Here is a 272,016-nt window from a genome sequence, read left to right on the forward strand (position 1 = left end):
AGATATTGTTACCTATATTCCTTGAGGAACCAGGACCCTGCCCCAAGGCTGCACTATTGTCTCTTGACATCTCCTCCCTTGTTTCCCCATTCCCTCCCTTCTCTGATTAGCAACTGTTTGAACCTGCCCTTTGGAACTCAGGGAAGTTCAGGGAGGCTGAATGAAGCCTATTTCCTACAAACAAGAAACAGGAGACACAGAAAGGATTTGTACCTGGGAGCCCCACAGGGTCCTGCTGGGTTTCATTAGCGGACCAGCCAATATATAAAATGAATTTTAAAATACAGAATACGCGTAGACGTGAAGAATTTATTTAGACACAGAATCAGTGAGTAGCAGTGGTTGCCTCTGGGGAGAACTGGGAGCTTAAAGTGGCAGGAGACTTCGTCATCCTTTTGTAATGTGTGCAATTTACTATTTTGACATGTGAATAATTTGCCGATTATTTTGAAAGATTCCTTCAGCACCTCTGTGTGGCCCTCAGGGTGAAGTCCAAAAGCCCTCCTGGGTTCCTCAGACTGCCGCAGGCTTCCACCCCACCTCTCTTCAGCTCTCCAGCCACCAACCCCCAGTGCTCGGTGTTCCAGCACATCAATCGCTTCCATTTGGCAACTGCTCAGGGCGCTCTCTGGCCTCCCGGCTCCCTCAGCTGAGAATCAATCCTCTCCTCTGCATTAACCCTTCCCGCCCCAATTACTACTACCAGATTTCTACTTAAGACACCCAAAGCACTACAGCACATTCTAACCCTATCCCCCAACAAGCACCTCCCTAACTGCATCATCTCCTTTCTGGCTATACTGTGGCCTCCTTTCCACTGAATCCCCTGGGCCTAGAGCAGTTGAGGCTCAATACACATCTTTTCTCAGCTTGTGGGATTTTAGTTCCCTGAGCAGGGATCAAACCTGTGCCCCCTGCAGTAGAAGCGTGGAGCCCTAACCAATGGACTGCCAGGGAAGTCCCTCAATACACATCTGATAAATTTCAGCCCTCTCAGACATGAGGCCCTCTTGGCTAAATGATTACAAGGACAAAATAAGTAATATCTGCAAAGAAGCCCCAGCACAGGGTCTGGCATATATGGTAGGCTCAATGCAGTCTTAAAAAGAAAGCTGGTGCCAGACAGCTTTCTGCTCAGATAGCAGGGATAGCTGCCAGGGACAGATGCCTGGGACAATGTCTCCTATGATAAGTACCCAAAAAACTGTTTAAGAGGGAACAGTGATTCTCAGTGTAACTGGGAAGAATAATCAATCAGCTGGAGTTTATTAAAACTTCAGACTTCTAGGCCCATCCCTAGAATTTCCAACTCTGAAGGTCTGGCACAGGGTCCAAGAAGCTGAATTTTCAAGAAATATCCCACAGGTGGTCTAAGGACCACACTCTGAGAAACCAACCGATCTATTTGTGAGTATTTAAGCCGCTACGATATGTCAGGTCAAGGTTAAGCTTCTTTGTAGGGATAGAGAAAGAACAAGAGTCTGTGCCCTCGTGGAGTTTACATTTTAGTGAGGGTAGAAAATATCAGGTACACAAGTAAAGGTAGATAGCCAGTGACGGTGTTGTAAAGAAAATAAAGCAGGTGGGCAGAGGACATGGAATACGCTTGGGTGGCAGGGAGGGGATCTCTCTGAGGTCACTGAGGAATGACAGGAAGGAGCCAGCCAGTAAAATACTGCGGGCAAAGTATCCAGATGGATCATCATTTTCCCCCAAGCTCCCCTCGACCCAGGCCCTGGTCCAAGACTATCTCAAAGGAAACCAAGTCCAGAACAGTGATGTTCCCGCCTTTATAATCAAGGCTTTCAGAGCCAGGACAGAGATTGCAATGGGGATCTCGACAGCACCTTCTCTCTGGGCCATGGTACCCACAGGCTTCCTCTATCTAGCCAGGGGCAGAGGTCTGAACCCCTGCCTTTTGGGAAACCTGGCCCCTACCCCACCTCCCTTACTCAAGTGTCCCTAAGGTCTCAGCCAAGCCAGATCCCAGGGCTGAGCCAGCGGGTGTGACTATGCCCGATCCTCAGACAGCTCTCTTGGGGCCCCGGGAGCACTGCCCGTGTGGGTGGGGCCTCCTGAGCATCCTTCCTGATTTGAAGTCCAGGTCCCTGGAGATCACAGGGGTGGGACTCGTCCCCAGGATTACAGAGAACATGACATCACCAAAGAGGCTGGTCCCCCTTCCCAGCAGGTTGGACGACACATTGGGAAGACGTGAGCCTGGGACCTCCTAGGAGGGACAGGGGTGCCGCGTGGCACAGTGAGACTCCCAGGGCAGGTGGGCAGCCAGGGGCTGGAGGTTCCAGGATCACTTCTTCTTGGCACGATCTGCTGCGTCCAGGGCAGCCATATTGCGGGCGGCTGTGATCAGGTGGATGACACTGATGAGGGACTTGAGCAAGGCGATAGGGGCTGTGATCCAGAGGCCCATTCGGAAAAGACCTACAGAGCCAACTGTGGGAAGGGAGCAAGGGCGATACAGAGAAAACAGGATGTGGGTGAGGGAGGGGCCTTCGACTCCCCGGGCAGGCCCAACCCCCTCCCATCCTCCTGCCCAGCCCCTCATCTCCTACCTAAAGGTCCCTCGGAGAAACTGAACAGGTAGAGGAGGCAGTAGAAGAGCTCATTTCCAGCACACAGGGTAAACAGAGCGGGCTGCACAGACAGCAAAAAGGCTGCTTAAGCAAGAGGGTAGGGTAGTGCCCCCGATCCCCCAACTAGGGGCCGGGGGGCCAGGAACTGTACTGCAGAAAGAGGGGTGCAGGGCGGTACGGGTAGGGTGTGGGTGGGCATAGGGGGAACAGGGCAGATCAGGGAACCTACCCAAGGCCCTTCACCCTCCCCTTCTGCACGGAGCTGTGGGCAGCACTCACCGCACCACAAGGTTACAAACCAACAGGAAGATATTTTTACAGGGCTGCCCCCTTGAAGCCCTGGGCCTTACCTGGAGGTGTTACACCCTCGAGCCCACCCGGGGTAAAGACTACACTCCTTCTCACGGCCTAAGGCCTTTTGAGAGCTGGTTCTGCACACCTCTCTGGCTTCTTCCTCCCTCCCTCTCCCCTCAAGCCACTCAGTTCCTTCTCCCTGGGTGCACCTGGGCCTCAGGCCCACTTGCTTTCTCCAGCAATTCACAGGGCTCAGCCCAGGAGCCCTTCCCACCAATCCCACCCTGGGCCCAGGGCTCAGCCCAGGACTTGCCCGTAAGCTAAGTGAATAGGGAGGGGCAGCAAATGCTCACTCTGGAGGTGTAGTAGATGCGAAGCACTGGATTTCCAGACAGGTCAATCATCTTGTGACTTTCACTGCCTCGGACCACAGAACTTGGGGAGAAAGTAGGCGGAATCCATGAGCTTTCACTACTACGAATGCCCACCTAATCCACATTTCAACCCACACAAAGTAGGTACTGGGATTGCCTCTGTTGAACAGAGGAGGGACTGGGGCACAGCTGAGGACCACTGTCTTGCCCGAAGTCACACTACCTAGCTGGGTAGCTGGGGGAAGAATCAGGATTCAAAAGCCCCATGCCCCTTCCCAAGGGATGTTAACTCTTTGGAATCCTCAGAAGGGTTTTAGGGATTACTTAATCCAACTGTAAAACAGGACTGTCGCTAATTCAGAGATTTGCCCAGGGTCCTTCAACAAAGCAAAGCTAAAAAGGAGACCTCCCAAGAAGCCTGAAGACACCTCCCATATGGTCTCACCCCTCCCCACCGTAGTGTCTTCTTCAACCAGTCAACACCCCCAGAATCACTGACCTGTGGAGGTGCAGCCAGTGGCTGGCAACATCCAAGCTCATGCTGAGCTGGAAAAGAAGGGTGGCGCGAGGGTAGAGCAGGGCCAGGTTGACCAACAGACACATTGTGGAGCACCGGTCTGTCAGCATGTCCAGCATGGCCCCAAATCGGGTTCCTAAAAAATGGCAACTATTAGGTGGACGGGGGCTGTAAGGGGGCAACGGATCTGTGACAGAGGCCATATTTAGTGTATCACTCTGATGCAGAGTCTAAGAGAGAAAAGGCCCACAATCCACTGCCTGGGGAGGAAAGCAGACTGCTATCGTTGGAATACGAAGGTCAAAGGTCAAGGGTCACCATACCATAAAACAAAGAAGCATGGCAGTGTAGAGAAAACAGTGTAGAAGGGAGTGAGGAAGCACTACAACTCATCAATCCCAGAACCAAGGACCCAGGTCTCAAGACAAGGAGACCTGAAGTCTTAGGGAAGTCTTAGAGGTGGGTCTGAAGAACAGATTAAAAAATTAATCATCTCTCCAGAAACCATCTCCCTTCCCTCTCCATCCTCCCTCTAAACATGCTTTCTGGAATCCTTATGGCTTGTGCCTGGCATACAGTAGATGCCCCCAAAACACCTGTTGAATGGATTTTTATTCAGAGAGGCCTCCAGCACTTGCACTGCCATGCCGGGTCTTGGTATCTCACACCCCTCGCTATCCATGAGTTCTTCTCCACAGCGAGCTTAAATCCCTTCTGCTACAAAATCAGCCATTCTGTTCTGCTTTCTACAGAGATGGGAATGACAGAGCCTTCTGATTCCCGAGTACCCGCCCACCCTGAGGTCCTGAGGAAGCAGGAAAAGGGGGCTGAGGGTTGTTGGGTCTCAAGGCTGGCTGAGAAAAGGTGTCTGTCACCTTGATTAAGGACTCGAGCAGCGTGTCCATCGAAAGCGTCCAGAAGTCCGCTGAGCAGGTAGAAGGAGGAGGCCGTGAGAGGGCAGCAGGGCATGAAGTAAAAAGAAATGATGGCGAAGACAATCCGGGCATAACCTTGGGATTGAGACGGCGGGGGGAGACAGGGCAGGATCAGGGAGCCTGCCCAAGGCCCCTAGCCCTCCCGTTCGGCCCGGAGCCGCGGGTAGCACTCACCGATGAGGTTAGGCACAAACAGGAAGATATTTTCGCCTGGCATCGCGGAGGTCCCTTGGCCGCCCTGGGCCTTATCTGGAGGTGCCAGCTCTCTCCCAGCCCCGGCGGAAGGCTCACCCTCCAGCCCGGCTCATCGGCCGCGCCCACTGCGCGCAGGTCCCCGCTGCCCCAGCCGGGTCCCAGATGTTAAAGCTCTTTGCCTGCCGTAACATGGGCCGACACAGCTGTGCGCGGGGCACAGAGGGCGCGCACACCACGCCCTTCCTCTGGGCAGACGCTGGCCTCCGCCTGCCCCGCCGGCGCTCGTGCCTCCAGCTGCGGCCTCTGTTCCTCCAGCTACTCTTCAGCGTTCGTCCTTGAAAAATTGGAGAAAGGAAGAAGAGGCTTAAGAAATGGCTGCGTCCCCTTTAAGACCTGCCCTCTTCCTTTTCCTTTTCTTCCTTCCGCCTCTTTCCATCGGTTCGTACCAAAGTACAGAGGGAGGAGAGGGGGCAAAGAACCACCAACGCTGAGCAAAGGAAGGAACTTAAAAGGAGAGGTCAGAAGAGAAGGAGGCCTAGGTAAAATGTCTCTACTTTCCTTTCTGCGGAGGATATGACTCCTGAAGACAAAGATAAGGAAAAAAGATCCCGCCCTCCCGATTCTTTGCACCCCCGAGAGGCCAGGTTATTTGGCACAGCCCACACTTTTTCTTCCCCACCCCCTTTCTCCGCCCCCATTTTCTCTCGCAGGCTCCACGCCAAGAGATGACAGCCAGGGAGGTTGCAGGGCGGCCTCGGGTGGGGTTGCTTCTCGCGTGCCCCTAGTGGTGGGAGGGTTAGGTGCCAGGCTCCACCCTACGTGATCTTCCCAAGTTTCTCAAGGCCACTGGCGCGGGGGTCACTGCCCCCAAGGAGGGACCTAAAGGGGGTGGAGGAGAGGCCGGAGGAGCGAATGCGACAAGCTGGGAAAATGCCCTCCCAGCTTTGGTTCTAGAATCCCTAGTCTCCTGGCAATGGTGCTGCTGAACCTCCGCAGACGCCAAGGTTTTTATAGCAACGGGTAGCGGCGCCAATCCGGGTTCCCCTCTTTCCAACCTTCCTCCCCAGCTCCCAAATCCCCCGGCCCCCGGCCCATAAAAGGGCTCCTTAGACCTCCCCGCCTCCCCTCCTGCCGAGTAGCCCAAGATTTCGACCCATTTGCCAGGTCGGGGGCGGCAAGTGGGCTGCCTTGTCTTGGGAAGGGTCTTGGGTGGGGAGAAGGGAAGAGAGGCCCCTGCTGGGCGAAGTGAGGGGGGCGGGAGGCGGGTGTTGTGGGAGTCCCACCTCCTCCCTTCCCCAGAAAGATTTAAGGCAACGATTTCTTTTCTTTTCTTTTTTTTTCTTTTTTTCAGAGAGAGAACTGACACAGTTCTCCAAGGCCGCGGGGAATGGTGGTGTGTTGGGTTTGGGAGAAGTGGGCTGGTTTCGCAGCCTAACCTGAGCTTCCACTGTCCCCAGGGGGATGGCATCCACTGCTACCAGGAATGTGGAGAAAAGGGGCAGCGGGCAATCCCAAGCTACAGCCTCTGCAGCCTCCTTGGGTGAAGGTCCGGTGAGCATTGGAGAGGAGTTCTTGGGGTGGGGGTGAGGTGAAGTGGAGAGCTCCTAGGCTTAGGGCACTGAGACCGCCAGCCTGGAAACTCTAGCCTCAGCCCTGAGCCCAGAGCCCCCAGCACTAGGCCCCTGAGGTCCCCAAAGGCTGCCCTCCACTTCCAGGACCTTCCAGGCCAAATTGCAAGACCCAGCCGTCCAATACCAGACTCCTTAGACCCAGAGCCTGCAGCCTGGGAGCCTCCAGACCCAGGACTCCCATATAGGAACTCCCAGGCTGAGCCCCTCTGACTTTCCCTTTTCCAGAAGGTTTCCCATTCTGAGGAATTCCTGACACAGATCAGCACAGAACTCACTGACAAGGCCTTGTTTGTCGCTGCCTACCACATGAATCCTGTGCCCATCAAGGAAAAACAGACACAAGACCAAGGGACTCATATCCCAACACGGTGAACCCCACGCCAGGACCCTTGTGTCCAGAGACCCTCCGATACCCCTAGTTCCAGTCCCTGCTGCCAGTCATGCCAGCCTTCTCATTCTTCCTGGGGCATGGCAGGAACACTCCTGCCTTTGGACAGATGATGTGTGAGGGGCCCCTGGGAATTCCAGGTGGAAATGCTCTGTAGACAGTTGGAAATATGGCTTCAGAACTCAGTGACAAGGTCTGGGCTGGTGATAGAGATCTGATCTAGGAGGAAGCTGGCAGTTGAAGGGTGTGCAGTTGCCCTGGTGGGGGGTGGGGTGGGGGGATGGAGCGTTGTGCAGAGTGAGAAAGATAAGGGGCGCTGAGGATGGAGCCTTGGAGAACCTCTCCAAGTAAGGGGTTGGCAGAGGAGGAGAGAGGGGTTCATGAAGAAGGTAGAGAAGGAACTGACAGCAATGTTTATTTTATTTTTTTTAAATGACTTTTAAAATTTTATTTATTTATTTATTTATTTTTGGCTGTGTTGGGTGTTCGTTGCTGCACGCGGGCTTTCTCCAGTTGCGGCGAGAAGGGGCTACTCTTCATTGTGGTGTGTGGACTTCTCATTACGGTGGCTTCTCTTGTTGCGGAGCACGGGCTCTAGGCGCGCGGGCTTCAGTAGTTGTAGCACGCGGGCTCAGTAGTTGCAGCTCGCAGGCTCTAGAGTGCAGGCTCAGTAGTTGTGGCGCACAGGCTTAGTTGCTCCGCGGCATGTGGGATCTTCCCGGACCAGGCCTCAAACCTGTGTCCCCTGCATTGGCAGGCGGTTTCTCAACCAGTGCACCACCAGGGAAGTCTCAGCAAATGTTTATTAGGTGTCTGTTATGAATAGGGAATGATGGGTAGATTTGTGGATGGATGGATGGATGGAAAGAGAATGGTGGGTGGATGGATGGATGGATAGGTGGGGAATGGTGGATGGATAAATAGATGGATGGGGGATAGGGGTTGGATGGATAGGTGAAGGATGGAAAGATAAAAAGACATGAACCTTGAATCTAAAGTCAAAAGACTCTTATTCTTTTCTAGGGAGCTCTGCCTAGCAACTTGACATCTGGAGGATGATCCCAACTCTGGTGCCGCTCTTGGCCTCTCGTGCCCTCCCCCTGCTCTGTTCCTCTAGAACATGCATCAAAGCTCCTCTTTCACAACTCATTCAACAGTTCGGTTTTGGGGTGATTCCTGGTCATGAGCAACATCACCCCTGAAGCCTCCAAAGGGTTCTGGAACCATCACACACCTCTCCACCCTCAGCTAGCAAGGACACCACCAGAAATCAAAAACTTTAATAAAGTGACAGAGATCCTTCCCTCCTCTCAGGCTGGGCAGTGCTCTCTGTGGGGTGATGTGGGAGGAGTGCCCCTCCCCCCTTTTGCCAGATATGTGGGCATATTATTTTATTTATTTATTTATTTCCTATTCCTTTTTTAAAAAAAATCATCTTTATTGGAGTACAATTGTTTTACAATGTTCCTATTCCTTTTTTTTTTTAACATCTATTGGAGTATAATTGCTTTACAATGGTGTGTTAGTTTCTTGGGCATATTATTGGAATGGCTTTTTTTTCTTTTTGAGTGATTTTTCTTTTTTAATTTTTTTTTTTTTCGCAGCACCACATGGCATGTGGGATCTTACTTCCCAGACCAGGGATCAAACCGGCACCCCCTGCAATGGAAACGTGGAGTCTTAAACACTGGACCATCAGGGAATTCCCCTGGAATGGCTTTTTTTTTTTTAATTAATTAATTTATTTATTTATTTATTTATCTACTTATGGCTGCGTTGGGTCTTCATTGCTGCGCGCTGGCTTTCTCTAGTTGTGGAGAGCGGGGGCTACTCTTCGTTGTGGTGTGCAGGCTTCGCATTGCGGTGGCTTCTCTTGTTGTGGAGCACGGGCTCTAGGCGCACGGGCTTCAGTAGTTGTGGCACGCAGGCTCTAGGGCACAGGCTCAGTAGTTGTAGCGCACGGGCTTATTGTTCAACGGCATATGGGATCTTCCTGGACCAGGGCTCGAACCCATGTCCCCTGCATTGGCAGGTGGATTCTTAACCACTGTGCCACCAGGGAAGCCTGTGGAATGGCTTTAATTCAGGCAGATATCAACCTATTATCCATCAACCTGTTGGCAGAGATGAGTTCATGGGTCCAGACCCAGCCTCCCAGCCAAACTCCAGCACCTTAAGGTGCCTGTGGCATCTGAGAAGGTCCACCTTTGCCTCTGAGGAGCCCCTCCGGCCACCAGTGTCAGTGTTGAGGTCTCCCCTCCACGTTTTGGAGCCACACGGCTATGGAACACATCATGCCTGTTACTAACCAGAAGGCAGTGCAGTAGGCTTTGTGACGTTTGCATTTAAATCCCAGTCTGGCCACTTATTGGAGCCTCCTAAGGAAGTCAGTTCACATCTCCCAGCCTCTCTTTCCTTATCTGAAAAATGGGAATAATTGTCCCTGTCTCACAAGGGCCTTGTGAGAGTTAAAAACATAATGCATACAAAGTGCTCATCACAATGCCTGGCACAGAATAAATGCCAAAAAAACTTAGGCTATTCTCAAGGTCAGTTTGCCTCGTGTTCTAAAATCTAATCCTCTTTTGAGTGTCCTAAAAATGTTTCATTATATTTAATTATAAAATTTTAATTAAGGAAAATTCAGTTGATTTGGAGAAAGACTTTAAGACAAACAGGCTGAGGCTTCCCTGGTGGCACAGTGGTTAAGAATCCGCCTGCCAATGCAGGGGACACGGGTTCGAGCCCTGGTCCGGGAAGATCCCACATGCTGCAGAGCACCTAAGCCCGTGCGCTACAACTACTGAGCCTGCACTCTAGAGCCCTCGAGCCACAACTACTGAGTCCGCGTGCCACGATTACTGAAGCCTGCGCTCGTAGAGCCCATGCTCTGCAACAAGAGAAGCCACTGCAATGAGAGGCCCAAGCACCTCAACGAAGAGTAGCCCCCGCTTGCCACAACTAGAGAGAGCCTGCACGCAGCAAGGAGGACCCAATGCAGAAAAAAGAAAAGAAAAAAAAAAAGACAAACAGGCTGTAAATTCCCTATAACGTTCAAAAGTAAAGTAGAAAAAAAGGACACCCGTGGGAAACCAAACAAGCTCATTGTTTATGAAAAGCTGCAAATCTAATACTTGGTAGACACATAACAGCAGATATGCTTAAAATGCCAAAAAGGACTTCCCTGATGGCGCAGTGGTTAAGAATCTGCCTGCCAATGCAGAGGACATGGGTTCGAGCCCTGGTCCAGGAAGATTCCACGTGCCGCAGAGCAGCTAAGCCCGTGCGCCACAACTACGGAAGCCCGCGCTCTAGAGCCCGTGCTCCACAACAAGAGAAGCCACCGCAATGAGAAGCCCGCGCACCAAACAAAGAGTAGCCGCTGCTCGCCACAACTAGAGAAAAGCCCACGCGTAGCAACGAAGACCCAATGCAGCCAAAAATAAATAAATGCCAAAAAGATTGGGGGAAAAAAATGGTACACTTGGATGGGTACAAGATTTCTCAAAAGGGGGTTGACTTTTAGGTCAACTGGTCATGAAACAAATTGAGCGCTGTTTGTCACCTGCCAAACAGTGAAGGAGGAGAGGCAGCTACTGTCATTTATCACCCAGGTAGAAGAGCCTGGAAACGCCAAGCCCTGTGGAGAGACTGCTGAGGCCAGGAGTGGGCCCAGCTGCTCCTCCAGAGGCTGAGCCCAAAGTCAGGCTTTTTGACCCCAGGCCAGCCCCTTCAACACTGCCCTGTCTGCAATCTTAAATTTCCATCTTTTTCCCCAAGTGTTCCCCTCTCCCCAGCCCTCTTTCCAGAGAGGCCACCATCACCGTCTCCAGTGCTCTGTGACCTACCTTCCCACACCCCACCAGCCCAGTTACAAACGGAGATTTTCTGTTTATTGCTCAAAAACAAAAATCCAGAAGCAAAGGTGGGGAGACTGTGGGTAGGGGACATGGCAGGAAGGGGGTAGGGGCCTTGTCCCAGCTCTCCCCTTCGTCCCTCTTCTTCTGACCCTCCAAGGGTCAGAGGTTAGGCCCGGGGACAGAGCATCTGGGAAGGGCAGAGCCTTCATGACCAAGGGAACAGCAGAGCTCTTGGGTAGTCCTTGTGGGATGCCCTGGGCTGGAGGGGCCCCAGGAGTTGCATCAGGGGCTGAGTTCCCCTCCTAGGGTCCAAAAGCGGGTAGAGTGAGTGGGGGGCAGACCCCTTGTTTGGCAACTGAGAAGAGGAGGCTTTGGGCACAGGATGCTGGTTTATTTACTGTAGGGTCCCCAGGGCCATCAAAGCCCCCTCGTGGGACCAGGAGATTATTTACACAGCAGGGAGGAAGGGAGCCAGAGGCCAGGTCCTGTACTCCTTCCTGCCCAGAATGAGGAGAGGAGGGGCGTCCTGGGTCCTGCAGCCTTAGTCTTGGTGTTCAGATGGAAACTTCATACTCTCGTGTATCCTGGAAACAGAGAGATGGCATCAGTCACTAGAATGGGATGGAGGTGGAGGAGGCATCCACAAGGAAGGGGAAAGACTCTGTGTTTTTAAAATAACATTGATCACTGGGAGTTTGGGGACCATGGGACGGGAATGGGGCTGAATCTGGCCAATGGATGTATTTGGTTCATCCTACAGTATCTTAAAGTCACATAAAAATCTAAATTTCTGGATTGTCTTGAACAGTTGGAAGATCTGGCAGTTGGGCCTAGGTTTCCTCCATGGACTGGATGGGGCACAAGCTTTCCAGTTGGTCACAGTCCTCACCACTCCCGATTGGCCCACATGACTTGGCTTTGTTCATTGACGTGGCCTTTGTAGGCAGCTGAGTTTGCAATTCCCAAGACAGATATTACAAAGACATTGAGAGAAGGTTATGGAGTCCCAGGGAAGCTGAGGGATGTGGCACTCCAGGGGTAGGGGAATGGCTCACCCCAGCTTCATACAGTGGATTGCTGAAGTCTGACTCCACCGTGATGGGGCTGTAGGAATGGGAGCCCGAGAAGCCGAAGAGGGATTTTCCCTGTAGCCTGGGAAAGGAAGGAGATAGAGGGGCTTATCGAGAAGTGAGCCCCCAACCCCCCCTCACCCGGGCTTCTGTGCCAGGCAGGCAGGACGTCTGCCCTGGCCAGCAGCTCCCTGAGTTAGGTACTTACTTGGTATAGTATATGTAAACGCCACTGCCGAGGACAATGACCAAGCCTAGGGGCAGCAGAATGGCCAAGGCGAGGTTCCCACCCTCTAGCTGCCGTGACGGGTCAGTGGTCTGGCTCACTGGAAGGAGGAGGAGAGGCCAGTGATCTGGGGCTGGGCCCAGCCCTGGGCTCTCCCAGCCTCCTGCCCTGGGCCCTGAACCCTGGGCCTCACCCCACCGGGGGCCTGGCCTCCTGCCCCCGGCCTCTGCCTTGCCCTCCCAACTTGGCCAGGCCTGGGTCTCCACCTGTGCCCTCACTGACCTTCCAGTTTTCGGTTGTCCAGGAGCTCCTCATAGGCCACTGCAGGGAGAGGAGGAGGAGGGGACGGGGTCTGAGCCAGGGAGGGAAGGAGGCTGGGTAGAGGGCCGGGAGCCCAGTGGGGCTGGGCTGGACAGCCTGGATTCTCTGCCCTCTGCTCAACCTACACTCGATCCTTCCCTTGGGGACAGGGGAGGAACAGTCAGAGCAGGGCCTCGGTCCTCCTCCTCCAGACTCCTGGGCAGTCTAAACCAACCAGGTCTGTAGGATTTGTCAAAAATACGGAAACTGAGACTTATCCAGAGGGCAAGGGACTGCCAAGCCAAAGCCCCCTCTACTACTTCCCTTAGGATAATTCCATGACCTTGAACTTCTCCAGGGCTTTTGGCTATACCTCTGATGATGAGAGCCCATAGGAGGTGAATGGGGAGCTCGGCAGGGTCTCGAATTTGCTACCTAACTTTCCCAGCCCTGTCACGTCCTGGACACTGCTGTGCCCCCTCCTGCCCTGCCTGCCCAGGCACCTTTGCAGAGTGGGGGCTGGCTGGTCCACTGTGAGGGGTGGCCGGGCACACAGGTGATGGTGACCTCGCCAATGAGCTCAAAGCCCTCATAGCAGAAGAAGCGCAGAGACTCGCCCGCTTGGTAGTGATGCTTGTACAATGTCTGATAGCCGTTCTCTGGCACCCCGGGGTTCAGGCACGGCTCGTACTTCACTGCAGGGAAGAGGTCAGTCATGGGCCAGCTGCACTGTTGAGCAGGCCACCCAGCCACCCATCCTAGGGTGTCCCCAGACTCACAGGCGCACTTGGGGACCCGGTCGCTCCACTTGGGCGTGCCCGTGTCCCGGCTGTAGCAGGTGAGCACGGCCGCCCCCTCCAGACTGTACCCCGGCAGACAGCGGTACTGGACATGGGAGCCAACAGGAAAGCCGGCATCTGAGGTGGTGCGGTGCCCGTTGGTGATCTCACCAGGATCGGCACAAGTCATGACTGTTGGCAGGAGGGCAAAGTCAGGGGGAGCCAGGGCCTTAAAAGATCTGCCAGAAGCTTAGAGCTGGGAGACGCCTGAGTCGTGGGCCATCTCCTCTGGGCAACACTCTGCACACACCTCCCACTCCTTCCTCAGAATTAAGGAGCAGGAGTTGGAAAACTTAAAATTCAATGCATTTTACATATCAGGTTTCTTCCAGAAAACAGAATGTTTGGGGCAACCTGGGCCCCTATCCTAGGGTGAAACTTGAAATATTGAACCACTCAACCAGAGCAAACCAGCTAAATCCCAACCGTGTCAGCCCTGCATGGCAAATCATCAGCAGAAGAGCAGCTGCCCTCTTTAGAGGGGCCCAGCCCTCCTGCTCCCCTCATTCCCATCATCCCCAGCCCATTCTGCTCACTTGTATTGCCTGCCTGGCCTCTGCGGGCATTTGTTTACAACCTTGCTGTGGAAGAATCCCAGTCAAAGCCATTTCTTATATATAGACCTGCACAAGGCACCTCGCTAAAATGTTTTACAAACATGATATCATATACCCTGATGATCTTGAGAGGTCAGCGTCACTATCACCTCCCTTGGGGCTCAGGGCTCAGGGCAGTCAAATGACTGGTCTATGGTCACTCAGCCAGGGAGTGGCAAAGCTGGAACTGTTCAGGGTCACAGCCAGGGAGCACTGGGCTGAGATTCAGAGACTTAGGTCTCAGCTCAGCTGAAGGCTCCATGTGCTGCCTTGGGCAGGTTCCCTACTGAGTCTTGGGCAGCTGGGCAACGCCCTATCCCCTCTGGGCCCCGCTTCCATCCCTTCCTGTCCCTGCCCCATGCTGTCTGGGTTCCAGATTGGACATCCTGTGACTCCCTCCAGGGATGGGGAGCTGTGTCAACTAGAAAGTTTTCCTTGTGTCCAGTCCAAATCTGGCTTCCTGAAACTTATCCTCATTGGTCCCACCGTTGCTCCTAGGGGCCAGGTGAAAGACCTACAATCCCATATCCTGGTGACAGGCTTCCAAAAATTTGGAGGAAATGACAAGATGCCACCCCTTTCTGCTCTTCTAAAAGATAAATTCTCCCAGCTCCTTTGAATGTCACCTCCTCTGTGAAATCTCCTGCCCTATCCCTGGGACAACTAACCCACGCCTCTTCCTACAGCCCTTCTTCATACTTATAGCAACTACTACTTACTCATTGTTTACCTGCACCAGGCACTAACTGTGAAAAGCTTTTCATTTGCTTTTCACAATCCTCTATTCCTACTTCACTGAGGAAGAAGCCAAAGCCTCAGAGATGTTAAGTACCTTGCCTGAAGTCACCCAGCGGTTACCACTCTAATATCCTGAGTTAAGTATCTGTCCCTGTCCCAGACTGTGAGCTCTGTCAGGGTAGGGAGAATCCCCAACACCTCTGCATAACTCCAGCCCCAACACATCATGGGACTTTAATAACTGAATTAAAATAAACCGACGGGCTTCCCTGGTGGTGCAGGGGTTAAGAATCTGCCCGCCAATGCAGGGGACATGGGTTCGAGCCCTGGTCCGGGAAGATCCCACATGCCGCAGAGCAACTAAGCCCGTGCGCCACAACTACTGAGCCTGCGCTCTAGAGCCCATGAGCCACAACTACGGAAGCCCACACGCCTAGAGCCCATGCTCCGCATCAAGAGAAGCCACCGCAATGAGAAGACTGCGCACCTCAGGATAACAAAGAGCATCCCCCGCTCACCACAACTAGAGAAAGCCCTCGTGCAGCAACAAAGACCCAACTCAGCAAAAAATAAATAAATAAATGAATAAATAAATTTATTTTAAAAATAAAAGTAAATAAAATAAAATAAACCGAGTTCTCTAACAAGCCTAGGCCCCTGCAAAGTGACTCCCCATAATGTCAAGGGTTGGGGACTGAGAGACTGGAGCAAGCCCTGGAACAAGAAAAGAGAGGACGGGGCAGGCGGGGGGCAGGAGGGCAGGGGGGCGGGACTCAGACTGGGCCGAGGCAGGGCCAGGAGACGATGGGGGAGGAACCCAGAAGAACCAGGTTCAGGACCCAGAACAGTGCAAGAGAGAGGGATGCAGCCCTGGGAAGATGAGAGTGGGGACCAGAGGGCAAAGTTTCGGGACACCGAGGAACAGGAGTGGAACCCACTGGACATATGGTTGGGGCCTGAGGAAGATCTAGGCAGGACCTTGAGCGAAGGGATGGGTCCAGACAGAACAGGGGCGGGAACAAGAAGATACGGAGGCGCGGCGCATAGCAGAGCCCACACCCATTGCACCCTCACGGCCCAAGCAGAGCCGAGAAACCCACGTGGGCAGGGGCGGAGCCACGAGAGGATTAGGGCGGGGCCCGGGCTCACTCTTTCGGCAGGCGGGCGGCGCTGCGCTCCAGGACAGGTCCCACTGGCAGGTGAGAATGTCCGACCCAAGCAGCTCATAGCCAGGCTCGCACTGATAAGTAAGCACAGTGCCCCGGATCAGGTCCCCGTGGGAAGCCGTCCTCCAGCCCCATTCCGGGGGCGGCAGCTCGGGGCACGTGTCGTTCCTCGGGACCTCTGCAGGGGAGAGACGGCGAGTTTGGAGGCTGTCCTGCGACCCAGGGCGCCCTTCCAGCCTCGGGGGCCTCTCTGACCTGCGGGACCCCTTCCCATCTCGGGACCCTAGGCCTCTGTACCTTTGAAGTGCAACACGAAACCCTGGCCCAGGCCCGGGTTTGGAGGCCCGGGCGGTGCCTGGAACTGCAGCGTGAGGTCGGGCCCAGAGGAGAGGAGGCGGCGGCGCGGTTGAGGCCCTCGCAGCTGGGCCAGGACTCGGGCGCTGGGACCGTCCCCATCGAACAGTGTCAGCATATCCCCTTCGCGCACATTCAAGCTGGAAGGAGTGGGACCAGATATGGGGGCTGGGTTACGATCGGCCCCTCCCATCTGGTTCTGCCCAATCACTAACTCAGCTCATTAGCAACCTTACCTACTCTCCAGTCCCGCCCTACATTCTCCTGTCCCAGCCCTCAGTTTGGATCAGTTATGGGCTTCTCCTCCACGCTAGTCGCTCCAGGTTCCATTTGGTCTGTGGCTCCTCCCGGTTACTGCTTCCCAATCCCCAACCCTGATCATTGTTGACGCCTCCCACTTCCCAGTCCCTCCTCCATCACCAGGTGACGCACAGCCAGGCTCAACTCCAGCTCTGACCAATCACAGACCATGCTCATTACCACTCAGCCCAACTCTAGGCCCCAACCGAGGACAAGCTTTTTGAGCCACGCCCACTTCTGGTTCTGTCCAGGCACATGACCACCTCACACCAAAGTAGCTCACTGGATTTCCCCCACACCCACGCCCACCTTGTGTGATGCTGCTGATGCAACAGCTTGGGCCTGGGTCCCTGGAAATCACTCCAGGGGGGCCTCAGAAACAGCCAGAGTGACTTCAGGCCAGAGCCCCTTTTTCACAATAGTCCCCGAGGAAGGCTGCATTACCCCACTTACTTGTCCAAGGTTGCCTGACCAATAAGTGATTTGTACCTGGGTCTACTTGATGTCCCACACCCCCATCCTGAATCCTTAGCCACTTCTTTCATCTGAACATATATTCACTGAATCTCGTGTAGACGCTCGAGCCAGCCAGGCTCATAATGCAGGCCAGTGCATTGTTACACCACACTTGGCTGAGCCCACACCCATTGCACCCTCTGCGGTACTCAAACATACATCTCAACTTGGAGCAAGATGCGCTTCTCTTCCTGGACATGCAGACCCCACACGCAATCTTGGCCGGGGCTATAGCTCTGGGGCCAATCCGGAGAGAGGACCACACCAGCTGGCTCTGACAGCTCCCCTCCACACATGGCTAGGATAGAAAGGGTGTCAGATTCAGGACCCAGGTGGGCATGCAGTCTCTATTTCGCTACGATCCTCACCACTCCCAACTGTGTGCACCAGACTGCCTCCCCGGTTTCCTATTATCTATTACCCACCTGATTCTTGCCACGTCTAGTCCTGTTGCGTCCAATCCCCAGCCCCACTCTTAACTAACCCTGCCCCGTCTCCAGCCTATGCATCACCACCCAATCCATGACTTAGCCCAACTCCAGTTCTAGCTCTTGAAGATATTTGGGTTATGACCCCTGAATTCTGTAACAAGCCCATCAACTACTCAGCTAAGAAAACTAAGCCTCTGAAAGGGACAGGGATTGATCCTGAGTTTACTAGGGTCTCCTTCCTGAACGGCCTTCCTAGGATCCCCAGCTCAGGGGGTAGTCTGTGAACTGAAGGATGTCCTGGGGAGGCGGGGAGGCGGCGGGCTCACCCTTGCAGGCTGGCTCTGTGTCGTTCCAGTGGGGTTCTGTGGGATCCACACATTCGATGGCATTGGGGGGGCCAGGGGGCTCCAGGGCATATCCTGGGAGGCACGAGAAGGTGGCCAGTGCCCCTGGGCGGTACTCAGGGTCCGTGGTGGTGACATTGCCATGTGCCAGGAAGGGGGCAAAGCAGCGATCTTCCTCAAAGGCTAGAGAGGAGTCAGTCACAGGAATTAAGCATTAGGACAGGCCTCCAGGGATCTCAGACTGGGGAACCAGGCTGAATTCCAGTGTGGTTTGGTCCCGCAGTGGGCTATTTAAAATGGAATGTCCTTGGGCTTAGCTTTCACTCTCCAGTTTCCCCCAAACCCTAACATTCCTCATTCACATATTTATGTTAGCTCCCTGGCCTCTGGACAGAAACCCCAAGGTCAGTCAAGTCCCAGCCACTATTCTACAGATGAGGACACTAGGTCCACAGACAAAAAGCCATGTGCTCCATGTCACACAGTAGAGCAGTGGCAGAACCAGACCTCAAGCCCAGATTACTTGATTCCCAGCCAGAGACACTTGGCTCTGGAAGCTGCAATGGGGTGGGGGGAAACGGTGCCTTTGGAGACCTGGCTCATGTAGGTGTGTTCGCTCCTCAAATATAACCGTTGGTTTCTGATCAACCCTGATTAACCATACTGTGGCTAGAATCCAAAAGTGAGGCAAACACAAAAGCTACTCAGTTTTAACTTTGGTCTAAGTCAGCAAAAAAATTAACATTTGTAGAGTGTTTTAGTTTTTGCCCATCTGATCATATCTTAGACTCAGGTAAGGCTCAGGTGCCTATGATACAGAAAGAGTCTGAAGCCCATGGAGCAGCAGTGGCCCACAACTATGGAGGCAGGCCTCAAACCTAGAAATTCTCTTTGCACTCTCAGAATCTAAAATGCAATTTATTTTTCAGATCCACTGTTCTGTTTCACCATTACTTAACCTGGTAAGGTGTCATGTCCAAATCCTATGCATCCATCAGGGCCAAGTGCCAATTCCCTTTCTCCCTTGATTCATACCAGAAACTAGCCCCTCCCATCTCTGAGCATTTTACTTTCTTTGTCTCTTTCCTGCTACTGTTTACACAAATCCACTGCTCCAGCCACAGTGAAACTCTGTTTCCCAAACATAACAGGCTTTTCTCTGCCTCTTTACTGTTGCTCACACTGTTTCTTTCACCTGAGATGCTCATTCCCAATCTTCCTCTTTTAAAATTCTCTCTATCCTGTTAAGTCCCAGTTCAAATGCCTCCTCCCGTGATCACTGACTTCCTTCCTTCCTACCTGTCCAGCATCCAGTCCCCTTTGTCTGTTAACAGCACTCCCATTTTCATTTTGGGTCACATGTCCTCCCCACTTCCAGTCCATGAGATTCAGTTGGAGCCAACCAGGGATGGCCATGTGATGTGGATCTGCCAATCATAACACCACCTGCCCCTAGCTACAGTGATTGGCTCAAGCATAGATAGATGACCTAAGCCAGGGCAATGAAAGCCTTTCCTGGCATTTTTTTTAAGCTCTTAGGAAAGTGGTATGCTTTCTCTCTGATGGAGTTACTAAAGTTGTTGGTATGTAAATCTGTAACTGCTAGGTACACAACAGACTGAGAGTCTGCCTGAGAATGAAGCCAACCAAGAGGAAAGAATGGAGAGATTTAAGTAAATGGTCTCTTGGCTGTGTACCTGGATCCAGCCACACCTGAAGCTTAAGCAGAAAAGACCACCTCAGGGAATTAGAATGTGTCCTTGTCGATTTGGGATGGGGAGACAAGTCAGTTTTCAGGAATCCAAACGTGGAGATAAGCAGAGATGGATTATGTGCTTGTGACCATGCCTGGGCGTAGGAAGAGGGGAAGGTGCGGCAGTTGGGGCCCCAGGGGAAGGGCAGTTACCTTCAAATCGGAGGCTTAGCAGCAGGGGATTGGCAGGTGTCTCTGAAAGCAGCTCCACATAGAGGGACTGGGCATCACTGATGAGACCCCGCTCTGGGACATCATCCATGTCCGAGTCATAGATCACCGGGGATAGGGGACTGCCCCCTGAGCGCACCATCAGCCTGGGATGGACAGAGGTGGCCAGGAGCTCAGCTTCCCCTCAGAAGCTGCCTCACCTCTTGCCTGCTCTCCTAACTTAATTTCATAGCTATTATTTTCAAACATTAACTATATGCCATGTACTCTTCTAAGCTTTTACACATTTTATCTCACTTAATTCTCACAAGTACCCTTGAGTTAGATACTATTATTATCCCTCATTTTATAGATGAGAAAATTGAGGCACAGAAAGAGTAAGTAACCTGTCCAGCTACACATAGCAACTAATGTCAGAGCTGGGATACCAGTTTGTTAGATAAAGAGTGGGAATAATGATGATGACGATGGCAAACACATTTATAGTTCTTACTGTGTGCTAGGCACCATTCCAAGCACTTTACATATCTTAATGCATTTGTCCTCACAGAAACCTTAAGAGGGAGGTACTATTATCTCCATTCTACAGATGAGAAAACTGAAGCACAGAGAGGTTAAGTGATTTGTCTCAGTTTGCACAGCTACACTGCCTAAGAAAGGGGAAGGACTAACTTGCATTTGACATAGGTCCCAACTGGGATTCCCCGCCCCCGTCTGTCTGACTGTCTATTGCAGGTTCCCTATTTCCTTGAAGTGAAGACCTCTGACGCGAGGCCCGACCCTCACCGGTCATTGTCCTCATCCAGGGAGACTCTCTCAAAGTGTAGGTGCAGCCGGCGTCCCTCAGCTGCTTCGATGACCCAACGGCAGGTGAGGTTGGGCCCTGCAGCTCCCCCAGGCTCAGGGGACACGATGCGGCCAAGTGTAGCATTGTGGATGGTGCCACCACAGGATGCTGTGGACAGTGCGGGGGGGCAGGTTAAGGTGACTTGTCCTTTTCCCATCTGCAGAGCTATTGCACCCACACCTTTGCCTGGGACCTGGCCTTGGGATGACCTCTGCCCTACAGGCTCACCCCAGGGCTTTTTTCAGGCCACTACCAGGTGAGGAACCAGCCCTGGAATAGAAAAACCCTAGGATGGAACCACCCCCCAGGATGGAGATTCCATCAAAATGAAGACTCCCCAGACGTGAACACCCTGGGGTGGGGAGTTATGGGGAAGTCCCCCAAACTGAAGCTCTCAGATGGAAAATACTCAGGATAGGATCCCAGGATGAAGACTCTCCAGGATAGACACCCCCAGATATAGACGCCAAGAATGGTTTCCTCTAGGATGAGGAGTCTCCAAAAGCAGGGACCTCCAGAATGGTGACTCCCCAAATGGGAACCCTCCAGGAATTCCCTGGTGGTCTATTGGTTAGGACTCTGCGCTTCCACTGCAGGGGGCACAGGTTTGATCCCTGGTCGGGGAACTAAAATCCCACAAGCCATGCAGCACGGCCAAAAAAAAAAAAAGGACCCCCCCCCCACCGAGGTGGCACTTCCCCAGATGGAGAGCGCCCCCACCCAAGGATGGAGACTCCAAGGATTGAGACCCTCAGGGTGAAGAGCTCCAAATGGAGACCCCAGGATAGGGACTCTTCAGGGTAAAAACCCCTTCAAGATGGGTGTTCCCAAAGATAGAGACCCCCAAGGTAGGACCCTCCAGTGGGGCTCCCAGGACAGAAAACCACACCTATTGTGGTAGAGACTCACCCATGCAGCTGGGGGGTTCACTGCTCCAGGCTGGCCGGGTACCATTGAGGCAGATAAGGGTCTCCTCACCCTGCAGCTGGTAGCCCGAATCACAGTGGAAGGTGGCAGTGCCTCCAGGGTGAAGGTCTGTCACACTCACATCCCCATGGGCTGGCCGGGGAGGGAAGCCGCAGCTCAAGAGGTAGGCTGGATCAGGCAGGGCAGGAGAAGGAGGTTTCACTCTCCCAGGCCATCCTCTCTCACTGGTTCCCCAGCATTTCCTCCCCTCTTTCCAGGTCCCCCTCACCCTCCAGGGCACAAACTGGCTCCATACTGGAGTCCTTACATGGACACACTGTCTCATGAAGAGGTAATGTCAACATCCCTTATCTCCCCTAATCTTTGTAATCTACCCACTTTGGCCCCCATTTTATAGATGAGAAACCTGAGACTCAAAGAAGTTTTGGACCCTAGCACCCATTTACTGTGTGAACTCAGGCAAATCAATTCACCACTCTGAACCCCATTCAGCTCTAATAATAGCAAATAGTATTTGCAGAGCTTGTTCAGCTTCCAAAACGAGTTCACGCAGTGCTTTTGAGGTAGTCAGAGAAAGGCTGTGACCCACTTTCCAGGTGTGGAAATTGAGGCTCCAAGTTATTAAGTGCCTCAGATCATTTTCTCCCCTCCACACACACAGACTTTCTTCCACTGAGGTGTCACTGTGGTATTATAACCTCAGCTTTCATCCAGAGGAGTCACAAGAAACTCCTTTAGAAACAGACTATTCTGTCATTAAAGACCTTAATACCCAGTGTCCCCTAAATGAATCCCCCAGTGAAAGTGAAGTGCTAGGGAAAGCTTTGCTTTCCTTAAGGAACTGGTTTGTCTTTTTTCCTGCAATGAGAACTGTGTAATCCGTCTTTTCATACTGGCTGCTAGGAAGCCCAGAACCAGGTTGAGGCTTGTCCCTAGTAACAATGGCTTGTCTATCCACATTCTATTTTTTTCAAATTTAATAAGCATTATCTGGTGCCAATTTTTCTCTTATTATTTTTTTTGGCTGCGCCACACGGTTTGTGGGATTTTAATTCCCCAACCAGGGATCGAACCCCAGCCCTTGGCAGTGAGAGCATTGAGTCCTAACCACTGGACTGCCAGGGAACTCCCTCTTACTTATTCTATTTAATCTTATTGTTGCATGCTTTTTTGAAAGCCTCCTGAAATTCTTGTGGAAACATATGAGATAAAACAAACAAATAGAAAGTGACTTGGTAATCAGTGATAGACTCTGAACTTGATCCTGACAGAGCTCTGTGTGTCTGTTTTTGTGTGTGTGTGTGTGTGTGTGTGTGTGTCTGTTTAAGACTAGGCAGAGTTCATTAAGAAGGGCTTCCTGGAGGAAGTACATCAAAGCTGGGTCTTGTACGAGGGGCAGGCTCTGGTTAGCAGAGGGTCCAGCTTGCCTGGGCCTTTGCTTTTTCTGACTCTCCAGTCCTGAGTGATTCTGTAAGAGACCTGGTCTCTCCCTGTTTCAAAATTCAACAAGCATTTCCTTGGCTGGGTCCTAGGGTCAGAGGTGAAAAAGACTGAGGCCTTGCCTTCAGGAGTTCATGGTCTACTAAGATAGACATAAAAACGGCCTTTTAGAACACAGGGATTTGGGAATTCCCTGGCGGTCCAGTGGTTAGGACTTGGCGATTTCACTGCTGGGCAGGGGTTCAATCCTTGGTCAGGGAATTAAGATCCTGCAAGCCGAGCAGTGGACAAAACAAACAAATAAACAAAAAACAAACCAAAAAACCCCACAGCGATTTGAATAAACTTTAGCCTCTGTGATGGTTCTCCACGACCAACAGAATCAAGTCTGAATGCTTTAGATTGACATTCAAGCCCCTTCCACAACTGGTTCCAGCCCATCCCATCCAGCTTCAGTTCTCAGCACCCACGGCCCATATATCTTACACGATATAGTTCTGTGACTCCTTACAGTCCCACTTCCATATTTTTCCACACAATTTCCCCTACCTGAAAGGCTCTCTTCTCACTTTTTCTCATCTTTCAAGGAGTAACTTAAGTACCACCTCCTCCAGGAAATCTTCCTGACCCCTCCCCTTTCCCACAGAGTTAATTTTTTTTTCTTTTTGCCTATACACAATCCACATGCATAATTTTATCATCACATTAACACCCGCCTATTGCCACTGTGAGACTGAATCAAATGTTTTTTCTTTTGTCTCCTAAAAACCTAGACTAGCTGATCAATTGATGCCGCCAAGAGGCAATGTGGAACAGTGCAAAGAGCACTGGATTTGGAGATGGGCAGACCTAAGTTCCAGTTCTAGTTTCACAACTTATTAGCTGTATGGCCTTGAGCAGGTGACTTCACCTTTCATCTGTAAATGGCAATAACAATTCCTATCATTGAGGATTGGCCTTAAAGAAAAGAAACCTGGAATCAAGCACCTGGAACATAGAAAGTACTCAGAAAATGTTAATCGCCCACCCCTCAGCTTCAATTAATAAATGACCAGGGGTCAGGGACTTGGGGATCTGACTTCTGACTCTGCAATGAATTTGCTGGTGGCTGAGCAATCCATATAAGCTTTGAGACTTTGTCTTCCTCTCAGAGATGGAGTTGACAATGGCCACCCCCAGGGCTGCTGTGAGAAGCAACCAAAACAAGAGTTGATGAAAGAGTTTTGTAAATGGGAAAGTTTGCTGGACTTGGGGTGAGGGGTGATGGAGCCTTTGACCTTCCAGAGAAGCTAATGAGGCCGCTGTGGACTGGAGGGCCCAGCTAGTGCAAATTGGGAAGGGCTTAAACAGGGCCTCCGTCCCAAAGGTGCCTGCAGAAGCCGCAGAGCAGGGAAGACCAAGGCAGGTAATGAAGGCCCATTTATGCAATAGCCCTGCTTCCTCAAATGTTCCAGTTCGTCTAAAGAGTCCTATTTTCAATGCCCTAGGGAAGTGGCTGCTTAAAGGAGCCAGCAGGAAGCCATCCTATAATACCTGAAGCCCAGCCCTCAGCCCTGGGCCTTCAAGGCATGCCCTTGCTCCCCAACAACCGGGCCCTGACTACTAACTACATGTCCCCCAGCTCACTGGTCTCTCCAGGAGTAGGTCTGCTGCTGGGCACCTCCACCGTGCATGCCTTACCTCCTGGGGCAAGTCTAGAGCAGAGGCCTCAGGAGAGGCTGGAGAGTGTGTGAGGAAGGGATACGGGTTGTCTGTGTCCTGGATAAAGTCACAAGGGATATGGTGTCAGCAGAGCTCACAAGCGGGCAGCAAGGCCATGAGGTGAAGTGAAGGGGACACTGGCCCAACACACAGTTCCCTCTCTGTTTCTGAGCAAAGGAAGGGATTTGGAGATGGCAGCAGTGTCTGGAATGGGACCTTGGGCTGGGCCCCTTGCCTCATGTACACGTGTATGCTAGAATGTACATTGCATCGTGGGAAGGTTTCCATACACACAGGCAAGTACACGTGTGTGTAGGCTGTCTGTGGGTGGGTGCTTGCAAATGCAAGCATGCGCAGATACATCCCCTCTTTCCTAACCCCAGAAGTCAGCAGGATCTTTTTAGGTCACAAATCTGAGGCTGTCACTATCTTGCTTAAAACATTTCAAAGTGTCTCCTCCTCCCCTGCAGGATAAAGTAGTCCGAGGACTCCTCACTGAAGCTGGTAAGGCCCTTTGTCATCCAAATCCAACCTACCTCCCAGTCTAGCCTCTTAGCCTACTTCCCCAGCACTTTCTGTGCTTTATTGTAATAGCAATGACTGACATTTTCGAGCCCTCACTGTGTACCAGACACTATTTTAAGCGCTTGACGTGTATTGATTCATTTGATCTTCCTAATAATACCACAAAGTAAGTATTATGATCCCCATTTTTCAGATAAGACAATGCAGCACAGAAAGGTTAAGTAACTCACCCCAGGTCACACAGCTAAGACAATTCTATCTTCCATGCTGAATTATCTCAACTCCTCAAGGGGGTCACATTTTTTTCTCCTCTCTGGGTCTTGGAATGTGTTTTTCCATCCATCTAGACATCTGCCTTCCTCTTTCTCTCCCTCCCACCCTTCCCCTAGCTAACTCATCTTAGGTGTCAGCTTAGTCATCACCTCCTCCAAGGAGGTGTCCCCATATTCCTTATAGGGGAAATTTAGGTCCCTTTGACATTTGTTCTCTCTGACAGTGGTTCCTCCATCATAGGGACGGGGGTCCTTATCTCACTGAATTATAATCATCCTGATTATTTGTCCATCTCCCTACCTAGATTCTGAGCTCCCTTTACATCTGGCTTGTTTATTCCTCTCCCCAAGGATAACACAGGGCCAGTATGAAGTGGGCACTCAATAAACATTTGCTGAGTGAATGGATGAATTGTCACTTGGATGTGTGCACACCCAGGCACAGGTCTGTGAGTGTGTGAGATAAGTGTGTATAGGTTTCCTCTGAGGATTCTACCCACCATGGTCCTAGTCAGGAGGAAAAGGCCCCAACATTACCCTGTGCTTAGAAGGTTCCTAAAGATGTTCCCTGTGCCCAGTGTGGCCCCTGCCCTCCCACCAGCACTCCAAACTCCTCACCCTGATAGTGGATCCTGAAGCCACCACCCCTTGGGACCCGTGGGCTCTGGAAGTGCAGGAGCAGCCTGTTGGTTGGACTCCGAAGGACCTGTCCTTCTCCCAGCATGGAGGAATTAGCCAGGAGTCGGGGGGCCAGTCCTGGGGACCCCCCACCAGCCAGCACCAGGAGTTCCTCCTCCCGAGACAGGTTCAGCGTCTGCACCTAAAGAAGGCAGACCCAGACCCGCCAGGGAAGTCAGCCAGGGTGTGTGACCCCCTAAGCTCCCCCGCCCCTTGCCTTCCTTTTCCCTGTATGTAGCAGACCAAGAGAACCACGGTAACGCTGGCCAAGTTGTAGAACTTTAGGAGAGTCTGTGAGATCCTCAGAAAATAGGTCCATCTGAGTCAGAAAACAAGTTCTCTGGCTCCTAGGCCAAACCCGTGCACACCCCTGGGCCTGGAGGGAAGGGCTGGGAGGTTTCACAATCATATGCTTAAGTCCAGTTACCTGGATCTCAATGCCGTAGCCAGGGTAGACATGGATGCTGTACGTGCAGTCCAGGAGCCCCAAGGTGCGGCTGGCCGCGCTCCCTAAATCTGGAGACTCCACATGCCCTTCTCCTTCGGAGATGTTGTTATTACACAGAACTAAAGAGATATAAGTGCTGGGGTTGAGAGAATCTCTGTGTTCTTGCCCTCCCAGCCAAGTAACCCTGGGGGTCCTCATCTGTCTTCTCCCCAGCACCCCTCACCATCTTTATCCAATGTTCACTCTCCCATCTGTGCCCAGAACTCCCTTCCTCAACTGTTATAAGAGATAAAACACATAGAACAGTGCTGGCACATAGTAAGGGTGTATCAACGCTAGCCTTTATTATAATTAAGCAGAAGCCCCTCTCCCATCTAGACCCCTTCTTCTTCCACATGTTCCCGGAAGCCTCTCCCCCATCCACACCTTCCTCTTCTCCCACATCCCCTTTCAATCACCTCACCTGGGCTGGTCACTGTCGTGGTGACAGTTGTCGTGGTGATGATGGTGGTCGTGGTTTCCTCCTCTCCTCCCTCAGGCCCGAGGGGCGGGCCTGGGGAGGCGGGACCGGGAAGGGGCGGGGCCGTAGTTCCTGGGGGCGGGGTCAGCAGCTCCGGCGCGGTGGGGCCTGCCCCCCTGCCCTCCTTAGGGGTTACGGCTGTCGTCAGAGGCCCTGTGCCCGGCTCAGTGGCCCGTGGCAGGGAGGGTGCTGCAAGAGTCTGGCCGGCTGGAGGGGTGGCTAGTGTGGGGTCTGGATCAGATCCTGGGACAGTGCGAGGGAAGTCAGGGAACAGGAGGAGCACATTGATGGGCCTTGGTTGGGGAGCAGGGCTGAGAGACACTGCGAATTCCCCACTGAACCCAAAAGACCTCCCCCACGAGGCGCATGCCCCCCACCTCTCCCTTCCCCACCCAAACTGCCCCCCTCTTCCCAAGGCTTCCACAGCCTGCCCCCCACCCCCTTCTTTTCTTCTCTCTGTCCAGGCCCTTCCCCTCTGACAGCCTCCTTGAGCTTCTCTCTCTGTCTCCCCATTCAGATCTGGCTCCTTGTCCTGTTTACCCCTTTCTCTTTCCTCTTTTTCTTTTGCACTCTCTAGAACTCTTGGTCTATGTTTAGTATTCTTATCCCTCTCTGATTTTATGATTCTAGATCTACTAATCTCTGCATTTCTCTCTCTTTCTGTGTCTCTTTTCCACTCTATCTCTGATTGTGGCTCTCTGAGTTTCCATCTGTCTTTCTCTCTGTCTGTTTGTCTGTGCTGTTTCTTGATCATTCTACCTTAATTTCTCTGGCTCTCTGACTGTCTATGTCCAGTTTTGACTCTCTCGAACCATCTCTCTCTGTCTCTCTGAATTTCACTGGCCTGGCTCCCCATCTCCCTGAATTAATGTCCCTCCCTCTGCCTCTATGTTGCTCCTGCCACTCTGGGGGCCTCACCCGGCAGGTAGCCCATTTCCGGGCCTCTCCTCAGCAGGGCCCCATGGAGCAGCTCCGCCAAGGCCTCAGAGGCTACAGTGGGGGTCTCATTTCCAGGCTCCGGCAGTGCCTCCTCCTCCTTCAGGGGCAGACCTGGGAGATGAAGTTGTGAGAGCTCTTCCACTGCCCCACACTCCTTCCTTCTCCAGAAAGATGTTTTCCAGAGCTCTTATTCTCTCCTCAGTCAGCTGGGCCAGCAGGAGCTCAGAGGGTCCCAGACTGGGCTGAGAGCCAAGATTGGAGGAGGGGCTCCCAGCTGCCCATCACACTCCTACCCCTTCCTCTCTCCCTTTTCCCTCAGGCTGTGTGGGCCTTCGGTGAGCACCTCGGACAGAGCCAGCAGGGCAGAGAAGAGGAAGGGCGCTACCTTCATTTTCCCCTCAGTGATGCTCTCCCCCCAACCCCGGGGCTCTGCGGAGGGTCTGGCAGCACCTCCCAGCCCTTGCTTCTGCAGTGTCCATCTTTCTCTCTAGGTTTCTGTCTCTGCAGTGTGGCCCTCCCTCCCTCCCTCCCTCTCTTTCTCTGCAGTCTCTGCCCCCTTCCCTGGAGTCTCGCTGGGGGGTCAGAGTTGGGGATTGAATATCTGGCCTCTGAGCACTGCCTCTGTTCATCTGTCTTTGTCCATACGTCCAAGAATATTTGTGTGTGCTGCGCCTGGCATCTCTCCCGGCACCTCCATCTCCCACCCTGGTACCCGGCCTGCTTCTGCCGCCTCCGCAGACATCCCCCCCCACGCCGCCCCGCCACAACGTCCCCAGCCCTTCTTCCTGGATTTAATCCCTGAGACGCAGCTAAAAGCTCCCTTTATTAATTTCCCCAACTCCTCAATATATGGGGTTAGGGGCTCCAGGTGCAAGCTGGAAAGCCCTGGCTTGCCCCTTCTCCGTCAGCTGTGCCCCTCCCCTCCCCCAGGAGCTCAGAAGGCGCAGGATGTTCAGAGAAAGGAAGGTATGGGACCCCGCTGGGGGCCTTCCCGGGTGCCCAACCCCACGCACCCAAGTCCTTACCCTGAATCCAGGGACAGCTCAGCAGAATTAGGAACAGCAGCTGGGGAGGCGGCGGATGCTGGGCCCTGGGAGTCCCCATGGCGACTCACACCAATTTCTCTCCTCTGCGCCTCTCCTAAATAATCTAGCTGTCACCTTTCCTCCGTCTTCTTTTATCTTTCCTATAATTTTTTTTCCTACTGGCAGTTAGCAAGGGAGACAATGTCTCTGCCTTTGGGACGGAGGGGCAGAACTGGGCTGGGGGTCGCCTGGAGCCCACCCCTCTTTGGCCAGTCTCCTCTGTCCTCTGCTCTCCTGTCTGCGGGAGAGGGGGCGCGGCTCCGGCTGCAGCGGGTGGGGCCAAGAAGGGCGAAGGAGCTGGGTCGCCTGGGTTACCCTCTGGTTCAGGCACCTGGGTCCGCCAGGCTGGCTGGATTCTAAGCTGGGGGAGTGGGTAGAGGCAAAACAGCTTCCGGGGACCTAGGGTGGGGTCGAGGATAGGGAGGGTCCCTACTGTGCTCTAGTGGGGCTTGGCGGGGAGAGGAGGGGATTGCAGAACCTGGAGAGCCGAGGCTCGGGCACTGGAGCTGCGGGAGGGAGAGCTGAGAAAGGTGTCGAGCCCACGTCAGATCCTGGGGACGGGCGAAGGGAGGGGCTTGGGATTTATTTGGGGGCTGTGGGGGGAGGGAGGAGGAGGAAGTGCAGATGGAGGAAGGAGGGACCACATGAGCCAGGGTCGTAATCCTCACTCCCACGGCCCCTAGGGGAAACGAAGGCAACTCTGGTCCTAGCAGTAATTATGCCCCCTCCCGCAACCATTCCAGAACATTTGGAAACTGAATGTTCTCTTCCCAGGGTGTTGAGGGGCAGCATAGCTGGGTTTGCGCTTGCTCAGCGCCCCCAATATGCCCCCGGCCCTCTTCCAGACCCTTTCAGAGAAGCTCATGTGGAATGCACTACCTCCTCCTCCAGAAGAATGACAAGTTCCTACGTTTGTGAGAAGTCTAAGGGGTGACAGGCCAGGATCTGGGGAGGGGAGATCCCTCCTCTTACGTACAACATGACCCCAGCCAGCTGCCTGGCGGCTTCAACTTTGATTTTTTTTCTCCTGGCCTCATCTCGCAAGACCGCTGGAGAACCCTTTTCAGCACCACCAGAAAGGACAGCTCTTCTCGGCCCCGCCTGAGATGGCCCGGCCCGCGGCGCTGCAGGCGATTGGCTGAAGCCGCCTTCATTATCAATCGGGCTCCCGCCGGGGGTTGGCTCTTGTGAAGGCGAAGGGGGAGGTGGAGTCACAGGTCGACTGGTCGAAGGATCGGCTGACCCACGGACAGGCCGCAGCGTCCCTGTCCGCAGTCTGCGAGCGCCGGTCTTGGCCGTCAGTTCGCGCGCTCGCCCCGCCCCTTACTTGCCACGCCCCTCTCAGGCCCCGCCCTCTCTTTTCGCATTGCGGGGCGCTGGAAGTTGGCGCTGTGCCCCCTGAGCCCCACGTGGCGCCCCGTCGGGGCCGGGGGAGGCAAATCCGGAGACGACACCCCCAACCCGGCTGAGTTGCGGTGGCCACTGGGCGAGGGCGGGGGTAGCTAAGCTGAGAGGACTGTGGGGAGGGTGACGTCAGGGTGAGTGGGGGACAAGGAAGGAGCGAGTGGGGGAAGGGGGAGAGAGAGAGAACCCGTGGGTCGGGTCGAGAGAGAAGCGAGGGCAGGAAGGAGAGAGGGGGAGAAAGAAGAGAGAAGTCGCTGCAGAGGACTGCTGGTTGCGGTTCCCAGGGCTGCGGGTCCAGGTGGGGTAGGAACTGCTGTCCGGGGAAGCTAGAAGGAAAGGCAGAGCGGGGAGGGAAAGAGGGGGCGAAAAGAGGGGCGGGGGGGTGCGGTGGTGGAGGGAGGAGAGAAGAAAGGAGACGGGGAGACAGAGGGTGGGGAAAGGAGAGACTGACGGGAGAGGCAGGAAACTGGAGAGAGAGGAAATTGCTCTAAGGAGAAAGAAGAGGAGGAAAGAGGCGAAAGAGGAGGAGGAGAGAGTTGGAAGGAGAAAGAAGAAGTAGAGGAGAGAGGAGAGAGAGGCAGAAGGAGAGGAAGGAAAGGAGAGTTAGAGGTGCATGAAGGAAGCGAGAAAGCAGGAGGTACAAGGTGGAGAGAGGACCTCAGAAGGAAAGAGAACCAAGAGTAGGAATGTGGAAGGGAAACAGCCCAGGGTGTAACCAGGGAGCAGCCATGGAAGGAACCAGTGGAGAACTGGGGGGACAAAGGAACTGGGGTCTGGAAGATGCCCCAGGCCTCTTGGCCAGGGCCTCCCTGCCCATCATGCCTGCATGGCCATTGCCTCTGGCCTCATCTGCCCTTACCCTGCTCCTTGGAGCTCTCACTTCCCTCTTCCTCTGGTACTGCTACCGCCTGGGTTCCCAAGATATGCAGGTCCTAGGGGCTGGGAGTCGGGCTGGGGCTGTCAGTGGTAGGCCTGGAGGGTGCTCTGAGGCTGGCAGACCAAGCCCACGGAGCTCTGGGGAGTCTGTGGAAGGACCTAGGACAGAAGGCGTAGTGAGCCGTCGCCTTCGGGCCTACGCCAGGCGCTACTCTTGGGCAGGGATGGGTAGGGTGAGGCGGGCGGCTCAGGGTAGCCCAGGCCCTGGGGGAGGGCCAGGGGTCCTGGGCATTCAGCGCCCAGGCCTGCTTTTCCTGCCAGACCTGCCCTCAGCCCCCTTCGTGCCACGGGATGCCCAGCGGCATGATGTGGAGCTCCTGGAGAGCAGCTTCCCTGCCATTTTGAGGGACTTTGGGGCTGTGAGCTGGGACTTCTCAGGGACTACCCCTCTGCCTCGGGGCTGGTCCCCACCACTGGCCCCTGGGTGCTACCAGCTCCTGCTATACCAAGCAGGCCGGTGCCAACCCAGCAACTGCCGCCGGTGCCCGGGGGCCTATCGGGCACTGAGGGGGCTGCGAAGCTTTATGAGTGCCAACACCTTCGGCAATGCTGGCTTTTCCGTCCTCCTGCCTGGGGCCCGGCTCGAAGGCCGCTGTGGGCCCACCAATGCCCGAGTCAGATGCCACCTGGGTAAGTGGATGCTGCTTACAGACAGCTTCCTCGCCTCCACAATTCCCCCTCCAGACTCTCTTCTCTGCCATCATAGCTTTCTACGCTGTGACTCTGATCATGCCTTTCTTCTTGGAAATCTTCCTTGACTCCCTGTCGCCCACAGCAGCATTTCCTGAGCTTCAGTGATCTGCAAACCATCTTCATAAGCTTTTCCATAGTCATTTACCACCTGTACTGTTTCTTCATATTGACTCCCCCCAATGTTTTGTTTTACTTATTTAAAAGGAATCTTTATAGAAAAATGACAATCAGTATTACTTGACCTAAATAGGAATTATTCATAAAAATAAGTTTAAACTTAAAAAAAGAAAGCTTTAAAAATTCTAGCAAAGTATCCTAGTCTGAGGCTGAAGCCTCCACTCTCCTCCTTTAAAAAGGAGCAATGTTGGGAATTGCCTGGTGGACCAGTGGTTAGGACTCTGTGCTTTCACTGCTGAGGGCCTGCGTTCGATCCCTGGTGGGGGAACTAAGATCCCACAAGCCGCAGGGCGTGGCCCCAAAGAAAAAATAAACATAAAAAGGGCAATGTTAGGGGGGATGTTAAAGTTATGGTAGCAACAAACTGAGATTTTCTTTTCAATGTTTTAGAGATTGAAAGAAAATGGGGAGAGAAAAAGACTTGTTTTCTGATTGTTGTTTAATGCCATGACTTTGTTTTGCCTACAGTCATCTCTTGTGCTACCAGTTGAATGTGTTCTACACTTCAAAGCACCCTGGCTTTGAAGAGATCTGGAGCAAGGCCAGATCTTTTCTCCTTATCTCCTACCTGTTCCCTTCTTCCCCTTCCCTCCCACCATGCCCTAAATCATGAATGCCTTCTGGCTGATCCTGGCAGATGCCACACACACGCTGTTAACCTAGAATGTCTTTCCCCCTTATCACCTCATGGAAAACTCCTACGTAGCCTTCAGGACTCGCACTTTCAAATGCCACACCTCCTCTGGAATGTCTTCCTCTTCCCCATCATTTAACTTGGCTCCTCAGTTTTCTGTACCCCACTGTGTGGTCCTTGGCAGGATGGAGCCATGTTTTATACCTTTTGGGGAGAGAGGGCCTAACACAGTAGGTTCTTGAGTTAAACTGTCGGAAGCCCAAGAGGAGATGCTGCTTCCTTTAGGAAGCTTTCCCTCTTCTCTGAAACAGAACAGATTGTGCTTTGCACTGCATTTTCTGTCTCCTAGCATTTCTTTCATCCAGTACTGTATTGTAATTTTACGTGGGTCACCTTCCAGAGAACGAGGAGGGACCACCATAGAACCTGGCATTTAAGACTCTCAGATCTGCTTTTTGACTGAATGGGGTGGGCCCCTTCGATGGAGGCAGGAATGTTGGAGGCCCGGATCTCTTACAGGCCTGAAGATCCCCCCTGGCTGTGAGCTGGTGGTCGGCGGTGAGCCCCAGTGCTGGGCCGAGGGACACTGTCTACTGGTGGATGACTCCTTCCTGCATACCATGGCTCATAATGGTAATGGGGCTCCCATTCTGCTAGGAGGGATGAGTGACTAAAGAGTGAAGGGGAGGGCTTCCCTAGTGGCGCGGTGGTTGAGAGTCTGCCTGCTGATGCAGGGGACACGGGTTCGTGCCCCGGTCCGGGAAGATCCCACATGCCACCGAGCGGCTGGGCCCGTGAGCCGTGGTCGCTGAGCCTGCGCGTCCGGAGCCTGTGCTCCGCAACGGGAGAGGCTACAACAGTGAGAGGCCCGTGTACCGCAAAAAAAAAAAAAAGAGTGAAGGGGAATAGACTAGAGGCTGTAGAATTGGGCCCAACTGGCTTCCTGTCCTACACCACCATTTTCTAATTGCATGACCTTGAACAAGTCACATGATTTCTCCAATCACCCATGAAATAGGGCAACTGCCTTCTTTTACCAAGTGACTGCAAGGATTAAATAAGTTAATGTAAGTGCACAGCACAGTGGTTCATAGCACAAGACCCTGGGCCTGGACCACCTGGGTTCCTGTCCTACCTCTGGCATTAGCAGGGTGACCTTGGGCAAGTTATTTAACCTCTTTGTGCCTCAGTTACTTTGCATAAAATGAGAATACTTATGGTATTACCTCACAGTTTGTTTTGCTGATTAAGAGTTAATACACGTAAAGGATTAGAACACTGTCTGGCACTTATTTACAAAGCGTTTGCATTTATGAGTATTTGGTGAGTGCCCTGGCATGTACGTACTTAACGTCAGCTGCTCTGCTGTCTCCATCCGCATGTGCCCTAGGCTCTCCCGAAGATGGGCCTCGAGTGGTCTTCATCGTGGACCTTTGGCATCCCAACGTGGCTGGGGCCGAACGCCAGGCCCTCGACTTTGTCTTCGCACCAGACCCTTGAAGGAAGGTGTTCCCTTCAGACATCTGGGCTGGAGAGATGCTGCACTTGGGGATGGCCTGAGTGGTAGCCAGGACCACCTCTCCATTGCAGGGGGTGGGGTGGGGCTGAGGGTGGGAACCGGCCAGTGAACACCGAAATACAGATTTTTAAATCCTCTCCTAACTCCTGACTACTTTCTTCACAGCTACAAGCCCAGGGAAAGGCTGGGGCAGGGGTCTGTGTCTTCTCCCATCCAACTAGCCAGGTACCTCCCTAACAAGCCATATACCTGGCCCTCTCCCTGGGAGCCAGCACCAGACCCTCAACTCAACTTTATTTCAATAATTTAATAGAAAATTATAATAATAAATAATATGAAAAAAATTGAAAAGATGCTGACCTGGTGCAGGCCCAGGCCCACCTAGTACAAAGTTAAGGAGGTAGGGAGGATGGTGGGGAAGCAGGAGGGAGGCAAACTGCCCTGCACAATGGTGAGGAGGTGGCTCAGAATGTGGTGGGTGTTCTTAAGGGCTGGCTTGACACTTTGGTGTGTACAATGTACTAAAAAAAGACAAAGGGAATTCTAAATCCTTCTAAACCAGCTGGTGAGGGAAGAGGGCAGGACAAGGATGGGGAGGAGGGAACCAATGTAGGCGTTCTGAAGGCCTCTGAGGGGAGGGGCTGGAATGTACTCTGTGGTTAGCAATGAGGTGGGAATGGATGGAAAAGGGCCAAAGTGAACTGTACCATGCAATGAAGGGATGGAAGAAGGACCCACGACTTGGCCAGCAAAGCCGGGGCAAAGGTCTGGGAAGGGGAGGAAGAGAGAGAAGGACTGGGTCCCAGCGGCCCCAGGAAGACTCGGGGCAAAGCTCAGTCCTTGAAGACAATCTGTTGGCCGTGAGGACGCTCGTCGTGGGTGATGTGGCGCCGGACATGGATTCTGCGGACACGGTGCTCTCGGTTCTCCTCGTCCTCCCCTCGGCCTGCCCCGCCACCTCCAGCTGCACCCCCTGTGGCCTCCAGGAGGGCTGGATCTGGGCCTCGGGGAGTCTCGTAGATCAGGATGTTCAGGGTCTCCTCAAAGATCCGGGCCTCTGGGAATTCCACCTGCAAAAGGCCAGCAACCCCCAGCTCCCTCCCTCTGGCTTGACTACTACGCAGCCATCCCCTCCCCCAGGCTGCTCCTGCACTGTCTCTCCACTCTTATAGCCTCTGCAGCCTCCTAGCCTCTGCAGTCACAGTCTCCTTTAGCCTGGACTGTCCTCTTTGCAACTTCTTTGCTCAGCTAAGTCACACTTATACTTCAAGGTCCAGCTCTGAAGTCAGGCAGAGAGTTATTTGTTTTCTGTCCTTTGTTGCCAAGTCTCTTGGTATATCTTTTCATTTGACAAATATTTACTGAGTGACTGCACTGTACCAGGTGTTGTTCTGGGCATTGGGAATATAGCAGTGAACAAAACAGGCAAAGTTCCTGTCCGCAGGAAGTTTACATTCTAGAGCGAGGACCCAGACATACATGTAATAAGATACAAAGTGTCAGATGACGATAAATGTTACAGAAAAATTATAGCAGGAAAAGGGTGTGGGGATAGCCACCGCCAGGAATGTTACAACTTTAAAGAGGGAGCTCAGAGAAGGCCTCACTGAGAAGGTGACATCCGACCAATAGCCAAAGGAAAGGAGGGAAGGAACCAGATGGAGAACTCGAGAAAGATCAGTCTGGGAAGGGAACAGCTCTGGGGTCAGGAATTCGCTTAGTGTATTTGAAGATCAGCGCAAGGCCAAAGCAACAAGGCAGAGTGAAGGACAGTAGTAAGGGATGAAGAGGTAGTTAGGGGTTCCCCTTGTGTGGCTTGGAGGAATATAAACAAAAAAACTTTAACAAGCTGCATTCCCATTACTGGTTTATCTTCCTGTCTTCCCAATTACAGAGGAAGCTACTTGGAAACTGGATTATTCACTCATTCATGCATTCAATAAATGTTTCCTAGCTTCTGCGGCGTGATAAAGGCCTGGCTAGTGCTACAGAGATAGGGGAAAAAAAAAAAAAAGATTCCGCTCTACTCTCAAGAAGCTAACTCCTTGCTGCTGAAGTAAACACTCCTACTCCCCCATCCCCAGCAGACTACAATCAACATTGTGTTTAGCTGACAGGGGGGTATGACCAACTTTGTCTGGGGTTGTTGGGTTGAAAGTTCATGAGTGGTGTCCCAAAGAAAGTGATGCTTGGCTTAGGTCTTAAAGATTAAGCACAAGTCCATTAGGCAGACAGGAATGAGGAAAAATAATTCTAAGAAGAGGGAATAGTGTGTGCAAAGGTAGGGGGGTGTGAAATAGCACTGGGTGCTTAGAGACTTTCAAGATCTCCACTGTATCTGAGGCATATCCTTCATGTCAAGGTCAGAAGGGACCAGGCTGATAAGATCTTCAGGGGCCAGACGTCATGACAGAGGGCTTGTACTTTACTCAGCATCTTATTCACCTTGATTTCAAGCCTCTTGCAGTGCTCAGGAAGTATCTGCTGATGATTGCCATGTTAATGACTCAGGGCCTACAATCTCAGTGTGTTCTAAGCACCTGAACTTTTAAGAACCTACTCTGGGTCATGGAGCCTTCTGAAATCCTAATGACAACTATGGTTCTTCTATATAGAAAAATGCATACCCACTCCCCAAACTGCACACTCTTTCAAGATAGCCTTGAAACCCAACTGGCCTAGATTAAGAACCCCACTCTAATCCAACACCCTCCTTTCACAGGTAGAGAAGCAGAGACCCACAGAAGCCAGATGACTTGCCCAAGGTTACAGAACTAAGACCCCAGAACTTAGAACTCCGGTGATGGATTTCCCCTGCCTGATCTGCTGAGCTGCCTTTGTCCAGGGTGCTCGTCCTGCCCACCACCACAGCCCTCCCTGACCAGGCCCTGAACCCCTTCTGACCTTGGTCTGCTTCTTCTCCGTGGCATAGACAATGGAGGTGCAGCACACCTCGGCGATTTTGCGGCCCTGCCCGTAGAAAGACCAGCAGCAGATCTCATCCCCCAGAACATCCTTGAGGAAAAGCAGCCGCCCGTGGAAGCGCAGGGCCAGTTTGTCAAACAGCTCGATGTTCTTAAGTAGGTTGTCGTCTGAAGTGCTGAGGACCAGGGGGCCAAGAGGCTCAGCACAACTGGATTCCTCCCTCTGTTCCCCCAAGCTTAGGGGCCCAGATATCTAGCACTCTAGTCCTACCTAGGAGTTTGGTGCCCAGAATGGAGCTTCCTCCACCCCTGGGGCCAGGCTAAGGAGGCCTCAGAATGGAAGCAGCATTTGCTCAGCAAATCCCAGCACAGCAGAGTGGCTACCCCATGCAGGTTCTGGAGCCAAGCTACCTCACCTGGCATCCTAGCTCCACCACTTTTTAACTGAGTGACACTAAGCAAGTTACTTCACCTCTTGGTGCCTCAGTTGCCTCATCTGTAAAATGGAGATCACAACAATACCTACTTCAAACAATTGTGAAGATTATGTGAGTAAATATATGTAAAGCACTTAGAGCCATGCCTCTTATAAGAAATGCTAGTAATTATCATCTAATCCTCACCTGGACCCCAGTTTACTGATGATAAAACTGAAGCTCAGAAGTGAAAATGACCTGTCCAAAGTACCCAGTGGGTAAGTGGCAGAGCTAGAATTTGCATCCAGGCAGGATTCTTTTTGCCCCCCCACCCCACCCACCCCCATGCGGCCATAATCCTCCCCTTGGGCCAGGAGCAGAGCTGTGCTTGAGCCCAGGATTCCACCCACTGCACCTCCCCGCCCCTGAGGGGGTCACCTGGTGTAGGAGTACTTGTTGTTACTGCGGTTGTGCAGGAGCTTCACCACGGGCTGTTGGGGGAGAAAGGATGGAGAAGGGTGGGGGTCAGGCTGCCGGGATAGGCCCCCAGCCTCCACCCTACAGGGCTCAGGGGCCTCACCTTGGAGGTGCTGGCCAGGAGCTGCTGCTCCTCCCGGGGAGATGTCACCGTGGGGATGAGGCACAGCGGGGACAGGTTCTCCCTTTTTTGCTGGAGAAGAAGCGGAAGGTGATTAACAGCACAACCAGAGGTCACTCACTCCCCAACCTAAAAGCTTTCAAAAACTGCTGTTGCCTCTGGGGAAAAAATCCAGACTCCTTAGTAGTCCACACAAGACTCTGCAGGATGCAAACTCTCTGATCTCGTCTCTACCACTCTCCCCTGCCTGCTGGACTTCAGCCCCACCTGTTCCTTCGCGCATCCAGCTTGTGCCCACCAGGCCCTTTGCAGCTGCTACTGCCGGCAACAGCCTGCACTCGGTTGCATGGCTGGCCCCTTCATGCCATTCAGATCTCAACCCAAACAGTGCCCCTAGGAGGGTGCTGGTCCTCCACCCTAAGCTCCCTGGCTAAGCAGCCTCCTCTACTTCTTCCTTTTCACACTATCAGTTCACTTTCTTCATGGCACTCAGTTCCTCACATTTTCTCATTTTTTGGTATATTTGCTCATGGTCTCTTCCTAGACAATAAGTACCAATTTACAGTAGATGCTCAATAAATATCTGGTGAACGAATGAACTGGGCTAGGTGGAAGGTTGGAGGGAGAATCAGAACCAGACACATAGGTTTCTTTCCTCTTCTCTGCTTTCTAGAATCTTCATGCCAAAACCCCTCACCTCTCCCAACCTAAAAACTAGATGTGCAATTCTAATACAAATTCCAGAAGATTTTTTTTTTGAGAAACTCCTAAGACTTTTTCTAAAGTTAATTTGGAAGAATAAGTCTACTATTACTTAGGTCAATTTTTAAAAAGAGTCAAGCAAGAGAAGAGATTGACCCTCCCAGATATTAAAATATCTTACAAAGCCATAATAATGAAAACAATGTAGTTCTGCTGCAGAAACAAACAAAAACAATGAAACACAATAGAGAACTTGGAAACAGACTGGTGTATATAGGAGAACTGATATTTATAGAGAGAACATCACAAATCAGTGGGGCAAGTGTGTATTCGTTATCGCTATATAACAAACTGTCCCCAAACTGAACAGCTTAAACCAACAACAAATACTTATTACCCATTTCTGTGGGTCAGAATGGATATTCAGGAATTCAGGAGTGGCTCAGCTGAATGTTTTTGGCATGGGGTCTCTCACAAGGTTATAGTCAAGTCAGCTGGGGCTGCAGTAATCTGAAGGCATGTCTGGGTTTGGAAGATTTGTTTCTGAGAAAGCTTATTCAAATGGCTGGCAAGTTCAGGCTGGCTATTGGCAGGAAATATCTGATCCCTGTCATTTAGACCTCTCCGTTGGGTTGCTTGAGTGTCCTCACAATATGGCAGCTGGCTTCTCCAGAGCAAATAATCCAAGAGAGAGCAAGGTGGAGGCCTCACTGTCTTTTATGACCTAGTTTTGTTAGCCCTATTCAGTGTGGGAGGGAACAACGCAAGGCAATGAGTACTAGGGAACAAGAATCATTGGGGACTGCCTTGGAGGCTGGCTCCACAGTCCGCCATCTGGCTCCCATTGATTCAAATCCCTCCCATACACAAAACACACTCACCCCCTCCCAAGATCCCCCAAAGTCCCATCCTATTACAGCACTGAAGTACAGAATCTGGTCATCTAAATCAGGTTCAGGTGGGGACAATGCTCCTTGGGAGGTGTTCCTTAACTATAGCTCCTTAGGTACATTTTCTCTGGATCTGATGACCTGTGAACTAGAGACTAGTTATCTCTTCCACACACTCCACATGCAACATGTGCAACAGGCATTAGGATAAACACTCTTGTTCAAAAGGTGAGGAGGGGTGCAGGAGGCACGGAGAAGTCACTGCTTCACAGAAATTCTGTAATCCAGTTGGACAAATATTGGGAGCTCTCTGATGTCTACTCCTGTCCAGGAATGATTCTCTATGGCTCTTGGCTCTGACCTGAGTCATCCTTCCATTTCCATGAAAGACAGTCTGTGTTTGCAGCTCCACAGTTTCCTTAGCCTGCTTTCTGCCTGTAGAACTTCGAGAGTCCAAAGGCTTCTTCTCCTCTTGTACTGTCTCTGTCCCTTCCAGTCTAAGCTGGCAGTTTCTGCCAATATAATTCTCTTAAAAACTTAATGGGTGTCTTGTGAGTCCTGGGGTTCATTTCATTTAGACAAAAGCCTCACCCACACATCTTTGTGAGATAAGCTCTTCTCTACTTTAGGCTTATGCTGAGACTGCTGCCTGACAGTAGCCTTAAGCTTCTTAGAAGTGCTATTATTTGATTGAATGGTTCTCTGAGGCATCTTCTTGGATATTTCTGAGGTCTTAAAGGATTTTACAATCACATCCTCAGCTTCATCTTTAGACCATGTTTTACTGAGAATGCCCTGTGTTTGATCTTTGCCTGGAAGCCATTTGCTAATTTTAACATCAGTTGTTATCTGAAAGACTGGGAATTTTCAAGCCCCCAAAATTCCTGGCTCCTTTTTGTTCAATTATTTTTCCTTTAGCTTACCCTCTCCTCTTCTGTTTCACTATAAGCAACAAGAAACCTGTGGCACTTCAACATTCTATCTGGAAATTTCTTTAGCTAGATCACCCAGATCATTAGTATGTTTTCTACTTTCTACATTACTGTAGGAGACAGTGTTGCTACTTCTGCCACTATATAACAAGGATCCCCTTTCCACCCCCTTCCAGTAAACATGTTCCACACTGCAGCCTCCTCAAAGGTCATCAGACTTCTATGAATACTCTTTAAAGCTCTATAGGCTTTTATTAACACTGTTCTCAAGTGCTTCCAGCTTCTGCCCTCTTCCCAGTTCTAAAGCCGCTCCCACATTTTAGGTTTTTGTTATGGCAGAACCCCACTCCAGATACCAAAATCTGTTATCCGTTACTGGGTAACAAATTAGTACAAACTTAGCAGCTTAAAACAACAATAAACATTTATTATCTCACACAGTTTCTGTGGGTTGGGAGCTTGAGACTGGCTTAGTTAGGTGGTCCTGGCCGAGGGTCTCTCATGAAGTTGGAGTCCAAATGTTGACCAGGGCTGTAGTTATCTGAAGACTTGATTGGGCCTAGAGGATCCAATTCTGGGATAGTTCACCAGTTTGGCTGGAAGTCTGTGCTGGCTGTTGGCAGGAGGCTTCAGTTCCTCACCAAGTGGACCTCTCCCTTAGGGCTGCTTTGAATATGCTCACATGGCAGCTGGCTTCCCCAGAGTGAGTGATCCAAGAGAGGCAGAAACTGCTATTGGTCTTTTATGACCTAGCCTTAGAAGTCACACACTATCATCTCTGCAATCTCCTACTGGTTACATAGGTCAGCCCTATTCAGTGTGGGAGGGGACTAAGCAAGAGCCTGAATAAGCAAGAGGCAAGAATTGCCGGTGGCCATCTTGGATGCTGGCTACCACAGATTGTGTAGTAGATGGCATTGAGAAAACTAGCTCACTCCACAGAGGACAAAAAAACAGTTGAATCCCTTCATAATTCGCATTTACAAGAGCGAATTCCATATACAAAAGGTAAAACTATAAAGCTAATAAAAAATGTAGAATAAACTTCTTAAACAAGATCCTAAGAGGATACACCATTAGAAAAAAAAAAGAGGAATGTGACTCTATTAAAATCAAGAATCTCTCCAGTTGACAATGAAAAGCATGACTTTGTAAATAATTTCATGTAATAATGTTGAAGGAATTATAATTATTCTACAACCCTAATGAAATTATTGATTCAGGTGAGAATTATAAATGGATGTGTGGTTGATAGGTAACTGCCATTCATAAAATGCCTAAATTACTTTATAGTTAGCAACAAGGAAATGTAACCACAATGGAGGGATCAAACCACCATCATCTGAATCTAGGGGCCAATACTGAGCATCACTAATGATGGGTCATATTAACAACACTGTAGGTCTCGATATAACACAGTATGATATATGTAACATTACTTAACATGTTTTCCAACCAAAATGTTTAGTATCAAGCTTTAAAATCTACCATCTGATTTAGAGAAAACTCAGGATAGGGTAGGGTAACAAACCACATCAGGCGAATTTGGAAAGTAGGTCACTGTGAAGGACAACTGATGGTCAGTATTATGAGAAAGTCAGTATCTTGAGAAAAAAGGGACTGCTTGGGTTGGAAAAAGAACATAAAACCAGATGCAATGCAAGGATCTAGATCGGGTCCTGGTTTAGATGAACCATCTATAAAAGACATTTCTGGAACAAATGGAGAAATTGGTATATGCCCCTGATGTTACATAAAATTTCACTGACATGGAAAAATGGCAATTATTAACAAACAAAAAAAAAGCATACTACAAAACAGCACATACAGCATAATCATATTTTGGCAAACACACACACAGGAGAAGACCTGGAAGGATATTTGGTGCTTTTATTTTTTTGACGATCTGTGGTTTCTAAATTTCTACAATACTTATAGACTGCTTTAAAAATAATAAACATTTATTTATAATTTAAAAAAATAATTTCTATTCAACAACAGATGCCACAGACAGGTGACATTCTAAGAGAAATTATTGGCAACATCTAAAACTGACTAGAAATTATTATCTAAAACAGACTTTCTCAACTGGGCTTCCTCACTGAATATCAAAACCCAGCAAATAATTTGAGTAACTATTTTCTCAACTCTTCTGAGAATGTCAGATAAATAGTACCATTCTAGATGCACAGGAGAAGTTAATTTATTATGTAAAATACATGCCTTAGAGTAGTAGGGCTTAATTCTCCCTAGGAACTAAGCTAAAATATGTAAGAATCTCCTGCAAAACAACAAGAAAAAGATAGGAAACTCAGTAGAAAATTTGGTAAAGAATATGAATTGGCAATTCACTGAAGGGGAAACCAAAAATGCTAGTGAGTATGTGAAAAAATGCTCAATCTAATTAGTAATCAGAAGCATGCAAATTAAAATGAAGTCACTCTATACCATCAGATTGGCAAAATTAGAATGCTGGGTGATGCCATGAGTTGCTGAGGATATGCAGAAACAGGATTCCTTATGCACTGCTCATCAAGAGTACAAGGTGCTACAGCCATTTGGGAGAGTAATCTGATGATCCTTGCTGAAATTCGTTTGCATGTGTCCTGCGGCCCAGCAATTCCACTCCCAGCTACAATCATGAGAAACACTGACCCAGGACCCACAAGGGCACACGTACAAAGATGCTCATGGTGGCATCGTTTGTGGGGGCAGGAAGCGGGAGGCAATCTAGGTTTCCAACCTCAGGGGAATGTATAAATAAAATATGGTTGAATGCACACCATAGATTCCTGTGCAGCGGTCAGAAGCGAAGAACTAAATGTACATACAGCAGCATGAATAGAACTTGGAAAAAGTGTTGAATTAAGAAACAGAACACACAATCCATAGCTCAATGACATTTATGGAAATTTAAAATACATATGTATACAAAACAATGTTTTAGTTTTTTAACGGTACAAACATAATCCAAGGAAATGTATTAAAACATTAGAACTGGAAGGGTACCTATGGGGAAAAGGGAAGTGGGCAGGGGACTGGGAATGAAGGAAAAAATAAAAAGAGAAAAGATCTGCATAGACTAATGATGTTTAAGTGCCACACACTGAGAAGTATGGTGAACTCAATTCTCTGTACCAGAATCTTAAAAACAACGGGATTTCCCTGGTGGTCCACTGGTTAAGACTCCCAGCTTCCACTGCAGGGGGCACGGGTTCAATCCCTGGTCGGGGAACTAAGATCCCGCATGGTACGCGGGGCGGCCAAAAAGAAAGAAAGAAACAAGCAAACAAAAACCTCCAAACCCAAAACCTCCAAACAAACAAGCATATTCTAGCTGAGTGGAGTGGGGAATGAGAATGGTCTCGGGGAGGCTTGGAAAGGAGGCAGCTGAGCACAGAAGAAAAAGCACTGCACTTGGGAGTCAGGCACCTGGGGTTGACTCTGAGCTTTGCTGCTTACCGGCTCTTTCACCTTGAATATATCCCCAGCTTCCCTCGTGTTTCTTTTTATGTCAAACAGGGGTACAAGAAGGTAACAGAACCAATCCTAACACACAGTGGATGTGAGATAACATTAGATAAATGTAAAGTTACAGAACAGGAATGCACCTCCAAAATCATCTAGTTTGATGTTTTTTAAACTGCAAGTGGTAACCCACTAATGGGTCATGAAATAAATTTAATGGGTCCCAAACGGCATTAGAAAGAAAGAAAACAGAATATCTCAGAGTGTATTTCACTAAAAGTATCATTTTATAAAACTTATTTCAGTCATATATATGCAAGTATAAAATGCATTTTTCTCTATGAGATGCAGTCAAAAAGCTTGAAAAACATGGATATTGCCCAAAGGAATTCTATACTTTTGGATTTCAAGGTCCAGTAAGTATTCCCCAAGATAACAGAAAATTGTTCATAGTTGCCACTTTTTAATATATTGAATATAAAGGGCATCAAAAAAGAAATTCTTACAATCTCCTATTAATATTGTATCATAAAAGGACACTTTTAACATTGTAAAAATAGAACAGAATAAAAGGCTTTATGTGAAACTCACTACACTGCACATATTTTTCTCATTTCCCTATCTTTTGGAACATGAGAACAGAATGTCAGAGGTAGGAACTGACTCACTCAAGGTCACTCAGTCAGCTGTGGTGGAGGTGACACTTAACCCATATCTCCTGGCTGTGCTTTCCAAACTCTTCTCCTCAGAATCCTAAGAGAGCCCCAGAAAAGAAGCCCAGCAGGTGGGGCCCTGGAACCCCCAACCCTGTTTTATTGGGTGTGACTGCTTCTATTGTATTTCACTGCTAGAAAAAAAAGAATTATTTAAAGCCCTGGGAGGGATGGAATGCTGCCTCCCAGGATAGGACCCGATCATGGAGGTCATTATATTCCAATTTAAATGCAGATTTTTTTTTTTTCCCCTTAGTGGGACAAGGGCATTATTTGGGATTTCTGAGCAAGGGAGAGAATAAATTGGGATTGTGTTTAAGGATCATTATTCAGGTGCTAGTGTAACAGCTGGATTGGCTGGGTAGAAACAGCAAGAAACAGAGACAGTAGTCATTTAACCACTGCAGTAGTCTTGGCATGAGGTGGTAAGGGGGGCCCTGCCTGACACAGCAGAAATGCAGAGGACAGTACCCCCAAATTCTCCGGTGTCATGGCCAGTCAGAGCCAGGCCAGAGGCAACTCCTCCAGGCAGTGCCCCAGACTTCCTTTTGTTTTTCTTTAATATCTTAATAGCTAACTGCTTGGGCAGCTCTCCCAGGGACATGAGCATAGGGGTGGGACTCCGGAGTGGGGGAAGGGACCCTCACCTGCAGTGCCAGCTGGCAGTCCTCAATCAATCCCTGTACCAGGTAGTAGCGTGCTTCGCCCAGAAGCTCCCCCAGTTCTCTGGTACTCTCAGGAAGTGGCACGGACCCGTCCCGCAGGTAGTTGAGGATTGTACCAAAGTGGCGGCCGCTCCGGTCAATCAGCACCCAACCTGGTGCGGTGGGGAGAGGCAGGAGGAAGGATGGCTTTGCTAAAGGCTGTGGAGCTACTGAATTTTTATGAAAGAAGGATTCAAAAGCCACAAGTCTTTTTTTTTTTTTTGCGGTACGCGGGCCTCTCACTGTTGTGGCCTCTCCCATTGCGGAGCACAGGCTCCGGACGCGCAGGCCCAGCGGCCACGGCTCACAGGCCCAGCCGCTCCGCGGCACGTGGGATCCTCCCAGACCGGGGCACGAACCCGTGTCCCCTGCATCGGCAGGCGGACTCTCAAGCACTGCGCCACCAGGGAAGCCCGCCACAAGTCTTAATACTGATCTGTCTCAAGCCTGTGCCATAGCTAAGAAAATCCCTTTAAAACATCTCCAGTGAGTTCTCCCATAAGCCCCTTTTTAACACAGCCAGCCACAGAGAATTAATTCCCTCCCAAGTCTGTGCTACACTGAGAAGGTTCTCACCATCAGAGAGTTCGTACAGATTACCTTATCAATAAACCTCTAACCTCTTGTGCTAATTCTGACCATCCTATTTAATTAGAATGTCCACCCCACCGTCCAGTTTACTACCATTTTAACCTTTATATTCTTCATAGAATATAAAGATATATATTCTTCCTTCTATTCTTCATAATATACTTAGTGCTATCTGAAATTACATATTTCGCTTTTGTTTTAGCATGTTTACTTGCTTATTCTCCCCCTGCCCCCACAAAAAAAGAAAACTCCATAAGGCTTAGCTTATCAGATTTGTGTACCAAACTATCTCCCGCACTGGCATTTTACAAATACTTATTGAATAAATAAATTCTTCACCTTCAGGTATTTGAAGGCTGAGCTCTACCTCCCCAAATTTTACTTTCCTGCTCTCACAACCCTCGTTAACCCCTTCTGAATCCACTCCACCTCCACCACCCTCAACCCTGCCACCAAACTTTAAGGTTCCACTTGGGCATATGGGGCCCAGACCTGAATGCAACACTTCGGGAAGGTAAGGGGCTCGCCTGCCAAACAACTGTCCACTCTCCGCTCTGGCGTCCCTGGCAAACCCAAAGCTGCCCTCTCCTTCTACAGTCTGTATTTACAGATGGAGTCCTAGAGTGTACAGGAACCTGCGTTAGGGGAACGGAGACCGACAAGATCCTCCAACTCTCGGGGATGGCTGTTGGCAGCGCTGAGGTAGAGAGGGGAACAAAAGGCTGGGCAGGTGGAAGAAACTGATGAAGGGTGCCTGGAAGGATGTTGGCAGCTGGGCTGGTTCCCAAGTCTTTTGAGCTGAGGCGTGAAGGGTGGGAGAGTCAGTGGGAAGCAGTCATGAAAACTGGGAGCTGACATGTTGAATCACTTACCATAGCGCCCGGCAGAGTAGCTGGAGGGGCGGGGGGATGGTGCGGGGGGGAGGGATGTCCATGAATGTTGGTTACTACTGCTGGGGGTAAAGACCGGGGGAGGAGGGCGATCATGACCGAGCCAGGCGAGATGAGACGGGATGTGAGGGCTGGAGGGGGTGAGAATGAATTGACTGGACGGTGGCAGAGAACGGGCATGAGGAGACTGGGCTAGGAAAGACCACGGGAAAGGGAGACGTGGATCTGGAGGACGCAGGACAGTAAGCAAGGGCAGTTCGCGTACCTCCGGCGTCAGTGAGCACCTCCGCGCGGCCGCTGAACATGGCCTTGAGCATGGTGTCCTGTCCCGTGAGGGTGCGCAGCGTCGTGTAGTGCAGCGAGCCGCCCACGTTCAGCTTCACGTACTTGCTGTTCGTGGTCAGTGGCTTGAGACCGTAGGCGGCGGAGCCAGGCTCGAGACCTGAGGGCTTAGGGACTTCCAGGGACGGGGCCTCGGCCGCCTCCGGGCCCGAGGCCTCGGCCGACATGCCTGGTGGTGGCGGTGGGCGGCGATCCTAGGTTCTCTCTGCGACCCCCGGCCTCTCCCAAAGACCCCGGTCCTGAGCCCTCGGGCCGGACCTCTGGGCCCGCACGCCTCTACACCGCCGCTACGCGAAGACACTAGCCCTCAGACCCATAGCGCCTCCACCGCCCGGAAGCCGGGTGAGCAGCTGCGCAGGCGCGTCAAGCTCCCGCCCCCGACCTCGCGGGGCCGGAAGTGCGGAGCATGCGTAGTGGCCTTGGGCTGGTGGAGGGGCTGAGCGCCGGCTGCCGCGGGGCAGGGCGCCGCGGGAAGTGCGGTCCAGGCGCCAGTCCTGGAGAGCCGATGTAGTAGGCGCTTGGCCACCAGCCTGTTGTGGAAACCGGTGTCTCCGCCGCGTGTCTCTGCCCTCAGAGCGCTTCGTGGGCGTAAAGGGAAAACTGGCCCAGAGAAGCAGGGGATTGGGCACAGTTTCCCGCCTCCCATCCCCGCGCATTTGACAGACCGAGGGGAGCTGCGAACGAAGCACCAAGGGACGCACTTAAAGGAGGCTAGAGGGATGTGGCCTCGCAGAGGAGATGGCGGTAGTGCTAGGGCATGCAGGGTGTGAGCAGGTAAGGTCGTCATGGAAGGCTTCCCTGAGGAGGTGATACTGAGCTGAAGCTCAGAAGAAGCGGCCCCGTGGAGGTGTGAGGGCGGAGAGTTACTGGCAGAGCCAAGGGCAAATACAAAGACCCTCAGGCCGGAACACACTTGGCATATTTGAGAAGCAGAAAGAAGGTCAGGGGTGGCTGGAAGCAGAAAGAAGGTCAGGGGTGGCTGGAGCAGCTGAGCAAAGGCCTTAGAATCCCAGCCGATGTCGTGAGACACCCAACCCCTAAAGAAAGGAGAAGTAAGCTGGGAACACGTTGTTGATAAAGTGTGGTGAGAAGTGTTTTTATCCGATCCCATCCACATTCAGTTGAGAGGCTGATACCTCAGAGATTTAACAATCGACCTGAATGTCTAGCAGATGGATCCTCTGGAGGGAAAACTAAACACAAAGTTGTAGTTTCCGCCTTGCCATCAGTTCACTGGATGATCAGGCAAGTCACTTCTCTCTGGGCTTGCTTGGTTCCTTTTCTGCTAGTGAGGGGTGCAAATTTAAATGCCAGGAGACAAGGCAGGAGTGTAAATGAGTGGGGCAGACCAGTTACAAGGTACTGGGGAGTCATGAGTCCTGTGGTGACTGGAAGAGCCCATGTTTTACCAAAAGGATTGCCAATTCTGATTTTTCAAATGTAGCTGGTGAAAAAGAGAAAAGCAGCTCATGACAACTGGGAGCTAGTTTGCACTCTTCCTTCAGAAGCCTCAGTGTTGCCAGTAGGGGGCCTGGCACTATTAGCTAGGCTGTGGTGTTGCCTTGTTGAGCATAAACAATTTTACAGAACACCAACATCAGACAAAACCAGTCGCTGATGGATGGAGAGAAAGACCATTCCATAATCATGCCTGAACACGAAAACGAGAACATTGTCCAGACCACAAAAATGACCAAACACAACCCTCTCCACAGTTTGAGTGACTGCTGCTTCTTTACCAACTACAGCTTTAGCACTGATCCGTTCCTCCTAACTTCTAGATAAGAATTATTAAGAAAACCAGAAAGGGGCTTCCCTGGTGGCGCAGTGGTTGAGAGTCCACCTGCCGATGCAGGGGACACGGGTTCGTGCCCCGGTCCGGGAAGATCCCACGTGCTGCAGAACGGCTGGGCCCCTGAGCCATGGCCGCTGAGCCTGCATGTCCGGAGAGGCCACAGCAGCGAGAGGCCCGCGTACTGCAAAAAAAAAGAAAGAAAACAAAGAATTATCCCCACTTCCTGACAGCATCCAACCTAGAGCAAATCTCCCCTTTCTCAAACCCTCCTAGAAAATCATCTAACACAATCCCCAATACTGTAATAAGTCCTTTTTAATATGCACTTGCTGAGATGCCCAGAATGGGTTCCCCATGGTGTGCGGTCTCCCTCATTCTACTACAGGTGTGTTCCTGGTAGTCTTTGGCTGGAGGGCATTATCAGAAATGGAGGATCCACAGAGATTCAGCTGAAGCCCTCACTACCTTGGACTGGAACCCTTGACTCTGGTAATAATGTGCACATCTGAGACCCCTCGTGTCTCTAACTATTTGAGGTGCCATCCTGCCCATGGCTGGGAGGTAAGTTCTTGCTGAATTGAGCTCTGATGTTTCATTGAGACCCTTGAGTGTTGGGATTATTTTGTTTATTTTCCTTGGAGTAAGGTCCTCTTCCATTTTTTTGGTTATCCAATTAGATTTTTATTTTTCCTTGGGGAATTTGTTTTCTGGCTTTCTACATCTATCTGCTCCCATGGTTCCCCCCATCTAGTGTTTTGAATGTTGTTTGTCTATAAGAGGAAAAGTCTATAGGGAAAGGATGTGTATGTAGCCCTGGATGTCTGAGGGCAACATGAACCTGTTATTTATTGCTCAGTCTCTGGTGGCTGAACACCACTTATCCCTCTAAGAAGTTGGGGATGCCAGCCGCTCAGGGGTCATGTAACTAGTTAGCATGCTGGAGTGTCATTTGTTATCAGAATTAACCAGACAAATCACTCCATCAACCAAGTCCCAATAAGTCTGCCCTACAGCCAGCCCTGGAGACTATGGAATTCAGAAGGTATCCTCAAACCAGTGTCCTTTGAATAAACTTTGTCTCAGGTTGCCATTCCAAACCTTTATAAGGACTTCTTCCTCAGTTTTGTCTGTGTCCCTGAGAACTCCTTTTTTTCATTTCTTCTGCCGAGAATCAGGTCATTTTCTCTGGCTTCTGATCAGTGATGACTGGTCTTTGGCCAAGTTCTAGAGATACAAGGTTGCACAGCACTGGCCTTATGAACGCTTATCTCAACTAAAACTGGGCCAAATAACCTGATTCCTTCATGTTTTCTCACAATTACACTAACGCGTACCCTTATCTTTCTAACTGACCCAATTTCACTAGGGACAATTTAGAATTGCAGTGGCCATTTTGGGGAACTTGGGACAAGAACAAGATTCTTTATTTGAGAGTTACCTTAGAACAAAAAGATAAGAAACCCTCATGAGGAGATTGTCTTTGTTGTCAAAAAGAGATTATTTTGTTTAACATAGGTGATATTTCATTTCCCTACTTTGGAGATTCATAAATACTGATTTTTAAATTATATAGTTGTTTGAAATTGCCAAGTGCCTAAGATATTTTTAAAATTAGGTGGAATGTCACTCTTTGTGTGTTTGTATGTATATGTCAAAATCTGGAGGGTTTTTGCATTTAAACTGTTTTATCTTTACTTGCAGAGGGAACATGGATTAGCTTTTTAGAGTGAGAGTTTCATATTTGTCTGTAGTAGCTCCCTCTCACTTTTTTTGCTGTCCATTTTCTTCCCTTGGAAAAGTTTAAAGATTAACTTATCAAAAAAATATTTCATTGAATGTGCGCAATCCAGTTAAATACATTTGGCCCTCGAACAATATGGGTTTGAACTCCACAGGTCCGCTTATATGTGAATTTTTTTCAGTAAATATATTGGAAAAAATTGTGGGGGGGGATTTGTAACAATTTGAGAAAACATGTAGCCTAAAAATATCAAAAAAAATTAAGAGAAAGGTATATCATGAATGCATAAATTATAAACAGATACCAGTGTATTTTATCATTTACTATCATAAAATATACCAAATCTATCATAAAAAGGGAAAATTTGGGACTTCCATGGTGGCGCAGTGGTTAAGAATCCGCCTGCCAATGCAGGGGACACAGGTTCGATCCTTGGTCTGGGAAGATCCCACATGCCGCAGACAACTAAGCACCTGTGCCACAACTACTGAGCTTGCGCTCTAGAGCCTGCAAGCCACAACTACTGAGCTTGTGAGCCACAACTACTGAATCCCGTGTGCCCTAGAACCTGCACGCTGCAACTACTGAAGCCCACGTGCTGCAACTACTGAGCCTGCGTGCTGCAACTACTGAAGCCCGCACATAACAAGAGAAGAGCCTGTGCTCCGCAACAAGAGAAGCCACCACAGTGAGAAGCCCGCGCACCGCAACAAAGAGTAGCTCCCGCTCGCCACAACTAGAGAAAGCCTGTGCACAGCAACGAAGACCCAACGTAGCCAAATATATATATATATATATAAAGAAGAAGTAAAAATTTATCGAAACTCCCACACACAAACATTTACAGACTATACATGGCACTATCGATTACACTAGGTTACCAGAAGGCAGTCATATTGCTGCTTCATTATCAATGCATGAATCGTTTTATCTGTAAATAAATATAAATTTCTTTTTCACACTATCTTTTGTTTTGTTTTGTTTTTTTGGCTGCATTGTGCGGCATACAGGATCTTAGTTTCCTGACCAGGGATCGAACCCATGCCCCTGGCGGTGGAAGCATGGAGCCCTAACCACTGGACCACCAGGGAATTCTGTCTTCATTTTTGATGTCTAGTGTTACTAATACATTTACTATCTACAATGTTTTGTGTAACATAAGACAGTATTGACGTAGGTACTGACAGATGATTCATCTTGTAAACAGACCATGTAAACATGGTATCAGTATCAATAAATACAATCAGTACTTTAAGTGTATTTTCTCTTCTGTATGACTTTCTTTTCTTTTTTTTTTTTTTTTGCGGTACGCGGGCCTCTCACTGTTGTGGCCTCTCCCATTGCGGAGCACAGGCTCCGGACGTGCAGGCTCAGCGGCCATGGCTCACGGGCCTAGCCTCTCTGCAGCATGTGGGATCCTCCCGGACCGGGGCACGAACCCGCGTCCCCTGCATCGGCAGGCGGACTCTCAACCACTGCGCCACCAGGGAAGCCCCTGTATGACTTTCTTAATAACATTTTCTCTAGCTTACTTTACTGTAAGAATACATTATATAATACATATAACATAAAAAATATGTGTTAAATGTTTATATTATCAGTAAGGCTATTAGTAGCTAAGTTTGAGGAGGGGGTCATTTGTGCCTTGGGGGGTGGGGGACTGTGGGGTGTTGTTTCTTAAGTTCCTTAACCCCCACGTTGTTCAAGGGTCAACTGTAATCAAAAATGTCTGAAAGAATTGCTAAACTATATATGTTTCCTTTGTGGGCTCTGAAAAGTATATTTATGTAATAGGCTTTGTAATTATAGATAAAATAAGGCCTTAGTTCCAAGATAAAAGAAGAGTTTTTGGTGTGATCCAGTGTATTTGCATTTTAATTTGCCATGTAAAAATAATGCCAGCACAATATTTTGGTTTGTACAAGATCAGGGTTAGTTTTCCTATGATTTAAACCTTTTTACTTTTTATATTGATTTTATAAGTTAAGTAAATTATCTTAGTTTTAATATATGATTTACCTTTGGAAATTTTAAAAAATACTCACCATGCTGTACATTACATCCCCAGAACTTGTTTATCTTTTTTTAAAATTTTATTTATTTTTCACTTTTTTATTTTTGGCTGCATTGGGTCTTTGTTGCGGTGCGCAGGTTTCTCATTGCAGTGGCTTCTCTTGTTGCAGAGCATGGGCTTTAGGCGTGTGGGCTTCAGTAGTGTGGCACGCGGGCTAAGTAGTTGTGGCATGTGAGCCCTAGAGCGCAGGCTCAGTAGTTGTGGTGCACGGGCTTAGTTGCTCTGTGGCATGTGGAATCTTCCCGGACCAGGACTTGAACCCATGTCCCCTGCATTGGCAGACAGATTCCTAAGCACTGCGCCATCAGCGAAGTCCCTAATTATGTTTTAAGGCTTTCAATTTATTACCTATTTGTGTATTTATGTATCTGTGAATGCCTAAATACACATATATGTAAAGGTATATTAATAAATCATTTACTGAAGATTGTTACATGAATAATATATAAAAGGAGGAAAATGAGAATTGGGGCTTTTTTTTTTAAATGTCCAGACTAGTAGAAGTTCGTTCGTTCATTCCTTCCTTCCTTCCTTCCTTCCTTCCTTCCTTTCTTTCTTTCTTCTGTGGGTCTTCGTTGCCATGCATGGGCTTTCTCTAGTTGTGGCGAGCAGGGAAAGTCTACTCTTTCCTTTTTGTCACTAAAAATATCCTATTAACTCTTGGTGCTTTTTGACATACTCTTAAATCATTTTTTAAAAATTAATTAATTAATTTTGGCTGTGTTGGGTCTTCGTTGCTGCGCTCAGGCTTTCTCTAGTTGCGGTGAGCCGGGGCTACTCTTTGTTGCGGTGCGCGGGCTTCTTATTGTGGTGGCTCCTCTTGTTGCGGAGCACAGGCTCTAGGCACACGGGCTTCAGTAGTTGTGGCACGTGGGCTCAGTAGTTGTGGCTCACGGGCTCTAGAGCGCAGGCTCAGTAGTTGTGGCGCATGGGCTTAGTTGCTCCACAGCACGTGGGATCTTCCAGGACCAGGGCTTGAACCTGTATCCCCTGCATTAGCAGGCGGATTCTTAACCACTGTGCCAGCAGGGAAGTCTTTAAATCATTTTTGAAAAGAGTTTTTTTTTTTTTTAAGTTAAGCTCCTAATAACCATTGTTGTTCATTGCTGTGTGTTTTTACAATATTGCCTATAAATATATCTTTTCTTTAGATATTTATTTATTACTTATATGTTGTTTCCTCTACAACTATTCTTGATTTTGCCTTTCCTAAATTCAGGCCCCAAATTTAGACTAATAAAACTATTAGGATATTTTTTTTTGTGCCTAAACTATGTTTGGGTTTCCTAAAATAGCCATCAAATAGCACAAAGATCTGCTCCTTTTTTCTATAAAAGGAACGATAGGAATCATTAGGTTTATCTGGAATTTACCAAATTTAATTAATTCAAAACTATTGTGAGAGCTCTTTGGTCTACTAAACTCACAATTTAAAAAGATAATAATAAATTGAAAAGAGAGGTTATCTTTCTAAGTTATTTACACATAAGTAAAGTATATTAATATGAATATATGTCAAGAATGGTATACTTTTCAAGTTAAAAAATAAAGCCTACATATTTAAGCACAAAGACTGGTATGATAACTGTCTACAAAAGGATCTGTTTCCAGAATTCTAGATTCACAGGCCCCTTCCCTTTTTGTTCATGAAAAGTGTGGACAAGCATTTGGGGTACTGGTCAATTACATGGGGATCATCAGAGGCTTACTGCTTATTTCAGCTTTTTATTAGACCCAGTAGCCAAGACATAGATGCCTCATCTAAGAACCACAGCAACAATAGCAGAGTATGGGCAGTTTCCCCTTGATTTAGTTCTAAGGTCTCTACTAACTAAAATGGTTACCCATTCTGAAGACTCTTCTGCCGACAGAAAATGTTCAGTACTTCTCAGCTGGTGGCCTGTCTGCCTGTGAAATACTATTGTTTCCTTTTACATATCACTGTCCATCACTGCAACTCTGTAAACCCAGCCACCCTCCTAACGTGAAGAAGGAGAAGCCCATGGCTGTTTTTCTTTGTTAGGGAACTGTCAAAACCTGATGTGCTCAGTTTTGTGGCAGGTGACCGCTGCAGGCTACCTGTCTCAGGCAGCCACGTCAGCTGGCTTCCAGTTGGTTCAGCAAATGCAAGTCCGTGGAAAGAGAATGAAAAGCAGGGGGAAGGGAGAAGCCAGGACATTTCTCTACCAGCACCCTCCTCCACCCCAACTCCCATCTCCACATTAAGTATCATCCCCCATTATGGCAATAGCTCTCACGTGGGTCCAGCTCCCACAAGAAAGGTTGGCCACAATTCTGGCTTCTACAGGTGACCCTGGCTCTGGGATCTGGTAACACTGCCCTTTGTTCCTCTAGTTCCAGGAGTGGTAACAGCTTTCTTCTATTGTTAATTTTGGGGTTGCCTCACAGTCTCCTGTTAGGCTTCTCAGCTATTGGTTACTATACTACTCAGCAATAAAAAGGAACAAACTATCAATACATGCAAAAAATTAGTTGGACCTCAAGGGAGTTATACTGAGTGAAAAAAAGTCAATCTTAAAATGTTCCATACTGTGTGATTCTGTTTATACAACATTCTAGAAATTACACAGTTATTGACATGGTGAATGGATTGGTGGTTGCCAAAGGTTAAGACAAGCCTGGGGCGAGGTGGGGTGGGGAGAGGGGATGTGTGACTATAAAGGGATAACACGAGGTTTCTCTGTGGTGATGGAACAGTTCTGTATCTTGATTGTGGTAGTGGTTACACAAATCTACATGTGATAAAATTCCATGTGTGCATATAACTGTATATATACACACAAATGCAATGAATGTATATGAAACTGATGAAATATGAATAAGGTCTGTGGATTGTATCAATGTCGATTTCCTGGTTTTGATACTGTACTACAGTTATGTAAGGTGTTACCACTGGGAGAAACTGGGTACATGGTACCCTTTTCATACTATTTTTGCAACTTCTTGTGAATCTAATATTATTTCAAAAAAATTTTTTTAATCCAAAAAGAAAGAAAGAAAGAAAGAGAGATTCCCTGACATCTATAGTAGTCTGTAGAAAATGGACAGCAAATTAAAAACTTGTAGATGTTTTTCTGTTATCTAAGGAAGTAGCCATAGTAAAAATGGAGTTTAGCAAGAATGCTTCTTGATATTGCCTGAATAGTAGAGATAAATTGACAACATTGAACCAACATTGGTGGGGGGTAACTTTAAGGGTATTGCTGAGGATTTTCCCATGCACATCTTACCAGCCAGTGACATATTCATGGTAAGACTGCAAAGGTAGGACATGGACAAGAACCAAAGCCTTGAGGTTCTGTGAACACCTCCAAATAAACTATAAGTATGTTCTAGTTATTGTTTATTCTCAGGGTGGATTAAGACTTTTTCTTGCTGGAGAGCTATGGACATATTAGCAGAGAAAAAATTGCTTGATTTTTAAATTCCCACCGTTGGGGAAAGGGGTCTCAATTTATCTCTCTAGTAACAAAGAGACATATTTCACTGGTACTATTATTTTAAAAAAATTCTTTATACCTTTTCCTTGGAAAATACACTGTCCATATCATCCACTATCTTCACCAAAAAGAAAGAGAACTAAAGGAATGAAAAAACTCATAATTATCAAAACTCTCAGAAACCCAAAGTTTTGCCATTGCCCTTGATAAAATAAGATCAATTGTGGGTCCCTCCAGGACCCACAGGTTATCTCCTTCTGAGTTAACTGCTCCATGCATTTAGGAATCACTTCCAATCCTAGACTGACCCCATTATACTTACATGACTAACTTCTTCAGGGATTCATATAATACCTCCAGATTTAGCACCAATAGATATAAGCTGCACTTCCAAAACACCCACCTAAGCAGCTCTGCATGATCTGAAACCTGGAGATTTGGTCTTCTGGAAAAGAATCAGAAAAAAACTGCCCTTGAGCCTCTACAAAAAGAACCTTTAACAGATAACTGACATAACAATAAAACTCCAAGTTGTTGATCTTTCGGTTCATATTTCCGAAGTGAAAAGATGTACATCACTTACTCCAGAGTACTGGGCATCCAGTCCATTGGGGGACCTCAAACTGAGGATTGTTAGACATTTTCTGGAAGCTGCTGACTGTGGGCAGCTTCTGTCCAAGATGAAGGAAAAAGGTGCTAACCGCACATGTGAATAGTTTCTGCAGAACAAGATTTTTTGCTTCTTCAGTGCCCTCTTCCATACCCTTTGTTCTCCTAGTAATATTGCCTATTATTGTCTTTAACATCCTCTTTAACTGATTAAAAGTTATCTTAATATGGTCTTCCCTATCTTCATCCTGTTACTTTTGACCCCCTGTGGTCTCCTTTCGCTGCTTAAGGAAAAAAAATATGCCGGTGTGTGTTTCTCAGATGTTAGGTATTGCTCTGAATTCAACTCATTCCTGGAACCCTTGCCTCCCCATCTAATCCTGCTGACAAAAAAATGTAATAACTTCAAACACTTCAGAAGGTAGATATCCTTCTACAAGTCCTTTCTTGTCTTAAGTTTTTCTCACATAATTAATTCCAAAGTTCAGTCTTACAAACTTGTACTTGAACGAAATGCTTCTGCTGAGGTCATTATAACCCTACCCATAAAACCTAGGTCATCAAGAATGGGATATAAGGTTGGGGCTATCTTTGCTATAATAGTCTATTCTCCTCTGAGACACTCCAACCTATTTACAAGCACTATGTAACTCCACTCAAGGAATCTGTCCACCTCAATAGTTCAAAAATTAGGTACTCCCAGTACAACCTATGCCTCAGTAGGGTCCGACTTCCTATGCAGACATCAGGCTTTTACCTGTCTGCTGCACCCTAACTTATCCTGTGTATTCAGAGTAATGGTTAAGAGCCTTTCAGATATTTTAAATTACCACTTCTCCAGAAATCTCCAAAATGAGGCAGGCTGTTCAAGAACAGGCTATTCAGGAGAACTCCCAGGAGGGATAACCTACTTCATTATCATGTATGCTGTATGAGCTATACTTCCCAGAGAGGGGTAATAGTACTGGAAAAGGTGATCCAAATCTTGCCTCTAACCTCAGCAGACATCATAAATGCCAACTTCTACTCAGAAGCCCAACAACTAGTTTAAATTTAAATTCATTAACCAAGGGGAAATTTATGCTTTGGTAAACACTGCTTGCTGCACCTATATAAATACAGGTCAAGTTGAGCAGCCTGTGACTATGCTAAAAAGAAAAAAAAAAGTCACTTGAATCGCTAAAAAAGGCAAGCTGGACTTTGGGACATGTTTTCATTGCCTGAATTTGATACTCTAGGCCCCTGTCTTCAGGATCTGTTACAAGGATTAATAACTGTTTAGTTTCTGGTAATTTCCTGTGGTGCAGTTGGCTGATGTATTCTGGTCAGAGTTTTAAATGCTACTGTGCAACCATCATCATGTCAGAGGATTTGAGAACTCATTCTGCAACAATAGGAGAAGGAAAGACTAACCATAGGCTCACTATAGATGTTCTCTTGACAGTCTCCTGATGAACAAAATCTTGGCAATGGTGAAGAGCTGGCTAGTAGGCTAAAGTTCTGAGGCTTGACTCCATCTGCCTTTGGCTAAGAGGGAGACAGAGAAAGAGAAAGCATCCTCTGACAGCCTGGAGCTGGCCTGGCACTGTCATCTAGGCCTTGGTGTTGATAGGAGCTAGTATGACACTCACAGCTAGACTGTTGTTTTCTCTTGATAAACATAAACAGTTTTACAGAACACCAATATCACAAAGACAAGGCCACTCTGTCACTGTGATGGATCAAGATAAAAACAAGACCACCCTGTCGTTATGTCTGAACACAGTCAAAAACAAGAACATTATCCAAACAACAGAAATGCCAAGTATCCCTATCCCGCCTAATATAAATTACTTCACTTTCTTTATCAATGATAGCTTTAATCTTGCTCCTTTCTTCCCACCATTTAGATAAAAAGTTTTAAGATACCAATCATAGAACTATTCCCCACTTCCTCACAGCATCCAAATCAGAACAAAGCCCCTTTCCTTGAATCCTTCCCAGAAACCTAACACAAGCTCAAATCCTGTAATAAGTCATTTACAACATTTTTTACTGAGATGCCTCACAGTTTCTCGTATTGTGTGGTCTCCCTCATTGCAATGAGTCAGTAAACCCAACTTTGTTCAATTATAGGTTTGTTTTTGATAGCTTTTGACAGGAGGGCATTGACACTGCAAATTGGACTTTTTTTTACTGAAAAGATACTGATTTTTTAAATTTTTATTTTCTTTCTTTCTTTCTTTTTTTTTTTTTTTTTTTTGGCTGCATCCAGCCTTAGTTGCAGCACGCGGATCTTTATTGAGGCATGTGGGATCTTTCTTTGTGGCACATGGGTTTCTCTCTAGTTGTAGTGCTCGGGCTTCTCTCTAGTTGTGGCATGTGGGTTTTCTCTCTCTAGTTGTGGCACGTGGGCTCCAGAGTGTGTGGGTTCTGTAGTTTGCGGCACACGGGCTCTCTCATTGAGGCGCGCAAGCTCAGCAGCTGTGGCCGGCGGGCTTAGCTGCCCCGTGGCATGAGGGATCTTAGTTCCCTGGCCAGGGGTCAAACCCCCATTCCCTGCATTGGAAGGAGGATTCTTTACCACTGGACCACCAGGAAAGTCCCGAAAAGATACTGATTTTTTCAAAGTTGACTCAAAACAAGTTTTTTTCTTCTTTGAATTTTAATTTTTTTATACTGCAGGTTCTTATTAGTTATCTATTTTATACATATTAGTGTATATATGTCAATCCCAATCTCCCAAAACAAGTTTTAAGCACTATGAAATCATACAAACTAGGTTTATGGGTTTTATTTGGCCTGAGGGCTGCCAGTTTATAACCTTTCAGTTGGATGATCTCCCCTCTGGATATGAAGGTTGATACTGCTGTGAATGGTTAACAGCTTCAGGATGTATGCTGAACCAGGGATAGAACACATACTTTCACATGTACTATTTCATTTAATGTTCTTTTCTACTTAAATCATTCAGAACTCTCTTGATTCTATTCATGGTGTGCCATTTACAAGGTTGACTGCTGCCTGTTTGCCTATAAATGAGGTCAGATCCCTGTTTTACAGGAAGATGCTGATGTATACCTGTTCCCTTCTCACGGTAGCCATAGGAACTGTGATCAAGCAAACAATAACACCTCCATGATCGAATCCTCAGGGAACAAATTTCATTTTAATGAAGTTGGCCTGATCACAGAGGAATCTGGGGGACTTTCTGGGCTTCTCAGCGTTGTGCCATCTCCTGACTTTAAGCTGGCTCTGGAGAAGAAAGTGGAGCTGTCTCAGGTGTGGGCTTCTTACTGGGAGCTGGGACTTGAGCCTGGCAGAGAAAGGCTGTGGGGAAAATCCTTCCAGGCCTGCTTCTCCTGAGAAGAAAGCAGAAGAGCCTTGTATACCAGGTCCTGTGGTCTCTGAGGGCATTGCTAGTTCTGTGAGTGTATGAATTGAGCCTAGAAGCATTCTAGCATAACTCAGGGCGTTGGCTAAAATATCTTTAAGGACTCTGCCAGCCCTGGAATCATAGGAGCAAGGGACCCAGTTCTATGATACCTGCTTTGGCCTGTGAAGATGGGAAGGAACAGAAAAGGCTTTAGGCTAAGTGATGGTTTATACCCCACTAACTCACTTCCTTTCTGTATGCCTGCTATTCCTCACACCATACATCCTTCACTCTGTTCTCCAAAAAGCCCAGGGACTTTAGCCTTCCTCTGACTACCTGAGGTGAGCCCTGGGAACCCTTAAGCCCATCAAACCCCTGCCTTTCCCTTTTCCTCTGCTTCATGGGCCAAGGTTTCTGCCTCAGTTTCCCTGCATGACAAAACAGTTTCCCTAGGACTGGAGCTAGCCCCAGCCCCTTTGCAGCCCAGAGTCCCCTGGCCAGTGCTGGCTCTTGGGCTCAATACAGCCTTCCTGTGCTCATAATGTCAGTCCGGGCCTTACTGTAGAAGAGACTGATTACTCAGAATATAGCCACTACAGGGAACCCCTGACTGCCTCTCACATAATATATGGATCTTAACACCTGAATCAAGATACTTTGGATACTGTCCAGTGGGCCATGGCCACCATCTTTCAAGGAGTGGCTCAGTGGCAAGATCAAGTTCCCAGTCCAAGTCTCCAGTCCCACTCTTATCTCCTTTCTCACTGAGAGAGAGACAGAGAGACTGAAGACAGAAAGTCCTAAAAACGATGCGACAATTTTCTATCAATCAATCACCTAAGGCAATGGAGGGTTGAATCCTTATCCATCCTTGCCCAATATGCACCTTTGAGGCTTCTTTTATCATTAAAAATTTTTTAATTATTATTGGAAGGGTAATATATATGATAAAAAGTTCAAACAGTAACAGAGTATACAGTGTAAAATAAGTTTTCCCCTCACCTTGACCTCTAATACTCCAGTCCTCCTCTTTAGAGGCAGCCACTGTTCAGAGTTTCTTGTTTATCTTTCCAAGATATTCTGTGTACATACAAGCACGTGTGTACCTAATGTCCTCCCTTTTGTGAAACACACATATTGGCATACTATACGTTTCCCTGCATTATACTCTTTCCACTTGACATATCTTTTTTTTTTTTTTTTTTTTTTTTTTTGCGGTATGCGGGCCTCTCACTGTTGTGGCCTCTCCCGTTGCGGAGCACAGGCTCCGGATGCGCAGGCCCAGCGGCCATGGCTCACGGGCCCAGCCGCTCCGCGGCATATGGGATCCTCCCAGACCGGGGCACGAACCCGTATCCCCTGCATCGGCAGGCGGACTCTCAACCACTGCGCCACCAGGGAGGCCCCACTTGACATATCTTGGAGCTTATTCCATGTTTGTACAAATAGATATGTCTCATCCCATATAGTGGCTTCAGAGTAGTATTCTATTATGGATATACCATAATTTGTATAAGGCCTTACTGGTGGGACAATTAAGTTTTTTTTTTAATATTATAAACTATGTCTCAGTGAATATCTTTGTAATATTTCTTGGAATACTTGAATGAGTAAATGTGATAAATTCCTAAAAGTAGAATTTCTGGGTCAAAATTTATGTTCAGCTTGATAGATATTTTCACTTTGTCCTGCAGAGAGCATAAGTCAGTCAGTTTACACTCCCATCAACATCATGGGCGGGCCTATTTTCCCACAACCTCACCAACAGAGTATTTCCAGACTTTTGATCTTGGTGTGGCTTTATTAGTTTATTCATCAAAATAATACACATATATTATTGCCAGGCACTGAGATGGCAATAATAATAATTCTAGGGGCTTCCCTGGTGGCGCAGTGGTTGAGAGTCTGCCTGCCAATGCAGGGGACACGGGTTCGAGCCCTGATCTGGGAGGATCCCACATGCCGCGGAGCAACTAGGCCCGTGAGCCACGACTACTGAGCCTGCGCGTCTGGAGCCTGTGCTCCACAACAAGAGAGGCCGCGACAGTGAGAGGCCCGCGCACCGTGATGAAGAGTGGCCCCCGCTTGCCGCAACTAGAGAAAGCCCTTGCACAGAAACGAAGACCCAACACAGTCAAAAATAAATAAATTAATTAATTAAAAAAAAAAAAAGCAGCAGCAGGGCTGTCAGGTTAGCTGTCATCTCAGCTGCTTCTCCTAACCTTTAAAAAATAAAAAAATAAATAATAATAATTCTACAAGAATGTAGAAATAAATTAGATGGGTCCCGAACCTTGCCTTGATATAGACATACAAACTGTAATTTTTTATTTCAAACTATAATATTATCTGGAAAATGCAACAGTGGTACAAGGTACAAAGGTAGCCCAAAGAAGGGAGGGGTTAATTTCATGTTTGGGGAAAAGTGGGGATTGTTCACAGCTGGGGAAAACTTTGTGAAGAACCTGATATCTGAAATAAGCTTTGAAGAATTCATATATTTAACAAATTTGTGTGTAGCGCCTTCTACGTGCCAAGCACTGTCTGAGTCCTTAGGATACATTAGTGGCCAAAGATTCCTGCCCTCATGAAGTTAATGTTCTAGTGAGGGGGCAGCCAGTAAACAGTAGACTTAATGAATAAATAAATTATGTAGTATGTTACAAGGTGATGGGCACTATAGAAAAATAAAAAGCAAAGTAGGGTAACGGGATCAGGAGTGTCTGTGGTGGAGGGGGACGTGAATAGCAATTTTAAGTAAAGTAGTTGGGTAGCCCTTGTCGAGAAGGTGACCTTTGAGAAAAAGCTTGAAGAAAGTGAGCAAGTTAGCCAAGCAGATATCTAAGGAAAACTGCAGGCAGTGAGAACAGCCAGCAGCACAAAGGCTCTAGGATAAGAGTAGACCTGACATAATTGAAAAGCAGCAAGGAGGCCCGTGGACTGAGGGAGGGAGAGGACAGTAGGAAATGGGGTCAGAGAGATGATAGGGGGATGGAGCTTGGAGGGCCTTATAGGCCATTGAGACAACCTTGGCTTGTTTTTTCTCTCTGGGTCCTCGCATTGCTGTTCCTTCTACCTGGAATCCTCATCCCCCAGACCTTCACACAGAAAACTCATTCACATCCTTCAGGCATCAGCTCAAATGTCACGTCCACAAAAAAAAAAAACCTTCTCTGATCTTCTTATTTAAAGTGACCTGTCTCTTATTCCCTGTATCTTCATGTTCATTTCCTTTATATCCATTTCAGATTTACTTGTCTATCTTTCTCACTACAGTAGAAGCTTTATGAGGTCTGGAGCATTATCTAACTCATTTGCCATTATAAGCCCAGCATCCAGACACAAAGAGTTGCTCTGTAAATATTTGCTGAATGAATATGGGTGGAAAAGGAGAGAAGGATGATTTTTTTAATAGGAATATAGTTGTTTTTTTTAACATTAAAAAAATTATTTCTTTTTATTTCTTCTATTTTTTTGGCTGTATTGGGTCTTCGTTGCTGCGTGCAGGTTTTCTCTAGTTGCAGCGAGCAGGGGCTACTCTTCGTTGCAGTGCGCAGGCTTCTCATTGCGGTGGCTTCTCTTGTTGCGGAGCATGGGCTCTTCTCTTGTTGCGCACGGGCTTCAGTAGTTGCAGCATGCAGGCTCAGTAGTTGTGGCACGCGGGCTCTAGAGTGCAGGCTCAGTAGTTGTGGTGCACGGACTTAGTTGCTCCGCAACATGTGGGATCTCCCCGGACCAGGGCTCGAACCCGTATCCCCTGCATTGGCAGGAGGTTCTTGACCACTGCACCACCAGGAAAGCCCAAGAAGGATGACTGAGGAAGCAATGAGAGATGAGAGGGGATCTGGAGCACAGTGGAGGGGTTGGCTTTGGGCTGGAGGAGGGACACATCTTCCTTTGTGAACAGAGACAAGGAGGAAAGTTTGGACAGGTATGCAGGGTATGTAGGGTGAGGGGGTGTGTGACAAGTGTAGATGATAAAGGATTTCATAAGTGATGGCCTCTTTCTGGTAAGGTCATCTGCTGACAGTTCAGATGGACGTTCCAGAGGTTGGAAAAAGGATTTGAGGAGAGTGGGAGAGATTTAGAACAGTTGCTGGGGGGAATGGGAGAGAGAATTCACCAACATTTTTAGACTACCATGTGCCAGGTACTATGTTGAGTGTTGAGGTTATAGAGATGAGGAGGATGTGACACAGTCTTTGCCTTTCAGGAATTCACAACCCAAAGGAGATAGATTTTCTACAAGAAAGTTAAAACGCAGGGTGCCGTGTACTGTAATGAAAGAGTGTTGTGGAAGCATGATGGGGGTGGAGGCTCAATTCTGAGGGTGGAGGAAAAACATCACAGTGGCTGTGACCTTTGAGGTTGGTTTGAAGAAAGAGAAACTGTGTACAAGGTAGAAGTGTGTTCCATGAAGAGTACAGTGCTAGCCTAAACTATGGTGGTGTGGAATAGCTAGAATCGCAAGATGTTTATGTGGCTGGAGTGAAAAATGGAAAGATGATGCTGGGTGGTTGAGGCTAGGTTGTGAAGGATGTCTCAGGAGGTGGAACTTTCTCCTGGAGTCAGCAGAGGTCTTTAGGAGGGCAGCGGAATCTTAAGATTGCTCTTTTAGAAAGCTAATTGAGTAGGCAATGTGCGTGATGTATTGAAGGGAGGAGAAACTGGAGGCAGTGAGAAGGGTTAGGAGATAGCTGCAGTAGTCCAGATGAGAGATGAGAGCCTGAAACAATCAAAGGCAGTAGGCATGGAGAGGAGGGGAAGGGTACCAGAGACAATTCTGATGGTGGCTGGAATGGGTGGGGTAAAGGGAGAGGGTGGAGTCAAGGCTGACTCAGAGGTTTCTTACCTGGGAGACTGGGTCAATGGTTCTCCTGTTACCTGAGATGAAGATGCAGTAAAAGGAGTATATATTAAGGAAAAGTAATAAGCTCAGTTTTTTTAATAGTGGCAAAATACACATAATATACAATTTACCATTTTAAAGAGTACAGGGCCTCCCTGGTGGCGCAGTGGTTGAGAGTCCGCCTGCCGATGCAGGGGATGCGGGTTCCTGCCCCGGTCCGGGAGGATCCCGTATGCCGCGGAGCGGCTGGGCCCGTGAGCCATGGCCGCTGGGCCTGCGCATCCGGAGCCTGTGCTCCGCAACGGGAGAGGCCACAACAGTGAGAGGCCCGCGTACCGCAAAAAAAAAAAAAAAAAAAAAAAAAAAAAAAAAAAAAAAGAGTACAATTCAGTGGCATTAAGTACATTCACAGTGTTGTGCAATTATCACAGTTATCTAGTTCCAACATATTTTCATCACCCCAAAGGAAACCCTAAACCCATTAAGCAGTTATTTCCTAGTCTCCTTTCTGCCCATCCCCTGGCAACTACTAATCTGCTTTCTGTCTCTATGGATTTGCCATTTCTGGATATTTCATATAAATTAAATAATACAATATGTGCACTTTTGTGTCTGACCTCTTTCACTTAGCATAATGTTTTCAGGGTTCCTCCATGTTGTAGCATGTGTCGGTGCTTCATTTTTTTCCTCCAGTTTTTTACTGTGGCAAAATACACAGAATATAAAATTTACCGTTTTAACCATCTTTAAGTATACAGTTCAGTGGCATTACATACATTCACATTGTGCAGCTATCACCACAATCCATCTCTAGAACTTAATCAAGGACTTGAACAAGAAACAGACACAGAAGGACTTGGAGTGTACGTTGCTGCTATGGCAGGAGCCCCAGGCTCCTGTATTTTGTTTTTGTTTTTTTTGGCTGTGCCCTGTGGCATATGGGATCTTAGTTCTCCGACCAGAGATCAAACCCATGCCCCCTGCATTGGAAGCGTGAAGTCTTTTTTTTTTTTTTTTTTTTTTTTTTTTGTGGTACGCGGGCCTCTCACTGCTGTGGCCTCTCCCGTTGCGGAGCACAGGCTCCGGACACGCAGGCTCAGCGGCCATGGCTCACGGGCCCAGCCGCTCCGCGGCCTGTGGGATCCTCCCGGACCAGGGCACGAACCCGCATCCCCTGCATAGGCAGGCGGACTCTCAACCACTGCGCCACCAGGGAAGCCCTGGAAGCGTGAAGTCTTACCAGTGGACTGCCAGGGAAGTCCCATGCCCTCATATATTTTGGGGTTCTGTTGATAGGTGTGTATAAAGTTTATAATTGTTATATCTTCTTGATTAATTGACCCCTTCATCAATATATAATGTTCTTCTTTGTGTCTTGAAACAATTTTTGACTTAAAGTTTATTTTGTCTGATGTTAGCATAGCCATCCCTGGCTCTCTTTTGGTTACTATTTATATGGAATATCTTTTTCTATCCTTTTACTTTCAACTGGTTTGTGTCTCTGAATCTAAAATGAGTCTCCTGTAAATAGCATATAGATTTTTTCTTTTTTTAAATCCATTCTGCCAATCTCTGCCTTTTTTTTTTTTTTGCGGTATGCGGGCCTCTCACTGCTGTGGCCTCTCCCGTTGAGGAGCACAGGCTCCGGACGCGCAGGCTCAGCGACCATGGCTCACGGGCCCAGCTGCTCCGCGGCATGTGGGATCTTCCTGGACCAGGGCACGAACCCGTGTCCCCTGCATCGGCAGGCAGACTCTCAACCACTGCGCCACCAGGGAAGCCCCTATGTGGGACTCTTAATTTCTCCTTTATTATTATTATTTTTTTTTAGGCTACGCTGGGTCTTAGTTGTGGCACGCTGACTCGTAGTTGCAGCATGCATGTGGGATCTGGTTCCCCTACCAGGGATCAGACCCAGGCCCCCTGCATTGGGAGTGTGGATTCTTACCCACTGGACCACCAGGGAAGTCCCTCCTTTATTCCTGAAGGACAGTTTTGCAAGATATAGAATTCTTAGTTTTTTTCTTTCTGCATTTTAAGTATGTCATCCTACTGATTTCTGACTACCATGTTTTCTGATGAGAAATTGGCTATTAATCTATTGAAGATCCCTTGTACATTACAAGTTGCTTCTCTTTTGTTGCTTTCCATATTTTCTCTTTAGCTTTGGCCTTGGACAGCTTGATTATAACGTGTCAGTGTGGATCTATGAGTTTATCCTACTTGGAGTTCATGAAGTTTCTTGGGTGCATATATATAAAAATAAAATTTGGGAAATTTTCAACTACTCTTTCTTCAGATATTCTTTCTGCCCTTTTTTCTCTCTCGTCTCCATGTAGGATTCCCATTACTTACATATTGGTATTATTGATGGTGCCCCACAAGTTTCTCAGGCTTTCTTTATTTTCATTCATTCTTTTTTCTTTATGCTCCTCAGATTGGATAATTTCATTTGACCTGTCTTCAAGTTCACTGATTCTTTCTTCTGTCTGCTCACATCTTCTGTTGAACTGCTCTAATGAATTTTTCATTTTAGTATTTCCTGATGCTTTGACATTTGGGGTCTTGCTGACCTGGAAGATACTGCACCCCCCAGGGCTAGCCAATTCCTAGAGAGAGTAAAGGACTCATCTGCAAGTGTGTCTTTCATATGCAAATCAACCAAACCAAAGCCTATACCCCCAACCACCTCCTTTATCAAATCTCTTACACTCTAGGCCACTATCCCTCTGTCCTAATCACCCCAGGGCCAGATACCAGAGAACAGGGACAGCTCCAACACCCAAGAACCCAGTGAAGTTATTCAAACTAACCAATCCAGAATATGCTTTCCCTGCTTCATCCATTCCTTCTCATGTTTCCAGAAAATGTGGGGCTCTTGCCCCACATTTTCTTCCCACTCCCACTGCCTCCTGACTGACCCTGGTGCTTCCCCATGTTGCCCTGTGTGGTGTGCTTTGCCTTTTGCTTCTAGGTATCTCTGAGTATAAAAACTTCTTTCATGACATTAATTTCTGTGTCTATTGTCTTATCATACCCAACTAAAACAAATTCTGTGTACATTTTAAAACATCATTGTACTTTTTAAAAACATTATTGTACTTTTCAGTTCCTAAGTTTCTATTTAGTTCTTTTTTTTTATAATTTCTACCTCTTTATTGATATTCTCTATTTGTTGAGACATTGTTCTTCTGGTTTCCTTTAGTTCTTTGTCCATGTCTTTAGCTTGTTGAGCACATTATAGACAGTTGATTTAAAGTCTTTGTCTAGTAAGTCCAGAATCTGTGCTTCCCAGGGACAGTTTCTATTACTTTCTTTTTCCTGTGAATGGGCTGTATTTTATTGTTTCTTTGCATGCTTTCTAATTTTTTGCTGAAAACTGAACATTTTGAAATTATGTTGTGGAGAAAAGAGAGAGAAAAGGAGAAGAAAGGGGGGTGGGGAAGAGAGGAGAGGAAAAGAAAAAATACTTTCCAGGTCTTTTCAGATTGTCTCTGTGTTGGTGCACTCCTTCAACACTTAGCCAGGCCATTTACAGCTCTGTCTTAGCCTTCACTTCCTGCTGTGCTGAACCTAAAGACCAGCCAGAGGTGAAAGCTATGGTCTTCTCAGGTATTTTCTGAGCATGCATCCTGTCCTGGATGTGGGAGCTTTTCAAAGCCCTATTTACCAAAGATCCTCATTTCCCATTTTTTTTTTCCTCTCTGGAGTTTTATATATCTCTTGTTTGTCTCACCTGTTCTCTTTTGTCTTGGATGGCATTGACTTGTTCATTTGGCTTTTAATGTTTTCTAGGAATATTCTCCATGAAGGTATGTCTCTGCCCTGAGAGTGTTCTGAGTTAGGCAAAACAGGTGCATCAGTCCTTCAGGGAACCCATGGGTAGGTCAGAACAAACAAACATAATTCCTGGGAACAAGATTCACTCGGTTGTCTCTGGGGCCAGATACCCAAACCAGGAGCACAGGCTTCTGTCTTTAAGACTGCCACTGTGCCAGGAGGGAAATGGAGCAAAGCTAACATTAAAACACCACAAAGCTCTCCTACCCTGTTTTTGTGACCTTTCTCTTGATTAAGCATTCACTTAGTTGTTATAAACCTTTGACTATCTCCAAGAGTTCTGATATGTTCATTCTGACAGTTTTTCCCAGGTTTTTTCGGTAATTCTGGGGAGGTATAGGCTACTAGAGGTACCTACTCTGTCCTTTTCACTGATGTCACTCCCTGAGTTCAGTTTTGAACATGCTAAGTGAGGTGCCTAGATGACACCAAGTGTAAATAAAGATATAAATTCCTCAGCCTAGAGATCTGTTTGTTACATTCACTACTGGATCCCCAGCACTTAGAACAGTCCATGGCACACAGTGGGTACCCAACAAATGTATGTTGAATGAATGGAGCTTTATAGTAAAAATATGAAAATGTGGACATTAAACTTCAATGTATGGCTTAGAGATAGGGATTTTTGAATCATTAGTGTATAGCATCATCATACACTAATCATACACTAACTGGAGCCATTGATGAAAAAGAAGTTGTTTTCAAATTACATTAGTAACAAATAAATTCCTTTTTAGGACAAAGCAAAATTACTACTGCCACCTACCTCTCTAAAGGTAATGACTGGCCCTGTGTGTCCTTCTAGACAATTTAATATCTTTTTTTTTTAACCAAATAAGATATACAAATGACAAATAAGCACGTGAAAAGTGTTCAATACCATTAGTCATTAGGGAAATGCAAATAAAAACCACAATGAGATACCACCTCCAAAGCACTAGGGTGGCTATTATCAAAAAGATAATAACGTGTTGGTAAGAATGTGGAGAAATTGGAACCCTTGTGTATTGCTGGTGGGAATGTAAAATGATTCAGCTGCTGTGGGAAACAGTTTGGCAGTTTCTCAAAGAGTTAAACATAGGATTACCATATAACCAAGAAATTCCACTCCTAGTCATATAAAGATTTGAAAACAAGGGCTCAAACAGACGCTTGTACACCAGTGTTCATAACAGAATTATTCACAATAGCCAAAATGTGGAAAAAATCTAAGTGTCCACCAACACATGAATGAATAAAGAAAATGTAGTGTGTATCTGCAATGGAATATTACTCAGCCTTAAAAAGGAAATAAATTCTTACACATGCTATAAATGGATGAACCTTGAAGACATGATGCTAAGTGAAATAAGCCAGACACAAAAAGACAAATAATATGATTCCACTTATATGAAATATCTTAGAATAGGCAATTCATAAAGATAGAAAGTAAATAAGAGGTTATTAGGGTCTGGGTCGGGGGGGATATTATTGCTTAATGGTTACCTAATTTCTGTTTGGGGTGATAAAAAAGTTTTGGAAATAAACTGTAGTGATGGTTGCACAACATTGTGAATGTAACCGATTCCACTGAATTGTACACTTCAAAATGGTTAAAATGGCAAATTTTATGTTATATATATTTTAACACACACACACACACAACCTAAAGGAGAAAAAGAAACAGGTCCTCCTTTAAGGAAACTTACAACCTAGTAAGAGAATTTGGACATTTTAAGGAAAAAAATTAAAGATTTGGTGATAGAATCAGAATAGTGATGGCCTTTGGACAGAGAAGGTAGGGAGTGAAGGAGAATGAGGGAAGTTCTGGGAGTGATGCAAGTGTTTCATATCTTGATTGAGGTGTTTTCATGGGCATTACATTTGTTAAAATTTATGAAATTTTATACTTAAGATCTGTGCATTTCACACTATGTAAATTTTACCTCGGGGACAACATATCAGTTACTACTAATCTCTTGACTATTAATATATATTGCAGTTATTTTCTCCCACTTCTCAGTTACATGTTTTTTTTATCATATAGAAGTTTTAAACAGTTAAGTTTATCAACTTTTTCATGTATGGTTTCTGTATATATGTGTCCTGCTTGAGAAAGTATCTCTTATCCCAGGCTTATAGACATGTTTTCCTTTTTTCCCCAATATTTTTATTATGTGTGTGTGTGTGTGTGTGTGTGTGTATTACATGTAGCTATTGACTAGCTGGAGACCATTGGCAAGTTTCCTAACATTGCTAAGCCTTGGTTTTTTCATCTGTAAAGTAGGGATAATATTTTGTTATTGGCATGGTTGAACGAGGTAACATTTAAAGGCCATTAAATGCTTGACCCATTTAGAAGTTATTCAGTAGTGGGTAGCTATTGTTATTATATGTTATGTGATTATATATCTATTACAGTATTAGACATTTTATCATAATTTTTTGTGTGTCTGCCTCTTTCACTAAGGCATTTCATTGGTAGGAAATATGGCTTCCCTTAGTACCTAACCAAGTGCCTGGCAGTTAGCAAGTGTTCAGATATTTATTGAATGAATGAATTGGTTGATTGAATGGATGAAACCAAGTCATAAAGGGAGAAAGCAGTAATGTTATCAAGCAGTTCTGATATGAAACTAAACACAAAACTGAGGTGTAACTAGGGTAGAAGGAACGTTATTAAGTATCTAGGGGCTCTTGTCCAAGGATGAGCTCCAAGAGGACTGAAGTTCCACTGATTTAAACTGCATGCAAATGTTTAGATGAAAGTGCATTTTTCCAGGGAGAGGGTCCAGAAGCAGATTATAGTTCCAGGAGGCCAGGGATCCTGAATACTTTGTTCACCATTGTATTCCTAGCTCACAGAATAGAGCCTGGCAGCTCACAGATGTTTACAGAATGAATATCTGGCTGACTAAATGAAAAGCTTTCATTGGATTCTCAAAAGGGTCTTTAGTCCCCCCAAATTTTAAGACAATAATTTGGAAGGAAAAAAACCAAACAGATCCCTGAGAGAAGCTTTATCTGGGCCAGAGCTCTGAGAGGAATTTATCACTGTGGAGTGATTGAGGAATCCCTCCTGAGATTCCTTTCAAGGAACTGGTCGATTCCCTTATCCATCAGCTTTCTGATTCTCACATGATAGGCTGTAGTCAAGCTTGAATCATAAGCCAACTTCTGCCACCTACTATCTGTGTGACCTTGGTTATATTAAACATGTCTAGGACCAGGTTTCCACAGTAACATCCTTTGAGGGCCTGCTAAGTGGATTAACTCAGAATGTTGGTGTAATGCTGGAGCATTATAGTGTGCAACCAATTTTTGTGTCTTCACCTGCTCTCCTCCAACTTTTTTTTTAAAATATATAAGACATTTGTTCACATCCATTTACCCTGATTCTCAGACCTCAAGGCAGTTTCTTGCTCTAACCAGTCTGCCTCTACCGGTCCATAGGATTTGTTTGGTTTGGCAAGTAAATATCAATTATTGTCATTTATGGAAACTGCTGTCCAAATACGCCTAATTACTCTGTAGCACAAGAATAATGGGGGGAAATCATTTCTTGACTTCCTATTGTATACCAGCACTACTGGGCACTTTCATGCCTTATCTTACCCTACAAATTAGACTTGTCATTAAGTAGAAGCATTAACAAAATATTTGTTATTTGGATATTAATTTTGTACCTGGACCATAGAAGGCACTAAAAAAATAACTGTTGACCAAATAAACTTTCTTTTACATTTTAACCTAAACTTCACAAACATTCAAGCATGGGCAGACATGCTCCCAACCATAAAATGAGACTGAAAATGGGTGAGTTCTCAGGGAAACTGGCTTGTATGAAGCTGTTTTTAGTAAATTAATCAACAAATATTTACTGAGTGAATACTCTATGCTCAAACTATAAAAAAAACCTGGGGCTTGTGAGAACATAGTACTCCAGGAACTGAGGTGCAGGTGGGGAGACTAGATCAAGACTGGGGAAAGTTTACCTAGTTGGCCCAGACTGGGCTGGACATGACTGAGAGTGAATGGGCGGAGACTTTTGTAGGTTTTCAGGAGAGATCTCCTGGCAGGGCTGACAAAGGAGGATTTAGTGGGAAAGGACTGGATTCAGTGTTGGGACACTTGGGCTCTAGTTCTGGCTGAGGCTTAACTGGCTGGGAGACTTGGGGCAAGTCCCTTAACTTCTCCAGACATCAGTTTAGCATCTGGAAAATAAAGGAGGGTGGTGGTATTGTTGAACTTGTTCAGTTATTAAGTGCCTTCCAATTCCTAGATTCTAAAATTCTGACAGCCACACTTATTTTTCCTTTGAGAAGAAAATACTTCCTACACTTGGAATTGCAACAATCAATGGCATTTATAAAACACCCACTATATCCTAGGAGACTGTGCCATAAATCCCCCCCCAGGTTTTTTTTTTAATTAATTTATTTATTTTTGGCTGTGTTGGGTCTTTTTTTTTTTTTTTTTTTTTCTTTTTGCGGTATGCGGGCCTCTCACTGTTGTGGCCTCTCCCGTTGCGGAGCACAGGCTCCGGATGCGCAGGCCCAGCGGCCATGGCTCACGGGCCCAGCCGCTCCGCGGCATATGGGATCCTCCCAGACCAGGGCACGAACCCATATCCCCTGCATCGGCAGGCGGACTCTCAACCACTGCGCCACCAGGGAGGCCCTGTGTTGGGTCTTTGTTGCTGCACGCGGGCCCTCTCTGGTTGCAGCGAGCGGGGGCCACTCTTCATTGCAGTGCGTGGGCTTCTCATTGCAGTGGCTTCTCTCATTGTGGAGCAGGGGCTCTAGGCGTGTGGGCTTCAGTAGTTGCAGCACGTGGGCTCAGTAGTTGTGGCTTGCAGGCTTAGTCGCTCTACAGAATGTGGGATCTTCCCAGACCAGGGATCGAACCCATGTCCCCTGCACTGGCAGGCGGATTTTTAACCACTGCACCACCAGGGAAGTCCCCCACGCCCAAGGTTTTTTAATCATTATTTTTAATTGTGGCAAAATACACATAAAGTTTACCATCTTAATCATTTTTTTTTTTTTTTTTTGTGGTACACGGGCCTCTCACTGTTGTGGCCTCTCCTGTTGCGGAGCACAGGCTCTGGACGCGCAGGCTCAGCGGCCATGGCTCACGGGCCTAGCCACTCCGCGGCATGCAGGATCTTCCCGGACCGGGGCACGAACCCGTGTCCCCTGCATCGGCAGCAGACTCTCAACCACTGCGCCACCAGGGAAGCCCCATCTTAATCATTTTTAAGTGTATAATTCAGTAGTATTAAGTACATTCACCTTGTTGTGCAGTGGTCCCCACCATCCATCTCCAGAATGCTTTTCATCTTGCAAAACTCAAACTCTGGACCCATCAAACAATAACTCCCTATTCCCCTCTCCCCCACCACTCTATTTTCTGTCTCTATGAATCTGACTACTTTTTGTACCTCATATAAGTGGAATCATGTAATATTTGTCTTTTTGTGAGTGGCTTATTTCACTTAGCATAACGTCCTCAAGGTTCATCCATGTTGTAGCATGTGTCAGAATGCCCTTCCTTTTGTAAGGCTGAATAATATTCCACTGTATGTATATATCATATATTTTTATCCATTCATCTGTTGATGGACACGTGGGTTGCTTCCACCTTTTATGTCTTTTGAATAATCCTGCTATGGACATGGTATACAAATATCTCTTTGAGACCTTACTTTCAATTTTGGGGGGTATATGCCCCAAAGTGGAATTGCTTGATAATATGGTAATTCTATTTTAAAAATTTCAAAGATACACTGGTCTGTTTTCCACAGTAGGTGTACCATTTTGCATTCCCACCCACAATGCACAAGGGTTCCACTTTCTCCACACCCTTGTCAACATTTGTTATTTTCCTTTTCTTTTCTTTTTTTTTTTGATAGTAGCCATCCTAATAGCTATGAAGTGGTATCTAATAGTGGTTTTGATTTGCATTTCCCTAATGATTAGTAATGTTGGGAATCTTCTTATGTGTTGTCATTTGTATATCTTCTTTGGAGAGATATCTGTTCAAGTCCTTTGCCCGTTTTTTTAAAAATTTATTTATTTATTTATTTATTTTTGGCTGAGTTGGGTCTTTGTTGTTGCGCACGGACTTTCTCTAGTTGCAGCGAGCGGGGGCTACTCTTCGTTGTGCTGTGTGGGCTTCTCATTGTGGTAGATTCTCTTGTTGCAGAGCATGGGCTCTAGGCATGCAGGCTTCAGTAGTTGAGGCTCATGGGCTCTAGAGCGCAGGCTCAACTATTGTGGTGCACAGGCTTAGCTGCTCCGCGGCATGCGGGATCTTCCCCGACCAGGGCTCGAACCCGTGTCCCCTGCATTGGCAGGAGGATTCTTAACAGCTGCACCACCAAGAAGCCCCTTTGCCCGTTTGTTTTTTTTTTTTTTTTCGGTACACAGGCCTCCCACTGTCGTGGCCTCTCCCATTGCGGAGCACAGGCTCCGGACGCGCAGGCTCAGCGGCCCAGCCGCTCCGCAGCACGTGGGATCCTCCCGGACCGGGGCACGAACCCGCATCCCCCACGTCGGCAGGCGGACTCTCAACCACTGCGCCACCAGGGAAGCCCCTGCCCGTTTTTTAATCAAGTTGGTTTTGCTGTTGTTGTTGAGTTGTAGGAGTTCTTTATATATTCTAGATATTAACTCCTTAGCAGATTCACATTTTGCAAATATTTCCTCCCATTCCGTGGATAGCCTTTTCACTCTGTTGCGTCTTTTCATGCATAGAAGTTTTAAACTTTGATGTAGTCCAGTTTATCTATTTTTTTCTTTTGCTGTCTGTGCTTTTGGTGTCATATGCAAGAAATCATTGCCAAATCCAACATCATGAAGCTTTCCCCCTATGTTTCTTTCTAACAGTTGTATAGTTTCAGCTCTTACATTTAGTTCTTCCATGAATTTGGGGTTTTTTTTTGTTTGGTTGTTTTTTTGACCATGCGGCATTTAGGATCTTAGTTCCCCGACCAGGATGGAACTGGTGCCCCCAGCAGTGGAAGCCAGGAATCTTACCCACTGGACCACCAGGGAAGTCCCCTTCCATGCATTTTGAATTAACTTTTGCATAGGGTGTAAAGTAAGAATTTAATAACTTCATTTTTTTGCACGTGGATATCCAGTTTTCCTAACACCATTTGTTGCAAAGACAAGCTTTTCTCCACTGAATGGTCTTGGCACCCTTGTTGAATATCATTTGACCATATATGAGAGTATTTTGGGTGGTCGTACAGAAGGATATGGTCTCTGCTTTAAGAAAGCCCCAGTAGAATTGAATACTCAGATTATGTTTCAAACAGCATTTGTCCAGTGCTGGTTGTGTGCTCAGTGGGTTCATGTTTTCCCACACTTTACCTCTCAATCTTCCTATCCAACAAGTGAGATAGATAAGATGATCCCCTTTAACAGAGGAGTAAACTCAGTCCCCAGAAGAGCAGGGTTATGTCTTATGTAGGGGCAGGGACAGTCAGGATTTGAACCCAAAGTTCTTGGCTCCACGTGTCCTGCTATTTCAGGTTAAGATGGACCTTGTGTTCTCATCTCTAAAATGCGGGCAGAAGTGAAATGAGAGGTCTCTATTGAGCAGCCTTGCAGCTGTAGGATCTGTGCAGATCTATGTAGGATCCTGGCAGCTATGCATTAAGGAGTCGCCAAAAGCCAGGGACCAAGCGTGAGGTGTACACGTTAAACACTATTAGACTGCAGAGAAGAACGGAACCCAAACCCCAAGGCCAGCCCGGAAAGCCAGAGTCCTAGGACCGGAGCCCCGCCCCCGGGCGGACCCCAAGTCCTTACCCGGAACCAGGGCGCGGCTGGGCTGTGCTACTGGTGCGGGTGGGAGACGAGCAAAAGAAAATTGCCTGCGACGCGAGTCTCGTTGAAATGCCGCCCATGGTCTCTCCGGATGGAGAGTTGACAGTTTCACAACGTCTCTAGGGTTAGTTACCTTGCCTCTCTCCCTTTTACTCACCTCCCGTGGTGTTATTTTTCCCCTTTGGCCCTGCATTGGATGTCCTCTTGGTACGCCCCCACCCTGACCAGGAGGGGCGAGGCGGCCGCCCGCGTGGGCACTGCGCATGCGAATCCCGCAGACTGGGGGTGGGGTGGGTGGGAGCACGGACCCCGCCCCTTCGCGACTCGTCGCGTGACGTCGCGGGGGGCGCCGGCCTCCGCCCGGCTGCGAGCGGTGAGAGCGAGCGGCGGGCGGACTCGACGCTGCTACAGCGGGAAGGGATATGGGTGTTGAGTTTCTGCTCGAGGGGCTTTGCGGGGGAGGGGAGGCCTAGGTGCACCAACAGCCGCCGACCTTCAGGCTCTATCCTCCTCCTTCCTACCTTTCCCCCCTTTACAGATGTTCGGGACGGGAGGCAGGGCCAGGGCTGTGCGTTTGTGACACCTGCATTTCCCTGGAGCCCTCCTTCTCTCCCATCCCAAATGTTTATCTTGCCTTCCAGATGTTCCTTTTCATCAGGCTCTTGCTTCTCGCCAGGGAAAGCGCACTCCACTTGGAAGCTGGAGACGGGTTTCAGACCTTGGCCCTACCACTCCTTTGTTAAAGTGCCCGAGCCTCAGTTTTCCCCACAGTCTTTTTGCCTTGCTTCATCTGGTTTTGAAGATCAATATGACCCAGAGGAATAGAAAGGAAATGGACATTTGTTCAGTTCCTGCAAGGCCAAGTACTATGCAAACTGTTTTATCTGCTCCATTTAGTCCTCACTACTCGATGTTCTTAGAACTCCCATTTCACAGATTCTTAAGCTCGCAGAGGTTCGCTGATTTTTCTCACATAGCCAGTGAGTGGCAGAGGAGGACTCAAATTGAGTTTAGCTCCAAAGTGGAGTTCTTTTTCATCAGATGCTTCCCTTGTCTGGGCTATCAGCTGGAACTGTTCTTCAGCCAAACCCTAGCCCCAGAACAGCTGCTTCCTGAACTTCTCCCGTTGAGAATTCTCATTTTCGAATTCCTTTTTCCAGTACAGCGTGCTCTGCTCTGCTTCCACCTTGATTACTTCAGAAATGAAATGCAGCAAACATTTATTGAGTGGTGCCTGGAGATGAACACTTGGAGTCAAGAGCCTTGGGTTCTTGTCCTGGCTCTGCCACTAACTGGCTGTGTGGCCTTGGCCAAGTTCCTTGTCTTCTCGGTGCTTTCACTTCCTTTGAATAAGATGGGTAAGTGCCTTCTTACTGGCAGGCTCTTGTCCAGGTCTCCCTTCCTGTCCTCCAGCAGGCTCTCCCTGGAGGCCCAGACCCCTCTGCTCCCCATGGGCAGCTGCCAGGCAGGGCACAACCTGCATCTCTGCCTGGCGCACCACCCACCTCTGGTCTGTGCCACTTTGATCTTGCTGCTTCTTGGCCTTTCTGGCCTGGGCCTTGGTGGCTTCCTCCTCACCCACAAGACTGGCCTGCGCAGCCCTGACATCCCTCAGGTGAGTACTCACCCTCCTGCTCATCCTTCCCCTGCAGGCCAGCTCTTGCTGCTGATCTCCTCTCACCTCTCCCCACCTTCCTTTTGCACACAGGACTGGGTCTCCTTCTTGAGATCTTTTGGCCAGCTGACCCTGTGCCCCATGAATGGGACAGTCAAAGGGAAGTGGCGTGGGTCTCACGTCGTGGGCTTACTGACCACCTTGAACTTTGGAGATGATCGAGACAGGAACAAGACTCAGACATTCCAAGCCCAGGTCCAGGGTAGTCGTATGGGATTGAAAGGTGAGACCAAGGAGGACTGTGGGGTTGGATATCAGAACATTCAGAGGTGGGCCCTGCCCCTGACCTCACCATCCTGGTGACCTTAGTCACTTCTGCTGTAATAGGACTAGATACTTTCAGTGAACACAGTGCCCACTGTGTAGGGTCTCTATAAATGTTTTCTCTCTCCCCTTCCAACTTTGAGGTTCTTTGATTCTGTCCTTGGAGGTGTGATGAGATGGGCAAGATTTGACCTAAAGTTCTTTCTCAACCCTCTTCATCCCTTGGGGCTTCTGTTAGAGGCACCTTCTTTTTCCTCAGGGATATCAGAGAAACATGTTCTATTTATTTAAACTGGTGTCGTTAGTTCCTGTTGTGTGCTTAGCACAGCTCTGTGTGCTATGAAGGATACAGAAAAATCAGACATCCTCCATTCCCAAATTGCTTAGAGTCTTCTGGGAAGATGATGAGTGAGAGTGAGTCAGAGGGTGCCATTAATTCCTGTGTGAGATTTGGCCTCAAGTTCCTCATCTAAAAAATGTGGAGATGAAGAAGGAGAAGAGAAAGGTGGAATTCTTAGACTTCTGAGGTCCTTTCCAACACTGTCGTTCTAAGATTCTCCTATGAGTCAATAGGTGTATGTGTGTGTAGGCACACATACGCATATTGCCAGGTGAGAGTAGGGCTCTGTATTGCCAAGTGTACATGTGTGTGATCAGAGAGCAAGAGAAAAGGAATGTGTCTGATTATATAGACTCAGGACAATTTCTCCTGTTCCTTTTATGTAAAAAACATAATAGCTTTATTGAGGTAAGTTGTACACATGCCATGAAGTACACCTGTTTAAAATGTACAAGTGAATGGCTTTTTTATATTCACAAAAGTGTGCAACCAGCACCACTGTCAATTCTAGACCATTTTCATTACCTGACAGAGAAATCCTGTTCTCATTAGCATGCACTTCCCTTTTTCTCCTAACCTTCCAGTCCTAGGCAACGAATAACTACTTTCTGTCTCTGCAGATTTGCCTATTCCAGACATTTCATATAATATGTGGCCTTTTGTGACCGGCTTCTTTCACTTAGCATAATGTTTTCAAGGGTCATCCATGTTGAATCATATGTTAGTACTTCATTTCTTTTTATTGCTGAAGAGCATTCACTATACACGTATTCCACATTTTATTTATCCGTTCATCAGTTGATTGACATTTGGATTGTTTCCACTTCTTGTCTATTACGAACGATGCTGGTCTGAACACTCATGTACAAGTTATTGCATTATCACATGTTTTCATTTCTTTTGGGTGTGTACCTAGGAGTGGAATTTCTGGGTCATATGGTAACTGTGTTTAATCTTTTTTTTTTTTTAATAAATTTATTTATTTATTTATTTATTTATTTTTGGCTGCATTGGGTCTTCGTTGCTGCACGTGGGCTTTCTCCAGTTGCAGCGAGCAGGGGCTACTCTTCATTGTGGTGCGCAGGCTTCTCATTGCGGTGGCTTCTCTTGTTGAGGAGCACGGATTCTAGGTACGCAGGCTCAGTAGTTGTGGCTCACGGGCTCTAGAGTGCGGCTCGGTAGTTGTGGCACAAGGGCTTAGTTACTCTGCGTCATGTGGGATCTTTCCAGACCAGGGATCGAACCTGTGTTGCATTGGCAGGCAGATTCTTAACCACTGTGCCACCAGGGAAGTCCCTATGTTTAATCTTTTGAGGAACTGCCAGACTGTTTTCCAAAGTGGCTGTATCGTTTTATATTCCTACCAGCAGTGTATGAGAGTTCTAATTTCTTCACATCCTCACCAACACTGGTTATTTCCTGTTTTCTTGACTATAGCTGTCCTAGTCAGTGTGAAGTGATACCTAACTAAGGTTCTAATTTGCATTTTCTTTTTTTTTAATTTTATTGAAATATAGTTGATTTACAATGTTTTGTCAATTTCTGCTGTACAGCTAAGTGATTCAGTTATATATATATATATTCTTTTTCATGTTCTTTTCCATTATGGTTTATCACAGAATATTGAATATAGTGCCCTGTGCTATACAGTAGGACCTTGTTGTTTATCCATCCTATATATAATATTGTAGTTTGCATCTGCTAATCCCAAACTCCCAATCCTTCCCTCCCCAACCCTCCCTTCCCCTTGGAAACCACAAGTCTGTGCTTTATATCTGTGAGTCTGTTTCTGTTTCATAGATACGTTCATTTGTGTCGTATTTTAGATTCCACATATAAGTGATATCATATAGTGTTTGTCTTTCTCTTGCTGACTTACTTCACTTGGTGTGATAATCTCTAGGTCCATCCATGTTGCTGAAAAATGGCATTATTTCATTCTTTTTTATGGCTGAGTAGTATTTAGTTTGTTTCCATGTCTTGGCTATTGTGAATAGTGCTGCTATGAACATAGGGGTGCATGTATCTTTTTGAATTTTGGTTTGGCTGGATATATGCTGCCCAGGAGTGGGATTGCTGGGTCATATGGCAACTCTATTTTTAGTTTTTTAAGGACCCTCCATACTGTTTTCCATAGTGGCTGCACCAATTTACATTCCCACCAACAGTGTAGGAGTGTTCTCTTTTCTCCACACCTCCTCCAGCATTTGTTATTTGTAGACTTTTTAATCACGGCCACTCTGACCAGTGTGAGGTGGTAAGCACCTCATTGTAGTTTTGATTTACATTTCTCTAATAATTAGCGATGATAAGCATCTTTTGATGTGCATATTGGCCATCTTTATGTCTTCTTTGGAGAAATGTCTATTTAGATCTTCTGCCCATTTTTCGATTGTGTTGTTTGTTTTTTGGTTTGAGTTGTATGAGCTGTTAGTATATTTTGGAAAAAGCCCTTATCGGTTGCATCATTTGATTTGCATTTTCTTGATGACTAATGATATTGAACATTTTTTCATGTGCTTATTGGCCATTTGTATATCTTCTTCCAAGAAATGTGTATTCAGAGTCTTTGCCCATTTTAAAAATCGAATAATTTTTCTTTTAATTATTGACTTTTAGGAGTTTTTTTTTATGTTTTCTAGATCCAGGCCTCTTATCTGATGTATGATTTGCAGACTTTCTCTCCCATTTTTTGTGTTGTCTTTTCACTTTGTTGATGGTGTGCTTTGAAGCACAAAAGTTTTTAATTTAGATGAAGTCCAGTTTATCTATTTTTTTTGTTGTCGTTGCTTGTGATTTTAGTATTATATCTAAGAAGACTTTGCCTAACCCAAAGTCACTAAATATAGGTTTTCCTGTATTTTCTTCTAAGAATTTTATAGTTTTAGCTCTTACATTTAGGTCTGTGATCCATTTTGAGTTAATTTTTTTGTGTATGGTGTGAGGATGGAGTCCAAGTTTATTCATTTGCAGGTACTATTCATTTGTCCCAGCACGTTTTGTTGAGAAGACTATTCTTTCCTCATTGAATAGCCTTTGCACTCTTACTGAAAAGCAATCAACCATAGACATATGGGTTTATTTCTGGGCTCTCAGTTCTATTCCACTGATCCATGTCTATGCTTATGCTAGTACAACACCGTTTTGTAGGAGTTGTTCCACGTGTAGATGAATTTCTGGTGTATCTGTAGGGAGGAAGGTGATCTCCGCGTCTTACTCTTCCGCCATCTTCCCCTCAGCCTATCACAACACCGTTTTGATCACTGTAGCTTTGTAGTAAGTTTTGAAATCAGAAAATATGAATTCTCCAGCTTTGTTCTTTTTTTTTTTTAAGATTGTTTTGGTTATTCCAGATCCCTTGAACTTCTATATTAATTTTAGGATCAGCTTGTCAGTTTCTGCTTCTTCATGGTTAGAAACAAAGTTATAACATCAAAGATTTTTGGACCAAGTGAGAGTAATCACATATGATTGCATCATCTAATCAGTAGTTGTTGAGCACCTACTATGTACCAAGCATGGGAAATACAGAGATCTGTAAGATGTGGATCCTCACCACAAGTCACTCACAATCTAGCAAGGATACTGATGTGAACAGAAGTAAACACCTTTCAGTGTGTGCAGTAGAACACAAGGTACAGTGAGAGTACTCAGAAGTCCATCAGGCAGGGATGGTGAACACAGGCTTTTCCAAGGATACGGGGCTTGAGCTGAGGCTTGAGGGAGGCTTAGGAATGTGCCCTTCCAGCCAGAGGGAAGAGCATATGCAAAGGCATGCAGATGGGATTATGATGGCACATTTAGGAACTTCCAGGGGTTCAGTTTGACTGGTGCAGGGGAAGGAGTGTTGAATGAGTGGCAGGAGATGGGTCTGAAGAAACAGGCAGAATCCCATGGAGAGTCCCTTGTGCTAAGACAAGGTAATTGGACTTTATCCAGGATATTTGGCTACCTCAAAGAGTTTGATCAGGAAAATAGAATTTTGTTATTATTCTTTTTAAAAGATCATACTCTGTTGGATGACTGCCTGGAAGGAATGTGTCCAGATGCACAAAGACCAGTTAGGAGGTGGTTGCGATAAAAAGGTGACTTATCTGAGCTAAGACAGTGGTGTGAAAGAAGGGGACTGATTTGAGAGAGTCGATAGAAGTGTGAGATGGACAGGATTTGGTGACAGATTCGATCAGGGGAACATAGAAGAAAGGGGAATGGGAATTCTCTTACTGAATTTTACATGTATGTTTCTCAGTTGCAATTATGATGTATATACTGGTTTGTATTTCTTTTTTCACTTCATGACATCGTGTTTTTTGTATTACTGAATGGCCAGAACATTATTATTTTAATGGATGTAAATTGATCTGTTAATTGGTTAGGCCATCATTTGTTAATGCTTTCTTTATTGATAAACATTTTTATTATTTTCTGGTATTTTTTATGAAAACACAATAAACATTTGGTATACTGTGCACTTTTCTTTTGAATCTTTTTCTTAGGATTAGTTTCTGCAAGTGGTATTACTGAGTCAAAGAGTATGGACCTTTTTTTTAATACACAAATTCATTTTATTGTGGATTCAGACTACACAGAAGTGTACAAAGCAAATGTAAAAGTCCTGCTTACCTTCTCTGCAGAGTCCACAGTTTGGTGGGCATCCTCTCAGTCCTTCTCTGTCTTTATCTAAAATTGCAACAGAGGGCTTCCCTGGTGGTGCAGTGGTTGAGAGGCCGCCTGCCGATTCAGGGGACACGGGTTCGTGCCCTGGTCCGGGAAGATCCCACATGCCGCAGAGTGGCTAGGCCCGTGAGCCATGGCTGCTGGGCCTGCGCGTCCAGAGCCTGTGCTCCGCAACGGGAGAGGCCACAACAGTGAGAGGCCCGCATACCGCAAACAAACAAACAAACAAACAAATAAATAAATATAAAATTGCAACAGAAACAGCCAAATTGTCTTCTAAAAGTGTCACCAGTGGAGAGCACCCATTTCTCCACATTTCAACAACTCTTGTTATTGTCAGTGTTTTTAATTTTTACCAATTTAATGGTCTAAGGAATTACCTGATTGTTTTACTTTCTCCTGATTGCTAGTGAGGTTGAGCATCTTCTTATAGGTTTATTGGCCATTTTCATGTCTTCTCTGAATTTCCCATTCATATCCTTTACTTATTTTTCTTCTAAGTTATTTGTCTTTATCTTCTGAATTTTTTTAGAAGATCTTTATACATTCTGGATAGTAAATCCTTTTGCCAATTAAATATGTTATAGGTATTTTCAGCCATTGTGTGACTTTTTTTTTAACTTATCTTTCATTGTATAGTTTAAGATAAGATAGAACTTATCTTTCATTGCTTTTAGTTTTTATGAAATTTATTGCTCTTGTCCTCTACACGGTCTTTTAGGTTTTGTGTCTTTTTTTGGAAGGCCTTTCTTTCCCACTTTAAAGTTAGAAAATATTTGTGTTTTGTTTTAATACTTGCTTAGGTTTTTGTTTTGTTTTGTTTTAGTTTATTTGCATAGGTCTTGAATACATCTGAACTTTATAGTGTGAGGTAAGAGTCTGACTTTTTTTTTCCCAAATGGAAATTGTCCCAAGGCCATTGACTGAGTAGGCCATCCCTTTCCCACTAATTTGAAATGGTATGTGAACCTTTTAATGGATTTGGGTAGTAGTGGAAAACTGCTTTCTTAAAAAGAATGATCTAGGTTATACAAATTGACATCAGCAATGTGTATTTACCCCAGTTTTGCTGCAGCTTTCTGAGTATTGGTATGATTGTTTTATTGATTGTGAGCTAATTTAAATTAATTTTTATTTATATCGGTACACAGCTATTTTCATTTCTCAGTGATGCAAATGATGGTATTAGAGGACTTTACTGAATAGAATCAATGCCAAAATACCTGGTACAGTAGGAAGCCTACATAAATGAATAGCTGTCTAAAGATTGATGACTCCTATCCCACCCTACATTTTCTTCCATCTCCTCCCCTGTGCCTCTCATAGGATCTTCTGCAGGAGAGCTGGTCCTCATTACAGCCAGGGTGACCACAGAAAGGACACCAGGAACCTGCCTGTATTTTAGTGCTGCTCCAGGAATCCTGCCCTCCAGCCAGCCACCCATGTCCTGCTCGGAAGAGGGAGCAGGAAATGCCACCCTGAGCCCTAGGATGGCTGAGGAGTGTGTCAGTGTCTGGAGCCACGAAGGTCTTGTGCTCACCAAGTTGCTCACCTCCGTAAGAGCCTCAGATTGTTGGGGTTTCATAAACTGCCATGCTGAACGCTGTGTCTTGATGGCTTCTGGAGGCAATTTTACCTAGTAGAAAAGCACAGGCTTTATAATCCTGCCTCAGAGGTTCTGTGACCTTGAGCAAGCATGTGGGCCTTTCTGAACCTCAGCTTCCTCAGCTGTAAAATAGAAAACATGATACTCTCTCCTAATACCAACAAATAAGGATAAATGAGAATGAATGTAAAGCGCCTGGTACATAATAGAGATTGGATAAATGACAGCTATTACTATTAACAATTGTCTATAGATACAATAAAACATGATCTTCACCTCAAAGGAATTCAGAAGCTGTAATAAGAGGCAGAATGGGCTAATTGCTATCATAGGGGTGTGAGCAAAGTGTTATTCAAACAGAGTAAGGACCAATTAACTCTGACTTGAACGTTTATGGAGAGTGCTTCACCAAGATGGTGGCATTTAAGAAAAGGGAATTGTTTACAGTAGTTTATACCTTACTAAGTGCTTTCAGTGTCATTATCTCATTTGATCTTAAAATAGCCTTTTTAAGGCTGTTATGAGGTAGCTGTTATTATCTCATTTTACAGATGAGGAAACAGACTTAGAGGGAGTGAATTGCCCCAGGCCACACAACTGGTTAAGTGGCAGAGCCAGGATTGCAACTTACAGCCTTCTGACTTCCACGTCCCAGGCTCATTCTGCTCTGTCAGGATGATCCTTGAAGAATGAGCAAGACATGAGCAGGAATGCAGTAGAGGCGGTTCAGGAGAGGGGAGATACATTCCAGGCAAAGGGACCAGCATGAGCACAGGCCTAGGGATTGAAAAGTGTTCAGGCTTCAGGAGCACTCCACGACGAAGGCTTAGGCATGACATAGGGGAAGAGACAAAAGAGATGCAGGGGCCAGGTCATGAGGCACTGTGAGGCCTGGCTAAGATGCTGTGACTTGATACTGCAGGCCATGGGAGTCACTGGTGCTGGGTGGACAAGACTGGCTAAGTGGAGGAGAGAGACCAGTTAGGAGGCTGCTTCATACTGTTCCCTCACATTTGCAAAGACCCTGGTGAGGAGCATGACCTGGGAGCTTGGAATCAGAGACCTTGGTTTCCAGACCTGGCCCTGCTTGCACATTTCAACATGTAGACAATAGTGAACTTTCCTATCTCCTGGAGTCATTATAGGGGTTCAGTTTATATGTTTGGGCAAGAAAGCGGTTTGTAGACCATTGAGACAAATGTTAGCTTGCATGCAAATAAGAATAGAATTTTCCCTTTAGTTGCTCCCTGGATGTGGAGAGCCCTCTCCCCCATGGAGGCTTCTTTCTATAGCCCTTGGGCTGGGGGTATCTAAGATATCTTCCCAAGGGAAGATTCTCCACAGTCCCTTCTCTCTCCATCATTCCTCCTCCCCTTCCTGTCCCTACCCCTAGGAGGAGCTGGCTCTGTGTGGCTCTAGGTTGCTGGTTTTGGGCTCCTTCCTGCTTCTCTTCTGTGGCCTTCTCTGCTGTCTCACTGCTGTGTGCTTCCACCCACGCCGGGAGTCCCACTGGTCTAGAACCCGGTTCTGAGGGCACTGGCCTAGTTCCCGTCTCGTTCTCAGGTAAGGTTCTCTGACTCAGTCCTGTGGGAATAGGGGATGGGGTGTGAGTGGCAGTTGTAACTGAGACAGAGCTTTTCCTAGACAATATGGTTTGGTTTTACTTATTTTTGTACTTTATATGTGTGGAATCATACATATTCTTTTGCGACTGACTTCTTTCAGTTAACATTCTGATGTTAAGATTCATCCATAGCTGTAGTTCAAAATCCAAGCTTTTTGGCAACAGCGGTGAATTAAGGGAGTTCAAATTTGATGATGTGTCCTGGATATGAATCATGTTTGTCTTGCTTTTGTCCTGAAATTCTGATACCCAGTTTTATGATGCAAATTTTGTAAAATTCATCTTGAACTGCTCAAAAGGATTGATGATGCCCTTTTACTGGACACATACTATGTGCCCAAGCACTTCACATGCACCTGATCTTTTACATTAGCCATCATTGCATTAGAAAAAGTTGATTCTGCTAGCAGGATCTTTGCAGGGACACAGCCTCCAAAGTAGGGGTAGGACATACTGGCTAACTGGTTAGTCCATCACCTCATTAAGGTTAAAAAAAAAAAACCATTCTATAAAAAATCTCACCCTTTCAGGTGAGTCTCATATAATTTGAGAGTCATATATTGTGCACCCAGCTCTTAAACTGTTCTCAGCTTCAGCTGGCTGCTGTGCCCTAGGAAATAACTGTGGGAGAAGAGGAAACAGCTCAGACCCAGGGGAGGTGCTGACCAGAGGAGCTGGACCCTCAAGATCAACTTTGCTTATATTGCTTAGGGCTAGGCCTGACTGCTCCAGCCACCTACTTGGGTTGGGAACAGGTGGAACCCTCTCAGCCTTTCTTAGATCTGAGCAGACTGGGAAAGGAAGGCTTTCTGGCTCCTGGCAGATCCTGGGATCCTGAGGCCATCTCAGTTGGAATAAGTGCCTGTACCTATCTCTAGTTGTCACTTCCTCTGCTTCTTCCCCAATTTCTGCAGCCATACCAGAGCTTCCTCCAAAGGCCCTCTGACCTGCCTTGTTTGTTTATTTTGTTTCTCTCCAGGTGTGAATCAACTTCTTGGGCCTTGATTCTGAGTTGGAAGAGATATTACAAAAGTGGAGAGCTGGAATGTGGGGGAAATAAAAGGTTTTTTTGTCCAGTGTTTCCCAGGGTGTTTATTGGGGATTGGATTGAGGTGGGAATTTTAAGGTAGAGAGTCTCGGGAGGTTTAGGGGATTCTTCCTTGTTGACACTAGTTTGGGTTGGTATAGGGCATAAGGTTACTGCAGCTCTTGGGTACGGTCATGGAAATGCTTTGACATAAATGCATTGTGACCTTGTGCAGGTCATGCTGCTGTGAAGGGCCTCAGTCTCCTGAAGGGATATGACAGATTGAGTTTTCTCAGCAAAGATTCCTCGAACTTGGGAGCCCACGACCAGGCTGGATAGTTACTAACCAGGACAGTCCGTTTTCCCGCCTTTTCCGCGCCCAGTAGCAGTCTTCCCTTACCCCTCCCAACCTCTACCCTGCACGCAGGCGCAGATCACGGCTTCTTATTTCCTTCCACCCGCGCCCCCTCAAAGCTTCCCCTAGCAACAAGCTCGGGCTCCGCGCTAAGGCGGGGCGAGCGCATGCGCGGCAGCTCTTTCCAACACCAGTTGTCGGACAGCGCGCTGGGCTCCTCCTTCTCCAAGACTAGCCCTGCTCCCCACCTCCTCCCACCCAGGGTCCGCGTGGCGGGGCGCGCGCGCACTCTGGCTGGGTTGCTGCCCAGCTCTCTGGCCGCATCCTTAAGGAGAGAGGGGCGGGGCTGTTTCCTTTGGGGCCCCGCCCCCTTGGCCCGGCGTCCATACCGCGCTTGCGCGCTCCCGCCCGGTCTCCATCTTGGAATTGGGAGGAAGAGGGAGAGGGAGACTGGGACGAGACCGGGGCTGTGGTGCGGAGAGGCTGAGACTGAGAAGAGGAGAGGGGGAGAGGGCACGGGGACCGCCCTTAGCTACAGTCTTTCAGCTGTCCTCGGGAAAGAGAAGGAGAAAGGGAGGGGGCCGGGGCGGGAGTGGGGGCTGTCACCCTCGGACCCCGGCGTGAGAGGGGCCGTGCGGTTGGACGTCCTCGGGGTAGGCCCCCTGTCGGTGGCCGAAGACCTGGGGCTCAGTCCCCTCGGTCCCGAATTTTCGGGCCTGACCCCACGCTTCTCAAATATCCGGGTCTCAGCCCCTGAGATTCCAGATACCCGGGATTCGGGTCCCAACCTCTCTAAACCTGGGGCTCTGTTTCACAGGATTTCAAATATCTGGGGTTCAGGACCCTGCGTGCACCAGTATCCGGGGTTCATTCCCCACGAGTTCAAATATCAGATTCGGCCTCCCCCTGTTCAGATATCTGGAGTTCAGACCCCACAATCAGAAATCCGGGACTCAGCAACTGTCGCCCTCGAGGAAGAGGAGGACTGGACCGCGAGGTCAGATCAGGTTGTCACCCCCTCCCCTCCAGGGGAGGCTTCCCGGGCCCGCCCCTTAGGAAGGGCGAAAGCCGAGGAAGAGGTGGCAAGGGGAAAGGTCTCCTTGCCCCTCTCCCTGCTTGGCAGAGCCGCTGGAGGACCCCAGGAGGAGGCGGAGGCGCTGGGGCACCATAGTGACCCCTACCAGGTGAGACACGGGGTGCAGGGGCGCGGGTCCCTGTGTCTAGCTTGAGAAGAAAGGGTGCTGCTTTCTGGGAAGCTGGGCCTGGGTAGGCTCTCTCCCCAGGATGGGGAAGCCCAGCTGGGCCAGTGGTCAGCCTCTGGCTAGCCGTGCCTTCTGCTGCCACCCTCTTCCCCTTCCTTTTCCCTTCATTATGTCTGGTTGATGAGGGACCTCAGGTGACAGGGTCTCTGATGTCACGGGGGTCACACCCTAAGGTGCTTGAGCTAATCAGATGGATTTGCACCCTTCTGGTTTTCTCCCTGTTCACTTTCTCCCTCACAGCTACCCCTTCGTGATTGTAACTCTTTCCTCTGGGGTGTTAATTCCCGTGCCTCTGGTCCCCATGGTGGGTCTCCTTCTCTGTTTTTTAGGCATGGTCTGGTTGGGTTTCTTGTCCTTTCAAGGAAGTGTATATGTGCATTTGTGTTTAGGGGTGCTTGGCAGTATTTCCCCCAACTATTGTTACCTTACAGCCTCTTGCTGTGATGGTACAAGTAATCTAATTTGTCAAGCAATTTATCATTTACAAAGTGCTGTACATCCATTCTCTTCTGTGACCTCTCCCCCTCTCATTCATTTGGTGAGGGGGCTCTTTTATTGCCTTCCTCCCATTTTACAGTTGAGGCTATTGAGGCCCAGAGAGGTTGCCCAAGGTCACACAGCGACAGAAAAGGATTGGAACCCAGGTCCTTGAACAAGTCTTGCCTGTGCTCCATACCTGTCTCTTGTCATCTCTTTTCTTCTGTGCCTAGGTTTAGCCATGGGTCCAGAAGAGAATGGATTGGGGTGAGATTTAAGAATGGAAGGGAGAAGAGCTTCCTTTTTAGGAGGCCTATACTCAGAAGCTTTTCCTGATGGGAGGCTCTGGCCCCTGCCTTCTGCCTCATGGATTTTTCTCTCCACTGTGACCTTCATCTTTAGCCTGATCTCAGTCTTTGGCCTGGGTTCCTGAGAGGGCCATCTCTTCTGACAAATGATAGTGGTGTCTCTTAACAGTTAAAGCCAAGCTGCCGAGGGGTAGGATGATCCCCAAAGTATTAAAGCCTTGTCGTGGCGACTCTGGAGGCAGGGAAGGAAAAATCCATATGCTGAGTGTCTGCATAGTGTTCCTAAGTACGAGATCTCATTAAAAATTTCACAACAGCTCCACACTGTAATCCGTTTTACTGAAGAGAAGACCGAGTGTAAGGAACTTACTCAAAGCCTTGTTGCTGTATATTGCAGATGAAATGCACTGGTAGTGAAGCTTAGGGCGGACAGGCTTGGGTTTCCTCATCTGTAGAATGGAGGTAACATTGTCCATTTTAGAAGGTGGTTATGATTTAGCACAGGCCTTGGTAATCACTCAAATGTTTGGCGCTTGAGGAAGAGGCCCCTTATGATGTTATGCTGGCATCTCTTATATGTGACCTGGGGTCCTCAGTTGGCATTCTTGGTTGGGTGCTGGTAAAGAGGTCAAGAGGATTCCTTTGGCAGGTTGTGAGCACCTGCCTTTGTGTGTGGGTGTGTGGTGGGGGTGAGGGGTGCTTGGCAGGGTTGCTGGCAGAAGAATGGAGAAAGGGGCCTGCTCTGAGCAGCCTGGGAGCTGCTTGGGGCTGGGCTGAGGGCAATCAATCAATCTCCCAGGCTATTCTGAGGCCTCTGCACCCTGGGGGCCCACCAGAGAGTCAGGCTTACTCCTTGCCCTCCAGCTTCCAGTGGGGCTGAGGAGACAAAATTAACAACACAACAGGAAACAATGTGTGACAGAATATAATTACATGCTGAATTGTTAGGTGCTTTTAAGGAGCTAGAACTCTGCCCTGGGAGCTGAGCTCTGCTGAAAAACTCCTTTGTGCCTAAATTCCAACAAGTGCTTATCCAGGAGCTTGGCTTGGAATCCCCTCAGGAGGTCTTGGCTCTGATGTACTGCTGGAGTTTTCAGTACATTTCTGGCTGGGTGCTCTAGGAGTTCTTCTCCCCAAGGGCTTGGGGTAGTCAGGGGAGGCTTCCTAAAGAAGGGGGCTGAGCTTGGGGTGAGTTGTTGAGACCGTAATGAGTACACAGGCCTGACTGGAGAGGAGAAGATCCTGTTCTCTGACCTTGGAGAAGTCCTTCCTTTCTATGCCTCAGCGATCTCATCCATGAAATGGTGATCCTGATCCTGCCCTGCTTGTTTCATAGGGCTATTTTGAAAGCATAGTGGTAGAGGACCAGCTTTGGGCAAGTCACTTAACCCCTCTGAGTGCCTTTCCTCATCTGTAAAACAGGGGTAATAGTAACACCTCATAAGGTTGTGGTGAGGATTGAAGGAGAGATAATGCATGTAAGGTGCTTACTATATATGCTTAATAAACGTTCTTTGTACTGCAAATGTCCTGTACCTGTGTGTGTTGCGTGTGCCATTGGACTGGACAAGTAAGGCAGCCCAGATCGCAGGCCCCCAGAGCCAGACACCATTTCTATCCCTGTCCTTCCCATTCTAGATCTCCTGCTTGCCACAGTGTCCCTAGCCCTTTTTGAGAGCGAGTCTCCTGGCCCCTGTGGGCCAGTACCCACTTGTAACAATGGCCGGATTTCCACTGCCTCCGGCCTTGGCTGTTTCCTGCTCTCTTCCATAGTGTGAGAGGTTGAGGGAGGAGGGGGCCTCAACGCCAAGGGGAACAGGAAGGTACCTGGAAATATTTGGGACGTGGGACTTGTGGGACAGGACACTTGGGGATCTGGGGTTCTGGCTGGGAGGCAGAATCTTTTATTCTTGAGGGGAGATTTAGGGGTTGTAGGGAAACGGAACTTGTTGAGGGCTGAGGGGTTGGTGAGGATGCTGACCTCCCAGTCTTCCTTTAGTTTTAGGGACTCCAGAGACCCGGCCCTAGTGCAGTCATTGCCAGGGCAACTTCATTTTTCTTTTTTCTTTTTTTTGAGCTTTGATATTGTTCCTCATCTCCCCCTGCCCTTCCTTGGTAGTGCCTCCCCCTCATCGGAACGAGGGGAGGAGGGGCCCTTTCTCTCTCTGAGAGCCCCATCTTTGTTCTAAGAGTCCCATCTTTTCACCAGGTCAAGCCCCACTCTCAGGGCCCCCAGGGGCCACCATGCCAGCTGGGGGCCGGGCCGGGAGCCTGAAGGACCCTGATGTGGCTGAGCTCTTCTTCAAGGATGACCCGGAAAAGCTCTTCTCTGACCTCCGGGAAATTGGCCATGGCAGCTTTGGAGCTGTGTACTTTGTGAGTTGAGGCTTGGGAGGGTGGGGCAGGGACTGTCTTCCTGCTGTGGACCTCCAGACAGCCCTGTACACTATTCCACTACACCAGGCTTTCCTGCCCTCTCCTGCTGGGCCAGCAAGTCTTCCTGCTACCCAGTGCTCACTGGGGGCCTTCACTACCTTCTGGTCTGGTCCTCTAGGCCCGGGATGTCCGGAATAGTGAGGTGGTGGCCATCAAGAAGATGTCCTATAGTGGGAAGCAGTCAAATGAGGTAGGTCAGGCTTGACAGACTGGTAGGAGGCAGGGGACCCCAGGCTCAAGATGCAGGCTAAGTAAGCCTCTCCTCCCCTGACCTTTCAGAAATGGCAGGACATCATCAAGGAGGTGCGGTTCCTACAGAAGCTCCGGCATCCCAATACCATTCAGTACCGGGGCTGTTACCTGAGGGAGCACACGGCTTGGGTGAGCTGGCCCCCTGACTCTGCCCTGATCTTTGTACTCAGTACTCAGGCCCATCCTTATCCTGGTCTAGTCTCTCAGGTGGGCCCTGTTCAGGGTGTTGTTGGGCAGATCTTGGGAAGGAGGAAATCTTTCCCAACCTCTGCAGTCCTCAGACAAACTCATAAGCAGCACTGTGTGTCCAGAGGGAGAGGCTGAAGAGTGACATAAACTATTAGCAGTTGAAAGGGGGCACATGGGCTGGGAGAGCTGGAGATTGAACGATGGGATTCAGATGGAGATGGTAGTGATGTCTTGGGATCTTTCTAAGGGAGGCCCTGACTCCAGGGACTTCTCCCCACCCTCTCGTTTCCTCAGTTGTCGTTTCTCCCTGTTATTACCCTGGGACCATTGCTTGAGTAGAGGCTAGGCAAGGAGGCCCTCTGTTTTGGATCTCTCTCCAAGGGAGATAGGCCAGGGGTGGCCAGATCTGCTGATCTCTGACCCTTGACCCTTCCATAGCTGGTGATGGAGTATTGCCTGGGCTCAGCTTCTGACCTTCTAGAAGGTAAGTGATTCTTTGGCCAACAAGTGGGAGAAGGGAGAAGGGCAGAGGAGCCGTGGGGGAAGGGTTAAGGGAAGATAGTTCCAGTCTCACCCTTGGGCTCCCTCAGTTTGATGTTTTTCCCTTACTCCCCAGTGCACAAGAAGCCCCTTCAGGAGGTGGAGATTGCAGCTGTGACCCACGGGGCCCTTCAGGGCCTGGCTTATCTGCACTCCCACAACATGATCCATAGGTACAAGCAGCACTGACAATGGCTGGGAGGGGGTGCTCTTTACACCACTCATTCTGCTGGGCTCCAGTCTTCTTGGAAACTTGGTGCAAAAGCCCCTGCCCAGCCTTTCTGAGACATATGTCTTATCTTTGTGCTTTGCCTTTGGCAGGGATGTGAAGGCTGGAAACATCCTGCTGTCAGAGCCAGGCTTGGTGAAACTGGGGGACTTCGGCTCTGCATCCATCATGGCACCTGCCAACTCCTTCGTGGGCACCCCGTACTGGTGAGTGGGAGTGATGGTGAATGGAGAGAGCTCCCAGGATGTTGGGAGCAGGAGTTGGCAGGGTCTGGGCGGGTGATTAGCCTCTCTCTCCTGACCATTCTCCCAGGATGGCTCCAGAAGTGATCCTGGCAATGGATGAGGGGCAGTACGATGGCAAGGTGGATGTCTGGTCCTTGGGCATAACCTGCATTGAGCTGGGTAAGGACATTCTCCTCTTGGCTCCTTATCCTCTTTTCTCTCCACTCCTTTCTGTTTTTCTTACTATCCCCACGCCATCCCATCCTCTGAGGCCTCCAAGCATCTGTCCCTTTTGAGTCTACCCTTGATCCCCAGTACAGGCAGCTGTCAAATCCTGCCATTTCTTAGACCTGAAGGTTTCATAGCATGCATCTTCTCCTGTCCACTGCTCTAGTTCTAAGTCTGTTTTGAGTGCCTGCTGGGTGCCATGCACTGTGCTAATAGGTTCTGGGGGTAGAGCAGTGAATGAGGTTCTTGCCCTCTTGGAGCTTACATTCAAGTTGAGGAAATAGGCATGTTTTCTTTAAATGTAAGAAAAGCTGAATGGAGAAGATACGGGATCAGTACAACCAAAAAACTAGTTAGGGGCTGAGGAAGGTCTCCTTGTAGCAGAGATTTCTAAACAACCACAAGACAAATAATAGGTAGCTTTGAAAGACTGTAGGGAAAAGTATTCCAGACAGAGGAGCATACCTGGGGAGCTGAGACTAGCCTCAGTTGTTTGGAATATTGCATGTGTTAACAAAGAACAGTGAGTGATAAGGCCAGAGGGTTCGGCTCAGTGAGTTCACGAGGTCTTGAAGCCATGTTGAGGTTCTCATCTCTGCCAGCCAATGCTATTGAAACAACTGTTTTAGTGAGATAATGTGTGTAAAGCCCCCAACACGGTGCCAGGCACAAAATAGTTGCCCAAGAAAGAGATGTTAATCAGTTACTCTTACCAACGATTTCCTGCAGTGATCTCTCCCACTGCCAGTCTCTTCTTCCTTCCAGTCTCTTTTACATCAGAGAGATGTGTTGTTGTTTTCTCTTCTCCTCAGAGCCGTCAGTGGCTCCCCGTTGCCTTCAAGACTGAAGCCTTCCCCATCCTTGCTTATACCAAGCTAAAGGCTCTGCTTCCTAAAGGCTGGCTTTCCTCTTAACAAGTTCTGAGTTTTTCCTTTTAATTACCTTTGTTTGTATTGTTTCCTGTGCCCAAGGTTGGAGATTTGGACTTGCCTTTCCCTCCATCTACACATGTCTACATTTACCATTTAAGGCCATGACCAGATAGGTGGTGGAAATATGTGAAGCAGGCCAGGTATAAGAAAAACCTAGAGCTGTCCATTTTATTCCTAGTTTTTGGTAGGGACATGGGTACAGGGAACTATTTCTCTACTATTAAAAAAACCCATCAATCTTTATTATAAATGGCAACTGATAGTCAGTATCAGGGAAGCAATATGGAGGAGACTACAACAAACTGGAGGTTGCTGTTCCCACCTGAAGAGGGCAGCTGTTGCTTAGCTCCAGCCCATTGTTATGCAGGAATGTAGGCTCCATTTCACCAGATCTAATTTTTTAAGAGAAACTGGAAATTTAGGTTATTATTTCATTATTATTATCAGAATTTAAAAATCACTCTTTAGGCAAAAACCAAAACCAACACAAAACATTTGTCTGGGCCACAAGGGGCTTCTAGCTTGTGACTTCTGATCTGAGGCCTGCCTCCAATATCCCTTTTTCCAAAATAGCTTCCCTGAATCCCCTGCGAATGTACCAGCTTGAAGTCCCACCACACACCCAGCTTCCCAGCCATTTACCTGTTTTCCTCTTGTGCCAATTAGCACTTTGAACTTGACGCTATTTGTTCAATCCCATTTAATCTTCCCTATTAGACTGGAAGTTCCTTGAGGACAGGGCCTGTCTATTGTTTTTCATCTTTCCCGTAATACTTAAGCGAGTTTTTTGCTCTGATTTGGCACCTAATAAATATTAGTTGGGCCGTCAACTGAATGTGCTTTCTTCTGCCTTCATTCGTGCTTTTGCATGTGTTATTTTCTTTGATACCTATTCCACCCGTGTGCAGTGGAGAGGATGGGTGCTGCGTCTTACAGAGGAAGGAATTAATTGAGATTATGGGAATTGCTCAGGGTCATGGAGTGAGGAAGTCAGGGAGCTGGGGTGTGAACCCAAGTCTTCTGATTTCCACTCCAGTCTCCTCTGCCCACCTGCCACCTCTCACCTTCTCCCCCTTGACCTTTCTCTGTAGCGGAACGGAAACCACCGCTGTTTAACATGAATGCGATGAGTGCCTTATACCACATTGCACAGAACGAGTCCCCCGTGCTCCAGTCAGGACACTGGTGAGGACTGGGATTCCTGGGCCCAGGGGTTAGGCCATAGGGGTAAGGCTGCCTGGCTCATGCCCTCCCAACCCTTACCCTGCTATGACATCTAGGTCTGAGTACTTCCGGAATTTTGTCGACTCCTGCCTTCAGAAAATCCCTCAAGACAGACCAACCTCAGAGGTTCTTCTGAAGGTGAGGGCTCACTGGCCTAGCATTCTCCTAGAACTGTAGCTTGTTGGAGCCACAGAAACCCCTCAGTGAAATTAGTGATTCCTGATTCTTCCTCCACTGAGAACTTCATTTATGAATTCCCACCCCCATTCCCAGTGCCCAGTGGACTCTGTGTTTTGCAAGATTTTGTCTACCACATTGCCTTTATTTATTAAGTAATCATTTGTTTTCCTGTTTTTTATTAATCAAAGATATATATAATTGCCAGCCAGAATTTCTGGCCAGTGTGCAATAACCAGGGTTACCACACTGATCTGATGTAATTCAAGCCAAAAGTCTGTGTAGCCTTGTTGTGGGTAAATGTATGATTTCCCCTAGGTGTTTTTTGAGTTATCAAAAGTAGAGGGGCCCCCATTCCCTTCAGAGATCCATAGGGGCCTAAGGACCCCTAGTTGGGAACTGACTTAGATCGTCTACCCTGACCTACTTGTTTTATAATTGTGGGATGCTTTATGAGGCCCAGAGAGGCCTCATGACGTGTCCAGGGGCACAGAGCACTTTGATAGAAGACCTGGACTAGAATCCAGATCTCCTGGCTGTTCTTGCCGGTCAGCCATGCCTGGAGGAACAAGAGACTGTGTGGGGAGTAGAGACGGGGAGGTAAAAATTAATGTAGGAGGAGGGGTTGGATCAAGGCCAGCATCAACCTGTGGTGGGCATGGGCCCCAGGGGAGTGCCTCAGGCCAGAGGGAATGCCAAGATCCACGGGATACTGGGATGCAGGAGGTGCTTGGCGGCAGGCCTCAGTGTTCTCTTCCCCCAGCACCGCTTTGTGCTCCGGGAGCGGCCACCCACAGTCATCATGGACTTAATCCAGAGGACCAAGGATGCTGTTCGGGAGCTGGACAACCTGCAGTACCGCAAAATGAAGAAGATACTGTTCCAAGAGGCGCCCAATGGCCCTGGTGCTGAGGCCCCAGAGGAGGAGGAGGTGACCCGGCTTGCCCTGCCACCCTTCTTCACCACCATGTTGTGCTTGCCTCCTAGCGGTTGCTTGGCGCCCCTCCCCACCCTTCTCCATACCCCCTGTCTCTTTGTGCTACCTCCGTATGCACATCCCTTGTCCTTCACCTTCCCTGCCCAACAGCCTGTGTCCTGTCCACAGGAGGCAGAGCCCTACATGCACCGGGCCGGGACGCTGACCAGTCTAGAGAGTAGCCATTCAGTGCCCAGCATGTCCATCAGCGCCTCCAGCCAGAGCAGCTCAGTCAACAGCCTAGCAGATGCCTCTGACAATGAGGAGGAGGAAGAGGAGGAGGAGGAGGAGGAGGAGGAAGAAGAAGGCCCTGAAGCCCGGGAGATGGCCATGATGCAGGAGGGCGAGCACACAGTCACCTCCCACAGCTCCATCATCCACCGGCTGCCGGTATGCAGCTCACCCTGAGTAGGCCTGACAGCGGCAGGGCCAAGCCCCAGCTCTCCTTCTCAGGAATCGCCTTGGTTCCCTGCTGTCCCTCCCATGTGTGACTGCTCCTTCTCTAAGTCTGACTGGGTCTCCAGGGAACTCCCTGTGGGCCCATTGACCTCTGAGCCTTGGGCATTCCTTCCACCTTCCCTTCCTCTAGGGCTCTGACAACCTCTATGATGACCCCTACCAGCCAGAGATGACCCCAGGCCCTCTCCAGCCACCTGCAGCCCCGGCTCCCACATCCACCACCTCTTCTGCCCGCCGACGGGCCTACTGCCGCAACCGGGACCATTTTGCCACCATCCGTACTGCCTCCCTGGTAAGTGCAGCCATCCTGGGTGCCCCAGACTATCTAAGTCCAGAAATGACTTTCTCTCTGTGGCATATGATTAAGTCCAGATTCCACCCTCATTTTGTGTTGCTGTCTCTTGCCTTCTCACCTCGACCGTCTCACCTAAACCCTTCCCTCTCCCCTCCCTTCTCCCAATAGACTATTTTGGTCACATTGCCCGGCTCGTACTCCATTTTTGTGGCTGGACTTAAATAGCATCTCCTGGCATGCCTTCCCAGACTCCTGGCCAGCCAGGTGCTTCATATCCTGTGCTGTGGTACTCCTGAACAGCATGATGACAGGTTTGCTGGATTCTGTGCCCCTAGAGGGCAGAGATGGTGTACAGGTATCTGCCCGTGCCAGTAATTGGCTTTCAGGCCCACACACATCCCTGTATTTAATTCTTCCAGTTTTTCTGGGAGGGTGAGGGTATGATCCCATTTGTGAGATGAAACAGCTGTGACTCAGAGGGAGCTACCTTTGGTGATTCCCAAATTCTGTAACCAGGGCCTTGGTCCTCTCTTAAAATAAAGTCACAGCGATGTTTTTCGCAGTTCATAGGAAAAGGGGTATACTTTTCCTAAAACATAGTTTTTCGTCCATACTTTTTTGTGTGTGTGGTACGCGGGCCTCTCACTGTTGTGGCCTCTCACTGTTGTGGCTTCTCCCATGGTGGAGCACAGGCTCCGGACACGCAGGCTCAGCGGCCATGGCTCACGGGCCCAGCTGCTCTGCGGCATGTGGGATCTTCCCGGACCGGGGCACGAACCCGTGTCCCCTGCATCGGCAGGCGGGCTCTCAACCACTGCGCCACCAGGGAAGCCCTCGTCCATACTTTTAATAAACTTTTAGATTACATTCCTGTTTAGGTGTAAGCTTCGATGGTCCCCTTGGAGGCCATTGGTTGGTCTAGTATGTTCTTGTAGCCTCTGCTTATGGCTGGTTGTTCTTTTAGGACAACTCTTCAGACCCTGTGATGCTTGGTGCTTTGTGGTACTGTGCAGAGAGGTCTGTGATCTCCAGGGGTTTGGCCACCTGGACTAGTTTGGGGTACATTGACATAGCCCCTTGACAGTGGGATCTGAGCTCAAACTTCAGATGAAAACATCCAGGCCCAGTGTTCTTGTTATTCCAGTGTCCCGTGGTCCATATTCTGGCTCCGTATCTGAGCTGTAAAGGGTCTTCAGTGTTTGCTGAAGGGGAAGGAACCATCACTTAACTGGTTCAGAGTGTTCTAGACACTATTACATAGGTATCAAAGTTAATCTCCCCAGCCCCCTGTGAGGAGGTGTTATTGTCCCATTTAATAGAGCTAAGGCTTAGCAGCATTAACTTGCTTGAGGTCACATGGTTAGTAAGTGGCAGAGCTGGGATCTGGTCCCAGGTCTGTCTGATTCTTTTATTCTTTTGAATTAATCTGAATTGTTCCTACTTTTATGCAAGACCCTGTGCTCAGCACCTTTTCTTGTCTCCTTCAGTCTCACCAACCTCTGAAGGAGATATCGCCATGATCCAGTTGAGGTGGCAGGCTCAGCGAGGTTAAGTGTGAGGAAGATATCAAATGAGAATTAAACCCATGAGGCTAACACTCACGTTCTTCCCCCATAGGGCACGAAGACTATGTGTGTTAATAAAATGGGGGCCAGGGCTGCGCCCCACTTCTCATCCTTTCGCCCGCCCCCAGGTCAGCCGTCAGATCCAGGAGCATGAGCAGGACTCAGCCCTGCGGGAGCAGCTGAGTGGCTATAAGCGGATGCGACGACAGCACCAGAAACAGCTGCTGGCGTTGGAGTCGAGGTTGAGGGGTGAGCGTGAGGAGCACAGTGCGCGGCTGCAGCGGGAGCTCGAGGCGCAGCGGGCTGGCTTTGGGGCTGAGGCCGAAAAGCTGTCAAGGCGGCACCAGGCTATCGGTGAGAAGGAGGCGCGAGCTGCCCAGGCTGAGGAGCGTAAGTTCCAGCAGCACATCCTCGGGCAGCAGAAGAAGGAGCTGGCCGCCCTGCTGGAGGCGCAGAAGCGAACCTACAAACTTCGGAAGGAGCAGCTGAAGGAGGTGGGATAGGGCTGCAGCAGTGGGTGGGGTTGATGGAGGTTGAGGCGGGCCTGACCTCCTTGCTCTCCTGCTGCCCTTGCCTAGGAGCTCCAGGAGAACCCCAGCACACCCAAGCGAGAGAAGGCTGAGTGGCTTTTGCGGCAGAAGGAGCAGCTACAGCAGTGCCAGGCGGAGGAGGAGGCTGGACTGCTGCGGCGGCAGCGCCAGTACTTTGAGCTGCAGTGTCGCCAGTACAAGCGCAAGATGCTGCTGGCTCGTCACAGCCTGGACCAGGACCTGCTTCGAGAGGTAGGCCACCCCCTCCCAGTTCCCCTCCCAGATCCCAGGCACCTACCCTTTTCCATTTGCCTCATTTGTGGTTGTCTTTCCCCTCTGCCCTCATTCGTGTCACAGCTCGGCTTCTCTTCAACACCTCTTTCGCTTCTCGTGCCCACTAGACCCTGCTAGAGTTCCCAGGCCAGCTAGGAGCTTGGCTCCCTTACACCTCTCATCTACACCCCTCATCTCCCCACCCTCGGCTCCCTCTGTCAAGGAGTCCTGGGGCTCTCACTTCCTTGACACCAACAAGGCTTTCTGACCAGTTTCTGGGCCCTGCCTCCCTTTTGCCTCAGGACTTGAACAAGAAACAGACACAGAAGGACTTGGAGTGTGCATTGCTGCTACGGCAGCATGAGGCCACACGGGAGCTGGAGCTACGGCAGCTCCAGGCCGTACAGCGCACACGGGCTGAGCTCACCCGCCTGCAGCACCAGACGGAGCTGGGCAACCAGCTGGAGTACAATAAGCGGCGTGAGCAAGAGTTGCGGCAGAAGCATGCGGCCCAGGTTCGCCAGCAGCCCAAGAGCCTCAAAGTACGTGCAGGCCAGCGTCCCCTGGGCCTCCCGCTCCCCATTCCTGGGGCTCTGGGACCACCTAACACAGGCACCCCTAGAGAAGAGCAGTCCTGCTCATCTGGCCAGGAGGCAGACCAAAGAATTCTGGGAGAGGAGGAGGAAGCAGTTCCAGAGAGAAGGATTCTGGGGAAGGAAGGGGCTGCCTTGGAGCCAGAGGAGCAGAGGATATTGGGGGAAGAGTCAGGAACCCCTAGTCCCAGTCCACAGAAACATAGGAGCTTGGTCGATGAAGAAGTTTGGGGGCTACCTGAGCAGGAGATAGAGGAGCTTAGAGTTCCATCCCCGGCACCCCAGGAGAGGAGCATTGTGGGCCAGGAGGCATCCGGGGAATGGAGGTTGTGGGGGAAGGAGGATGGTAGCCTCTTGGATGAGGAGTTTGAGCTTGGCTGGGTCCAGGGTCCAACACTGACCCCAGTCCCTGAGGAAGAGGAGGAAGAGGAGGAGGGTGCTCCATTTAGGACCCCGAGGGATTCTGGAGATGGCTGTCCCTCACCAGACATCCCCCCTGAACCCCCTCCAACACATCTGAGGCCCAGCCCTACTAGCCAGCTCCCTGGACTCCTGTCCCATGGCCTCTTGGCTGGACTCTCCTTTGCAGTGGGGTCCTCCTCTGGCCTCTTGCCCCTACTACTTCTGCTGCTGCTCCCACTGCTGGCGGCCCAGGGTGGGGGTGGCCTGCAGGCAGCCCTGCTGGCCCTTGAGGTGGGGCTGGTGGGCCTGGGGGCCTCCTACCTACTGCTTTGTACAGCTCTGCACCTGCCCCCCAGTCTATTCCTACTCCTGGCTCAGGGCACCGCACTGGGGGCCGTCCTCAGTCTGAGCTGGCGTCGAGGTCTTATGGGTGTCCCTCTGGGCCTTGGGGCTGCCTGGCTCCTAGCCTGGCCAGGCTTGGCTCTACCTCTGGCAGCTATGGCAGCTGGGGGCAAATGGGTGCGGCAGCAGGGCCCTCGGATGCGCCGGGGCATCTCTCGACTCTGGTTGCGTGCTCTGCTGCGTCTGTCGCCCATGGCCTTCAGGGCCCTACAGGGCTGTGGGGCCGTGGGGGATCGGGGCCTATTTGCACTCTACCCCAAGACCAACAAGGATGGCTTCCGCAGCCGTCTGCCTGTCCCTGGGCCCCGGCGGGGTAATCCTCGCACTGCCCGACACCCACTAGCCCTGTTGGCAAGGTTTTGGGCCCTGTGCAAGGGCTGGAACTGGCGCCTGGCACGGGCCAGCCAAGGTTTAGCCACCCGCTTGCCCCCCTGGGCCATCCACACACTGGCCAGTTGGGGCCTGCTTCGGGGTGAGCGGCCCAGCCGTATCCCCCGGCTGCTACCACGCAGCCAGCGCCGGCTAGGCCCCCCTGCCTCCCACCAACCACCACCAGAGACTCTAGCTGGGCGGAGATCCCGAACCCGCCAGTCCCGGGCCCTGCCTCCCTGGAGGTAACCAACTCTAGCTCCTCCCCAGCCCAAATCTAGAGCATTGAGCACTTTATCTCCCACTACTCAGTGAAGTTCTCCAGTCCCAGTCCTCTCCTCCCTTTTACCACTCCTTCCTCGGTATGCTTCCCCACCTCACCCCCTAGCCCTTTGGGCCTCTAGACAGGCAGCCTCCTCCACCGTGGAGTCCGGAGATTATATTTTGTGTTCTCCTGATGCTCCCCCCCACACCCTAAGTTATTGCTGTTCTCCCACTGTGTGTGCTCATCCTCACCCTCATCGACTCAGGCCTGGGGCCAGGGGTGGCAGTGGGTGGGAAGAGTCATGTTTTTTTTTCTCTCTTTGATTTTGTTTTTCTGTCTCCCTTCCAACCTGTCCCCTTTCCCCCACCAAAAAAAGAAAAAGACAAACACAAATAAAATATCTGAGCGGAACTGTACCTTTGGCCCAGGCTGCCTCTGTCTGCTTTGTCCTGCCGCCTAGCCTCCCCGGTATGCCCCCAATCTGGACCCTTGGCCCCCAGTTCCATGACCTCTTCACCCCATCTACGTTATCTCAACCCCTTTCACTCCTCAGCCTCATCCTCTCTACCTTCATAGCTTCGTTGCACCATGACCACCACCAGTTCAGGGGTCTGGGCCCCTGTTGAGCTTCCCCAGAACTTCTTGGTCCCACAGTTCCCCTGTTTGTGGATTCCTCCCCGAGAGTCCTCAGGTTCTGGGTCCTTTTGTCCTCATTCACTGCCTTTCCTCCCAACCCACTCCCTACGTGGTTGCCTTCTGTCTGGGAGCTGAGTTTCTCTCCTGGCATCAGGCATTGCCCTAGAGGGCTGGGGGGATGGGACTGCAAACCGTCCACAGTAGGGGGTGGTGAGTTTGGGGGCCCAGACAGAGTGTGGGGGCCGCGGAAATGGGGTTGGTTGTGGGCTTGGAGTGGGAGCTGAGTACACAAGGGGCCGGGCTGGAATGTGGTTATCTGGTCAGGGTGGCAGCTGCTGGCCTGTTGAACTTGTCGGGCCCTTTCTGGCCGCCTCCTTTGCCCCTTTCCCTTATGTGGCCCGAGATGGGGCCACCCATCTTATCCATTTCTTAGCTTGGTGCTTATCCTTCCCTCCCTCCCACCCTGAGGTGATGAACCTGGGACTTCCTCTGTCTTTCCTCAGCTGTGTTGCTGTCTTCCATGTGTGTGTTGAGTGACTTAGTTTTCTCACTTGTGCATATTCTGTATCTGCTCACAGGCGTCTATCTCTAGGTTATATTTTCTCCCTCTTTGCATGGTCAAAGCTTCTTGTGTGCACTCAGTACTCTAAAGATTCTCAGTTCCCTGTCCATGAACTCTCCTGCTGTTTCTTGTGAGTTTTCCACCCAACTCTGTGAACGTGCTCTTGGAAGCTGTCTTGTTTTCTTTGCATCTCTTGCCCATTGAGAATCTTGCTGATCTCTCTCAACACAATCCCACCTCTCCATGTCTGTCTGTATACAGCTCCCCCCGCCCCCTCTGTCTAACATGTTTTCTGTTTCTCTCCCTCTTCTTGTCTCTGCTTCTGTCTCCTCTCCTCCTCTCTTTCTTCTCCCTTTCCCCTGGTTGTTCCTCCTCCTCCTCCCCCTGCCCCCATCTCCCCTTGGTCCGTCCACTGCATAGTCTAAGGAGCTGCAGATCAAGAAGCAGTTCCAGGAGACGTGTAAGATCCAGACTCGGCAGTACAAGGCTCTGCGGGCACACTTGCTGGAGACCACGCCCAAAGCTCAGCACAAGAGCCTCCTTAAGCGGCTCAAGGAAGAACAGACCCGCAAGCTGGCAATCCTAGCTGAGCAGTACGACCAGTCCATCTCAGAGATGCTCAGCTCACAGGCGGTGAGGCCTGGGATCCAGGGAGGGAGCATGGTGGAGGTTGGCCTTTGTATTTCCAGTTTAGCCGTGGGCACTGCAGGTGGGGGGTGTAGACAGAGATAGGGCTTTTTGTTCTTGGGAAATTCAGATATTCTTCCACTGTTGGTATTCTCTGCAATGGTTTTATTATTTCTCTTAAGTATTTTCTTAAGGTCTTGACAAAGCCAGCCTGCCTACTCCACCAAGAACCACCAAGGAAAGAGTGGCTGTAATTTTTTCCTGGGCCTGAGTTAGTTTAATCTGTGAACAGGGAACAAATAAAAATGATTGTGGCCCTCAGGCCAATTTGCCCAGACTTCTGGAGGATTTTGAAGGTTGCTGTTCTAAAAGTGATCACACATCACACTGGAATAGGCCACTTAAAATAACACTGTAAAAAGTAAAAGTGTCCTTATTCATCGCCGTTCCCTCACCTAACCCACCTCTCAGAGGTAACTGTTGTTAACAATTAATTGTATTTTAGATTTTTTCCTATGCATATTTAGAAAATTATATAAAAATTTTAAACAAAAATGGAATGATACTTTATATACTGGTCTCTAACTTCTTTTTCCACCTTGTATTTCTTGGACATCTTTCCATGTCAGTACACATATCTCATTTTTTAAGAGCATAGAGTTTTCCATGGTATGGATATACCATAATTTATTTAACCCATCCCTTATTGGTGGACATTTAGGTTGTTTCCAGTATTTTGCTATTATAACGCTTCAGTGAACACCTTCGAGCACATGTGCAAGTATACCTGGGGGATAAATTCCTGGAAGTGTAATTGCTGTGTCACAGGGTATGATGACCTTTCATTTTGATAGATGTTGAGACTGGCTGCTTCTTGAAACCTGAGGGCCCAGGCCTGCTGGGGCAGGGGAGGATTGTGGGGGTAGGGGAGGAGGCCCTGAAAACTTGCTCTACCTAATCTCTAGCTGCGGCTTGATGAGACCCAGGAGGCAGAGTTCCAGGCCTTACGGCAGCAGCTTCAACAGGAGCTGGAGCTGCTCAATGCTTACCAGAGCAAGATCAAGATCCGCACGGAGAGTCAACACGAGAGGGAGCTACGGGAGCTGGAGCAGAGAGTAGCTCTGAGGCGGGCACTGCTGGAGCAGCGGGTAAGGGGGCTGGGCTTCCAGGATGGGGTGGGGAGGGCAGCCCCCACCCCAGACCCTCTGACCTCTATTCTGGGTGCCTCAGGTGGAAGAGGAGCTGCTGGCCCTGCAGACGGGGCGCTCAGAGCGCATCCGGAGTTTGCTCGAGCGGCAGGCCCGTGAGATCGAGGCTTTCGATGCTGAGAGCATGAGGCTGGGCTTCTCCAGTATGGCGCTGGGGGGCATCCCAGCTGAGGCTGCTGCCCAGGGCTATCCTGCTCCACCCCCTGCCCCTGCCTGGCCCTCCCGTCCTGTTCCCCGTTCAGGGGCGCACTGGAGCCATGGCCCTCCTCCACCAGGCATGCCCCCCCCAGCCTGGCGTCAGCCCTCTCTCCTGGCTCCCCCGGGTCCCCCAAGCTGGCTGGGGCCCCCAGCACAGAGTGGGACACCCCGTGGTGGAGCCCTGCTGCTGCTAAGAAACAGCCCCCAGCCCCTGCGACGAGCAGCCTCGGGAGGCAGTGGCAGTGACAGTGTGGGCCCACCTGCTGCTGCAGTGCCTGGGCCTCTGAGCCGCAGCACCAGTGTCGCTTCCCACATCCTCAATGGTTCCTCCCACTTCTATTCCTGAAGTACAAGGTGGATAAGCCAATGAATGAGGCAGGGGTGGGTGGAGCCTGATCCTGGAGGGCTGTAAGCCTGAGGTCCACCCAAGGGTGGGGGACGGGAAATTGGCTCCAGCTCCCCTCAGACCTCATCTCATGAGCTTCTTGGGCTGGCCAGTGGCCCAAGGCCAGCTTGGGCATAGGTGCCTCAAGGCTGACCAGGAGCCCCTGCCTCCCCACCATGGTGCCAGGGTTTCTCTCCATCACGGCCTCGGGAAAGGAGGGAGATATGCGTGTCAAATATTCATCTAGTCCCCTGGGGGAGGGGAAGGGTGGGTCTAGATATATTATATAAAGAGAACTATACTACCCCCTGGAATGGGGCCATGGACTTGGGGACGCCAGGCCCCCCAGACCTGGAATGTGACGGAGCAGGTCTGGGGCCTGGGGTGGGGAGAACGGGAGGAAAAGTTCTTCCTGAAAGAAAGATCAGGATGGGGTCTTGGGGTCAGGATGCCTGGGTCTCTCCATTCCCCTGTTGCTGTCTGACGTCCTGTGCCGTCTTGTCCTTTATCCTTTTTTTTTTTTTTTTTTTTAATTGAGATTTGAGCTGGGGCAGGGGAACAAAATAAGAACCTTAGAAGGGGCTGCTCCCAGGCCTGGGGGCAGTCATGAGAGCCCCTCCCAGCTACGGGGCTGGCACAGAGCCCCATGGCAAGCTTTTAATAAACTGTTGGTTATTCTAACAGATCCCAGGACTCACCTTTTCTGTCTAAGGTGTATATTAAGGAATGTTCAGTGGCAGGTGTTAGTGTTACTTGTATTTAAAAAGAACTCACTGGGCTGTGTAACTAGAAATTTCAGTGACTTTACTGACTTTGGACATGACTGAATCCAGAGCTTCAATGGAAGTCATCAGTCTGGACCTCTGCTTCCCTTTGCTTTGGCTTCAGATTTTCAGAAGGTTCACCTTACCCACAGGCCCCTGGCAGCTCCAACCTTACAACCTACCAACAACCTCAACAGCAAGAATTCCAGCAATCTTGAAGTGACTTCGTTGGTTTGATCTGTAGCCAGAGGCCTGGGGTGCTCTGATTGGTCAGGTTTAGACCCTGTACCCACCGCTTTAAGGCTGAAAGAGTCAGCCCGTGGACTAAGTGGCTGTTTCCAGAAAGGGGAAGAAAGACATAAACAACAGCTGTTCCCAAGACCTTTCATTTTGTGCTTCACATTCTTCTTAAGGCCAGTTATTCAGATCTTCCTCCCAACTAAGCTTTAGGTTATCAGACAACTAAAAGCAGGGTGGTCAGGGACTTCCCTGGTGGTCCTGTGATCAAGACTCCCTGCTTCCACTGCAGGGGGCAAGGGTTTGATCCCTGATTGGGGAACTAAGATCCCACATGCCACACAGCGTGGCCTAAGTAAATAAATAAAAGCGGGGTGGTCAGAGGGGCCCACTGGTCAGGCTGGAGAAAGCAGCCACACTCTTTTTGAATCAAGCCTGGTGGCAGACTGGATGGCAGGGTCAGGAGGCTGGGACTTTCTTTGGAGAATCTGGGGGAAATTAAAGGGAACCAGATCAAGGGGACAGTGGCTACTCCTCAGCTTCCTGGACCAAAGTACAGGGAGTGAGAGTGGGGGACCAGTTTTGATGAGGTGATTCAAACACTCCTTTATTGAGTCTTTAAAAATAAATCCCTGTAAACACTTTAAACTGGGAATGTGAAGCTGAGAAGTAGAATCCCAATAACTTGTGTCCCTGGGAGCTGCGAGTCTTCTCCGAAGAAAGCTGCTTCTGCTCTGCAGGCAGAGTTGGGGGTGGGTATGCTATATATGCTTTCTACAAGTGGAAAGTCCTGGGGACGGGGAGCTCAGTTGCTCTCGCCATCACTGCTGATGATGCCACGCATATGTGACCAGTCTGGGGGTGGGGGGCGGGGCCGCTCTTCCTCTGAGTCCAGGGTCCTGCGGTATAGTTCCCCCGGTAGGGCTGCTTCTCCTGCAGGGTTCCAGGCTGTGCGTCTGCGTGGCCGGCCTAGAGGGGAGGAGAAAGCAGGAGATGAGTGCTCTGAGAAAGTCCATGCCCCATCTGCTCCTGGAGAGTGGAAGGAAGCCCCTCACCTGAACCACTGATGATGTTGGTAATGTCCAAGGAGGCTACCTCAGCTGCCTCTTCCCGCTGCTCCTTCAGGGCCCGACACTTCTCTAAGGAAGGGTTACCTGGGGCAGAAGAAGCTCGTGGTCCTCTCCTGCCCAGCAGCCAAGGCCTTCTCCTGCAGCCCCCAGGGCACGCCCAGCCTCACCTTTCATGCCCAGGGCTTCCAGCTCTGCCCGGAGAACACTCAGGCGTTCCTTGTGTGAACGGCAGGAGCCCAGCAGCTTCTTGTAGTTTCGATGAGCCCCACAGGCCCGAATGTAGCGCTTTAGCCTCATCACAGATGGGTGGTCCTCACCAGGGCGACCAGAGCCAGCCTGGCAAGGGAAGATAGCAGCTGAAGGCCAAGCCTTTTGGGCTTGAGTCAGGGTCTCCCTCTTCCTTGATGGTAGCCTCCCACCCCATCTTCAACCCTCACCTTCCTGCCTTTATGTTCTGGACTGCCATCTGTGGAAGAGGAGGAGGAGCTTCGTGTCCTGCCTTTCTTGGAGCTCTTCTTGGAAGAGCGGTTCTTCCTCTCCTTCTTGGGGGTCCCCTCTGCCTCGCTGTCACTCACCTCCTTCTCCGAGTCACTTGCCTCGCCATTGATACTGCCCACGTTGGCTGTCTTTCCAGTAGTTGGTGTCATCTTCCTCCAGCTGTCTTCCCCATCCTCCTCACTGCTTCCACTCTGCCTTTTCCCACCCTTCGACTGGGTCTTGTCTTTGCTCTTCCTCTGCACTAGGGGCTCTTCATCTTCCCCACTGCTATCCCCGCTGCCTGCTGCTGATCTTTCCTTCTGTTCCTCTCTGTCCCCCGGGTATCCCAGCAGTCTTGCTGCCCTGCTTTTCTGCTTACAGCTCCTCTCCTCCCGAGAGGAGGACCTTTGACCTCCACTGCTCTGGGCTGTGAGTTTCCAATCCTCTTCTTCCTCTCTGTTCTCTTTTTTCTTGGCTAGGGTCTCCTCCTCCTCACTCTCCTTTTCACTTTCCTGGTGGCTTTTAGCTCCTTTCTTTCCCTTTGCCTTCTTTCCTGGCCCCTGGGCACTTTCCTCACTGTCTTCACTCTCCTCCCTGGCCTGTTTCCTACTGGCTGAGGCCTTGCCTGGTGCCTGCTTGTTCTTTGTCCCAGGCTTCTTTCTAGTCCTGCCCTTGGATTCCTTTTCTCCTCCTCCTCCTTCTCTTCCTCTTCCTCATCTTCCTCTTCCTCACTGCTTTCTTCTTTCCAGACCTTACTCTTTCTGGCAGAGCCCTCTTCCTCCTCCTCACTGCTCCCCTTCACTTCCTTCTCTAATCCCATCTTTGCAGTCAGGTCCCTTTGCTGTTCTTCCTCATCACTGCTCTCCTCAATTGCTTTCTTTGAGGCTCGCTTTGGATTCTCATCCTCGGCTGGACTGACTTCTGCTGCCATCCCATTCTTTGCTGGGAGGCTGAAGCAGTCTGGACTGGAGGCTGCAGAGCTGGGCTCTGGAATGTGGAGAGAAGAGAAGGTTGGGACAGGTTCCTCCTGTCCCTTCTCCCTCCACTTGGGATTGGTTGCCTTGAATCCTGCTCTGATGGAGGGAAGGGCAGTAGGAAACCTCTCAGTCCACCCTGTTCCTGGTTCCTGACTCACGGGCCACGCACCCTCACCTACGGCCTTGTAACATAACACACGCACAATAAATACCTTTAGCATGAACCAACTATGCACAAGGCACTAACCTGACTCCGAATTGAAACGGAACCTTTTTCTCGCTGGGTCACGGCAGGGGATGGGAGACCTCTTGGCCTTCTTGGCAACGTCGAGCCTCTTTTCCCTGCCACCGGCTTCATCCACCTGTGTGTGCATCAACAGAGCATCACGTGTACCAAGGTTGTGTTCTGCCCCACCGCTCTCAGGCCCCTCCTCCACGGCCACAACCCCCTCCCCTGCGGTGGCCCAGGCTCGGGCCCACACCTGCATCTTCAGCAGCTCCTCCTCCACTAGCCGCTTCAGCGCCTGCTTCTCCTCGGGTTCCAGGTGGTCGCGGCCCGCGTGAGCCAAGAACCTCCGCCGCACGATGGAGTGCGTAAGCGTGCTGCGGAAACACGTGTCACGACGGAGTCCCCGTCCCGCCCCTGCCCTTTACAACCCCGCCTCCAACCTCCGGTGCACCTGAGGTCCGGGCGGCCTTGGAAGAAGCTACGGGTGAACTCCTGCATCTCATTCTCCCGAGCCATTTTGCTCCACCTGATATTGGCGGCTCCCGCCTTTTTTCTTCTCGGCCTCCGTCTACGCGTTTGACAGGAGCTTGCGCACGCGCAGTATCGTGGCGCCGTGAGGTGGAGGACCGTTGAGTATCCGTTACGGGCCGCTTGGACCCAGAACTTTGCGAGACAAAACTTGCCTTCCCCGAGCAGTTGGAGAGTCTCGCGGTTCCTTCCTTTTCTTAGAACGAATCTCTTTTGAAGGAGAATTCTCGTTAGAAACCGATTGGGAACCGGCTACACCTTTGGATGTAACAATCAACCCGCGACGCTGCCTCCGTTCGTGGTCACGGGCAGCAACTAGGCATCTGTGATTTTGAAAGACGGAAGGAAAAGGGCGTCCTCGCCAGGAGACTAGGAACCCCAGGAGGAATGTCTTCTCGTGGCTTCAAATCGCTAAGCACATTTCGAATCAGTGAGGGTGCCCTCCAGCGTCCGCCATCTTTGTGACATCATCGCGTCGCCGCGGCGCCATTTTTAGCGTATCCCCTGGAAGCAACGTTCCTTTCCCGGTATTCCCCAGAAGGGTAGCCGGTGTGGTTACGATCCCTGGGCGCGGGGCACGCCGGGAGTTGTAGTCCCAGCGGACACAGCCCTGCGGACTCTCCGGAAGTGGAGGTGGGAGAGGCCGGGCTGAGCCGGCTCGGGGTAGCCCGGCTCCCGGCCAGTGCTGGGGCGCTTCTCTCGGGGCGGGTCATGAACGGGCCGGCGGACGGCGAAGTGGACTACAAGAAGAAATACCGGAACCTGAAGCGGAAGCTCAAATTCCTCATCTACGTGAGTGCTGGGGTGGTAAGGCGGTGGGGGGTGAGGCCTGGTGCCCGTAGGACTTCAGTTTACCTTTGTGTGAAGAGAGTAGGGTGAGCTGTGGCCGGCGTCCGGGCTCCGTTTACGGACGACCGTTGGCTCAGCTCCCACCTTGCCCGTAATACAGGAACACGAGTGCTTCCAGGAGGAACTGAGGAAGGCGCAGAGGAAATTGCTGAAGGTGTCCCGGGACAAGAGGTGAGACACGCTGAGGGGAGGAGGGAGGCCAGTGGGTGATGTGGCTCCTATGGATCTGCATTCGGACCCCATCCTGGAATGGGCCACAAATGCATGATGCCTGCCTCGGAGCTGTTGTGAGGCTCCAACAGGCCAGCTGGAAGGGACGAGGGCCCTGGAGAACATTGCAGAGATGGGAATAAACACTCTGGTTCTCTCCGCCCCTTCCCTCAGTTTCCTCCTAGACCGACTTCTGCAGTACGAGAACGTGGATGAAGACTCTTCTGGTGAGCAAGGTCATGAAAAATTGGTGGAGGACATGCTCCTGGCACTCCAGCAAGCTTCCTGGGCCCTCCCTTTAGGCCTCGGAGGCCAATACAGCCTCCAATGGTTCTTAAGCCTAGTCGCTTATCCTCCTCCTCACTATTCTTTCACTCAAGTATGAGTGAGTATCTGCTGTATTTCAGGCAATGAGCTTTGCACAGAGGATACAGTGGTAACCAAGATGGATAAAGCCTCTTGGAATTTGTATTCTTGTTGGGGGTAGTAAGTAAGCAAAGAAATAAACTAGAATTTTAGATTTGAGGAAGAAAATCAGGGTTACGTGGTAGTGATTGGAGTAGAACGGGGGTTGATAAACTTTCTCTGTAAAGGGCCAAGTAATAAGTATTTTAGGCTTTGCAGAACGTACAATTTCTGTTGCTCCTATACAGCTCTGCCTTTGTAGTGCAGAAACAGCAATAGGTGAGGTGTAAATAAGTGAGCATGGCTGTGTTTCAATAAAACTTTATTTATGAACACTGAAATTTGAATTTCATAAAACTTTCACGTCGTGAAATATTTTTCTTGGAGTTTCTTTTCCCCCAACCATTTAAAAATGTAAAAGCCGTTCTTAGTTTACAGACCATACAAAAGCAGATGGCAGGCAACATCTTAATAAAGAATTCAAGAAAGGCTTTTTTCAGGAAGTAATGTTGGAGCTGGGACCTAGATAAGAAGATGTGAAGATGAGTGAGAGATTTCCCACAGAGGGAGTCACAGATGCAGATTCCCTGAGGTAAAAACGTACCAGGTTTTTTGAGGAGAAGGGCTGAAGCACATAAAGCACTGTTCTCAGACTTTTTTTGAGCACGGTTTATAACCAATAATATATTTTATATCGTGACCAACCCCCACGTACTTAACTTGCTTATAAAACAAAATTTAGTGAAATAATGTTAAGAGCCCTATGTGCAGTTCTGATACTTTTTAGACTGCTTTTTTTTTTTTTTCCATTTAATGCTGGTTGTAAATCAATAAGTTGAATTTGTGACCCACTATTGGGTTGATACCCACAATTTGAAAAAGTCCTAAGGTGGGCCTTTGTGGCCCAGTTTTTCTCATAAGCCATGTCACATGCAATCACCTCTCTCCATAGTGTCTAGAGCAAGGGTCAGCAAACAGCCAGCCAGATTGCTTGTTTTTGTTTTGTTTGTTTGTTTGTTTGTTTGTTTGTTTATGGCCGCGTTGGGTCTTCGTTGCTGCGCGCTGGCTTTCTCTAGTTGCAGCGAGTGGGGGCTACTCTTTGTTGCGGTGCGCGGGCTTCTCATTGCAGTGGCTTCTCTTTTTTTTTTTTTTTTTGCTGTACGTGGGCCTCTCACTGTTGTGGCCTCTCCCGTTGCGGAGCACAGACTCCGGACGCGCAGGCTCAGCAGCCATGGCTCACGGGCCCAGCTGCTCCGCGGCATGTGGGATCTTCCCGGACCAGGGCACGAACTCGTGTCCCCTGCATCGGCAGGCGGACTCTCAACCACTGCGCCACCAGGGAAGCCCTGCAGTGGCTTCTCTTGTTGCGTGCGGAGCACGGGCTCTAGGCGCGCGGGCTTCAGTAGTTGCAGCTCACGGGCTTAGATGCTGCACGGCATGTGGATCTTCCCGGACCAGGGATCGAACCCATGCCCGCTGCATTGGCCAGCGGATTCTTAACCACTGCCCCACCAGAAAAGTCCCCAGATTGCTTGTTTTTGTAAATAATGTTTTATTAGAACATGCAACACCTATTCATTTACATATTATAGGAAGACAGTAGATGAGGTCAAAGAAGTAGGTAGGAGCCAACTCATGTAGGTCATGGCAAAACATTTGGCTTTCACTCTAACTTTTCATTGCCTTCGTGTTCCTTCCTGGAGGTCTTTCAGTTAACTTCCTTTTGGAGGGGGACTTCGGGATAGGAGGCTTGAGGGAACCCAGCCTGTTTATGATCAGAGTGGGATATAGCTGAGAAACAAGAGCCAGAGACATAAGCCACCACTTATCTCCTGGAGAAGCCCACAGTGTGGTCAGGGAGACACCCACATATGACACGTCCTAGCAGAGTGAGGAGAGCCGTGACCAGTGAGGGTAGAGGGTTCTGGAAGAGGCAGCCATCAACTGGGCCTGAGGGATTCTGGGAGACTTCTCAGAGAGGTGGCATTTAATCTGCTTCTTAAAGGATCTATCTGAGCAGAGAAATCGGGAATAGCATATTTTACGTGCAAATGGTTATCTGTTAAGTGAATGATGGGCTTTCTAGATAGAGGCACAAATCTGGGGAATGAATTTTGGTTTTGAGAAAATAGGTTGGTGTGATGTGAAGAATACAGTTTGGTTGGGAGACCAGAAAGGTGGGTTGGGGCTATATTAAGAAGCACTTCAAATGCTTCCAGGCATTGGGAAGGATATGATCAGTTTTGTGTTTTAGGTTGTTCTGCGGTTGGGGAGGACAGTGGGTGGCAGGAGAGGTGAGATTGCTTAGCAGGCAATTTTGACATGGTGGTGACCTGACCTCATGACAGTTGGAATGGGGAGCAGTGGGTGAAGGTAGGAGAGACTTGGGGGGCAAATTACCAGGACCCTGCATATGTGGAGTGGGGCAGAGGTAAGCGCTGGACAGCTTAGAGGCGAATAAGGAGAGAATAGCATAAAATGGTCAGGAGTCGGAGGCCTGGGCTCAAGTCCCAGTCCAACACCTTCCTCTCTGAGCCTCCGTGACTGCATCTGAAAAGCGGAGGTGACGTCTTCCCTTTCCTCCTTGGATAGTTCTGAAGACAAGGAGAGGCAGTGAATGTCAAGCACCTGTTCAGAGCCTGGCACATAGAAAATGCTTGACAGTATGTTTACCGTGGAGGAGTCCAGGCAGGAAGTAGGTCATAAAGGACATTTTAAGCAGCTGGGGAAGCTGTGGACCTCCCCAGAATAGCACCTGTGTGCCCTTCAGATTCCCCAGAACCCTTCCGTAGAGTTGAGATTACGCCCCTCTGGGGTAGACGGGACTCCCACCCACTACTTACCAGCCCTCCCCCTCACAGACTCAGATGCCACTGCATCTTCAGATAACAGCGAGACAGAGGGGACACCCAAGTTGTCGGACACGCCAGCCCCTAAGAGGTGAGAAGAAGCCATCATTCTTCCCTGGAGGTGGGGGGTGGTTGGAGAGGGTACCTGGGCTGCCTCTTGCCTCTGACCCCCTCCCCTGTCCTTTCTCCAGGAAGAGAAGCCCTCCGCTGGGGGGTGCCCCCTCCCCCACCAGCCTCTCCCTGCCTCCTTCAACAGGGTTTCCCCTTCAGGCCTCTGGGGCCCCCTCCCCATACCTGAGCTCGGTGAGTTGGGGTCAAGGGTGGGAAATGGTCAGATGCCTGGGAATAAGGTGGGCATCATTTGGGCAGAGGGTCCAGGCCTCAGGGTGAAGCCAGCCCAGCACCAAGAACATCTGTCTGGGTGTGGCCAGCAAGCGTCCCTCGGAGGGGTGTGAGTCGGGGCTGCCTACTTCTCTCTGGTGTAGGAATGGGGGACAGACGTGACTGAGGAGAGGAGACCCCAGGACACAGTCCTGCTGCTGTCCCCTCCCGTCTGTTCTCAGGAGCCACACTCATCACCATCTCTTGTTTTTCCATTCTTCCTCCTGTTTGCATTTCTTCCTTCTGCCCCCACCCCATCCACTCCATTTCCCATCTCCATCCCCTCACTCCTGCCTGCAGCTGGCTTCCCCCACCTACCCCCCATTCCCTTCTGACTACCTGGCCCTGCAGCTGCCCGAGCCCAGCCCCCTGAGGCCCAAGCGGGAGAAACGGCCCCGCCTGCCCCGGAAACTCAAGGTACCCTGTTTGGGGGACGTTAGGGAGGGGCCAGAACGGCAGGACAGCCACCTGAGGGAGGCTCAGGACGGCTGGGGGCCTGTCCGAGAACTTTGAAGGGCTGATTTGGGGCTGCTGCTGATGGGGACCCAGCCCAGGGTTAGGCACTGAGGGGCGGGTCCCAGAAGTCCTGGCTCACAGGCTCCCTGTGAGACCAGTCAGGGCAGGCCCAGGCTGGGGGAGCTCAGAGTGAAGATGGCTGGGGGCCAGGCTCATTTTCACAAGTGTTCTGTATTGCCAGGCAGCCCCCAAGGAGGGGCAGAGTTGTGGGGTCTAGAATCAAGTCAAGGTTGCACCACTTAAAAACCATGTGACCATGATCCTCTAGGTCTCAGATTGTGTGTCTGTAAAGTGAGTGATCAAACCATGTGTAATCAGCCAGTGTTGTGGAGCATCTGCTGTGTACTAGGCACCATGCTAGGTGCTGCAGATACAATAGCGAACAAAACAGAAATCCCTGCTTTCATGGAGCCCACGTTCTTGAAGGTAGGCAGGAAACAAGCAAGATAAAAAGGTGACAGTGTAGAAAGATAGATTCAGGTAAAGAGCGTGGAAAACACCAGAGTACATGGGGCTGATATTTACAGTGGGGTGGTCAGAGACTTAAAGGAAATGAGCAAAGCCCTCTGGCTCTCTGCAAAGTGTTTCATTCAGGAAGAACCAGCGCAGGGGCCCTGGGGGTGGGTACGTGTTCGGCTTCTTCAAGGACTAGGAAGGAGGCCAGTGTGGTCGGAGGAGAGGGAGAGGGAGAGTGACCAGAGAGCAGGTCAGAACAGCACCTGAGGGGCAAGGCTGTGGAGGGCCTCGGAGGTGTTGGGAAGTTTTGGGCTGGTACTGTGAGTGAAACGGGAGCCACTGGAGAAGGTGGGGCAGAGGGGTGTCTGATCTGATTGACGTGTTAAGCAAATTGCTTGACACTGCAGTGAATAGGCTGGTGGGTGGGGGGTCAGGATGGAAGTGAGGAGACCAGTGAGGAGGCTCCTGCAGTCAACCAGGCAGCAAGGGGGACGGGTGAAAAGTGGGTGATGGGTCTCTTTCAAAGAATGAGCCCCAGGAAGAGCCGTGTGGGCTGTGAGAGAGAGGGGCGTTGAGGGTGACTCCAGGGGTTTTGGCCTGAGCAGCCAAAGAAGTGGCCCTTTTCTGAGTCGGGGAGGACTGGGAGGAACAGGTTTGGGAAGGAAGGTGAGTTTGGCTTTGGATGTCTTGAGATGCTCTCTGGAAATGTCAACGAGACAACTGGGTAACGTGAGCCTGGGCCGCACGGGGGGCGTATTTGGAAGTCACGGGCAGGGAGGTGGATGGCAAGGAGAAGAGGTCTCTGCACCCTGAGCCCCGGGAGAGATGAGGACACGGAAGGCACAGTGCCCTTCCAGCTCTGAGTCAAAGTGAAATAAGGACCGGGCTGGCAGCTCTCAAGTTGGGTGAACTGTAGACTCGAGACTCTGGAGCCAGAAGTGGAATGGGAGCCCTGCTTGTGGTGATTAGGAGTGTGGGTTCTGGAGTTTTAACCCCAGCTCTGCCACTTCCTCCCGCATGACCTTGGCCCTTGAGCCTGGAAGATGAGTAGATAATGGGTGACAATACTGCTCAGCTCCTGCTTCACGCTACTTGGCAGGGGTTCTGCTTCCTGGGCCGGGCGGACTGGTGGAGAAGGCACGGGCCAGAGAAACCTGGAGCCGAGCGTGGAGGTGTGGCGTGGTGTGCGCTTGGCAGTTCAGGGCTCTGAAGTGCTGGCTCGAGACGCAGAGGCGTGTCAGGGAGCTGGTTCGGGGCAGGCAGGGGAAAAGGGCCCAAACCAATGGCGGTGCATGGGGGAGGGGATAAATCAGGGATGGCCTCAAAGAACAGGTGACATTTGAGCCCAGGGTGAGATTTGGATATTCAGTCTGAGGCAGTTGTGGAAGGAAGGCGGGACACGGCAAAAGTGGTGTTTGGGCTGGAGCCGGAGGGGTGAGAGCGAACAGCGTAGGAAAGATAGGGTGGGTCAGGTCATAGAAGGCTGGGTGTCCTGTGAGGAGAGTGGGGGTCCCTGAAGTTTCTGGGTGTGGTGGTGTGAGGAGAGGGGAGGGGACGCTGTGAAGACTGAAGCAGGTCAGTCAGGAGCCTGGGCCTCACCCATTTTAGCTGAGTTTCCTCCACGCACTCGCCATGCGACTTGGGCGCATCATTTAACTCTCGGAGCCTCCACTTGCTTCTCTGTTCTGTGGGGTCGTTGTGAGGATAAAATGAGTTAAGAGAGAGAAAACACTTAGCCCAGTGCCTTGTCCCTAGTACGCCACAGATAAGCATTCGCTACCGTGGGTCACGCTGAGGAGGCCATGAAGTCAGTCCAAGCAGGGGTAGGACATGGGGCCTCGGGTAGGTAATCAAAAGGTGGTGGCCAGAGGAGGGGGACAGTCATGCCGCTAGCCTTTTCAGTCGTGCGTGCGCATCTGCTCCCGTGTGTGCACGTGAGTGCCTGATACTGGGTGCGAGGGCGCTGTTCAGAGCTGGGCTTCCTGTCTGTCTACAAACCCACTCTGGCCCTCCATGCCACCCTAGGAACAGCGGCGTTGAGGGGCCCGCCTTGAGAAGCAGAGAGTAGGCCACAGGGGCCCGAATGTGTTAAGGCAATCAGAAGGGCCACTGTGAAGACCACTGCCATCTCCCCACCCCAGGGCCAGACTGGACACTGCCTGGTGGGGACCTGGCAGGCCTGTGCTTTCAAACCTCCATTTCCAAGCCTCCGTTTCCTCCTCTGGCTGATGACCTCTCCTCCCTTCCAGGGTGGTCGGAATGGTGAGAGATCATTAATGGAAGTCACCTGGCACATAGTAGGTGCTCAGTTTGTGCCCACAGGCAAAGCAGGAGGCCCACAGAGCTCTGGGAAGGATTCAGAAGGACCTGGCAGGGGTGGGGCTGGAGGGCTGGGCAGGACAGAGGCCACTTCCTAGCCTCAGAGCACAAAGCAGGACCTTTGACAAATAGAAAAGGACAGTCCAGGTGGAAGGACTGGCGTGTTCTCAGGCAGTGCCTGTCCTGAGTGCAACGAGGAGCCGGAGGCCCTCGAGTAGAGGAGTGACACACTCAGGTTTGTGTTTTAGAGAGCTTACTCTGACTGCAGTGCGGAGGAGGAGCTGGATCTTGGAGAGGCTGAAGGCAGGGAGTCCAGTTAGGAAGCTGGTCCTGTAGCCCAGGTGAGCTGAGAGGAGGGCCTGGCCTAGGCCAGTGGCTGTGGGGATCCCAAAGAGGGGCCCCTCCCAGATACAAGAGGTAGAAGCCTCACACGGCAGGGGGTGAAGACCTTTGACACCTTCCACCGAACCAGTGAGCCTCTCAGGAGGAGGGAGAGGAGGCCAGTGTGGCAGGTGGTATTGGAGGTGCCTGGAGGCGGGCAGGCAGGCACTCCAGGCTGGCTCTGGCTCTGGCTCTGGCTCTGGCTCTGGCTGCTATCCCAGGGGCAGCCACAGTGCCTTACTGGCAAGGGCAGGGCCCAGCCTTTCCCTCCTGGTTTCCTGTGAGACTCCCTCCACCGCCACCCTCATCAGCACTTCCATCACCACCCCTCACCCCCACACACTTGCTGGTGTGAGACTCTGCAGGGCTGAGGTGGGGCAGGCTCCCTGATTCCAGCCGTGGCTGGTCTGGCTGTGTCCACTACCCCTTGAATGAGCCTTTGCCCCCTTCCCCATCCCCTGGAACTGTCTTACGGGGCAGTGCCAGCCTCCTGGAGGTCCCAGTGCCTCCCTGATAGGCCCTCCCTGTGTTTCTCCCCACTGCTGCAGATGGCGGTAGGACCCCCCGACTGCCCCGTGGGAGGGCCGCTGACCTTCCCAGGCCGGGGTTCTGGGGCCGGCGTGGGGGCAGCCCTGGCCCCACTGCCCCCACCCAAGATGCCTCCCCCTACGATCCTGAGCGCCGTCCCTCGGCAGATGTTCAGCGACGCGGGCAGCGGGGACGACGCCCTGGACGGGGATGATGACCTGGTGATCGACATCCCGGAGTGAACCCCTCTGCCCGACCCCCTGCCCAGCGCCCTCTGTGTCAGCACACGTGAGCCCCCAGCTTCCGCAGAGACGTTTATTGACGCCCGGTTGCCATGCTGTGGCCACTGACACAATCAGAAAAGGCGTAAACATGCATGAATGTCCCCCGGAAGGTGGGCCCTCTCCAGGGAGGGCAGGGGCCCTGCCTTCACATCCCAGCCCAATCCAGGGGACAGTTATTTAAATGAGTGGCCAGGTGCATCTGCCACCTCTCAGAGAGGCAGAGACCCTGCGGTGGCCCCCCACTTAAAAGGGCAGCTGTACAGGGCTCGGTGGTGGTGTTTTTTAATGAAGATTCTGCATTAAAGGAGTGGTTCTTTTTTTGTGTATCATTTTCATTTTTGGAAACTTCCTCCTCCAAACCCCCCCTAATCCGACCTCCTCCCTGGAGGGGAGGGGGCCGGGCAGCCTGGAGAGGCAGGAGAGAGGAACAGCAGCCGGGTCCTTGGGGCAGGGGCACTGTGGGATCCCCCCTGCAGGTGCGCTCTGGATGGGTGGTTTGCATATTTGTCTGCTGGAGCGAGTCAGGCAGGAGGAAGTTTGCATATGTGAATATAGATCTCCACAGTCCCTCACAAGAAGACAGACCCACAGTCACGGAGACGCTCACGAAACAAGACAGTAGTGCGGGGTGGGGCCTCCACCCCGTGTAAACGTGCAACACACTCGTGCGAAGGCTGCCTACTGGGCCCAGCCCTAAGGGCCCTGTGCTGGGCAGCCACTGTCCTGCTCAGGCTGAGGGCAGGGCTCCGGCTGCTGGGGGCAACTGGCTGGTCAAGGTGTGCCAGCGCTCCAGGGCTGCGTCTGGCTGCTGCAGACAGTCGCTCCAGTGCTTCCGGGCCTCTCTCCGGGCGCCTGGCCCCAGGGCCACGCCACCTGGGAGCAGTAGAGGCAGGCAAGATCAGGGCCGGGCTCACTGCCCGGCTGCCCTCCATCAGCACCACCCAGCAGGCTCCTCCCTCACCGATGAAGTCGTTGGATTTGCCAATGTCATAGTCCCAGACTGTGACTTCCAGAGTCTTGTTGGCCAGAGTGGAGAGCTCCATCTCGTAGAAGAACTCCTGGGACAGGGCAAGCGACACCTTCCATGAGGCGCAGCCCCCACTCCCAGCCCCAGCCCCGCTCGATTTCTGGCCTCTGCCCCATTTACCTCATTAAATTCCGGGTTTAGAGTCTTCTTCTTCACACATGTTTTGTGCTTGGATTTCTTATCCACATCCGGCCTCAGGTATCTGCCGAGGGGGAGGAGGGACAGGTGGGGGAGCAGATCAGTCGGACAGGCCAGGCCCAGAAGAGGATGGGGCTGGTGGCAAGTCCCTGGGGAGGGGAGGGTGGGCCTCGGGGCAGGGCGAGGGCTCACGTCTTGACGTAGGGGTCCGAGTAGCCGTTGACGTCCATGGCAGCCAGGTGGGCACAGCGCACGATGCCCACTAGCAGCCCGCGGCGCCGAGAACTATAGCTGAGGCTCAGCAGGATGCGCCCGCGCTCTTCCAGCAGCCCAGGCCCCTGCTCCACCTGCTCCAGCTGCCGGCAGACGCGGGCGTCAGCTGGCACCCTCACCACCTCCCGCCCAGATGCAGTCCCTGTGGGTGGCTCACCTCCTTCAGGTAACAGGAGATGCCCCTCAGCGCCACAGACATGGAAGAGGGTGAAGCCAGCTGAGGGGGCAGAGAGAAAGTTCTGGAAACCTGATCTCCCCAGAGCCCCCTTCCCGTGGTACCCCGCAGCCCCGCACAGACCGGGACCTGGCGCTCAAGGCAGATGTTAAAATGCTTCTTCTGTGAAGGCTTGAGGCGGCGGAGGGGTACACGGATCTCCCCGATGAACTCGTTGTGGCTCAGCTTGTCTTCGTCACAGACGGAGATCCTGGTAGGGAACTGCAGGGTCAAGGCCCCCTGGGGTACCTGAGTCCCACTCCAGTTTGGGAGAAAGGTCCTCCGACTGATCTCTGAACACTCGAGGCTGGTCCCAGCTCTACCCTAAATACTCTACACCTCACTTGTAACATGGGCTGCCTCAGGGCTGTGTGGGGAGCACCAGGCCCGGAGCTGGGGGAGGATGCTTTGATTTGCCCTGTTCCTCTGCACCTCCCTTTCCAGCTGCCCAGGCTGTCCCTGGCCCATTAGGACCTGCTCAGCTCCTTGAGGAAGCCCTCACAAATCTTGGGAACGCGAACACACACACACACACACACACACACACACACACAGAGCCTCCATTCAGGGCCTGGGGACAGGATCCAACTGAACATGCACAGGATGTGCACTGGTGGATGTGGGTCACGGGTCTAGGATGTAAGAGCTAGAAGGGCCTGAAGGAGCCTTGAGCAGTTGGACCAGGAGCGCGTACCTCCCCCTAGAGCCCTTGTCCTTTCCTGTGTGGAGCAGGGAGCCAGCCTGGGAGAGACTCATGAACCCAGCAATTAAGAGATTATTGCTTTTACTTCCATCCGTCTAGGTCTGCAGCCCCTTTCCCTGCCTTCTGCTGTGACACTCTCGAGCAGTTGTGTCATGCAGAGGTGTTCAATTCCCAGCTCCGCCACCTAGCAACCGCATGACCTTGAGCAAGTCACTTAACCTCCCTAAGCCTCACTCCCATTTCTGTCCACTCCTTAGAGATGTTAGGGAGACACAGGCAGCAGAATGGGCAGACCTCTGCTGCACAGGTCTGACTTAAGTCAGGGGCTCTGAGAAGGGGTCTCAGTGAGCAGGGAAAGATTGCAGGAGGAGGCAGAGCCTCAAATGATGAGTGGGATTTAGGCCGGCAGAGAGAGGAAGCGGGAAAAGACACGACAGGCAAAGGTCAGGAGACAGGAATCCGACCAGTCGCAAGAGGGCGGTCCTCTGTTGGAGGAGCAGTAGGAGCTATTTGGAGGGCAGGAACCCAGGGGAACATTCTGGCCTGCTCCCGAAGGGGACAGGGAGCCACTGATGGTTCTAGAGCATCCGAGGGCTTAATGGGAGGTGGGTCGACCAACCAAAGAAGGTTCCAATGACAGCTGTCCCCAAGGAGGTGCTGAGCTGGACTCGTTGGTAACCGGGAGGACGGACCCCTCACCTGAGCACCTTGTGGGTGATGTCATCATCTGTGATTCCGCTGTACGTCAGGTCCTCATTCCACACGGGATTCAGCGTGTTCCTCTGAGTCTTAGTTTTTAGCTTATTGGCCTTAGGTGTGGGGACGAAGTGTTCACAGTACATGTCCCCCAGACCCACAGAGGCTGGAGGCAGACGAAGGTTGGGGGCAGACCCACAAGCTGGGTCAGGCTGGGGGGCGAGGGTAGGGGGAGGCCGTTACCTTGCAGGCTCCAGGCAGCAGGTGCAGCTTGACATAGGGGTCGGCCAGGCCGTTGAAATCCATGGGCTTGAGGCCCTAGGGATGAGGGGAGGGAAGAGAGCTGTGAGTTTGCAGCCTGCCCACCCTCCCTCCCTCTCTCTCTGCAGTGTGGACCCTTGGGGGCTGGAGAGCCAAGATGGGTGCTGGAAGAGGAGCAGGAGTCAGGCCTGGGGAAGGGAAGGGAGGATGGAAACGCACCCCTCTCAGGGTAGGAGGCAAACAGGGCCAGGGCTCTCGGGAGGCAGGGAGTACCCACCTTGGCCCTGAGGATACTACAGTGCAGAGTGCAGGAAGCCTGGTCGTAGAGAAGGTCAAACTCCAGCGTGCCCAGGGCGGCTGGAGAAGAGGGAAGAGGCAACCTGAGTCCGTGTGTAAAGACAGGTGTGTGTGAGAGACAGGTGGGCAGGCCTGCTACGTGTGCCAGCTGTGAAGGTTTGTGCGTGTCTGTGCCTGTCAGCCTGCTTGTGTGTGTGCACGTCTGGGTCCCTGGCTGGGCTGCAACTGGTGCTCTGTGGGTGGTTGAGTGCCTCAGCAGAAATACTGAATATTGAGCCTAGCTGAACCTGTAATCTCCACTCTGACTGCAGCTGTGGTGGCGGTGCCCGCCGCCTCCCCACCCCCAGCAGGGCCCCATCCCCTTCCCACAAGCCTGGAGGCCCCCATTAGCACCCTGGGCCCTTCAAGCCCGCAGACTCACTGGTATCATCCGAGTCATAGCTGTCCACCTCAGCTCCATCCTCGGGCGTGGTGGCCCCAAGGAGGGCTGTAGGGGGTGCCAGGGCCAGGGGGCCCAGATGAGCAGGGGCCTCTCCGAAGCCCCCGCCACCCCCTTCAGGTCCTGGTCCCCGGCGGGGGAAGTAGTCAGAGATCTGGCGGATGGGCCGGATGGGCCCCGGGCACACGTTGATGGCCATGTGCTCTTGGATGTTGATGGTCATGCGGTCGCCCCTGCGGCCCCTCATGCAGCACCCCTGGCTGCGGGAGGGAGGTTCGAGTGAGCTTGAGCCCGGGGCTGACTTCTCAAACCTACCCGTCTGCTGGCTGAGGGCCAGGCGGCACCCGCCGGGGTCTGTGGGCCCTCACTGGCCTCCCTTCCTAGGTGCTGAGGGAGAGGGCAGCCTGTGCCCGCTGACGGGCAGGCAGAAGGCCTGGGCCCTCCAGACCCCAAGCTGTGCTCCACGGGGCTGGGCTGCCAGCCCACTCCCCCCAGATAGGTCCTGGCTCCACCTCAGCCTTGCCCACCTTCCTCTAGATTGTCCCTCTGTCCTCTTCCCAGTGCCAGCCCCTCATTCTGGGCTTCTGTCTGCCCTGGGCCCTGCCTACCCCTGAAGCTGCCCCCTAGGCCTCCTCCTCTGTCTCTCTGAGGCTTTGACTATCCTTCTGCACCAGGCGCTTGTCTGGTCTGGGGGTCACCCACCTCTTAGGTTTTCACTTCCCACTGTCCCTTCGTTCAGCCCCAGGATCTGCCCGCCTGCCTGGGCCCCCCATCCGCTGCCACCCAAGGTGAGGACCCCTGCCTCAGATGCCTCCTCCTGAAACTGGCTCTCCAGAGGAGCAAGAAATTACAGGCTTCGGAGAGCTAAACACCCCCAGGGGCACACACAGGCTAACACACACTCACCCTCACCCTCTCGCCCCCGGCAGCCCAGCCCCCTGCACCTGTCTCTGCGCCTCCAACAGGTGCCCAAGCACTGGGGGGCCAGCGGGTGCGAGCTGGGCGGTGGCAGCCGGCGATTCCCAGGGCGGCCGGCGAGAAGAGCGCCGAGTCCGGCAGTCTGAGCCGAGAGGGAGGGAGAGCAGGAGAAAGTGCGGGGAGGAGGGGGTGGGGGTGAGCGAGGTGGAGGCGAGGATGCAGCCGGCGCAGGCGGCGCGGGGCGGGGAGGGGCGGACGGAGGCTGGAGAGGGGGCGGGACTCTCCCGCCGGCGCCCGCCCGGGCACTTAGGAGCGCACACGGGTGCACACACATTCACGGGCAGGCTGGCACACGCATCTTGCACGGGCACTCCCGCGCACACGCCTGTGCCCACGTGCACACACCACAGTCATGCACAAACCCAGACACGCGCTGGCACACTCACCCTGGAGAACTTCGCATACACACGCTCGCAGACACACGGGTTCCCTGCGCCGCCAGGAACCCACAGTGAGAACTGCCCGGTGTTCCCCAACTCCTCCCCGCGCCGCCCCCGCGCCGAGCCGGCGGAGCCTCCCTCCGCCCCTCTCTCCTAGCTTCTCTCCCGGGTCTCCAGTGCAGACCACCGGCCTAGTTGCCGTGGCGACGCCGGCTCCTCCTCCCTCCCCGCCCCCTACCTCGCGCGTCCTTGTGCCCCTCCCCCGCAGAGAGCTTTTGGAGGAGGGGGCAGGGTGTCTGGCCCTCCCCTACCAAATATCCGTAGGGGCGGGGCCTGTGGGGGCGGGGCTTAGAGATCCGCAGTGACCCAGGAGCGGGCTGGGGAAGGGGGTCTGATCCGCCTGCGGTCCCTGGTTTGAAATCTCGGGGTCTCGGACCCTGGCTGGGAAACCTGAGAGTCTGAGGCCTGAGGCTGTGGCTTCCCCCCACGCCTCCTTCCTTTAGTTGTTCAGGCTTCTCTCCTGTGACCCAACCCAGCCCCCGAGGGTCCAAGTCCCCTTCTCAGGGATGGCATCTCCTTTGGGAATCTGCCTTCCCTCGCCCTCCCATCTCCAGTTGTCCCTCAGGTGGAGCGGAGCGTGGGGTTTCGCTCTGAATGCCTCAGAGCCCTGCAGGCCTTCCTCCCCTCTCTGCTGTCTCTCATCTGAGCCCTGCCACCTGCCTGTCGGTCTAACTCCAGCCTTTGATCTTGGCTCTCCTTTGTCCAAAACTTGCCAGCCCCCAATGACAAAGTCCTCACAGTGACCTTCAAGGCCCTTCAGCCCAAGACCCTGACTTCTCTAATCTCATCCCCCGTGCTCATCTTACTGGCTCTCAGGACCATTACTTGCGGTTCCCGGAACACACCTGGATCTCTCACACCTGCGCACCTTTGCTCATACAAGTTCCTCAGCCTGGAAGATCTTTCCTTTCTTCAGGGGTCATCCTGGACCCCCTCTTCCTAAGAGACTTACTGGAACATCTCCCCACCCCCAGCCCAGCCCCCAGCTTCCAGTGCTGTCTCAGCCTCAGCTCTGGTGGTGCTGGTTTGTCATGTCTGTTTCCATTTCTGTCTCTCCCACTACTGGGGAGCAGAGGCTGCCGCATGCTAGGCCTGGCACTAGTTTGGCATCACTAAATATTGTGATTTTAGGTTGCATAGCAATGTGAATATACTTAACATTGCTGAACTTTGTGCCTGAAAACGGCTAAGATATAACCATTCATATGTGGATTTTTACCCCAATTTTTTTAAAGTAAGAGAAATGTAAAACCAAACTATGCTGAGATACCACTTGTCACCCATCAAATGGTGAAATTCAAAGCAAATGTTAACCACAGTGTTGGTGAGGCTGTGAGTAAATGGGCACCACCTCGGTAGCTGAAACGGAGCAGGACCCTATGGTCTTAGCCCCTCCGTGTCCTCAGCCTGCCTTTTGTCTGTGGGAAAACTTTAGCCAAACAATAAGTTTAGGGCTTCCCTGGTGGCGCAGTGGTTAAGAATCCACCTGCCAATGCGGGAGACACGGGTTCGAGCCCTGGTCCGGGAAGATCCCACGTGCCGCGGAGTAACTAAGCCCGTGGGCCACAACTACTGAGCCTGCGCTCTAGAGCCCGCGAGCCACAATTACTGAGCCTGCGTGCTGCAACTATTGAAGCCCTTGCGCCTAGAGCCCGTGCTCCTCAATGAGAAGCCACCGCAATGAGAAGCCCGTGCTCCGCAACAAAGAGTAGCCCCCGCTCGCCACAACTAGGGAAAAGCCCGCGGCGCAGCAACAAAGACCCAATACAGCCAAAAATAAATTTAAAAATAAATAAATAAATAAACAAAGAATACGTTTAATCAGAGAAGTGAGAAAATGCAGAAACAAAGGAAAACAGTCCAGCAAGACTAAATAATAATAGTTTAGTCATTAAGCATAGTTAAGGACCCTTAGTTCCTTCTCAAGGGCTATAGATAATATTCTGAGCCATCTCCAGTGAGCTGTCTTGTAGATACTGAAACCCGCACCAGGTGGAAGAAGTTAACTACATGATGACCAGACTGTAGCCATGACATAAGCTCCCACAATTCCAAGAACTGGCCTCCAAGAAATGGGAACAATCAACCCCGGAACTAAAGGCTAACTGTACTTAAAACAATCAAGATGACACTGATCAGACCACCGCAGCACAAATTTCAACATGACTGTCAGAGCTGACTGTGCTGTTCCTGCATGTAGCCCCCTCCCTCCGTCTATAAAAGCTCTTGCCCACTGATTTGCAGTGGGGGGGAGTCGCCCTTTGGATAGGAGTCCACCCTCCCCACAGGTTGCCAGCATCCAAAATAAAGCAAACTTTCCTTTGCACCAACTTTGCTCCTTTATTCACTCTTGCGCAGCAAGCAGCCGGACCCCACTTTCAGTTACATAGCCGCTGTCAGACTCTTTGATCCAAAAAATCCACTTCTAGGATTTGGCCCATGAGCAAAATAATGGAAGTTCAAGGCTATTAACTGCAGCATGTCTTCAATGGCAAAAGACTGGAAACAACCTAAATGTCCACGGCTGGTTCAATCAGTTATGAGAATTTCATACAGTGAAATAACATGCAGCCATGACAAAGAAAGAGGCCCTTTATGTACTTGTACAGAATCATCTTCACAATCTCATGGTAACTGAAAAAACTAAGATAAGGAGGAGCATGAATGGAATGCTGCCATAAAAAAAAAAAAGAGCGCTTATATATGTTTATTTGTGCATAAATTATTCCTGGAAGGCTGCACAAGAAAGTGGTAACTATGGTGACCTCTGAGGAGGCTGCTGTGAGGCAGGGGAGGACAGGAAGAGGATTTATTTTGTACCATGTGCATATGTTACCTACTCAAAAGAATACACTAAAATAATATCTTTTTTTAGATAAAGGCAACAATTAGGTTTCCTCTGAGGTTCTCCAGTATAAGAAAGGAGGAGGCAAGACTAAGGGAGACACCGTCCAGGAGCAGGTGGGTTTGGGGAGAGGCAGACCTGGGCCCGCAGTAAAAGGAGGGGCGAGCTGGGCAAGAAGCCCAGCCCTGCTTCCTGTACTGCTTTCTTCTCCTGGGGTTTAGCTCAGGCCCAGCAGCTCACCTCCAGAAAGCCTTGTTGCAGGAAGGCAAGGATGAGGCTGGAGTTCCAGCCAGTTGCAGGGGAAAATACAGACAGTTTTGAGCCCTGGTTTGTCCAGAGGTGGAAAGGCTTTTCATCCATCCATTAAGCCAATAAGTATTTATTGAATACTTATTCTATACTGTGCTATGGCTATGACCAAGGTCAATGATCTCTGGCTTCACAGGCTTGTAGGGGAGACAGACAAATACAGACAACTCCAGTGCAATCAGACTGATGCGGTGACAGGGGAGGGTCAGAAAACTCAGGTTCACTTCCCAGGGGAAGTGTCATCTCAGCTGAGACCTGGAAGATGAGGAGGAATTACTGCGTCAAGTTGGGGCAAGAGCGTCCTAGGCAGAGGTGTGTGCAAAGGCTGGGGTGTGCTGAGGAAGGGAAACTCGGGAAAACCCGAGGTGGGTAGGTAGACAAGAGTCTCGCAGATCAGGGTAAGAAGTTCAAAATAACACAGGAGCCAAGGGAAGCCACTGGAGGGTTTTAAGTAGTGGATCCACGTGTTCTGCTTTGTTCTCGCTGGGGGAAGAGGGAATAGAGATCAAGCAGTCCGTAGGTCGTTGCAATAAGCCAGAGGAGACAGGGTTGGCTTGAATGAGAGGGGGTCGGGGCGGCACTGGAGGGGAAGGGAAGTGGATGGATTTGAGATTTACGTTGGAGATGAGCCAACAGGTCTTTTTTTTTCTTTTTGACCGCATGTGGCATGTGGGATCTTAGTTCCCTGACCAGGGATCGAACCCGCGCCCCCTGCAGTGGAGGCATGGAGTGTTAACCACTGGACCTCCAGGGAAGTCCCAGCCAACAGGTCTTGATTATGGGTTTGTCAGGAGAGAAATAGGGAGGGGTTTGAGACGATTCCTAGGTTTTTGTGTTGAGCAGAGCATCTAGAGGAATAGTGAGCCCATTTGCTGCGAGGGAAAGAGGGCGCAGGTTTGAGATAGGAGAATCAAGAGCTCCATTTGGGATCTATTGAGTTTGAGATGTTTTTGGACATACAGAGCCATGAAGCAGGAAGTTGGGTAGGGGAGTCTGGAGGAGAGGAGAGGGCTGGGCTGGAAATACGCATTTGTGAGTCACCAGCATATAGATGGTATTTAAAGCCATGAGACTGGATGAGATCACCTAGGGAGAGAGGGTATAGATAGAAAAGAGAAGGTCCAAGCCTGAGCAGCTCAGAGGAGGAGGAGTCGAGAAAACTGGTGAGTGTGGCCCCCATGCCTGGAGGCAGGGATGCTGAGAGACAGAACAAACCATTAGATGACAGAAGTAATCGTTAGATGTGGCAAGTTATGGGGTCATTGGCAGACCCGGCCAAAGTGGCTTCAGTGGAGTGGGAGGAACAAAGCCAGGTCTGAAGGGTTTGAAGAATACACTAAAGGTGAGGGAGCGATGACAGCAAGTGTAGACAGCCCCTTAGGGATTGTCTGTCTATATGCTTTTTTTTTTTTTTTTTTTTTTTTGCGGTATGCGGGCCTCTCACTGTTGTGACCTCTCCCACTGCAGAGCACAGGCTCCGGACGCTCAGGCTCAGTGGCCATGGCTCACGGGCCCAGCCGCTCCACGGCACGTGGGATCCTCCCAGACTGGGGCATGAACCCGTGTCCCCTGCATCGGCAGGCGGACTCTCAACCACTGTGCCACCAGGGAAGCCCTGTCTATACTCTTAACGATGTGCATCCCTGAGTTCTCTCCCTTGTGGTCCCCGCGGGCAGAGACCATGCCCTGGTGATTTCTATCTAAGCCATAAATGGAGCCCAGCACATAACAGGGGCTCAATACATTTATTTAATGGTTGGATGAATAAATGAATGGATAATTCACTGCTTGTGTCCAAAGGGCCTTTTCTTTTTTTTTTGGAAAAGGGGAATTTATTTATTAAAGAAAAGTCGTCTGCGTGTCCTACTTAAGTTAGTACCCTTGACGTTAACACTTTGGATTGAAACATGCCATCTTTCAAATAACAAGTGGACTCTACAAGCAGCGCCTACAGGTCAATTCATGTAGCGTTTCAAGAGCCCAGAGGGACACTGAAGGGAGGTGACCCCTTCCCGGGTTGACGACCTTGTCTGTAAACACTGTCAGAGGCTAGAGGCACGGCCGAGCGCGCTGCCGCCACAGAGGTTTTTCAGCAGGAAGATCCAAGCACGAGTGTGGCCCGGGTGCCCAACACCCAGGGTGGGGCCCCCTCCGGCCCGCCCTTCTCCACTCCCCAGCCCAGGGGCACCCCAGGGTCTGCCCGCTCTTCCCAGCCCTCTTCTGGGAAGTAAGAGGCCCCCCTCCTGGGCCCAGAGGCTGGAGCACGCGGCCTACGTGCGGTTCAGGGTCTGGAAAATGCGGGAGATCTGCAGCATGACTGGGCCCGTCTCGGGGTCGTTCATCCACTGGGTGCTGCTCAGAGTGTTCTCGAGCATGTCTTCAAATGCTAGTAAGGCTTTAGGGTTGGGCAGGCCCAGCTGCACCACGGGGTTATCCAGGATGGCCTGAAACAGAGGGCTGTCGCAAAGGACCTTTTCTGGTAGAGAGGACAGCAGTGTTCTTTTGAGGCAATGGAGGAAACTGCCAAATCCACTCCAAAGGCTAAAGGCTCTGGACCCCTTCTCCCAGGACCCCGTCTCCCAGCTAAGCCCCCAAGGGCAGCTGCATGCAGACTTGGGGAGGGAGCCCTGGGCCAGAGCCAGGAACCAGGTTGAGTCCCTGCTGCCCCTCACATGCCTGCGTCATTGGGTAAATCACTTCCTCTTTCTTAGAAGAGATAAGTGCAGGGAAAAGAGGCCCACGAGAGCCAGTCCTGCAGGAGGCCCCATAGATGTTAGTCTGTCTCCTCTTCCCCAACCCCCCCTTTTTTTCTTTCTGCGCCTTTTCCTTGTTTAGGAAGTAGAAGCTGACCCTAACAAGTACCTCCCAGGGTTGCTGTGAGGAGAATGGTTGGGTAGTCCCTGAGGATCGGAAAGATGAGGGGTACGAATCCCGTGGAGGAAGGAGCCTCCTTCCATTGGACAGAGGACCTCATACACGCCACAGACACATGTCTGGCGTGGGGCATGTCATGGAACTGGGACTGTCAGAGGCTGCTGAATAGGCAACTGTGTAATAAAACCAAGGAGACCCTGAAGTGTCCTTGGGCTTGGGTGGGGCGGGACACATGTGTGATAGGCCCACCTGCCAATCAGAAGGGAGCTAATTCTTAGCCACTGGTTGGGGGGGGGGGAAGAGGAGTGAAAGTGGCTGTTGGGAAGTGACAAATAAGGGAAAAGCAGAAACTAGAAAGGGGAAATGGGATGGCCCTTGGGGGAGCCCACCCAGAGAGGGGGAGCCCGTGAAGGCTCTGTGCATGACCAAGAGACCTGCCCCGAGATGGGCCGGGGGACTTCCTCTGACAACCCGCATGCCTGCAGTACCTTTCCCTGCAGCACCTGATGCAACCTGATGGGAGGAGGCAGGAGGGCCTGGAGCCTGGGAGCTGTGCCTTCCCTGGGCAAGAACAGGGAAACAAGCAGGCAGGTGTGGACACTGCTGCCACCTAGTGGAAATGTCTGTTATTTGCCTAGGTTGCTAACCCCAGGGATGTCCTCAGCTGAGCACTGCGAGACAGAGTTTGGGCATGGGGGAGACCCCTGTGCCCCTGCATTTGAGGCCACGAGGCAGGGGGTAGGCTCAGGGAGGAAGATACATGCCATTGGGAAGTGTGTGTTGCCCACATCACTTTGCCCATCTATGCCTTGTCTCCCTCTTCTATAAGATGAGAGCAGCAGTACCTAACTCACAGGATTTTCTGATGGTTAAATGAGTCAGTCCATTTAAAGTACTTGGCATAGTAGCAAGTGCTCAATAAATGCTATCTGTGGTCAATCCAAGGGGTAAGTGGAGATGTTTAGCCCTGTCCCCCCTCCCCCCGCGAATCCACTATGCCTGCTATACGAATGCAGCTTTCCTTAGTCCCGGCTTTCAGCAAGATTGCCCAACCAAGTCCCCCTATCTGTAAATCCTGGGGCTTCCACTATCATCAGCATCAACCCAAAGGCTCTGTGGGTCCCAATCCCTTCCCTTTGGATTCGGAGGCTTGGGGGGAAGGATTCCAGATCCTAGCACTTTCTCTCTCCCCTCACCCTAGAGTGTGTGATCAGAATGGCTCTGGGCAGTGACATCACAGAGCCCTCACCCCATCACTGGAGTGGAAGAGTGATGAGGCCGTGGCAGTGGGTGCAGGTGTGGATGTGGCTGGCTGGGCTGGGGACCGTAGAATCAGGTGGGAAGCTGTCCTGGGAACAGTGGGAAGGAGGAAGGCCGGGGTGTGGAGTGCCTGCCCCTGAGAGGCTGGGAGGCCAAGCCTGGGCTTTTCTCTTTGTCTCCATGCTTCTCTCCCATCCTCCCTGCTTGGCGTGGGTCCTCTCATGGAGAGCTCAGCTGACCCTCAAGGAGTTCCTGGAACAAAATCAAGGCCCTCCACAGCTGTACTAGGGCTCTGTGGCCTGGCCAGGCCCTGGGTCTGCCTCAGCCTCTTGGGTGGGGGGCACGGGTCTGTTTGGCTCTTTCATAGACTTTGCTCCGGGTCCCCAGCACCCAGCCTGGAGAATGCCAAGGCCTTGGCCCGGGGAGCAGAGTCTCCACTCTTCCTAGACAGACCTGACTTCTTTGATTACCCAGACTCGGACCAAGCCAGGCTCCTGGCCCTGGCCCAGTTCATTGGAGAGAGACCTGTCCTCTTTGTTAACTCAGGTATGACCCAGCTTGACAAGGGGCTGCCCTCCTTGCCCGGGGCCTGGAGGACAGCTGCCCTTGGCCCTTTGGTTGGAGGTGAGTCCAGGGCCCCTGTCTCAGCCTCACTGTCTAGCAGGTTCCAAATCCAGGCTCTTCCATCACATCCTGGTGGGCGCTCTGGTGGTGGCCTTCTTCTTCCTGCTTTTCCAGTTCTGCACACACATGTAAGGCCTGTCCCCCTCCCCGAGCCCCGCCCAATTCAACCTTCCTGGGAGAGGCTGAAGGACCCAAAGCCCAGGGAGGCGGCGGCGTGACCTCCCACCTCTGATCTCCACACCCCATAGGAGCTGTGAGAAAGGAGCCTAAAAAGCCGGACGAGGGCCCTGGACTCTGCCCTGAGTGCCCATACCCGCCCTCCTCTCCTGCTGATGAATAAAAGTCCTTGCTTCTTTCTCCCTGACTGCTCAGCTACCCAGCCCGGGGGTCCTGCCCCGTCCTGCAGTCAACTAGTCGCCGTGCTTTCTATCCCGAGGCTCCTGCTCCCTTCCCAGCCCCAAAGAACTGGGTGATGAGGGCCTTGGTGGCGTTCACGCAGATCGTCTTTATTAGCGGTCTGTAAAGCACCTCCCAGGGTCCCCCGACCCCAGACTGGAGGAAGCCTTGAGAGGTCTGTAGCACCAGGGACATGCCAGGGTCCGAGGGCAAGATGTGCAGCCTAATGGGGAAGGGACCGGGAGGCCCCCCACCTGCCCCCGGGGTTGCACAGCACTGGGAAGGCTGGGGGGTAGCAACCACCTCCCTCCCCCGACACCCACAAAGGAGTTTGCATTTGGACGAATTAATAAAATAAATAAGATTCCTCAGGCCGGCCTCCCCTGGAGAGGAGCAGTGGGGACGGCCAGCCCTGAGCGAGCCCACGGGCATTAGATAGGGTGTCCCCTCCCTCCCAGGTGACAGGGAGCTGAGAGGAGTTTGCAGCAGGGGGGCTGGCATGGCCTTGGCAGCAGGGCCTCCCCGACAATTCTGTGAGTCCTGGTCCCCTCAGGCTCCCCACAGCCTCGAGCCCTAAGCGCTTGGGAAGGGGTGCGCCTTCTTCCTCTTCCTTCGCTTCTCCAGGGCCCAGGGGAGGTGATGGAGACAGGGGCTAGGCAGGAGGGGGTCGACCTTCGGTTCAGGCACTGTAGGGAGAGGTCCCCTCTCCCTGCCTTCCAGCTCACCTGGTCCCAGCCCTCAGCGCCTGAGGGGACGTGTCCCCACCCCTTCGGAGTCCATCTGTCAGTTCCCGGGGACTGTCAGAGCAAGAGGCCCCTGGCTCCTCCCCACCACCCAGCAGCCCCAGAGCCCTGTCCCCACGGCGTAGGGGTGGGGTGGGGAGGGCCCCCGGCCCCACCCTCAGTCCTGGGTCTGACAGGGGGAGGGCGGCCGGGAGCCCCGGGGCCGGAAGAGGCGGCAGGCCCCGCGGCAGATGAGGAAGAACCAGTAGAGCTGCGGGGCGAGGAGCAGCGCGGCGCCCAGGTTGACGTGGGCCGGGATGGCGAGCGGCACGGCGAGCAGGGGCAGGCCCGCGTGCCGCCCGTAGGCCCAGTACAGGTAGGGGAAGAGCAGCACCCGGCAGCAGAGGAAGCTGAGCAGCATCAGGGCCCCGTTCACCTTGTGCAGCAGCGTGTGCTGCTGCTTGTACTGCGGGCGGGACGGGCAGACAGGGGCGGGGTGAGGGGCGGGGCGCCTCCGGCCACGCCCCCGGCTCAGCCCCTGGGCCACCTCCCCCTCGGCCCACCTCCCTGCCTTGCCTTCCAGGTTAGGGGCCCCAGGCCCCGCTCCTCTCCACCCGCCCCCCTCCGCCCTGACGCCTCCCCTATACCCCGCGTTATAGCCCCGACTCTTCACCTGTCCTTTAAAGCATCTCCAATGGGTCCCTAAAAGTGCCCGCCCTTCCCCGGTCCTCCTGTCACGCTCAAAACCCTCAGCGCCCCTCTCACCTGGATGAGGATCTTGCCAAGGCAGACGAAGGGGGTGCTGACCTCTGCCATCAGCAAGCAGCCTAGAAAGAAATCTCCCTTGCCTTGACGCCACACCTGAGAGGAGAGGAAGGAAACAGCCTGTCCTGAGCGATTCCTGGGCAGCGCCTGCCCCCCAACCCCCGTCACTTTTGGGGATGCTTCACTCTGAAAGTCTGAGCACAGGTGAACAGTAGCTAAGCTGGGAGCACTAACTCACCGTATCCCTCCAACCATCCTGCAGGTGAGATGGTATCCCTGATACTACAGATGAGGAAACTGAGTCTCAGAGGCAGTGGCGTGTAACTGTAGCTCCAAAGCACCACAGCTGGGTGCGATCCACCCTCTTGCTGTTTGGGGCTGGGCTGGAGCTCATTAACCCCTCCATGGGGCCCTCCATCCTGGGCCTGCCCTGCTGCTCGGACCTGGACCCAGGGCTTCCTAGGCTCCTGCAGTGCTGGCATGAGCAGGACACGGGGCCCCGGCTCTCAGCAGCCCCACTCACCACCGACAGTGGGAAGCACACGAGCACCATGACGGCATGGTGGAGCACCATGAGGAACTCCTTGTGCAGGTAGCCGCGTGCCACGGCCCAGGTGCTGCCCGGGGCTCTGGTCCCCCCTTCGTCCCCTCCGTGCCCCTTGACCTGGTGCTTGTGCCAGTGACAGAGGAACATGGCGTAGATGTCATAGATGAAGTAGGGCACTGCAAATTGCGTGTAGGCAGAGGAAAGCCAGTGTCTGTTGGGCAGAGAGAAAGGGGGGTCAAGGAGGAAAGGGGATGGACAGGGCAGCTGCCAGGTGCCGGAGTCCATGCTGGATGCATCACGGGAGTCGGATCTCAGGTGATATTCGTAACAACCCTGAGACAGAAGTGGACTCTCAAGTTACAAGGGTAGAGGGTGAAAAACTTGCCCAAGGTCACACTATCACACAGCTGGTAAGCAGTAGGGCTGGGATTCAAACACCGACTGACCTCAGGACCCACCCAGGATTCAAACACCGACTGACCTCAGGAATGGGTGGCATTCTTCATATTCATTTACTCATATTCTCTCTCTCTCTCTCTCCCTCTCTCTCTCTCTCTCTCCCTCTCTCTCTCTCTCTCTCTCTCTCTCTCTCTGCAATATGGTGGGAAAAAAAGGGAAAGAGACCAGAAGATAGCCACAGACCTGAGGGCCGAGATAGAGTGAGAAAACAAGCCAGACCAGATCTGAGAAACAGCTGAGATCAAGGCGAATTACAGCAGAAGAGTAATTCTGGGAGTGGTGGGGAGAGAGCATATTGGCTGACGTTAATTGACTGCTTATTTCATGCGGGCACTATTGTAATATTCTAAATCTTTTACATGCACAAACTTATTTACTCCCCACAGAAAGCCTGTAAAAAGTAGGCATGGTTGTCACCCCATTTTACAGGTGAGAGAGGCTAGGTAACCTGACCAAGGAACAAACATGAGAAGTCTGGATCCACAGCCCTCCCTCTCAGCCCTGCTGTCCGCTAGAAGCTTCGAGACAGGGGTCACAGACAGGCCCCACTGGGGAGTTGGTGGTGCTGTCAGCGGTGCTTGCTCTGCTTGAATGTGGCCCCATCTCCTGTTTTTTCAGGTACAGCCAAGCATTAAGGAGAAAACGCTGAGCAAAAGGAGTCAAGAGCAGAGAAAGTTCCATGCACTTAGAGAGTAAACAAAAATGAAAAGTGCATGAATACGCAACATTGCATTTTTCTTCTCGAGTCAGCACATGAAGCACCTTCTCTTAAATCCGTAGTCGTGTGACAGGTCCAAGGTGGGGTGGGAGGTCGAAGAGGCAGGCCCAGGGGAACTCGCCCAGCTCGGTGGAGGGATGAAAGCAAAGTCAGCCAGAAGGGACGCAAATATGAGGACAAAATAAGAGCAGCTGCTGAAGGGAGAAGTGGAGTGAGACCTGAGGGCAGGGCAGCTGAGGACCGGGGGTGAGATGGAAACAGAAGGTGAACCCTGGGGAAGACTGGCCTGGAAGGGGACAGGCAGCCCACTCTAGCAGGGATGATTTCAGGAAAAGAGAAGCAGAGACCCATGCTGGAGTGTGTGACCAGGAGGGAGAGAGAGAGGAGAGGAAGCAGTGGCCCAGGTTAGAGACGAAGGGCAGGAAGGTGGAAAGGGGTCCAACTGGCCCAAGAGAAGTTAGAGCAGAGAGTGGCCTGGAGAGTCAGCCACAGAAGACACGGTGACACCACTAGCTTGTGGGGCTCCAGGACCTCCAGGCCGTGGGCTTCAGTGTGCAGGGTTAAACCCATTCCCACCCTCTTCAGCAATTAGGTGCTCAGAGGTAGGAACAGCTGTCGCCCCTGGATTAACCCTGATCCTTCCCACCCACCTGAGGATTAAGCGGGGAGGGACAAGAACAGACTGGGTGGGGCAGGGGAGAAAATGTTAAGAACTGAAAAGTGACCTCTGTAAGAAGGCGAGAGAAGGGAATGTGTGGGGATCCAGCCTCATCTTGGACCCAGAGGTGGGAATGGGGGGAGAGGACAAGAGGAAGCCAAGTCCCCAGGGTGGGGGTCTGAAGAAAGAGTTTAGCATCCACTCTGTGTGGCCAGAGCTGCTCTAGGCATTAGACACACACAAGTCAGTTCCTCCTCACAGCAGCCCTTCCAGGTAGAGATGGACCTCACTTCACAGATGAAGGAACTCGAGGGAAACAGGGAATGTCTCTAGGTTGGGGCATCCAAACAATGTCCCTGGGGCTCAGCAGCCACCAGAGGAGGGGAACAGGACCAGAAGTTAAGCGTGGGGCGTCATCAGCACCCTCACCAGCAACTCTGTGGCGGCGGCCCGTGGGTCAACCTAGAGCTGCCCGTCAGCACCACGGACAGGGCCCCTCTCCTCCCTCCTCCTGCTCTACCTCTCAGGCCTGGGGTTTTGGCAAGCACCAGGCACTGCAGCAGCTCCCAGTGCCAAATTTTGGCCTCTTCACCCTCCACTCTCCACCCCACTGCCTAACCATTGGTGGCCTTGTTTGTGTCATCTGTCCCTCTCATGCATAGAGCTGGGGCTGGACACCTGGATTCTGGGAGGAGGGGAGGGGTGAGCCCGGCATGAGTAGAGAAGCACCCCAGTTGGGTGCTGGTTGGAAATGAGGTCCGAGGGGTGAAAGGGTGGGAGGAGGTACGGGAGGAAACAACCTTCAGAACCTACTATGATCCAAGAGGCCGGGAAGCCTAGGAGCTGCTTTGAGAATCCTCTTTGCTCCCCACTCCCTCTCCTCCTGGTTCTGACCTTTAAGGACAGGATGTGGATAAATTTATCCCTGGGTGTTGAGTTGCAGCTACTGCAGTTGACTTGTTCAGGCTCAAGTTAAGGGCTTGGGGACCACTGAAGGAGTCCCCTAGATGATCTGGGGTACTCAGGGGTCACACATACACACAGGCTGCTGGAACGGGGGCTAAGGTGGTCTCATGGCACTTACTGGTCATCTATGATGTGCTTGCAGGAGGTGGAGACGATGTAGCCAGCTGTGGAGGCCATGACGGCTTGGACAGAGGACACTAGCCTAGGGAGGAAGAGGGAGCAGCAGTAGAGGGAGGGGACGCGCCCCTCGGTTTCTTCTCCTTACTGACCAGTTGCTGCACTTCTTGGGTGCTCCCCGCCCGTCCTTCCCCAAGGCTGCCTTGCCCGGGACTCAGCCACACCACCTCAGGCTCCTGGACTGGCCCGGCTGCTACTCCTCTGTTCACCCATTCCTCACTGGACACTGAGTCGCCTTCCTCTCAGGAGGACACCAGGGAGGTCATCGTGAGGTGAGATGCTGCTGAGCACGCGTGGCTGATGACAAGGTGTCCCTCCCAGGGAAGTGGGGGGCACAGCACAGGATGGCAGGGGAAGCCCCCGGGCCTGTTCTGGCACCACTCAGCTGCCCAGTCATCGTGCAGGTTATCCCAGGGCCCCTCGGTTGCCTCTGATTCCCCCTGGTCACTTTCCCGCTCTCTCCTTGCCTGCCACCACGCTCCCCACCCCAACTCTGGCCCGGATTCCAGGGTGTGCAGAGTTCCACTGTTCACTCCTCTGTCCCTCATTCCCCCAAACGCATGCCCCAAATAACACACGGCTCTGTGCCCCTTGCCTTGCCCTCTAATATCCTATCGGGATGTTTTAGTCACAGGCCGGACCTGTTTTGGAGGGTGGGAGGGTGAATGGAAAAGGGAGGGAGAGCAGTCTGAATACTAGTAGACCAGATGGCTGGGTTTGGATGAGGTCTCCCGGGACAGCAAGTAAGGCAGCGAGGAGAGAGGGAAGCTTGGAGGTAGAGCCCACCGACCACATCAGGAGCCCCCAGTCCCCACCAGGCCAAGGGTCCCTTCCATCCCCATAGAGCCTGGGGCGGCGGGGAAGGGAGGCAGTTTACCTGGCTGAGACAATGACCGCGTCGGCCTCCCCCCAGCGCAGCTGGGGCAGCCGCTGGAGCGTGTTCTTGGAGAGCAGGAAGAGTCCGGGGAACACCACCCCTCCAGCCACCATCGGGGTCAGCATGGTGCTCAGGCCTCGGGCAGGGAGCCGAGCGAGCGGCCGGGAAGGGACAGGGAGGCCGAGCTGAAGGGAGTTAGAGGCGGAGAAGGGACGCCAAGCCGGGGAAGGAGAGAGAGAAAGAGAAAGGGGCACAAAGGGGACAGGGCAGGGACGGGATGGGGCTGGGGAGTCAGACCAGAGGACCCGAGAAAGGGAGTTAGATGAGACTGGGGAAATGGGGAGAGACCGGGGACAGGGAGGATCCGAGAAAGGGAGCAGGAGAAAGCCAGCCAGAGGGTTGGGAGAGAGCCGAGGAGGGGAGGACCGGGTGAGAGGACAGAGGGAGAGGGTACAGGACGAGGAGGATGCGGATGGGGGAGGGGAGGGAGAGAGGCAGGTGGTGGTGGGGGCTTACGTGGAGAGGCTGGGAGGGCCCGAGGAGGCGGGGTGGGAGGTGGGGGGTGGGACTGTGGTGCCAGCTCTGAAAGGGAGGGGAGACAGAGGAGCAGCCGGGCAAGTGGTCAGCGGTCAGCACGGCTCTCCCGCCTCTCGCTGCCGCCCCAGTCCCCGCGGCCCGGCCCAGAGGCTGTACGGGGCATTATGGAGAGTTCGTGCCCAGCCCCCTGCCCCCTCGGTGGGGAGGGGGAGGGGGACGGGAAGTCACCAGCTTGGGGAGGGCAAGGGAGGGGGAGGGAAATGATGGCACCGACCAGACACCAAGAAACCGGACCTGCAGCAGCATCTCTCCATGCAGCTCTGAACCACAGCAGCGGCTGCGACAGAGGTGGGGGGGAGCGGAGAAAGAGGGAGGGGGAGGCCCTTAAAGAGACAGCCGCTGCGGCAGGCACAGGGGGCTGCCTGGGAGGGTCGGCCTGGGAGAGCCAGGGGAGGGTCGGCTCTCCTCTTGGGGAGGGAGGTGGCCTGGGGCTCCTTGGCCAGCTGGGAGGAGGCCCTGGGCCCCCAGATGGGCCTGACCCCGTTTCCCACCAGTACTTTGCAAATGCCTGCCATTTCCTCCTCTGCCAAGGCCTCTCAACACGTGTCCCTCAGCGGCCTTGGGGTCCCAGCTTAGGGGCACCCACTCCGCAGAGAGAAAGAGGATTCCCTGGAGGGGTGAGCAGGAGAAGTTGGTGCATCTTGCTGTCTCTGAAGGATGAGTTTAAGGAACAGATGGGAATAAAAACACCTCAACACAGTATCCTTTGGGCTCAGAGACCCCCACGTCCTTCACCGCAGTGGGAGGGAGGGAAGCTCTGAGGTGTATATACATGTGGTGCCTCTGGTCCCAACTCCGCCGCAAGACTGTCCTATGATCTCCTCTAACTATTGTAACAGCACTGAGGTAACCACATGTGTCCCCTTTTTACAGGTCAAGAAATGGTCCTGAGGCCTTCAGTGACCCTCCCCAAGGTCACATAATTCAGAAAACACAAGAAACCACTCATATTAGACAGCAGGGTTTGAAGAGAGTGGGGAAGTGCTGCCTCTCTGAAAACCCACTTCAAGCCCGATGATGCCCCTGCCCGTGTCCTTTAGGCTTCCTGGCCTCCCCTAAGCCCTGGTCACTCTCTTTTTCTTCAGGTTTATTATGCTCCTGGCTCCCCTTCCTCTGCAACTTCACAGCCCAATTTCCATGTGGGAAAGGACCCTGGGGATTGGCTGATTCAAGCCCCTCATTCCACTGCAAGGAAACCAAGGCCCAGTGACTTGACCAGAGTCCCGCTGCAGGTCAGAGGCCCTGCCAGAACCACACTGGCCTCTGAGCTGCTTCTCACCCTTTCATGCTGCCTCCCTGGAATTTGGCCTTCTCGTCCTGAAACCAACTACCCTGTAGACTTCTGCGTGACGTGGGGCCCTGCTACCCAAACCATACTTTGGTTTCCAAGCCTGTCCTAAGATACGCCTCAATAGTAACCCTAGGATTTGCCTTTGCCTGTCCAAAGCCCATGCCATCACCTCCCGGAAGGACTGGGATTTGCAATTTTGTGCTGCCCTCTAGTGTCGTACTGGGGGAACAGACCCTGAGAGGTCTCTGGCCTTAGGCAGCAAGAGTGGGGGACAATTTTAGAGACAATAGTGGACCTAGCTTCCTGACCTCAGCGCTTCACTTAAGGGGGAAAGGGACCCAACTTCCTGAGTGTTTACTATGTGCTGGGGATGGGGTGCGGTGGTTTATTTCATTCTTATTTAATCTTCTCAGATGGTAGTATCTTTGTTTTATAGACAGGAACCTGAGGCTTAGAGATTAAAAAAAAAAAAAAGACAAAAAACCTGCCCAAGATAACCTAGCTATGAGAATTGGCAAAGCTGGCTTTCAAACCCATGTCTGCATAGCTCCAGAGCCAAAGATGAGCAAGGCCGCAGGGTGGTGCTAAGTTGTGGGGAGGGCCACAGACCTGGTGGAGCTGTGGCTTCATTTTGGATAGTGGGCATTAAAGCAGATAGAGATGGGTTTTTTGTCTTCCAGACACCCAGATAAGTTCTGCCTTCTCCTCCCTAAGGTTTGGTGGTAATTCACAGGTATATTACTAATTGTTGTCAAATAGGCCATAGATTTGCAGCACAAGGGCCCAGGCCAGCCCATAAACATGTTTCGTTTGGCCAGTATGGTGGTGCCAGTATAGTATTTTCTTAAATTCTAAGTTATTTGTCAGTGTTTAAAAATTAGATTTCACATAAAAGCTCAACTTCTTTTAAGAAAAAAATCAGGAGGTCAGACAACATTGGGCCCACACTCTTAACTCCATGATGTCTGGCTGGAGCCAAGCAGCTGCTGCCCCCACTGGATGGGATGAAAGTAGTCTTCCAGCTCACACAGTCCCCACAGAGCCTACATCTCTTGTGTCACTTGCAGGAGTTTGCAACCCCTATTTTATTTTATTTTATTTTGGCCACACGGCTTGTGGGATCTTAGTTCTCCGACCAGGGATTGAACCCAGGCCCCTGGCAGTGAGAGCACTGAGTCCTAACCACTGGACTGCCAGGGAATTCCCTACCCCTATTCTACAGACGTGAATTCACCTGACCCTCACACAACATCTCCACGGAGAATGGAAGGTGAGTATTCTTATTAAACCCACGGGGTTTACATGGGGGCTCTGAAGTTCAGAGAGGTTAAATGACTTGCAAGAGATCCCATAGCCAGTGTCTTTTGATTCTATATCTCCCACCCACCCACGCTCACATACACGCATAGTCTGCTTCTGCTCTTATCACTAACTCTTCCTGAAAGTAGGAGATCAGCTCCACCAGCCCTGGCCCCAGGAAGGATGCCCTCACCCTGTCCTCTTACTTGGATGCCACCAGAACGGCCTCTGGTCTCTCCATCCGCAGGTTGGAGTGGTTCTGCAGACCCCAGCTGAGCAGAGCAAAGCTCAGCGGGAAGAAGATGCAGCCCAGTACAAAGAGCAGGGTCATGCCTGTCTGGAGTAGAGAAGGTGAGAAAAGATGGCTGTGAGAACACCTCAACACAGTGTCCCTCAGACCCTCCCTTCACCCCAGAAACTCAAGGCCTATGGGATCCATCTTTCATAACCATCAAAAGCCATCAGGCATAGCTCTTCCCCAATCTCTTCGAGATCCTTAATGCACTTTAAATATGCCTCATCCAGAGCAAATGGACATCCTAATTTTTGGTTATCAATCCATTTCCTACACTTTTATTCATTTTCCCTGTAATTCCTGAAGCTGGTCTACACCTCCCAGTCCATCTCACACCTTAAAATTCCTTCTTTCTCTTTCAGCTCTTAAGTATGTGCCTGCTCTTTCTTAACTCACCCCATCCCAACCTCTGTCCCCCAACCCCAAGCTCTTTGTGTCACCTCTCCCCTCTCCTGGGTCCTCACCTCGGAGGGGCAAGGTGGAGGCTAGAGAGGGAGGCTGGTGGTTCTCATCAGCACCCAGAACTCAGAAAAAAAGGAACGAGGGGTGTTCAAATTGTAAAGATAACTGAATTTTTAAAAATAATATTTCTTTAAAAAGAAAAAGAAAACTCAAAGCATTATCCCATTAAAGAAACAAACAAAACATGGGAAAACCTCTGAAAACATATATATTTACATATATGTTATTTTTGTCTGGAAGAGCCTCCCCTCCCATCCACTCCAGGGAGGGGAGGTGTGAGGAAGGCCCAGGAGAGATGTAGGGAGTCAGGGCCTGCCATCCTGCACCCCTTAAGCAGCTTTGAGGGGACCTTCTCAGGATACAAGGAAAGCGTCAAACTGCAAGGGCATGAGGCGGAGGCAGCTCTACAGAGGCAGTGGGAGGGGGCAGGAACATCACCTTCCTATTGGTGGAATGGTGGACGGTTTGGAATATGCCATCTTCCCACTGGCCCACTTCTTTTTTTTTTTTTTTTTTTTTTTTTTTTTTTTTTTTATGCAAGATTAAATTTTTTTTTTATAACAAACTTAATCAGTTATACATATACATATGTTTCCATATCCCCTCCCTTTTGCATCTCCCTCCCACCCTCCCTATCCCACCCCTCCAGGCGGTCACAAAGCACCGAGCTGATCTCCCTGTGCTATGCGGCTGCTTCCCACTAGCTATCTACCTTACGTTTCGTAGTGTATATATGTCCATGCCACTCTCTCACTTTGTCACAGCTTACCCTTCCCCCTCCCCAACTGGCCCACTTCTTGACAACATGTGCTCTATCATATGCTTCCTGGAGAGTGCCTGCTGGGGGGCGGGGCGTGCATTGGGGCGGGGGGGGGCGGGGGGAGGGGTACCTTCTCACACAGAATTGACTAATTAGCTTTCGTTGATGGCTTGAAGCACAGCTAGGATTCAGGGGTGGAGCTGAAAGAGGGGACAGGATGAGGAGGTGGGGAAAATGAGAGCAGCCTAAGCAGTCATTGCTTTAAAAGGCAGTACAGGATAATAGTTAAGATGGCAGTTCCTAGGGTGGGACCATCTGGACTTCAAATTCAGACTCCACGGATAATAAAAGAAACATACTGTAAGGCTCCATTTGGACGACGTTCAAAACAGGCAAAATATCTTCTGTGAAAAATCGGAACAGCATTTAACTTGGGGGAGGTATTGACGGAGAGGAGACCCCAGGGAGCCTTCTGGGGGGTTGGGAATGCCCTTATATGGATCATGGGCATTTACACAGGTACCCGTCCTCTTCTAATGTGTGGAAGTGCGGAGTCTTAACCACTGGACCGCTAGGGGATGCCCTGGAATTTTTTAAATGCTAAACCATCTTAGGCTCTTCCATTCCCTGAGCGATGGTTGGCCAGTCTCTGTGGGCCTCAATTCTTTCATCTGTGAAGTTGGGATAATAATAATGCCAGCTCATTAAATGCTAACTATATGGCATTTACTATGGGCCAGACACTGATACGAGTGCTTAAAAATATCAAGTCATTTCCTCAAAACAACTTTGTCAATGGGGATTATTATTGTACCCATTTTACAGATGAGAAAACAGAGGCACGGAGCGGTTTGGTACCTTGACCAAGGTTACACAGGGAGTTAATGAGGTGGGATTTTTTTCAACCCTATTTTCTGACTGTATTGGTCTCTCTAATATTAAACAGATATAGAAAACTCGTAAACTCATTTCCTAAAGAAACTGAATGGTTAAGAAAAAAAAAAGAAACGAAACATCATTGACTACAATTTAGACACGTCAGCCACATTTTCAGAGCTTATCTCTGTTAACTGTTCTTAATTGTTTCCTCCATTTTCCCCCCTCTGGATAGGCCTTTGAAAATTAAATTCAAGGTTAAATCAAGAGCGAGATAAGACTGTTGAAGACGAGGACTCTGGTTGCCTAACCAGTATCGTCCTTATCACCTTCTTTATTTTGTTGGAGACTGAAATGTGTCTACTTAAAAAATTATATTTCCCAGCCTCCCTGGTAGTTAGAGGTCTGGCCAATATGATGTAAGCCAAAGACGTTATGTGGGGTTATGAGGAAAGCACCTTTTTAAAAGGCAGACAATGCAGTCAGAAAGAAAGAACTATAGACAGCCCTTAAACATGTGAAAAGATACTGAACTGAAGTTTGAAACTAGGCAGCCTGACTGGAGTCTGCCCCGTTACCTTCCCTACTCCTGTGTAAGCTCATTTAGAGGATGAAATAGAGATAACATGGATAAATTTCTTCACACAGCATTCAGGGCCTGTTAGCTGCTATTATCATGAGCACCTGCAGTATACAAGGCACTAAAATGCTAATACACTTTCTCTACCTTCTCTCATTTAAGCACCACTACAATCTTACGAATAAGTTCCTCATTTTATATCTGAGAAGACTGAGGATCAGAGAAATTAAATGACTTGTCCTGGGATTGCAGAGTAAATGGCAGAGCTGGACTCAGACTTGGGTCAACATGACTGCTGCCTTTCACGTTGGGAGCAGAGAGGAGGGGAGGAAAGGGGAGGAAGAGGCAGGAATAAGAGGGGAGGTCCCTCTGGTGCTGAGGGCCAGTCATTTTCCTCCATAGCTGTGGCTTACCCTGGAACAGAGAATGAGGAAGGGAAGAGTCCTTGGCCATGAGCTGGTAAAGGTCAGGCCCTAGTTTTACTGGAATCTGGACACTCTCTTCTACATTTCTTTCTTTCCTTATCAGGTTCTTCCTGTTCAGAGTAAAATAGTTCGAGGCTTCATGGGCTTGTCTGAGAGATAAATAATGAGGAGAGAAAAAGAAAATTGTGGTTTAGAGAAATGGCTTGCACCACTTTTTTACAGTGAGCCTCAAGAGAGACTTTTATTTCATGACTCAGCCCAGGCATGCACATGCCAAACTGAACTGAAATTTTCTCACAATACTTTCTGATCCTGATTATGTGCAGTGCACACCGGACTATATCATTGTTCCTCTTTATCATTTTTCCTCCCCAAATGCTTATCATGACCCATTAAGCCAATTTCATAATCCACTTATGAGTAACAACCCAAGTTGAAAAAATCTTGGTTAAGAGCAGTATTTCTCAACTCTCAACTTCTTTTTAACTATTGCTCCCCAAGCCTTTTTTAGACATTTTGTTTCCTAATCACCATTTCTCATGAACTTATATACTATATGTCTGTGCTTTGTATATCTAAAAGATATTTTTCACCCACAAAGGACCAATTTCTGCCCTCTTGGGGGATGCTATTACCCCTGTTGAGAATGCACTGGAGACATCATACCAACTCATTTTCTGAGCCACCTTTACACACAGCATCCCAACATCCAATGAAATAGTATTAGTCCCATTCTGCAATGAATAAGCTGAGGCTGAGAGGTTATATTAATTACTGAAGATTGAAATGGCTGGTAAGTGGACTGGGAATCCAGAGACCTACCAGATCCTAGTTCAGCTGCTTAATTATCTTCTCCAAAGTTTCGTTCCCTCCCATGGAAAATGGCGGAATTGGTCCAAAGAAGTGTTCTCTAAACCTCAGGGTTTTCTTCCCCCCTATTTGAGCTAATAATAGGAGACATTTTTACAGCATATACTAGATGTCAGGCACCAATCTACCCTTTTCACATACATTAATTAATGTAATCCTCACAATAACCCAAGAGGGAGATGCTATTATTACTTTCTCCTTCCGGTTGAGGGAATTGAGGCACAGAGAGGTTGTGTCACTTGCCCAAGGTCATATGGGTAGTAAGTGGCAGAGCTGGGATTTGAACCTAATAGTATGAGTTCCAGAGTACCTGCTTTTAACCACGTACGTTAAAAGGAAACTTTTTATCAGTACGGAAAATAGAAAACCAGTATTATTTGTTGTAAATAGAAGGTAACAAAAAATAAAATAAAAAAACTTGTTCTTACATTCTCACTAGATATTAGCACGTGCTTGGAATTCTGAGCTGGAGGCCGCCCTCTTTGTTAAAGACAAGACAAGAGAAGCATGGATAGAGAAGTGTCAAAGGGTTTCTGGCAGCGCAATGAGACTTTGTCCTGGAATAATCAGAAGCGTTGAAAGGGAATTGGAAAGAGAATGGCTTTCAGGGGTTTGTGTGTGTGTGTGTGTGTGTGTGCGCGCGCGCGCGCGCAGCGCTTTCTTGCTTAATGGCTGTACCACCTAAAATAAACCCAAGATGGGATGCATTCCACACACCGTGGTCCCTTGTCTTGGCGTTCTAGGAGTGTCTGAACATCCCGCGGAGGAAGGGAGATGCCAGCCAGTTCTGGCGTGTGGGTGCAGCCCCTGGCTACACGCGCCTCTGGAAGGCAGCCGGCAGCGCCCGCGTGGAGACGGGCAGCGTGGGGTGGCGCTGCCCCAGTGCCCGTCCACGCTCCCACGACTTCGGCCGCCGCTTTCCCGCCCCGGCCTGGCTCCCAGGTGGGTCTCTCACCCCCAAGTGGACCTCACAGACCTGTCACACCATTCACCCCGGGCCTGGAGTTTACCGTTTCCTGCTCCTTCAGCCTCCGTTAGGTCCAAATGCTATCTTGCGCATCCTCTTTACCTGTGTGCCGTGCCGCCGCGGCCCTGCGGAGGTGTGCAGGTGTGATATCATCGAAGCCTGTGAATAAGTAAACGATAAACAGCCAGAAGTGGCCTGTTTCCCACATGATACCCACGGAAGGGTCCAATTCCCCCTCCCCGTGCTCTGGGGTGTGTCCTGGACAGTGCGCCAGATCATTTATTATTTAATGTTAGGTTCCAGGCAAGTTCAGTCGCACCTTTCATCTCTATAATAGAAAAGGCCGAGGGGGCACAACAGGTGAGTTGGAGTGAGAAAACTAAGCGTCCAGACCCTTTTTCTCCCATACATTGTCTGTGTGACCTTGATCAAGTGTCAGAACCTCTCTTAGCTTCAGCTGAATACACACAAAGTCCCATTGCCTGGACTTAAATCTTAGTTCCGTTACTCATTAGCCAGAAGAATTTGTGCTATTGATTTAACTCCTCTGAGCCTCAGGCTTCTTATCTATAAAATAGGGACAAGAGCAGTACCTCTACATAGGACTGTGGGATGAGTGAATGAGATGTATGTGAACACAGTTCCTATGTGGCACATTGTAAATATTCATTGTGACACTCATTAATAGTTCTTGTTGTTCTCTCTATATTTTTTAAATATTTATTTATTTATTTGTCTGCACTGGGTCTTAGTTGCAGCTCGTGGGATCTTCATTGTGGCATGTAGGTTCTTTAGCTGCAGCATGCAGGATCTTTAGCTGCGGCATGTGAACTCTTAGTTGTGGCATATGGCATCTAGTTCCCTGACCAGGGATCAAACCTGGACCCCCTGCACTGGGAGTGTGGAGTCAGCCACTGGACCACCAGGGACGTCCCATGTTGTTCTATTTTTTAATGACTCCCGTTCTGTGCCAGCTGCTCTGCATATATTTCCTCTAATCATCACAATGAGCCCTGCCAGTCTCTTATGTAATTCCTACTTTCCAGGTGAAGACTGAGGGTCATGGAGGTCAACCGACTTGCCCAAGGTCACACAGACACATGGTGGCAGAACTAGAATTCAAACTTAGATCTTGCCTGGTTCTAAAATTCCTTCCCAACTAGGTCCTAATTCATTTCTATCTGTAAAGTGAAAATGATGGCTTCTTCCACTGAGGTCTACTGTTAGGATGAAATAAGATAAAGTCTGTGCACTGATGGAAAGAAATTAAAGATGATACCAACAGATGGAGAGGTATACCATGTTCTTGGATTGGAAGAATTAATATTGTGAAAATGATTATACTACCCAAAGCAATCTACAGATTCAATGCAATCCCTATCAAACTACCAATGGCATTTTTCACAGAACCAGAACAAAAAATTTCACAATTTGTATGGAAACACAAAAGACCCCAAATAGCCAAAGCAATCTTGAGAACGAAAAATGGAGCTGGAGGAATCAGGCTCCCTGACTTCAGACTATACTACAAAGCTACAGTAATCAAGGCAGTATGGTATTAGCACAAAAACAGAAATATAGATCAATGGAACAAGATAGAAAGCCCAGAGATAAACCCATGCACATATGGTCACCTTATCTTTCATAAGGAGGCAAGAATATACAATAGAGAAAAGGCAGCCTTTTCAATAACTGGTGCTGGGAAAACTGGACAGCTACATGTAGAAGAAGGAAATTAGAACACTCCTATAAACTCAAAATGGATTAAAGACCTAAATGTAAGGCCAGACACTATAAAACTCTTAGAGGAAAACATAGGCAGAACACTCTATGACATAAATCACAGCAAGGCCCTTTTTTTGACCTATCTCTTAGAGAAATGGAAATAAAAGCAAAAATAAATGGGACCTAATGAAACTTAAAAGCTTTTGCACAGCAAAGGAAACCATAAGACAAAAAGACAACCCCCAGAATGGGAGAAAATATTTGCAAATGAAACAACTGACAAAGGATTAATCTCCAAAATATACAAGCAGCTCATGCAGCTCAATATCAAAAAAACAAACTACCCAATCCAAAAATGGGCAGAAGACCTAAATAGACGTTTCTCCAAAGAAGATATGCAGATTGCCAACAAACACATGAAAGGATGCTCAACATCACTAATCATTAGAGAAATGCAAATCAAAACTACAGTGAGCTATCACCCCACACTAGTCAGAATGGCTGTCATCAAAAAATCTACAAACAATAAATGCTGGAGAGGGTGTGGAGAAAAGGGAACCCTTTTGCCCTGTTGGTGGGAATGTAAATTGATACAGCCACTATGGAAAACAGTATGGAAGTTTCTTAAAAAACTAAAAATAGAACTACCATATGACCCAGCAATCCCGCTGCTGGCCATATACCCTGAGAAAACCATAATTCAAAAAGACACATGTACCACAATGTTCATTGCAGCACTATTTACAATAGCCAGGACATGGAAGCAACCTAAGTGTCCATCAACAAATGAATGGATAAAGAAGATGTGGCACATATATACAATGGAATATTACTCAGCCATAAAAAGAAACGAAATTGAGTTATTTGTAGTGAGGTAGATGGACCTAGAGTCTGTCATACAGAGTGAAGTAAGTCAGAAAGAGAAAAACAAATACCGTATGCTAACACATATATATGGAATCCAAAAAAAAAAAAAAAAGGTTCTGAAGAACCTAGGGGCAGGACAGGAAAAAAGACGCAGATGTAGACAATGGACTTGAGGACACAGGGAGGGGGAAGGGGAAGCTGGGATGAAGTGAGAGAGTGACATGGACATATATACACTATCAAATGTAAAATAGATAGCTAGTGGGAAGCAGCTGCATGGCACAAGGAGATCAGCTCGGTGCTTTGTGACCAACTAGAGAGGTGGGATAGGGAGGGTGGGAGGGAGACACAAGAAGGAGGAGATATGGGGATATATGTATATGTATAGCTGATTCACTTTGTTATAAAGCAGAAACTAACACAACATTGTAGAGCAATTATACTCCAATAAAGATGTTAAAAAAAAAAAAGATAAAGTCTGTGAAGAGGCTTCTACTGATGCTCAACTCAGCTCAGCTTCTTATTCCCCCGGGGATAAGCAGTAATTATCTAAGCCTAGGCCTTTTATTTTCATAATAAGGAGGCTAGTGAACCCCTCATTGTCTCTGGGAGGCAATATTATCTGATGTCCATAGGAGGGGGTTGAAAGTATCAGATCAAAATCAGAACTGTCAGGTTGCCTTCCCACATCCAAGCCCAGGTGTGCAGAGGTGTCTTTCATCTTCTTGGTTTTCTCTGCATCTCAGGCCTCCCACCCACCCCATGACGATTAGGACATCATCTTTTACTCTCTTTCCCAGGGCCAGTGTAAAACCACAGGTGAGAATATCTGACATCGCTGGCTTTGAACTTTAGAAAAAGGGAGATCTTACGGCTATTCAGCTATTGTGAAGTCAGTTTCTCCCTGCCTCCAATAAATGGTGTGATGTGGGTAGAAGTGGGGCCCTGGCAAAGTGGGGCGCATACATCACCCCTCCTACTGGCTTGCCTTGTAGTGAGCAGACCTGGTGCCCTGTCCACCCTCCTGCATAATGTATGCACCCGTGGCAGGAACAGAATACCACCCGTGGTGAGTCTGGCCACTGCAGGCCCTGGACGTGTCCAGAGGTCTTGCCAAGGCTGATGTCTCTCTGTTGGCAGGAGCTGAAGAGAGGGAGGGGCCATGTGTCACTTGAAGCCTTTCCTGGGGCTGAGGTGGGAACTGGTTTCATCTTGGGTCTCAGGATTCTGCGAAGATAGGGGCAGACAACAGGACAGCCCTAAGCAGGCAGTCTGACCCAGACTTCGACTCAACAGAGGTGTCACTGGGGACAGCTAGACTCCTGTTTTCTGGGCTTGAAGCCCCCTCTGAGAGGGCTGGGGTGGCAGAGAAGGTGCCTGGGACCCTCTCAGTGTGGCTGAAGGGGAGAGGAGAGATTTGGGAACCAGGAACACGGACCTTGGCAATTTCTGTGGCTGCCTTATGGTGCAGAAAATCCCTGGGGCAGCAGCTATGGAGAGATACATAGGGGTGGAGAATGTGGACAGAAGCAGGTGTACAGTGCTGCTTTCAGGGGAACATGCCAGAATGCAGAAATCACGGATGAAGTCTGAGGCCTCTGTAGGGGAGGTGTGCTTACCTGAGTGTGCGTGTGTGCGCGTGCGTGTGCGCAATCTTGTGTACAAGCATGGGTGTGGAGAACCAAACAGGTCAGGAATGAAAGTGGGAGGTAGGAGTGCCTTAAGAGCCAAGGGAACCAGGGCATCTGGATAACATTACTTCATTTGTTGGATTCTATTCATTCATAGAATCAGTAAGAACTCAGTGGAGGCCCCCTCAAGGCCAGGCTAACTGCTAGGGCTTGGGATATGGAGACGATTTAGACCCAGGCACTTGTGGTCTAATTGAGGAGCCAGGCAGTGAAATGGAGAACTTAACTACCTTGTGAGAAGTGCTAGAACAGCTGTATGTATATGGTGACCAGAGCAGTCACCTCTGCCTAAGGCAGGCAGGAGTACGACCCTGAGGCAAAACTGAGCAGTGGCTCAAAGGATGAGGAAGGTGTTAGCTGGGGTGGAGGCAGTGGGGAGAGATAGGGGAAGGGTGTTCTATGCAGAGGGAATAGCAGCTGTGAAACCCTATGCACTGGTTCAGGAACCTTGAACAGATCCTACGGTGGAAACTTGAATGAGCTGATGGGGCACAAAACGATCTTATCTGTATACATATTATCTGATCCTCTTCACCCAGTGGAATATAAGCAACATGAGGGCAGGAAATTTGTCTGCCTTAGTCTCTGCTAGAGTCCCAGAGCCTAGAGCAGTGCTTGGCACGCTGTGGGATACATTGTGAATGAATAAACCGAAGATAGGCCCAGGGTGGATGGTGTGGACAGTCAACTAAAGCATTTGCGTTTTATCCTGGAGTCAGTGGGGAGCCCTTTGGGGTGGAGGTGAAAAATTGAAAGGGCACAAGATCTGGGCTTCCCTGGTGGCGCAGTAGTTAAGAATCCGCCTGCCCATCCTTCTCAAACTCTTCCAAAAAATTCAGAGGAAGAGGCTTCCCTGGTGGCACAGTGGTTGAGAGTCTGCCTGCCGATGCAGGGGACACGGGTTCGTGCCCCAGTGCAGGAGGATCCCACGTGCCGCGGAGTGGCTGGGCCTGTGAGCCATGGCCGCTGAGCCTGCGCGTCCGGAGCCTGTGCTCCGCAACGGGAGAGGCCGCGACAGTGAGAGCTCCGCATACCGCTGAAAAAAAAAAAAATTGCAGAAGAAGGAACATTCCCAAACTCATTCTATGAGGCCACCATCACCCTGATACCAAAACCAGACAAAGATACTACAAAAAAAGAAAATTACAGACCAATATCACTGATGAATATAGATGCAAAAATCCTCAACAAAATACTAGCAAACAGAATCCAACAACACAGTAAAAGGATCATACACCATGATCAAGTGGGATTTATCCCAGGGATGCAAGGATTCTTCAATATACACAAATCAATCAATGTGATACACCATATTAACAAACTGAAGAATAAAAACCATATGATCATCTCAATAGATGCAGAAAAAGCTTTTGACAAAATTCAACACCCGTTTATGATAAAAACTCTCCAGAAAATGGGCATAGAGGGAACCTACCTCAACATAATAAAGGCCATATACGACAAACCCACAGCAAACATCATTCTCAATGGTGAAAAACTGAAAGCATTTCCTCTAAGATCAGGAACAAGACAAGGATGTCCACTCTCACCACTATTACTCAACATAGTTTTGGAAGTCCTAGCCACGGCAATCAGAGAAGAAAAAGAAATGAAAGGAATACAAATTGGAAAAGAAGAAGTAAAACTGTCACTGTTTGCAGATGACATGATACTATACATAGAGAATCCTAAAAATGCCACCAGAAAACTACTAGAGCTAATCAATGAATTTGGTAAAGTTGCAGGATACAAAATTAATGCACAGAAATCTCCTGCATTCCTATACACTAACAACAAAAGATCGGAAAGAGAAATAAAGGAAACATTCCCATTTACCATTGCAACAAAAAAAATAAAATACCTAGGAATAAACCTAACTAGGGAGACAAAAGACCTGTATGCAGAAAACTATAAGACACTGATGAAAGAAATTAAAGATGACACCAACAGATGGAGAGATGTACCATGTTCTTGGATTGGAAGAATTAATATTGTGAAAATGATTATACTACCCAAAGCAATCTACAGATTCAGTGCAATCCCTGTCAAATTACCAATGGCACTTTTTACAGAACTAGAACAAAAAATCTTAAAATTTGTATGGAGACACAAAGGACCCCGAATAGCCAAAGCAGTCTTGAAGGAAAAAAATGGAGCTGGAGGAATCAGACTCCCTGACTTCAGACTATACTACAAAGCTACAGTAATCAAGACAATATGGTACTGGCACAAAAACAGAAACATAGATCAATGGAACAATATAGAAAGCCCAGAGATAAACCCACACACCTATGGTCAACTAATCTATGACAAAGGAGGCAAGGATACATAATGGAGAAAAGACAGTCTCTTCAATAAGTGTTGCTGGGAAAACTGGACAGCTACATGTAAAAGAAGGAAATTAGAACACTCCCTAACACCATACATAAAAATAAACTCAAAATGGATTCGAGACCTAAATGTAAGACTGGACACTATAAAACTTTTAGAGGAAAACATAGGAAGAACACTCTTTGACATAAATCGCAGCAAGATCTTTTTCGATCCACCTCCTAGAGTAATGGAAATAAAATGGAAATAAATGGAAATAAAAACAAAAATAAACAAATGGGACCTAATGAAACTTAAAAGCTTTTGCACAGCAAAGGAAACCATAAACAAGATGAAAAGACAACCCTCAGAATGGGAGAAAATATTTGCAAACGAATCAATGGACAAAGGATTAATTGATACAGCCACTATGGAGAACAGTATGGAGGTTCCTTAAAAAACTAAAAATAGGGCTTCCCTGGTGGCGTAGTGGTTGAGAGTCCGCCTGCCGATGCAGGGGACACGGGTTCGTCCCCCGGTCCGGGAAGATCCCACATGTCGCGGAGAGGCTGGGCCCGTGAGCCATGGCTGCTGAGCCTGCGCGTCTGGAGCCTGTGCTCCGCAACGGGAAGGGCCACAACAGTGAGAGGCCCGTATACCAAAAACAAAAAACAAAAAAAAAAAACCCTAAAAATAGAATTACCATATGATCCAGCAATCCCACTACTGGGCATATAACCAGAGAAAACCATAATTCAAAAAGACACATGCACCCCAATGTTCATTGCAGCACTATTTACAATAGCCAGGTCATGGAAGCAACCTAAATGCCCATCGACAGACGAATGGATAAAGAAGATGTGGTACATGTATACAGTGGAATATTACTCAGCCATAAAAAGGAACGAAATTGGGTCATTTGTAGAGACGTGGATGGATCTAGAGACTGTCATACAGAGTGAAGTAAGTCAGAAAGAGAAAACAAATATCGTATATTAACGCATGTATGTGGAACCTAGAAAAATGATACAGATGAACTGGTTTGCAGGGCAGAAGTTGAGACACAGATGTAGAGAACAAACGTATGGACACCAAGGGGGGAAGCCATGGGGGGGTGGGGATGGTGGTGTGCTGAATTGGGCGATTGGGATTGACATGTATACACTGATGTGTATAAAATTGATGACTGATAAGAACCTGCTGTATAAAAAAATAAATAAAATAAAATTCAAACATTCAAAAAAAAAAAAAAAGAATCCGCCTGCCAATGCAGGGGACACAGGTTCGAGCCCTGGTCCAGGAAGAACCACATGCCGCGGAACAACTAAGCCCGTGCACCACAACTACTGAGCCTGCGCTCTAGAGCCCGCGAGCCACAACTGCTGAGCCTGGGTGCCACAACTATTGAAGCCCGAGTGCCTAGAGCCCATGCTCCGCAACAAGAGAAGCCACTGCAATGAGAAGCCTGCGCACCGCAACGAAGAGTAGCCCCCGCTCACTGCAACCAGAGGAAACCCACGCGCAGCAACGAAGACCCAATGCAGCCAAAAATAAATAAATAAATAAATTGATTTTTTAAAAAAGAAAAGAAAAGGCACAAGATCTGACGTGGGTGGAAGGAAATCACTTTGATAATGATGTGAAGGTTGAAGAGACCAGATGATGGCTCTTAAATTTGGGCACTGTCAATAAAAATGAGTGGGGGGTCAGGTTGAAAAATTATTGAGGATAATTCTATACAATTAAGAAGTGTTTCTGAGTTTTACAATATCCCTGGGAGGCAGGCGTTTCCCCGTTTTACAGAGGGGAAAATGGACTCAGTGAGGTGCAGTGACTTGGCCGAAGTCACACAGCCAGTTGGCGGTGTAGCCCGGGGGTTCAGTCTTGCTTTTGCAGCGCCGCAGGACCCAGCACTCGGTGAGGATCCGAGCCAGGCGGGTAGCAGCGGGAACTCTCGCCATTTCTACTCGGTAACTGCCGGAAAGCCCAGCGGACAGCGACTAAAATGAAGAGCGGGCGTCCACAGACTGGAAAAGGGAAACGAGGCGCGTAGAAGGAGTTTTGGGTCAGAGCGGCCGCCGTAGTAGCGGCGCTCTGATCCCCATGACAACAGCGAGAAGCAGCGGGAGGCTTCTGGGCGGTGCAGTAGCTGCGGCCGATTGGAGCAAACAAGGCGCGGAATCCGTGAAGTGCCCGCGGCCCCGAGGGCGCAGGTGATGGGATAGGTCGGTGGAGGGAGCCCGGGGTTTGGGGACAACGGTAGGATGTGGCCAGGGTCGGGCTAGGGCCTTCGAAGGAGGCGCTGCCCCGAATCCCCGAACCCCCATCATCGCTGTCCGGACCAGGGACTGTCGTTGGGCCTCAGTTTCCCCAAACGGGAAAGGGGAGGAGGAGAATGGGCATCCCAGCCCAATGGCCCCTCTCAGTGACTGAGGCCCAGGACTTTCTCTCCTCTGCAGCTCCTGGACTGACCGGCGCTGTCCTGCCCAATGGACGTGAGTCCTACCCCTCTCTGGAGCGGCCCCCTCAGCGCCCTCCACTCACCCTGACTTTGCCTGCCTTGGAGCCTGGACTTGAGAGGGGTCTCTTTACCCAACATAGACCCTTCCAGCTCAGGACAAGAGCTGTGAGACAGAAAGACAGTTGCAGGGACGGCCTTCCCATGGAAGGGCACACCCCACTCTGGCAAGATGAGGAGGTAGCCAAGCAACAGAGAAGAAAAGGCATCCCAGGCAGAAGGAACAGCATGGGCAGAGACGTGGGCGTGAGAGAGAGGCCAGGGCATTTGGGGAACTGCTAGGACTTCAGTATGGCTGGAGTGTAATGGGGGAGAGGGAGAGGTAGGCAGGGCCAGATTGAGGCCTTTGTCGCTGAGATAAGAAGTTTGGACTGAGTTGGTGGGAGCCACTGATGGACCGCAGGGGAGGGCGGGATACGCAGGACAGCTGGTGTGGAAAGGGGCACAACTGCAGGTTGCAAGACAGTTAGAGGCCAGTACTGTGGGCTGAGGGATGGTAAAGTGCAGTGTAAAGTGCAGTGGGAGCAGAGACAATAGATCTGTTTGGAGAGGCATTCTGAAAGGAAAAGCAATAAATCTTGGAAAAGTCTAGAATGACCAACAGGTCCTCGATGGTGCTGAAATGGGGATGACAAGAGAAAAGGCAGGTTCGGGGACAAGACAGTGTAGTCCTATTCACTCTCTCCCCACCACCTGGTGGCTGTTCCTCCCCTTTTCCCAGCCACCTCCCGTGTCCCTCCTGGTATTTCTGTGTCCCTGCAGCCCCTCCACATCTCCTCATCACCCCTTCCTCCTGTGCTGTCCAGGCCTCCTCTAGCCCGTGGAATCCACCCCCGGCTCCCGTCAGCAGCCCCTCCCTGCTGCTCCCCATCCCTGCCATTGTCGTCCTCGCTGTGGGCATCTATTTGTTGCTGCTGGGCCTAGTGCTGCTGACTAGGCACTGCCTGCTGGTGAGGGGCCTGGTGGGGGCTGAAGGGTGGGCCTGGGGGAGGAGGAACCTGGTCAATTTTTCCCCTCATTCGTAGGCCCTTACCCTGAGACACCTTGCCATTTAGTCCCCGCATCTGTCCCTTTCGTGGGACCAGGAGATCCTCTTCTCGTACTCAGCTGAACCTTCTTCTGCCCCTCTCCCCAAAACTGAGTCTTGGCTGTCCCTCCCTACCTGCTGCCTGGCCCAGATCTTGAGCCCTGCCTTCTCTTAGGCTCAGGGCTGCTGCACAGACTGCAGCTCCCCCTGCAGGAAGCAAGGCGCCTCCAGGCCCCAAGACTGTTGCTGGACCTGCGCAGAAGCCTGTGACTTCCCTCTGCCCAGCCCAGCCCACTACCTGGATGCCTGCTGCCCCCAGCCCGCCGAATCTGTGAGTTCTTGTCCTGGCCCCTGGCCCCTGAGTCCTGATCTTGGTACTCTCTGTGCATTCATTTTTTGGTTCAACAAAATTTATTACTGAGTACCTATTCTAAGCCAGGCACAGTTCCAGGTGGAGACAGCCAAAAACAACATATCAGATATTTTCTGGTAATGAAAGCTACTTGGAGAAAGGAAAATAGGGCAGCAGCTGGAGAAAGGTAATGTATGTAACATGGGCACATTTCTACTTCTGAAAATGGTAGTTAAAAGAAAAGACAGCCCCTCACAGAGCTCCTTCTGTTTGCAGAATAAATATGATGTTCTAGATACTGTGCTACTTTATTAACAACCCCGAGAGCTGGATATTTTTAAAAAACTATCTATATGTATTTTTTTAAATTACAAAGTGTGCATGTAGAAATACATAGAAAGTACAAGTCACTTTATAAACTAGCTCTCTAACCAAGGTTGCTACACTTGGTGTATGTCCCTCATACACTAACACACATACAGTATTATCACTGTTGTATTTTACTGTTGGTAAAAACGTAGTCATACCACATATACCACACAGACTATTTCCTCACATCCGCCACTTGCCCTTTTTAACATGACATCACACCTTGGCTACCTATCCATGTGTTTATCCTCCTTTTGCAGGGGAATAAATTGGCTCAGGGAGATTTAGTCACTTTTCCAGCATTCCACAGTAGAGTCTTGCACAGCAAATTGCTCCATCATGTGTTGAAACAGAACCCTCAGGGAGAAGCCTGGCTCACAGAGGACAGGCCATTTTTGCATTTGTGGCTTTAAAGCCACATGTTAATTGTAATTGACCACCTTCCTAGGCTCTGATTATTTTGGGCTCAGAGATGTAGACAGCAAAGCTCCTGCCCTTGAAGTGGGGACCTTCCCTAGGGAGGGAAGAGTGAGGGGAAAAGACCAAGCAAATTCATAACTCGGGCAACTGCAGTTGCAAATCCCTGCAAGATGTTTTGAGTTTCAAAATAAATTATGGGGCAAGGAGTTCTCCTCTTTCAGGTAATCTGCGTCTGGTTTCCCAGGCATAGCCCGGAGACGGGGCCCAGGGCTGGGGCTAGGGGGACAAAGGGGAAAAAGGAGAAGACCCTGAGTCCTCAAACCTCCTATTCTATAAGAAATGCTCAATTGCACAATGATTTCTGGCCCCCTGACCTGGGGACACCACTTACTTTGCCTTCTGTCCGCGGGGAGGGAAGTGTCAGAGGCCTCTCTTCCTCCTTGAAAGTGAGGTGCACTGTCAGGAGGGACTGGCCCCTCCCACTGCTCCCTCCAGGGCTGCAGGGCATCCAAGCTGGAGACCTCAGGTCCCGATCCTACCCGGCTTCTGCCAGAGCCAGGAAGGATTCTAGAATGACGAATGGTCATTCTGTCCTTGAGCTATCTTTCCTCAAAGCACAGTAAGGCTTCTGTGTTCTTCAGTTTCCTTATAGTAACAACAGCCACCACGAATATTCCAAAGCTCTTGGCTCCTCCAGAGCTGTAGAAACTGAGGCTTACAGAGGCCTAAAGCCTGGGTGGAGACACAAACCCAGGTTTCTCTTTCTCTCAGGGAGAAACCTGCCTATGTTACTTCTTTCACAGGTATGTCGTGAGGACCTAATTCATTCATTCATTTATTTATTCACTTATGGAAGATTTATGGAGTCACTGTTGAGGCACTGTGCTGAGCCTTGGGGGCGCAGTGGAAACAAGGTAGACACGGCCACGGGGCGTGAAGGACAGAGAGAAATAAGTAGGCAATGTGAGAAATTGCCTCACATTCTGAATCGAGGGTGAGAAATGATGCAGTCCAGGGCAGTGGTTGGTTCTCAGCCCCTTGTGTGATCAGAAGCTGGAACGAGGCTTAAATGGAAAGCCAGGCATCCAGGCCCCATGCCCAGCAGATCTGGAATGGGATCGGAATTTGCGAATCTTTAACAAGTTCTTACAAGTTCTTACGACTGACTCATACCACCAGGGTTAACAGCTATTGCTAAGGGAAAAGCGCTGTGACAGAAGAGTTGCCTTTTGCTGAGAGCTCCCTCCCTACCAGGCACCGTGCTTCGTGCCTTCCACTGATTCCCCACAGTGACCCTGTGAAGTAGGTGTTATATTTAAGATATATTTCAGAGATGAGGAAACTGAGGCGCAAATCATGAATTAGCCACACCTGGGCCTGAACTAGATTCAAACCCTGAGCTCCAAACAGTAACGATGGCTGCCCTTCACAACCTCAAAGTGAAAGAAATCAGAGTGAAAAACTACAGGCCTAGAGAAACACGGGGGTTAACAGTCACGTGGAGCCCTTGTTTAATGTACTTAAAAAGCAGATTCCTTCCAGAAGCCACAAGGCTGCCTGTGAGAGTCGAGATATCCATTAGCTAGTTATTAACAACGAGAGCCAAGCCCTTCCAGGCGGCAGAGCCAAGAAATGCTTTTAATACCCTCTTCTCTGAAGCGAGAGCAGTGGGACCTCTCTCAGCCCCCAATTCTGCGCACAGAATGACGGCGCAGTCCTCCAAAAACCCACAGAGTTGACTTCAGCCCAGACTGGGACTCCCCAGAGACACCCCAAACCACACCCCCATCAAACACAAGGAAGCCACCTCGCTCTCTCCCCTCCACCATGATATACTTCTACCTCTTTCTAGAGAGACAATTCTTTTGGCAGGAGCAGATGCCCTCCCCTCGCCAGAGCCCCTGGTGATATCTGATCTCACCAGTCATCGGACACTGCACCCCGAAACCTCAGCTCTTCTAAAGGTCATTCCCCTATTCCTGGCTTGGCCCGGTGTCTGACTGAGCTGTGCAACTGTGACTAACTCTGTCACTAACTCTGCCTCGGGCCTCAAGGAGCCAACCTTGTCACACATCCTGGGTGGGTCCTATTCCAGCCACTTGGCCTGACTCCAGTCCCTGCCTGCAGCAGTGACAGATCATTCATGTCCCAGGGCAGAAGAGGAGAGGGTCGGAGTGGACCGGTTCTCCCTTCCTAAGGACTTGCTGTTCCTGTTCCCCAAGAGGCAGACCTTCTGTCTCCCCTGGGAGCTGAGAAGCCCTCTTCTTTCTTCTTTGCCTAAAGAGGGAAAAATGATATGCTTTGATTGATTCATTCATTCAACATTCATCTGTATCTCAGACACCTGCTGAGCCTGAGTCCCCCTGGTAGCTCAGTGGAGACAGGAGATGAACTGTCCCTGCCTTAGCAGACCCTGAAAGCAGCTGCTATTCATGCCCCTGGGAAGCAGTTGGGCAAGGGGCATCTCAGGACTGGAAGCAGGCAGGCCCAGACCCATCCCAGCCCCATTCCTTTGTTGTATTCCTTTGCACGATCACTCCCCTCTCTGAACCTCCATTTCCTCTTTTGTAAAGAGGCCCTCTACTCAAGGTTCTGATAAATAAAAGAGATGTAACTCCTTTTAAACATTAAAAAATTAAATCTGCAAATTACCATTTTTAAGGAAAACTAGATTTTAAAAATCATTCATGAAAATAGTCTGTGCCTGGCACAGAGTAGGTGCTCAGTAATAGAGGATGAATGAGATCCAGCTTAGTCTCAGGCCAAGGAAGAAATCCACAAAACCAACAAGTTGTTTTCATCATAGACAGTGTGTGTGTGCTTTCCCAGTCTAACAACTTTCAGTTGCGTGATATAAGAGAACCATCTCTGAGCTGAACATTGTGAGCTAAGCGTGGGTCCAGGGCCAGTTGATCTCTGGTCCTCAGTCTCCTCATCCATAAGATGGGAAGAAAGAAAGGACAACCCCCACCCCCACCCCACCGAATGATTTCTTCCAGCTCCTGAAGCCAGTTGTTAGGAACATTGCCTCCTTGCTGATTTCTCAACAGCACAAAGAATTGATTTGTTCCCCAGAATGGTGGATGGTACCCTCTGATCCACTGGGCAAATGGGACTTTCCAGGCCACTCTGTTCCCTTCTCCCCTGAGAAGGAAACAGCTTCAGGCTCTGGTCCCCCTTCCTCCTGCCCAACTCCCTCACCCCATTCTCCTCTCCCTCAGGATTGGGCCCCTCACTGCCCTCGCTGCTGCCCACTCTGTGACTGTGCCTGTGCGTGCCAGCTTCCTGACTGCCAGAGCCTCAACTGTCTCTGCTTTGAGATCAAGCTCCGATGACAAGACCCAGGGTCCCTGCCCTTTGGGGAGCGGCCAGCTCCCAGGGCCCACATGCCCTGTTCCCTGAGGGGCCTCAGGACACCTTTCTCCAGGCTATTGGAACCACAAATGGCCTACCCAGCTCACCAGCCTGGGAACCAGCAGTGGAGAGCCTGGCTCCCTGCAGAGTGGGACTCAAGGAGCCCTCCGCCAGCTGGATGGCAGCCCCTTTGGAGGGCCAGAAGAGAGAGTGGCTGGTGCTCTGGCAGGTGCCCCTGCCTTCCTCTCCCCCTCCCCAAGTAAATGATCGTATTTGAAGGTGAGGGTGGGGGACACTACTTACCACAGTGAGCATTATGGGACAAACTTGGGCCTTGAGTATCAGGATGTAGGGGTACCCCCGGCACACCCTGTCCACGGACTCTTGGTTATTCTGAGGTGTGAGTGTAGTGCCTGCATCTGCTCTCCCTCTAAAGAAACAGGCTCCAGAGAATCACAGCAGCCAGTGAGAGGCCCGGAGTCAGGGGAGCAGAGGGGGCAGGGAAGGCCACGAATCTGAGTCCCCTGCCCTCCTTCCCTCCCCACAGATCCCTGTCCAAAGACTTCTCCTGACAACCTTCTGAGGGCCTCAGTCTGGATTTCCAACGAGGAAATTTCCTCTGAAGTACTGGTGAGTGGGCAGGGGACCCTCCCCCCACCCCCAAAGAGGCAGGCCCACAGCTTCCTCCCCATCCTACACTTTAGGCCCCCAGCTGGCATGAATGTCAGGAGCTTCAGGTTTCCCTAAATATAGATCCCCTGCCAGGGGATCTGTGGCGAGGAAAGGGCAAGGGTCACCGGAGAAGGTCGGGGACATTGGTTGGGGGTAGGGCAGGAGCTGCCTTATAACCCAGCCCGGGTGTGGCCTGACTCACTCGCTGCTGACCAGGCTCTGCCCGCTCCTTCAGCCTCCTCCTCGCAGGTGGGCGCCAGCAGGACGGAGCGGGGGTGGGGCTGGGCTGAAGGCATCGGGATTAAGAGGGGAGACCTGGCGGGTAGGATGGGGACGCTAGAAAAATATCTGGGAGGCTGACAGCTGGGGGACGGATTTTATTTTGGAGAAGGAAGGCAGTGCCAGGGAGAAGTTTCGCAGGGGCTCTGGCCCCACATCCCCAGACTTGCTTGGGCAGAGCGGTAGCCGGCGGGTTTCCGCTGGGTCTGGCTTTCGGGGGGCGGCCCGGGCGACGGACGCGTACACCCTCCCGGTCCCGGGAGCCAGACCCGCCGGAATGGGGCACAGATGCGGCGGAGGCACTCTCCCCGCGGGACACCCGGAACCGCTGCCGCCTCGCCTCCGCCCCTTGCCAGCCCCTGCCGTCTCCTCGCGCTCCCCGTGCGTGCCCTCGCCGCCCTCTCTTCCGCCGGGGCTCGCAGTCGCTTGACCTCCGGACTCGGTTACAACGCGACGCACGCTGCCTCAGCGCAGCCGGAAGCTGGGGCTGCCCCGGGCCGCTGGACTGGGCCCGTGGCGGGGGAAGCTGAGCCTCAGTCTTCTCGGGCTCTGCCACCCGCTTTTCCCCGACCCGACCCCCACCCCATCCCCATCTCTGCCGGTGCCCCAAATCGGCTGAGTCACAGCGCCCCAAAGCACGCCAAGCAGGGGGGGTGGGGGGAGGAGAAGGGAGGGGGGGAGGAGAAGGGAGAGGGAGGGGAGGGCCCCCGCGACCCGCGGGATGTGGCCCGAGTCACGTCCGAGGGGGACGGGATGGGGGAAGGGATCGTGTTCTCGCCGCACTGTCCTTGCCCAAGCGCCGCCTCCGGGCTTCGCCTTTCGGGAGGCGGACTCTCGCACAGTCCCTCGCCTGCAATTGGACGCCGGGGCGCCTCCGGCCCCCTGCAAAGGGAAAAACCCAGCGGAGACTGGAGCGGTGCCTTTATAAGGCGCGGCACCACCTCCTGCCTGCCCGCCCCCGCGCGCCCCCCTCGGGAGCTGAGTAGGCTGCGTTCCTCTCGGAACGCGCCGCAGAACCAGAGTCCCGGTGACGACTGCCGCGTTCGCTCCCTCAGTCCACTCGCCAGCCCGCGGCCCTCCACCGCTGCACCCCGCCAATCCGCCCCTCTCCTGTGCCAGGTGAGCGCCCCTCCCCACGTGCGAAGGTCAGGGAGAGGGTCGTGGAGAAGGATCCGGGGTGTAGTGGCGGGTCGGGCGTCCGCGCGGAGCCCCCCACCCGGGCCCAGCATCTCCCCTCTCCACCACCACCCACACCTGTGCTCCTAGCCCAGACTCCCCAGCTTGAGCTTGAGCTCCCGCGGTTTGCTGCGCAGTCCAAGGGCCGCTCCGCGCTGAGTCACAGCAGGGAGGAAGGAAGCAGGGCGAGATGAAGTACCATTTCCCCCTCTCCTTTTCTTGTTAGGACTCTTGGTGCAAGTATTATGGCCCCTTTGCCTCTGCAGGGATCCTAGGAGGCCACGAGGGGTGGGGGCCAGCTCATATACTGCCTCAGGGTTCCCCAAAGCGGGTGGTTGGTCCCTGTCCTGGGAGACGGGAGGGTAAACCCCTCGGCAGCTTCTGATGCCCCATGAACACTTTCCCTATTTTTCCTTATCGGGTGACCTTGATTCTGAGTCTGGAACAGCTGCAGCGGCAGAGCAGACATGAGCATTTTTCAGGAGAGGGGGTGGGCGCTTGCCTCTCCTCCACGTTCTCTCACCCTGTATGAGCAGTGAGAACGACAAACCTCACCCCTTTCCTTCACCTCGGGCTAGGCTTCCTCTGTGGCCCTTTTCTGGGCTTCTGATGACCCTCCTGCCTTCTTCCTAACACCCTTTTTCTAACAACCTCCCCCCACTGTGGGGGGAGAAGCCTGACCTTGGGGTGTCCTTGAGGCCATGGAGCCTGAGCCAGCCCTGGGATCTCGAGTGGACTGCAAGGAACGCTCCTGTAACAGTCAGAAGATCTGGGTTCTACTCTCACATCTGGCTCTAGGGTTGCTGTGTGGCTTGAAACACCGACCTTTTCCCTTCTCAGGCTCCTTTCAGATGAGGAGGTTGGGCCTTCTGCCTTCTGCACCACCTCTAATTCTAAAATACTCTCGTTCGGTTTTGCTTCCAGGCAAGGTGACCCCATGGCAGAGCGCAAGCAAGGAGGCTCCGGCTTCCACGTGACTTGCCTGTCCATGGCTCTGTCCTATTCCCTTTACCCCAGATGCCAGTATATAGCCCCACCCTCAGCTGGGCAACACCCAGCAACAAACAGAGTTAGGAAAGGTACAGGAGGCAGGCCTAGTATAGGGAAGTCGGATGTAGGGGAGAGCTGGGGACAGGAAGTGCCCCAAGCCCTGCCAGTTGTGGGGCAGGGGAGGTACGGAACCTTTGCCCTGACCTGCAGGCAAGGGGCCTTGCTTGTTGTGAGACCACGGGAAGACCCTGCTAACTAGCCCTCCCTGGTCTGTCTCCTGCCCAGGAACTGACAGGCACCATGCCCCACCAATACCCAGCACTGAACCCGGAGCAGAAGAAGGAGCTCTCTGACATTGCTCACCGGATCGTGGCTCCGGGCAAGGGCATCCTGGCTGCAGATGAGTCCACTGGTGCGGGCAGGACACAGTGGGAGGAGGGCCCCAGGTTGGGGGTGATAGGCTGATCCCCTTATTCCCATGTGATGCTTCCCTCCAGGGAGCATTGCCAAGCGACTGCAGTCCATTGGCACTGAGAACACCGAGGAGAACCGGCGCTTCTACCGCCAACTGCTGCTGACTGCCGACGACCGCGTGAATCCCTGCATTGGGGGCGTCATCCTCTTTCATGAGACGCTCTACCAGAAGGCAGATGATGGGCGTCCCTTCCCCCAAGTTATCAAAGCCAAGGGCGGTGTTGTGGGCATCAAGGTGAGGGGGCTAGGCCTCAGGGTGTGAGATGTAAGATGGATCTGGGGGAAAGAAATCCAGAGTAGCAGGCTGGGGGATGAACTTCGGGTCGGGTGGAGTCTGCCCCAGATCGCCTCCAAATCGTGTGTAAAGAAGCTAGAAACATATGGGACCTGCTTGGCATTTTTAATCCTTGCAATTGTGAGAGGCAGGTGTTAACGCTTATTATACAATTGAAAAACCAGATGCTCAAGGCCGCGAAGTGTTTTGCTCATAGGGTCAGTAAGTGGTAGGAGCCCTGGCTCTGTGTGTGTCCTGCTCTATAGGATCAGATAACGTGACTACGTGAAACATTTGCAAACCAGGAAAGATAACTGAGAGATGAAGTAAAGCCGGGGCAGGGCAGGGCTACAGAGGAGAAAAGCACTAGAGATCACTTCCCTGTCCCACTCCAACAGGTAGACAAGGGTGTGGTACCCCTGGCAGGAACAAACGGCGAGACAACCACCCAAGGTGAGAACCGTTTAGCTCCCAGCCCTACCCACCAGCCCACCCAGCTCGGTACCCCTCTGGGTGCCCAGGGTGTGTGGGAGCCACGTGCCCCCTCCTCTGCCATGCTTTGATTCCTCCGTCCCCTCTACAGGGCTGGATGGGCTGTCGGAGCGCTGTGCCCAGTACAAGAAGGACGGAGCTGACTTTGCCAAGTGGCGTTGTGTGCTGAAGATAGGGGAACACACCCCCTCCGCCCTCGCCATCATGGAAAACGCCAACGTCCTGGCCCGTTACGCCAGCATCTGCCAGCAGGTGGGCCTGTAGGTCCCCAAGAGGCCACTTCCCACCTCTTTCCATTCCAGCGTGTCAGCTAGCCTGCCACCCATCTGCCAGGCTACCTACCTTCCCCAAGGCAACTGCTCCGGGTTCTCACTAAGCACCGGGCTTGGGCCCGTGGAGGGCTTTGCAGGCAGAAGAGCAGAATAGGGGTTGTACAGGTGGATCTGGGGAGATGGCTGATCTGCCATCTGCCAAGGGTTGTGAAGCCAGGGGTCTCTGTCGTCATGGAGATGAGATCTTGGTCAGTGGCTGTGGAGGGCCGTAGGTGGGGCTCTGGGTTAGGAGGCCTCAAGGCTGCCCTGTCCCTCACCCCACAGAATGGCATTGTGCCCATCGTGGAGCCTGAGATCCTCCCTGATGGGGACCATGACTTGAAACGCTGTCAGTACGTAACCGAGAAGGTAGGTTGCCTGCCTGGGCAGTGAGGTGGGCTAGAGAGCTGGGCTGGGGGCCCTGGGGCTGACCCCCGTCCCCCTCCCTGCTCCACCCCACCCCACTTTGGTCCCGCCCTGCTGTAGGTGCTGGCTGCTGTCTACAAGGCTCTGAGTGACCACCACATCTACCTGGAAGGCACCTTGCTGAAGCCCAATATGGTAACCCCAGGCCACGCCTGCACCCATAAATATTCTCACGAGGAGATTGCCATGGCAACTGTCACAGCACTGCGTCGCACAGTGCCCCCCGCTGTCCCTGGTGAGACCCACACCCTCATCTTGACCCTTGGGAGGTAGACGAACTGTACCCATAAACCTTGTGCCCATGTGCTGTAATTTCCAGGTCAGCTTCTAGGGCCTCCTACCAGTCCCCCGGGTCTCTGACTACAACCCCTCCCCCCATTTCACCCCCTTCTTCTACAGGGATCACCTTCCTATCTGGAGGCCAGAGTGAGGAGGATGCATCCATCAACCTCAGCGCCATCAACAAGTGCCCCCTGCTGAAGCCGTGGGCTCTGACCTTCTCTTATGGCCGAGCCCTGCAGGCCTCTGCCCTGAAGGCTTGGGGTGGAAAAAAGGAGAACCTGAAGGCTGCCCAGGAAGAATACATCAAGCGAGCCCTGGTAAGGATGGGGCAGGAGGTGGGCACGGTGCTGGGGTGGATGGGATCTGAGAAGGAACCTTCTCACTCTGGCTCCTCTCCCCTTTTAGGCCAACAGCCTTGCCTGCCAAGGAAAGTACACCCCAAGTGGTAAGGCGGGGGCTGCAGCCAGTGAGTCCCTCTTCATCTCTAACCATGCCTACTAAGCGGAGGTGTTCTAAGGCTGCCCCCTCAACACTCCAGGCCCTGCCCCCTCGCACACTCACTCTTGAAGAGAGGGGGCCTCATCCGGGGCTCCAGGCTGCTCTTTCCCGTCACTCCTGCCTCCCTTGTGACATTGATGCCTGGTGTTGTCTGTGTACGCTAACTCCACCATTTCCAGCCTACTGCCAATAAACAACTATTGAAGGGGGAGTCTGTTGTCCATGTCTGTGGTGTCTCGGGCAGGGGAGGGCTGGGGGAGGTGGCAGAGCCCAGAGAAGAAAGCGCCCTTGCATTATGTTCTTCCTTCTTGAGCAGAAAAATAGGTGAAGGAGATGGACTAGTTTAACACTTTAATACTTGCCCAGGGCTTCAAGAGAAGAGCTTGTGAATTTTCTTCCAACCACCCAGTGCTCTGTTGCTTCTGCCAGCAGCATCTGATGAGGCTCACAGTGGGGGGTGCATGTGTAACTGCTGGTCTCAGGAGGCTGCAACCTCAGCCTCAGTTTTAGGCCCAGAACTCACAGGTGTAGAAGGCCCCTGTCCCAAAAACCAGCCACTGACAGAAACTAAGATTTCCTGAATCTATAAACCATACAACATGATAAGTATTCTACAGGAGTAGGTACTGTTCTTCCCAATTTGTCCTTAAGGCCATCTTGCCTCACTGTTTCTTGGTTGAAACAAGATTATTTATGCATGTCTTCTTAACCTGCACTGTCGAGCTTGTTTGTTTTCCCATCTTAAAAGGAGATGGGATTAGAACTGACTTCTTAGACTCTGGGCTGTGGAACCCCTTGAAGAACCTGGAATCCTCTCTGACATCCACTTCAACAACACAGACACACACACACACAACTGTGGAGCTCAGTTCCGGGTTAAGAACTGAACCTCTGTGGCTTCTGCATTCCATGAAGCCAGAATGAGGGCCCTGCACTTCTCCTATACCGTGCTTTGAACCCTTCTCCGTTCACCTAGGCTGGGGTGTAATAGTAACTATATCAGATCTTTTTGGGTATTAAAGATCTTAGTCATAACCAACGACATAGTCCTGCCACTTCCCAAATTTCATGATGTGGACCATTTCCTGTCTGAGCTCTCTAGAGGGGAAAAAAAAATCTTCACCTTTCTGATCTCTGGACCTACTGAAACCCTATAGTCATCTGCACAGAAACTTAGTACCTTCTAGGAATTTAAGAACTTAGTCCTTTACCTTTCTCTGCACATTTGCATCTGTTGCCTACATCCAAAACAGAACTGGTGTCTAGTGCTCCTTCAAACTGTGGCCTCACTTCTGTGCCTAGCCTCACTCAGCTCTCTGTGAAACAGTCTGAAGTAAAGCAACTAGAAATTGAGGGGCCATAGAAGATAGCAAAGAGGATGTTCCAAAAGGGCTTTGACACCAAGAAGTTTGTTTAAAGACCAAGCACTTCCTCTGCGTGCAGCAAGAGACTAGGGAAGCAGAGGACTTCAAATGTCAGTTTGGGATGATTTATAAAGTTTCTAATGACAAAGTGCCAGAAAGAGTAAGTGACAGAAGAAGAAACTAGAACTGAGGACACAGCTTTCCTGGGTTCAGATTTCAACTTTGGGGACTTCCCTGGTGGTGCAGTGGTTAAGAATCCGCCTGCCAATGCAGGGGACACGGGTTCGAGCCCTGGTCCGGGAAGATCCCACATGCCACGGAGCAACTAAGCCTGTGCGCCACAACTGCTGAGCCTGCTTGCGCCCTAGAGCCCGTGAGCCACAACTACTGAAGCCGGCGTGCTGTGCTCCACAAGAGAAGCCAGCGCAATGAGAAGTCCGCGCACTGCAATGAAGAGTAGCCCCTGCTTGCCGCAACTAGAGAAAGCCTGCGGGCAGCAACAAAGACCCAACGCAGCCAAACAAACAAACAAAAACTTCAACTTCGATTCAAACCCAAAGTTCTTAGCTATGCAACCATGAACAAGTTAACCTTTTTTAGCCAGTTTCCTCCTCCTCTAAAAAAAATGCAGACAATAAGCAGCTGAGGGGTTTCAAAGGGACCATTCTGGAATCGGGGAGGTCATGTTAACTGAGGTGTAGACTTGGTGTGGGGAAGGTGCAGTCTTTTCCACTTCTAATTTCGGAGGTCCTCCACAGCAGAGATTTTTCTGAGGCCCTGGAAAGAGATCCGGACTGGAATTCCTTCACCATTGAACGAATACTTCTGTATGCCAACTGTTCCAGGCCTTGTTCAAAGTAAGCACTGCGGCTGCAAGTGTAAACAGGGCAAAGTTCCATCCCTCAGGGATTGTAATGGGGGAGGCCTGCTAAAACAGGTAAACAAAAACGTGTAACTTAAAGTTACAGGGTGGAGTCCCGGCTCAGCTCCAGTTTCCCTCACTGAGATGGGGGGACTGGACTGAGGTCCCCAACATCCCTCGCAGCGCCAATCGGCTTAGCCCACAATCACTTCCGTCCGTTTGTTGCCGACATCCGGTTCCTTGGGCTCATTTCCATTCCCAGGCTTGAGGGGGTGGGGTAAGGGCGCGGCGTGGGAGGGGGGAGTGCGTGTATGACGCCACGTCCGGCGCGCGGCGGAACTAGTCTTCCTATGCTTCCGCGGCGGGGCCGGAAGTGGAAGCGGTGGTGGCGGCGGCCCAAAGCGGAGGGAAAGAGGAAGACAGGGACCCCGGGAGCCGGAGCCGGAGTTGCAGCGGCGGTAATAGTCTGAGACCCCTCTAGGCCACCATCCCCAGCGCGGGCCCGCTGGGCTCGACGAGAGTTAGCGGGGGTGCTGCCTGGCCTGTGGGACGCTGGGGGCCCGGGAGCCGATGTGAGGGGAGGCGGGAGTGGGGAGGCCGGGCCAGCTCCAGAATCGAGTTGCCCCCGACCCTGACCCGGCGCCCCCTAGGGACACTCTGATCCGCGGGCTTGTCTTCGCCTTTCCCAGGAGACCCCTGTGCGGCGCGGAGGGGGCGGGGGCCCCGGCTCTGACCCGCGCCGGGGGGTGGGCCATGGCGGAGATCAGCGACCTGGACCGGCAGATCGAGCAGCTGCGGCGCTGCGAGCTCATCAAGGAGAGCGAAGTCAAGGCCCTGTGCGCTAAGGCTAGGTGAGCCCTGTGGCTCCGGGGAAGAGAGGCTTGGGGTTCCGGCCTGGGGCAAACCCAGCTGAGAACTTTGGGCCTGGCTCATCCTGGAAGCTTTCCTGGAGAGGAGCGGAATAGGGCCTCTTTCCTCGAGGAGCAGCCAGCCTGTTGGGGGAAGACAGACCTGGATGAAGACACTTGAAGTATTAGATGATGTGTTTTCAGTGGAGTTAGTTACAGAAAGTACTTAGGAAGCTCAGGGAAACAACCCTGTCTGTCTGGGGGGAACAGAGAACGTTTCTTGGAGGAACTTTGGGATAGACCTCGAAGAATAAGATGATAAAAGGGAGTGTCAGCAAGAACAGGAGTTCAAGGCAGAAAAGCTAAAGACTCTGTGGTTTACAGTGTTCTTTTAATTCCAATAACAACCCTAAAAGGTGGATGGAATTGATCCCATCTTACAGGTGAGGACTCTCATATTCAGCAATTAAGGGATGGATCGTGAAGCCAGTTCTCCATGTCCTGCGCCTTTTCGGGCTATAACGCAAGAAAGTGGAGTTGGATCACTCTCATATTCATTGTGGGAGCCTAGGAAATAGTAGCCAATAAGCCAGAGTAGAATTAAGCAAGGTCTGGAGGGAGGCCCAACTCAGTTCTGTGGGAAGTAGGGTGATGTAGTGATTAAGAACCAGGTTTTGGAATATGATGGCACTAGGCTGGAATCAGCTCTGCCAACTTCCTCGCTGTGTTGCTGATGTTGAGGTCTCTGAGACTCCGTTTCTTCATGTGGGGATAATAGTACTTAATAAGATGGTTGGTGCTTGGGATGGGCTTAGCATAGGCTTTGGTAAAATGTAAGTGCCGGACAAACGTTGGGTGTTACTGAAATTATTTTGTAGGAAGAGGGCAATGCTGATATGGACAGAAGTTATTAGAGAAGGATTATAAGAGAAGGTGGCCTTGAAAGGTGAAAATAATTTGGATAGCTGATGGGTGCAGGCCCAGTGAGGAAGGGCATTCCTAGCAGGATGAGAATAGGAGTGGAGCCCTGAGATGTGTGGGCAGTGGTGAGACCAGTCACCTGCCTCTGAGGAACTTTCCGTGGCTTCCACCATGCTGGAGAATTGTGGGAAAAGTGCCAGCAGAATTACCCCACATTGATGGAACAACAGGCCCACTGTTAGCCTGGCCTTGTACTGGCAAAGAACTTATATCCATTTCCTTCCCACAGCCATCCTGTGAGGTTGGAATTATTAGCCCCTTTTTACAGAACAGGAAGCTGTGACTCCTTGAAGCCTAGTGATTTGACCAAGGCCACCCAGAGAGAAAGTGGCTGTCGGGCTCTTTGCTTGGCTTTGCCCCACACAAACCTGTAACAGCCAGACAGGTCCTGCATGGATTTGGTGAACAGGCAGGGCCTGCTTTTAAATGCTCATCTGTGGCTCTTCATGTTTTCAGTCTTCATTGCTCTTTGCAGCCCTGTGGAATAGGCAGGGCATGGGGTGAGTATTTCACAGAGAGGACACTGAGCCTCAGAGAAGATAATGTCTTGTCCCTGGTCTCACAGCTGATCGGAGGGGAGCCTGGTTTTGGATCCAGGTCTTTGACCATACTCCACGCTCACTGACAGCCAGGCAGACAGACATTTAGACTCTGTGAGAGGCAGCAGGGGACTACTGAGGGGTGGAAGGGTCCTGCCCAGCTCCTAAGATGGAGCTTGGAGGTACTAGGCTCAGGCCTGAGGTGGCCGTTGTTATCCCAGGCCCAGTCTGGAGGAGGACCAACTCTAGCACCTGGCCATGGCCTCCTGAGGACCCACCAGGGGCCCAGGCTGAGGCTGGTCGTGTCAAGAGCTTTTGCTTGCTCAGAGGGTATGGAGGCTCAAAACCTTGGAACTACAGAGGCCTGGGAGCTGAATTTGCTCTTGTGAAAAACATCAGCACATTAGAACGGCCGAGGGTTTTGAATCGGGGGGGAGGGGTCTTCAGTATGAAGTATGGCTTTGTCACCTATAAACAGTGTGACCCTGGTCAAGTCACTCTACATCTCCAAGTCTGAAATCCTTACGGAGCCTGCATGAGATTCTTCATATCCAGGGACAGGGTCTGGCGCTTTGGTCGGCAGTGTTCATTGTGGAAGTGAAGGTGAGCAGGTGGGAGCCCCGAGAGGGCTGCTGATGTGCTGCAGGTGACAGAGCTGGGGCCTGCTTCCCGCGCTGTGCTGAGGCCTTGCTGGCACTGGGGCAGGTTACGACCCAGAGTCTGTGGAAGGGGCTGGTATAAAGTCTCAGGAACTTGGGTCCCCGAGGTTCCAATTCAGCCACTCTCCAGCTTTGTGACCTCGATTCTGCCCCTTTTTTCTCTAAAGCCTCAGTTTTTTTGTCAGATGAGGATGGAAAGAACCTCCCGAGTCAGTTGGAAAGGTCATTATACGCAGTCATGTGGCGGATGTTTGGCACAGGATGCCGTACAGGTGGGAGAGCCTGGCTGCGGTTTGGCCCCTGGGCCACCGCCAGCGCCTCCCGCCATCCCTGGAAGCCGGGGCACACCTCCCTGGAGCCACCTTAGTCGTACAGAGCACCCTAAGCCCAGGGAACTCCTGGTCTTGTGGGAGGGGACTGGCAGAGAGAGCGGGCTGAGCAAGTGCCTCCCACATCAGACTAGCTTGGTAAGGGCCACACTCCGGAGCAGGCTGCCTTGGTTCACTTTCTGCCTGTGTGACTGGCCGCTTTCTTCATCTGAGCCATAGGAATCATCACAGTGCCTGCCTTCGAGGGTGGTGGCTTGATTGCCTGCATCATCCATGCAGAGCTCTTACTACCGTCCTGGCACGTGGTATGAACTGAAGTGTTCACGGCTGCTGTGATCATCAGGACAAAATCTAGAAACAGGGCACTACTTACGATTGGGTGTCTGTAACGGACAAAGCAATTTCATGTCAAGCTCACTCAGGTAGAAGTAGACTGCACTGCAAGGAGAAAGGGAGGACAAAGTCCTCACTTCCTCTAAATAAATAATAGAAAAGTGTCAACAGCGTATCACTTTGAAGGTGCCTCCAACGGCCGGCCTGCCCAGGGCACCACCCCTATGACTTGGGACAGTCCAGGAGGAGGCCCCTGTGGTGGGGAGAGAGGGGCTGTAGGAGCTCGGCCAAGGGCACGGTCTCTGAGCAGAGGGCCCTGTGGAGAGGAGGAGGAGGAGGACATCTGTTTTCTGGGAGTAAGTGCTGGCTGTGTGAAAGGGAGCAGCATGGAGGGTCGAGGCCGGCAAAGTCCCAGACTCCTTGCAAAGGCTGAACAAGAGCTTGGGCTTTGGCCTGTTGGCAGCAGGGAGCCACACACAGAAGGGTCTCGAGCAGTGGGGCTGTGGTCAGGCTATCCTGGGGAAATTGCACACCTCTGACCTGCCCCCTAGAGGTTCAAGGACAGCCTCATATCCTCCCCTCCCCCGCAGAAAAGGTCAGGAATAGGGTTGGGCTGGCTCGGCTTTGGTGACCCTGGTCTTCTCCTGTCTCCAGAGAGATCTTGGTGGAGGAGAGCAACGTGCAGAGGGTGGACTCGCCAGTCACAGTGAGTACCCGCTGTCCCTCCACAGCCTGGCTTGGTCTTTTAGGCACGTGGTCATTCCCCTTAATCTTGTGGGCTCCGAGGTCTACCCCTCATCCCCGAGAGCCCCATCTTCAGGGGAGCTTTGCTAGAAGAATTGGCTGTTATGGGCAGGGTCTTTGGAGTCATTGGAGGGATGCTCTTGACCAGGGCAGAGAACTCAGTTCGGTGAGTGGTGACTCCATGTGTTCCTCTGTGTTATTAGTGACTTTATTCTGGGTGCCTGGTGGGGAGTAGGGAGAGGAGGGGGCCAGGTCCTCTGGGAGCTGCAGGTCTAGCTGGAAAGAATTGGCTCTAGCTCTTGCCCCCAGAATAGCTGGCACTCAGTGTGGGATGGGGGGATTGGGGTGGGAGAGTAGGTTTTTGGCCCTGAGAAGCAGAGGCTTAGCCGAGAGAGAGAAGGATCTTCCCAAGCAGGGGGTGTTTTGAAGGATGGCCCCTGGTAGCAGAGGCTTTCGGACTGCCGAGTTCCGACCTGCTTTCTTACTTCCAGGTATGCGGTGACATCCATGGACAATTCTATGACCTCAAGGAGCTGTTCAGAGTGAGTGTGGGGAAACAATGGGAAAGGTGACCTGGGGGGTGACTGGAAGACCCCTTTAACTGAGAGTGGAAACTTTCGAGTTTGGTGAGTGGAGTGGAGGCCAGAGGCCCCTAGTCAGGTGGGCCCATTGTGAAAGAAGGGCCTCAACTTGACTGGAAGTGGGCCACCACAGTGAGTCAGGGACAGTTTAGGACCAAGCAGAACCTTCTTCCTCCCTCCCCAGGTGGGAGGCGACGTCCCTGAGACTAACTACCTCTTCATGGGGGACTTTGTGGATCGTGGTTTCTACAGCGTCGAAACGTTCCTCCTGCTGCTGGCACTTAAGGTGGGACCCCCTGACTTCTGGACCCCAGACCTGGGCCACCTCAGGCCTGACCTGTCTGCATCCTTTCCGCCCTCATCTCCTGCTGCATCCACCCCCAACTCTTGAGCTGTGCTGCTGGTGACGGACAGATTCTGCTTGGGTGGTCAGAGAAGCTTTCCTTGACTTGGGGACATCTGGTTGGGCCCCTGGAGGATGAGGTCAGAGGGACGGCATTGTAGGGGAGGAAATAGAGGCTCATCCAGTTCAGAAAGTGACAAGGAGTTGAGTTCAGCTGGGTGCATTATCCATTGCGGGGAGAGAGGCTGTAAGGGACCAGATGACAAAGTGCTCTAAGTGTCTCGCTAAGGGCTTGGTCTGTACCTGGTGGATGGAGGGGCCGTTAGGTTTGTAGTTGATGTGAGGGGGGCAGGAGGTGGGAGAGGATTCAGCTTTGCATCCTCTGGAGGAGGGACTGGGAGTGTGTGAGGTGGATGTAACACAGTTCAGGCAGAGGTGACATGAATCTGGGCCACGGCAGTAGTGATGAGGATGGAGCGGGACTGGCAGATGTGAGGACATCTAGGAGCACGAGACAGAGCCTCGACCCCAGGCCTGGCGTGGTGCCTACCTCCAGGTTCGCTATCCTGACCGCATCACCCTGATCCGGGGCAACCACGAAAGCCGTCAGATCACCCAGGTCTACGGCTTTTATGACGAGTGTCTGCGCAAGTACGGCTCGGTGACCGTGTGGCGCTACTGCACTGAGATCTTTGACTACCTCAGCCTGTCGGCCATCATCGATGGCAAGGTAGGCCCGCCACACAGCTCCCAGGGATGGGAGAGATGGAAGAGGCGCTGGGCCTCAGCCTCCCTTCCCACCTGTCTCGCTCTCCCCTGTAGATCTTCTGTGTGCACGGGGGCCTTTCCCCCTCCATCCAGACACTGGACCAGATCCGGACAATTGACCGAAAGCAAGAGGTGCCTCATGACGGGCCCATGTGTGACCTGCTCTGGTCCGACCCTGAAGGTGAGGGCAGGAGCTCTACTCTTAGTTTAGTGAGTGACTGAGGGGGTCCTGTGGTTAAAGCAGGTGCCTTAAAGGGACAGCCCGAGCCGGTGAGTTTGGGACGGAGCAGAGCGGGGCTGGTCCTCACTGGCGTCCATGCTTGACTGCCAACTGGCTGGCACCCTTGAGGAGGAGGAGAACATGGGGAGCTGGGTGCTTTGAGCTGGGGGATTGGTGGGGATGTATGTCATTGCTCAGGGGCTTGTTGAGGACAAAATCATCGGCTCCCTGAATGTGAAGGGGCTTCTGCAGAGGTCAGACTCCCAGAATGGTAGCCCCCTGAGGACCCCTCATTTTGTGGGCCTCCTCAGCTAGTGTGGCGCAGGGCCGAGATGAAAGCCAAGCCTCCTCACCCCGTCTAGGGCTCCTGTGCTGTAACAGCGGCCTCCACTCCCTCGCTGCCCTGTTACTACCTCCCTGCCGGCTGGGCAGCCCGGGGTCACAGGTGCTGTCCCGGCGTGGTTGCTGTCAGCACCTCCTTTCGCTCTTGTGTGTACCTGTTTGGACAGTAAATTACATGGTCACCCTGATGGTGAGGTGGCTCAACTATCAGGAAATTCTTTCTTCTTTGGAGCTTATCTGCTTCAGCATTTGCTGTCCTGCCCCCAGGCTCCCTCAACGCACTCGGGCCCTGTGCTCCTGCTGCACAGGCCTAACTGGGGGAGGGGCAGGGCACTCTCCTGCAAAGGGCCGCAGATAGCCACTGATGCCCTGAAGACACCCTCTCGGCATCCCTACCCTCATCTGCCTCAGACACAACAGGCTGGGGCGTGAGCCCCCGTGGGGCTGGCTACTTATTTGGCAGTGACGTGGTGGCCCAGTTCAATGCAGCCAACGACATTGACATGATCTGCCGTGCCCACCAACTGGTGATGGAAGGTTACAAGTGGCACTTCAACGAGACTGTACTCACTGTGTGGTCGGCACCCAACTACTGCTACCGGTGAGCTGCCTGGGCTGGGAGGTCGAGGTGGGGATCTAGGCTGACCCGCTCCTTTAACACGCTGCCCTCCGACTTCCAGCTGTGGGAATGTGGCAGCCATCTTGGAGCTGGACGAGCATCTCCAGAAAGATTTCATCATCTTTGAGGCCGCTCCCCAAGAGACACGGGGCATCCCCTCCAAAAAGCCCGTGGCTGACTACTTCCTGTGACCCCTTTGGCCCCTGCCCCCTCCAGCCCCTCTGGCCCCTGGACCACTGTGACTCTGCCCTCTTCAGACGAAGGCTGGGGGGCTGTCCCCGGCTATGCTGTCCCCCCAAAAGAGGGCACTTCGCGGGTGAGGACTTTTCTGGAGAGGCTTGGAGCCTTGGCTCCATGTTCCTCCTCCCCTGTCTCCCCACTTGAACCGTGAAGTTTCCAATAATTTTGTTTTTCTTTTTTTTCCTTTTTTTTTTGTTTGTTTTTAGATAAAAATTTTGAGAAGAAAAAAAAAAAGAAAAAAAATCTAATAAAAGAAGAAAAATGGTCTTTGGGTTTGTGTCAGAATTGATTGGGGATGAGCAGTGGTGCCAGCGCAGCCTGGTAGACGTCAGGACATTGACTGCCCTGGAACCCCAGTCCTGCCAGCAAGGTGCGGCTCAGGCCAGTCAACTTGCCCAGAGCCTCCTGGTCCCCATCCAGTGACAGTGACCGCTCCTGAGGGCTTCCTGAGTGCTAGGTAGAGGGGCGGGTTCTCAGGCAGCCCTATTTAATTCTCAGAACATTGAGTGTCAAGACACTGATTCCCCCGTTTTCCGGAAGAGGAAACAGGCCCAGAGTGTTGATTTACACGCACAAGGTCAAGCAGCTGGAAATGACAAGTTTAGACTGGGGCCTGGGTCTCCTCACAGAACCTGTGCTCACACAGCCCCACTCCGGGCCGAACACCATTAGCCCAATGTTTCCAGAACACTGATGTCTTCCGAGTTTTATTAACAAAAGATAACTCTAGTCCTGAGAAGAGACTGGCTTGGCTTGCACTGGGGTGAAGGGGTAGAACTTGCCGGGCCCAAGGGTGAGGCTGGGAGGTGGGAGTGCTGGTCCCAGGTCCCATTTGGCCAGGCAGAGCCTCCCTCCATTCACACTGAGGTGAGAGCCGGGAAGGGGAAGCTGGCCCCAGCTGGACTCCCAGCGGCTTAGCCAGAGCTTTGAAGCCAGAGGGGGGTGGGAGTGAAATCAAAGTGTGAAGTGGGGTGGGGGAGGCCTGAGGCAGCCATTTGGCGTGGGGGATGGGGCCAGTGGAAGTGAGGGGGCAACAGGCCTGGGGGAGGGGAACTGGAGGTTTGTGATGGAAGACGGGGAGGGAGGCAGAGGGGCTTAGCAAAGGCTCAGTACATTGGTTTGGAGCCCACATCCAGGTAAGCCCCAGGCCCAGGGTAGGGCAGAGGGAAGGGGCCCCCTTGGAGGAAGTGCGAGGCAAAGGACGCTGGGGGTGCCGCTGCTGGGTATCCTGAGCCTGCTGGCCCGGGCTGCAGCTCCAGGAAGGCAGCTGAGTAGGGGGCTGGGCGCCCAGAGTCTGGAGCCTCAGGGAAGCTGGGGTTCCTGAAGTGCAGAGAGGTTACCAGAACAGGAGAGAGGGATCCCCAGCCTGCAACAGCCCAGCCCTGTGCCCTTGTCCCACTCACCTGGTCGGAAGGTGACCAGGGGCCCCATGGAAAGCTGCAGGGTGAAGAAGGTAGGCCTCAGCACTGGGGCCACCACAGGGAGGAGCTGGGGCCGGGGCAGCTTCCCCGGGCGCTGGGGCCTGCTCTGGATCCGACTCACGAACGTCCCCACCCAGTGTGGAATCACAGGGACCACCTGGTGCATCTAGGGAGACAGAAGGGACAGTGTGGGCCAAGGAGGATCAGCATCTCAGGCCTGGCCCCATCACCACTGGGACTACACTCACCTCCATTCCCATAGGTCGCTGTGGCTACTGGCTCTGGGCCCCGCAGTTTCCTCTTCACACGGGCGTCTCGCTCCCTGGGGAATAGTGATGATGGTGATGATGATGATGATGATGATGACGACGACGATGATGATAATGGTGATGGTGATGATGGTAATAAGAGCACTTACCAGGTGCCAGGCATTTCACCCAGGGACCCTATCAGGTAGGTGCCATTATTATACCCATTTTACAGAAGAAGAAATGGAAGGCCAGAGAATTAAATGACTCGGAAATAGCAGAGCTGGGATTTATTCCCCACTTACAACTTTCTAATGGTTTCCTATTGCATTTAGAATCCATGGAAACTCCTTCCCAAGCAACAAGGCCAGGGCATGCTCTGATCCCAGCTCATGCCACCTTGTTCACTCTGCCCATCTCCACTAGCTGCCTTTCAGCCACAACTCTGGAATCCCCGTCTGTCCCCTCTTCACCTGCTTTACTCCTTATGTCAGTTCAAGCACAACTTCCTCCAAGGAGGCCTCCTGACTTCCCACAGCACCACACGCCCTCCCTGATAACCTCTGTCAAGAGTGATGCCGTTACATTTGTTAGGGTGATCCTTGAATTAATATCTATCTCTTCTGCCTGACTCTAAGTGTCTTGAGGGCAAGGGCCAGCTCTGAAGGGGTTAGTTAGAAGCCAGTGTCCTAACGAATGAAACCTTTACAGCCCACCATAACCTGGCTACCCATCACCTCTCTCACTCCACACCCGCCATACGGCAGGCATGCTCCCACCTCAGGGCCCTGGCATGTTCCCAGATATCCACCTGGCTCCCTCCCATACTTCCTCCAAGTCTTTTCTCAAATGTCCTCTGAGTGAGGCATTTCCAGGCCTCTTAGCTAATAAATACCTCTCTCCAGTCCTTCTGATCCTCCTTGCTTGCTTTCTTTTCTCTTTAGAACTTATCCCTAACATATTATATAATATTTATTTCTCTTGTCTACTTGTCTACTCTGCCCACTAGAGTATCATCAGTTCCATGAGGGCAGGGGCTTTGGTTTGTTCACTGTTGCATCCTCACTGCCTAGAACTGTGCCTGGCACATAAGCTGGTGCTAAATAAGTATTTGTCAAATCAGTGAGTGAATACATGTTTTTACTTACATTGTGTTCCTGGCATCCAGCACAGTGCCTGGCACACAGTGGACGATTAATAAACATTTGATGAATGAACGAGTGAATGAATGAATGAATGATGCCCACCTCTTACAGTTTCTGCCATTCTCCCGGAAGCCCTTGGCAAAGGGGTTGGCTGCGATCTTCAGTTGTGTGATCTGGGGGTGCACATCCAGAGTCAAAACTCCCACAGCCTGGGCAGGGCACGCCACCCCCTCAAGCAGGGTCACTCACCCGTGGGTTCTGGTAGGCTGTCACGGAGATGAACATGGTCTCGGGGAAGCGGAAGGAGGCAACGCCCCCCCAGTGTTGGCTGCAAAGCTGGGCGGCCCGCACCAGGTGTATGCGGGGCTGATACTTATGCATGGAGTGCAAGATCAGCTGGGAGGGAAGAAACAGGAGTGACCTCCTACCCTGGTCCCACCCCCAACCCTTATCCGGGGGTCCCAGCCTGGGCCTCACGTGGCCATGGGGGTCCAGCGTGCTGTTGGTGAGCTTGACACGATGGAAAGACACAGGCTGCCGCATCCAGTGGGCACCGGTGGCAGGGGAGTCAGGATGAATGTAAACGCGGTCAGGCAGGCGGGGCTCTGCCTTGCCGCTGGGCTCCCAGCGCCGGCCCTGCCAGCGGTAGCGAGCCCCGTCCACCGGAACCACATCCAGAAGAAACAGGTAGCGGGCCTCGGGATCCAGGCCAGTGACTGATACTCGGCAAGCAGGGAACATGCGCCTGGACAGGGGAAGGGACAGGAGAGGCCTGGAGCTACCCAGTGGCCAGCGGTGGGCACAGCACCCGCAAGGGGGCATAGCCACTGGCTCACGCAGTTGTCACAGAAACCGAGGGATGCAGAATCAGAACTCAGAGGGCAGGATCTTAGAGCTATAAGCTTGTTTCATCCCATTTTACAGACGAGAAACAGGACCGACGGGTCAGGTGATCTGACCAGAGTCACACAGCAGGTTAGGAGCAGAGTCTGGACTCCTGACCCCTGGCCCCTCAAACTCCATTTGCAGAAGCAGGAGTGACACACTTTTCTTCTGGAAATCTTGCCAGGAGGCTTCTGCTCCCCACCCTGGCCTCCTCGCTTGATCTCCAGCACCAGAATCTACAGCTGCTGGACAAACTTGCTTCAGGGAAAATAAAAAGGGGACTCACCACGCTAGTGCCTGAGCTCCTGGCCTAGATAAAGACCGCACACTGACCATATCCCTGCCTCCAAGGTGACCCCTGATCCTGGCCAGACTTCCCTGATGCTGGTCAGTGGCTGGCCCTTGACCCCAGTCATAGTCTGAATGCTGACTCTAGGCACAGACTGACCCCTGATCTAGGCCACGTACTAACTTATAACCCAGCCCGACCTTCTGCCCCCGGCCCAGACTGACCTAGGACCCTTGCCATAGGTTAGTCCCTAAACCAGCCACAGACTCCACAGACTGACCCTTGACACTTGCCACAGAATGACCCCTGGTCCAGCCACAGAAGGACCCCTGGTCCAGCCACAGAAGAACCCCTGACCCAGGCCACAGTCACACTCTGAACTCAGGCAGAGCTCTAGCCTCCCTAGAAATCCCCACACCTAGCCCCATCACCGGGGACTCTGCCTTTCCCAAGAGACCCCCACCAGGAACACACTGGGTCTTCGGACCCTGGCCCAGCCCCCTCACCTCCCAGCTTTGGTGATGATCATCTCTGTTCCCACGGAGTTGAACTCTTTCCACAACTCCCGGTTCTCCAGGCTCAGGCTGACTCCAGGGAGTGGATGAAGGCCCTCTGGGGCTGGAGGGGGCGGCTCAGTGCCCAGGGTTGGGGGCAGCGGGGGTAGAGGTGGGGGAGCGGCCAGAGTTCGGGGAGCAGCCTCAATGCCGGAGAGGAAGCAATCCAGTTTGGGAGTGTCCAGATCTGGAGATGGGAGGAGAATGAGCCAGCCGAGGGCCACAGCCTCCACCCCAGTTCCCATCCAGGAGCTGCTCCTACTGCTCACCGGGGTAGCGGTAGCCCTCTGCCAGGGCAGGCGGGAAGCTGGAATCTGCTCCGGGCTGGGGGGCTCCTAGGCGGTAGCCGGTCCCCAGGGAGGGGTACAACTCTCGTGGATGGTACATGGAGTAGTCCAGTCTGGCCTCAGGTCACGCTGCCTAGAGTGCCCCAGTGCTGAGAGATGCCCCCTTTATAGCTCACAGCTCAGCCCCTTCCAGACCCAGGATCACAGCCCCTCCCCTCTTTGGGGCCCTGGAGTTAGGCTGGGGTGGAGACCCCTGGGGCCTGGAAGGGGTCCGAGAGGGGGCCGGATACCTGGGTACCCTCCCCTCCTCCCCTCCCCCCCAGGCTTCATTAGCCCCGACCCCCTGCCCCCTCATTACATAATTAACTCCTCGGCCTGATTGATCCCCGGGGCTCGACAGGGACGCAGTTTGGCGCTTCCGGCCAGCTGGTCCCCGTTCCCACGGGGGGAGCCCCGGCTAGGGATAAGCTACTGAGGGGCGGGGCCTGGACCCTGGGATGGAGCCTGGAGTCCTGGGGCAGACCTTGGCGCCCCAGGCTTTTCTGGCAGGTGAACCCCTCCCCTTCACTTGTTGGATGAGACGGACGAAGCATGACTGGAGGGAAGGAGCAGGGCTGGAGGGACGCGACCAGAGCTTATTGTTAATGCGGGGCACCGGGGACCTCAAGGAGTCCGCAGACGAGGCCTGAACTCTGGAGTCCTTCCCAGTTCCCATTCTGAAAAACCTTCAGCCTCGGCCAAGTCTCAAAAGTTTAGAGACGCCGACAGCTCGACGGTCTCTGACCGCTGACGCCCGGGTTTCCCAGAAGGTCCCGCGTTGGGGAACCCTCGGAACTACACTTCCCAGCAGGCCCAGGGCCGAGGTTTGGCGCGAAGGAGACAGGCAGGTGCCGCTGGGGCCGCTGGAAGTTGTAGTTGGGAGGAGGAGGGGCGGTGAAACCCGCGGCGCAGTTGCCTCTCAGGAGAGCTGCCCCTAGGCGGCGTCAAAACGTTTAGGCTGAGAAGATGCAGATCAGCTGAGGTCAAGGCCTAGCGAGCTAGAGTGGGCGCGGGAATCTCCACCTGCAGTGAGATCTGCCCCCGGTGCTAGAGAAGGCAGCTGAGCCCCAGGAGCGAAGGCTCCCATATTTGACCGCCGTGCCTACCACCCCATGTCTCTGGGACTCAAAAGGGAACAGGTCTATAGAGGCAGGAATCTGCATTTGAGTCCCCCCCTTCCCGGATTCCACGTGAGCCTGGGGCTGTCTCCACTCCATGGTTTTATTATGTACAAACGCTACAGAACAAGGGGAGCAGACACGTGTGGGGTAAGAGGTGCCCGGTGGGAGGAAAATTTCACAGGGCAGATGGTGCACTGGGGCCAAGAGAGCAGCACACAGGCCATATCTATAGGGCAGGCGGGGCAGGAAGGGGTTAAAAATGAGATCCAAGCCAGCCAGATCGCAGGGAGGTGAGGGGGTGTCGTCCACCTTGTCCACCTTCTGATCTCCCCCCAAGGTCACAGTGCATGCAATAAAATATATGTACAGGAGCTGGATCCTTCCTCTGCAGAGGCCCTGATGGTCCAGAGCTCCGTTCGGGTGAAGGGAAGCCAGTGGCGCCCCCTGGCGGCCAGGCAGGGCTGGAGCCACATGCATCAGGAGCAGGGGTCAGTCCCAGCCATTGTCTTTGATCATGTGGTTGAGTTCAATGATGTACTTCCCCTCTTTGTACTTCTGGCTGCTCTCGAAGGCCTGTTCCTGAAAGGAGGGGAGAGGCTGTCACCCCTGGAGCTAGGGCCTTACCAAAAGGAATAGGGGCTGGGGAGTGGATATGACTAGCCTCATTTTACATATGAAGAAACTGTCAACCAGAGAAACCAAGCCACCTGCCCACAGACGTAAAGCTGGTAAATGGCAGGGCCAGGTTTCTCACTAATAGGGGATAGACAGAACTCTCTGAATCATAGGTACTTTTTAAGTACTAATGTTGGCTCCAACAGAGAGGATATGGAAGGTTCTAAAAGATCCAGGGATGGACTTCCCTGGTGGCGCAGTGGTTAAGAATCCGCCTGCCAATGCAGGGGACACGGGTTCGAGCCCTGGTCTGGGAAGGTCCCACATGCCACGGAGCAACTAAGCCCGTGGGCCACAACTACTGAGCCTGTGCTCTAGAGCCCGTGAGCCTAGAGCCCTTGCTCCGCAACAAGTGAAGCCACCGCAGTGAGAAGCCCACTCACTGCAACAAAGATTAGCCCCCCCTCGCCGCAACTAGAGAAAAGCCCGTGCGCAGCAACGAAGACCCAATGCAGCCAAAAATTAATTAATCAATTTAAAAAATAATAAATAAAAAAATAAAAGATCTAGGGATTACAAACTGGTAGCCTGAGGGCCAATTTTGGCCTATACATGTGTTTTGTTTGGCCAACAGAGAGTTTAATAAAAATAACTTTCAAACAGTAAAATACAGGGCAGGCCACGCTCATTCCAGTTTGCCAGACTGACCCCCTCTCCAGATCTATGTTGCCCCTTTTGCAGATCCACAGCATCTGCTTGGCCCTGCAAGCACTTGAGTTTTTGATCTCTGGATCAGGCTACTTCTTTATTTTACAGAGGTCCAGAGAGGCCAAACCACCTGTCCAGGGACACAAAGCAAATCTGTGGCAGGGCCAGGGGTGAACTCAGGTCAGGGTTCTGTCTCTGCCTGGGGCGGTGCCTCACAGAGGCACCACAGCTCCAAGAGATGCCTGAGGATTCCTGTCACTTGCAGTTTCCCAAGAGCATCTTCTTTTGCTGCATCTAATCTGATCCCCGTAACAATTTTGGGTGCCAGGTGGTGGCTTTATCCTCCACTGCCAGATAAGGAAATGATGCTCAGGGTGGTGAAATCAGACCCTGAACAACAGCAGTGGCAATGAGGGCAGTGGAAAAGGAGGCTCATGGACCCAAGCTCCATGTTGCTGTGGGGTCTTGGGCAACTTCTCTGATCCTCTGAATGGCAACAGAAGCTGAGGGGTCAAGGGTTTGGAGTTAAAAAAAAAAAGACAAAACGAGGATTCTGGTCCCTATTCTGTTACTTACCAGCTGTATGACCTTGGGGAAGTTACCTAACATCTCTGGGCCTTCCTTTCTTCTTCGGTAAAGTGGAGATAATAACAGACTACCTACAGGATTGCTGTAATGAGTGAATGAGATAAAATATGCCAAGCACATAACAGTGCCTGGCACATAAGCATTCAATAAATGGTAATTCTCATTATATATCCTCATCTCTAAAATGGGAATGTTTGTGCCTGTGAGGAGAAGGAGGAGTTAAGAGAAAAATTCTAAAAGCCCTTGCAGGATGTGAGAGAAGAGAACATGGTCAGGGGATGAAAAGATAGTTTGACTTGGGTGAACTGGGCCTATACACCCTGAAAGACTACCAGATGACTGCTGTGAGGAGGAGGTGATATGAGGTCAGGTCAAAGGCTAGCCTGGGGTCAGAGGTCACTGACTCACATATTTCCAGCCCAAAGTGGTCTTGCAGTTTTCGCAGTGGATGTCAGCAACAGCATGGAGGCCTGTCAGCAGCACCCGCTCCTCGGCTGGCCCGCAGCCCACGTTCACCCTGTGGGGACACAGGGGCAGTCCCAGGGAGGGTCCCCACCATCACAAAGCCCGCCTCTAGCTTGTATCCTACTGTGTCTGTCCTTAGCATCCAAAAGAAAGGCGATCAAAGCTTCCTGCCCAAACCAGGGGACTCTGAGAGTCTCAGTATGATGCCAGGGGTCACAAGCCACAACAGAGGTCAGGGAAAGAAAGGGAGATTGAATACTCACACAGAGTTGAAGAGGTAGGCACGCCCCTGACTACCCTGGAAGGACTAAAGGGTGGGAGGGAAAAAGGAGGGGATGTCAGGGCTCTTGGTGGGGAGCTGCCAGGCAGCCCCTCTAGCCTCCCAGTCCAGCCCCAGCTGTGACCTGGTTACCTTGGAGATGAGGTCGTCGTGGTTGGCCAGGTGAGCACGGCAGTGGGCACAGCTATACCTCCGGTGACAATCATCCAAATAGGCCTGAAACGTCTTGGGCTTTGAAATCCGCACCATGGCGGGGGCCGGGGGCAGTGGCCCCACGCGGGGAGCGGCCCACGGGGAGCAGAGGGAGCCCAGTGCCTGCAGCGGAGGGAGTGGGTTGTCAGGACCCGGGCCACACACATGCAGGCATGCCCTGGACCACGGGGACTCTCTCTGTCACACTTGGCTGCTGTCTCCTCTCCCTAGAGCCAGCAGCCTCTCCAGGGGCCAGAGCTATCTGAGTTTTGACTCACTGAGGAGTCCTCAAGTTGCATCAATGGGGAAACTGAGGCTAGGAGGAGCCCAAGATGAGTCACCCACCTGCTTTCAGCCTCACTCCCGCTGACCTGGCAACTGAAGCTGGAGGAAGGGGCTCTAGAGTGGATGAGCTGTCAGCTCTCCGTTTAGGGGGAACATGGAGGGGGTTAGGAATTGTATGGTCCTTAGGACCTCAGCTGAACTGCCGGAGGTGGGGACGACTTCACTTGAGGCACAGGGAGTTCACCTGGGGAGAGGATGCCTCACCCTCCTGGAGAAGGCAGGAGGCCTCAGTGAAGGTGGGGGGTCACCTAGGAGGGGACGGGCTCTTACCTGGGGGCGCTGAGGCCTTGTCTATGCCGAGGGGATCTTACCTGCATCGCGGAGCCTTACCTGAGACCCTAGGGCTCACCTGGGGCGCGGGGACGAGGGGCGGGCGCCGGGGGGGAAGGGGGCAGTGCTCGCCGCGGGGGCGCGGGGCGACGCGCAACCCTGACTTTGCGGGCCTCACCTCGCCTGGGCGCGCGGGGGTCCAGTCCGCCGGGGTGGCCTGGCCTGCGAGTGGGGGGCGCTCCTGGTGGGCGCCGTCCCCCCCCACCCCGGCCCGGGTTCGCAGCCTCCGCGACTTGTTTACACCGAGACCAGCTGCTGCCGCCGCTGCGGCGGGAGGGGGAGGGGGAGAGCCTCTGGTCCCGGCGGCCGCTGTGGCCAATCGGCGTGCAGTATGCAAATGAGGGGGCGCGTCACACAGCGGCCAGCGCAGGCCTGGGCTGCCCTTCCCCCCTGCTCCTGGCTCAGGCCGGCCCGGAAATGCGGTTGCGGCCCGAAACCCAGCCGGCCGGCCCCACGGCCGGGGCCTGGTAGCCCCCTTTTCCTCCCGCGGTCCTCGAAGGGACGAGGATCTGAGGCACCTGACCTGACGTAGGGTTAGGAAGGAGATGGTGTCTGGACGCACGCCCCGGGAAATAATAGTCAAAATTATCTGCGTTTATCCACCGCCCGTGCCCTACTCCCTTAATCCCCGCAGCAATCCTAGGAGGCAGCTTCTGCTATTGTTCCCATTTTACCGGGAAACTGAGGTCCACAGAGGTCTAGCAGCTCTCCAAAGCTTATTCAGCTGATAAGAGGTGAAGCTGAGATTCTCACTTTGGCCCGATTCTATGGTTCTTGCCACAGCATCAGGGCCAGGTTTTTGGATGGGAAGAGCTAAAGGTATCCATCTGTGTTAGAACCCTGGGAGCCAGCGCCTCAGAACAAGCCGATTCCTACTGTTGTGCATCACCTCCTCCCGGCACTCTCCTCTGATGTCCTGCCCATCCAGGCTGGGTTAGGTTTGCTTTCCCTCTCACCTCTGAACTGGGTTGAAAATGACAATGTCCATTTAAACATGTGCCTGCCATGCTAGGCTTGTCTTATTCCCTGCACTGGCCCCAGTACCCAGCCTGGCCTATAGTTAATAACTTCTTTGTGAAATATGTGATTCATTAAATGAATAAGGTAGTAGGGCTAATGAGGGTTGAGGAATTCGAGAAGCTTCTGGAGTGGGACACCTGGTAATGGAAGGCTGGAATGGCTGAGGTAGCAGATGGGCCAGCCATGCCCATCCTCTGAAGCCAGGTGATGTGGCTCACAGGGGCAAAGCAAGTCTCTTGCTGTGTGCTTGGGGCTCTTAATGTCCTCAGGAGAATGGAACCATTGTCTGTGCCTCTGAAGGGGCAGGGGGCCTTGCTGGGACATTCCTGAGGAGAGTGGAGGCCAGGTTGGCACAGGGTGTGGCATTACTCTGGGTCTGGAATGTGGTAGAACCAGTGGGTCAGGGTGGTTAGGGCCTCAGACTCTGGCCCTCAGCTGGCCTCTTCTGCCACAAGCTGCCATCTTTGTAGTCTTCTAGGATATAACCCCTCACACCTTCCCCCACTCCCCAAGCACAAAGACGTGACTGAAAAGAATACATTTATTGGGGAAGAGAAATAGAGGAGAGGGTGAGCACCTCTGGGTTAGGAGGCCAGGGCAGGTGGTCCATGGTTGTCCAGGTAGCGCCTCAGGGCTGTCGGGTAATCAGTTATGATGCCAGTGGCCCCCAGGCGGAAGGCCACTTCAAAATCTGACTCTTCATTAAGGCACCAAAATACCACCTAGTGGGGAGGGAGGGGCTTGTAGTTTCCCAGCAACTTTACCTAGCGCTTCCCCTTGTATCCAGATGCTGGGAGCTGTCCTCCTCTGTGGAGACCTCCCAGCAGTGCTATGCTGGAGCTGACTGTCACATTTTCAGGAATTTTGCAAACTGGTTATTAAATACAGCCATTATTAAGTATTACATTATATAAACATACAATTCAATAAATTATATTAAAAACAAAGGTAATAAATACTCAAAACTCACCACTTCCTAACTATTTTACCACATTTCACTGTTACCCATGTTCTGGAGGTTGTCTACATCTATCGAATGTGTAAGATGGAAATCATATATAACGGTGTGCTACCACACCACACATCTCTTCCCAACTCTGTTCTGTGAATTCATGTTGGTAGCCTGAGATTGGCCAAGGAGGGAGTATATATACAGCAGGGAAATTACCTAATGTTCAAATCAAGGGGTTTCTTTCCCCCTGGGACAGCCGGTAGTGGAATGTTTCCCAGCCTGCCTCCCAGCCTGCCTCCCAGCCTGCCCATATCCTGCTGCTCTACATCTTCCCTGCCTTCTGAGTCCTCTCCTGTGGGCACTGAAGTAGGTGGAGCTGGTATTTGTACCCTGGGCTAAGTCACTGGATGGACCTCTCAGTTTCTTAATTTCACAAATGAGAGTGATGTTCTAACCTCCCAGTGTTATGGTGAAGACCGTGGGGCAGGAGGCCTGACCTGAAAGAGCTATGTCATCCCCATGCCTTGCTCACCCCAACATCCACTCAGTGGCGAGTCCGGCCTGTCTGTGACTTTACGCTTCCGTCCAACCCCGCTGCTGCCACCTAAGCCTCAGTCCTGTCGGTGGCAGCGTCAGGCGCCTGGTGAGACTCTGCTTCCACACTGGCCCCCACAATCCCTCCTCCACGTGGTGGCCAGAGTGACCCTCACTCGACAAGGCTTAATTGAATCAGGTCTCTCCCCTGCTTAAGGCCCTCTCCTTTGGGCCGAAGCCCAGGTTCCTTACTGAGGTTCACAGGCTGCCTGCCACAGCCTCTCCTGCCTTCTCCAGCTCCCCTGGTGCCACTTCCTCCAGACTGCAGCCTGGTGGGACCCCTCTCAGTTCCTCTGCTGGCCTCTTGCTTCTCATGACCTCCCCACATGCTGAGCCTCCTGCTGAGATGCTCTCCCTTTCCCCTCCCTGCCAGCCGGCTCCTCACTGCTTCTAGGTCTTCTCTGACCCCACAGACCACAGCACTCTGCTTCCTTTCTGTCCACTGCCTGCCCCTGCGATGCCTGCTTTTCCTCCTCCTCTGCCCCTGATGGTAAGCTCCCTGCTCCTTCCCCAGGACCACAGTGCCTGGAACTGTGTTCTCAACACAGTCAGTTCCCAACAAAGGTTTGCTAATTAAATGACCTGGTCAGAGCTGATGCTGGGCAGGTTGGAGGAGGGGGGTGGCCTGGGCTGGTTTTCCCCTTCTCTGGTCTCTTCCCAGCCCCACTCATCAGGGATCAGGACAGTTCAATACATCATCATTATCGTAACGGCTAGCCTTTATCAAGCCCTTACTAAGTATCGGCTACATATCCAGAAGAGTTAAATATATCATTATCCCCATTTTACAGATGAAGAAACTGAGACACAGAAGGTGATCTGCCCAAGTGACCCAGCCAGTTAATAAAAGAGCTGTGACTGGAATGCCGTGCTGGGCCCACACTGTGAACGACCCACTTGCTCACCTGCACCCCTCGCTGCTCCAGGTGTTGGATCAGACTTTTCCTCATGATGAGCCTGGTGGGGGGCGGGGTAGCAAAGGCTGTGATGAGAGGGGACTAAGGAGAAGGGCGGGTCTCTGTGGGATCCCTCCACCCAGCCTTCTCGCCCACCTCACCATTTGGAAACCACAGCTACCAGCTGATTCAGCCCAGAGCAGGAAAATGGGAAGTAGGTCCTGTGGAGAGGTGGTGTCGTGGTCAGCCCCTTGGGTCTCTCTCTGTCACAGGGGTGGGGTGGGGGTGGTAGTGACCGCCCCCCAACCCATATAACCCCACTCCCTCTAGAAGAACCTTTGCAGCTGCCCAGAGGAACAAGTCACCCATTGCTCAGTGACTTCCTACTCCGGTAGCCTTGACTCCATGCTTTGAGCGTGTGCCCCTCCCCTCACCGTTTTACAGAAGAAGAAACTGAGTCTTGGAGAACTAAAGTGACTTGCCCGAGGTCACACAACAAATCCATGGTGGGGCCGGGGCCAGGACCCAGCTTGATTCCCAAACTGTATACGCAGCTGGAGGTCCTCCTGGTTAGGCCTGACCAACTTCCTGAGACCAGACAGCATTTTAATCGGTCGGCTACTTGTCCCTAATTGTTCCACTCCAGAGTGACTTTATTATTATTTTTTTAATGATGAATTTTTTGTTGTTGTCGTTTTTTGTTTTGTTTTGTTTTGTTTGGCTGCGCTGTGAGGCATGCGGCATCTTAGTTCCCCGACCAGGGATTGAACCCGTGCCCCCTGCAGTGGAAGAGTGGAGTCCTAACCACTGGACCTCCAGGGAAGTCCCGGGGTGACTTTAGAGGCTTTCACGGTGTCCCAGGGCAGGCTCTGTTGTGTGACCTTGGGCAAATTACAGAACCTCTCTGAGCCACAGATTCTCCATGGGGGTCATGATTCCTGTTATCTCCTGAGGGTGCTGCAAGGTAAGGCTCAAATAAACTAAAGGATGTGAAAACACCTTGCAAATCCTGGATAAAAAGTTAGGTGCACCAAGTTTGTAGTATAATGATCTCTTTGTGGCAAGGGATGATGGGGGTGGCTGGGAGCTTCCCTCAGGACGACAGAGGGGAGCAGAAAGCACTGGGGCCGCCACAGAGGAGGTCTCAGAAGGCAAAGGGAGGGTCCCGGCCTGAGAGCTGGTGAAGTATCCAAATTCCTGATACTTTGCCCAGCTGTTACTTTGTTAATCCTTGTCCCCAAGCAGGAAAATGCTTGCCTTTCTGTTTGAGAATCAGAATGGTGCTGTAATTAATAAATATTTGTCTTCCCACCCAGACTGTAAGCTCATGAAGGGCCTCTCCCCACCTACATTGGTCTTATTTACTAGTGTAAGTGCACCTGAAACAGAGTAGGCATTCAATAACTCTTTGTTGGATGACTAGATGAACAAATGAACCCTTGTCCTAAAACTCCGTCCAGATCAACGCACATTTGCATAGGATTTCAGGGGGTTCATGTCCCCCTCAGTATTCATGAATGCTTGGTGAGACCACTGTCTTCAAAGGACCCCGGATGGGAGATTATCCTTGAGGGTAGCCAGGGAGCTGGGGACACTGGATCTCCTGCTCCACACGGGACCCTGCACAATGAGGTCTGAAGTGGGGGGTGTTTTTTTTAAACTCTTAATTTTATATTGCAACATAATTGATTAACAATGTTGTGTTAGTTTCCGGTGGAGGGTGGAGGAGGGTGTTTTTGAGGACAGAAGCCTGGGGGAGAATGAGGAAGGGAGACGGGGACCCTGTAGGTACCTGTTGATGATGGTGGGCAGGAAAGAGATGAGGAACCTCTCAGGGATCGAGATGAAGGGCAGCAGCCCCAGGTAATAGAGCAGCAGCACCCAGAATCCTCGGCTTTTTGTGAAAGCGGTGGGCATATTGGGGTTCTGGAAGCCAAGGGGAAGTGAGAAAGGGGATCAGTCTGCTCCTGCAGAAGCAGAGAGGACACTTGGGCTGCACAGTTTTCAACATTCAGGAAACCCCACTACCTGCAGGATCAAAGCCACATCTTGGCCCAGCGTTCCAAGCCCAGAGCCCGCTCCCTGTCCCTCTGGCATGCCTTTGCTCACACACCTTCCCCACCTCCCCCACTCTCCAAATCCCACCCCTGGAGACTCTGCTCAGGGCTCCTGCAGAACCCCCAGACCCCTCTGGCCTAAGCCCGTTTGGGAGGGGCAGTGGGCGCAGGGAGGGATAAGGGACTCACAGCGGCCTTGCACTTCTTCATGACTGAGCTCTTCCCCGAGGCCCAGATGGTGATTTCATCGCGTTCATAGTGCCTCACCAGGCCCGCTATCTGGGAGGAGGAGGAGGTGATGGGGAGTCAGGCCTCCATCCAGCCCTGGGCCCTTGCCCACGCCTGCCCGCAGCACCACCTTGCAAATGAGCTCTTCATTTTGCTCTTTGACTTCCACGCTCATGGGCGTCCGCGGGAACCTCCGGAACATGTCCTCCAGACGCACCATGTGCCTGTCTGACCCGCGTGCAAAGTGGCCTGAGGGGTTGTGGGAAGAAGGATCAGAGAAGGATTGCTGGGGTGGGGGGGTGCAAGCCCGGGGGGAGGGCGTGGGTCCCAAAGGGGAAAAGAGGGCAGGAGGTTGAGGCCATGACCCCACTCTAGCTGGCTCAGCCCGGTGCTGACAGCCCACACGCTCACCCGGCGAGAAGTAAACCTCCAGCTCTTCCTTGTAGAGGGGCAGCTCCTATAGGGAGAGCAGGGAGCATGTCACCAGGAGTCACACGTGGAGGCACGGTGGTTCTCTGGGCACGGCTGGGGTGCTGGGGCAAGGCCCACCTCAAAGTCCAGGCTGCCCACATCCCTATTCACGCCTGACTGGCGGGACAGGTTCTTGTCATGTGACACCACCACCACGCCATCCCGAGTCAGCTGGCAGTCAAGCTCCAGGAGGTCGGCTCTCTGGGCCATGGCGCTATGGGAGCGAAGGTCAGTGAGTGGCCAAGGGATGGGGGATGCGCCAGACAGCAGGGCGGTGGGGATGTTTAGGGGAACATGGGGCAGTTCTGGCCGGATGTGCAGGCTGTGCACTGCATGACTCCAAGGGGCTCCAGTCACCCAGAGCAGGAAGTGAACAGCACCCCTTAGCGTCATGCCTCGTACAGCTGGCACAATCTTACCCGGCAGCTTGGCCAGGCAGGTGGACTCACTTTTCCATGGCCTCCATGGTGTTCTCCAGGCGCTCTCCAGATCCTGTGTGGGGCATCTAGGGTGGGTTCCTGCGGCCTGGCCCCCGCCCCCTGCCTCATCAGCCCCAGGCAGGCCAGGTTGAGCAGCCTCCTCTTCCCTGTTCCACATCCTGCCCTGCCACCCGGCTCTCCGCCCACCTCGAACTCTGCCCTCCTTTAATATCCTGCCCTTTGCCGATGCAGGGGACACGGATTCATGCCCCGGTCCGGGAAGATCCCACATGCCGCGGAGCGGCTGGGCCCGTGAGCCATGGCCGCTGAGCCTGCGCGTCCGGAGCCTGTGCTCCGCAACGGGAGAGGCCACAACAGTGAGAGGCCCGCGTACCGCAAAAGCAAACAATCAAGAAAAAACATCCTGCCCTTTGGACCTACCCCTCTCTGCTGTCCACGCTGGCACCTGCCTTGCTATCCATCCTCAGGAGCCCCCACCCCGTCTACCCCAGCCCAGCTCACCTCCCCGGTGGGCCCCCAGGCGGGGACAGAAGGCTGAAACCCATGGCGTATGCAGCAGGCGAGGTCGGCGCAGGAAGAAGATGGAGAGCATGACATAGCTGCTCAGGGCGGGCAGGGCGTAGTACAGCAGAGGGCTCATGGCCGCGCTGCTTCTTCAGGCTCTGGCTGCCGCAAGCTGAGCCATTCCCGATGGACTGTGTTGCCTCGCTGACTGCCCGGCTGATGTAGGCTGGCTCCACCACCGGCTGCCACCACACCCCTTGGGACCTGCTGAGCCTGCTTCTGGCCTGAGGCCAGACTGCAGGGTTCAGCTGGGGTTGGAGTAGAGGCAGGAGCAGAGGCCAGGCAGCTCTGGCCCGCGTACCCCCAGGCCCTTCACACACCCCAGAATCCCTCTCTCCGTGGCCACACTGGGGAATCAAGTCCCCCCCCACCGCCCCCCACCAGCTCTGCTACAACACTCCCCCTTCCCACTGGTATGTGCGCCCAGGGTATATAACATGCCACCCCTTGCCATTTCCAGAGAAGCCGGGGGTGTATAGTGTGTCCCCGAGTCACTCCAGAATCACCCCCAGCCAGTTAAGACAGGAAGCCATTAGAGTGGGGACGGAACAGTGACTAAGGGGGAGATTGACCCCACTCCGTCTAGGACTCTGGAACCCCTTACCCTCCCAGCCTCAACCCTGGCCAGCGGGGGAGCCAAAGGCCACCGCTCCAGGTAAAGCCACAGGTGGGAAGCAGCGGGGCTGGAGACTCAGTCCTCAAAGCAGCAAGGGTTATGGTCAGGGCATCGGCGAACACAGACAGAGCCAGGGCCATCCATAGACACACCTCTATATTTATATATTAGATACAGGCACGGGGTGGGCAGGGGCACTGGGCTCTCCATGTGCCCCCGCCTCCACTTCTGTTCACCCACACACAGAAGCAGCGGGGACGTTAGATGTGGCAGCTTTGTGGGGGAGGGTTTAGGTCTCCTCCTCAGGGACACTAGTCCTTGAGCCTTAGGAATGTTCCTTCAGGGAAAATGGGGTGGGGTCTTAATGAGCTGAGTGGGGCAGGGCTGGCCCTGAGTCCCCACTCAGTGCCCTCCGTGTCCCTCCCCCACTGCCCCTCAGTAGGTCTCGGGGCAGCCAGAGCCCTTGAATTCCAGAACTACCAGAGACTGGGAGAGCCGGGCAGACGGTGGCAGAGCAGCAGAGGGGAATTGGCTTTGGGGCCACCTGAGCCCCTCAGGTCCTCAGGTGAGGGGGGAGGGCGCGTTGGCCTGCCTGAAGCAGGATGCCTGAGCAAAGCAAAGGAAGGTGGCCAGGCCCGCCCTCTGCCTCGACCTGGGCTGTCGGGGTCTGGGCTGGGCACAGAGTCCATTTTCTAACAGTCCGGCAGGGGAGGGGCAGGCAGGAGGCAGGGCCTAAACAAAAAGGCAGGCAGGAAAGGAACCATTAGCACCCTTGAGCGGACCCGCCAGAGCCCGACCTCCACTTCCCTCATTTCGTCCTCACAGCTGAGTGTGATGCGGCTGGGTTTCCTTATCTGTGAATGCGGATGACATTAGTACCCGTTTCAAGGTACTGTTATAAGGACTAAGTGAGTTAATACATGCAAATCTCTTACAACAATGCTTGGTGCTCGGGAAGTGTTTGCTCTCATTATCAGGACTGTGTCCAGGAAACTGAGCTGCAGAAAGGTGAGGTGTCTTGCACAATATCACACAGCCCTTATTGAGTATCAGAGCCGGGCTTTGAACCCAGGTGTGTCTGCCTTGCTGCTATTAGGCCACAGCTGGCCAGAGACAGAGAGGAAACTAGAGGAGGGACAGAGAGCAGTGTGGGTGGCGGTAGCCCCAGCCGGGTCCCCCAAAGGTATGGGAACTGCTGACCTGGACGCCAGGTGTGAAAAAGCCTGGCATGTGGGTCAGGCCGGGTGCTGCCAGCTCCTCCCAAAGCCATCACTGCCCCACCTGCCTCTCTGCCCATCCTGGGGGAGCCAAAGCCTGGCTCCGCTCCTCAGATGGGTGAGAGGGGGCCCTCAGTGACCTGGGGCTGGAGTGTGCAAGGTGTGGACAGGTGGGAGACATGTGGGGCTGGGCGACCACAGGTCTGTGGCTGAGGCAGGCTCTGGCCCTTCTGTTGCCACCGTACACGTGGCGCATGGACGTGAGCAAGCTTGTGACTGCGTGGAGGCATGCTGGGCACCCTGGTCTCAGGGTGAATCTGTGCATGGGTGGTGGGGGGCACTCACCAGGCCCCAGGGAGCAGAGGCATCTGACCAGGTTAGGGGGCCTCCAGCACCCCAGGCTGGAAACGGGCTGTCTCCTGGAAGATGAGCTCCTTCAGCCGCTCCTTGGGTAGATCATCCAGCTCCATGTCGAAGGTGAAAGGTTCCTCGGCCACTGGCTGGGGTGGCAAAGAAGTGGGGAGGCTCAGGACAGGGACTGAGGGATGCCCACCCATCCACCTACCTGCCAGCCCTGCTGCTGGTGGCTGGCCCACCTCATCTGTTGGGTCGTAGTACTGCTCCAGGTAGGGGTGAGCCAGTGCTTCTTCCACTGTGATCCGTTTGTTGGGGTTAAAGGTCAACATCCGGTCCAGCAGGTCAAGAGCTAGGGAAGCGCAGGTGTCAGGGGTCAAAGGGAAGGTCAGAGGAGCTCCCAGAAGCATTGCTTTTCTTCTCTGTGTCCAGAGGCCCAGGTAGCTACTGGGCTCATGTACCTTCTTCTACACCCGGTTTTTATCACACACCAGCCCCCAAATCTCTCTCACCTTTGGGGTCTGACTTGGGAAAAAGCTTGGCCCAGGCCACCTTGGTCTTGGAGGGTAGAGACTGTAGGTAGTTTCGGGCCTTCATGTTGATGATACAATTCAGGTCCTCCTGGGAGGGGGAGCCCAGGATACCTGTAGGTGAAGCAGGTGACTTGGTGAGCAATCTCTCCCTTCTGGGAACAGAAGGCGCCAGGAACAAGAGCCTCCACCAACCTGCTCCAGGCCACCAGCCAGTACTATGGTGGTGAAGAGCAAGGGGTCTGGATTCGGGCAGCCCTAGGTTCAAATCCCGGCCCTAGCACTTCCTAAGCATGGGGTGTATGTAGCCTTACTGTTCCCATCTATCAAATGGGGACAGTATCTATACCTCAGTGAACTACTGTGAAATGCTGTAGGGGCCCCACACATGGTCGTCCCCCTGACCTGACTCCCACAGACTCACTGACCCTAAAGAAATCTCACCTCCAATAAGTGAAATCTCCCTCCCACTCAGCTGGCCAGTCCCCCCTCACCCAGAATGTGGTTGAGCTGGTCCAGGTAGTGCTTGCCCGGGAAGATGGGCCGGTTGGAGAGCATCTCAGCCAGGATGCAGCCCACAGACCAGATGTCGATGGACTTGGTGTAGCCCTGGGGAGGAGGAGAAAGTGGTGGGCTCCTGGGCCAGCCTCAACCTGTTGTTGAGCCAACCCTGATGTTTGGGCCTACCCACAACCCCCGACCGAGGTTCAACACCAGCCAGGGAGGCAGAGGGCAGAGGCCCAGAGGAGCTAATCCACAGTTTCTTTCCAGAGCCCAAGGACCAGAATAATGTGACAAGACCTGGGGGTATACTTCCTGCATCATGGGGGATCAGTGCCTGGCTTAGAGGCGGCTCCAGGGCTTTGTGGGACGCAGCCCCTTCCCTTCAGGGGTGGGTGGCCCCCCTACCTTGGAGTTAAGCATGATCTCTGGGGCCCGGTACCAGCGTGTGGCCACGTATTCCGTCAGAAAGCCAGTGTGGTCGTGCTCAGGATCGGCGATCCGGGCAAGACCAAAATCACAGATCTAGAATGCAAGCCAGGCTACTGAGCTCGGTGCTCAAGGCCTCCTGGGCCCAAGTAATCATATCACCGCGTCTCTGCCCATGCTGTTCCCTTTGTTTGCGAAGGGAACTCTCCTACCTATGGTGGGGGGGTGGTACTGGGCACCTGCAAGCCTGAGACCCCAGGGGTAGGAGGAGACCGGCCCTCAACCCTCTGACCTTAAGGTCGCAGGTGGTGTTGATGAGCAGGTTGGAGGGCTTTAAATCCCGGTGGAGCACGTTGGCGGAATGGATATACTTGAGGCCCCGCAGGATTTGGTAGAGAAAGTAGCAGATGTGGTCGTTGCTCAGCTGCTGGCTTTTAAGCAACTTGTACAGGTCTGTCTCCATCAGGTCTTGCACAATGTAGCTGAGGTTGGTGCCAGAGACCCCCCAGATGGGGGCAGCGAGAGGCACTTGGTTAAGAAGAAGAGCCTTTGGTGAACAGGTTTCATATCCCTCCAGCTGATGCCCCTGGGACTCAACAGATTTGCCAACTCATATCATGAGCTGGGCAAGGCCCATACTTAGCAGTAGGGCTCAAGGCCTCTGCCGGATCTCAGCCAGTGACCCTGACCAAAGCACTTCAGTTCTGTGGCCTCAGCTTCCCTACTGGGAGAATAGGGCTAATAAACTGTGGGAAGCAGGAGAATGTCCCATTTAAGAGCGGTAACTCTGGAGTTCACCTGCCAGTGTCTGAATCCCCACTGCCCTGCTCATTGGCTTTATGGCCTCAACCTGTCTGCACCTCTATTTCCTCATCTGTAAAGTAAGGGAAAAAAAGTGTTCTTTAGAAAGTGGTTGTGAAGATTAGCTGAGAGATGACCCACGCAGAGCAGCCAGCCCAGGGCCTGGCATGTTGTAAGTGCTCGGCAAACACGAACTGGTACTGCTGTTATAAAAGCGTGAGCCGCGTGGCTCTTGAGAAGGTTAAATGAGATAATGTATGAACACCATCTGGCATGCAATAAATGTTTGCTTAAAAATAAATGCCTGCGTTATGGGAATGGTTTGTGCAAGACGATGAGGAGAAACTCCCCACTGCACGCTCCTACTCAGGGTGCTTGGCCATACCTCCAAAGACAGAGGAGTAAATGTCCTTTTATATTCTAAGATAAAAAGACTACACATAAATAAACAAATAAATGTCATGTGGTTTGTTTCTGGAAGACTAAATTAGGGCTGTCTTTCAGAATCAGCCTCCAAAGGGCCTTCTGAGAACACCTGGACCAACCCTACTGTTTTAAAGATGAGGGGGCCCAACACGATGCAGTGACCTGGTTAAGGTCACACGGCAAGCTGGGGGTGAGTGTGGAGATTTCCTGCCCACGGTTTGTGGTGGAAGCTGCAGACGGTGCAATACTAATCCTCACTCTTGGGTGGAGGACTGGGACTGGCTGGGGTGGGTGGGGCAGGGGAGAGGTGATGGGTGTTATAAGCTGCTCACTGAGCCAGGCAGGAAGTGGACAACAAACTAGGAAAGCAATATGGGGGGAGGGTAACAAAGGCAAGGCTGTCCCTCCCGGGGCAAGGTGCAAGTCCACAGGGGATTGGGGTGGGGCTCTGAGCAGGAAGTCCCAGAGAGAGGACAGGTTCTCATTTGGGGGAAAGGAGGAGGTAGCAACAGAAGCACTTGATTTTATTGAGGCTTTCTGAGTCTCAGTTGCCTCATCTTTGAAATGGAGCTGATGAGACCCATCTCATAGGGCAGTTGGGAGTTAGAATAAGAAATGTCAAAGCACTCGGCTTGCACTGCACCAGACTCATAGTAGCCCCTCCAAAAAGGGCAGTTTTCTTCCTTCCTGCCTTCCTTCCAGTCTGAGGACCCAGAGGAGAAAGAATCACCGTCTGTTAAACAAAAAAACTGACTGTGGGCAGAGGCTGGATCTCATCACAGAACTGCAGATGTCAGAAGACAAAGCTCCCATAGAGACCATCTTGCCCAGCCCCCTACTGAGGCAGAACTCAGAGAACAGACTTGCCCAGGGCCATACTGCCTGGCTGCAGCAGGCCAGGATTCATCTGAGGCCTCCCCGTCGTCCTCTTACACTCTGTGGCCTCTTTACTGCTGGAAAGTTTCTTTTACTGGGTTTGTTTTGGAGGGTGGTAGGGAAGAAGGAAACAGAAAACAAGCCAACATTCTCCCAGCCCAGCTCTGAGGCTGTGCCTGGCCAGCCATCTGGCCAAGGTGAAGGATACACATCCCTCATGGCTTCCAGGGTGGGTGCCCGCAGAATGTCTCGGATGCCGATGACGTTCTCATGGCGGAAGCGCAGCAAGATCTGGATCTCTCGCAACGTACGCTGGCAGTAGGTCTGATGCTCAAAGGGGCTGATTTTCTTGATGGCCACTCGAGTCTTGCGCACGTGGTCGTAAGCTGAGCTGAGAGGGCCAGAGATGTTGTTGGCGTGGCCTTACGAAAGGGGGAGTCCAGGCCTGGTGGCCCCACCCAGGTCTTGGCAGGGAGGGGAGGGAGCAGGAGAGGCTCTGGCCAGTCATAAACAATGCTGGTTCCTTCCTGCTGTGAAGGCCTGGGATCTCCAGGGAGAAAGCTGGGGACCAGCCAGGCAGCCCTTCAGTGACTTCACAAACAGAGGAAGAGACTGACCGATCACTGACTTCCCCTCTCCTCAACCCTTTCCATTCTAGTTGCCCTGACCCCTCATCCTCCCCTTCCCAGGATGGGCTCCCTCAACCCAAGGCAGGTCCCGGGGGTGGGAGGTGTGGAGGACGTACAGTGAGGCAAATACAGTGAGAAGGAGGGAATCATAGGAGGGACTGGAGAGAAGGGATAGGCAGAGCAGGGGTGGGTGTCAGAGGGAGGTTCCTGGGCAGCAGAGTTATTCCCAGATGAACAAAGGCCCAGAGCACCCAGTGGGGCTGGGAGAACTCACAGACCCCTCCGAAAAGTTGCAGGAAGGCATTCCTGGACCCCTCATTGCTCACTGGGTCCCTGGCCCCAGGCCCAAAGCCCCACCCCACCCTGCCTAGCCCTGAGCTCTGCTCTTTTCTCCCAAACTCCTTGGCAAGCCTCACTGAGGGGGGATTCCAAGGCATCCTCTCCCCAGTGAAGGGTCCTTCACTCCTTCACTAAGGATATTACCTCCCCCAGAAGACTTATTCTCTTCTCCTCACCCGTGTCTATAGGGTCCTCAAGGTCCCCACAGCTCCCCCACATATACTCAGATGCCCCTCTCTTTATTACAGAATGGTGGGTTCAAAGCTCCCAAGCCCCCTCTCCTTAGATTTTACGCAGCGCCCCCTCCCCCAGAAAGCACTCAAAGGCCCTCTCCCTGGGACGCTTCCCAGCCTCCTGAAGCCTCAGCTTCTTCAGGATGCTCAGAGTCCCCAAGGCCCAGAGAGCTCTCAGCAACCCTCCCTGCCCCCTCCCTCGGAGCCCCCTCCCCAAAGACGCCCCCTCCCCCAGAACGCCCCTCACCTGACCATGCCATACGCGCCCTCGCCGATGTACTGCAGCTGCGTGTAGCGCGGGCCCACGTCGAACGGCTGCCCCTTTACTATCTCTACTTCCCCCGGGACCCCCGGGCCGACCCCGTCAGTTCCCCGGGGCTCCCCGCCCCCGCCCCCCTGAGCCGCCGCCGCCGCCGCCGCCATCTCCACTCCTCCCCTCCCGCCCGCCCGCCTCCCCCGGCGGCCCCGCCCGAGGCCCCGCCCCTTCCCGCCCGCCCTGTCACCCGCGGAGCCTGGCGCGCCAGGCCCCGCCCCCGCCCGTCCCCGTCACGTGACCCCCACCCCGCTCCCAGCTTAAGGAGCCTGGTCCTTGGCACCTGTCGGCTCCGTCTACTCCAGTCAACCTAGAAGCTCCCCAGGACCATCTTGAGACTGTCCAGACCCTCCCCCCGAATGCAGACCAGTAGGGCCGCCCGGTGACCTCACCCAGAGCCACCCAGCAAATGAGTGCTGGACCGGGGATCAAGACCGGGCCACGTGGCCCCACTGCCCCCGCCAGCCCCACTCAGCCGGAGGAGTGGCCCGGGCTTCGAGATGGAACCTTAAGGGAACCCTCACCAGCCCTCTGGAGTTTGGCCTCCCGGAGCCAGGCCCGATGCTAAGTGATCCAATGCATATTTCACAGTGGCGGTGGGAGATGGATGCCTCACAGATGTGGCGTGCTTTTCACAGATGAGGAAACTGAAACCTGAGCTGGACAAGGTGACTTGAGAGCTGGAAAACCCAGGCTTCCAGACTCCCAGCGTAATGGCTTTCAGAAGGAGGCCTATCTGAGTGGGCTAGGGACCTGGCCTCAGCAACCAGGCTGTGCCTGTATCCTGAGGACAGATACTCCCAGCCTATCCTTACATGGAGAGCAGGGGAGAGGTGAGAGAGCTGCATTGACTGGGTTTGGTGAAAATATACTATTAGGTTTTTCTCAAAAACAGCAAGATAGCTAACGTTTTTGTTGTAGTTGGGTTTGGCAATCCTGTCAAGATCATCATCTTTTGATTCTGTACTAGACTTTACACAATACTTGGTCCACTTCAGTTTCTTCATTGGGACAACCCCACAATGCAGATGTCATCTGCTTTTCTGAGCTGGATGAGCAGGAGCCATGTCTGTCTTGTTCATCGCTGTATCCCCCACCCCTCACCCCTACACTCAAACTCAGACCCTCAGAAAATTTTGAATGGATGAATCGACTCTTACTGAATGGGAAACCTGAGAGTTGGGGAGCTGAGACTCAACATGGTATCTTCTGACACATAAGTAGAGGCTCTTTTTAATTTCATTCTGTCTCCCGGAATCATAGTCTGTTAAAACTGAAGAGAGGGCCCTCAGAGACCATCCAGTCCATCTCCCTCACTTCACAGTGAAAATGTGAGCTGGGACCTTCACAGAAACACACCTCCTAGGCTTAAGTAATGTTGTTTTTGTCTTCCTTAGAAGCTGGGAGTAGGTCCTTGTATGCATTAAAGATCAAGAGACAAAATGGACCTGTAATTATGATTCTGAAATTGCTCATACTTAGATCTATGGTGAGGCTCTAATTCAGATTGAGACCAAGTTGCTGGTTCCCAATAACCCACAAGTCAGTGAAGGTTCAAGAGGTGCTAATTAGGACTTCCCTGGTGGCGCAGTGGTTAAGAGTCCGCCTGCCAATGCAGGGGACACTGGTTCGAGCCCTAGTCTGGGAAGATCCCACATGCCACGGAGCAACTAAGTCCATGTGCCACAGCTACTGAAGTCCGTGCGCCACAGCTACTGAAGCCTGCACGCCTAGAGCACGTGATCCACAACAGAAGAACAACCGCAATGAGACGCCCGCGCACCGCAACGAGGAGTAGCCCCCGCTCGCCGCACGGAGAGAAAGCCTGCGTGCAGCAACGAAGACCCAACACAGCCAAAAATAAATAAATAATTACCTTTAAAAAATAAGAGGTAGGGCTTCCCTGGTGGCGCAGTGGTTGAGAGTCCGCCTGCCGGTGCAGGGGACACGGGTTCGTGCCCCGGTCCGGGAAGATCCCACATACCGTGGAGCGGCTTGGCCCGTGAGCCGTGGCCACTGAGCCTGCGCTCCGCAACGGGAGAGGCCACAGCGGTGAGAGGCCCGCGTACCACCAAAAAAAAAAAAAGAGGTGCTGGGCTTCCCTGGTGGTGCAGTGGTTGAGAGTCCGCCTGCCGATGCAGGGGACGCGGGTTCGTGCCCCGGTCTGGGAAGATCCCACATGCCGTGGAGCGGCTAGGCCTGTGAGCCATGGCCGCTGAGCCTGTGCGTCCGGAGCCTGTGCTCCGCAACGGAAGAGGCCACAACAGTGAGAGGCCCGCGTACCGCAAAACAAAAAAACAAAAAAAACAAAAAAACCCAAGAGGTGCTAATTAGATCCTTTTTTTTTTTAGTTATTCATTTGATAAGCTATTGAATGGTACTGTGTGCAAAGCTCTGAGCTAGGCACTAGGGCTGATAAAAGATTACTGTATGGTGTGAATTAGTGGTGAAGAGCAAGAGCTCTCTGGTGTCAGATTGCCTGGATTAGAATCCCATCTTTGCCACTTGCTATGTTATCCTGGACAGATTACACACTGGCCTCTCTACTCATCGAGTTTCTAATCTTAAAAAGAAATGATAGGACTTCCCTAGTGGCACAGTGGTTAAGAATCCGCCTGCCAAAAGCAATTATACTCCAATAAAGATGTTAAGAAAAAAAGAAAAGAATCTGTCTGCCAATGCAGGGGACATGGGTTCGAGCCCTGGTCCTCCAGGAAGATCCCACCTGCCATGGAGCAACTAAGACCATGCGCCAAAACTACTGAGCCTGCGCTCTAGGGCCCTCGAGCCGCAACTACTGAGCCTGTGTGCTACAACTACTGAAGCCAGCACACCTAGAGCCCATGCTCCGCAACAAAGAGAAGCCACCGCAGTGAGAAGCCCGCGCGCCGCAACGAAGAGGAGCCCTGTGTCAACAAGAGAAAACCCATGCGCAGCAACAAAGACCCAACGCAGCCAAAAAATAAATAAATGAAATTAATTAATTAATTAAAAAAAGAGAAAAGATGCACATACAGAAATCAATTTAATACAGGATAGATGGATGTAATATATGTGATATATAGATGTGAGATCACTCTAGAGAAGTGAGGAGGGAATAATGGAGGAGGTAGCATCTGCCTCTCTGAAAAAGAAGTAGGGTTTCAGAAGGACAGTATGGAGGAAAGGCATCAAGAAGGAGCAGCATGGGGCTTCCCTGGTGGCGCAGTGGTTAAGAGTCCGCCTGCCGATGCAGGGGACACGGGTTCGTGCCCCGGTCTGGGAGGATCCCACATGCCGTGGAGCGGCCGGGCCCGTGAGCCATGGCTGCTGAGCCTGCGCATCCGGAACCTGTGCTCCACTACGGGAGAGGCCACAACAGTGAGAGGCCCGCGTACCGCAAAAAAAAAAAAAAAAAGAAGGAGCAGCATGAACCACCGCATAGAGGCAGGAGCATGATTTGTCCCGTGTGGCTGCAGTATAAAGGGTTAAGGGGAGTTTAGGCTGGAGAGGTAGGTTGGGGCCAGGTTGAGGAAGGCCTCCGATTCCGGCAAGAAGTTTGGATGTTACTCAGTAAGCAGTAAAAGACTTTCAGGGACTTTTGCCAGATCATTTTGCAACTATGGGAGAATATAGTGACTCAGAGAAAACACCATGGAGTTGAGCGTGGAGCCAGGTTTCCTGAGTAGGAGTGAGTTTCCCGGCATGGGAAAGGCTGGTGTATCCGGAGGGGTGCCTGCCACCTCAGCTGTATCTGAGCCTCATTTAAAGGCGTGTGACTGAGAGCCCCCTCTAGTGGCTGGGGTTGGTACTTCCTTCTCCCTTGGAGATTGTATTGGGATTTCTTAGTCTATTTCATAAATTCATATTCAACTAATAGAGACTGAACATCTATTCTGTGCCAGACACTTATTTTTTTAATAGTTGGAGACTTCAATACTCCACTTTTTTTGTTTTTGTTTTTATTTTTTGGCTTGCTGCACGGCTTGCAGGATCTTAGTTCCCCGACCATGGATCAAACCCAGGTTCCTGGCAGTGAGATCACTAAGTCCTACTCGCTGAACGGCCAGGGAATTCCCTGTGCCAGGCACTTTTATGTACTTTATCTCCTGTCATCCTCATAGCAGCCATATGAAGTAGATACTATAAATATTTAACAGAAAAAAAATAAGCAGCAGCTCACTGAACTACGGAGTTGGAAGGAACTTTAGAATCATTTCCTCTGTCACGTAGTGCAGTACCTCCACAGCCTCTGGATCCACCCAGACTAAGTCTTTTTAAGTCCTTTTTTTTTTTTTGACCACACCACACAGCATGCAGAATCTTAGTTTCCTGACCAGGGATCGAACCCTCGCCCCCTGCAGTAGAAGCATGGAGCCTTAACCACTGGACCACCAGGGAAGTCCCAACCTAGACTAAGTCTTAAACCAGCTCTTATCTCTTTGTGATGTCAAGGTCACAAGAGAGGCCATTTGGTAATTTGCTCAGGGTAATACAAGCGAGTAACATTGGAAGAACACAAATGAACAATCCCATTTCAGCTAACTCAGCTCACCAGCACAAACCGAGAAAGGAGCAAATGTACAGGAATAGGGGTCAGAACACAATGAATAATTTATTAAGATTTAAATACTGATCTCTTTTTTAAATCCAAAAAAAACCTCATTATAATTTTCTTGTGACACTTCTTCATATATGAGAGATTAGCTGGGTCTAAACATCTCTCCCCTGGTATAAGCATTCTTCAGCTGATCCCTTCTCTGAAATCTTTGTGGTCAGCTTTGCCTGCCCCCACTGGGCTCCTTGCCTGGGCTGTCCTCACCAGCCTTCTTTCTTGATGTCTCTCTCTTAGTCATATCATACTCCTGTGATGTCAAGCTTTTCCTTTATGTTAAATCTCTCCTTAGCCATTGCCTTTCATCCAAGTTCCAGTTCCAAAATTTCAGTGTTTGATGGACATATTCACCTGGAGACAAGGTGATATAGAAAATTCAGGATGTCCAATGAAAGTCATTCTTTTTACTCCCAAACCTGCTTCTCTTACAGACTCTGTTTCAGGACGACCACCATTCTCTCAGAGTTGAACCCTGTTATTTTCTCATTTTCCATTTCTCTCCACGTCTAGCCAACTCCTTGTCATTTTATTATCACAATATTTCCCAAAGCCATCTCTTCTACCATTGATCAAACCCTAATTTCAGGGACTTCCCTGGTAGTCCAGTGGCTAAGACTCCACGCTCCCAATACAGTGGGCCAAGGTTCCATTCCTGGTCAGGGAACCAGATCCCACATGCCACAACTAAGACCCGGCACAGCCAAATAAATAAATAAATATTTTAAAAAACCCTAATTTCATGTTTTTATTCTTTTACTTTCTAACTCTTTAACTAACTTCAGAACTTACCAAAAAGTTGCAGAAATAGTTCAAAAAGTTTCTGTATACCCTTCATCAACACTCCCTAAATGTTAACATTTTAAATAAACACAGTACAATCATTAAAATCAAGACATTAACATGAACAGAGTTAATCTATAGGTCTTTTTCAGCCACCTGTCCCCATAATGTCCATTTTCTAGCTCAGGATCCAAATCAGGATCACATGTTGCATTTAGTTGTTATCACTCAATTTCCTTTAATCTGGAATAGTTCCTTAGTGGGTTTTTTTTTTTTTTTTTTGCTCCTTCTTGACCTTGACACTTTTGGAGAGTGTGTCTGATGTTTCCTTGTGGTTCCTCCTTTCACTTTGCCTCTACTATTGTATGACGTTACTACTATTGTACTAACTAGCCTCCTTTTCTTCAGTCTTCTTCCTCCTCAGATATGCCTAAGACACAGAGCTTATAAGGTGTGTATGAAGCAGGAATCTTTCAGTAACAAGTGGTTAAAGATCAGCTCAAACCCACTTAAATAAGAAAGGAAATTTATGGGTTTACTTACTGAAAAATGTAGAGGTAGATGTTAAGGCACAGTTACCTCCAGGGACTTAAACAATGTCATCAGGACTTTGGTCCCACCTCTGACCTCTGCTTTCTTCTGAATTGTTTCCATTCTCTGGTGGTTCCTTTCATGGTGGCAAGATGGCTGCCAGCAGGTCCAGATTCATGTCTGATGTTTATTCCAGTAACTCCAGCAGGGGAAAAGCTCATCTCTGTCTTTCTGTCTCCTTGTAACAAAAATGCCAGATTTGACTCCCATTGGTTATTGGTTCTGTTTGGAGCCTGTGCAAATCCCTGAACCAATCAATGTAGAACTGGGGATTTAGTTATCTCTACTTGCATGACATGAACTGGTCTGGGGGAGGGATGGTTTTCCTAATGAAAATTGGTGTGCTATCCTCAGAAAGTGCTGGACAGGCAAAATAACAGTGTCATTACAATGTTTCTCTTTAGAGATTCTTCATTCCTCCTTTAACTACCAAATTAAGTCCAAATTCCTTACCAACATCTAAGGCCCTACTTCCTTTGATCCAAATCTTATCTTTCTCAGGCTCATTTCCTAGATGAACATTTCTCTCTAGGAAAACTGAGTTTCTCAATGGCTTGCATACCATACATATTCCTGCTTCTGTACCTTTGCTCATGCAATTTCTGTTATTTGGGATGCCCGTTATGCAGGTTTTTCAATAAAAGGAATCCTTTCCATTTCCAGGATGAAGTGTTTCCTGGTATCCTCCAGCTACGTATGCTACATCTGCAGCTCTTAGGTCTTAGAGCAAATGTCAAATGTGTATTATATTTATTTATGTGCTCATCTTGCCCTTCCTACTAGATGGTAGAATTTCTTGAAGGCTGTAATGATGGTGTCTTTACTTTGCAACCCTCTTCAGTACCAAGATGTGTTTGGCACTCAATAAATATTTGTTGAAAGAGAGAATTGAATATTTATGGAATGGTCTCCACACCCTTTGTCAGCTGGGATGCACTTTTCTGTATGAGCTCAGGGTTGACTGTGTTCCTGTTAAAAATGCAGCACCCAAAATAGAATACCATTTTCTATATGTAGTCTGACCAGTGGGAGTATAGTAGGAGTATTGCTTCCCTTGTATTGGTCCAATATTTTATTCTCTTCCACACAGAGACTTTCCCTGAACCTCATATGCCTCCTCACAGTGTTCTTTTCTTTAATGGGACTTAGCACAGTTTGTCAGAGATTCACTTGTGAAGTGGTAGAACACAGCAATTAGAAGTGTGGGGACTGCAAGTTCCCTTCTCTTTCTGCCTCCGTGAATTCACTTTCCAGAACTGCGGAGAGATGAGCTATAATCCTATTAACTGCAGAGGCTTGGGTTATTTTATTTCAACACACAATGAAATTGAGTACCTTAGGGCCAGGTAGGCAATGGCTAAACTGAAGGGGAAAACTGAGTGCCTCCCAAGTGCTAGATTTTTGAGGGCACATGATCTTATTTGATATTCACACAAGCCTTGTGAAACAGATGTCATCTTCTTTTCACACATGGGAAAGCTGGGGCGGAAAGCTTGGGTGACTCGCTGGAGACCACACCTGTGATAAGTGTCAGGCCTGGGACTCAAACACCTGTCTATCTGATTCTTCACTGGAGGCTGTAAACAAGTAACCCAAGGCCATATTCAGCCTGCAGATGTATATTACTTGACTCATGTCATTTTGCTTTCCTTTAATTTAAAAAAAAAATAAAAAAACAAAGCAAAACAAAAATTTAGGTCCTGGAATCAAACTGCTGGAGTTTGAATCCTGTCACCACTAATCAGTTGTTTAACTTCTTCCTCAGTTTTCTCATCTGAAAAAGAGGATACAGTACTTACTTCATAGGGGTGCTGAGATTTAAATGCTTTTAATATGTGAACCTGGGTGGGTGGCATAACTTTTCTAAACTTTAGTTTTATCAAATCCAAATATGGGATCATAAATTGATTCTGTCTACTTCACAAAGTTAGGTACAGTAAAGTTTTAGAGATTTTTTTTAAAATAAATTTTATTTATTTATTTATGTCTGTGTTGGGTCTTCGTCGCTGCGTGCGGGCTTTCTCTAGTTGTGGTGAGCAGCGGCTACTCTTTGTTGCAGTGTGCGGGCTTCTCATTGTGGTGGCTTCTCTTGTTGCAGAGCACGGGCTCTAGGCGTGCGGGCTTCAGTAGTTGCGGCACGCGGGCTCAGTAGTTGTGGCTCACAGGCTCTAGAGCACAGGCTCAGTAGCTGTGGCACAGGGGCTTAGTTGCTCCATGGCGTGTGGGATCTTCCTGGACTAGGGATCGAACCCCTGTCCCCAGCATTGGCAGGCAGATTCTCAACCACTGCGCCACCAGGGAAGCCCCTAGAGATTTTTAAATATGCAGGCCTTAAAAACTGCAAAAAATATATAGGTGTTATATGTCTCTTATCATAAGAGGTGACTCCCTAAGCTGACATCAAATTTTTGTTGTTTTTAAAATTAAGGTATTAATTACAATCAATAAAATCCACCCATTTTACATATACATCATAGCTTGATGAATTTTGGTAATTCAATACAATTATGTAACAGTCACCTCAATCAGGATATAGAACAATTTCTTCAAATTAAAAAGCTCCTTTCCAGGGACTTCCCTGGAGGTCTAGCGGTTAAGACTCTGCGCTTCCAATGCAGGGGGCATGGGTTCGATCCCTGGTGAGGTAATAAGATCCCATACGCCCGTGGTGCAGCCAAAAGACTTAAAAAAAAAAAAGCCCCCTTCCAGTGATTCTCTCTTCCAGGCAATGATTGATCTACTTTCTGTTACTTTAGTTTTGCCTTTTCTAGGATTTCACATAAATGGAATCACAAAGTAGTGTTTATGTTTGACTTCTCATGCTTAGTATATTTTTAGATTAAATTACATTGTGCATACTAATATTCAACTTTTGAATTGAGATATAATTCATATACCATAAACTTCACCTTTTTTTTTTTTTAATTTTGGCCACAGCTTGCAGGATCTCAGTTCCCCAACCAGGGACTGAACCCCAGGCCACGGCAGTGAAAGTGCTGAATCCTAACAACTAGGCCACCAGGGAACTCACAAAATTCACTATTTTAAAGTGTACAATTCAGTGGTTTTCAGTATATTTACAAGGTTGTGCCACCATCACCACTATCTAATTCCAGAACAATTTAATTATCCCCCAAAGAAAGCCCATACCCATTGGTAGTTACTGCCCATACCCATTAGTAGTTACTGCCCATTCCCCCAACCCTGCAGCCTGGCAACAACTGAACCCTTCTGTCTCTATGGATTTGCTTATTCTGAACATTTTATATACATAGAATCATATAATATGTGGCTTTTTTGCATCTGGTTTCTTTTCCTTAGCATGTTTTCAAGATTCACCCAGGGTTTGGCATATGTCAGTACTTCATTTTCATTTTATGCCTTAATGATATTTCATTGTATGCAGATACCACAGTTATATATCTATTCATCAGTTGGTGGACGTTTGGATTGTTTCCACTTTCGACTATTATGCATAATGCTGCTATGAACTTTTGTGTACAAGTTTTTGTGTGAATATATGTCTTCTGTTCTCTTGGGTATATATCTAGGTGTAGAGTTGCTGCATCATGTGGTAACTCTGTTTATCCTTTTGAGAAACTGCCAAACTCTTTTTCATGGTGGCTGCACCATTTAACATTACCACCAGCAGTGCATGAGGGTTTCCATTTCTTTACAGCCTTGCCAACACCGTTATTATTTGTCTTTTTTTATAATACCCATCCTAGCAAGTGTGAAATGGTATCTCGTAGTTTTTATTTGCATTTTTCTGAAGGCTTTGTGCTTACTGGCCATTTGTATATCTTCTCTGGAGAAATGTCTATTCAAGTCCTTTGTCCACTCTAAAATTGGGATGTTAGTCTTTCTGTTGTTGAGTTGTAAAAGTTCTTTATGTATTCTGGAATATTAGACCCTTATCAGATAAATGATTCACAAATATTTTCTGCCATTCACTGGATTCTTTTCATTTTCTTTAAGCACAAAATGTTTTACTTTTGATGAATTCCAATTTATCTAGTTTTTCTCTTGTTGCTTGTACATAGGTTTCTTAGATAAGAAACTGTTGTATATTCCAAAGTCATGTAGATTTATGCCTATGTTTTCCACTAAGAGTTTTATAGTTTTAGTTCTTACATTTAGGTCCAGCCGTTTATCTTATTGTAACCCCCTTGCATGTGATAAATCTTTTTTTTCTCTTGCTGTTTCCAAGATTTTCTCTTTATCTTTCAGTACTTTTACTATGATATGTCTGGATGTGGATCTCTTTGCATTTATCCTACTTGGGATTTGTTGAGCTTCTTGGAGGTATAGATTAACATTTTCCAGCAAATTGGAGAAATCTTTAGCCAAGTTTTCTTCGAATGTTTTTCCTTTCTCCTTTCTCTTTCTCCTCTCCTCTCCTCTGGTACTCTTATTGCACATATGTTGGTGTGTTTAAAGGCATCCCACATTTCTCTGAGGCTCTGTTCACTTTTCTTTGTTCCATTTTCTCTCTGTTCTTTGGATTCCATAAGCTCTATCCATTTATCTTTAAGTTTGTTGATTCTTTCTTTTGCCAGTTTAAATCAACTGTTGAACTCTTATAATGAATTTTTCCTTTTGGTTAACGTACATTTCAACTTCAAATTCAAATAGAATTTCTATTTGGTTATTAAAAAAATAATTTCCACCCCTTTATCTCTATTTGGTAGTCTCTAGTCTCTATCTGATGAGACATCATCATCATACCTTCCTTTATTTCTTTAAGCATGGTTTCCTTTAATTCTTTGAACATGTTTATAATAGCTACATTGAAGCCTGTTAAATTGGACATTTAGTCCCTCTCGCAGGCAGTTTCTCTGGCCTGCTTTTTTGCCTGTGCATAGGTTACACTTTTTCTTTACGTGTTTCATAATTTTTGTTGAAAACTGGACATTTTAGGTACTATAGCAACTCTGGATACTGATTCCCCTTCTCCCTCCCTAGGGGTTGTTTTTGCTGTTGTTGGCTTGTTTGTTTTGTGACTTGACTAGGCTATTTTAGTTAGTTTTCCCTCACCGTGAAAGCTCTGGTCTTGCTCCTTGAAGGGCATAGCCTTGGACTCTGCCTTCCTGTTTCAGCTCTTGTCACCTTGGGATGACAGGGGTTATAGCAGGCTCTCTTTGTCTCTTTCCGGATTTCTCTGGTAAGTTGTCTGCTTCATTTGATATTACACACTGCCTATTAGGCTCCACTAACTACTGGCTGATTGCTCTATTGTTTTTGACAATGCCCTGGGGCATATATTGCTCCGCAGTCTGATTCAATTAAATTTGGGCAGGGGTAGGTGTTAAGCCTGGTCTTTGAGGTTTTTTCTGACCCCAGGAGGGGGTCTCTTTTTAGCTGTCTCTTTCACTGGTTCTCTCTGGTGAATTAAGTGGCTTATGGTTTAGCCTCATGGTTCTTAATTAAGAAGAGCTATTTTTTTTTGAGAGTGCCCTTAGGCTTGAGCTTTCCTATACTAAATTTCAAATAAAGTCAATTCCTTTGGGGAGAGCCTCAAGTCTCTTTTCTATGGACTATCTCTCCCTGGTCAAAGTCTCTCAACTACTACTCTGGGCACTGGCTAGGGCAGTAGCTTCTGGTCTTCTTGGCTTGCTTCTGCCAGCACTGGATCTCTGCTCTACAAGCAAGCTGGGATGAGGGTGGTTGGGACCCTAGTGTCCTTGGACCATCACACCAGGGACAGAGCCTCCATCCTATGAGTAGGGGATGCATGGGGGAAGGGAACCCCCTACTTCTCTGCCACACTCACCAGAAATTTAGCCTCTTCAGCTTGGAGTTGGAGGGGATGAAAAATCCTGGCAGCCTGTCCCTCGTGAGATATGGTAAGGCTTGATTGGGAGCTGAGGGGAGAGGGAGCCCCATCTTCTTGGCCACACCTACCTGGGGCAGAGTTTCCTTTAAGATGAGCTGGGGGGAGGGTGGGAGGGAGGGAATTCTTTTGGCTCAAATGCCACAGACTCTTCCTAGTTTTACCAAGTTTTAGTAGATTTTCCTGAGTAAATGTCTCTTCATTGGCTATGTGCCATTAGTACAACTTCCAGAAATTTTAAGTTTTTTAAAAAAATAATTTTCATCAATTTTGCTTGTTATTCTGGGGAATGGGAATGCAGAGCTCCTCAAACCGTCATCTCAGAGCTTTTATCTCCCCTAGCTTTTCCTCTAAAGCTTTTTGGTTAGTCTATTGTTTGCCCTAACATCTATCTACTACCTCAGGCAGCTGCAAAGTTAAAACACTTGCCTTTAACTGTTTTTGACAAATGACCCCTGGGAAGAGGACTTCTCAAACTGGGCAAGCTCCAAGTGAAGTCAAATACAGACAGCCTTGGGGGCTTCCCTGGTGGCGCAGTGGTTGGGAGTCCACCTGCCGGTGCAGGGGGCAAGGGTTTGTGCCCCGGTCCGGGAGGATCCCACGTGCCGCGGAGCGGCTGGGCCCGTGAGCCATGGCCGCTGGGACTGCGTGTCTGTAGCCTGTGCTCCCCGCAGCGGGAGAGGCCGCAGTGGTGAGAGGCCCATGTACTGCAAAAAAACAAAAAATACAGACAGCCTTGTAAGCTGGGTCTTCCAAGGAGCCACAAGACAGTGCCAATAATGGCAATTCTTTGGAAATAAGACTTGGAAGGAACTGTGATAAACCATAATGGAAAAGAATATGAAAAAGGATATATATAACTGAGTCACTTTGCTGTACAGCAGTAAGTAACACAACATTGTAATTCAACTATACTTCAATTTAAAAAAAAAAAAAAAGACTTGGAAAGTGCTCCAGCTCCATTCTGTTCCCTCCAGTGTCTGCCAGGTTGTACTGGGAATGTGGGCTATTTTTCAAGGTTTCAACAGAGCTGGAGAGTAGAGGACAGGACTTAAGCAAGTTAAAATGTCACAAAGCTCAGTGTTCTCACCAAGATTCAGCAATTTTTCTTGAATAAGCATTCCTCAAGTTGCTGTTAGCCTTTGGTTAATTTATAGAGTTTTTAAAAAGTTGATTCTGACAATTTTTGCTGGGTTCTTTACTGCTCTTATGTAGGAGTGAATTTTCATAGGTCCTTTCTCTGTCATTTTTCTGACATCACCAAAATAAGCATTTAATTAATGTTAACATTCAAACTACTACAGACCCACCAAATTCCTGAACTCATGACCACGTTCTTTTATATGATCTGCAAGGATGTCCTGAAAGACTGTGCTTCTTCCTTGAAATCACGGTAGAAAGCAAATAAAATCCTAAGGGTTCCCCTGTCTCATCGTGGGATAACCCTATCGTAACACTATGAAAAAGGGAAATGAGGTTTATTTAACATTAGTTCTCACTGTCCCCACTACTTGGTGCTCACAAGTAGTGCTCACAAATTATCTGAAGAATATAGAATCTAGAACCTTGTCAGGGAGACTAATACCAAAGTCATTGGTGAATAGTTTTAAAAATCACTTTTTAAAACTTCTTGAAAGTAAGAATGGTGTTTGCCTATCTCTGGTACTTTTCCTATTTTCTAAAATTTCTCAGAGTTTGTCTACCATGGTTCCCAAACCATATCTCCAGTTTCCTTCAGTATCCTGTGGATGGATTGCATGCAAATCTGGGGTCTTGAATATTTTAATTGAGTTAGTGTTCTCATATCATTATTCTTCACTTTTGGGGCTTCAATTTCCTCTGAACCACAACCTTGAACCATTTAAAAATCTTCAGCATCATTTTCTTTATAGAAGGCAAACTAAATGAAAGTTGAGAGGTTCTGCTTTCTCTTGGTCATCTGTTAATATTACACCATCTACCTTAAGCAATGGGCCCATTTCTTCCTTCTTCTTCTTCTTCTTGCTCCAAATATAGCTTTAAAAGCCCTTTTTGTTGTCTATAGCATGTTTCACAGTCTCAGCCATCCTGATAATATTCTTATAGGGTTGTTGGTTTTTTTTGCGGTACGCGGGCCTCTCACTGTTGTGGCCTCTCCCGCCGCGGAGCACAGGCTCCGGACGCGCAGGCCCAGCGGCCATGGCTCGCAGGCCCAGCGGCCATTGCTCACAGGCCCAGCTACTCCGCGGCATGTGGGATCCTCCCCGACCAGGGCATGAACCCGCGTCCCCTGCATCGGCTGGCGGACTCTCAACCACTGCGCCACCAGGGAAGCCCTCTTATAGGTTTATACCAGTCTTGTGTGTTTATCCCTGAGTAGGTAGCTCTTCCATATTCTCTTGTAGAATTTCCTGTGCAGTCAATTTAGTTCCTTTAAATGTTCTCCCATTGCATCATCATCAGGATCTAAAAGGGATGAAGGAATGACTTGTTTTTCTTTGTTTGTTTTTGGTTGGATGTTCTTGAAGTGATAATTAAAATTACACATATTAGTTTAGTATTGGAACATAAAGAGAAAATTATTTAGTATGTGCAATGAAATAATTGTTCATTAATTTAGCACCCAAGCACCCAATGATTAACTTATGCATCAATTTAGCACCCAATGATTAATTCAGCATTGTAATGGTTGTAGGCATTGTCTTCTTCATGCTGAGTACATTAATACATAATTACTTGTCACTATTGCCCTTAGCTTTTGTTTCATTTATTACTCTGTAACACACCATTCCAATATTTAGTGGTATAAAACATTTTTTTAAAATGCTCACTGACTCTGTGGGTCAGTAATTTGGAAAAGTCATACACTATACTCAGTTTCATGATGTCTGAGTCTTAGCTTGGATGACCTGAACAGCTGGGAGTGACTCTGCTGGGGTTGGAACAGCTGGGACTGGGGGATCCACTTCCAAGATGGTTTCTTCACTCACATGACTGTGGCCTGGGCTGGGATGGCTGAAGGACAGGCTCAACCATAGTGCCTATGGGTGTCCTTACCAGCATGACTGTGGCAGGGTAACTGGACTTCTTACCTGGGAGTTCCAGACTCCAGGAACAAGTGTTCCAGTGAGCAAGGTGAAAACCGCATGACCCATCCTTGGAAGTCACCCACCATCATTTCCACCACACTTTTTATTGAAGCAGTCACAGACAGCCTTAATTAAGGGAAGGGGACATAGATCCCACCTCTTTTTTTTTGGCCGCGCGGCACGACTTGCAGGATCTCAGTTCCTTGACCAGGGATTGAACCCGGGCCACGGCAGTGAAAGCCTGGAATTGTAACCACTAGGCCACCAGAGAACTCCCCCAGACCCCACCTCTTGATGGGAGGAGGGTCAAAAAGTTTATGGCTCAGAAGAACTGTTCAACCAACCCACAGAATTGTAAGCTCAATAAAATGGATATTGCTTTAAGCCATTAAAAAAAAAGATTTTTTGGCCATATTTTAAAACTGCCTCAGTTTTACAAATAATTATTTACATTTATAAAGGTGAAGTATATGTCCCTGGCTGAAAGGTTGCCAAACCAGTAACCAGAAATACTTTTCAACCAGTTTCTTCTTTTGATCCATTAAAACATCTTTTCATAAAAAATAAATATATGCTTCTTATAAAAATGCAGACATAGGGGCTTCCCTGGTGGCGCAGTGGTTAAGAATCTGCCTGCCAATTCAGGGGACACGGGTTCAATCTCTGGTCCGGGAAGATCCCACATGCCGTGGAGCAACTAAGCCCGTGCACCACAACTACTGAGCCTGCGTTCTAGAACCGGCGAGCCACAACTACTGAGCCCAAGTGCCACAACTACTGAAGCCCGTGTGCCTAGAGCCCATGCTCTACAACAAGAGAAACCACCCAATGAGAAGCCCGCGTACCACAACTGAAGAGTAGCCCCCGCTCACTGCAACTAGAGAAAAGCCCATGTGCATCAACAAAGACCCAATGCAGCCAAAAATTAAAAAACAAAAAGGATCCCGCATGCCACAACAAAGATCCCATGTGCCACAACTAATATCTGATGCAGCCAAATAAATAAATAATATTTTTAAAAATCACCTTTAAAAATATGTATATGTGTATAACTGAATCACTTTGCTGTACACCAGAAACTAACACAACACTGTAAATCAACTATATTTCAAAAAAAAACCCAATAAAATTTGTGTTCCTATGGTCTTCTCTCATTCTCATTGTTCTTGTGGTTTTGGGGTATTAGAAAAATCTTCTCACTGTCAGTTTATTATAGTTCTGGCAGGAAGAGGGGTAAATACATGTGTTTAATCTACCATCTTTAACCTGAAGTGCTCCATTTTTTTATGGCTGTGTTGGGTCTTTGTTGCTGTGCGCGGGCTTTCTCTAGTTGTGGCAAGTGGGCGCTACTCTTTGTTGTGGTGTGTGGGCTTCTCATTGCGGAGCACGGGCTTTAGGCGCGCGGGTTTCAGTAGTTGTGGCATGTGGGCTCAGTAGTTGTGGTGCGTGGGCTCAGTAGTTGTGCTGCATGGGCTTGGTTGCTCCACGGTATGTGGGATCTTCCCGGACCAGGGCTCGAACCTGTGTCCCCTGCATTGGCAGATGGATTCTTAACCACTGCGCCACCAGGGAAGCCCTGAAGTGCTCCAATTTTTAAAAGTAAACCTTTTCAAGGGAAGACTGCCTCCATGTCATGCCCGCTATCTGCCGTACATGGTGGGGTGTCACTCCACCTTGTTTCAGACATGTAAGATTCCCCCATCCATTAAACCATTGATGTCTCTGAAAGGAAAAAAAAGTAAGGGAATTCCCTGGCGGTCCAGTAGTTAGAACTCCATGCTTTCACTGCTGTGGCCTGGGTTCAATCCCTGGTCAGGGAACTAAGATCCCACAAGCTGTGCAGTGTAGCCAAGAGAAAAGTAAACCTTTTCTTGAAGTATAAGATGCAGACATCCAGTTTGTTCGTGACTGAATTGTTTTGATTCCTAATAAATTATTTAGAAATTCAGAAAAAAAATAACTTCATGGAAAAAAATGGAACTTCAGGGAAATGGGCTGGGTTTGGGTAGGTAAAAGGGAGTGATGATAAATACCAGATGAATTTACCTGAAGTAAAGAGGTCAAGAATAAGAGTTGTGTGGAGAGGAATATGAGAGGCAGATTACAAAGAAACTCTGAGGACTAGGATCAGAAGGTTGGATTTTCTGCTAGAAGAGAGCATTTTATCACATTACTCAGCTTCAGAGGGTTGCAAATAAAACATTTACACATCTCAATGTTGATGAAGATATTTACAAATATAGATAAGGTGTGATAATTTGTACTGTTTCCCAGGTTGGTGTTAGTGATGTCATTTGATTACGCCAGTTGCAACATGGGTGAAAAAGTAGAGGTTCAGGATGTCAGGATTAGACCTGATGTTCGAGCATCCTAAGTGGATTTTAAGGAAAAGGAAGATGTTGTCAAGGGCTCAGCAATGCTGGAGACATGAATATGAAACTCATTTACCAACACATGCAGTCACTTTTAGGTTACGTGATAGATTTGAGGCAGAACATATCAGGTACTCATTTATGAAAGGAGGGAACCAGTGAGAGAAAGTATAGAAAACTATATACTTGTCAGTTCAGGGGTCACCATTCTCAACAATCTTTGGAAATTAATGGTGAACATTTTGAGCATTTGCCTCTAAATATGTTTGCTATAATATTACAACATAATTTTAATTTCAAGTCCAAAGACACAATTTTCTCTTCTTATTCAACTCGTACACCTTTATAGGAAAAGCCTAGCTGTACCCAAGAAAAAGCATGTGCCAACTCTGCTTGAACCAACAGATGGAATTAATGGTTGTGTGCAATCCTTTTAGCATTACTAGGCATCAGCATTATCCCTTAATCTTTGGTGTGTTTCCTGGGTTTGTGCTTGGTTTTGAGGTGTTTTACAAACATTGTTAACCCTGCTATGCCTCATCAGTGTTTAATATCCTAGTTAGAGGGCTGCCCTGGTGGTGTAGTAGTTAAGAATCCGCTTGCCAATGCAGGGGACATGGGTTCCAGCCCTGCTCCGGGAAGATTCCACATGCCGCGGAACAACTAAGCCCGTGTGCCTAAATTACTAAGCCTGTGCTCTAGAGCCAGTGAGCCACAACTACTGAGCCTGTGTGCCACAACTACTGAAGCCCGCGTGCCTAGAGCCTGTGCTCCGCAACAAGAGAAGCCACCGCAATGAGAAGCCCGCACACAGCAACGAAGAGTAGCCCCCGCTCGCCGTAACTAGAGAAAGCTTGTGCGCAGCAACGAAGACCCAATGCAGCCAAAATAAATAAGTTAATTAATTAAAAAAAGACAAAATGGCAGTGACATTTAAAAAAAATCCTAGTTAGAAAATGTGGTAGTAGCAATAAATAGGTCATTAAAAAATGGTGAATGATCTTGCATACGTGGGATGAATTTTTCCCCAAGAGAAATCCCTTCTGAAGAACAAAGATCCAAATATGCAAAGTGCAAAAATGTGTCATTGACATTTATCATCAAGAGAAGAGGAAAAGTGGCAAATGCTTCTAAGACCTATTAGCTTGTTATTCACTAGGAAAACAGGCAAAGCTTGGTGAAGGTACTGTGCGGAAACTTTAGTCACCTGACTCTGGTAGTTTCATACGTCAAGGCCCTTCCGACATAGCCAACATCCAAGTGAGTAACCAGGTGGCAAGTGTGGACATGTGTAGCTGCGAGGATTTCCCACTAACACCGAAATATCAAGGAAGGAGGTTTCCTTCTGCCACGGATGTCAACAATAGTATCTATAAAACATTAGCTGCGAGGAGGATCAAGGAGCTTGTTCTAAAGTTTGAGGTCTGATACACAGTCCTGTTTCATGGAAATAAACTAGGGAACACAGCCGAACTCCCACTTACTTCCTTACAAATGAATGGACATGGGAACAGCCTTCATGATCTAACCTCCTTGTAGATTAATGAAGTTCTTTATTAGTTACCAAATGCGAGGAGGATCAAGGAGCTTGTTCTAAAGTTTGAGGTCTGATACACAGTCCTGTTTCATGGAAATAAACTAGGGAACACAGCCGAACTCCCACTTACTTCCTTACAAATGAATGGACATGGGAACAGCCTTCATGATCTAACCTCCTTGTAGATTAATGAAGTTCTTTATTAGTTACCAAAGTTTTTTCTTCCAAATGGGACATGTAGGAACCTTCCTGGTGGTCCAGTGGTTAAGACTCCGTGCTCCCAAAGCAAGGGGCCCAGGTTCAATCCCTGGTCGGGAAACTAGATCCCGCATGCCGCAACTGAAGATCCCGCATGCGGCAACAAAGATCCCACGTGCCGCGGGTAAGACCCAGCACAGCCAAATAAATAAATAAATATTGTAAAAAAAATGGGACATGTAAATAATATTTATGGAGCATCCACCGTAGAGGGCACCCGGGAAGCAAAGATGAATAAGATTTGATCCTGCCCTGGAGGAAGTTACAGCCTAAGCAGGGATCCATGCAGTAAATGGTTCATTGTAATACTTTGTAAGTATGTCATTATTATTATTATTATATTGTATTATAATGAAGGAACCATTCAGCAAGTGCTATGGAACACAGATTGGAGAGTCTTCCTGGAATAGGTGATGTCTAGGTTTACTCCAAGAGAATGAGAAGGTCATACTACGGAGAGGAAGGGAGGTGAGAGGTAGCCAGGTGTGTGTGTGCAGGTGGGATAATAGCCTCCAGCTAATGAGTGAGTCAGGGTGGGGTGGGGTCAGGTCATGGAGGGCCACACATTCTGCATTAAGGAGTCTAGACTTTATTTGGTTTTAGGCAACAAAAAGTCATTAAAAGGTTTGAAGTGGGGTCTGACATCTGATTTATAATTTCGGTATTGTATTAGTTTTCTATTGCTACCCTAACAAATGACCGCAAACTTACAGACTTAAGACAACCCACATCTCCAGCCTCACAGTTCTGTAGTGCAGAAGTCCAGGTCGGCCCAAGTGGTTTCTCTGCTCTGGGATCTATGGGCTGAAGTCAAGGTGCTGGCTGGCTGGATGCCAGCGGGGAGGTGCTGGGAAGAATCCACTTATTCAGGCTGTTGGCGGAATCTAGTTGCTCGTGGTTGCAGGTGGGACTGGGGTCCCCACTTCCTTGCTGCTTCACATGGGGGCCACCCTGGCCTCCTAGGGGCCTCACTAGTGTGCATGCGCAGAGCCCGGTCATCCCAGAGCCAGCAGTGGCTGGCGAATCTCCGCCTTCTTCTGCAGCATCCCTATTGCTTCCAGCTGGAGATAGTTCACCGCTTTTAAGTAATCAGGTGATTCGATTGGGTTCACCTGAATAATCCAGGTTACTCTCCCTATTTTAAGGTCTGTAAACTTAATCACACCTGCAAAGTCCTTTTATCTATGTCAGGGAACATATCACAGGTTCCAGGGGTTAGGTGTGGACATCCTTGCAGGGGTGTTATTCTGCCTGCCATGGGTGTCTAGGTAGGTTCTAAAGGGCAGAGACCTCTGCTCACAGAGAAAACCAGACCCTGGTTTTCTTCCTATCTTCCTGGCTATTTAAAAAACAAGACAACAACTAAACGGCAGCCAAAACAAAACAAAACAAAAAACAAAAAACCATCCCAGCTTTATTGAGGTATAATTTACATTCACCCATTTTATGTGCACAATTTAATGACTTTTAGTAAATTTATGGAATTGTGCAGTTTCATTACCACAAACTGGCATTAGAACGTTTTCATCACCCCCAAAAGATTTCTCAGGCCCGTTTGCAGTCCACTGACTGTTCCTTTTAATTCTCTTTTCTAGGTTCCTTTGCATGATTATGTTATCCAAGACTTTCTTTGGCTCTCTGGGAAATAGCCACACTTAGCATATTCTTTGCCAGGTGTGCAGGAAAACACCTCAAATTGTTGACATAGTTTACCTGAGGGCAATGGGAATGGAGGGTTAGTGTTGAAATGACTTTTCCTTTATGTATCTTTTGGGATTTAATATACAATTAGCATGTATTACTACTGAGATTAAAATGCTTAATTATGAAAACATTAAATATGTAATTCTTTAATATTCTGTGGCTGAACATTAAAAGAGGTGCTTCAAATGCCAAGGAGCAGGATTACCACCTGAATGTTTTGTGATGGACCCTTCAGACTCAGGTAGATGCCAAGGCCCCACTTCTCATACTCCTTGTCATTGTCTGACCCTGAGGGGGAGGTGAGCTGATGTTAGTCCACATCCAGGTCCTCAGATGGTCGAGGCCAGACTCAGGGAACACACTCTGTTTTCTTAGTTGAGTCTTTGAGATAGAAACTTCAGGAGAAAACCAGTTTTAGGAATGTTGGCAAGGCCAATACAAAATAGTACCATGCAGTAGTTGTGAAATATTAACAAAGTCCTAAGATATGTTTAGGTCTAGAAAATGTCATAGGTACTGTTTTTGTTGTTTTAATTAAACTTGTTTTTTTTAACTTCTGCAGAAGGAAGATAGAAAATTGTGTTGACTATCTCAAAAACTAAAAGCTGTATCAGCTTTTTACAGTTTGAAGGAACAAAAGAAATTTTGAATGGGAAATCTCACAAATGTCATGGTAAATCAGGATCATCTGAAATGATGAAGGAGTAAAATTAATGAAATATCATTAAACTCCTACACTAACTGTGATTAATAATTTCTCATAATTATTAAAATATATTTCACAATTCTTGTTTAAAAAAAGGTTTATATTTTAGAAGGGCAATAAAATAAGTTATTTTTTTGCCCAGCAAAAAGCCCTTATCTCTTTTCATTGAATGGAAGAAAAATACAGCATTTAATTCCTTAACTTTAGGAAAATTAGAGTAAGGCCACATATAATCTTTTTTAAAAAAACAGCATTCTTGAAATATACTATATATTATATAAAGTTTACCTTTTTAAAGTATGCATTTCAGTGGTTTTAGTCCTTAGTATATTCACAAAGTTGTGCATCAATCACCACTAATTCCAGAACATTTTCATCTCCAAGAAAAAAAAATCTATACTCATAAGGAGTTACTCTCCATCCCCTGCCCAGACCCCATGTCCCTGGCAACCATTAATCCAATTTTTGTTCTATGGATTTGCCTTTTCTGGACAAGCCACATGTAAAGTTTTTCTTAACCCGATTAGTTAATTTCTGGATTCAATTTTTTGCAGGTAGCTTTTCTTGTCAGCAAAATGAAAGAGACTTAAAACATAGTATCTGACCCCCTCAAAAGTTATTTTAGGTTCAAATGATTTATTTCAGCTTCCATTTAATTGAAGCCAATTTCTCATTAGATACCTTAGGGGACATTACTACCAACTACATAAATAAAAAGGATTATAAAGGAATACTATGAACAATTATATGCCAATAAATTAGATAGCTTAGATGGAATGGACAAGTCCTAGAAAGACAAAAACTACCATCAAGAAAGTGAAAAACAGGGGCTTCCCTGGTGGCCCAGTGGTTGAGAGTCCACCTGCCGATGCAGGGGACACGGGTTCGTGCCCCGGTCCGGGAAGATCCCACATGCCGCAGAGCGGCTGGGCCCGTGAGCCATGGCCGCTGAGCTTGCGCATCCGGAGCCTGTGCTCCGCAATGGGAGAGGCCACAACAGTGAGAGGCCCGCGTACCGCAAAAAAAAAAAAAAAAAAAAAAAGATGGCTGCAAATTCTTTGTAACTCTCTGCATCAAAAGGAGGAGTTAATTTTCCCTCTCCTGGGATCTGGGCTGGTCCTATAACTGCTTAACTAATAGAATGTGGTGGAAGTAACCCTATGCAAATCACAGGCCTATCCTCTTGGAGCATTCTCTCGGGACACTCCCTTTCCAAACCCTAAAATAATGAGAGCTAATAAAGCAGTTGTCATTTTAAGTCGCAAAGTTTTGGAATGGTTTACTCCGTACAGTTAAATGGAACACCCACCTCCACTCCTTCCCTTGTAGACATCTGAGGGTTCAGCCTCTGGACCAGAGGAATGAGGGAGCATGTTGAGCTTGGGTGATGATGAACAGCAAGGCCAGAAGGGTGGATGGGGGAAGATCATGAAGGGCTTTTGATGCCATGCTGAGGAAGTTTCAGTTTTTTCCCAGAAATGTTCAGGAGCTGGTAGCGTTTTGTAAGGTAGGCATAGTATGACTGGGGAGGTGACTCTAGTGATGCTGTTGAACAGGGGTCCCCAACCCCTGGGCCACGGACTGGTACCAGTCCATAGCCTGTTAGGAACCGGGCCTCACAGCAGGAGGTGAGCGGAGGGCAAGCGAGTGAAGCTTCATCTGTATTTACAGCCGCTCCCCATCGCTCACATTACCGCCTAAGCTCCGCCTCCTGTCAGCATTATGGTGAGTTGTATAATTATTTTATTATGTATTACAATAATTAAAATAATAGAAATAAAGTGCACAATAAATGTAATGTGCTTGAATCATCCCGAAACCATCACTTCCTGCCCCGGTCCGTGGAAAAATTGTCTTCCACGAAACCAGTCCCTGGTAGAAGATGAATCAGAAGAAGGCGATTGGTCAGGGAGCTAGCACAACGGTCCAAGCAGCACAGCTCAGGCGGTGGTGGTGGGCATGGAGAGAAAGGGAGAGATTCAAGGTCAAGACTTTCTCCTCTTGTGAGGCTCTCCCTGAGGTCCTAATGGGACATGCCGGTCGAGCCATGGAGTTGGTAGTCAGAACTAGGGAGCATAGGCAGTAGGACTGAGCCACAGAGACAGACTGGGGACTGTCAAAGTTTGAACTTGCGGATGTGGAAGAGATGGTGTAGGGAGATTGGGTGCATTGGAAGAGGTGGTGTCCTGGGGAGCATCATACAGACAGTGTGTTAAGCAAAGGGAGAGACACCCTGCAGGGGACTGAGAGAAAACTGCAGAGCAAAGAAGGGAACCAGGAGATGGTGGGGCCCAGACACAAAAGAAAGGAAAGATTCTAGAGGAAGGGAGTGGTAGGTAGCATCAGATGATCACCAGAACGTGCTCATTTGATGTAATGATCAGGAGATCACTGGTGGCTGAGGCAAGGGCACGTCTGTGCGGAAAGGTGGGAACAGAAGCCAGACTCATGAGACTAAGTAGGAAATGAGGAAGTGAAGACAATAAGTGTAAACAACTCTTTCAAGAAACTTGATTGTGAACTGTAAGACAGAGATAGGGAAGTGGTTTGAGGTTGCCAAGTTGAGAGAGGTTCCCCCAAAGACACAGGGGACCTCAGCTTGTTTTTAGATACTGAAGAGAGAGGGTCTGTGGAGAGGAGAACTTGGCAGTGCAGGAGAAAGGGGTTAAACGATGGAGTGAGGTCACTGAGGAAGTGGGAAGGAATGTGTCCCAAGAGGGAGGCATCAGCCTTGGGCCCTAGGAGGACACCTCCTCTGTAACAACAGTCTATGGTTGTTTCTAGGAGTTGGAGATTTTGTTGCTGTTGGGAGTAAAGGGGTTGAAAGAATTCTTGCCTCTTTTCTCCATAAAATAGGAGCAGTGATCATCTCATAAAGGTAAGGAAGGCAGCCTGAGTAGGTGGCTGGCGAGAAGTGGCCAGCAAGGTTGGCTTAGACCTGAGCCTGTGGACAAGGCATGTTTATGTGCCTCCTGCTTAAGGCCGGGATGGTTCCTGAATGTGGGTCAGGGCGGAGCCTGAAGGTGGATGGAGGACCACAACTGTGAGAAGGCCTGGGGGCCACAGGGGCAGGGTCCCAGCTGTCAGAGTAACTTCTTGCAAATGAGACCCTGTCACTTCTTTACTTAGAGACTTGCATAAGCAGCAAACTCCTTGAGAAGACACAGCTTGAGGTTCCTCATGAGCTGCCTCCTGGGGATTTTCCCAGCTTCACCACTTTCCCCTTCATCCCAAGCACCTGAGCTCCAGCCATGGTGAAGAGCTCACCATTCCCTTAAAACGTCATTGTCCCTTCCTTGCTTTTCTTCCTCTCTCTTCTCTGCTTGGCAAACTCTTATTCAAGACCCAGTATAAGTGTAATTTCATTCACCCATTCCACCACCATCTACAGACCATGCTTCAATCCTGGTTCGCCCTCCAGATCCCACTGCTCTTGGCTTTTGTGCCCTCCTCTGCTTCGAGAGGTCGACAAGTGTTGGGAAAATTAATAAAGTAGTCTTGTTCAGGCTTCAGAGGCAGAAGCAGGCCTCTGACCGACCTGTGACCCTGCCTGGACTGAGGGCCTGCTTGCACATGCAACAATTGCTGCTAGCGAGTCAAGCAACGCTTACGATAAGAAAGGGAGTGGGTCTTGGAATTTCTTGAGCTCTGGGGACCTGGCCAGTCCCCCAGGGTCTGGAAAATCTTGTGACCCACATGGTGAAACCAACAGCATTACTTACTTATTTATTTATTTATTTTGCGGTACGCGGGCCTCTCACTGTTGTGGCCTCTCCCGTTGCGGAGCACAGGCTCCGGACACGCAGGCCCAGCGGCCATGGCTCACGGGCCCAGCCGCTCCGTGGCATGTGGGATCTTCCCGGACCGGGGCACGATCCCGTGTCCCCTGCATTGACAGGCGGACTCTCAACCACTGCGCCACCAGGGAAGCCCAGCCAACAGCATTATTAAAGTAAACTCAGAGCTGCATTTTTGCACACAAACTGATCATATCAGTTTGCGGCCTGGAATTATAAACGGAAGCCCCCAGAACTCCAATCTGAAGTCTCACCCGTGGGGTGTACGAACCGCCCAGGACCCTTCCCAACTAGGGCTCCAGACTGCTGTTATTTGGATCTGGAAGTCCGTGTCGGCCCAATTTGGTGATGTATATACCCTATCATGTTTCTCTAATATTCTTGTTCCTTTCCTTCTAAAGATTGTATATTAAAATTAAGTTAAATTACCTTTCATTAAAGAATTGATTAAAGCTGTTTATTTGTGTGAAACGAGTGGTTATTTTGTCAACAAATCCAACGAACCTTAAAACCGAAAGCAGGCTTTCGGCAAAACAACTGGAAACCTTGAACGGACTCATGGGTTTCAAGGGTCAGGCAGACTTGTATTTGGATCCCAGTTTGTGTGACTGTGCGTAGGTCATTTACTGCCTGTGAGCCTCATTTTGGTCATCTGTAAAAGAAGGACAATAAAACATCTCACAGAGCTCTTGAGACTCTTCAGTGATGGAATGTTGGTGCAGCACCAAGGACCTAGTGCTGCTTGGAGCATTCAGGACTCTTGGTTGTAAGTGACAGAACCTAATTTTTAAAAATATACTTTTAGTGACTTCCCTGGTAGCACAGTGGTTAAGAATCCACCTGCCAATGCAGGGGACATGGGTTTGAGCCCTGGTCCAGGAAGATCCCACATGCCACAGAGCAACTAAGCCCATGTGCCACAACTACTGAGCCTGAGCTCTAGAGCTGGCAAGCGACAACTACTGAGCCCGCGTGCCACAACTACTGAAGTCTGTGCGCCTACAGCCCCTGCTCTGCAACAAAAGAAGCCACCACAATGAGAAGCCTGAGCACTGCGACAAAGAATAGCCCCCGCTCGCTGCAACTAGAGAAAGCCCACGCGCAGCAACAAAGACCCAATGCAACCAAAAATAAATAAATAAATAAATAAATAAACAAACCAGGCTCTCCCTGCTTTAAAACTCATGCTTAAAAAAAAAAAAAAATCTCCTTTTACAGTTGATTTGTTTGAATCAGGATCCAAAGAAAGTTCACATGTTACAGTTAGTTGATATGTTTCTTAAGACTCTTTTAATATATTTCCCCTCCTTTTAATGCCATTCATTTGTTGAAGCCAGATCATTTATCCTATAAAATTTTCTACATTATAGATTTAGGTAATTGCTTCCTCCTGGTGTTGTTTAACCTGGTCTTCTATCCTTTTTATTTCCTATAAACTAATAGCTAGATCTAGAGGCTCCATTAGGTTCTGGCTGGTGATGATGATGATGATGATGGTGATGATTTTGGCAAGAATACTGCAAAGGTGACGCTACATAATTATTATATCATTTTATGGGAGGCACGTAATATCTGGGTGTCCTACTTTTGGTGATGTTAAGAGTCACTTCTGGGTTCTTTTTTTCTTTTTCTTTTCTTTCTTTAGGTAATCATGGAGATTTGAACATAAATTGGGAATTAGATGATGTTAAGAAATTATTGCTAGGGACTTCCCTGGTGGTCCAGTGGTTAAGAATCCGCCCTCCAGTGCAGGGAACGCGGGTTCGTTACCTAGGTGGGGAACTAGATCCCACATGCCACAGGGTAACTAAGCCCACACACCGCAAATACTGAGCACGCACACCGCAACTAGAGAGAAGCCCGCGCACCGCAACGAAAGATCCCGCATGCCGCAAGGAAGATCCCGCGTGCCGCAACTAAGACCCAACGCAGCCAAAAATAAAATAAATAAATAAATATTTTTTAAAAAATGAGAGAGCTTCCCTGTTGGCGCAGTGGCTGGGAATCCGCCTGCCAATGCAGGGGACACGGGTTTGAGCCCTGGTCGGGGAAGATCCCACATAATGCGAAGCAACTGGGCCCATGCGCCACAACTACCGAAGCCCCCACGCCTGGAGCCCGTGCTCTGCAACAAGAGAAGCCACCACTGTGAGAAGCCCGCGCACCACAACGAAGAGTGACGCCTGCTCGCCGCAACTAGAGGAGGCCCCCGTGCAGCAACAAAGACACAATGCAGCCAAAAAAATAAATAAATAAATTTTTAAAAATTAAAAAAAAGAAATGATTGCTAAACATTTTAGATATAATTATGTATTACATAGTGGTATTGTGCTTGGGTAAAATAAAAATCCTTATCTGACATACAATAACATGGATTAATTTCAAAACGTTATGCTGAATGAAAAAAGACAGACCCATACTGTATGATTTCATTTGTATGGAACATTCTAGAGCAGGCAAAACTAATCTATACTGACAGAAAGCAGATCAGTGGTTGCTGGGGTCAGAGGGTGGAAATTGATTGTAGAAGGGTGTGAACTTTTAGGAGTGATGGAAATATTTTATATCTTTATTATGGTGGTAATTACTTGGGTATATACATTTGTCAAAACTAATTGAACCATGCACTTAAACTGAGTGTGTTATATTGTATGGGAATAAAGATGTATTTTATTGTACGTAAATAAAGTTGATTTTTGAAAGGAAATAAAATAAGGTTACAACTAGAATGAGAAGAATCCATTCAAAATAGCCACAAAACTATAATACACCTGTTGGGGGGAGAAATTTAATGATATACTCGACCTTTATAGAGAAAATTATAAAATAATATTAAGGGACATAAAAGAAGACATAAATATATGGAGAAATACACTATAATCATGGATGGAAGTCTTAATATCCTTCTCAAATTAATCTATAAAGTTAATGCAATTTTATTAAAAACTCTAAGAGTTTAAAAGTCTTTATCTGTTGGAAATAAATGCAGAAGTATTTAAGTTGAAATGCTATGATGTCTTGGATTTTTTTTAATAGATGCCAAGAAAATAATGTGGAAGAAGGAATGAACGAGTATTGGCCATGTGTTGGTACTTGTTGAAGCTGGGTGACGGGTACACACTCTAGTGTAAGTGAGCAGTGCTGTGCACCTTTACAGGTGAGGAAACATCACTGCACTGGGGCAGCAGGAGAACCATGAAGGAAAGGTTCTCTGGGGCTGACTCCATCATGCTCTACAGACCTTTAGGGCAGGACAGACCAGAGGAGGTCTTGTGAGCCTTGCTAAGGAGTTTGAACTTTATCCCGTGCTCAGCATTTCAGTCCCTCTTTACTGTGTGTATCTGACACCTTGGAAGGGCCTCCGGTCCTGTCTCCCTCCATGGTGGGTGTACCAGTCAGAACCCTTTCAACTGTAAATGCCAGAAATCCAACTAAAACGTACTGACTTATGTGGAAAAAGGAACTTATGAAAGGTTAAGGGACTCAGGCACAGCTTGATCCAGATACTCAAAAGATGTCAAGAATATGTCTGTCTTCATATCTTGTGTCTGCAGTCCTCTGTGTGGGCTCATTCTGGCTGGCTTTTCCTACATGGTGTCAAGATGGTCACTAGTAGTCCTGGGCTTACAGCCTTTTAGCTTACTAACCCCCAGTGGAAAGAGGGCTCTTTTTCCTAGCAGCTCCAGTGAACCTGCTTCTGCATGCATAGACTTGATTTAAGTGTCCACCCCTGAACCAATCATAAAAGGTAGCTTTGACTGGGGAAATGTGGACCGTGTGCCTAACCTGGACACCCTCTCAAACTTCAAGGATTGCCAGTGCATAAAGGTTGGTTTCTTCAAGGAAAACCCAGATGCAGCCTCCAGTAAAGAGGGGATGGTAAGATGCTGGTCCAGTGGCATCTGGCAGGAACACCCTCCCAACACCCCTCACAGGAAGGACCAGCCTCATCTTAATCACCTGAAGAGCCTTCAGCACCCACTACTGAGCTAACGCTCACTCTCGTTTTGCCGGGACAGCTGCTGCCTCACAACCTCCACTACCAGCCTCGCGTCTGTGCCCCCTGCCCCACAGCAGACCAGCTGGAATGAGAAAGTAGCCTTTGCGCATCCCCACCTTTCCCTCTCCATGCCTGTCAGGCTCTGCCTCAGGGGTCATGGTTTTCAGGCCCCTCACAACGTGCTTGTCCTCTGCCTGGAAATGAGATATCCCAGGACTGAAGGTCATGGGTGCCTCAGTTTCCTCTCTTTACATTGGAGGTGGTACCTGCTCCCTGGGTGTGTTGTGAGGATTAAGTGAGTGCAGCGTATTTATAGTGTTAGAGCAGTGCCCAGCACACAGTAGGTGCTCAGTAAATCCCAGCCGTTATTCTCATCATTTCCGCTGGAGACTATACAACACAATCCCTGCCCATCCTCGTCCAGTCCAGTCCAGTAGCAGGCTCTCAGGTGAAATACAACACAGAGGTTCTTACAACTGAATGCTTGAGTGGAATAAAAGTGTGGAGGACACTTTTATAACCACTCGAGCCTCATAACTGTGAGCTGGACAGGACAAATCGTATTTAGCCTCCATTTACAGATGAAGAAACTGCGGTTTAAACCTCTTGCCTAAGATCACGCAGCCAAGCCGTGGTGGAGGCAGGATTTGAACCAGGGGCTGAAGGATCACATCGTAGGGACTTTGCTCAGGCTGTCCCTCTGCTGACAAGACCTCCTCCGGTCACGCCTGTTGGCCCCTTCTCATCCTTTCAGGTTCAGTCCCAATACTCTAAACAGTAACAGTGGTGAGAGGTAACATTTATTAAGTGCTTGCTACACTTTGGATGAGGTGCAGAAGGCTTTCCGTTCCAATAAAGTCAGGAGGTAGGTATGACGCTGTTACAGAAAGAGAAACTGAGGCTGACAGAGGTTAAGGAACCTGCCCAACGTCACTCAGTAGGTGTGACGGCAGGGAGTCAAGCTCATAAAGCAGTCTGATTCTAGAGCGGACCTTTCCACATTGCTACCTCCGAGACTCTGATGCCAAGGATGGGAACGAACTCCTTCCTCTTGAGTCTGAAGTCTGGGCTTCGGCCTCTACTTAGCTCTTGGAGCTGTTATTTGTGCCTCTCCTTTCAGTAGACTGAGAGCTCTTTGGGGCAGGAACTCGACTCTGACTTTTTCATTTCCGTAGCCCCTGCGCAAACAGGCTCTCCATAACACCAAATTATTTCATTCGCCCCTGTGAGGCAGGCAGAGGTGCTCCTAGGTGAGGACAGACCCAGAGAAGTTAAGTGACTCTCCCAAGGCCACCTGCTTGTAAATGTAGGAGCCTGGAGAGGCCCCAGGCTTCCTGGGCGCAGGTGGGTGCAGGGTTCTCCCTCCTCCTTGTTCCCCCGCCTTCCTGTTCCCTGAGCGTCGTCGGTGGGGGAAGAGATGGCAGCATAGCCTTAGCTGGGGCGGGGAGCGGGGCGGGGGGGCTGTACCAAGGCCCGCTGGGAGGACTGATGGGCCCTTTTATGAATGCCAGGCGAAGGATGGCGAGTAGGCTGGGGGTGGGCTGAAGGAGGGAGGAAGGAACGGGTATTTTTTACATTTTGACATTAAAAAGTGCAGATCAGATTGTCAGCGACTGGCCAGCAGCATCTGTTTTGGTTTGGAATTGGCAGCTAAGGCGCTGAGCTTCTCCGCGGAGGGAGGGGAGGGGAGGGGAGGCTGCGGGCTGGTGGGGCGAGGCGGCGCCTCTGCGGAGGGAAGGGCTCTCCGCTTTAAGAGCTCCGCCCAAAGGGGCGCTGCCACCCCTAAGGAGGCGGGCGCCGCCGCTTCTCATTCATTGTCTTGACAAGAGCATCCTCAGCCGGCAGTCGCAGGCTCCTCCAGCTGCTTCCTCCTCCTCCTCCTCCTCTCCTTCCTCCGTCTGGGGGGTCACTCATCTCTCAGCAGCAGGTAAGGCTGGAGCCCGGGGACGGGACTCGGCATCGCTGCCCTGGGCCACCTGTGGGGCAGGCGGGAGCCTGGCAGAAGCCCTCTGCGGGGGCCGACAGACTGTCAGAGCGAGCTGGCTCGGAGGCGGGGACAGAGCCCGTTGACGCCCCGCGTGGCGGGACTCGCCTGGGGTGTGGGTGCGCGGAGGAGGGTCCGTCTGCGTGTCTGAGAGCTCCGGGAGCGGGCGAGGGTGAGGGACCACCGCAGCCAAGATGGAGGTGGGGAAGCCCGGGGGGTCAGGACACGCGCCGACCGGACTCTCCCCAGAATAGGAGTCTTTGGGGTGGCAGTCGGGGGCAGGGTGGGGTGAGCCCAGCAGCTGCCCTGAGCTTGGAGGCAGGAAGGGGTTGAGAGCAAAACAAGAAAAGACCAAGTTCCCCTTTCCGTGGTTTCCGGGCCTGGTACCTGCGGTGGGGAAGGAGGTGGGGTGGGACGATGGCTTCCTGTCTCTCAACCTCCGATTTGCGGCTCCCCTCTCCCCAGACCCAGGCTTCCCACCTGGGATGGATCCCCTGCCCCCAGACTGCTTCTCCTCACGCAAGCTCCTCACGTGCTTTCCGGGCGGGTGGACCCCAGAGCCTCCTGGAGAGTCATGGGATGGGCGAGGCTGGCTGGAGTCCCCAGTGAGAAGGGCTAGGCCTGAAGGGGGGGCAAAAGGGTGAAGCTGGGGCCGTGGAGGAGAGGCCCTGGGGGGGCCCCCACGGTGAGCTGGAAGGCGATGCTGTTGGGTGCCAGGATGGCGGCCTGGAGCCTGGGGAGCCAGAGGCAGGCCCCTTGGCTTCGCTGTCACCCAGCCTGGGGGGAAAACCATCCTAGCTGGATCTCCAAGAAGTGAGCGCTGGCCTCTGCCTTCCTGTGGACAGCTCCACTGGGGCTGGAGAAGGCACTAAAGAGCACCTGCTTAAGCAGAGGTGCATGGAGGAGGAGATGCTGGGACCCTAGCCATCCGCTTGTTTCTGGTGCCCAGAGACCTGCTGGGGAAGCCCTCCTGCCACTGAGGTTTGCCCTCCCAGGCAAACCCACACGCCTCTTCCCTCAGCATGTCCAGCCCTGGGCCTGGAGGCAGGGAGGGCCCCTGCCTTTAGGCAGCTTCTTATGTGGGTGTGAGGGTGTGAGGTCTGGACACGGAGGCTGAGAGAACCCACCCTCCAAGCTGTTGCACTGAGGCCCCGGAGTGTGACCTGTCAGAGAGGAAGGGCTCTGTGTCCGTCAGCCATTCTGTGGACAAATCGGCACTAGGTGCTACCCCACATCAGGCTCTGCTGGGGAGGCTGAAGGTACAGAAGCTAGGCCTGGGGAGGGTTGAGAAGGTGGGCCTTGCAGGTTAGCCAGGGGTGAGGAGGTGTGGGCAAGGTGAGTGTGAGCGTAGCAGGATGTCAGTTACAGAGGAGAGCGGCAAGGGGCCGGGGAGACATGCTGGGGAAGTTAGCTGAGACCATGACTGCCAGGCTGAGGGGTGTCCTGGGGGAGATGGGGGCCACTGTAAGGTCAGAGTTGACCTGAAGGGAGAAAAGCCCTCCACCTGTGTGCCTTCCAGGATGAGCCGGCAGGTGGTCCGTTCCAGCAAGTTCCGCCATGTGTTTGGACAGCCGGCCAAGGCTGACCAGTGCTATGAGGACGTGCGCGTCTCACAGAACACCTGGGACAGTGGCTTCTGCTCTGTCAACCCCAAGTTCGTGGCCCTGATCTGTGAGGCCAGTGGGGGAGGGGCCTTCCTGGTGCTGCCCCTGGGCAAGGTGAGCCCCTGGAGCCCTGGGGGGGCCTCTGGTCATCTAGTGGCCCCCTGGGGTTCCTGATGAGGTGACTGACTATCCCCAAGCCTTCCCGGGCCGCAGTGTTGTCGTCTGTAAAATTGAGCTGAGCCAGATGAACCTTATGCTTCCTTCAGCTCCTACATGCAGTGGTCGCATGGAAGCTAAAGCTCAGGGGGGATGACATGGGAAGGGACGTACAGTGAGTCCTGTAGACCCAGGGCCAGGCCTCCCAATTCTCAGCCTGGACCTTTCTCCCCTCGGGAGCATGAAGAGGGCTGGGATGGAGTCTGGGCAAGCCCAGCAGTGCTCTTAGGGTTTGGAGGGACCTTTCGGAGCCCTTGGGAACACAGCAAGCTCTGGCTCCCAGCTCACAGGCAGGGGTGATGTAAGAGACCCTCTCCGCTCCCCCAGCCTGGGCCTCGTCAGATCTCGCCTCCCCAGCCCTGTTGCCTGCTGACCCCACCCCCAGCACACTCCTGTGCTCTTGGGTGGTGAGACAGGAAGGGGAGACAGGCCCTCAGTTGTTACCTTAAAAGGGCCGATGGAAACAAGAGAAGAGGAAGTGGTTGTCGGGGTGAGAGCTGGGCCTGCTCTTCACACAGGAAGCCCTGCTGCAGCAGCTGTCCCCGGAAGAGCCCATTTCCAAACCTCTGCTCCTGCTGGGGGTCCGGTTATGGCAGACTTCCCCATCCCTGTCCTTTTGGAAGGACCCATCCCTACAGCCCCATCATTCACACACACTTCCCTGGGGAACTCCAGCCCCAGTATAACTAGCCCCCGCCAGCCCGTCCCATGCCCAGGGCCCTGGCCTGTCTTCCCATGGGGGCCTCACCTGGGGAAGCTGGGGTGGGAGTACCAGGCCACGGGGCATGGATGAGAAACTGAGCTAGAGATGGCAGGAACTTGGCAAGGCTCTGACAGCAAGGCAGGACCAGCCCCGTGCGCCCATCCTGTGCTACTGAGTTGCCCAGACAACTGTGGGGCTGGGGCAGAGGCCCAAACCCTCCCACCCCAGGCCCCACTCTGCCTCCCAGGGACCTCACAGCTTTTCTCTCTGTGCCTCGTGGAGGGGAGTGGGGAGGTTGGATTGGGTTTGGAGGGCAAAAGCACCTCCCTCAGAGGCCCCGCTGTGTCCTCTAGACTGGACGTGTGGACAAGAACGTGCCTATGGTCTGTGGCCACACGGCCCCGGTGCTGGACATCGCCTGGTGCCCGCACAATGATAATGTCATTGCCAGTGGCTCCGAGGACTGCACAGTCATGGTGAGTGTGGGGACACACGGGCCAGGAGGGGGCTCCAGCACTGGAGCTGACGTTTGGAGCCCCCAAGACTCACTCACCGCTTCTCTGCAGGTGTGGGAGATCCCTGATGGGGGCCTGATGCTGCCCCTGCGGGAGCCTGTCGTCACCCTGGAGGGCCACACCAAGCGCGTGGGCATTGTGGCCTGGCACCCCACAGCCCAGAATGTGCTGCTCAGTGCAGGTGCCCGTGGGGGGGAGAAGCAGGGAGGGCTGGTCCCCTGACAGCGAGGGTGGGAGGCTCATGGCTTCTGACACTGGGGGCATCGCCCAGGTTGCGACAATGTGATCCTGGTGTGGGACGTGGGCACGGGGGCGGCCATGCTGACGCTGGGCTCGGACGTGCACCCGGACACAATCTACAGCGTGGACTGGAGCCGAGATGGCGCTCTCATCTGTACCTCCTGCCGCGACAAGCGATTCCGCATCATTGAGCCCCGCAAAGGCACCATTGTAGCTGTGAGTTGCCTTGACCCTTGACCCTGAGAGCTTTGCCCCTCCTACCCACCACCAACCAGGCCCCTAGATGCTACCCACTCCCAGCTGAGGCCTGGCCCTTAGGGGGTGCGTGCGGATGGCTGACCGGTCCCCTCCCTTTCCTTCCAGGAGAAGGAACGTCCCCACGAGGGGACCCGGCCTGTGCGTGCCGTGTTTGTGTCAGATGGAAAGATCCTGACCACAGGTTTCAGCCGCATGAGTGAGCGGCAGGTGGCGCTGTGGGACACGGTGAGTGCCCGGTGGGGAACAGGCTTAGTCCCAGCCCTGCCAAGTGTCTGGCTGGAAGGCCATGGCCTCAGTTTACCCACGGCGAGATGGGGTTTTCCGCTGGTCTATGAGCCCCCCACCCCACTCCTCCATCACTGGACCACACCTGGGCCTGACGTGGCCCAGCTCATTATAACCCCCTGCCCGTCTCTACAGAAGCACCTGGAGGAGCCGCTGTCCCTGCAGGAACTGGACACGAGCAGCGGTGTCCTGCTGCCCTTCTTTGACCCTGACACCAACATTGTCTACCTCTGTGGCAAGGTGGCCCAGTTGGGCAGGGGGTCGGGGGAGCGAGGTGGGCAGGGGGACTGGGAAAGGACCACAGCTGGAGGCATCTGCCAGTGTTGATCCTCCCTTGCATCCACCACCTGCAGGGTGACAGCTCTATCCGGTACTTTGAGATCACTTCTGAGGCCCCATTCCTGCACTATCTCTCCATGTTCAGTTCCAAGGAGTCCCAGCGTGGCATGGGCTACATGCCCAAACGTGGTCTGGAGGTGAACAAGTGTGAGATTGCCAGGTAACCGCCCCTGCCCCTGACCTGAGTATGCTCCTTGGGCAGTGCCGACCGCACAACGAGCTTCAGTCCCAGCCCAGCTATGCTGTGGGTGCTGATGGCCTTCCTGTTTCCACAGATTCTACAAGCTGCACGAGCGGAGGTGTGAGCCCATCGCCATGACGGTGCCTAGAAAGGTGATGCTCCCGTGTCCCTCCCCGGGCTCTCGGAGTGGCGGGTGGTGGTGTGGCCCAAGCACTTTCTTAACCAGCCTTGGCCTTGCCCCACAGTCGGACCTGTTCCAGGAGGACCTGTACCCGCCCACTGCAGGGCCTGACGCTGCCCTCACAGCTGAGGAGTGGCTAGGGGGTCGGGATGCCGGGCCCCTCCTCATTTCCCTCAAGGATGGCTACGTGCCTCCAAAGAGCCGGGAGCTGAGGATCAACCGGGGCCTGGACACTGGGCGCAAGAGGATGGCACCTGAGGCCAGTGGCGCTCCCAGTTCGGTGAGAGGCAGATGGGAGCCCAGGAATCAGGACAGGAAGATGGGGTAGGGCAGGGGCTGCTACTGATGTGGTCATTGACCCAAGTGGAAAGAGGCTGGCATTTGGGGCAGCCCAAACTCACAATGTTGGGGATCCTGTGGGGGCTGGGAGTGGATAATCCTGAGGCCTCAGAAAACAGGTTTCAGGCTTATAGGCCTGCAGCTCTCTGGCTGAGAGACAGAAGGGCCCAAGCCCTGGGGCTCTTGGGAGGAGGCCTAGTGGCCAGGGAGGAGCTGGGCCTGATGCAGCCCTGGATCCCCCAGGATGCTGTATCCCGGTTGGAGGAAGAGATGAAGAAGCTCCAGGCTACGGTACAGGAGCTACAGAAGCGCCTGGATAGGCTGGAGGAGACAGTCCAGGCCAAGTAGAGGACCACCGGCTGAGGCCAATGGCATCGCCTCCCTCCCTTCCACTCCCACTCCCCAGGCCACAATGGCAGATAAGAAAATACTAATAAAATGGCTTTATTTTCTGGTACCTCTCAGACTCCAGTGACTGGTCACCAGATGCTGGGTCTGCTGAACTGACTTGCGCTTGAGCTTCCCTCTCCATAGTCTTGATGAGCTTGACCCATGGCAGGGGCGGGCTGGGGAGATGCCTCTGAATGCCCTAGACCACAGACAGGAAGAGGCCTTTGCGGGTGGGAGCCATCCTGTGCTGATGTTGGTTGGGAGCCTGCTCTGTTTTCCAGCTGGTAGGTCGAAGCTGCTCAGGGCTCTAGCCTGGAGCCTTGGTCATTCTGTTTACCCCAAATCTGCCTTTGCTGGTCAACCACACCACCAGCTTGTATGCACCTGTCCTGACACTGCTGCTTGCTTGTGGGGAAAATGAAGCAACCAGCACTTACATGACATCTTTCAAACTGTAAGCCCAAGGGATCAAAATAAGGGGTCCTTTTGTAAGAAGAAAGCTTAGAATCAAAGCAATAGGCCCTGACCCTAGTTTACAAGCGAGGAAACAGGCTGAGAGCAGGAGCTGGGCTTGCTGAGGGACAGATCCCGAGTCAAGATGCAAGTCCCCCCCTTCTAACTCAGAGCCTTCCCTGCACGGCGTGGCTGCCTCTTGAACCCTGTCTGTGGCTTCCACCTGGGTCTGGCCTCGATCTGTCAAGCCCTATCAAGGGGGGACTTGGAAATGGGTTCCCGATGGCCAACTTAGCAGGTGATCCCCCCTGAGCTGGGACACAGGACTATTGGGGATGGGTGTCCTGGCCACAACAGGGCTTTGTTCATCCACATAGGGACCACAGCAAGGACTAAATGTCCCCTTTGAACCCCCATTCCCCTTTGGCATGCCGTACAAATGTCCCTGTCTGCCCATTTGGGTCTCAATCTCTATGCAAACCATGTGCCCCTGGGCAAGTCACTTCTCTCCAGGCCTCAGTTGCTCATCTATAGAATGGGGAGGGATTCCACCACAGCTCTGCGAACCTAGGGGGTGGATCCAATCAGTGGTGTGGTACAGAGAGAAGGAGACCATCTGAAGCCTGGGCCTCAGGCTCCCACACAAAGGGATGATGGGCCCTCCTAGTGAAGCAGACTTGGGGGTAGTCACTAGTTCTCCTGGCCCAGGGAAACGGAAAAAAGTTCAGGGAAGGATCCCTGGAACTCAGAAGGGTTAGCCCCTACTCACCATGATTTCCAGCTTCCTCTGAGAGAAACAAGAGAGGGAGATGGGGGTGGGGGGTGGCGGTAATTTAGGGGCCAAGAAACCGGCCTTGAGAACAGGGTGGGTGGGATGGTTGAAATCTGCAATTTCTCACCCCCAAAGAGCTCCGTCCCCAATTAGCACACTTTCTATTCCTCCTGGGTCTCAGGGCCCTCATCTATGCAAGGCCTAATCAACCCTGGCACCTGTGTCGACTCTAGGGCCTCACATGCCCCAATTTTGTGGCTCTGGTTGGCCTTACTTTACTGCTGTAACCCTAGCCCTATGCCCATCCCACCCCTCCGTTCCTGAAAAACCTCACCAGCTCTCCAGGGTCAGCTGTGGCCACATCAAGCCCAGGGCCAAAGGGTCACTGGACCTTCTCCAGGGGCCAGAAAACACCAGCATTCCAGGTGTTGGGAAGCCCCTGCTGGGGTACCAGGTCCCTGAGGCTGTGAAGGGCTTGGGGAACCAACAGGGGAAGTGTGGAATCTTCTATAATGCCTCTGACATTGGGATGATATTAGGGAGAGGGAGAGGTTTGTTAAATTGCCCAGGGCCCTAAAACCCTGAGCACTTCTCATCTATGCATCTTGAAGGAGGACAGAGCAGGAACCCCCAGCAATGGTCAATGAATGGGTGGGTCGGGTGGGTAGTGGCCGTACCCCTAGGGGGTCCACCAAGGATTACAAAGAAGACCTGTAAGGCCCACCCTGGAAGGGACCTTAAGAACTGAACTTTCACTTTCTAAGTGGGGACACAAAGGCCTGTGTGTGGAGAGGGACTAGCCCAAAGTAAAACAATGGAGAATGGAGGGCAGGGAGAAGCCAGGCCCTAGACCCGGCCTCTGCACACCTCCCACCCTCCTACACACAACACACACTGACACAGAAGCTGGGCCTGACTCATAATTTAATAGATGTGCAGGTCCGGGTCCCTTATTTCTGCTGCTCACGGGTCCACTGCTCTGGAGTCAGGGTTTTCTGCTCAAAGGCATGGATGTGCAGGAGCTCTTCTGCTAGGCAAGTGTTCACAAGCCTGAGAGAGAGATGGGGTTAGAAAACGGCAGGCTGGGGCCTGGGTCGCAGACCCCGAAGCTAGGGTGAGCCGGGAGACTGGAGGTGTCCCCCAGGTTGTAGTCCCCGGAACCTGGCAACAAGAGAGGTAGAAGGCTGAAGTCTCAATATTTGAAGCAGAGGCCATGAAGGCGGGATCGCTGAGGTCGTGGTCTGCGGTGCTGGGCCGCATTGGTGGGGGTAAGTTAGGGTTCGGGGAGCGGCCGGAGATGTGGTCCTGGAGCTGGGGCCGCGCTGAATGAGGTGTTCCTGGGGTCTCACCGGTGTCTCTGAAGCAGCGGCTTCCCCTCGAACTTGGCCGACACCACGAGGACTCGGAAGCTAGACGCGCAACGGTTGGGAGTCGTGTCCTCCACTTCCTATGGGGCAGAATGGGGTGGATGGTGCCAAGCCCGCCCCTCAGGAGCCCTGTTCCCCTCGCTGGGCGAGTGTCCACGCCGCTCAACTCACCACGTGTTCCGCCTCCAGGCCCCGCTGCAGCTTCTCCCGGAGGTACTCGGCGCTGAGTTCCATTGTGGCAGCACAACGGGGGCGACGGCCCAGCGGGGAGAGAACCCCTGCTCGGACCCCTGCCACACTGCTTCCGCCCTTACTAGGGCCACTTCCGTTGAGGTCTCTACTTCCGCCCTTACTAAGGCGTCAGTAAACACAGCACTTCCGCCCTCCTGCAAGCCCAGTTTTCCAACAGTCTCCGGTTTCTGCACCTACCATCAGTCAGCCAATCAGGGTCTGCATAAGGCCCCTGCGGACGCTAATTGGTACCCGCCGCCTGCACAGCAGCCCGGGTTCTGTGCCCCGGTTTGGACACCCTAGCTCCAGCTGGGAGAGGGTGCACGAGCCTGCATTGCTGTGGCCTCTAGGGTACCTCGGGATTGCCCCCAAGCGCTTTTTCCGAGACAAGCATCTTGCGGCCCTGGCAACCCAGCTCTCCCCGGGGTCACAGGCCAGAGCAATCAACCCCCAAGTTCCGATGGGCCCCACAGGGGGCGCGGCGAGGCCTGGGCGCTTCTTCGGCGTCTACCTGCTCTACTGCCTGAACCCTCGGCACCGGGGCCGCGTCTACGTAGGGTTCACGGTCAACCCTGCTCGTCGGGTGCAGCAGCACAACGGGGGCCGCAAAAAAGGCGGGGCCTGGCGGACCAGTGGACGCGGGCCCTGGTAAGAGGCAGCGGATCACTGTCAGGAGGAGGGCTTCTAGGAGAAGGCCGGAGCCGGCGGAGGGGAGGCCCGCTGAGAGGGGCGCGGCCGGCGTGGGGGCTGAAAAACAGGGCTGCGGGCGGGGTCCTAGTGACGAGGGTGGGACTATCGCGGGGGAGAAGGGGTAGTGGGGAGGCGGAGCCCTGTGAGTCTGGGATGTGGGCCTCAGAGGAGGGGGTTGGGTGGGAAGGGGACTGATGATCTAGGTTTGGTCCAGCGACAGGGGGCTTGGTGAACAAGGCTGGGTTGGAATAGAGAAAGCCTGGAAGGGAGAGGAGCTGAGGAGGGCTGTTAAATACCTGTGACTGGAGGCGGGGCCTGAGGTTAGCAGGTGCGAGGGGACATACCTCCATGAAGGGGGCAGAGCCTCGTGGGCTAGGCTTGAAGCCAGGTGTGACTCCCCTCTCGGGTAGGACCGGAGACGCATCATGGCGAGGGGATTCGGTTTGACACGGGAAGGGGCGAGGGGCTCACAGGCTGCGCCCCTCATTCTCTTCCCCAGGGAGATGGTGCTCATCGTACACGGCTTCCCCTCCGCAGTGGCCGCCCTTCGGGTAAGAAGAAAGACGGGGGTGCCGGGAGGACGGGGGCTAGGGCTTAGGGCCTTCCCCGGGCGGCCCTGAAGCTCAGTATTCCCCGTCTGCAGTTCGAGTGGGCCTGGCAGCACCCGCAGGCCTCGCGCCGCTTGGCGCACGTGGGTCCGCGCCTGCGCGGTGAGGCCACCTTCGCCTTCCACCTGCGCGTGCTGGCGCACATGCTGCGCGCGCCGCCCTGGGCGCGCCTCCCACTCACCTTGCGCTGGCTGCGCGCCGACTTCCGCCAGGATCTCTGCCCGCCGCCGCCGCCTCATGTGCCGCTGGCCTTCGGGCCTCCGCTGCCCCGGGCCTCCGCCCCGAGACGCCGCGCAGCTGACACCGAGTCCGAGCTGGAACACGACGCCGAGACCCGCTGCACCTTGTGCGCGCGCGTGCTCCAGGTAAGACTCTCCACCTGGTCTCCGGGTCAGGGCAGTCTAGGGTTCAGAGGACTCAAGATCAAGCTGTTTCTTGAGGGACTGGGCAGCCCATTGACACCCTTTGGCCAGTCTGCCCCCATCTCTAAAACGGGGATTATAGTGCTTGCGGCCATTCCTCGACGGCAGTATCCTCCTTTCAGGGCCTTTGCCCTTTCCCTTTGACTGGAAGGTTCTTCCCTAGACCTTAACGTCTTGATAAAATGCCACCTTTCCTCCGTGAGGTCTTCTTTGGCTCTCCATCTGAAATTGCCACTCTTTCTTGTACACTTCCCTGGCTTCCTTTAACACTTATTGTTGTCTGACATACTGTATATTTTATTTACCTTATTACCAGTTTCTACCCCCACCCCGTTCTAAACTCCGCTGGGGCATTTAGTTCCTTTTCACTACTGTAGAACAGGGTCTAGTGCAGAGCAGATGGCCAATGAATATTTAATAAATTAATTGAGATGATGAGTCTGGCTTCTACTGAGCCCTCAGTAAATGTAAGTTGAGCTCTTGCCATTCAGAGATTAAGTGACCTGCCTGAGATTGCTCAGCTTTTAAGGAACTCTACGTCTGGCTGCCCTGCCGTGGTGTTATATAATCGCTGCTAACACTCAGAGAAAACTGGCCAGCTTAGTCCCTGTGGGCCAGTATTTTAACGTCTCCGTGCCTCAGTTTCCTCATCTATAAAATACAAATAATAGTATCAATAGCGCATGTCTCATAAGATGGTTTTACGTAAGTCTTGGAACAGTGTCTGGTCCATAGAAATTCTTCACCATTGCTAGCTACATCATTACTCCCCATTTTCTCTCTTACCTGCCTGCCACCTCTGACAGGATGAAGAAGACCCCCTGTGTTGCCCCCACCCTGGCTGCTCCCTGAGGGCCCATGTGATCTGCCTGGCAGAGGAGTTCCTGCAGGAGGAGCCAGGGCAGCTTCTGCCCCTAGAGGGCCAATGCCCTGGGTGAGTCCAGCACCCCTACTCCAGCCTGGTTTAGCTCTGGGAAGACGGTGCCCAGTTGTCCAAGTCCAGGCCTGGGGTAGTCCTCATCTTAGCACCCAGGTCCTGGCCTGGAGGAGGCTTGTGATCCTGATTCTATCTCCTACCAACCACACCCCTGGTAGCTGTAAGAACTCACTGCTGTGGGGAGACCTGATCTGGCTGTGCCGGATGGGCACCGAGGAGGAAGAGGAGGACTCGGAATTAGAAGAGGTGAGAGGTGGCTTGGGCCCCAGCCTCACGACCCCACCCCATCTCCTGGGCTGCCTTTCACCAACCCTCTTGTCTCCACAGGAACACTGGACCGACATGCTGGAGATCTGATCCTCAGCATCCCCAACCTCTGCCCACTCCTTTTCTGTGCCACCCCCTGTGGGTCTGGGCAGTTTTTACTTGAGTACAATAAAAAGTCTGAGTTAAGGTACCTTCTGGTGTGTGCTGGGGGGTGGGAGAGTGGGGTAGGAGGCAGAGGCCCTGCCAGTCACTGGGGCCTGAGGAGGACAGAATGGGGAACGGGCACTGGCCCCAGCACGGACCAGCCTCTGAAGTCACATGGTCCTTTGAGGGCTTGGGAGACTCATACCCTGCACACACAGCCCACCCACCTCTGGTGCCCAGCTTGACTCTGGACGTTAATCCAAACAGTAAGGACAAAGGCCAAGGAGGAGAGGGGGGATGCTGTCCCCCCAAGGGATCCTGTGGCTCTCTAAGCCCCAACTCCTTCTCATCTCTGTCTGCAGAGCCTTGTTCAAACCCACAGAAAGAAAAGCACCTTCTGGGGGCTGTTGTTTTACCAACCATGAGTGAGGCTCCGTGCTGTCCCACGGGAACCGCCTTCACACGAGAGCCATGGAGCTGGGGCTCACTCCCAGGGTTATTCGACTTAAGCATTCTGGCTCTTCCCTATCTTTTGCTGCCTCAAAAAGAGCCTGCCCTGCTCGGCTCCGCCCCGAACTCCATGACCCGGCCCACGCACATCCCTCTGGACTGGCCTCGTGGTCAGAGCCAGAAGTTCCTGGAACAATGTTTGGGCTGCTGGCGGCCTGTGGGCTGCCTTCCACCTGAACCCTTGGCCTCTTCAAGACGGGCCAGGAGCCAGCAGGAGGGTGAGTGTCCCACGTTTACCCTCCACTCCTCTGCCCTTTCTAGACTGGGTCCATTAGGTAAAGCTGTCTTTTGGCCCCCTTTTCAGGGGTGGAGTTTAGAGGGCAGGTCAGGAGCCAGGATTACAGCTCGAAACACCAAAAAACAAAACTATTGCACCCTTATGTCTAGTTTCAGCCTTCTATTTTCTACACACTAAACCCACATCTTAGGTTTTCAGGCCCATCTAAGCCTGATTCGAGCTGGGCACTGAGCAGGGTAGCACAGAGGGGCCCTCCCACCCCGAACTGCACCCTTTCCTTCCTGGACAACAGCCAAGTCCCAGTGCTGGCTCCAGATCCCTCCCACTTTGGACCTACAAGACCTTCAGCTCATAGAGCAGTTCTGCCTTCACCATACCACACCCGCTCTAAGCCGCAGCACGCAGAACGCAGACGTCAGGAGGCCAAGATCCAGAGAAGTCAGGTGAGAGTGAGGTGGTGGGCTGGCTGGGCTGGATCTCCCTCAGCTTGGGCTGCTGGCTCTTACCCTGTCAGTTGATCTTTCTGGTCCAGCTTCTCACACCCTGCCCTTTCCCCATGGATTGCCCATCTCAATCTACAGCCTGGCCTGAATAATCCCCCTCCTCCTCCTTCGCCTCCCACTTCACTGCTCCCTCCCCTCCCCCTCCTCCAGTGAGTCATCAGTTTTGCCCATTCACATACCAGATTCTGGCTTCCCAAACAGTTGCTCAATTGGCTGTGTTTTTCTCCAAGCTGGGGAGGGTAGCTGGGCAAGCAGGGTCTCAGGCCCAACTGGCCTTTTTGGAGTTTTCCAACATACGTGAGGGGCCAGGAGGGGAGCTGAAGGAGGGGACGTCAGGGAGGAGCCCACCAGGATTAGGCCCAGAGGCAAAGCAGGAAGAGAAAGCAAGCTGGGGGCTGGCAGGAAGTTCAGAGAGGCAGGACCTAGAGTGGGTTTTCTCAAGTGCACAATGGAATCCCCTGGAGAGCGTCAAAAAAACTGCTATCTGGGTCCCATCCCCAGAGAGTGTTTTAATTGGTTTGGGATTTTAAAAGCTCTGCAGGCAAATAAAAATGAGCCTGGGTGTGACCCACTGCGTGAGCACTGGATCTGGCTTTGAATCCCAGCCCCACCACTCACTAGCTCTGAGCGTCGGCACGTAGCTCCCTCAGCCTCAGTTTCCTTACCTTAAAGCAAGAATTCAACAGCTGGCACCATTGTGATATTGTTAAGGGAAGGAAGCTACACTCTGGCCCCTGATGTGGCAGCATGGAGCTGGTCCAGGACACCTCCCGCCCGCCACTGGAGTACATGAAGGGGATCCCTCTCATCAAGTACTTTGCAGAGGGGCTGGGGCCGCTGCAGAGCTTCCAAGCCTGGCCCAGTGACCTGCTCATCAGCACCTACCCCAAATCCGGTAGGTGATGAGGGCACCAATGCCTCTCCTGGGCTGCAGTCCCCACCTTGGGCCGGGAAGGGCATGCCCTCAGCCCTGCTCATCTCCCATTTCCCTCTCTCTCCAGGCACCACCTGGGTAAGCGAGATCCTGGACCTGATCTACCAGGGTGGCGACCTGGAGAAGTGTCAAAGAGCCCCCATCTTCGTCCGGGTGCCCTTCCTTGAGTTCAGGGTCCCTGGGGTTCCCACAGGTATGTGGCGGGGTGCTGGGGGCAAGCATAGCGGAGGGAGGTAGGACTCGGGCTCCAGCTCAGCCGACTTTTCCCTACCTACGGCTTAGGTGCTGAGCTTCTGGAAGATGCACCAGCCCCACGGCTGATCAAGACACACTTGCCCCTGGCTCTGCTTCCACCATCCCTGCTGGATCAGAAGGTCAAGGTGAATGGCAGAGGAAGCCAGGGAAGGCGGCTGCTGGGGCCATCCCAGCTTTGGCCCTACCTTCTGGGAAGGTCTCCTCACCTCCTCCAGCCTGGTCTCATCTTAAGGGAGGCGGGGGGCATCTGCCTGATGGCTCTAGTGGGGTCAGATAATCTGGTGAAAAGGAGACTCCTCTGTGCAGAGTCGGGCTCACAGGCCCGTGGAAGAGGGGCTGGTGGGAATCCAGCATGCCTTGTTCCAAATTCAGGCAGATTGGCATTGAGGGGATTAGATTAGTATAAAATATGGTTTCAGGGACCAGCCCAGGGTTCAGCATCAGAGCAGGGTTCAAGCCCCAGCTCAGTCTCACCCACACCATGGGACTGCAAGTGAGGCAGCCTCTAGACCCGTTTCTCCCTCAGCCAAACCGAGAGGACCTCCCTGGCAAGGATGCTGTGAAGGGTGGGACACCTAGTGCCCGGTGTGCTGTGTGGTGATGGTGCTGGGGTTGGGGGGGGGTCATCTGCCCCTCCAGGTGGTCTACGTTGCCCGCAATGCAAAGGATGTGGCTGTCTCCTATTACCACTTCTACCGCATGGCCACGGTGCACCCTGACCCTGGCACCTGGGACAGCTTCCTGGAGAAGTTCATGGCTGGGGAAGGTGGGGCCGACTCTGGAGGAAGGAAAGGGGTGGGGTGGAGCTGAGGGGCATCAGCTACAACTTATGCCAACCTCTGTGTCCGTGCCCCCTGCCCTTTTCCCCAGTGTCCTACGGGTCCTGGTACCAGCACGTGCAGGAGTGGTGGGAGCTGAGTCACACCCACCCTGTTCTCTACCTCTTCTATGAGGACATAAAGCAGGTGAGACCACCTGCTTCTGCCTCCCTCCATGTCACACGCAGAGAGGCAGGAACCTCACAGTGACCTGCCAGGGCCCTCTCAGCCCCCCTCCCCTATGACAGCCCACAGCCCAGTCCTCCTGGATCCCCTCCGCAGGACTGAGCAGCAGTGCCCCCTTGCAGCAGCGCCCTGTATAGCTCTTATCTCCTAGCACTCGAGTCAGCAACACGTGCACTCATCCATCAGCTAGTTCCTGCTGTTGCTTCTCCTGGGGCTACGGTTATGAAAGAGGACTGTCCCTCCTCTCACCCAACAGGAACCAGACATCTGTAATAAAGGACCACAGGGCAGAAGGCAATCAAACCTGCCCTAGGGAAAGAGGACCAGAGAGTCAAGGAACAGGGTCTGAGGTCTCTAAGCAGAAGTGGCCAGATCCCCACAGGGTTAGAAAGGGGCCTCCCTTCTGTTTGCTCAGCAAGCAATCTAAACCTCCACTGAGGAGCCCCTCTGCTGCTCCAGAACCCCAAAAGGGAGATTCAGAAGATCCTGGAGTTTGTGGGGCGCTCTCTGCCAGAGGAGACCGTGGATCACATCGTCCAGCACACGTCTTTCAAGGAGATGAAGAAGAACCCCATGACCAACTACAGCACCATACCCACCAAAGTCATGGACCACAGCATCTCTGCCTTCATGAGGAAAGGTGAGGGCTGCCCCAGGGAGCGGGCACGGGCATCTGGGGAGAGAGTGGGGGAGCAGCAGCTAGAGCCGCCGTTCAGCCACTTAGGGCCTCCTCTGCAACGGGGACCTCTCTCCTTTCGTCTCCCAGGAATCACTGGGGACTGGAAATCCACCTTCACTGTGGCCCAGAATGAGCGCTTTGAAGCCGACTATGCTGCGAAGATGGCAGGCTGCAACCTCCACTTCCACTGGGAGCTGAGTGGTGCTCATCAGGATGAGCGTGAAACAGGCCTCAACAATAAAATCTGATGTGTGTTAAACAGAGCCTCTGCTGGAAGCAAAGGACAAACCTGAGCTGAAAGGGTAAATGCCCACTGGGACCAAATGAGGCCATCTTCCCTGGTGGCCTCCAGCTCGCCCTAGTGGGGAGGGAAGGAAGGGTCTGGAGAAGTAAAACCCAGGAGACATGGACAAGGGAGGAGGAATATTTATTTGATCACAAAATCTTGTGTTGCATCCCCCTTCGAGGGTGTCAGGAGATTGCGAGTCTGCTAGGCTGCTTCACTTTTTCTTGGGCTCCTTACAAGCCACCACGTACCGCTGGGCCACATTGAGGGGAGGGGAGTAACCATCTGCATAGGAGGTGTCTTCAAACAGGACCGAATAGTCATCCTGGGGCTGCAGTAGGGGGCAGACAGGAGTGACTGGTCAGAGACCTCCAGGCGAGGCCCCCCCAAACCTAGATAGACAGGAACCTCTGGCTCGTGGGCCCCCAGCCTCTCCTGTCCTCATAGTCACTCAGGAAGTCCAGACGTTTGAACCTAGTCCCTGTTACTACAGAGCTCTTTCCTCAGCAACAAAGGGACAAGGGTAAGGGATGAAGAGCAGGGAGAAGGGAGACTTGCCACCTACGTGGATGGGCCATAACTGGAGGGTCTGGTACCAGGGAGCCCGTGTTAAAGGGATCAAGGACAGCCTAGAGGGGGACTCCCCTGGTGAAGGAGTGGTTAGGAATCCGCCTGCCAGTGCAGGGGACACGGGTTCGATCCCTGGTTCCGGAAGATCCCACATGCCTCGGAGCAAGCAAGCCCGTGTGCCACAACTACTGAAGCCCGTGTGCCTAGAACCCATGCTCCGCAACAAGAGAAGCCACCGCAATGAGAAGCCCACGCACTGCAACGAAGAGTAGCCCCCGCTTGCTGCAACTAGAGAAAGCCCGCACGCAGCAATGAAGACTCAACGCAGCAAAAAAAAAAAAAAAAAGACAGCCTAGAGGGCAGCAGGCAGGTATCCTGGAGGAAGAGGGGAGAACAGCCTTTAAACTACCATCAGGTGATGGGTGACCAGGGCGTCGGCAGTGTCAGGAGCTCGAAAGAAAGCAGCTCAGCCACGGAAAGGGCAGTGGTGCAGGAGTCAAGGGTTCCAAAACAGGCCCTGGGCATTGAACTTTACATCTCAGTGCAAAAGCGAGGTTAGACTAGAGTATGCTTCGGGTCCATTCCACTCAGGGCTTGCTAAGGCTCTGAAGCTTGGAAAGAGGAGGGTTGGCTGGTGCTGCCCTAGAGGGCAGGGCTGTAGGTCAGACTAAGCAGAAGACAAAGGCCGACTTGCAGGACCCTCCTATCTCAGAGAGGCTGTAAGATGAGGAAAAGGGGACGGAAAGTGGGAAGATGTTCCATGACCCAGCTGGTCCTTGTAGCGGGGCCAGCGTCTCTCCCGTGAAGGCTGGCTTACCCGTTGTGGGGGCGTGTGGATCAGGGCACGGTAGAAGCAGGTGGTCTGGGGATACAGGGCCAGCACGAGCTGCTCCTTCTGGAATAAGGCTTCGGGGTCCGTCTCCGGGTTGGCCTTCCACTGGGGCAGTGGGATGATCCGCCGGCGGCTCAGGGTGTGTCTCCTGGTGGGGGCGAGGGGGAGCTAAGGTCAACCCATGGCCAGGTGGGGGCCCCATCCCAGCAGCTTAGCTGCCCCCAGGCTTCCATGGCCCCCCCATGAGCACACTCACTCTTTGCCTTCTTCGTCAATGTCATCTACCTCATACCTGTGGGTAAACAAAAGGAAAGCAGTGGATGCAGGGAGGTGCATAGTCTTAAGTCAGGGAGCCCCGAGGAAGCGGGGGAGGAGGGCGGGGAAGGGAAGTAGCCCCCGGAGCCCGCTGCTTCACACACCATCCCCACCGGCACCCAGGGGAAGCCGCTTTTCTCCCATCTTGCACACGGGTGAGAGTCGCAGCCCAAGTGGGTGTGGTGACAGAAGAGCCCACAGGGCTGGGCGTCCACTCACTTGTTGGTGGCATGGCTGTAACTGACCACCTCGGCCAGGATCCACTGCTCATCCCCATCCACAGCCTTCACCCGGGCAGCCACCTTGTCTCCAGGTTTGGCCACGTAGTCCCCAGAAGCTGGAATGGCCCCACAGAGGGGCGGGGGCCTGAGAGTGGAATAAAATGTCACTTCCAGTCCCTTCCTTGCCAGCGCCCCCAGCCCTGGGCCCGCCCTCACTTGTCACCAGGCTTCCCGATCCACAGGGGCAGGGTCATGGCTGACTGCTGCAGCAGGGTCATCAGCACCCCCCTGCGCATGGTCTTCCGAGGGGGCTCCGAGTCATTGTACAGGCCCGCGATCTTGGCCGCTGTGGGAAAGAAGTGAGCCCTTGAGACACCAGGGACAGGGTGCCCGCCCCCAGGCCCTCCCTAGCCTGCCTGCATCGGGCTGTCAGAGCTCAGCCTGCAGCCCCACCGCCCAAGTTAGCGCCAAGGGCCCAGGTGCCATCCTGCCCCTTCCACCAGATGCCCCCAGTCAGACCGCCCAGATGGTGAGACACCAGGAGGGTGGATACCCTAGGGAGAGGGAACTAGAAAGGGCAAAAGCTGGGATTCTGGGGTGCTGGTCACGTTCTATTTCTTGATCTGGGTGCTGGTTACATCCGTTTTGTTCAGTTAGGGAAAGTTTCGGTGAACTGTATGTCCACTTACGTGTACTTTTCTATGAATGTATGTTGTAATTCAACAAAAAGTTTAAAAAACAAACTCTCAAATGTGGACAGACCTCTGACCTCCTCAGGCATGGTGCAACACACCCAGCCACTTCATACAAACCCAGCTGGCAGTGTGACAGCATTTTTGATGGGTGAGGAGCTGCACACGGGGGGTTCACTGGGGCAAGAGAGGTGGGAAAGCCACAGCAGCCTGAGGGATCTGGAAGCCAGCGCCTCGTGTAGGTAAACTCCATGTGGAAGGCTGGCTTCAAGACACCCAGGGTGCAGCTCTGGTTCTCCTCACAGCAAGAAATGGGAGGGGGCGGCAGTAGGAAGGAGGGAGGTGACTGACCCAGACAGTAGAGGGAGCAGGGGAATCAGCGTGGTCTGCAGGGAGCTCTGGGGATGACCCCCATTCCCTTCCCAACCCCAGGCTGCCCAGGCGCTTCTCTGTCAGAAGCCCCCGGGAACAATCCCACCGGACTGAGGTCACAGGCTCCCCCACAGGGAGACCTGACTGCTGCCCTCACTCCGCCTGGTCCAGGAATGCAGGCCTGGTCGTCTCCAACTCACCAATCCGCCTCTCTTCCAACAGAGACTTGATTTCCGCAATCTTATCTAGGGCTTTCCGGAGGATGCTGAGGGCAGGGAGAAGGGAGAGAAGAGGTCTGGATGAAGCACAAAGCGCAGACTTCCTTTTCTCATTACGGCAGGCTGGCTAGCTCAGACCAACCCTGATGCTGGAAACTATAAACCCTAAGCACGTGTTTTTTAATCTTAAAAGCATAAAAGAACTGATGAGGCAAGAGGAAGTGGCAGGCCAAAAAACCTAAGAGGGTCCTGGAGAGGTAAGCAAAGCAGAGAGCTGCCTTGGCCGGAGTGCATCCGACAAATCCTGAAGAAGTGTTGCTGGGTGCCAGCAGACTCTAACAACCTCTTATGATTCGGAGGACAGAAGTTAAAACTTGGGGTCTGCCCTAGTGGCACCTGTAAAAGAGACACTCCAGAGGACTGTGGGGAGTTGTCTCGGCTCAGAGCAGGGCTGGGGGTGGAGGGAACTCGTCCCTGAAAGACTGCAGCCCCAGGAAACCTCTGGAGTTCGATTACGGGGGTTCCAGGGTGGCTGGGACCCAAGCAACCTGGCAGAAGTGCACACAAATCCTTGCGGGAAGAAGGCGGCTTTATCCTAGACCTTCGGGAACCTCCCCCAAAGAGTATCTCAACAGCAATAAGCAGCAGAGAAGCCACTTCAGGTCATTTATTCTCTAGCACATTCCTCTAGCAAACCTTTAGTAAATGACCACGTGTTTCTGAAGGCCTTGGTTCAGACCCATGAGAACACAGCACAGTAGTGTCACAGGAGGTGTCCCAGAGGGTGTGACTCTTGTGGACTCATCAGGCAAAGAAAGGCCAGAAGATCGGGCAAGGGGCAGCCTCGGCAGAGGGAACTGTGCAAACCAAAGCAGGGAGGGATGAACACCATGCTGACAGGCTTGAAGCACTGAAGCTCAGAGTGGCTGGTGTCGGACGCCAGGATGACTCAGCCAGAGCCACCTCGGGCTTGTGAGTGAGCACTGGGACACGGGGCAATCAGGCTTCCAGGAAAGCAGAGGAGGAGTAAAAGCCAGCAGGCCAAAGGGAACTTGCAAAGTCTGATCATTGGTGCTGGGCCTGTTTGGAGGACATCCTTTTACATAGTATGTCTAAGCTGTATTCTGTGAGATATTAATGGAGTGGTTCTCAACCCTAGATGGACATCAGAACGCCCTGGGGAGCTTTTTAAAAAGAACCCCAATTGCTTTAAGTAAGAGTCATCAACAGATGCCAAAACTAGTGGGTCTGATGTGAAACGGGATATGTACATAGTCTCCAGGTATCTCTCATAAGATACTTATTAATCACACAATGGAAAACAGCAATAACTTGACACAGGAGAAACCTGGAAGAGCCCACCCTAACCAGTGGGCGTCTTTCTGCCTTCTAATATGATGACGGAGGACAACATCACTTCCATGTTATTACTTCCAAAAGCGTAAAACCTGAACCTAATCATGGGGAAACATCAGACAAACCCAACTGAGGGACATTCCACACTGGCCTATAATCTTCAAAATGTCAAGGTCAGGAAAAGCAAAGACAGCCTGGGAGCTGTTCCAGATTGGAAGAGACCAGAGAGACATGAAAACTAAACACAGTGCTGACCTGCACTATAAAAATGTTCTGTTCTTTTGCTATAAAGGTCATCAGTGGACAGTGATGAGATCTGTAGATCAGTTAATAGTTTTATACCTGTAATTTCCTGATTTTGAGAAATGTACCGTGGTTGTTTAGGTTTTTAGGTTTTTAGGAAATGCTGACTGATGTATTTAGAGGTCAAGAGGCATCATGCATCATGTCTGCAACATAAATGATTCAGGAAAAAAAAGATTCTAAATACATGTATATAGAGAGAGTGATAAAAGCAAATGTGGTAAAAATACATTTCTGTAAGTCTGAAATTATGTAGAAAGTTAACACCAATGCATGAACTCCACCTCAGTTAAAGCAGAACCTCTGGGCGCAGCCAGACTTGAGAACCAGTGTGTAAATGTATTCCACTGTCAAGTAAGTTTGTGAAATACTGAGTTAAAGAAATTGCTGTTGCAGAACTTGGCAGAGCCCTCAATACTTTAATACTGCAGTACTTTAATACTTCAGTACTTTAATTTGCATTGTGAACCTCTAAGGAGAGGAATGTAATATTCCATTTCCTAAAGTTACTGAAGTTCCACTGTAGAGATCTGAGGAAACAATGTTTTAAGATCATTTACTATTTAAAGAGCAGTTTTCTGGAGCTGAAACTTCTCCATCTCAGAACCATAGAGGCTTCAGGTCAACTAGGATGACCACCCAGCAAAGCGTGGGTCCCTACCTTCTGGGAGGCAGCCTGCCAGCCCATCAGCAACCCTCAGGGATGGTGCCATCCCAAGAGCCCCACTTCACCTGGGACAGCAGAGGAAACGCCTTTTGCTGGCTGACCTTCCTTTGAAGGGTCCTCAGCCAAGAACCCTGAGCCTTAACCTCCCTCCCCCGCCAAACCCAGCACCCCTCCCCAACCATTCGTAAGGGGCTAAATGGCGTGGGCTCTTTAAAGTAATCCAATACTGCTGCATACCAATACACAGTAATTATTTGATTAGGGTGAAAAATAATTCCTTGTGGGCCTTCTCTCCTGTGCCCTCACAGAGCCGCACCTGGAGAAATGCCTTCTGAACCAATGTTAGAAAATATCTTGTTCCCACCCAGAATGGCTACCCGTCTCCACTGGAACACGGAAAGTGACATCTTTGATCTGTTTCCCTTTGACTCCTGCTGCTAAAAGAGATGACTGTTAAATGAAGACACAGGGGTTCCTTTCTGTTTTCTGCAAAAGCAGGAGGAGGAAAACCAGCCAGGACTGGATAGAAGGAACAGCGAAGCATCACAGGCTTGGACTAGCTCATGAAGCAGGCTCTTGGCGCCTCTTCATTTTCCCAAGAGGTTTAATGCAAATATTTAGAAGATGAGCTGATAGGTGCTGCAGCACCTGGGTCAGTGCCACAGGCACACACAGTACCATGTTTTCCCCATCCAGACGCGGAGCTCCCTGCGGGTAGGGGTGGCATCTTATCTGTCTCACCCACTCTCCTGTTCCCAGCATGGTATCTGGAGGTGAGGACACCTTATTTGTTGTTTAGTGAATGAACGTATGAAGGTCTGAGAGTCTGAAAAAGTGAAATGACAGCAGAACTGCAAGGGACCTGCACTTACGAAACAAGCTTTAAGTGTTAAACTCTGGCTAAGTCAATGCCAGAGAAGAGCTCACACCAGCTGGTTGCAGAAGCAGCCGCCTCACTCTGCCGGCAGTTAAGCTGGGAAGGGAAAGTCTGCCTTTTACTTTCAAATGAGCGTTGAGTCACTCTGACTTATACAAGCCAAACTCCAGACCCACTAATGGGAAAGGGCCCAACTATGGCTACCCGATGAATCTGCAAATCAGGGAGAAGATGGGGGTGGGGAAGGCTGGGCTGGAAAGCCAAGCAAGCAACACCTCCAACCAGAATTCACCGTGTCCCCTTCCCTCCAGTCGGCCCCACCCTTTTGTTCTCTTCCCACCCTGGCAAAGGGAGCCCCATCAAACCCCTTTGTTCAAGCTAAAAACCTTGGAAATCTTCTCTCCCAACTCGTCCTCCAGTTTGATCTCAGAACCCACCCTTGTTTCTCTATCCCCACTGCCATTGTCTCAGCTCAACTCCGTCACAATCTCTTGCCTGGTCTCCAAACTAGCCTTGAATCTCACCCAGTCTGCTCTCCGTGCGGCAGCCAGGGGTTTCTCTCCTGCTCTTACATCGTCTTTGGCTCGGTATGGCCTCCAAGATAACGTCCAGGTATTGGAGGTCTTCCACATCCTGCCCTCCCCTCCCCCAGCCATGCAAGGACTAGTTCTCATTCCCCAAATGCGCTCCTCCATGGCCCTGGCACACTCTGTCCTCCGCTTGGGCTCTCTGACTTGTCTGCCTACCCATCCCCAGCTCAAGTTTCTCCTCCTCCCTGAGAGGGTCTCAGATCCCCAGGCACAGTGAACACCATCTCGGCTGGCCCACCAACTACACTGTCCTGTAACTTTTTTAGGGTGTCTCTCTTTCTGGACTGCTTGCCCTTGAAGGCAGGATCTCACTATCCTTGTGTCTCTCTATGGAGACTGCCCAACACCAGGCATAACCATGGGTTATGGTCAAAAGAGTTTGAAAAATACTGGTATTAGGCACTTCATGTGCATTATCCCATTTTATGCTGACAATTCTACAGGTAGTTATTATCTCTGTTTTAATGACGGAGTAACTGAGTCTCAGCTGAAATGACTGCCCAAGGTCAAGTGACTAGAAAAAGGCATCACTGGGATTTGATCCACACCTTTCTGCCATCTATAAAAGAGCAGGGCCAGGGAATAGAGGCCAGAGTGGGCTCTAGGGAAAGTGGGCCCTAAAGGAGAAGCTGGGGAGTCAGAATCTGCTTATCCGTGGGAGGAGAGGCAGGCTGGGGCTATGGTCCACAGGCTCCTACAGCCCAGCACCTGGATGAGGAGGGGAGGCGATGGCAGGGCAGTGGGACGGTACTCACTTGCACTCAGCCTCTGCATCGGCCTTGGCGGTTGTATAGAGGCCACGCAGCTTTGTCCGGTAATAGGGAGAGACTGCAGAATAAACAAAGGGAGAAAGATGCATGGGTGAGGGGCAGCCGGCAGCAATGTGGCACTGCTTCCAGTCCGCCGGAATCAGACTCTGGGAGGCACTGAGGGGCCATGGGCTGAGGGATGAGCTTCACTAGCTCAGAAGTGCCCCCCGAGGCTGATACCTCCATGTTCACATTTTCATATGGTACAGATGCCATCACAACATCTAGGAGAGGACTCTCTAACCTATGCCAGAGTGTGACGCACGCAAACAGAAAACAATTCTCCAAGCTCCTCAGAGCTGGAAAGCACCAGTCCGGGAGACTGACCTCAGGGCATGTGCAGGGCACACAAGTAGGGAAGCTCTAGAAAATGCCGGCTAACTGGGGGGTCCTGTGCACTGTAAGGGGGTTCCCGAGATGCAGCGTCATTTCCTGACTTCCCAGTCCTCAGAGTTGGGGGATTTTAAGGTCCCTTAGTGGCTAGGCAGTCTGTCATCTGTCTCCTGGGTCATCTTAGGTCACCCAGCCTAAGGGAAAACTGTCCCTCAGGGCTAGGGAGCAAGCAGTTCATTTTGGATTAGGCAGATACATGCAAAAGTCCCTTTCGAAAATGATGACCGCCATGTTCCCAGTCTTGGCCCACTCCTTTCTCTCCCGAGCCCAGCTACTCACTCTTGTTCTCTGTCTGCATCCGCTCGTGGGTCTTTTGGATGTTCACTAAGTTGTGTTCGCTCCTCGAACGCTCTTCCTGCAGGACGAGGTCAACAGGACATGAGGGGAGGCCCTTTATCCTGCTGTGGCAACTACCCTGCAGCCCAGGCCAGAGGCCCCATAAATATGACCCTCATTTTGTAAATCCAACTTCCAAATCCGTAAGTTTAAAAGCATTTTTCCCCCTGACTAATGCAAAAGCAATACAAAAGGCATTAAAGTTAACTTACAAGTTATACATTTAATGACTCTCCTTTATCAAAAAGACAAACTGATCTACAGATTCAAAGCAATCCCCATCAAAATTCCAGCTGACTTCCCTGCAGAAATTGACAAGCTGATCCTCAAGTTTATATGGAAATTCAAGTGACCCAGAATAGTCAAAACAATCTTAAAAAAAAAAAAACAAAAACACTGGAGGACTCATGTTTCCCAATTTCGAAATTTCCTACAAAGCTGCAGTAGTCAAATGGTGTGATACTGCCATATAGGTCAATGGAACAGAATTGAGAGTCTAGAAATTAACACATGTATCTACAATCAATTCATCTGGGGAAGCGGGGTAGGTAAGGATGCTGATACAATTCTTCCCCACATCAGTGGTCCTGGGACCAGGGCTGCAAATGAAGATGCCGGAAGCAGGGATGATTCCTAAGGAAGAAATTGGAACTATACCTTTTAACCTTTATGTCAGAATTTCTAAGTGCCTGAGGGGGTAGGTACTTTCACCCCACCTGGCAAAATGGAGTTAACAGTGAACGCAGCTATAATGCCTAGTGGTGAAAACAGCCCACTAGTTCCATACCTAAGTAACCCTACCTTACATGAATGGGAATGGACGGGGGCCGGGGTGGGGATACGGGGAGAGTCGGAGGAAGGTGAGGCACTTGCTAGACTAGTGTTGTTGCTGGCAATCAGGACCAGCACAGTGGCCGAGCCTAATGTCCTTCGAAGGTAGAAAAATCTGGGTAAAAATCAATGACAAATGCAGAGAAGGAGAAAGAGTAACCGAGGGTAAAAGAATGAATAAATGGGTTATGCAATGATGGAAATTCAGTATTACATTAATACCTGAGAGAGGCTCAGAGCAAGAGAATAACATTGACTCTTAACTCAGTCATACCAGATGCCCTGAAGATGATGCCGTGTGTCTGCCAAGACCACCTCCGCTTTTAGACCCTGACAAAGTCAAATGGAAGCCTGAAAACCTTCTGAGAGACATTTTGGTTATACAGTATGATGATAAACTACACAAACTGTTGACGACTGACTGGAATTCTAGTAATGTGCCAGTATCTTTTTTTCTTTATCTTCAAAATTTTATTAATAAACTATTTTTAGAGCAGTTTTAGGTTTACAGAAAAATCACGCAGGTAGAAGACAGAGTTCCCATATACCTGCTTTCCCCTGCACAGCTTCACCTATTATTAACATCTTGCATTAGTGTGGAACATTTGTTACAATTACTGAACCAATATTGATAGTTATTATTAACTAAAGTCCATAGATCACATTAAGATTCACTTTTTGTGTTTTACATTCTATGGGTTTTGACAAATGCAAAATGTAACGTGTCCACCGTTACGGTATCATACAGAATAGTTTCACCTCCCTTAAAAATCCCCTGTGCTCCCCCCATTCAGCCCTCCCTCCCTCTAAGCCCTGCACAATCACTGATCTTTTTATTCTCTCTATAGATTTGCCTTTTCCATATTGTCATATAGTTGGAATCATACAGTATAGAAAACCTTTCAGACTGGGTTTTCACTTAGCAATATGTGTGCCAGAATCTTCTGACTCTTATTTTTCAGGTCACATTCCACTACAAAGGATACCATTTGGAAAGGAATCTCTGGAAACTGCTCCCATTGGGTTGTATGGCGGCTCCCAGCAGATCATTGTGTCACTACAAGCCTGGATGATGGGATGCTTAGAAAGGTCCCTGGTTATAATGGACACGATATGCCACAGCATGCTTGCACAAATACATATCATCCTTATCTTTGTGAATGAAAAGCAAGTAAAAACAACGGGAAAAGTGGGTTTCTGACAGGATTAGAGCAGTAGGCACATGGTGGGTCCAAATTCCCCTGGGGAACAGCCCCATCCCCCACTCCCCTAGACGAGGAAGGTTTTGAGAGGCCTAAGAGGCCATATGATATACTTAGGCTAAATTACATCTAGGTGCGACTACCACTCATCTAACCCTAGTATGGGGCACCCAACATTTTTGGGTACAAAATATGTATCCTAACTGCAGTACCCAGGCCATTGGTACACAATGGCAACAAAATGCATGGTGGAGTAAGCAACATTGGCCCATAGACAGAAAAAGGCTTTAGGGGACATAGGTACTGTTGTGTTCATTGTGGGGCAAGATGAACTCATTTTCAATGAGAAGCAGCAATCAGGGGGAAAAGACTGTTGATTAGAATAAACGAACAGAAGTGAGTTCTCTCCTAGGAGGAAGGCAAGGGATGGGAGTCAGCCTGGAAAGATGATGAGGCTTTAGTGAAGTGGTTCAGGCCAACCCAACAGGTAATGTGGATAGTTCTAGGACCCACCTGTTGCTGGGAAAGGGCTTGCACCTTGACCCACCAGGGTTTCTTGACTATTTTAAAACGGATAATACTTTAATAAGTAGCCATGAGCAGCGGCCCTCCATCCTAGCTGCTGAGCCCCAAGGGGCACACTTATGGGAATTTTGTGGACCTCTAAACCTATGGAAGCCCTCAAGGGGCATGTGCAATTTACATCAATGCACCATGACTACCCTTGACCCAAGAATAGATCAAAATAAGACATATCCTGAAGTCCAGTTAGCAGAGGTAGGACTTGTACTCTGAATACTACCTGTGTCCTCCCCATAGGAGGGAGGTGGACTCTGCTATACAACAGTATGCAATGGAAACCAATCTCAGTATGAGCCTGAGCTGAGACAGAGTGACTGGCTTTATCCCCAGCTGACTTGGAACCCAGAAATAACTGAATCATGGCCAACTGTAATAAAGCCTGTCCGTAATAAAATCTGGTAAATGGGCAGGGCCAATTCTGTTGCAAAGGCCTAACAAATAGCTCTGTAATTCTTACTGATTTGTTCCGTAATGAAACTGAATTTTACCATGAACACACTTCAATATGGTGGAACACACTGGCACTGTTGGTAAGATTCAACTACCTTATGTAAGTCAGTCATAGGATAATACTGATATTGATGACCAAATGTATTGGGAGATTGAGTCAAAGTCTTCTGAGAATGTAATGCTGATGGAAAATGACTGACCTGAGGAAGAACTGGATTTAACTCACCATCAGCTAATTTCTATGCTAAACAGTTTCACACAAATTTATCATAAGGTACAGATGGTGGTAGATGAAGGAGAAAAACAGGTAATCAAATTAGTACAAAAATATGAAAGTGTATGTAATGGCTCTATAGGACAGAGTAGTTGTTTCTTTAAGTCTATCCCTACCCTATAAGGATTCCTGCAAATGTTAGGCATATTTATCCTGATACTATTGCTGTATCTGTTATATAAATGCTATACTAAAGGTAAATGCTCAAATGACTGTTTTGCTGTAACAGAGCCTAGGCCAAGGGCCAGGGGGGTGGCAGGTGCAGTTAAAGATCAATTCAGCAGGCCTGGGTTTTCAAATACTACACATTCCAAAAAAAGGGTTGGCCCTTGACCAGCTCTTAGTAGATAACCTCTAAACATGCTTGGAATATCTTGCCTGATAAGAGTATCTCTGTTTACCTGAGGTGGAGGCACAAGGAGAATGACTGCTATTGGGTACAGGGCATTTTTGTCAGGTGATGAAAATGTTCTGAAATTGATCATGGTGATGGTTGCACAACTCTGAATACTGATTCAAATTGGACTGTACACCTTAAATGGGTGAATTGTATGGTATGTGAATTATACCTCTCAATATAGCTGTTACTAAACAAAATGAATCATGATATCCTGCACATGACAGAAAATCCAATAGGAATGGAAGTCATACCCTACATTCTCCTTCTCCTCCCACCTTCATTACATCACCGTGGTTCCTGCATGTCCAATCTCTTTGAACACAACCAGCCCCGCCCCCTCCACAGCTCAGCATCACAGCCCACGTTCCCCTCTAGGAGTAGAGGGCTGTGGATTTTTACCTGAGTTTGCTTGATCAGCTGATGGAGCTCTGTGAGCAGTTCTGCAATGCGGGAATCAGCAGACACGAGGGCCATGGTGTGGTATACGGGGGCGCCTGGGGTAGAGGCGGAGCAGAAGAGAGCCTTGTTAGTGGCTGTTGTGGGTTAAACCATTCTCCTGAAAGATGTGCTGAAGTCCTAACCTCTGGTACCTCTTACTTGGAAACAGGGTCTTCGCAGATGTAATTAAGATATATGTTAAGATGAAGTCACACTGGAGTAGGGTGGGCCTTAATCCAACATGACTGGTGTCCTCATAAGAGAAGAAACAGAGACACACATACAGAGAATGCCAGGTGGAGAGACAGACACACACAGAGGGAAGACAGCCATGTGACAGACGCAGAGAGAGAGTGCAGTTATGCAGCTGCAAGCCAAGGAATATCAAGGATTGCTGACAACCACTAGAAGCTGGGAGAGAGGCATGGAACATACTCTCCTTCTGGGCACCCAAGAAGGAACCCACCCTTGATTCTGGAACTAATACAACCCCTTGATTTTGGAATTCTAGCCTTCAGAACTGTGAGAATACATTTCTTTTAAGTCACCCAGTTTATGGTCGTTTGTTATGGCAGCCCTAGGAAACTGATACAGCGGCAAGTTGTCTTGGATTTCCTCCCTAATCCAACGATGCTCGTATTCGATATGTTCAACCAACTCAGGAGTACTTATTAAGTATCTTCAAAAGCAGTATGTCCTAGCCCCAGCTCTGCTGCTACTATCCTGACAAATGATTCAAGCATTCTGGTTTCCCTTTTTTTTTAATGTGTAAAATGAGGATTCAAATAAGATTTTATATGAAGACACTTTCTAAGTCATAAAGCATTATTACTTTTTTTACTGTAGAGGGAAGAGAAATTAACTACTAAAAATATCTGACTTAAGGTAAGATAAATGTATTGTGATGAAAATAAAATACAACAGTAGGTAATTAGAAAAAGAATAAGAGACAATAAAAGGTAATTTTAAAAGTAAGCTATTGTACAGCCAACACATGGAAACAACCTAAATGTCCACTGACAGATGAATGGATAAACAAGATGTGGGGGGCTTCCCTGGTGGTGCAGTGGTTGAGAGTCCGCCTGCTGATGCAGGGGACACGGGTTCGTGCCCCGGTCCGGGAAGATCCCACATGCCGCGGAGTGGCTAGGCCCGTGAGCCATGGCCACTGAGCCTGCGCATCCGGAGCCTGTGCTCCGCAACGGGAGAGGCCACAACGGTGAGAGGCCCACATACCACAAAAAAAAAAAAAAAACAAGATGTGGTACATACACACAATGGAATACTACTCAGCCATAAAAAAGAACAAAATAATACCATTTGCAGCAACATGAATGCAACTGGAGTTTATCCTACTAAGTGAAGTAAGTCAGAAAGAGAAAGACAAATATATGATATCACTTATATGTGGAATTTAAAATATGACACAAATGAACCTATCTATGAAACAGAAACAGACTCATGGACCTAGAGAACAGACTGGTGGTTGCTAAGGGAACCTATCTATGAAACAGAAACAGATTCGTGGACATAGAGAACAGACTGGTGGTTGCCAAGGGAACCTATCTATGGAACAGAAACAGACTCATGGACATAGAGAACAGACTGGTGGTTGCCAAGGGGGAGGGAGTTGGGGGAGGGATGGAGTGGGAGGTTGGGGTTAGCAGATGTAAGCTTTTATATAGAGGATGGATAAACAAGGTCCTGCTGTATAGCACAGGGAACTATATTCAATATCCTATGATAAACCATAATGGAAAAGAATATTAAAAGAAAGAATGTATATATATATATGTGTAACTGAATCACTTTGCTGTACAGCAGTAATTAACAGAACATTGTAAATCAACTATACTTCAATAAAAATTTTTTTTTAAAAAGTAAGCTACTGGGCTTCCCTGGTGGCGCAGTGGTTGAGAGTCCGCCTGCCGATGCAGGGGACACGGGTTCGTGCCCCAGTCCGGAAGGATCCCATATGCCGCGGAGCGGCTTGGCCCGTGTGCCATGGCCGCTGAGTCTGCGCGTCCGGAGCCTGTGCTCCGCAACGGGAGAGGCCACAACAGTGAGAGGCCTGTGAACCGCAAAAAAAAAAAAAAAAAAAAAAAAAGTAAGCTACTGTAACTAGGTGAAACTGGTCATATGCCTAAAGATAAAAGTAGACTGGAAAAAAAGAACTTTTTTTTAGGATGCTGAAATTTTTACTTTATACCCTACCTTCTTATAAATGTCATTCAATTAGTACATCTCCATCTCCACAAAGATCAGATTCACACTGCATGTCCCCCACCCCCCCGGTAATGAACTGTGAACTCTATGTATTTAAATATGCATATCTTCTTAAAATCTCTGCTTTTGTTTATTAAAAGAGAAATATACAAACCAGGAATAGAGGGGAATTTCCTCAACCTGATCAAGGGCATCAATGAAAACCCACAGATAACATCATACTTATTGGTGAAAGACTGAAAGCTATCCCCCCTAAGATCAGCAATAAGTCAACATTGTTCTGGAGGTTCAAACTAGGGCAATAAAATGAAATAAAAGAATCAAGATTGGAAAGAAAGAAGTAAAACTATCTTCATCTGCAGATGACATGACCTTGTATATACAAAATCCTGAGAAACCCACTAAACAACTATTAGAACTAATAAAGAAGGTTAAAGGACAGAAGATCAACAGGCAAAAATCAATTGCATTTCTATACAGTTGCAATGAACAACCCAAAAATGAAACTAAGAAAACAATTCAATTTACAATAGCATCCAAAAGAATAAAATACTTAGGAATAAATTTAATAAGATAAGTATACAATTCTTATACTGAAAACTACAAAACATTGTTTAAAAAAATTAAGATCTACATAAATAGACATCCCATGTTCATGGATCAGCAGACTTAATATTGTTAAAATAGCACTACTCCCCAAATTGATCTACAGTTTCAACGAAAGCCCTATCAAAATCCCAGGTGGCTTCTTTGCAGAAATTAACAAGCTCATCCTAAAATTAATATGAAAATTCAAGGGATCCAGAATAGCCAAAATAATCTTGAAAAAGTTTTGCCAATTACAAAACGTACTATAAAGCTATAGTAATCAAGATGTTGTGGTACTGGCATAAGGGTAGACATAAAGATGAATAGAACAGAATCAAGAGACCATAAATAAACCCTTATATCCATGGTCAACTGATTTTCTACAAGGTTGCCAAGACAACTTAATGGGGAAAGAATAGTCTTTTTTGATAAATGGTGCAAGGACAACTGGATGTCCACATGTAAAAGAGTGAATTTGGGGCCCTACCTCAGACCATATATAAAAATAATCTGAATAGACATTTCTCCAAAGAAGATATACAAATGGCCAACAAGCACATGAAAAGATGCTTGATATCATTAGCCATCAAGGAAATGCAAATCAAAACCACAGGAGATACCATTTCACACTCAATAGGATGGCTATAATGAAAATGAGACATAATAACAAGTGTTGGTGAGGATGTGGAGAAACTATATGAATGGGTAAACTGTGGTATTATCCATACAATAGACTATATTATTACACTAAAAAGGAATGAAGTACTGACACATGCTACACATAGATGAACTTTGAAAACATTATGCTAAATGAAAGAAGCCAGACAAAACAAACCTCATATTGTATGATTCCATTTATATTAAATATCCAGAATAGGCAAGTCCATAGAAAGCTGTTGGGGGGGCGGGGGGGTTTGAGGGAGGAAGGGGAGTGACTGTTAATGAGAATCGGGCTTTTTGGCCAGGCGGTGAAAATGTTCTAAAATTGATTGTGGTGATGGCTGCGTAACTCTGAATATACTAAAAACCACTGAATTGTATGCTTTAAATACATGAACATCTCCATCCCTTCCAGCCCCAGGCAAACACTAATCTACTTTCTGTGTCTATAGATTTGCCTATTTTGCACTTCATTTCTTTTTATTGTTGAATAATATTTCATGTTTGCATATACCACATTTTGTATATCCATTCATCAACTGATAGACATTTGGGTTGTGTTCACTTTTTGGCTGTTATGAACATTGCTGCTATGTATACTTGTGGACATGTTTTCATTTCCTGGGTATACACCTAGGAGTGCAAATGTTGGATCATATGGTAACTCTATGTTTAACCTTTTGAGAACAACTAGACTGTTTCCAAAGTGGGTGTACCATTTTATATTCCCATCAGCAACGTATGAGGGTTCCAATATCTCTGCATGTGCACCAACATGCGATATTGTTTGTCTTTTTGATTATAGCCATCCTACTGGGTGTGAAATGGTAACCAGTGGTTTTGATTTGCATTTCCTTGATGGCTAATGATGTTGAACATCTCTTCATGTGTTTACTGGCCTTTGTGTATCTTCTCTGGAGAACTGCCCTTTGCCATTTTTAATTGGTTTTTTAAAAAATGATTACTGAATTGTCTTTTGAAGCAATGTTTTTAATTTTTATGAAGTCCAAGTTATTTTTATTTGACTGCTTGTGACATATCTTTTTTTCCTCACACGTGCAACACTATTTTTACCACCACAAGCTTTATATAATGCATTCTAATATAGAGAAGAACATGTCCCTTAAGAAAAAAAAGTCTGGTTGCATTAATTAGAACCACACAAAATCAGGGATCTAGAGTTTAAGAGATTCAAAGTGGATAAATTTGAGAATGATCAGTATAAAGGTCGTTGCTAAAGTCTTGGGAATTGATGATGCTAGGGATGATCTGCTGAGTGAGCAAAGAGGAAGAGGTAAAGAGCCCACCCCACTGAACCATACCAAGGTGAAGGTGTGGACCAAAGAAGAGTCCAGTGGGAAGATCCCTGGAAGGAACGGATCAGCATGGAAAAGGGCTGTTCTCTCCTGCCACATAAAGCAGAATCCTGGTCAGAACCACCTGCCTTTTACATGCTTACACCTGTGCACATTAAAACTGGGGGAATGGGGTTTCCGTGGTGGTGCAGTGGTTAAGAATCTGCCTGCCAATGCAGGGGACACGGGTTCGAGCCCTGGTCCTGGAAGATCCCACATGCCACAGAGCAACTAAGCCCGTGTGCCACAACTACTGAGCCCATGCTCTAGAGCCCGCGAGCCACAACTACTGAGCCTGCGTGCCGCAACTACTGAAGCCCACGCGCCTAGAACCCGTGTTCCACAACAAGAGAAGGCACAGCAATAAGCCGGCGCACCACAATGAAAAGTAGCCCCCACTCGCTGCACCTAGAGAAAAGCCCGCGTGCATCAACGAAGACCCAATGCAGCCAAAAATAAATAAAAGTAAATTAAAAAAAAAAAAGAACTGGGGAAGCCCCCCCAGCCGGACAGTGGGTTTTAGTTTATACAAGCATTGATAGCAAGCACTCCCACTCTGCTGCCAGGTAAATCAGTTACCTTCCCTGAGAATTCTGACACTTCAAACTTCTCCCTCCTCAATATCTTTGCTCCTGCCCTCAGACCCACCACCATGCAGGAGGGGTGTGGTAGCAAATAAAGATAACAATTTCCTGCTAGCAGGGCTGTGATGCAGAGACAGGGGTGGAGCCTTGAAGGGGAGGCCAAGCAGAAGGAGGAGGGTTTACAGGTGGAGGAAATGTGAGCCTGTTGGCTGAGGGGCGGGAGCACACTGAGAACAAGTCCAAGGATGAGAGAATGGGGCTGCATCTGAAGAGGCTGGAGGGTGAGGGGTGGGATCCAGCCCTGAGACATATCCAGTGTCATCTGTCATTATTTGCTGACATTTCTTCTGGTCTGTCTTATCTACACATACTCAAACGCAGATGTCCTGTCCCATCCCACCCCACCCTCCAAAGAGGCTGAAAGGGTGTACCATCCTCACCCTCTCCCTCTCTGCCAAGGATACAAACATTACACTTGTTTCAACAACCAGATCAAAACTGGTCTTGTCTGACCATCCCTAAATAAGCCTAACTTTTCTCTTGACTTTTCCTGGAACCTACCTAGACCTATAAACTGGCTTTCCAGCCAGTGGATGTAGGTAGATCTTTTCTTCCCCAACTAGCCTGGAAGCTCCTCAGGCAAGAACAGTCATCTCTGCTGTTATCAACAACCCCCTTTCACCAATAACCCCACTGGTAAGTAGTGTTGGGAAATCGACAGGAACTTCATATTTTTACTCCTTCACACACCACCTCTCTCCTGCCCTGACCCCCCTCCCCGAAGTTAGGTCCATTTTGAAATTCCCGTAACAACGATTCGTGTTGGCTGCACATCTCCACCAGAGGAGACCCCAAATCACTCTGCCCAGCACAGACACTCCTTATGTGATTCTACTTCTGTATGTTAGAAATGTTCCATAATAAAAAAAATTTTGTTAAATCAATGTACCCAGAAAATATTCTAAAATAAGATGATGATAATGGTTGCACAACTCTGAATATACTTTAAAAAATGCAATAAAGGGCTTCCCTGGTGGCGCAGTGGTTGAGAGTCTGCCTGCTAATGCAGGGGACACGGGTTCGAGCCCTGGCCTGGGAGGATCCCACATGCCGCGGAGCGGCTAGGCCCGTGAGCCACAGCTACTGAGGCTGTGCGTCTGGAGCCTGTGCTCCGCAACAAGAGAGGCCACGATAGTGAGAGGCCCACGCAGCGCGATGAAGAGTGGCCCCCGCTTGCCACAACTAGAGAAAGCCCTCACACAGAAACGAAGATGCAACACAGCAAAAAATAAATTAATTAATATACTCTTACCCCCAACATCTTCTTAAAAAAAAAGAAATATTCAAGCTCCATGCTTAATACCTGGGGTTAATTTAAAAAAACGCAATAAATTATACATTTTAAATGGGTGAGTTGTATGGTAGGTGAATTATATCTCAGTAAAACTGTTCAAAAAAAAATCAGTATGTCCCAAAGCAAGCTCATCCCTTCCCTACTCACCCCACCCCCAAACCCCTACGTGGTAGCACACTCCTCCTAACCCATTCAGCCACCTATGTTGGAACCTGAGTTATTTTCAACTCCCCCTTCTCCCTCAGTCCTCATGTCCAACCAATCACCACTCTGGCTGATTTACTGCCCCAGTATTTCAGGACTCCATCCACTCCTCTTTCGTCCTTCACTCGTTGGTTCAGGCTGTATCAGGTCCGTCTCACCGTAACTTATACGGCAGCCTCCTAGCTGGGCTTCCTCCCTGCTTTCTCGTCTCCCTCAAATCCACCCTCTGCAGAGCTCCAGGACTATCCAGCTAAAAGACAAGTGTGGCCATATCATTTCCCTACCAAAAACTTTCAATCCCCTCCCACGTCCCCGCCCCCAGGAGAAGTCAAGCCCTTAATACAGGACACAAGGTCTCCACAAAGAGGTTTCCATCTTCATGTCTCCCCCACTCCAACATCTCTCAGCCCTGTCTGCCTCACATTTTATATTCCAGTAATACTGAACTGTTCCGCTTTTGACTGGGCGCCATGTAACTTCTTATGCCTGTGCCCTTTGTTTGTGCGGCTCCCTCTATCTGGGATGTTCTTCCTGCAGGCATATTACCCCTAATCCTCTGCCTGATTTAACTGTTCTCTAAGACCTGGATTACTACCAAGTCACCCCCTCCTCTAATCATAGAAATCCCCAGTCTCCTCAGCTGGGTGAAGTTACCTTTCTCTGTGTCCCCATTATACCCTGTGCATCTCTCCACCACTGTACCCATCAAATCGTATTACAATTCTGTGTGTGTGTGTGTATTTGTCCCCTCCCCCAGCGTGTCCAGTCTCTGAAAGCAGGGATCACTTTATCCTCTGTACCTAGCACAGGGCTGGCACGGTACCCACCATCCTCACTTGTACTCCCATTTAATCTTTAACCATTGCAGTCCGGCTCTCCCTGAGTGCCTATGATCTCCTGCCAACTCCTGGAACTTTCTGCTGCACTGAATACCTGACCACACGCTGCTCCTCAAAGCTCTGTTCTCTGGGTTTCCAGGCCTCCAGTCTCCCCTATTTTTCTGTTGCCCTCCTCCTTCACCTCAGTGGAAGGTCACCCTGGATCCTCTTATTCTCTAAGCACTCCCTGAGCACTGTCACCAGCTTCAAGCACCCATATTCTGAAACTTCCACATCAGCATCATCAGCCCTGACTTCTCTCCAAGGCTCCCAGCTCAGACCTGCAGCTGCCGCCTGAACGTCCCAACCATGATGCCCCTCAGACACCTCACACTTCCTGCCCTACACGGCTCTGCCTTCCAGACGTGGGTTAGTGGTGCCCATCACTGGCCAGCCAGCTTCCCAAGCTGGAAATCCTGGGGTCTTCTCCTTGCTCATCTCCAAACCCCATGCCCCTGATCAATCCCCATTCAAATTCTATTGATTTTGTCTGAGAAATTTCTCTTAAATCCAGACCCTTCTCTTCCATCACACCTGTCACTGCCTTAGTTTAGGCTCTCATCACATTACTGCAATATCATTTGTCTCTTTGTCTCACTGTGGTTAGATACAAAGTCTGTTCCACTTAAGGGGGAAAAAAAAAAAAGAAAACCTTTAACTACTAGATAATATATGCACACAGTAAAAAAAATTCAAACGATTAAAAGAAACACAATGAAATCTCCCACCCCTTGAGGCAACCCCTGTTGTTTTTTGGGTATTTCTCCAGAGATCCCATGTACATACAAGAAGAAAAAGTATGTTATCTCATAAAACCTTTTGCAATTAGTAGATGCAGAGACAGACAATGAAATTGACGTTGAAACTTTCAGCCAACCAAAGTGAAAAAGTTGACCCACTTGGTCTGGAGGGGAAGGAGTAGGTCAAATACCAAGCCAGGCAGGGCCTAATCCTGCAATCAGAAGGCAGAGGTGGGAAAGGAGGGCCCTGTTTTTGACAAGAGACCTGTCGGGATGCCCTCACATAAAAACACTGACTTGTGAGTTTTAAAATGCTCTCTTCTCACCTCATTTCTGTTCAGTGTTAAGTACTGGGTTGGCCAAAAAGATCTTATGGAAAAACCCTAACGAACTTTGTGGCCAACCCAATAATTCTGAAGTAATGAGATGAGTGCCAGGATTCTGGAGGCTCACTTTGCCCACTGGGTAGTGTGCCCTGCCTAGGAGAACCTCATTTTATGATTTTATCATACAATGAACTACTGCTCTCTCTGGAAGCAGTCGGTATTGAGCTCTCTGAAAGGACCATCAAACTGTTTCCACTACCTTGATGCCCCTCCCCTGGGAATTGACTGACAAATGGCAGCGAGTTCCTACTCCAGTGCCCTCTCTTCTCTGGGGTACTCCTTAACCAGCGAGGCAGTCAGAAACTCCCCTGGCTCCCCAGAGTACTCTGGTCACAACTCTATTTCCATTTTTTTCCTAACTTAGGTGAAAAAAAAAAAAGTCAACAACATCAAAGAATATCTTAAAGCAAATCCCAGCAACCTACAATGATTTTCATTTTGTATGATACCTTCTGTATATGTAATATACAGATCATCCTTGACTTACCATGGAGTTATGTTCCGATCAACCCACTATAAGTTGAAAATATCATAAGTTGAGAATGCACTTGATACACCTAACCTACTAAACATCATAGCTTAGCTTTGCCTACCTTAGATGTGCTCAGAACACTTACAGTATTAGCCTACAGCTGGGCAAAACCGTCTAACCCAAAGTCTATTTACAGTAAAGTGACTATCTCATGTAATTTATTTATTTAAAAAAAATTTTTTTTATTTTTAATTTCATTTTTTTTTCCACACTGCATGGCATGTGGGATCTTAGTTCTCCAACCAGGGATTGAACCCACATCCCCTGCATTGGAAGCATGGAGTCTTAACTACTGGACCGCTGGGGAAGTCCCCTCATGTAATTTATTGAATACTGCACTGAAAG

General features: G+C 50.6%; 23 protein-coding genes and 1 long non-coding RNA gene across 64 annotated transcripts in view; 12 read left to right on the plus strand and 12 right to left on the minus strand.

The window, feature by feature from the left end:
* Positions 1–289: 289 nt before the first annotated feature.
* On the minus strand, positions 290–5,328 carry CDIPT (CDP-diacylglycerol--inositol 3-phosphatidyltransferase). The gene is made up of 6 exons (XM_082600662.1): positions 4,889–5,328; positions 4,655–4,789; positions 3,762–3,915; positions 3,242–3,323; positions 2,574–2,655; positions 290–2,454 (listed from the first exon to the last, which is right to left on the minus strand). Exons 1-6 carry the CDS (start codon positions 4,929–4,931, stop codon positions 2,309–2,311), a joined length of 642 nt encoding a protein of 213 aa, XP_082456788.1. The 5' UTR covers positions 4,932–5,328; the 3' UTR covers positions 290–2,308.
* Positions 5,329–5,769: 441 nt separating this feature from the next.
* On the plus strand, positions 5,770–8,231 carry LOC309791673. Of its 3 annotated transcripts, none has more exons than XR_014291536.1 (4): positions 5,770–5,913; positions 6,261–6,460; positions 6,766–6,908; positions 7,952–8,231. It is a non-coding gene; the product is annotated as an uncharacterized lncRNA (long non-coding RNA). The 3 variants fall into 3 exon arrangements; XR_014291537.1 differs by having other exon boundaries at positions 6,367–6,460; XR_014291538.1 differs by lacking the exon at positions 5,770–5,913 and having other exon boundaries at positions 6,129–6,460.
* Positions 8,232–10,898: 2,667 nt separating this feature from the next.
* Positions 10,899–28,993, minus strand: SEZ6L2 (seizure related 6 homolog like 2; the record flags this gene model as incomplete). Of its 8 annotated transcripts, none has more annotated exons than XM_082644461.1 (18): positions 10,899–11,372; positions 11,844–11,940; positions 12,067–12,184; positions 12,367–12,405; positions 12,888–13,079; positions 13,164–13,355; positions 15,707–15,901; positions 16,021–16,217; positions 17,053–17,191; positions 17,651–17,851; positions 19,575–19,738; positions 20,379–20,547; positions 21,349–21,534; positions 25,923–26,124; positions 26,410–26,549; positions 26,894–26,983; positions 27,869–28,000; positions 28,915–28,993. In XM_082644461.1, the coding sequence occupies 18 exons, from the start codon at positions 28,991–28,993 to the stop codon at positions 11,343–11,345; spliced, it is 2,562 nt and encodes an 853-aa protein (XP_082500587.1). In that variant the 3' UTR covers positions 10,899–11,342. The 8 variants fall into 8 exon arrangements, with proteins under 8 accessions (XP_082500587.1, XP_082500585.1, XP_082500582.1 ...); XM_082644459.1 differs by having other exon boundaries at positions 26,894–27,022; XM_082644456.1 differs by having other exon boundaries at positions 26,894–27,193.
* A 1,623-nt stretch (positions 28,994–30,616) lies between these two features.
* ASPHD1 (aspartate beta-hydroxylase domain containing 1) lies at positions 30,617–34,597 on the plus strand. 3 transcript variants are annotated; one of them, XM_082600395.1, is made up of 4 exons: positions 30,617–30,676; positions 31,768–31,944; positions 33,338–33,451; positions 34,209–34,597. In XM_082600395.1, the coding sequence occupies exons 2-4, from the start codon at positions 31,839–31,841 to the stop codon at positions 34,316–34,318; spliced, it is 330 nt and encodes a 109-aa protein (XP_082456521.1). In that variant the 5' UTR covers positions 30,617–30,676; positions 31,768–31,838; the 3' UTR covers positions 34,319–34,597. The 3 variants fall into 3 exon arrangements, with proteins under 3 accessions (XP_082456521.1, XP_082456520.1, XP_082456519.1); XM_082600394.1 differs by having other exon boundaries at positions 30,631–30,676; positions 31,749–31,944; XM_082600393.1 differs by lacking the exons at positions 30,617–30,676; positions 34,209–34,597 and having other exon boundaries at positions 30,843–31,944; positions 33,338–33,858.
* Positions 34,598–34,712: 115 nt separating this feature from the next.
* Positions 34,713–47,845, minus strand: KCTD13 (potassium channel tetramerization domain containing 13). 2 transcript variants are annotated; one of them, XM_082600397.1, is made up of 6 exons: positions 47,431–47,845; positions 45,628–45,797; positions 38,258–38,347; positions 38,116–38,168; positions 37,242–37,437; positions 34,713–35,407 (listed from the first exon to the last, which is right to left on the minus strand). In XM_082600397.1, the coding sequence occupies exons 1-6, from the start codon at positions 47,672–47,674 to the stop codon at positions 35,171–35,173; spliced, it is 990 nt and encodes a 329-aa protein (XP_082456523.1). In that variant the 5' UTR covers positions 47,675–47,845; the 3' UTR covers positions 34,713–35,170. The 2 variants fall into 2 exon arrangements, with proteins under 2 accessions (XP_082456523.1, XP_082456524.1); XM_082600398.1 differs by lacking the exon at positions 34,713–35,407 and adding an exon at positions 35,452–36,818.
* Positions 47,846–77,079: 29,234 nt separating this feature from the next.
* Positions 77,080–88,313, plus strand: TMEM219 (transmembrane protein 219). Of its 4 annotated transcripts, none has more exons than XM_082600391.1 (6): positions 77,080–77,172; positions 78,209–78,663; positions 78,757–78,946; positions 85,331–85,560; positions 87,004–87,173; positions 88,214–88,313. In XM_082600391.1, exons 2-5 carry the CDS (start codon positions 78,256–78,258, stop codon positions 87,139–87,141), a joined length of 966 nt encoding a protein of 321 aa, XP_082456517.1. In that variant the 5' UTR covers positions 77,080–77,172; positions 78,209–78,255; the 3' UTR covers positions 87,142–87,173; positions 88,214–88,313. The 4 variants fall into 4 exon arrangements, with proteins under 4 accessions (XP_082456517.1, XP_082456516.1, XP_082456518.1 ...); XM_082600390.1 differs by lacking the exon at positions 77,080–77,172 and adding an exon at positions 77,313–77,421; XM_082600392.1 differs by lacking the exon at positions 77,080–77,172 and adding an exon at positions 77,324–77,421 and having other exon boundaries at positions 78,465–78,663.
* Positions 88,314–89,211: 898 nt separating this feature from the next.
* On the plus strand, positions 89,212–108,091 carry TAOK2 (TAO kinase 2). Of its 3 annotated transcripts, XM_082645610.1 has the most exons (19): positions 89,217–89,800; positions 92,873–93,039; positions 93,218–93,289; positions 93,379–93,480; positions 93,979–94,024; positions 94,157–94,253; positions 94,402–94,515; positions 94,622–94,713; positions 96,785–96,878; positions 96,974–97,055; positions 97,858–98,025; positions 98,200–98,460; positions 98,660–98,821; positions 100,518–100,883; positions 100,968–101,171; positions 101,495–101,734; positions 104,842–105,054; positions 106,014–106,196; positions 106,279–108,091. In XM_082645610.1, the coding sequence occupies exons 2-19, from the start codon at positions 92,908–92,910 to the stop codon at positions 106,798–106,800; spliced, it is 3,150 nt and encodes a 1,049-aa protein (XP_082501736.1). In that variant the 5' UTR covers positions 89,217–89,800; positions 92,873–92,907; the 3' UTR covers positions 106,801–108,091. The 3 variants fall into 3 exon arrangements, with proteins under 3 accessions (XP_082501735.1, XP_082501736.1, XP_082501737.1); XM_082645611.1 differs by lacking the exon at positions 104,842–105,054 and having other exon boundaries at positions 89,218–89,800; XM_082645609.1 differs by lacking the exons at positions 104,842–105,054; positions 106,014–106,196; positions 106,279–108,091 and having other exon boundaries at positions 89,212–89,800; positions 101,495–103,592.
* Positions 108,092–108,421: 330 nt separating this feature from the next.
* On the minus strand, positions 108,422–111,173 carry HIRIP3 (HIRA interacting protein 3). The gene is given in 8 exon segments (XM_082645612.1): positions 108,422–108,809; positions 108,896–108,994; positions 109,078–109,246; positions 109,348–110,073; positions 110,076–110,374; positions 110,612–110,726; positions 110,847–110,967; positions 111,045–111,173. Coding segments are annotated over 8 exon segments (1,758 nt in total). The 5' UTR covers positions 111,110–111,173; the 3' UTR covers positions 108,422–108,645.
* Positions 111,174–111,786: 613 nt separating this feature from the next.
* On the plus strand, positions 111,787–120,617 carry INO80E (INO80 complex subunit E). 3 transcript variants are annotated; one of them, XM_082645616.1, is made up of 8 exons: positions 111,787–111,913; positions 112,071–112,141; positions 112,355–112,407; positions 115,447–115,525; positions 115,626–115,737; positions 116,116–116,232; positions 119,355–119,447; positions 120,036–120,116. In XM_082645616.1, exons 1-7 carry the CDS (start codon positions 111,833–111,835, stop codon positions 119,424–119,426), a joined length of 585 nt encoding a protein of 194 aa, XP_082501742.1. In that variant the 5' UTR covers positions 111,787–111,832; the 3' UTR covers positions 119,427–119,447; positions 120,036–120,116. The 3 variants fall into 3 exon arrangements, with proteins under 3 accessions (XP_082501742.1, XP_082501740.1, XP_082501741.1); XM_082645614.1 differs by lacking the exon at positions 119,355–119,447 and having other exon boundaries at positions 120,036–120,617; XM_082645615.1 differs by lacking the exons at positions 116,116–116,232; positions 119,355–119,447 and having other exon boundaries at positions 120,036–120,617.
* A 321-nt stretch (positions 120,618–120,938) lies between these two features.
* DOC2A (double C2 domain alpha) lies at positions 120,939–125,791 on the minus strand. Its single transcript, XM_082645613.1, has 11 exons — positions 125,712–125,791; positions 124,330–124,607; positions 123,889–123,968; positions 123,594–123,668; positions 123,354–123,463; positions 122,036–122,162; positions 121,895–121,954; positions 121,657–121,820; positions 121,447–121,528; positions 121,261–121,357; positions 120,939–121,172 (listed from the first exon to the last, which is right to left on the minus strand). The coding sequence occupies exons 1-11, from the start codon at positions 125,726–125,728 to the stop codon at positions 121,027–121,029; spliced, it is 1,236 nt and encodes a 411-aa protein (XP_082501739.1). The 5' UTR covers positions 125,729–125,791; the 3' UTR covers positions 120,939–121,026.
* A 7,274-nt stretch (positions 125,792–133,065) lies between these two features.
* On the plus strand, positions 133,066–133,809 carry LOC309816742 (fertilization-influencing membrane protein; the record flags this gene model as incomplete). Its single annotated transcript, XM_082644521.1, has 3 exons — positions 133,066–133,129; positions 133,441–133,599; positions 133,718–133,809. The coding sequence occupies 3 exons, from the start codon at positions 133,066–133,068 to the stop codon at positions 133,807–133,809; spliced, it is 315 nt and encodes a 104-aa protein (XP_082500647.1).
* Positions 133,810–134,973: 1,164 nt separating this feature from the next.
* TLCD3B (TLC domain containing 3B) lies at positions 134,974–143,480 on the minus strand (the record flags this gene model as incomplete). 2 transcript variants are annotated; one of them, XM_082645368.1, is made up of 5 exons in its annotated part: positions 134,974–135,261; positions 135,561–135,656; positions 136,084–136,318; positions 139,027–139,110; positions 143,356–143,480. In XM_082645368.1, 5 exons carry the CDS (start codon positions 143,478–143,480, stop codon positions 134,974–134,976), a joined length of 828 nt encoding a protein of 275 aa, XP_082501494.1. The 2 variants fall into 2 exon arrangements, with proteins under 2 accessions (XP_082501494.1, XP_082501493.1); XM_082645367.1 differs by lacking the exon at positions 143,356–143,480 and adding an exon at positions 139,963–140,087.
* Positions 143,481–157,100: 13,620 nt separating this feature from the next.
* On the plus strand, positions 157,101–163,656 carry LOC309817230 (uncharacterized protein). 5 transcript variants are annotated; one of them, XM_082645348.1, is made up of 6 exons: positions 157,101–157,190; positions 157,437–157,472; positions 158,302–158,445; positions 158,698–158,853; positions 162,885–163,276; positions 163,565–163,656. In XM_082645348.1, the coding sequence occupies exons 2-5, from the start codon at positions 157,467–157,469 to the stop codon at positions 162,996–162,998; spliced, it is 420 nt and encodes a 139-aa protein (XP_082501474.1). In that variant the 5' UTR covers positions 157,101–157,190; positions 157,437–157,466; the 3' UTR covers positions 162,999–163,276; positions 163,565–163,656. The 5 variants fall into 5 exon arrangements, with proteins under 5 accessions (XP_082501474.1, XP_082501476.1, XP_082501477.1 ...); XM_082645350.1 differs by having other exon boundaries at positions 162,885–163,246; XM_082645349.1 differs by having other exon boundaries at positions 157,138–157,202.
* Positions 163,657–163,855: 199 nt separating this feature from the next.
* Positions 163,856–169,102, plus strand: ALDOA (aldolase, fructose-bisphosphate A). Of its 3 annotated transcripts, XM_082644046.1 has the most exons (10): positions 163,921–163,938; positions 165,024–165,087; positions 166,420–166,546; positions 166,632–166,843; positions 167,281–167,335; positions 167,466–167,626; positions 167,971–168,054; positions 168,172–168,346; positions 168,511–168,710; positions 168,799–169,102. In XM_082644046.1, the coding sequence occupies exons 3-10, from the start codon at positions 166,435–166,437 to the stop codon at positions 168,892–168,894; spliced, it is 1,095 nt and encodes a 364-aa protein (XP_082500172.1). In that variant the 5' UTR covers positions 163,921–163,938; positions 165,024–165,087; positions 166,420–166,434; the 3' UTR covers positions 168,895–169,102. The 3 variants fall into 3 exon arrangements, with proteins under 3 accessions (XP_082500173.1, XP_082500172.1, XP_082500171.1); XM_082644047.1 differs by lacking the exon at positions 165,024–165,087 and having other exon boundaries at positions 163,856–163,938; XM_082644045.1 differs by lacking the exon at positions 163,921–163,938 and having other exon boundaries at positions 164,834–165,087.
* Positions 169,103–171,465: 2,363 nt separating this feature from the next.
* On the plus strand, positions 171,466–178,929 carry PPP4C (protein phosphatase 4 catalytic subunit). Of its 2 annotated transcripts, XM_082644403.1 has the most exons (9): positions 171,466–171,575; positions 171,807–171,968; positions 175,461–175,512; positions 176,042–176,092; positions 176,316–176,417; positions 177,031–177,204; positions 177,297–177,423; positions 178,216–178,405; positions 178,485–178,929. In XM_082644403.1, the coding sequence occupies exons 2-9, from the start codon at positions 171,871–171,873 to the stop codon at positions 178,612–178,614; spliced, it is 924 nt and encodes a 307-aa protein (XP_082500529.1). In that variant the 5' UTR covers positions 171,466–171,575; positions 171,807–171,870; the 3' UTR covers positions 178,615–178,929. The 2 variants fall into 2 exon arrangements, with proteins under 2 accessions (XP_082500529.1, XP_082500530.1); XM_082644404.1 differs by lacking the exon at positions 171,807–171,968.
* A 500-nt stretch (positions 178,930–179,429) lies between these two features.
* TBX6 (T-box transcription factor 6) lies at positions 179,430–183,607 on the minus strand. Its single transcript, XM_082643506.1, has 8 exons — positions 183,475–183,607; positions 183,158–183,392; positions 181,955–182,222; positions 181,727–181,873; positions 181,580–181,650; positions 180,333–180,406; positions 180,067–180,250; positions 179,430–179,983 (listed from the first exon to the last, which is right to left on the minus strand). Exons 1-8 carry the CDS (start codon positions 183,590–183,592, stop codon positions 179,770–179,772), a joined length of 1,311 nt encoding a protein of 436 aa, XP_082499632.1. The 5' UTR covers positions 183,593–183,607; the 3' UTR covers positions 179,430–179,769.
* Positions 183,608–184,733: 1,126 nt separating this feature from the next.
* On the minus strand, positions 184,734–188,452 carry YPEL3 (yippee like 3). The gene is made up of 5 exons (XM_082644465.1): positions 188,294–188,452; positions 187,441–187,623; positions 187,292–187,335; positions 186,972–187,080; positions 184,734–185,231 (listed from the first exon to the last, which is right to left on the minus strand). Exons 2-5 carry the CDS (start codon positions 187,555–187,557, stop codon positions 185,142–185,144), a joined length of 360 nt encoding a protein of 119 aa, XP_082500591.1. The 5' UTR covers positions 187,558–187,623; positions 188,294–188,452; the 3' UTR covers positions 184,734–185,141.
* Positions 188,453–189,722: 1,270 nt separating this feature from the next.
* Positions 189,723–195,740, minus strand: GDPD3 (glycerophosphodiester phosphodiesterase domain containing 3). 5 transcript variants are annotated; one of them, XM_082643437.1, is made up of 10 exons: positions 195,335–195,740; positions 194,843–194,885; positions 194,472–194,607; positions 194,334–194,379; positions 194,053–194,171; positions 193,884–193,973; positions 193,430–193,563; positions 191,799–191,858; positions 191,647–191,698; positions 189,723–189,917 (listed from the first exon to the last, which is right to left on the minus strand). In XM_082643437.1, the coding sequence occupies exons 1-10, from the start codon at positions 195,471–195,473 to the stop codon at positions 189,780–189,782; spliced, it is 957 nt and encodes a 318-aa protein (XP_082499563.1). In that variant the 5' UTR covers positions 195,474–195,740; the 3' UTR covers positions 189,723–189,779. The 5 variants fall into 5 exon arrangements, with proteins under 5 accessions (XP_082499563.1, XP_082499564.1, XP_082499562.1 ...); XM_082643438.1 differs by having other exon boundaries at positions 194,843–194,898; XM_082643436.1 differs by having other exon boundaries at positions 194,053–194,379.
* Positions 195,741–196,156: 416 nt separating this feature from the next.
* MAPK3 (mitogen-activated protein kinase 3) lies at positions 196,157–202,771 on the minus strand (the record flags this gene model as incomplete). Of its 2 annotated transcripts, none has more annotated exons than XM_082643439.1 (9): positions 196,157–196,745; positions 197,576–197,730; positions 197,827–197,936; positions 198,097–198,228; positions 198,609–198,723; positions 199,024–199,140; positions 199,337–199,526; positions 201,356–201,538; positions 202,596–202,771. In XM_082643439.1, 8 exons carry the CDS (start codon positions 202,769–202,771, stop codon positions 197,608–197,610), a joined length of 1,146 nt encoding a protein of 381 aa, XP_082499565.1. In that variant the 3' UTR covers positions 196,157–196,745; positions 197,576–197,607. The 2 variants fall into 2 exon arrangements, with proteins under 2 accessions (XP_082499565.1, XP_082499566.1); XM_082643440.1 differs by lacking the exon at positions 196,157–196,745 and adding an exon at positions 196,763–196,867.
* A 30,902-nt stretch (positions 202,772–233,673) lies between these two features.
* Positions 233,674–239,203, plus strand: CORO1A (coronin 1A). Its single transcript, XM_082645479.1, has 11 exons — positions 233,674–233,828; positions 235,405–235,603; positions 236,762–236,884; positions 236,975–237,104; positions 237,195–237,379; positions 237,527–237,646; positions 237,842–237,946; positions 238,060–238,205; positions 238,321–238,378; positions 238,472–238,687; positions 238,990–239,203. The coding sequence occupies exons 2-11, from the start codon at positions 235,406–235,408 to the stop codon at positions 239,092–239,094; spliced, it is 1,386 nt and encodes a 461-aa protein (XP_082501605.1). The 5' UTR covers positions 233,674–233,828; position 235,405; the 3' UTR covers positions 239,095–239,203.
* A 2,065-nt stretch (positions 239,204–241,268) lies between these two features.
* BOLA2B (bolA family member 2B) lies at positions 241,269–243,574 on the minus strand. The gene is made up of 4 exons (XM_082643608.1): positions 243,439–243,574; positions 241,900–242,153; positions 241,711–241,808; positions 241,269–241,411 (listed from the first exon to the last, which is right to left on the minus strand). The coding sequence occupies exons 2-4, from the start codon at positions 241,960–241,962 to the stop codon at positions 241,312–241,314; spliced, it is 261 nt and encodes an 86-aa protein (XP_082499734.1). The 5' UTR covers positions 241,963–242,153; positions 243,439–243,574; the 3' UTR covers positions 241,269–241,311.
* On the plus strand, positions 242,160–245,069 carry SLX1A (SLX1 homolog A, structure-specific endonuclease subunit). 2 transcript variants are annotated; one of them, XM_082643605.1, is made up of 6 exons: positions 242,160–242,607; positions 243,149–243,200; positions 243,293–243,622; positions 244,486–244,613; positions 244,706–244,862; positions 244,944–245,069. In XM_082643605.1, exons 1-6 carry the CDS (start codon positions 242,420–242,422, stop codon positions 244,971–244,973), a joined length of 885 nt encoding a protein of 294 aa, XP_082499731.1. In that variant the 5' UTR covers positions 242,160–242,419; the 3' UTR covers positions 244,974–245,069. The 2 variants fall into 2 exon arrangements, with proteins under 2 accessions (XP_082499731.1, XP_082499732.1); XM_082643606.1 differs by having other exon boundaries at positions 244,775–244,862.
* Positions 245,070–245,194: 125 nt separating this feature from the next.
* Positions 245,195–249,409, plus strand: LOC309816306 (sulfotransferase 1A1). Of its 7 annotated transcripts, none has more exons than XM_082643600.1 (9): positions 245,195–245,755; positions 245,966–246,218; positions 246,951–247,173; positions 247,280–247,405; positions 247,495–247,592; positions 248,107–248,233; positions 248,338–248,432; positions 248,931–249,111; positions 249,238–249,409. In XM_082643600.1, exons 3-9 carry the CDS (start codon positions 247,026–247,028, stop codon positions 249,396–249,398), a joined length of 936 nt encoding a protein of 311 aa, XP_082499726.1. In that variant the 5' UTR covers positions 245,195–245,755; positions 245,966–246,218; positions 246,951–247,025; the 3' UTR covers positions 249,399–249,409. The 7 variants fall into 7 exon arrangements, with proteins under 7 accessions (XP_082499726.1, XP_082499724.1, XP_082499727.1 ...); XM_082643598.1 differs by having other exon boundaries at positions 246,068–246,218; XM_082643601.1 differs by having other exon boundaries at positions 246,068–246,218; positions 246,955–247,173.
* Positions 249,410–249,560: 151 nt separating this feature from the next.
* Positions 249,561–272,016, minus strand: part of SGF29 (SAGA complex associated factor 29) — a gene marked incomplete at its 5' end in the record, with an annotated part of 28,440 nt that continues 5,984 nt past the window's right edge. For both annotated transcript variants that reach the window (XM_082643596.1, XM_082643597.1), the window contains 9 exons: positions 249,561–249,767; positions 250,824–250,986; positions 251,095–251,130; positions 251,373–251,519; positions 251,591–251,720; positions 252,639–252,703; positions 257,205–257,277; positions 257,931–258,006; positions 262,126–262,220. In XM_082643596.1, coding sequence (XP_082499722.1) covers positions 249,651–249,767; positions 250,824–250,986; positions 251,095–251,130; positions 251,373–251,519; positions 251,591–251,720; positions 252,639–252,703; positions 257,205–257,277; positions 257,931–258,006; positions 262,126–262,200 — 882 coding nt within the window. In that variant the 3' untranslated portion in view covers positions 249,561–249,650. The remainder of the gene's footprint in view (positions 249,768–250,823; positions 250,987–251,094; positions 251,131–251,372; positions 251,520–251,590; positions 251,721–252,638; positions 252,704–257,204; positions 257,278–257,930; positions 258,007–262,125; positions 262,221–272,016) is intronic.

This window comes from Mesoplodon mirus (assembly GCF_964341445.2).
Source record: "Mesoplodon mirus genome assembly, chromosome: 15".
Taxonomy (NCBI): domain Eukaryota; kingdom Metazoa; phylum Chordata; class Mammalia; order Artiodactyla; family Ziphiidae; genus Mesoplodon; species Mesoplodon mirus.

Coding starts and splice junctions, on each gene's coding strand:
- CDIPT (XM_082600662.1), bottom strand. CDS start 4,931: ATGCCAGGCGAAAATATCTTCCTGTTTGTGCCTAACCTCATCG. Junction 3,916..4,654: donor TGCTCGAGTCCTTAATCAAG/GTGACAGACACC, acceptor GCCATTTTTTAG/GAACCCGATTTGGGGCCATG. Junction 3,324..3,761: donor CACTGGCTGCACCTCCACAG/GTCAGTGATTCT, acceptor TTTCTCCCCAAG/TTCTGTGGTCCGAGGCAGTG.
- ASPHD1 (XM_082600393.1), top strand. CDS start 31,065: ATGTGGAAGGGAAACAGCCCAGGGTGTAACCAGGGAGCAGCCATGGAA. Junction 31,945..33,337: donor CCGAGTCAGATGCCACCTGG/GTAAGTGGATGC, acceptor GATCTCTTACAG/GCCTGAAGATCCCCCCTGGC.
- KCTD13 (XM_082600397.1), bottom strand. CDS start 47,674: ATGTCGGCCGAGGCCTCGGGCCCGGAGGCGGCCGAGGCCCCGTCCCTG. Junction 37,438..38,115: donor AACAAGTACTCCTACACCAG/GTGACCCCCTCA, acceptor CCTGGTCCTCAG/CACTTCAGACGACAACCTAC. Junction 35,408..37,241: donor CGGAGAAGAAGCAGACCAAG/GTCAGAAGGGGT, acceptor GGCCTTTTGCAG/GTGGAATTCCCAGAGGCCCG.
- TMEM219 (XM_082600389.1), top strand. CDS start 77,857: ATGACCCAGAGGAATAGAAAGGAAATGGACATTTGTTCAGTTCCTGCA. Junction 78,947..85,330: donor TAGTCGTATGGGATTGAAAG/GTGAGACCAAGG, acceptor TGCCTCTCATAG/GATCTTCTGCAGGAGAGCTG. Junction 85,561..87,003: donor TCACCAAGTTGCTCACCTCC/GTAAGAGCCTCA, acceptor CCCTACCCCTAG/GAGGAGCTGGCTCTGTGTGG.
- TAOK2 (XM_082645609.1), top strand. CDS start 92,908: ATGCCAGCTGGGGGCCGGGCCGGGAGCCTGAAGGACCCTGATGTGGCT. Junction 100,884..100,967: donor GGAAGGAGCAGCTGAAGGAG/GTGGGATAGGGC, acceptor GCCCTTGCCTAG/GAGCTCCAGGAGAACCCCAG. Junction 101,172..101,494: donor ACCAGGACCTGCTTCGAGAG/GTAGGCCACCCC, acceptor CTTTTGCCTCAG/GACTTGAACAAGAAACAGAC.
- INO80E (XM_082645614.1), top strand. CDS start 111,833: ATGAACGGGCCGGCGGACGGCGAAGTGGACTACAAGAAGAAATACCGG. Junction 115,526..115,625: donor GACACGCCAGCCCCTAAGAG/GTGAGAAGAAGC, acceptor TCCTTTCTCCAG/GAAGAGAAGCCCTCCGCTGG. Junction 115,738..116,115: donor CCTCCCCATACCTGAGCTCG/GTGAGTTGGGGT, acceptor TCCTGCCTGCAG/CTGGCTTCCCCCACCTACCC.
- DOC2A (XM_082645613.1), bottom strand. Junction 122,163..123,353: donor ATCACCCACAAGGTGCTCAG/GTGAGGGGTCCG, acceptor GTTCCCTACCAG/GATCTCCGTCTGTGACGAAG. Junction 121,173..121,260: donor CAAATCCAACGACTTCATCG/GTGAGGGAGGAG, acceptor TACTGCTCCCAG/GTGGCGTGGCCCTGGGGCCA.
- LOC309817230 (XM_082645348.1), top strand. Junction 158,446..158,697: donor TGACTAGGCACTGCCTGCTG/GTGAGGGGCCTG, acceptor GCCTTCTCTTAG/GCTCAGGGCTGCTGCACAGA. Junction 158,854..162,884: donor GCCCCCAGCCCGCCGAATCT/GTGAGTTCTTGT, acceptor CCTCTCCCTCAG/GATTGGGCCCCTCACTGCCC.
- ALDOA (XM_082644047.1), top strand. CDS start 166,435: ATGCCCCACCAATACCCAGCACTGAACCCGGAGCAGAAGAAGGAGCTC. Junction 167,336..167,465: donor CGGCGAGACAACCACCCAAG/GTGAGAACCGTT, acceptor TCCCCTCTACAG/GGCTGGATGGGCTGTCGGAG. Junction 167,627..167,970: donor ACGCCAGCATCTGCCAGCAG/GTGGGCCTGTAG, acceptor CTCACCCCACAG/AATGGCATTGTGCCCATCGT.
- PPP4C (XM_082644403.1), top strand. CDS start 171,871: ATGGCGGAGATCAGCGACCTGGACCGGCAGATCGAGCAGCTGCGGCGC. Junction 175,513..176,041: donor GGGTGGACTCGCCAGTCACA/GTGAGTACCCGC, acceptor TCTTACTTCCAG/GTATGCGGTGACATCCATGG. Junction 177,205..177,296: donor CGGCCATCATCGATGGCAAG/GTAGGCCCGCCA, acceptor TCTCCCCTGTAG/ATCTTCTGTGTGCACGGGGG.
- TBX6 (XM_082643506.1), bottom strand. CDS start 183,592: ATGTACCATCCACGAGAGTTGTACCCCTCCCTGGGGACCGGCTACCGC. Junction 182,223..183,157: donor ATCATCACCAAAGCTGGGAG/GTGAGGGGGCTG, acceptor TCCCCTGTCCAG/GCGCATGTTCCCTGCTTGCC. Junction 180,407..181,579: donor AATGGCAGAAACTGTAAGAG/GTGGGCATCATT, acceptor ACTATTCCCCAG/GGAGCGAGACGCCCGTGTGA.
- YPEL3 (XM_082644465.1), bottom strand. CDS start 187,557: ATGGTGCGGATTTCAAAGCCCAAGACGTTTCAGGCCTATTTGGATGAT. Junction 187,336..187,440: donor ACGACGACCTCATCTCCAAG/GTAACCAGGTCA, acceptor CCCACCCTTTAG/TCCTTCCAGGGTAGTCAGGG. Junction 187,081..187,291: donor GCCTACCTCTTCAACTCTGT/GTGAGTATTCAA, acceptor GTGTCCCCACAG/GGTGAACGTGGGCTGCGGGC.
- GDPD3 (XM_082643434.1), bottom strand. CDS start 195,104: ATGTGGGATCTTCCCGGACCGGGGCATGAATCCGTGTCCCCTGCATCG. Junction 194,380..194,471: donor TGGGCAGCCTGGACTTTGAG/GTGGGCCTTGCC, acceptor CTCTCCCTATAG/GAGCTGCCCCTCTACAAGGA. Junction 193,564..193,883: donor TGAAGAAGTGCAAGGCCGCT/GTGAGTCCCTTA, acceptor CTTGGCTTCCAG/AACCCCAATATGCCCACCGC.
- CORO1A (XM_082645479.1), top strand. CDS start 235,406: ATGAGCCGGCAGGTGGTCCGTTCCAGCAAGTTCCGCCATGTGTTTGGA. Junction 237,647..237,841: donor AGGTGGCGCTGTGGGACACG/GTGAGTGCCCGG, acceptor CCGTCTCTACAG/AAGCACCTGGAGGAGCCGCT. Junction 238,688..238,989: donor CCAGTGGCGCTCCCAGTTCG/GTGAGAGGCAGA, acceptor TGGATCCCCCAG/GATGCTGTATCCCGGTTGGA.
- BOLA2B (XM_082643608.1), bottom strand. CDS start 241,962: ATGGAACTCAGCGCCGAGTACCTCCGGGAGAAGCTGCAGCGGGGCCTG. Junction 241,809..241,899: donor GCCTGGAGGCGGAACACGTG/GTGAGTTGAGCG, acceptor TCTGCCCCATAG/GAAGTGGAGGACACGACTCC. Junction 241,412..241,710: donor CCGCTGCTTCAGAGACACCG/GTGAGACCCCAG, acceptor TCTCTCTCTCAG/GCTTGTGAACACTTGCCTAG.
- SLX1A (XM_082643605.1), top strand. CDS start 242,420: ATGGGCCCCACAGGGGGCGCGGCGAGGCCTGGGCGCTTCTTCGGCGTC. Junction 243,623..244,485: donor TGTGCGCGCGCGTGCTCCAG/GTAAGACTCTCC, acceptor CACCTCTGACAG/GATGAAGAAGACCCCCTGTG. Junction 244,863..244,943: donor AGGACTCGGAATTAGAAGAG/GTGAGAGGTGGC, acceptor TTGTCTCCACAG/GAACACTGGACCGACATGCT.
- LOC309816306 (XM_082643600.1), top strand. CDS start 247,026: ATGGAGCTGGTCCAGGACACCTCCCGCCCGCCACTGGAGTACATGAAG. Junction 247,406..247,494: donor GGTCCCTGGGGTTCCCACAG/GTATGTGGCGGG, acceptor CCTACGGCTTAG/GTGCTGAGCTTCTGGAAGAT. Junction 249,112..249,237: donor CTCTGCCTTCATGAGGAAAG/GTGAGGGCTGCC, acceptor TTCGTCTCCCAG/GAATCACTGGGGACTGGAAA.